Source organism: Nannobrachium achirus (genome assembly GCF_963921795.1).
Source record: "Nannobrachium achirus genome assembly, chromosome: 20".
Taxonomy (NCBI): domain Eukaryota; kingdom Metazoa; phylum Chordata; class Actinopteri; order Myctophiformes; family Myctophidae; genus Nannobrachium; species Nannobrachium achirus.
In genome coordinates, this window is record NC_137827.1 from 43,970,602 (window position 1) to 44,255,262 (window position 284,661).

The following is a 284,661-nucleotide window of genomic DNA, read 5'->3' on the forward strand; positions in this document are numbered from 1 at the left end:
TCTCATTTACCACAATGGTATGAATTTATAAAAACTCATGAGTTTTTTATATAATTCTCAAAAGAAAAATGAAAAAAATCCAAAACTGATAATATACACCATATAGTCTACATTGCTAATGTGACTCTTCACCTCTATACCTCATAATAATATTTTTGTACCTTTTTTTTAAACTATTTGAGCATTTCTTGAGATCCTCATTCATACTGTTCCAAAGCTTCACTCCACATCTTGAAATACAGTACGATTTTAATGTTGTTCGAGTAAATCTAGCTCCCCCTTAGGTTATAGCCCCCCTCTCTGTCAGAGAACATCACCTAGATGTTTCCGGGAAGTTGATTATTTCTTGCTTTATACATTGTAATGGCAGTTTTATTATATTATATCCATGAATTAAGAGATTTGAATTTAAAAATAGTATATTAGTGTGATCTTCATATCCAGCATTATGTATTATCCTTATAGCTCTTTTTTGTAGTATAATTAATGCATGAAGTGAAGTTTTATAATGTGTTTCCCCAAACCTCCCCAAAGGTATCTTCGAGAATGAGTATAAGCCAGGATCCGGACAGGTGCACGGACGGGGTATCTACTCGACACCAAATGTCGACACAGCTGAGCAATACACCAAGGTGTTCACATCCAAGAAGAATGGCAAAACATACAACGTCATCATGCAGAACCGGATAAACCCATGCGAGAGAGAGCAAACTGCGGTTCATGATTACTGGCTGATTCCTGTTCCAGCAGGTACCCCTCCTCAGCAGGAGAAAGAGATTGTGCGACGTGCCATTCGACCCTACGGCATCCTGATCCAAGAGGATGCCGAGCCATGAGGCCCATAGGGCAGGAGCCTCTCTCCTGTTTCTGTAGTTCAGGGGTCTTCAACAGGGGGTCCGGGACCCCTAGGGGGTCCTCAGAGTTACTGCAGGGGGTCCTCCAAATCTTTTTGTGATAGAAACCTTTTTCCAATTTTCTATAGTAACGATTTGAACCCTAGCATCCATATTCTGAGAACTTTAGCCGAAAATAGCCGATCTACAAGCTCACAACGCCTCACAGCACGAGGCGTTGTGAGCTTGTAGATCGGCTATTTTCGGCAAAGAGCTTTGGTATAGAGGGGGAAAAAGCAGACTAAGTACAGAGTAAAAGGTAGTTTATTAAGTATTGATGGTTCAAGTGGTTTAATATCTGAAAACATAAATTGACATGAATCCAAAATACACTGATGATTGTGCTGTCTAACGATTAAACTATATGGAATCTATGAACAAGTTGTGGGGGTCCCTGCTTCATCTCTGTCTCAACTAAGGGGTCCTTGGCCTGAAAAGGATGAAGACCCCTGCTGTAGTGTGAGGCAGCTTGATGTACAAGTACGCCCCCTGGACATGACGCTAGTATGTCGCAGGGACCCCCAATCCAACCCTGATCAAAGAGATCACTGGATAGATTTCAGCTAATTGGAATTGAAAGTTTTTATGTGTGGTTACTTTAGAAAAGGCTGTTCATGTGATTCATTAAGCAATTGAAATAGTCTATATAACTTTATTTTTGTCTATCATACATGTATGCCCCAAAGAGGTGAAATACAGCAACCTTGACAATTTCTGCCTATTTTCAAATATAGGATATATAAGTAATAGTTTGGTTTTATGATTATTAATGGTTGAACATTGTAAGTAATGACTAACTGTGGATCTAAATTTCCCAGATCTGCCATTTACTTATCATATAAAGCGGTGTGTGGTGTGTATGGATGGTTAATAAGTGTTACTGCACTTTAAATCGATAATGTAGTTTTTTTTGTCGACAGACTGGTTGGTGTTAAGCAGTAAATCTTTCCTGTAATCTGTATTTACTGTGTGACTATCTTTATCCTCTGATTTATTTGTGTGGTTGATTAAACATGTAATACATTTTCGTGGTTTTGATTAAAATAAATACAATTATCAAATCATTTTTGTTTGTTTCAAAACATGCCAACTCTCCTCTCACGTGATATTTCTATTTTTATGATAGTGATTGCTGGCTTTTCTGAGGAACAGTGTTACTTGAGGACAGGGGGACATCAAGTTCTACCATGCAGCTCCACTGGTTCTCTGTTAGTCACAGTTTTGACTGATTAGATACTTTATTATTTAGAAATATAAACGGCACGAGTTACAGTCAGACATTAAGCTAAAGGATAACAAAAATGTCCTGTGGACGTGTATCCAATATGGTTCTATGTATTCAATTCATCTACAGTTAGCATAATGTAATAAAAAATACAAAACCCTATGTAGGCTACAATGGAGGAAAACAGTGGCAGTCTGGCAGACCCCTCCTTTCTATGGGAAATGATGTACAGTACCTCCCCTTGTGGGCTCTGAGTAGACAGTTTTTCAGGTCCAGAAAATGAGTTAAAATGGTTAATCATCCTTCAATATAATTACATACATAATAGGCTGTATTGCCAAGCTGTTATCGTTCGCTCCCACCCCATGGGCACTACATACACTTTGCTTCATAAGAAAGATCTATTAATAGTAAGAAACAAAAAGTTATCTGCGTGTCATCCAGACATTTTTTTATAGTCTTTTGGTGTCTACCCAGGGGGCAAAACCCCCTTTTTTTGAGACCTGCATTTGCCCAGTTCGTTGGTTGTTGTTTCCTCAGGCCAATAAAGCTCTGTTTAATTGAATTGATGTCCCAGAAAAGAACGCTGTGATTGGCCTGTAGTCACTTTGAGTGGCAGTGTGCTTTGCACACTTGCGTACTTGCGGCAATTGTTTTTTTACAGGTCACACCAATGAACTGCAGCGGCGGATGAGGCATATATAGCTTTCTATATCTGTTACCCAATAGTAACAGAATCCATTGAAAAATCTCTTTTATCAATTATTTGGGGTTTCAACCATATACTGGCGTATCTAATATTTGATTAATTGCGAACAGACTAGGGGGCGAGCCCAGCTTGTGTGCAATGGTTTTTGAAAACTAAGTATACTTTGATGATCTCTGATACTTTTGAACTCCTCTAAGGTATATTAATGACATAGTTCAATGTTGAAAATGGGTGGTTTTTCCCTTTAACGAAAGTGTCTCTTCATTGTTTTTTTGCAAAGAATCTGTTGGGCATCTCATATCCCCTCCTTCCTCTGAACAAATAACACAAACTCCAGTACATGTTTTCTTACCCCAACTGAAACTAAACTGACCCTAACTAAAATTATATAAAAAAAAGTCTAATCAAATCAAAATAATAAAATAAGTGTGTGATAAATGATGGAAATGTAATGGGACAAAATACTTCCTAAACGTCAAGGATGTCCACAATTACAGATTTGATTCTAAAAAAGGTTCAAATTCGTTCTCCTGCTATACCACTAACATGTGGAACACCGTACAAAAAGCCTTAAAGTAAGCAATTTACCCCGAGTGAGAGGACATTATGCTCTCATAATGTCCGCAGTGAGGTTGTTATCGGACGAGGCGCAGCCGAGTCCGATAACAACCTCACTCAGGACATTATGAGAGCATAATGTCCGACCCCGAGTGGTAAATAGCTTTTCTACCACTTTTTCCCGTATACATGAAAGAAAACACATAGTTGTAACTTGCAAGGATCTTAAGTTACAATCATTATTGCCTATAAAACTTCCGCGAGACAGCAGATAGTTCCACAAACAACATCTTCTACTCACCAACAGATGGCGCCAACTCCATACTAATCCATGCGTCTAGCTTACAGCTAAGCTAACGTCAGTTAGAAGTACCGTTCCGGCCGTAAATAGAGGCTGTTCGCTTCCAGAAAGGCATAGGTTCAGAGAAAAGGGGCTTTAAAGTTGGCGGATTGCATTGGATCCAAATAAATCGGCGACTATAGCATGCACGTTAGTAAACATAGGACCGTTGCCACCGTCATTTGTTGGTTGGGGGAAGTCCCCGGATGTACACTGAGGCGCATTGATCTCGGACACACAACTTTGCGGCAGTTGTCCTCTGATAACCTCCGGAATTTAGCCAATCAGAATCCAGTATTTGAACATGTGACTCGAAAAAGTGGTAGAAAGGAGTGTAAAATTCCTAACTTCCTTTAAAATCCATCTGAAAAGTCACTTACAGGCGGCTGCTGTAGTGGCAAAATTCATATAACAATCATTGTGGTATTGATTTATTAGATGTCCTGTTTCTCCCTGACAAACCCCTTACAAACAGACGACTCACACACATCCTATTTCGTCTCTCTCTTCAGTTACGAGATCTTGAATAACGTATGAGTTGGAAACCTGGCATTGAAGTCCTACATCTTCCTGATTTGTTTAACTTACTTATGGTAACTTCAAAAACTTCCATTACACTGCTACTCGAGACCCCCAAAATAATCATTTTTTTTAACACACACACACACACACACACACACACACACACACACACACACACACACACACACACACACACACACACACACACACACACACACACACACACCCTACACGCACTAAGATTTGATCGGCATAACAATAGAACACGGTTCTATTGTGAAAATAGCAGATCTACATGCTCACTGTGAGCATATTGGCTATTTTCACAATTTATGCCTCTAATATTTGACAATTTGGCCACTGTTTATTTGTCATTTTAGAGGTATTAAAAAGTCCTTAAATTGTCTCTTTAGAAATGTGCAGATACCCTCAGATAAACTTATACTTTATGCTGGTTTGTTTACTGTTGAGAGAGAACATGTTGCACATTACTTTAATCATCTGGTGACCCCTCAAAATAATTTGAGGACCCACTAGGTTGAGAACCACTGCTCTAAAGCAATAAGTGTGAATGTCCCTGTCTGATGTGTTTATGGTCGTTTTGTGTTCATGTGATACATTAGATTAATTTAATTTAATTTATTTATGGAATATGTGTGTCCAACACGTTTCCCATCAATAATAGTTATCTTATCTTAGAATTATATCATCAATTTGCCTACCACAAACATTTTAGCTTAGTCCTGTGCACCCATCTCTGAACAACCGTTCTGGTGGAAACTACAGAATGTCAGCACATGGGCAAGTATCAAATGAGAGAATGCAAGACTGAATAATAAAAACAACTGTTTCCTTACTTTAGTTTAATATTCATTTACATGTTCTTCAACATTCTGTTGGCTGATGTTGTTAAATTCCCAGAAGAATTAAGGCACAGTTAACATTTGAATCACTTCCAATTAAATAATGGCATTGTATCCACTGTTCACATGATGAAGCTACCCTCTAACCAAAAAGCATGTTGTTCCATGGAATTCTTAATGTTATTATTTGAAACCATTGAAAGAGTTGTGAAAATGTATTTCACTTTGACCCACTTAATGTGCAGGTCTTCACCAGCAGGTGGCAGTAAGCATCAAGTCACCAATGGTGTGTTAACTTGATTTGTCAGATGGAGAATACATGAAATCATGTAAATAGTGGACAGGTGTGACGGACGGACCTCGCACCCAAACGCTTGGTTCGTCCTTTGCGTGGCAACGTAACAAACGTGAGTAGTTGTGTTGTTGTGACTATCATTAAATGAACGTTCTCAAACATAGGTTTTTGTCGGATGCCCAGGGTGGTAAGTGGTTGTCTTTTGTTCAAATAATCTAAAGCATTATTAAGAGCTATTTTAGTCTTGTTATTCCTAGGTGATCTAGGGTCTATTTTACGTAATCCCTGGTTGTTGTGATGTCCAGAAATCCACCACGGTGTATTATGCCACTTTTCCTTATAAGTAGGTAAAAATAAATAAATAAGAGGAAATGGCAAAATGTATTTGTTTAGGCGAGCTATTTTTACTATTTTAGAAAATGGATTAGGCGGCAGGCCTACTTGATTAGCTGATAACTGTTGGATTAACTGTAACACCTCATAATTGTGCCATTAAGAAAAGTAAATTCTCGCGGAAACAGGTGGATGTGTATATATATATATATATATATATATATATATATATATATATATATATATATATATATATATATATATATATATATATTTTTTTTTTTTTCCCTGTTTTCTTTTCTGGAAAGTTTATATTTTGAACAAAGCTGGTTTCTGCCTGACAGCAGCTGTATAGTATATATTATCAAATCAACAGCATGTTGCCATAAAATTAAAAAACAAATTCTGTATCCAACTGTTGCGGTTTCAAACAAGTTCCAAATCTTGTAGATGGCTTTGCACTCTGCATCTGCAACTCAATTCCAACTTAGGTGCCGACCACATGAACCCGGGTATTTTCATAAACTGAGCTTTTTATCTGTTTTCATGAAAATCCTTGGTAACTTTGTCCTTAGAGCACTGCTGTGTTAATGCGGTAATGAAACACTAAAGAGTTATTATTTCATGGCAACATTCAAGTACCACTATCAGAATATGTATATCTAAATGGCAGCCCTGTTTACAGTTTCACTGTCAGCCTAATATTACCATGCCACTGCTACTCACAATGCTATCACTGTTGTTTCTTCTACTAGAATTTCTGTAAAGAACATTCCAGAGGAGAGAGAGCAGACAAGATGGCCTCCTGTTCAACTCGGCAGGAGCAGGAGCTTACCTGTCCTGTCTGCCGTGACATCTTTCGACATCCTCTTATCCTGTCATGTAGCCACAGTGTCTGCAAAGACTGTCTGCTAGGATGGTGGACAGCTAAGCCAACTAAGGAATGTCCGGTTTGCAACACTAGATCTTCACAGCATAAACCTCCTATCAACTTGGCGTTGAAGAACCTGTGTGAGGCCTTCCTCGAGGAGAGAAGTCACAGATCTCCTCTCTGCACTCTGCATGGCGAGAAACTCTGGCTCCTCTGTCTGGAGGATGAAGAGTTGGCGTGTCTGGTGTGTCGGGATTCAGAGAAACACATCGGGCACATGTTCAGACCCATCAACGAGGCTGCACAGTGTCGCAGAGAGGAACTCTGGAAGTCAGTGAAGCACATGAAGGAGAAAATGAAGAAATGGAGCCAAAATAAAACCGAATATGATTTAGCAGAAGAACACATTAAGGATCAGGCCAACCACACAGAGATGCAGATAAAGAAACAGTTCAGGAACATTCGGCAGTTCTTGCATGAGGAAGAGGAGGCCAGGATCTCTGCACTGAGGGAAGAAGAGAGGCAGAAGACTGGGACTGTGATGGAGATGATTGAGGAGCTGAACAGGGAGATGACGGCCCTTTCCAACACCATCAGAGATGTCGAGGCAGACGACACCTCATTCATGCAGAACTACAAGGTAGGGCTGCAAATGTAAATTAATGTGTTAGTAAATGTTCGATCGATTACTTTGTTGATTAATTGAGCGCTGTTAAAACATATACCTTTTAATATATCAACAAATCAATTAACCACACAAATTTGTAATTTGTACTTTTATCGCTAGATCTTCCAATGCCTATATATATATATATATATATATATATATATATATAGGCATATATATATTTATATTTATTTATTTACATATATGTATTTACATTTTGAAATGTTTTCACCTATAATGACATTATTTCATTAAATTATTGGTATGTTTATATACTACAAGGCCATAGTGGAAAGAGTCCAGCGCAGGCTTCCAGATCCCCTGCCTCTCCCTGAAGGAACATTCATAGACGTGGCCAAACACCTGGGCAACCTGACCTTCAGCGTCTGGGACAAGATGAAGGACATTGTCTACTACACGCCTGTCATCCTGGATCCCAACACTGCCAGTTTTAATGTCGTTGTGTCTGATGATCTGACCAGTGTGTACTGTTACTGGGAACAAGAGTATATCCCTGACACCCCAGAGAGGTTTAGCGGGGGCATTGTCCTGGCTTCCGAGGGATTTAAGTCAGGGTCTCACAGCTGGGATGTTGAGGTTGGACACCTCAAATGGTGGGAACTGGGTTTGTTAGAAGAGCCATTAAAGAGGAAGGAGCCAGAGGGATGCATGGATTCATACAGAGACGGGACACATTGGAGACTAGAACGTGATGAAGACAAATTCACAGCAGTCTACTCAGAGTCAGAGATGGAGATCGAGAATTCCACAGCAGCCTCCTCATCAGGATCGGAGGCAAAGATCGATCTTGGTGAGTCAAAGACTGAGCTATGGGTGGAACTGGAACCCAGGATGATCCGAATCCACCTGGACTGGATGAGAGGAGAGCTGTCCTTCTCTGATCTTGATACCAACACACTCTTGCACACCTTCACACACACCTTCACAGAGAGAGTCTTTCCCTACATTAAATGTCAAGATCATTCCTACGGTTCCTACCCTCTGAAGGTGTTAACCAGGAAGGTGTGTGTCTCTCTGGAAGACAACAGTTAGGTGTGTAGACAACGCCTCTACAAAACACATCACAAAACATTTTGACACTGTTGGGCCAAACTTTTCCTAAAAAGGTTACTGATCAGGAAAGGAAGAAAAAAAGAAATTGAATTCCAGTTGATCAAATTATCCAGTTATTTTCATTTGCCCAATATTCATGAAACCCACTTTTGTATTGTGAGCTTGTAGATTTGTAGATTTAGCCAGTTCTCTTCTCATACAGTACAAGTAGGGCATTCATTTACAAATAACAAGCATTGTGCCCGACAGCAATGAAGATTACCCATTGTTTGTGTGTGTTTGTCTCTCTGTTCAAGAAAACTTGTGCATCTGAAACTGTTACTTTTCAGGAAATTTGATCATATGCTCACCATGATCACAAAATAAAAAGGTATGAGCGGATATTGGTTTCCTTGTAAGTTTGTGTGTTTATTTGAAATTTGTGTTCGTAAAATTACAAAAAAAATAAAAAAGAAATTCTACAAACACGAACAGATTTTTCTTCAAAGTTGTGAAAAATACCAGAGAATTATGTAAAAAAAAAACATGTCAGAAGGGTACGGTCACACCGAAGTTTAATTATGAGGGCAGATTCTGCCAATGCTTTTTTTTTGGGGGGGGGGGGGGGGGGGGGGGGTGGAGTGATAACTCACTGATTTCTGCAAACATTTAAAAGTATTAGCAGAGCTTAAAACACAGTGGTAAAACTAAAACACAAATAGCACCGACAACAATAAAACTTACGGGGGATTTAAAAGAACAAACATGGAGACGGGAGACAGCACCTTCTCTGTTACACAGCCAGACTCGACTGCCCTCACTCTGCTGTGAGGCATTTTATTGAACACACCCAAATCAGAGCAGTAACACGCCCACACGCAGGTGGCTCAAATCAGTTCAATCAAGTCTTCATCATCACTTCAATAATCAGTAATAGTCCACATTAAGTTTGCCCATTACATTAGTAAATAGAAATAAATAATAACGATATCACACAATGTGACACAATGTGAGAGCATAGCTCAACACCCCCACTTGCTCTTACTTTGTGAGCATAAGTACATTGTACAACAGTTTTTTTTTTGTTTTTTTTTTATACACATCATCTTCCAAAAATAAATTCTGCAAACTTTGTCAACTTAAATTTAGTAGCAGGCTTTGTCATCAAATCTGCTACCATTTCTTCAGTAGGACAATATTCTAATACAATGTGACCATCATTCACTGTGGACCTAATAAAGTGATACTTGATGTCAATATGTTTACATCTCTGTCTGCTGACAGGATTCTTTGCCAACGCAATTGTACCTTGGTTATCTTCGAAAACCTTAGGTAGTGGATACTTTTGTTCATCAAGACCTTCAAGAAGTTGTTTAAGATACAGACACTCTTGAATTGTGGCTACAAGAGCCATATACTCTGCCTCACAAGTGGACAGTGCAACAGTGGGCTGCTTTTTGGTCTTCCATGAAACCAGTGTGCCATCTTTGGTTAGGCTCACACAATAACCAGTGGTACTTCGCCTGTCATTATCAGCTGCCCAATCTGCGTCACTATACGCTTGTAGACCTAAAGTATCACATTTTGTGTAGCACAGCTCTTTGTCAATTGTACCTTTAAGATATAGTGTGGTATGCTATGTCCAAAATACAGCTCCCGTAGGATTTTTGTGCTAAAATTGATTTTTTTGCAGTTTTGGCTTCTATAGGGACCAAACTATCGGAAAATGATGGGGGTCAAATTTTCAGACCCCTCCCTCTTTTCCTGGGGGCGGGTCACTTCAGTTATGGCCCTATTTGGCTATGTATTCCCAATTTCCATAGGAATCTTTTGCAAAAATACTTTGTTTTGCAGTTTTGGCTTCTATAGGGACTAAACTATCAGAAAATTACGGGGGTCAAATTTTCAGACCCCTCCCTCATTTCCAGGGGGCGGGTCACTTCAGTTTTGGCCCTATTAGGCAATGCATTCCAATTTCCCATAGGATTTTATTTTTTCTTGCTAAAATTGTTTTGTTTGCTGTTTAGGCTTCTGGGGACCAAACTATCAGAAAATGACAGCGTTCAAATTTTCATACCCTTCCCCCATTTCCTGAGGCGGCGAGGGGGAGGGGGGTTTCAGTTTTGGCCCTAGTTTTTCTTCTTTTCTGTTTTGGCTTCTTTAGGGACCAAACTGTCAGAACATGAGGGGGTTCAGATTTTGCATGCAATTGAAGATGCCAGGGCAGAGCCCCTGTAGGAAGATCTTCCATGTGTCCCATAGCATGATCTGACAGAGGACGATTATTCTGTCAAAGTTCTTAATGTTGATGCCATGGGTGTGCTTCAGAACATGAAAAAGACAAAAAGCTGTCAGATCTTCAGGATGCATTCAGCAAACGAATCATAACGATGATGGCTGGCTATGTTGAGGGTCGAGTTGTCTTTGATAGGTAATATTAGTTGTATATGGATCAGTCATTAAAAAATACAAAGTCTTCATCCAGAGATGAAGCTCACTATGTCCATAAAGGAACTCCTGACTGTGATCAACCAAGGAGAAGTTGACATGTGTTAGGCCAGGGACTGCTTGAGTATTTCTCAAGGGCCAGTTCTTTCATGCTCTTTGTCATATATGATACCTTCATCAAGGGACATGATTTTGAAGAGGTGCACACATCGAAGAGGCTGCTGACACCGAGGTCCAATTGCCCTGAGCTCTGAGCTTCCACCAATTGAAGGGAATTGATGGAATTCAGAGAGTGGAGGGTATGTTCTAGTCAGGTGTCTTGCCCTCACTGCTCCAAAGGCAATACTTGAGCTCATCACATTTGGCTGCAAAGCAGGTTGCAAGGGACAGTCAGTATCTGCAAGTGCTATGGCACTTGCAGATACATGTGGAACGCCCTTCCTCAAGCCCTAAAGGAGAGCAAATCCCTAGCCTCCTTCAAAATTGGTATGAAAAGTCACCTTCAGACAGCTGCTACCCGTGACTTGTAAATAGACTAAGCCCCCATGCCCCCCCCCTTTTTTATTATTCTTTTTCCTGCCTTTGTATTTGATGTTATGCTTTTGAAACTGATATTATCCTAGATAAAGTACTATGTTCTATCCGTCTGTCTTTCAATGTTATATGAGATACTTAAAGTGTGGTTCCTGTGGAAATAAGCCTCGGCTTTCTAGGATCTCCTTTTAGTTGACCTTGTACCAGTGATTTGTACTGTCATGAAACTGTACTTTTTTCTATTGCAAACTTCTAATAAATTCTTCAATCAATCAAAAAAACTGGACTGGAGACTTTGCCAACAGTATAAAGGCCCATTCCCACTGGGTCAGATTAAAAGATAAAGAAATATCTTTCTCCATTCAAGTGGATGGTAAGACACAGCTAAATATCTGAGACAGATATTTTCTTTTATCTGTATCTTACCATCCACTTGAATGGAGAAAGATATTTTTGTATTTGTGGGAATGAGCCTTAAGGGAGGACATAGATAACAGTGATGATGAATAGATCCCGTATTTGACAAGAATAATAACAGGTCAGGAAGTATAAATGCTACCCCATCCTCCTCACCTGAACTGTTCCTACCTAAACTATTGAATAGCCTCGGAATATACTGTGAAGCTGTTTATAAAGTACTGTAAAGTACTCCCCCCAGGACATGAGGGAGGGGTCTGAAAATTGGAACCTTGTCATTTTGTGATAGTTTGGTCCCTATAGAAGCCAAAACAGCAAAGAAATCAATTTTTAGCAAAATACTCCTATGGGAATACATAGGTGAATAGGTTTTCTGATAGTTTGGTCCCTATAGAAGCTAAAACAGCAAACAAATCAATTTGGCCAAAAGAAATCTTTGGGAAATTGGGAAAACAAGCCCGAATAGGGCCAAAACTGAAGTGACCCGCCCCCAGGAAATGAGGAGGGGGTCTGAAAATTTGACCCCCATCATTTTCTGATAGTTTGGTCCCTATAGAAGCCAATACAGCAAAAAAAAAAATCTTTGGGAAATTGGGAAAACAAGCCCGAATAGGGCCAAAACTGAAGTGACCCGCCCCCAGGAAATGAGGGAGGGGTCTGAAAATTTGACCCCCGTCATTTTCTGATAGTTTGGTCCCTATAGAAGCCAAAACAGCAAAAAAATCTATTTGGGCACAACAATCCTATGGGAGATTGGGAAAACAAGGCAGAATAGGGCCAAAACTGAAGTGACCCGCCCCCAGGAAATGAGGGAGGGGTCTGAAAATTTGACCCCTGTCATTTTCTGATAGTCTGGTCCCTATAGAAGCCAAAACAGCAAAAAAATCAATTTTTGCAAAAGATTCCTATGGAAATTGGGAATACATAGCCAAATAGGGCCATAACTGAAGTGACCCGCCCCCAGGAAAAGAGGGAGGGGTCTGAAAATTTGACCCCCATCATTTTCCGATAGTTTGGTCCCTATAGAAGCCAAAACAGCAAAAAAATCAATTTTAGCAAAAAATTCCTACGGGAATACATAGCATACCGCACTAATACCGGAGAACATGTTTAACAGTTACCCATTGCTCATCAGTTGGCTCTGAAAAGTACTGTGACAGCTTGCTTACAACAAAACTCAAATCAGGTCTCGTACAAACAGATAAATAGATTAGGCTACCGACTGCCTCTCTATACTTTCTGACATCATTCATCATGTCGGCACTGTCAGTGTAGTTTAGCTTTTGTTCACAAGGTGTAGACCTTGGTTTACAATCCTGCATGTCAAATCTTTCCAGGATTTTCTCAACATACTTCGCTTGTGACATTTTCACACAGTTATCAATCTGGTTAAAATCAATACCGAGAAAATGTCTGAGTTTGCCCAAATCTTTCATTTGGAACCTTGAAGCAAGCGTCGCTTTCACAGACTTCAGAGCAGTTTCATCACTTGCAGCAATGATTAAATCATCAACCCAGATCACCATTAACACCTTGTCGTGTTCTGTTTCTCTTGTGTAAACACAATTGTCAGCTTGATTTTGCACAAAATGGTTTTTAGTCAGATAATCATGTAACACTTTATTCCAGTTTCTGCCCGATTGTTTTAGCCCATACAATGAGCGTTCTAGCTTACAAACCAACTTTTCATTGGTGCTAGATTGCACCTCGTAACCCTCTGGTTGTTCCATGTAGATCTCACAGTCTATCGGTGCATTTAAGTAGGCAGTTTTGACATCCATCTGGTGCAAAATCAAGTTTTCCTGTGCTGCTTTTTGCATCAACACTCTGACACTAGTCAAGTTAGCAGTAGGAGAAAATGTCTCCTCGTAGTCAACTCCCATCTTTTGACTGTACCCTTTTGCCACATACCTGGCCTTGTATTTCTCAGACCCATCGATGTTTTTCTTCATAGCATAAACCCATCTACCCCCCACTGCTTTCTTACCCGCAGGCAAGTTAGTTAGAGTAAATGTGTTATTTTCTTTAAGAGATTGCATTTCTTCGTCCATCGCATTAACCCACTCTTTTGATTTGTCTGAGCTCAAGGCACCGTTAAAAGTTACAGGTATGTTGCAAGTGACTCTATAACAGTAATCAATGTTACTTTGGACCTGGTCCATTTCTTCAGCAGACTGAGAAACATTGTCACGTAGGTGAAATGGCTTCCTTCTCACTCTAGAAGGGTACGTTTTTGGCTCATGCTTAGCTTCAACTACTGGTTGGCTACTCTCCTCAGTCTCAAAGACTGGAACATCTTCAGTCTCAATGACTGGAACTACATTTTGCCTGAATTTATCTGCCCTGTAGTTTACCTTCAGGCCATCATCATCATCATCAACAACATTAGTCTGGGTCTGTTGCTCAACCCCAGGCTGAGAAACAAACTTTACCAATCTATTTTTCTGAACCTTCCTGCTGTCAGGAAAATAGACAAGATATGCTGGACTGGATTTGTCATAACCAATGAAAACACCTTTTACACCCCTTGGATCAAGTTTTTTCTTGTCCTGAACATAAGCAAAACACTCTGAACCAAATTTCTGCATTTTGGACAGGTTGGGTTGTCTCCCAGTCAACGCCTGTACTGGTGTTTGCTTTGTTCGTTTGTTGAAACATCGGTTCCGAATAACTGCAGCTGTCTGTACAGCATAAGGCCACAGACCTTTTGGTAGCCCACTCTCAATTAACATACATCTTGCCATATCAAAAAGTGTGCGCCAATTGCGCTCAGCTGTTCCATTTTGATGTGGAGAATACGGGGCTGAGGTCTCGTGCCGAATACCATTTTTAACCATTAAAGATTTAAAGCTCTTAGCTGTGTACTCGGTACCATTATCAGATCTGAGACGTTTAATTTTGCCATAAGGCGCTATGTCGGCCAGAAAACGCTCAGTGCCTTGCACTGTGTCACTCTTATTTTTAAGGAAATACACAAACACAGCACTGGAAAAGTCATCAGTGAATGAAAGCGTATACTTAAACCCCTCTCTGGATTCAGGAGTAATTGGCCCTGCCAAATCTGTGTGGACCAGCCCTAGTGGCTCTGTAGCTCTAGCATCAGGCTCTCTATTCACGGTCTGCACAAATTTGCCCTGAATACACACATCACAATGTGGAGGTTTACTGGTTGCACCTTTAATTGTCATGCCCTCTACAACAGGTGGCAACTTCAAAACGTCCTCATAGTTACAGTGACCCAATATCTCATGCCAGGTTTTTAAATCAAAACACCCTTTAACTTGGTCATCACATTTCACATCATTATCTACTGTGTGTAAATAATAAAGCCTGTTGTGTACGTGTATGTGGAATTTCGTACCATCTTTGTGGATCAAAACGTCCTTTCCTTTCTTGAAGATCACCGTCGCGTCGCTAGCTGTAGCTGCTTTTACAGAGAAGATATCTTGGGGATAGGAGGGGATGTACAACGCGTCTTTCAGCGTTGTTTTCAGCTGTCGGCCTCTGCTGTCCGTCAGACAGACCACTGCGTCGCCTCGCCGTTCTGCTACGCCTGTGCATCTGGTGCCGTCGGCCAGCTCAACACAGTGTGACTCGGCCTTGAACTCGCCGTCGAAACACTTGAACTTGGCGACGTCGGTAATAATGTGCGAGGTCGCCCCGCAGTCGACCATCAGGCCCCTCACGTTGACATCTCGGCTTGGCTGGAAGTCTGCTGCCATGTCGCTCAGCCGGAACGCATACTCGTCCTCCTCCTCTGTCTTCTCTGAAGCTTTACGGGCGTCATCTCGGCCTCGTCGCTTCTTGCTTCGGCAGGTCTCGTCGCGGTGTGTGGCGCTTCTGCAGTGGCTACACCATATTGTGCGCTGGCAGGAGCGAGCGAGGTGTCCTCGTGTTCCACACCTGAAACACACCACGTCCGCCGCCGCCGCCTGCTGCTGCTCACGTTCACCCCGGCCTGTACCTCCTCTGGCGGGCCTCGCTGCTCGTCGTCCCCGTACTGTCATCACGTTGTCCTCTGTGTCTGGAGCACGCATTTTCTCGGTGTCCTCGTAGCTCCTCAATTTAGTCTTGAATTCAGGAAAAGCCACGGTCTCGTCTGCTTGCGTGATGTGTATTACAAAAGGCTTAAAAGATTCAGGAAGCCCTTTTAACACCATAGCTACAAGTAGCCCGTCACTCAAAGTTTCTCCAGCGTTTCTCAGCGCAGTGATGGCTGTCTCAGCACGAATCACATAGTCGGTTACACTCTCGCTGCTTGATTTCTGGAGCGAGGTCAGTTCAGTATAAAGGCTGATAATTCTTGGCTTTCCTCTACCTTGGTAGTAGTCCCGCAAAATAAGTAGTGCTGCTCTGCCGTCATCTGGTGCCTCCCGCATCACGAGGGACAGGCTCTTATCATCGAGGAACTGGATAAGCTCAGCATATGCTTCCTCATTCTTGGCCGCATCCCGCAGCAGCTCTTCTTCGTCCTCAGTGTCGGGCGCTGTTAGAATGGTTTCTTTTAACCTTTGCAAGCGAAGGTGGCCCAAAAACTTAGTCTCCCACAGTTCATAATTATTATCTTCCCCGTCAAATACTAAACGCGACCAGCGGCTCCCACTCGGCTCTGCTACGACCCGGCGTGCTATGGCTCCTCGCGGAGTCTACACGCGCCTAGTCTTAAGTGTTTAGTTTAAAATGTTTTGCTCTTGGTTTTGCCTCCCTGGGCCCATAACCTATTAGCAGAACATTTTAAAACACAGTGGTAAAACTAAAACACAAATAGCACCGACAACAATAAAACTTACGGGGGATTTAAAAGAACAAACATGGAGACGGGAGACAGCACCTTCTCTGTTACACAGCCAGACTCGACTGCCCTCACTCTGCTGTGAGGCATTTTATTGAACACACCCAAATCAGAGCAGTAACACGCCCACACGCAGGTGGCTCAAATCAGTTCAATCAAGTCTTCATCATCACTTCAATAATCAGTAATAGTCCACATTAAGTTTGCCCATTACATTAGTAAATAGAAATAAATAATAACGATATCACACAATGTGACACAATGTGAGAGCATAGCTCAACAAAAAGCATTGGCAGTATCCGTCCTCATAGAATTAAACTTGTGTGTGTGTAAAAGTGTGACTAATGCAATAATAACACAATAGAATTATTAGCTAGCCGGCATTGTGACATTCTGACAACATACTTCTCTGAAGACTTAGAGGCGATATATCAGGTTGTGGGAAAACACTTGAAATTACTGTTTAGGGTCTTGATGTACTTGTGTGGTGTCATGCACCGAAAATAACTTCAAGCTCAACTCATTGCAGAGTGATGTGTTGTGAGTTTATGGATCTGCTGCATAAATCGCTTTAAGATCATTAATGTTAATTTTAATAAAAATAAAACACAATATGAGGATGACTGTTACATCTTTGTTGTTCCCAACCTTTTATAATGTGTTTACCCCCAGATCACCAGAAAATTATATTCCTGCGCCAGTTATGTGGTTACTCTCTGGATGAAGGTAGGCCAGTCTTTATTTTACTCTAGCAGTGAAAAGCACTTTTTCAAATCCCACTTTTCCGAACTATAGCCTATAAGATACACTAGTAAGACACCCAAGGGTGGAATGCGACCTCAGGGTGACATGCAACCTCGCCCTAAAGGGCGAGGTCGCGCCAATTCTTGACAATCTGGCCAACCACAGCGTTTCTCTGACGATTCTAGTTGTTGTCATTCTGGGGGGAGTTTGTTCATGTTTTTGTGAGGGTATCAACCCTAGGAGACACGGGGAGAACACGCAAACTCCACACAGAAAGGCCCTATCGCTCAGACCCTAGGTTCGGTTGGCGATAGGGCCTTTCTGTGTGGAGTTTGCCTAAACATGGAGATGTGGTACAGAAGGACTCATATATGGGCATAAAAAGTATGTCATGTGACATCACTTCCTGTACAGACAGTCAGACAGACAGCCATTGACTCCGACCTAACAATGGCTACTGTCTATGACGGTAGTCACATGATGTACTAGACTATCTCCATATATAGTGTTATCCACATCTCCATGTTTAGGCCAAACAGATTCGCTCCATTTCTCCATGTATAGGTCCAAATGCCCAACATTGAGCTTGACAACGAAACGTTCTTAACACAGCATCCCCCATATTTACTTTAGAAAATATGTTAAATTCTAAGTACGTTTCGAGTACCGGTTTGATACAAGAGCGAATAAGCACTACACTTCTGGAATCATGTGCGTCGACTTAAAGTTGGATCCAGGCCTAATAACTTTATCTGGCCACCCCGTTGCCACCTCCTTGTTACATTTTCTTTTCTCCAGGTGGATGGACATTCTTTCATGGACATCCTTTCATAGGTGATCTAAGTCCAGCCGCCCGTATCAGATCAGAGGAGGATACCGCACATTGTACCTCATCCACCCTTTCTTCTCTCTCCTTTTGGTATCTTTATCCTCCTCCTTCTTTTTTTCTTTTTTATTCTTCTCTTTTTTGTCTTTCTTAATCTTGTGTATCCTTCTCTTTTTTTTTTTGTGTCTTTCTTAGTCTTGTGTAGCCGCCCCGTACAGGAAGAGATGGGGACTTGAGGTCGCAAGTCAGGACTTGAACCTGTGACGCTGCAAAAGCTGGATTATCAGCCTAGATCTTTGGAACACTACCCTGTGTTCCAGAGCAGCAGTTGATTTTCAGTACTGTGTGCCAGTGTGTGGTTCATTTGTTTCTCATTTTGGTATGTTGTCACCTTGACTTTGATTATGAAGACATTAATGACATTACTTTATTCAATATGTCTTCAAATGCAATTTTGTCATTCTCTTTGAAATGTTTCAGTGATTCCTGAGTCATGTTGTGACCCAGCAGTACCTCAGCTGTTTCGTGGAAGCATGTCACCCATTGAACATCTCCAGATTCTTCAATTTTTACCTTCAGCCGAAGTCTGTATTTAACGTTTGGAGAGGTCTTTTCGCATTTGGGACAATAGTAGGATCCCTTTTCCAGGTCTCTAAGTTTCCTGTTGCATCTGTCAGTGGTACACGCTTCATATATGTCCTGTTCAATGTCAACATACCTTCTCCAAAAACATCAATATTGAACTCCATATGTATATGGATACATATATGGCATTTTTATTTTATTTTATCCTTTATTAATAAAAATACATGTATGTATCCATATACATAATATGGAGTTCAATATTGATGTTTTTGGAGAAGGTATGTTGTAAATGTATGCTACTTAGTAAGGGGCCTCGGGTTAGATACTCTTTGTATGGCCTCTGGAGGCCCTTGGCGTCGGTTAGTAGTATGCCCAGCACATAAGATGTGGGACGTCACAAAGCCTGCGGCCATGTAGCATTTTCCATCAGGCCTGTTGGTTTTCACGCTCCAGTGCGGCGTTCATGCGCTGCAAGTCCTTGTCCACAGCCCTACGGTCCTGGTGGCCCTTGGTATTGTTGATATTCTGGAAACGCTGCCATTGACTTGCACCAATTTTGTGAGGATATCAACCCTAGGAGACACGGGGAGAACACGCCAACCCAACCTAGGGTGTGAGCGATAGGGCCCTGACTATGTTATGTCAAAACATGCCCATATGTGGACATTACCAAATATGGGCATTTCCAGATATGTCCTTAATATTGATAACATTGGGACAGGGATCTCCATATATGGGCATAAAACGTATGTTAATTAGTAAAGCCAAGCTTGGGTTTGATGCCTTGGGATTTCTATATTTGGACATAAGTGTATACCCAATAGGTCATCATCTGGAAAGGTATTGTGTAAATCAGAGTAAAGCAGGCTTTTGAGCTAGTTAGGGCCAGAGATTGATGACATCAGAAATCCCCATATATGGGCATAAAGGGATTTTGCTTTTGGGAATGCCCATCTATGGCATTTTAATTTTATTTTATCCTTTATTAATAAAAATACATGTATGTATCCATATACATATGGAGTTCAATATTGATGTTTTTGGAGAAGGTATGTTGTAAATGTATGCTACTTAGTAAGGGTTGGCGATAGGGCCTTTCTGTGTGGAGTTTGCCTAAACATGGAGATGTGGTACAGAAGGACTCATATATGGGCATAAAAAGTATGTCATGTGACATCACTTCCTGTACAGACAGTCAGACAGACAGCCATTAACTCCGACCTAACAATAGCTACTGTCTATGGCGGTAGTTCCATATGACATATTGGACTAGACTATCTCCATAGTAGCCTGGGCTGGCTTCCAATTTCGGGCTTTTGATCCGGTCGGGAGCGGAAGATCTCCTACGTTTTTCTGTAGTCCAAAACGGACTACACTTTGGCCGGAAACAACGACCGGAAACAGTTTTAACCCGTACTTGCGCATGCGCTAACTACATGGCTAACGACTTGCGCATGCGCTAACTGGGTTGAAACTGTTTCCGGTCGTTGTTTCCGGCCAAAGTGTAGTCCGTTTTGGACTACAGAAAAACGTAGGAGATCTTCCGCTCCCGACCGGATCAAACGGCCCGTTTAGTAAACGAAGACCAGGCTTTCCCCCAGCGGAAAGCCTGGTGATGCGAGGTTATCTCCATAGTGTTATCCACATCTCCATGTTAGGACTCATATATGGGCATAAAAAGTATGTCATGTGACATCACTTCCTGTACAGACAGTCAGCCATTGACTCCGGATTAACAATGGCTACTGTCTATGACGGTAGTCCCATATGACATATTGGACTAGACTATCTCCATATATAGTGTTATCCACATCTCCATGTTTAGACAGCCAATGACTCCGGCCTAACAATGGCTACTTTCTATGACGGTAGTCCCATATGACATGATGGACTGGACTATCTCCATATATAGTGTTATCCACATTTCGTGTAGCCGCCCTGTACAGGAGGTGATGTCACAACTCGCTGACATCACACTGACATCACAGAGGATACGGACGGTCACAAGGATACGGAAGGAAGGACACTCAAGCGACACGGTTCTTCAGAGTATAGACGCCTTAATGGTCCACGTCACATTGATATAAACCAGTATGCGCACGCCGGTCGGCACCAAATGAACCCCACCGTTCATAGGATGCAATGGATGGCACTCGTGTTTAAAAATGCATTCCATCAAACTTTCAGATGCCGTTTTTCTCCCAGTGTGGAGGAAGAATGCTTAGGATTTTTACTGTAAATTCTCACTCTTGAAATATATAATCCTTAGTTTCTGTTGATTGTAAACAATAATAGCGATTCAAAACAGTTGTCCTTCAAACCCCACCTCTATTCACCGTCATCAGAACAGAGGGAGCGCTCCTCTTGATCACCCACCCGATCCACTGGATCACCAGAGCGTCTACTGCTCGCCCAGCTGCAGTCCATGAAGCCTAATTATGCTCCGTCCTGCGACGGTGTCGCGCGCAGAGCCGCAGACCTCCAAGCTCAGAAGGGTTGCATTGGTGACGCGATGTGAGTTTGTATATCAGCTACTCTTGACGTGGAATACCGTTGCGCAATGAAGTATATATGTCTCGATAAGGGCGCTCCCATGGGAGCACCTCACTAGCACACAAGAGGAGGTTGAATAACCAGTGCTCCCCAAAACAACAGGTTTGGGGATCTGTTGGGAATTGATTACATGATACAGTCAGCTGTGCATTCAGTCTCAATGTTTGTAAACAAATAATTGGTCTATATGCGACCTTAGGTCGCAATAAGTTGCTGACACATGCGGGCCTACACTATTATTAATATTATCATTACAGTGTCCTAATGACCTACCTGTTTAATTATTTCACACATGCAAGTGTGCTTTAATAAACCACCAGTCAACAGAACAACCTGACTCGTTTTTAATCAATGAAGGCAGTGAAAAATGATATGCTTTGCCTACCACAAACATTTCGGTAAGTTGCTGGTGTGGTAGTTTAGACCTGTGCACCCATCTCTGAACAACCGTTCTGGTGGAATATTACAGAATGTCAGCACATGGGCAAGTATCAAATGAGAGAATGCAAGACTGAATATAATAGAGCCACCAGCAGGTGGCGGTAGGCATCAAGTCACCACCAATGGTGTGTTAACTTGATTTGTCAGACGTAACGGGGAATACGTGAAATCATGTAAATAGTGGACAGGTGTGTGTGACGGACTGACCTCGCACGCAAACGCTTGGTTCGTCCTTTGCGTGGCAGCTTCACAATAGTGAGTAGTTGTGTTGTGACTATCATTAAATGAACGTTCTCAAACATAGGTTTTTGTCGGATGCCCAAGGTGGTAAGTTGTTGTCTTTTGTTCAAATAAATCTAAAGCATTATTAAGAGCTATTTTAGGGTCCATGACCCCCTATTTTAATCTAGTTCTTCCTAGGTGACCTAGGGTCTATTGTAGGCCTAGTCCCATATGTTGTGATGTCCAGAAATCCACCACGGTGTAGTTATGCCACTTTTCCTTAGAAGTAGGTAAAAATAAATAAGAGGAAATGGCTAAATGTCTTTGTTTAGGGGAGCTATTTTTGCTATTTTAGAAAATGGATTAGGCCTAGTTGATTAGCTGTTAACTGTTTTGTTAACTGTAACACCTCATAATTTTGCCATTAATAAACCTTAAATGGCAATGACACTTGGGGCCCTATTTTGAACCAGGTCTTATGCCTTAACTTCTTTACCTTTTTTTCCACTATTTTGAAAAACATTTTTAAATACTTCAAATGCTGATCTACATCTGCACGTTGTGAACTTGCAGATCAGCTATTTGAAATATTTAAAAAACAAAAACAAAATAGTAAAAAAAGGCAAAGAAGTTAAGGCATAAGACCTGGTTCAAAATAGGGCCCTTGGTCTCAAAGGTTTAGTTTGTCTAGCAACCTTGCCATGATGCACTCCATATAATTAGTGAGATATATTCTATAGTTGCTCTGCTGATAAGAAATTGATAATCCTAAAAAGTTTATATTTTGAACATAGCTGGTTTCTGCCTGACATCAGCTGTATAGTATATATTATTACATCAACAGCATGTTGCCATAATATTTAAACATAAATTCTGTATTCAACTGTTGCGGTTTCAAACAAGTTCCAAATCTTGTAGATGGCTTTGCACTCTGCAACTCAATTCCAACTTAGGGCGACCACATGAACCCGGGTATTTTCATAAACCGAGCTTTTTATCTGTTTTTATGGAAATCCTTGGTAACTTTGTCCTTAGAGCGCTGCTGCGTTAATGCGGTAATGAAACACTGAAGAGTTATTATTTCATGGCAACATTCAAGTACCACTATCAGAAGATGTATATAGCAGCCCTGTTTACAGTTTCACTGTAAAGACTCAGCCTAATATTACCATGCCACTGCTACTCACAATGCTATCACTGTTGTTTCTTCTACTAGAATTTCTGTAAAGAACATTCCAGAGGAGAGAGAGCAGACAAGATGGCCTCCTGTTCAACTCGGCAGGAGCAGGAGCTTACCTGTCCTGTCTGCCGTGACATCTTTCGACATCCTCTTATCCTGTCATGTAGCCACAGTGTCTGCAAAGACTGTCTGCTAGGATGGTGGACAGCTAAGCCAACTAAGGAATGTCCGGTTTGCAACACTAGATCTTCACAGCATAAACCTCCTATCAACTTGGCGTTGAAGAACCTGTGTGAGGCCTTCCTCGAGGAGAGAAGTCACAGATCTCCTCTCTGCACTCTGCATGGCGAGAAACTCTGGCTCCTCTGTCTGGAGGATGAAGAGTTAGCGTGTCTGGTGTGTCGGGATTCAGAGAAACACATCGGGCACAAGTTCAGACCCATCAACGAGGCTGCACAGTGTCGCAGAGAGGAACTCCTGGAGTCAGTGGAGCACATGAAGGAGAAAATGAAGAAATGGAAGGAGAATTATAAAAGCAAATATGATTATGCAGAAGATCACATTAAGGATCAGGCCAACCACACAGAGATGCAGATAAAGAAACAGTTCAAGGACATTCGGCAGTTCTTGCATCAGGAAGAGGAGGCCAGGATCTCTGCACTGAGGGAAGAAGAGAGGAAAAAGTCTGGGACTGTGAAGGAGATGATTGAGGAGCTGAACAGGGAGATGACAGCCCTTTCCAACACCATCAGAGATGTCGAGGCAAACGATGTCTCATTCATGCAGAACTACAAGGTAGGGCTGCAAATGTAAATTAATTTGTTAGTAAATGTTCGATCAATTACTTTGTTGATTAATTGAGTGCTGTTAAAACATAATTATATACCTTTTAATGTATCAACAAATCAATTAACCACACAAATTTGTACTTTGTCGCAATGGCCAATCAATGCTCTTCCAATGCTCTTCCAATGCCAATATACGTATATATATATATATATATATATATATATATATATATATATATATATATATTTACATTTTGAAATGTTTTCACCTATAATTACATTATTTCATTAAATTATTGGTATATTTATATACTACAAGGCCATGGTGGAAAGAGTCCAGCGCAGGCTTCCAGATCCCCTGCCTCTCCCTGAAGGAACATTCATAGACGTGGCCAAACACCTGGGCAACCTGACCTTCAGCGTCTGGGACAAGATGAAGGACATTGTCTCTTACACGCCTGTCATCTTGGATCCCAACACTGCCAGTTTTAGTGTCATCGTGTCTGATGATCTGACCAGTGTGTACTATGACTGGGAACAAGAGTATATCCCTGACACCCCAGAGAGGTTTAGCGGGGGCATTGTCCTGGCCTCTGAGGGATTTAAGTCAGGGTCTCACAGCTGGGATGTTGAGGTTGGAGACCTCCTATTGTGGGAACTGGGTTTGTTAGAAGAGCCATTAAAGAGGAAGGAGCTAGAGGGATGCATGGATTCATACAGAGACGGGAGACATTGGAGACTAGAACGTGATGAAGACAAATTCACAGCAGTCTACTCAGAGTCAGAGATGGAGATCGAGAATTCCACAGCAGCCTCCTCATCAGGATCGGAGGCAGAGATCGATCTTGGTGAGTCAAAGACTGAGCTATCGGTGAAACAGGAACCCAGGAGGATCCGAATCCACCTGGACTGGATGAGAGGAGAGCTATCCTTCTATGATCTTGATGCCAACACACTCTTGCACACCTTCACACACACCTTCACCGAGAGAGTCTTTCCCTACATTAAATGTCAAGATGATTCCTACCCTCTGAAGGTGTTAACCAGGAAGGTGTGTGTCTCTCTGGAAGACCACAGTTAGATGTGTAGACAACGCCTCTACAAAACACATCACACAAAACATTTTGACACTGTTGGGCCAAACTCTTCCTAAAAGGTTACTGTTCAGGAAATGAAGAAAAAAATAAATTGAATTCCAGTTGATCAAATTATCCAGTTATTTTCATTTGGCCGATATTCATAAAACCCACTTTTGTATTGTGAGCTTGTAGATTTGTAGATTTAGCCAGTTCTCTTCTCATACATTACAAGTAGGGCATTCATTTACAAATAACAAGCATTTGTGCCCGACAGCAATGAAGATTACCCATTGTTTGTGTGTGTGTTTGTCTCTCTGTTCAGGAAAACTTGTGCATCTGAAACTGTTACTTTTCAGGAAATTTTTGATCATAAGCTCACCATGATCACAAAATAAAAAGGTATGAGCGGATATTGGTTTCCTTGTAAGTTTGTGTTTATTTGAAATTTGTGTTCGTAAAATTACAAAAAAATAAAAAATAAATTCTACAAACATGAACAGATTTTTCTTCAAAGTTGTGAAAAATACCAGAGAATTATGTAAAAAAAAAAAACATGTCAGAAGGGTACGGTCACACCGAAGTTTAATTATGAGGGCAGATTCTGCCATTTTTTTTTTTTTTTTTTTTTTTTTTTTTTTATGGGAATGGAGTGATAACTCACTGATTTCTGCAAACATTTAAAAGCATTGGCAGTATCCGTCCTCATAGAATTAAACTTGTGTGTGTGTAAAAGTGTGACTAATGCAATAATAACACGATAGAATTATTAGCTAGCCTGCATTGTGACATTCTGACAATATACGTCTCTGAAGACTAGGGCTGTCACGATATGTCATTTTACATGACGATTAATTGTCATTCAAATAATTGGCGATTAGCGATTTAATTGTGTTTTTGTCGTTAATTACATTTCTGTTTGGCTTTTAGGCTTTGAAGTTGCAGGTAGATATGACACAACCTAAATATACAAAGAAATTACTAACATATTTGACAACTTTGTACTTAAAAAAGAACATTGATAGTGGAAATAGCCGATCTACAAGCTCACGACGTGTTGTGAGCTTGTAGATATGCTATTTCCACTATTTTTGACATGGAAACGATTATGACGATTATGAAAAATAATCACGATTATGTCAAATAATCACGATTAGACGATTATGTAATAATTGTGACAGCCCTACTGAAGACTTAAGAGGTGATATATCTTCAGGTTGTGGGAAAACACTTAAAACTAGAAGCAGTGCTCTTCCGAGCACAGGTCTCCACCAGGCCGTGCGTCCTGGTGGTGCTACTGTATAATAGGCCAATGTAAAAAGGGTGGCATATGTTCTTCACCTTAGATCTTTCATGGCAATCGGACGCTGCATGCATGATTTCAAGCATTGTGTTCCAAAAATGTGTTTTGCTAAAGTCTACCTGCTGGTGGCGCTATAACAGGACAATGTTAAAAAGGTAGCATTTGTTCCTTGACCTAGTGGGAATGTGTATGGCAAATGTCGCGGTAATCGCAAGCTGCGTTGATGATTTGAGGCATTTTGTTCAAAAACGGAGCAATCCTGCAAACTTTGGAAGCTAATATTAGCCAATCAGGATGGAATATGAAATATCAGACGGATCGGACTTGATCACATGACTATAGAGATACTGTGTACCGATTTGCATGATTTTTGGATAAAATCTCAAGGAGTAATATCCAAAAATGTGTTTTACATAAGTCGGCCCAAAGGTGGCGCTATAAAAGGCTGATGTGAAAAATGCAGGGCAAAGGTTTATCCTTAGCCTCTAGGGAGTGCGCTTACAAAGTTTGAAACTGATCGGTGGAGTTATAGGTAAAACCACAAATCGGGCTGTTATAGCGCCACCATGAGGCTGATTAAAAAATAATTAAGTGGCATTTCTTCCTCGGCCTAGTGGGAACGTGTGTGCGCGATTTCATGATAATTGCACTTTGCGTTTGTGATTTGAGGCATTTTGTTCAAAACGGCTCAATCCCACAAACTTTGGAAGCCAATCTTAGCCAATCAGGATGGAATATGCCAAATCGGACAGATCCGTGTCGATCACATGACTGTCGAGATATTGCCTACCGATTTGTAGGATTTTTGGACAAAATCTGTAAGAGTAGTGCACAGAAATGTGTTTAGCAAACATCGGCCACTAGTTGGCGCTAGAAAAGGCCCATTTGAAAAATTTAGGGCAGAGGTTCTAGATTGGCATCCAGGGAATGTGTGTGCTCACTTTGGCAGCGACCGGGCCAACGGCGACTGAGATTTGGCGCTCACAAACTGCGAGGACGCACGGACGGACGCACGGACGCACGGACGGACGGACGGACGGACGGAGAGGAAAACATACTCTCCCCCATGCCTTCGGCTGGTGGAGACAATTACTGTTTAGGGTCTTGATGTACTTGTGTGGTGTCATGCACCGAAAATAACTTCAAGCTCAACTCATTGCAGAGTGATGTGTTGTGAGTTTATGGATCTGCTGCATAAATCGCTTTAAAATCATTGATGTTAATTTTTATAAAAATAAAACACAATATGAGGATGACTGTTACATCTTTTTGTTCCCAACCTTTTTTAATGTGTTTACCCCCATATCACCCGAAAATTATATTCCTGAGCCAGTTACAGTATGTGGTTACTCTATGGATGAAGGTAGGCCAGTCTTTATTTTACTCTAGCAGTGAAAAGCACTTTTTCAAATCCCACTTTTCCAACTCCAACTATAGCCTATAAGATACATAAGTTGCTGACACATGCGGGCCTACACTATTATTAATATTATCACTACAGTGTCCTAATGACCTACCTGTTTAATTATTTCACACATGCAAGTGTGCTTTAATAAACCACCAGTCAACAGAACAACCTGACTCGTTTTTAATCAATGAAGGCAGTGAAAAATGATATGCTTTGCCTACCACAAACATTTCGGCAAGTTGCTGGTGTGGTAGTTTGGAGTTTGGACCTGTGCACCCATCTCTGAACAACCGTTCTGGTGGAAACTACAGAATGTCAGCACATGGGCAAGTATCAAATGAGAGAATGCAAGACTGAATAATAAAAACAACTGTTTCCTTACTTTAGTTTAATATTCATTTACATGTTCTTCAACATTCTGTTGGCTGATGATGTTAAATTCCCAGAAGAATTAAGGCACAGTTAACATTTGAATCACTTCCAATTAATTAATTAATGGCATTGTATCCACTGTTCACATGATGAAGCCACCCTCTAACCAAAAAGCACTGTTGTTCCATGGAATTCTTAATGTTATTATTTAAAACCATTGACAGTTGTGAAAATGTATTTCACTTTGACCCACTTAATGTGCAGGTCTTCACCAGCAGGTGGCAGTAGGCATCAAGTCACCACCAATGGTGTGTTAACTTGACTTGTCAGACGGGGAATACGTGAAATCATGTAAATAGTGGACAGGTGTGTGTGACGGACTGACCTCGCACGCAAACGCTTGGTTCGTCCTTTGCGAGGCAGCTTCACAATAGTGAGTAGTTGTGTTGTGACTATCATTAAATGAACGTTCTCAAACATAGGTTTTTGTCGGATGCCCAAGGTGGTAAGTGGTTGTCTTTTGTTCAAATAAATCTAAAGCATTATTAAGAGCTATTTTAATCTAGTTCTTCCTAGGTGACCTAGGGTTATATCTATTGTAGGCCTAGTCCCATGGTTGTGATGTCCAGAAATCCACTACGGTGTAGTTATGCCACCTTTCCTTAGAAGTAGGTAAAAAATAAATAAATAAGAGGAAATGGCTAAATGTCTTTGTTTAGGTGAGCTATTTTTGCTATTTTAGAAAATGGATTAGGCCTAGTTGAATAGCTGTTAACTGTTTGGTTAACTGTAACTAACACCTCATAATTTTGCCATTAAGAATATACCTTAAATGGCAATGACACTTGGTCTCAAAGGTTTAGTTTGTCTAGCAACCTTGCCATGATGCACTCCATATAATTAGTGAGATATATATAGTTGCTCTGCTGATTAGAAATTGATAATCCAAAATAGTCACTGTTGTAGCACATAAACGAGAACAACAAAGTGTATACACATGCACGCACGCACGCACAGTGCTATTAAACACGTCTGTGTGTGGGTGTTACAAATATTGAACCAATGAAAAGTATTAAAAAGTGCTTCTGGCTAAACCTAACTCCAATGGATCCTCAAACTGTCTGTCATTCAATTTCAAACCACCGAACTCCAACTTTTTCCATCATTGATTAGAGTTACAAGTCAGATGGAGAAAATAAATCTCCACATTAATGGTTAAAAAAAGTTGATGATAATATAAAGACACATTCAAGTATGCGACAATATATAAAGTCACTGTACCGACTTAGATTATATATGTGTGTGTGTGTGTGTGTGTGTGTGTGTGTGTGTGTGTGTGTATGTATCCAACTGTTGCGGTTTCAAACAAGTTCCAAATGTTGTAGATGGCTTTGCACTCTGCAACTCAATTCCAACTTATAGGGGCCGACCACACGAACCCGGGTATATTCATAAACTGAGCTTTTTATGTGTTCTTATGGAAATCCTTGGTAACTTTGTCCTGAGAGCGCTGCTGTGTTAATGTGGTAATGAAACACTAAAGAGTTATTATTTCATAGCAACATTCAAGTACCACTATCAGAAGATGTATATATAAATAGCAGCCCTGTTTACAGTTTCACTGTAAAATATTACCATGCCACTGCTACTCACAATGCTATCACTGTTGTTTCTTCTACTAGAATTTCTGTAAAGAACATTCCAGAGGAGAGAGAGCAGGCAAGATGGCCTCCTGTTCGACTCTGCAGGAACAGGAGCTTACATGTCCTGTGTGCCGTGACATCTTTCGACATCCTGTTCTCCTGTCATGTAGCCACAGTGTCTGCAAAGACTGTCTGCTGCAATGGTGGACAGCTAAGCCAACTAAGGAATGTCCTGTCTGTAACACTAGATCTTCACAGCATAAACCTCCCATCAACTTGGCGTTGAAGAACCTGTGTGAATCCTTCCTCTTGGAGAGAAGTCACAGATCTCCTCTCTGCACTCTGCATGGCGAGAAACTCTGGCTCTTCTGTCTGGAGGATGAAGAGTTGGCATGTCTGGTGTGTCGGGATTCAGAGAAACACATCGGGCACATGTTCAGACCCATCAACGAGGCTGCACAGTGTCGCAGAGAGGAACTCCTGGAGTCAGTGGAGCACATGAAGGAGAAAATGAAGAAATGGAAGGAGAATTATAAAAGCGAATATGATCATGCAGAAGAACACATTAAGGATCAGGCCAACCACACAGAGATGCAGATAAAGAAACAGTTCAGGAACATTCGGCAGTTCTTGCATGAGGAAGAGGAGGCCAGGATCTCTGCAGTGAGGGAAGAAGAGAGGCAGAAGTCTGGGACTGTGAAGGAGATGATTGAGGAACTGAACAGGGAGATGACGGCCCTTTCCAACACCATCAGAGATGTCGAGGCAGACGACACCTCATTCATGCAGAACTACAAGGTAGGGCTTCATGTACATTAATTTTTAGTAATTGTTCTATCGATTATTTTGATTAATTGAGAAGCGCTGTTAAAAACATATTTATATACTTTCTAATATATCAACAAATCAATTAACCACACATATTTGTACTTTGTTGCGATAGCCAATCTATGATCTCCTAATGATCTGGTACTTATTTAAAGAGTTCATTTGCAAAAACAGATAAAAGCCATTTTGGAAAAAAATGAAATGACTATTGTAAATAACAGTTAAAGGGATATTACACTTTCAAAACTTTTTTTTCGTCTAATCAGGCTTGTATGAACACCCTGAACAGTTTTTAATTTGCTTCATTCAGTATTTAGATATTTGATGTAAATGTTACCACCTCCAACACGCCCAGGCCCTCTCCACATACACACCCATTGTAACTTCAAACTCCATTTTAACCATGATAGATTCATTAAAAACACCCATTATTTTTTCTGGTGACTCATAATACCCTCCTAATACGTGAGCAGACCGTGTTTTTGGAGCTGTGTGAAACACAGGCTCCCTATACGTGGCTGTGTGGGTCTGTCTGTCTGTCTGTCTGTCTGTGTGTATGTAGCCTGAACTTCCTAAACTTCGGCACGCTACTAGTCCCACAGTTTTGCCACCACACACTCGCGCCATATGTCAAATCGACCGGCTTACTCGGGAATCTTGGGCTAGTAACTTGCTAAGAGAAAGGTTCAATAGTTTAATTGATATTAATTTATTAGTGAATTAATTTTCCCCATTGACTTATAATGGGAATCGCAAAAACTCACATTCAATTATTTGTCTCTCGCAAACCATAGGGGCTAGAGTTTCAAGACTTGGAGAGGAGGTTCATAATGATTTCAAGGATTAAATAAAAAATAATTGTGTCATTTGGCCGCATGGTGGCGCCATAACACCCCACTTTACGTTTTGGCCTGTAACTCTTGAACCGTAGGTCGGAAAATTAAAAATATTTTTTCCCTGGATTCCTTGGGTCATGACGCATCTCCCCATATAGGCCACGCCCATTTGCGCCATGATAGATTTTCCGCCATCTTGAATTTTCTCCAAAACACACTTTTTGCTCCTTTTCCTACATATTTTCTTCAAATGTCACAAAAATCGGTACACATGATCCACACACACACACACACACACACACACACACACACACACACACACACACACACACACAGCTCCACTTCACACGGGTGTGATTTTTTCAATAACCTTTTTCTTTTATTTTTAATAATTCTTTGGGAAAATGGAAAACATTAAATACAATAATATTCTATTGAAAATAAATGAAAAGGAGTTATCTGTTTTTGCCAAAAAAATAAGTTTAAATTAAAAGAAAAACTATTTTCTAATAAAGTTAAATTTTTTATGATACATCTATTTTGTTAAGTCATTTTTACTTAATCAAATCCACCCAACTTTATCACCCAAGTTATCTGTTTTTGCAAATGAACTCTTCCTAACATATACATTTTGGAACTGCAGCCAGCGGTATTTGGTAGACAGGTAGACAGGACCAAATGCAGCACTCCAATAGAGAAACGAAGCCATGTCGTCATTTGTGCGTAATGTCGCCCTCTAGGGGGTTCATGCTGGTATTGTTTTGTATTCAAATCGCCATTTGAGAGATTTGCGTTCACCGCATATAAGAACTGTGTTAAAATATAAACACACCATGTGCGCGTTTTTGTCAGCGGGGGGGTTCTGCATAGTTTATGATATTCATTCATATCTGATATAGCCTGTTGTAACTCGTTTCTAGCGTTTATTGTGTTACTCTTTGGGTAAATCTGTACATTTCCACCTTAGTCGATGCTTCATATCAATTTGGGTCAATCCGAGAGCATGGTGTGTTTATATTTTTAACACAGTTCTTATATGCGGTGAACGCAAATCTCCCAATGGCGATTTGAATAGAAAACAATACCAGCATGAACCCCGTAGAGGGCAACATTTCACGCCATTTCACGGAAGTGACATCACACTTCGCTGCTGATCACGTGGCACACGGAGTTCCTAACCGGAATTGCGTCCGGCGGTCAAATATGTCCGACTGGAAACGTGCGCTGCGGCACAATAGTTCCGCCACAATAGTTCCCCCCCCCCCCCAAATTTTTTTTTTTTTTTTTTTAAACTTTTTTTTTTAAACTTTTTTTCCCTTTTTTTTTAAAAAAAACTTTCTTTTTGAAAAAAAAAAAAAAAAATAGTAAAGAAGCGGGCGTGGACTAGTTTTTTTACATTTTGAAATGTTTTCACCTACATGTATAGTGACATGCACAGCATAGGGATACTTGATTATTTCATTAAATGATTGGTTATTCTTTTTAATCTATTAGTTAGACTAATTGTTGCACGTCTATACTACAAGGCCCTAGTGGAAAGAGTCCAGCGCAGGCTTCCAGATCCCCCGCCTCTCCCTGAAGGAACATTCATAGACGTGGCCAAACACCTGGGCAACCTGACCTTCAGCGTCTGGGACAAGATGAAGGACATTGTCTCCTACACGCCTGTCATCCTGGATCCCAACACTGCCAGTATTGATGTTGTTGTGTCTGACGATCTGACCAGTGTGTACTGTTACTGGGAACAAGATATTATGCCGTATATCCCTGACACCCCAGAGAGGTTTAGCGGGGACATTGTCCTGGCCTCTGAGGGATTTAAGTCAGGGTCTCACAGCTGGGATGTTGAGGTTGAAGACAGTACATGCTGGGAACTGGGTTTGTTAGAAGAGCCACTAAAGAGGAAGGGATACAGAGACGGGAGACTTTGGAGACTAGAACGTGATGAAGACAGATTCACAGCAGTCTACTCTGAGTCTAAGATGGATCTCGATAATTCCACAGCAGTTTCCTCATCAGAGTCAAAGACGGAGCTATCGGTGAACCAGAAACCCAGAAGGATCAGAGTCAACCTGGACTGGATGAGAGGAGAGCTATCCTTCTCTGATCCTGATGCCAGCACACTCTTACACACCTTCACACACACCTTCACCGAGAGAGTCTTTCCCTACATTAAATGTCAAGAGTTCTACTCTCTGAAGGTGTTAACTGGGAACGTGTGTGTCTCTCTGGAAGACCACAGTTAGAGACATACGAGACAATGCCTCTACACAACAGATCACAAAACATTTTGACACTGTTGGGCTGAGCTTGTAGATTTGTAGATTTAGCTAGTTCTCATAGGGCATTCATTTACAAATAACAAGCATTGTGCCGGACAGCAACGAAGATTAGTGTGTGTGTGTGTGTGTGTGTGTGTGTGTGTGTGTGTGTGTGTGTGTGTGTGTGTGTGTGTGTGTGTGTGTGTGTGTGTGTGTGTGTGTGTGTGTGTGTGTGTGTGTGTGTGTGTGTGTGTGTGTGTGTGTGTGTGTGTGTGTGTGTGTGTGTGTGTGTGTGTGTGTGGGGCACACACACGTATACCCCCCCCCCCCCTGTCTCTTTGTTCAGGAAACCTTGTGCATCTGAAACTGTTACTTTTCAGGAAATTTGATCATAAGCTGTTATGATTCATATTATGCACCCACAAAGAGAATTACCATGATCACAAAATAAAATGGTTTGAGCGGCAATTGGAGTGATAACTTTCACTGATTTCTGCAAACATCTAAAAGCATTGGCAGTATCCGTCCTCATAAAATTAAACATAAGTGTGACTAATAATGCAATAACACGTAGAATTATTAGCTTGTCAGCATTGTGACATTCTGACAACATACTTCTCTGAAGACTTAAAATAGTCTGAGGCCTTTTCGTGCGTTTTGTCGTGCTAATCAGTCTAAAAACGCCACATTTTGCACAGATGTAGCCCAGGCAATGCTCTGATGATTTAGAGCGAGTCGGCGACCTTTGGGGGCGCCACAGCGGCCAAATCAAGTTGGGCTCCCATTGACTTTCTATTCTATATATATATATATATATATATATATATATATATATATATATATTTTTTTTTTTAATATATTTAAGTAGGATGTGAGGGGTCTAACTAGTCTAGGGGTTTGTCATGATGCTGATTCCATTGCAAGCATTTGTTTTGCACAAAAAAAATCCTTGGGCTATAAATGGCCCCAGAAAACACACACAAAACTGTGGAAAGTGATGACTCATCACTTTTCATCACTAAACCATCGTTTTCTATTCCCTGGGCTACATCTGTGCAAAATTCGGTGCTTTTAGACTGATTAGCACGAGATTACCATTCTATCTCCCTAAGGCCCCCGACTAAAAGAGGCGATATAGGTTGTGGGAAAAATTACTGTTTAGGGTCTTGATGTACTTGTGTGGTGTCATGCACCGAAAATAACTACAAGCTCATAACTCATTGCAGAGTGATGTGTTGTGAGTTTATGGATCTGCTGCGGAACTATAAATCTGGCTTTAAGATCATTAATGTTAAATGTTCATTTTAATACAGATAAAACAATATGACTGTTACAAGCGTTGTGGTTCCCAACCTTTTTATATTTGTTTTACCCCCAGATCACCAGAACATTATATTCCTGAGCCAGTTATGTGGTTGCTCTCTGGATGAAGGTAGGCCAGTCTTTATTTTACTCTAGCAGTGAAAAGCACTTTTTCAAATCCCACTTTTCCAACTCCAATTATAGCCTATAAGATAAATAAGTTGCTGACACATGCGCTCTACACTATTATTAATATTATTTCTACAGTGTCCTAATGACCTACCTGTTTAATTATTTTACATTTATACAGCAAAGTAGACATTAAGGCTTAAGCGGTGAAGAGAAATCATACTTGTGCCTCCACTTATAACAGAATATTTTCGAAACAAAGCAAAAACAGTACAGTATATATACTGTATGCAGCACGTGTAACCGTTTGTTTTCAGACATTTGATGTGGACAGGTTTGTACTGTTAGTAATTGGCCACTTGGTGGCAGTAAGGTTGAAACAACTGACTCATGGCTTCAACCACAGTCTGTAAGATGATGCTTTTTTAGAGCCATACCCCAATGACGGGTCACTCCAGCATAAACCTTTCATCACTTTTAATGTCATCACCTTTCTTTGGCTTGCATACATTTTGTTTAAAAAAGAGAGAAAGAAAGAAAACCTTTTGGTCCTTCAATGGCAGTAGTCCAAGATCAACACAACTCCCCATCGTCCCGGTATAGCCTGGTCTCTCATATAGTGTTTTCAGTGGTTGTAAAGTCACTATTACATTTACTCAAGTACTGTACTTAACTACAATTTTGAGGTACTATTTACTGGAGTATTTCCAATTATCTGTACTTCTATTCCACTACATAGGCAAATATTGGACTTTTACCCCACTAGAATTAGCCTACTTGAGAACTTTAGTTATTAGTTACACTGTAGATTTTGATTATTGTTAAAACGACATACATTAACCACTTCAGCCCTATACATTTGTAAATAGCCGATCTACACGCTCACAATGCGTCGCAATGCAACACATTGTGAGCTTGTAGATATGCTATTTTCAAAACATTTGTATGCATTTGAAAACGTGAAACAGGACTTTCTGCATAATGAGTACTTTCTACTTTAAATACATTTCCATACAAATACTTTTGTACTTTCACTCAAGTGAATTTTGAATTCCGGACTTTAACTAAACCCATTGTTTCTAATGGCAGAATTTATACTTTTACTTAGGTAAACCAGAGTCGTCTAATCAGAGAGTTCTGCCATTGCGGGGTCAGAAACAGCGCTGGTCACGTGGTTCATTGTCACTTTAGCCCTCATAGACTACAATGCATTCTGTAAACTTCCGGTTCCCGGTTTGTCACTATACGCCAATAGATGTGTGCGTAGAAGACCTGTGTCATGAAGTGAACGGAGATGACACAACTCTCCATAGGTAGAAGGCTCTGGGTAAAACATTTTAGTACTTTTTTCCACCACTGAGTGTTTTTTGGACCAGCAGCTCAAGGGCACCTCGGCTCATTAGCGTCTGTCATCAGAGCCCAGAGCACAGCGTGACCCACGAGGGCCGAGGTGACGTCGGGGGGGAACAGGAAGTGGAAGTCAGCACAGCGCTGGGGTTGCTAATGGTGGCCCTGGTGTGTTGACGACAGACGGGGCCGTTGGATGGGTCCCCTAACCAGGGGTGTCGCACCAAATGTTGGGCCCTGGGTACAAGGATTCACTGCGGGCCCCCCATGAATGTTCTTTTAACCCATTTAGACTGGGAATTAAGCAGCATCATTTTGTGCTTTAACTATTGAAAAATAGCAGATATACAAGCACTGAGTGCCGCACTGCGAGCTTGTAGATCTGCTATTTTTTGAAAAATCGTGAAAATTTGAATATTTCAAATCCTTCTTTTTTGGGGGGGAAAAACCTATGTTTCTTTGTCAGTGATGCTCAAACTTGTTCATATAAAAATGATATGTATTTGGCCACGGACCCCCACCTCAAAATATTTAGTTCCAGGGACCCCTCAAAAAACAAAATTTAAAAGATTTGCACACATTTTCACGACTTTTCAAAAGTAGCAGATCTACAAGCGAGTGCCGTGCAGTGAAATCTAATAATAATAATTAAGGCCCCTCCACCTTGGGTCCTAGTAACTCAGTCCCACTTTTCCCCCCCTTGTGACGCCCCTGCCCCTAACTGCTGGGTCTTTCTTGGCTCTGCCACCACGGTCGGGAGAGTATAGGTCGACACAAGCCAGTCGCGAGCGCCCAGTGTGAGCGAGGACAATGTTTTCTCTGTCGGGTGGAAACCTCATTGTGTCCAAAAACTGACTTTTCAGGACTCAATTTCAAAAGTAGCAGATCTACAAGCTCGACAGCTTACTGGATCTGCTATATTTGATGCTTTTTGTGTGACGCTAGCTGTGGTATGAATGATCATGTAGGGCGCTAAAAAGTTAGAATATGGAGATGAGAGGTTTCTGCCCGACAGCAACAACATAACAATCTGCGTTTGAGGTGTTCAGTTACCCAGGCTAGCTCAGGACCACAGTTATAAGCCAGTCAAGTAAGACAAAGAGGGATACAAATAATGTGATACTTTTTTTATCATCCTTTTAATCCAGGGGTGTAATTTGGGGTCTCAGGGAAAGACAAGCACCCCCGCATAGTGTTCGTATTTGACCTCAAATTCCGTTATTGCGAAAACCTCCAGCTCATGTTCGTCTGTCCCATGTTCTTCTGACATCACAACGATGTTGAAAATGAATGGCCAAGACAGAATTAATTTGCCCTGACCTGTTCACAATGATGACTCGACCAGCTCAGCCTTCTCAACGGGCCCGAAGATTAAGGCCTGGACCTAACTGGGCCGGTCCAAGGCCCTGTCTGGCCTTACTAATTAGCATACATTTCACGCCCTACCTGGCCCGAAAACGTCAATATTAAGTCCATATATGGGCATTCCCAGATGATGTCCTGTTAGGGCAACCACACTAATACAATTCATGTTATGCCCATATATGGAGATCCCTGATTTCATCAATATTAAGCCCATATCTGGGAAAGTCTCATGTGGTCTATGACCCAAACGTCTATGATGTCAGACGTCAGTCATCTCCCTATTTGGGAAAATGTGGACACATTTTGGCCACATTTGTCCAACTTAAAGATGGGGTGCCGTGAACATAATCATCAGGTATTATGATAATACTTAGAGAGGGAGGGGATGATATTATGATATCATTATATCTGTGTATTTCAACTGGGCCTTTTGACCCGGAAGCTTTCAGGAAATAACCAAAATTACACAGGGAAGACATATTTGTATATTATAACCACATCTGGGGAGCTATTAGAGTTATGTTAACTCCATAGACACATACAAAACTGAAGTGACGTTCTTGCCCTTGGGGCGTCTTACTGGTTATATGCATGTTTTCGCCGCCTCAGTTTGGCACTGAGCTGTGCATTTCAATCCTCTCTGTCGACATGTGACACACAGGTCAGACTGAGACACGTGTTTTCTGGTGTGTGACCATAGATTCATAGATTGATAGTAATGACAGGTTATATGTTCGCCATGTTCAAAGATGTTACAATTTTTATGATTTCTTTTAGCAGACTAATCATTGTGCAACATGTGAGCTTGAACATCTCTATTTTTGAAATAGGGTTTTTAAGTTGTCGCGTGTGTGCCAGCCTCTACTTTTTGTTTCTGAAATGATGACTCTGTTTCGCTCTAGACATTCCCCCTCATTTGCGGCGACACAATCTCAGATTGACATTTCATCGACCATCTTGTACTCATTTAGGTCGCGCTGATCGGCATCATGCGAGTGTGGGAATGTGGGCTACTTTAACAGCCCCGCATTTCTTTCTCCAGTGAATCATTTTAACCGCAGCCCCCCCTGATCAAGCCAAACGAGACCACCGTCCTGTGGGCATTCTACATATACAGACTGAAATCATAACAAACCTCTTCCCTCGCCGGATCCCACCACATCATGAGCTCATTCTGGGTGTGGGGATTATGACATTCAATCAAAATATACTTCTCATGACCTCAGTTTGGAGAGATCCTCCTTCGCAAAGGCCCACATGTCGGGAGATTACATCATGCGTTGGGAGGAAGGAGCCTGTCAAACAATCGCATTGTGTTTGAGCCGTCCCCGGTTCGAATTTGAGCGACACGCGCGCACGCGACTACAAAAGGGCTGCGTCTTTGATGCCACTAGCGGGTTAACCCTCGGTTGTGCCATAGTTTGCTACTTTTTCTGTCTATTGAGTTAACATTACTCTGATAGACCCCCAGGTGTGGTTATAATATGCAAATATGTCTTCCCCATGTATTTTTGGTTTCCTCCTGAAAGCTGAAAGCCTCTTGAGCGGTTGAGCCTCTTTCTGTACACTTTTCTGTACACTTTTTTGAAAAAGCTCTTCCTCCAAGCATAATCATAATATCTGATGATCATGTTGTAGGGGGGAAAAAACACAGCACCCTGTCTTTAAATTGGTTGTTCATGTGTGGAGCAGAGAGTGGGAAAGCATATAGTCCCTGTTACATGGAAACCTTGTATCTCCATATTTATTTGCTTATTTATTTTTAAAAATTCGAATAGAAAAATGTCTCAATTGCTCAGAGCTGTTTGTTCACTAGTTTTTGAAACTTTTGGGAGAATTCCACATATACCCAGGTTGAAAGTGTTTAACCAATGAAAAGTATTAGATTTTTGTGTCTAAATCTCTTAACTCAGTTAGATCCATCGAAACAGATTTTATTTTCTTCTCTTTTCATTTCATGGAACTGAACTGTTTTGTACAAGGTTTCCACCCGACAGCGACAATAGCCTATATCCACGAGTTTCCAACGCCCCATAGTGCATTGCGCAGTACCGAGCTTCCGGCGCCGATTTACAAGCTCACAACGGGTTGCATCTGCGACGCGACGTGAGCTTGTATGTCTGCTGTTAAACCCGGAAGTTTGGTTCCGATAGTCTCCAGTAAACTCCCGCGGAAACTTGTGGATAGATTTGTGATGGTGCTGGCACCGCTGCCAAGTCCGGAGGAATGTAGGGAGTATGTGCATGTGTGTGGTACTCTGTATTTGTACAAGTGAGTAGCTGCTTTGCCTTTCAGTTTGTGTTTGCACGTATGCTTTTGTTTCATCATGCAACAGATTGCAGCTGCAAATACACCCACAGAAACCAGGAGTGATTACATGTGAATGCAACTATTCGGTAACACTTTCTATGAAGCCCACACTTATAATGCATTATGACGGCATTCATAATGCATTATAATGCACTCATAATGCTTCATAACTACCCTCATAAACACTCATAATGCTTCCTGATGCATTATATCAACAGACATAAGACATTATAATGTAACTTATAATTAATTATAATGACTCAAGTTATGGATGCTCTTGAATACTTATGAAGATCACATCTATAATGTATTATGAGGACACTCATAGTGCATCATAATGCTCTCTAGACTTACTGCTTATACTACATTATGATTACTTATACACACAACTCAAGTCAACTGTAGTAGCGACTCATAGTATGCTATAATAACCCATGCAGTATCATGAGTCTCCATGAGGCGTCATTGTATGTGTTAAGTAAAGTGAAACACATATGGATGCAGCTATAATAAGGCATAAGTCATCATAGCGCGTCATTGTCGGGGCTAAGTAAAGTGTGATGCATTTGGATGCATTTAAAGGTGATACACCATGCATTTAAAAAGTATTTATGTCATATTGTTTGTCCCAAAAACGTTTTTCAAAAGGTTTGAAGCTAAATTACCACTCCTGAATAGAGAGCCTCTCTCATTTTTGAATGGCTCTCAGAGCATTTTCAGCTGCAGTACCACCTTTGGCCTAAACCGGCCGTCGTTGACGTCAGCGACGGCAGCAAATCTGGACAGCCTGTTTTGAGAACCCGTGGGATGCTTTTAACCTCCGTCTTCCCAAAAAGACACAACGGTCAGAAATGGGACTTTGTGAGGATAGAAGGTGCTAGTGGGACCCCAAAAAAAGGTTTTAAAATAGGAAAAGTGAGATTTCATGGTGTATCACCTTTAAAAGAATCTATGCTGCATCCTAAGTTATTGCTTTATAATAACTTAGGATGCAGCATAGATTCTTTTAAATGCATCCAAATGCATCACACTTTACTTAGCCCGACAATGACGCGCTATGATGACTTATGCCTTATTATAGATGCATCCATATGTGTTTCACTTTACTTAACACATACAATGACGCCTCATGGAGACTCATGATACTGCATGGGTTATTATAGCATACTATGAGTCGCTACTACAGTTGACTTGAGTTGTGTGTATAAGTAATCATAAGGTAGTATAAGCAGTCAGTCTAGAGAGCATTATGATGCACTATGAGTGTCCTCATAATGCATTATAGATGTGATCTTCATAAGTATTCAAGAGAATCCATAACTTGAGTCATTATTATTAATTATAAGTTACATTATAATGTCTTATGTCTGTTGATATAATGCATCAGGAAGCATTATGAGTGTTTATGAGGGTAGTTATGAAGCATTATGAGTGCATTATAATGCATTATGAATGCTGTCATAATGCATTATAAGTGTGGGCTTCATAGAAAGTGTTACCAACTATTCTTGTGAAGCAGACTGTTGTGTTGTACGTGAAATCCCATTGTGGTAGGAATGTAAATGCCATTACAGTCAGTGGTCTGAAGTAACTAATTAACGTTACTGAGGGGCGGCAGTGGCTCAGGGGTAGAGAAACCGTCATTAGAACACGGAGGGTGACCGGACGGTTCCCAGTTTTATCCTGGGCTCCCCCAGAGTTGGTGTCGAAGAGTCCCTGAGCAAGACTCTGTCTGAACTCCTAGTTGCTCCCGGTGAGCAGGATGGTGCTGTGGAGGAATTCAGATCAATCAATGAGAAGAGAGACAAGACAATGTATTAGGTGGTGGTGGTTATGCTGTTTATGTTATGTAACATGATATCGTGGACAGAAATACAGTTTAACACTCTGGTCAGTGGTAGTTCTGCCAAGAAGAATGGTCAGACAAGAAGAATGGTCAGACACGAGAGGCTCCAATGCATTCTGGGACGAGCTACCATAACAAGATAGGCTTTATCAAAACAATAGCTACTGAGGCCTACTGAAGGCCTCTCGACTCCTAACTATCAAGTATTAGTATCATCATAAAGACCTAGATATTAATATAATCAATGAACACAGTCATTATCTACTCTTAACGTCACACATAAATCAATCATGATAATATATCATCTACTACAGTGCCTTGAATGTGTGTGCGAATGGGTGAATGCAATGCACAATATCTGCGTCTTGGATAAAGGCGCCATTTACTATTAAAGTACATTTATTTAAGTACTGTACTTACCGTAAGCACAATTTTGAGGTATATTTTTTACTTTTGCAGAGTATTTCCAATTTTCAATAATCTTTCTTCTACTCCACTACAAATATTGTACTTCTACTCCATTACATTTATTTGAAAACTTAAATTGCTAGTTAGGTCCTATTTACTGTAGATTTTGATTATTATTATTACAAAACACACTAACCATTTCTGGCATTTCTGTATATACATATTTCGTACATTTAAAAATAGCAGATCTACAAGCTCACAATGGGTCACAATGCGACGTGCTGTGAGCTTGTAGATTGACTATTTTCTAACGATTTTGTATACATTTTGAACTTGAACAGGACATCTGCACAATGAGTACTGTTACGTTTGATACTTTAATTATATTTTAATGTCGATACTTTTTGTACTTTTGCTCAAGGGCATTTGGAATGCGGGACTTCTACTTGTAACAGCATTACATTGCATTATTGATAGTGTACTTCTACTTACGTAAAAGTGTACTTTTACTTACGTAAAACATGTGAGTACTTCTTCTTCCATCACTGTACTTTGTGAGACTGATCTGTTTTGCTTTAGTGTTTAGCTTATCTTTGTTTTATAGAGAATTGGAGATAAGGTGCAGTTGACTCTGGTAGCTAGACCAGGACATTATTGTGAAAAACAATCCGCTTGCTTTTTATTTATATGATTTCACACCCTTTATTAGAAGAACAAAGGGGGGTATTTATAGCACTGCTTCTCACAGTGGAGTCAGGGAAACCCCAGGGGTCCCTCAGGGGGTTCCAAGGGGCGTCACACCAAAGCCTGGGCCCTGGGTACAAGGATTCACTGTGGGCCCCGAATGAATGTTAACTATTGAAAAATAGCAGATATACAAGCTCACAGCGCGAGCTTTTAGATCTGCTATTTTTGAAAGATTATGAAAATGTGTGCAAGTGATGCTCAAACTTTTTTCATATGAAGGACCCCCCAAAATGATGTATTTGGCCACGGACCCCCATCTCAAAATATTTAGTTCCAGGGACCCCCCAGATAGCAAAATTTGAGTTACAAATGTTCGCTTTATAAGAATATATATTCAAAGATTTGCACACATTTTCACGACTTTTCAAAAATAGCAGATATACAAGCTTGCTGTGAGCTTGTATATCTGCTATTTTTCAATAGCTAAAGTTACTAGGACCACCTTGGGCCCTAGTAACTCAGTCCCACTTTCCCCCCCCTTGTGACGCCGCTGAGGGGTTTCCAAGGGGTTCTCCCGCAAAATGTGGAACAGTTTAAACACTTATTTTTATGCAATTTTTTAAAAGTGTTGACACAATTTGGAAGAGAAAATGTTATGTTCTCTTATGATCTTTTCAAATGGGGGTCCGTGGCCAAACACATATCAATTTGGGGGTCCTTGACGTGAAAATGTTTGTGAACAACTGATTTATAGTGATTCCTAAAGCAACTTGATCACATTGAGCACACAGGGGAGCAGTTGTGGGTCAGAATGCCTTTGCTAGGAGGCTTAAAACCTGGAGGAGCCAAGGATCGAACTGGGGACCTTCTGATCACCAGATGCCCGCTCTACCGCCTGAGCCACTGCCACCCTCATTAATGCATACATGTAAAAAATCTCCCTGGCTCCAACTGAAATGCCACACACACTATCCACATATCTAGCCCAACAATGCCCTTCGCAGCAATTTCAACCACTCCCATTGATGCTGCCCACAATTACTGTACCTCAAATATAGCTCTCTGGCCCATTTTAGATTGTTTTGCGCACGCAGGGCCAATGAGGTGGTCTCATCTGCCAAAGTCCGGGAGAGTTTGGCAACCGGCAGTGCCTCCCAAGTCAGCAATTGGTGGTTGGTCGAACCGCCGCGAGGGCTTGGGTGGCTGATGGGACCGGACTTTCCCAGCATGAGAGAAATGGCATGGCGTGGCGGTTCAGCTGTCACAGAGGCTCATTGGGGAGCATGAGCTCGCATGCTGGCCAGCCAAACATCTAGCATTCAGCTAGCCTCAGCTGCTAACAGCAACCGTGCTGGCAAATAGTGGGGGAGTTAAATATAGAGCGTGTGCTTTTTAGCCTTGGTGACTTCCCAAGTCGAGGAGTGGAGAAGGGACAATGGAGGAGGTTGCTGCTGTGTGAAAGGATCCACGGCCCTAGCTGTGACAAAGGACATCACACTGCACCTCTCTCTCTCACTCTTTATCTCTCTCTTTATCTCTCCCCCCTCCTCCCCTCCTCCTCCAAGTTTGCCATTCTCTCGCTCTCTTCACCAAGCAATGGCTCTTTTCAATTACTGAGGGGATAGAATAATGACCGCCTACCTCCTCTGCAAATCTCTTTTTTCAGTGCCTTCAGTGACCCCCCATCTCTCTCTCTCTCTCGCTCTCTCTCTCTCTCTCTCTCTCTCTCTCTCTCTCTCTTATTCCCGCACACTCCTCAGCTGACTTCTCAGTGAGAAGGAGAAAGATAGGTGTTGCCTAGAGGTTGTGAGGGAGGGAGGGAGCAGTTGGGTCGGTTGTGAGAACGAGAGGAGGAAGGCAGGGTGGCAGGGGGTGAAGTTACACTCCTCTTTTATTGCTGTCTTCCCTGCTGTCTCCCTCTGACCTGAAGCCCTTAGGGAAGGAGTGACTTTGGAGGGGGACAGAGAGAGAGAGAGAGAGAGAGAGAGAGAGAGAGAGAGGGCTGAGCTTGTCTTCAGTGATGGCACTCTCCACCACTCAGTAGCTATAGCACAATTGGCTAGCAGGAGGACCACAAGTGGACCACACAAGAGAGGACTGTAGTGGATACTTTACTTCATAGAGACACCTATTGTCTGGGATTACACTGGGTCTAACGGAACACTGCCTAACCCTGGGGGCCACACAGCAGCAGGTAGGTCAGCTTCTCATTGAAAGTGCTGTATGTAAATGACTGTTGGTCCCTGCTTCATTGGAAAGTACCTAAGCTACAGTGGACCGTGTGGCTCTGTCAAGAGCCCGGTCGCAAAGCCAGACGAGGGACACACAGGGGCCGTTGTTGAACTTTGTCATCAGTTTTATAATGCCAATAAAGAGCAGACTGTTTCAAAAGAATGCAGTCCAGCCAACTTAACCGCTAACTGTAAGATTTACCATATGAATGGACCAACTCTTCCCCCAGACTACGTTTTTCTTTTTCTTAATGCATTCAAATTGTATGGATTTTTAATGCTGTGCATTAATGACTTGCCGGGGAGAAGACAAGGGACCTGCACTCAGTGCTGCAGTTAAAGATACTGGCAGGGTGACAACACATACAGGACCGGGAAGAGCAAGTCATGAATCAAACATTTCCAATAAATTAGCTCTAAGATAGCTGTCATTGTTCTGTGTGTGCGCACGTGTGTGTGTGTGTGTGTGCGCGCGCGTGCGGGTGGGTGTGTGGGTGGGTGGGTGTCTGCCTGTGTGTGTGTATGAGAGAGAGTACCTCTTCTCCTGTGCGTTGCAGAGTGCAGACCAGTGTTTCACCAGAGAATAGGACTTGACAGTGTACTGTGAAGCCAGACAAACGAGGCACTTTTGAGACGCTCAGATTGTGGGACGATAAGGAACGGCCAGTCCAACTTATTCGTCAAGTTATGCTCTCAAATGAATACGCACGCGTGTGTATGAATACGCCCGCCCGCACACACACGCATACTGTACGTACACACATACTGTACATGCAACCTGTTGTCCCCATATTCTCCCACCCACCCTGACCTTGACCCCTAGTTACCTTTGTGAACTCGCAAACCGCTCCGCTTGGCACCAGACAGACCTGCCACAGGAACGACATCTTTGAAGCCGGATATTTTATGTGCTGTTAGAACCGCCAAAAATGGATGCCATTTTATCAGCAAGACGTCATCCGCACATTGGAGGAGACACATGGTTCCCGCTAGCTGCCGTCCATTTGTCAAGGCACACGTCATGACGGCGTCACTCACCTTCAGCGAGGGAGGACTGTCTGTGAAGTTATGCCCGTTTTACACTTGGTTGCACATCATGTCCTGCATGGAAAACGGTGCCATGGCATTGGTCCGAAGGTTCATTAGTCCGAATTTGTTAAGAATACTATGCCTAACTCTAACCCTAACCCTAACCTCAGTAACCCTAACTAAATTCGGATTAATGAACCTTCGGACTAATGAACCTCGGACTTATGGGCAGTCCCCTGGAAAGCAGCCGATCTACAAGCTCACGCCGCGCCGCAATGTAGCGCCTTGTGAGCTTGTAAATCCACCGTTTTCCATGCGCGACCCTAGCATGCAACTAAGTATGCTAAGTCAGCCAGGCCTTTACTGTCAAGAATTGCTTATGTAGGGTGCACCTCTCTGTCTGCATTCAGGGGATAATGAGGAACAGTTATGTGAAGCACTTATCTCTTTCTCTCTCTCTCTATCTCTCTCTCTCATGGTATTGCCACTGACATAAGGCGAAACGGTGGGAGAGAGAGAGAGAGAGATACATCGGCTCATTAACATTTTTGCACCTGGTCCAGGTTTTGGATAAGCAGATCCCCTCCAAATGGTTGCAAGGGACGTTTTCCCCCACATGGCAGAAGTCTGCCTCCGCCAGAGGGTCAACAGAGTTTACACCCCGCACTCAGGTGTCAGGCCGTGTCCCTCGCAAAATGTGTTACCGTATGTGTGTCGTGTAGGGCAGCCTACTGTATGCATTGCTGGAAAGATGTTTTTACTTAAGTAAAAGTATCAATGCTGCAATGCAGACATACTCTGTTACAATAGCTCTACAATCTCACAATGATTCGCGATGCGACACATTGTGAGCTTATAGATCAGCTGTTTTCAAATGGCCAAAATGTATTTAGGACTGAAGTGGGTATATTTTGTAATAATAATCTAAATCTAAAAGGAAACTAGTAACTAAGGTTTTCAAATGGTAAAAGTACAATATTTGCCTCTGAGATGTAGTGGAGTAGAAGTACAAGTTCTGAAAATTGGAAATACTCCAGTAAAGTAAAAAGAAAATACCTCAAAACTGTACTCAAGTACAGTACTTGAGTAAATGTACTTTACTTTACACCACTGACTGTATGTATTGTATGTCGGGTTGTACAGACCGGTTCATATCAGTTATGATGTCACACTTGACTCTTGAGTCATCGGCCCAAAGGCAACAACAACAACTTCCCAGTTCAAACAGAAACCAACGTGACTCGAGCAAATCAAATCTGGGTGGCTGGCACGAGTGGCATTGTGGTGTATCTGGGGCTCTGCTAAATGTGCGAGTGGCTTGCCTCACGACATTACTGCAGCCTTACGTCACTGCAGTTATTTTCATGATGGGAAGAGCGATAGGGACATAGTTGAGCTGTGAGATATAGCCTCCACTCTGTGCGCTGGAATGAGATTGAGGGACTAGATAGCTCACGCTTCACACACCGCTGGTTGTTTTGCGGCGGTTCCGCTGTTCTGTTGCGCGGTTCGTGGCACAGTGTGAATGGATCGAGCTTTGCAGCTTGTCAAGCGGCATTTACTTAAGTGAAAATATCAATACCACAATGTAGCAATAAAAGTCTGGTGTTCAAAATTAATTTGAGTGAAGAGTACAAAAGCATTGGGGCGGCAGTGGTTCAGGGGTAGAGAAACCGCCATTAATAGAACACGGAGGGTTCCTGAGGGTTCCCAGTTTGATCCCGGGCTCCCCCAAAGTTAGTGTTGAAGAGTCCTTGAGCAAGACTATGAACCCCTACTTGCTCCTGATGAGCAGGTTGGTGCCTTGTATGGTTGAATGTAATGCACAATCTGTGTAAAGGGCCTTGGATAAAAGCGCTATATAAATGTACTATTTACCATTACTACGGTAAAAGTACCAAAAGTAAAGTTACTCATTATGCAGTATCTCCCATTGCACAAGTTTGTCAGGTATTACAAATCTTAAGAAAATGTCAGCTCTACAAGCTAATTGTAAGCTTGTGTAGACCATTAAAGAAGCAAGTCAAGTGCAGTACTTGAGAAAATGTATTTAGTTACTTTCAACCACTGGGTGATCGCATGGTGTTTCAGTGTGACTTGTTGGCACACTTTTAAAAATGGACTGATGATGTATTGAATGGTATCGCCTCAAAGACAACCTTGTCCAGGAAGTCTTGCTACAGCAAGGGTCAAATGCTTCAAATGCAGTTCTGTCGCAGCTCTAGATGAGTAGCTGGCTCCTGGCCAAAAACTTCTCCCAGGGCTCCACACTTTGTCTGCTCCTTCCCCCCCCCCCCCCCCCCTCTCTACACCAAATCTCTTTGGTGGAAATAGCAGATCTACATGCTGGGCACATTGCGAGTTGTGTTGATCTTTTTTTTTTTTCAGAATATTTGTCCCTCAGAATATAATAGGGACGCCAGGGCTTCATGTGGTTAAAGTTTCACGCAACGCAACTTATCAGTGCACTGAGTGACCCACTCTCTCTCCATGTTGGTTGGAAGGCATGCACGCATACTTGTACTTAACTGCCTGTGAGGGTGTGTTTGGGTGTGTACGTGTGTGTGCGCGTGAGTGAGTGTGTGTGTGTGTGTGTGTGTGTGTGTGTGTGTGTGTGTGTGTGTGTGTGCGTGTGCGTGTGCGTGTGCGCGTGAGTGCGCTGTATCTTGTTGATGGGATTTGTAGCCAAATTCAAGTCTGTTATTGGCACTAATTTCTTGGCTGGCAAACAGATTTGTCTATCTTAAGTAACATATCAACCCTGTAGTGCAGTGGTTCTCAACCTTTTCAGGCCGTGACCCCCAAAAGAATCATATTTTAACTGTCACTTTAGCATACCCTCTATAGACTTAAACTTAGGGGTGAACATACTTGCGTCAGCAGAGCGAGCAAGTATTGTGATCGGTGGCGTTTCTGTCGCGTATCTGTCCTTGTTTGCGCCCGTAGCCAATCAGGAACCAGCATTCTTGGTGACGTCACCATCAACAGCCAATGAGGGACCAGCGTTCTTGGTGACATCACCAACAACAAGTGCGACAAGTGCGACCTGATATAAATAAGTTGTGCAGGTCACTCTGTTGTGGTCAGATCATCCTATATGCTGGGCCTGGACAACAGCTGTCACTGACACATGCACAGCCTGTTGTATAAGGGCCTCTGGACTCTGGACACCAATGCCAAAAATGCAACTCACTGTAGACACACTTGCTTATTTGGTAGAACTGTGCAACTCCATAGCAACGCCAGATCTACCCTTAATCATGTGATATTTAGTGCACACAGTGCAATACAATGCATTCGTTCAGTTGCATCATGACTTATGATTCATAAGTTAATGTAAACAGTATACAGTATGCAGTGTTCCATGTATTGGTATCGGGCCGTGAGTTTCTTTTAACATATTTAAACTGTAAAAAAAAACGTTGCTACATTATTTGGAAGTTCAGCATAAACCTTTGTGAACAATCACCAGAGACCAACCATCCTCACTACTCCTACATGCCTATGAGCACTCATGCTGACATCACCATTAGTTAATGGTGAGGACCAGGAATTAATGATGAGTTCATTATAAACTCACAAATGAGTTCATCATGAATTCATTATTAAATAAGAGCGCATGAATGGGCATTGGGCATGCTCAAATTAAGTTTTGCCAGCATGTTTAATGTTAGTTAAAAGTACCTGTGCAAATAACTCTTGGCATTGATTCACTGATAAGGTTTTGCTGTGACCACCATTGTTTGTGTGGGATATTCCCTTAGGAATGGTGTTAATCTATTCAAGTTTTGTGTGCATAGTAGGTTAACCAGTGGTTTCTATTTATGTCTCTGGCTGCTTGCCAGAAGCTTTGCCCCGTAGTCCTCTCTGCTCATCTCAATAGGGACTTTAAGCAAGGACGGCTACAGCAGTCCGCTACGGTAACCGGAGATGGCTCTTCCTACTACGGCAGAAACTACCTTTCCACGTAGTGTCTACAACGTCTGCTGCGTAGACGCGTCACCATGGGAACCAAAGAGTTCAATATAAGGGGTGGGAACCCGTCGCAGAAGGCTGTTTGCTTTACGATTTTGACTGCTATGGCAATTGTGTCGTAGCAGCTGTACTTCCGCCTAGCGGAGCCGTCCTGAAAACCGTCCTTGCTTATAGTGCCTAATGACTGTGTGTGTGTGTGTGTGTGTGTGTGTGTGTGTGTGTGTGTGTGTGTGTGTGTGTGTGTGTGTGTGTGTGTGTGTGTGTGTGTGTGTGTGTGTGTGTGTGTGTGTGTGTGTGTGTGTGTGTGTGTGTGTGTGTGTGTGTGTGTGTGTGAAAAAACTGTGTGGTTATTAAAGGGATGGTTCACCCCCAAAATGACTTTTATTCTATTAATTACTCATCCCATGGTGACTTGAATTCATGGATATTATTTTGTTTTTGTCGCATTCCTAATCCAATCATTTAAGGAGGCTCTTTGTGTCTCCACTGTGAACCACTGATGGTCATCAAATTATTGGCTTAAGAATGCGACAAAAACAAAAAATCCATGAATTCAAGTTTCCATGGGGTGAGCAATCGTGGGGTCCGTTTAAATCTGGGTCCACTTTAACTACTCAAGTACTGTACTTATAAGTACAATATTGAGGTTCTTTCACTTTACTTTTGATGTTTCTATACTTCGACTGCACTACATCTCCGAGGCAAATATTGTGCTTTTTACTGCACTACGGTTATTGGAAACTTAAGTTACAAGTTACTTTGCAGATTTATTAATAAAAAAAAATAAAAAAAAAATATTTATTACATTTACATTTTCAAAAACAATTAATTAAAATTTAAGAAAAAAAAGTGAAAACCTTAGAAATAGAGAAAATTGTTGTTCTACAAGCTCACAACGTGTCGCATTGTATAAGTTTGGGTCTTTTGTGTCTCAGCTGAAAAGGTTTAGGAACCAATGCTCCAAGTTGGAGAGAATGGGTGATCTCAGCCACCATCCCTCCCTTCACCTCCCCGGCTCTCCAGGGGAAGTGACATCACCATGACTCTTGCAGTGGACAGGCATGCGATGCGATGGCGGTGGCCAGCAGAAGGCTTCCATCTGTACGCTGGTGATGTCATGGATTTAGAGGATCATCTGGTGCATATTTACTGAAATACTGAATATTAGTTTGTATTTAGTTTTTATTTAGTATTCGTCTGTGGAAATAGGTAGTCGTCAAACATTTTTCGTCAGTTTTAGTCAACAAAATTAACTCTGTTTGATACAGTATGTGTGAGAACAGCAAGCTTTAGCTTTACAAGCTCACAATGTGTCGCGATGCAACGCACTGTGAGCTTGTAGATCAGTTATTTTCTAATAGTCAAACATAGCAAACAAAATATAATATAATAATATGAACCTGACATGCAACTTGTAACTTAAGCTGTCAAATTATTGTTACAGTACAGTACTTTAGTTCCCTCTGAGCCATGGTGTAGTAGAAGCATATTAGTATTGAAAGTATTGAAAAACCCTTGAAAGACTCAAGTGAAGTAAAAGTAAAAAGTACAGTACTTGAGTAAATATACTGAGTTACTTTCCACCACTGCAAAAGCTGTTGGCCTATATACAACCACAATGGATGGACAAAGTCACCTGACGTGTTTGCATTTTGTCATAGTGTAGTATCAGTAGGTCTACAGTATGTGCAGAGCAAATGGTTTATCCACATATAATGTATTTATTACGCTGATTAGTTTTAGTGCACGTGTCTACCAGCTGCACACATCTACAGTGTGTGTCATGCATGATGAGCTACAGTACAGTAAAATAGACCGTGAGCTGGAAGTTAGGCTATTTTTGCCGAAGCGATTTGATGTAGGGGGAAATTGTATTTTAGCGTACCTACAGAGCCCTGCATGGGGGACCCCGCTAACCTAAATATAGGCTATAGGGTTTAAGCAGTTAAATGCATACACTAGTATTGTGACCAGGCACGTGCACACTATAGACATCAAAGGGGGCTTGAGCCCCTTCCCTTTTATCCATCTGTAAAAAGTGCCCTCTCCAGACCATGAATGCAGTTTTTACTATGGTAAAATAAATGCAAATGCCCCCTTTCCATGCCATAACAAGGCAAAACTCTCCTGAACTTGAATGCAGCATCTTATGTTGAAAGAATTGCTCTCTCTGTGTAGAAATCCATGCCGTACGCCACATCTCCAGTATTGACTTGATTATGCTTAGTTCAGTGTGGTATCACACACCGAAAACAACGCAGCAGCAGACCTCATAACACTCCGCAGCGCGACGCGTTGTGAGCTTGGAGGTCTGCTCTTTTCGATATTTCCACCAATAGGCCCTTTTAGAAATGTCAGCCCCTGCCTCTCTAACATTCTCTGCACGTCCCTATTTGTGACTCTGAATCAATTGCACCCGATGGAATTGCTAAGATTCTTCTTGAGACATGAGTTTGGGACCTTGCCCAAGCGAGACAGGAATTCCAATGCATGGAATTCCATACGGATCTAGTAGGCATTTAGACGGAACACTTCAGACAAATGGTTGACCTTATGACTTAGTACCCCATTTAAATCTATTTCATCCATAGGCCTATGCCGTTTTGCTATCTCTATTTGTGGAACAGCCTCCATTTGATCCCTTTTCTGATGTCCGAGCTGTAAAGATGATATCCATCCCCTTCATGGATCCAGACACGTGATACTCCATTGGCTGAGTTTACGGCGCGTTGCTTTCCTCTTAAACCCTACTGTATATCGTCGTTGTCCAATGAAAACCTTGTATTTCCAAAACCGTTTGTTTTGCATTCATCATTTTAAAAATGATTTAAACTAGTGAAAACAGCCGATCTACACGCCTCGCACCGCGAGGCGTTGTGTGCTTGTAGATCTGCTGTTTTCACTACTTTTGTGCGACGGCCTTGTATGACGAAGCAGGGCTTTAATTTGCAAAAGAACGTACAAATTTGAAACTTGGAGATACAAGGTTTCCACCCGACAACGACGATATACTTCATTGATCGGGGTCATTGGCCCCTCTTTTATCCCTCTACACCAAGGGTCTTCAAAGTTTTTCAGTCCCTAGCAGGGACCCTTGTGGTGCAGATAGCTTCATAGACTCGTTTGACAGCACTGTCATCAATCTATGATGGATTCATATTAATGTTAACCACTTAAAACATCAATACTTAGTAAACTTGACATTCCACTCTGTTCCAGTCTGCTCTTTTTGTCCCTCTACACCGAAAATAGACGATCTACGCTCACAACGCCTTCTAGCTTGTAGAACGGCTATTTTTGGCTAAAGTTCCCCTCAGAATAGGGATGCTAGGATTCAAGTGGTTAATAAAAAATAAAAAAAAGAAATCCTATCACACACAGATTTGGTGGCCCCTCTGTGGTAACTCTGAGGACCCACCTAGTGGTCCTGGACCCCCTGTTGAAGACACATGCTCTAGTCTACACCAAAAGTCCTCACTGAAAATCCGCTATTTTCACAGAATAATCGCTGAAATTCACTGAACGTTCGACTGTTATGACACGCCAGGAAGGACTGACTGACGTAGTCGTCTGAGACCGACGTAGAGAGAGAGAGAGAGTGAGAGAGAGAGAAGATTAACCACTCTACGGTGGTTAATTAACGCCTATGGTTAGCGTAGCCAGAGAGATCGTGTACATGTCTGAGTTCACAGCTGGATCGTTTTACAGTAGGGCCTACATCTTTATAAATTGATGTGTGGTTTTTCTAAGTCTCTCAATCAGAGATGTAATCCTTGTGGTTTAACACGTCCCCCTCTGCCTCAGGGGCTGATCATGCACCCAAGGGCGTCACAAGGGGTAGGAAAGTGAGATTGAGTTACTGGGGCCCAAGGTGGAGGGGGCCCTAATAACTTTATCTATTGAAAAATAGCAGATATACAAGCTCACAGCGCGGCACCGAGTGCCGCGCTGCGAGCTTGTAGATCTGCTATTTTTGAAAAGTTGTGAAAATGTGTGAAAATCTTTGAATATATGTATTTTTTTAAGCGAACATTTCTAACTAAAATTTTGCTTCTGGGTGGTCCCTGGAACTAAATATTTTGAGATGGGGGTCCGTGGCCAAATACATATCATCTTGGGGGTCCTTGACATAGGTTTCTTGCACACATTTTCACGATTTTTCAAAAATAGCAGATATACAAGCTCGCAGCGCGGCACTCGGTGCCGCGCTGTGAGCTTGTATAACTGCTATTTTTCAATAGTTAACATTCATGGGGGGCCCTCAGTGAATCCTTGTACCCAGGGCCCAGAATTTGGTGTGACGCCCCTGCATGCACCAGGCAGTTGCATCCATCCATATCGTCTCTGGTCGGGGGGGAAACCTCATATGTCCAAAACAGTCGCTTGTCATGGATTCAAATTCAAAAACGGCAAAAGTAGCCGATCCACAAGCTCAAAGCGGATGCGGATCTGCTACTTTTGATGCTTTTGTGTGATGCTGTATTGTGATCAAGTAGGGTGTTCATTTTTTTGAAAAAGCAGAAAAAAGTTACAATATGGAGACAAGAGGTTTCTGCCCTACGCTTGGTGATGGTATGTGTCGTGACTGGTGACAACGCATTCCGGTTGCCATGCTTGTGTGACTGAACACAACTGTGCGTGAAAACTCTTTGGGCACAGCACACGCGGGGGGAGCGCCACGCCAAGGTCAGGTGCACGTGTCCCAAAATGGTGCCTGTTTGAACTCGCAAAAGGGATTTACGATTGCCTGTTGCGGATTATACAGCGTCGTAAAACCATTTGAAGTTTCCCACAAATCCTTCATATAAATCAACAGATGTCTATTTATGAGATATCTGCATTTGCAAATATTAAGCGTTTGTTATTCTTATGATGAAGCCTCAACAATAAAAAAAAAGAATTATACAGTCATAAAAGTTATAAATCACAGATGCATGACTCAAGAAATACGAGCACTGACCTGGCTCAAAATCGGAAGATTTAATTTTCATGTACTACTGTGTACAGCACTTTACCTGAGTTCCCCTTAGCTGGCTCCTTAGGGAAACCTTAACTGTGGCTTCTAGTAAGGGGCTCGTGTTCATGGAACATGACTACTACGAGCTGAAACCCACAACCTGTGCTGACATTTTGCTCCAGCACTGCCCCTCAAACATTTCGAGTTACTGGTGCAATTACTGTAGTTATTAATAGCAGCCATCGCTACACAAATAGAAACCTTTTATTGTACTGTATAGCGAGCCAGAGTGCAGGGCATTTGGCAATTATTAGATCAAACACAGGCTGATGTGATGTCTGCCTACTTTAGTGGTACCAAAATAGGACGTACTGTATGGAAGTGCCTGTGTGGAGTTCGGCGCAGGCATTTCAACGTGCAGAGGAAGCTTGTCTTGTTCCTCTGCTTATCTCTCTATTTCCCTGGAACATTCCTGTTATGTAATATCTGACCCCCAAGAGCTAGAGGTGGTCTGGTGTGGAATGTACTGTCCATCAGACCATCGCTGAGAGGGCACCATTTGTACCAGCTAGGAGCTTTAAAAATTACTAATGGATTGACTGTTAGTTCAGGAATCTCCCCCATGACTGCAGTTTTGATTGAAATCCTTATGCTTTGGATCAGAAATCATGTTTCTCTTTTCAGGACGGGGAAGAGCCACTCAAGCTTTGCTGCATTTTATCAGGATCTTCTGGCGTAACAAGTTGCCAAACTCTTGCGTGCGAAAGCACATTTCCCCAGTCCTTATTTAGTCATGTTGGAACCATGGGGCACATACAGTACATCAATCTCTCCCAACCAAATCATGTTTTCCAAATGTGACAAAGGGACTATCAGCTGTATTTGCAACTGCTATCCTCATCTCTTATGTCTTGGTAAAGCTATATGGCTCTGTACCAGGCCTTTGTCACTATATCTCTCTCTCTCTCTCTATCTTTCCCTCTCTCTCTCTCTCTCTCTCTCTCTCTCTTTCTCTCTCTCTCTCTCTCTCTCTCTCTCTCTCTCTCTCTCTCTCTCTCTCTCTCTCCCTCTCACACGATAGAGATCACGTCATGCGGTCTGGGATTTCATTAGACTTGTAAATGGAGGTTGCAAAGATCATTTACACGTAAACAAAAATAACAACATGATATAGGTGTCACTACATTACCTATGGTCTATTCCGGGGCCCTGCCGTGTTTACATTTGCCAGCCTTGCAACTAGCATACGTTAAAGCTCACATACACACAGACACACGCCCAGAGACTTAAGATACTATAACGTTGCTGTCTGGATGGCAACCTTGTATGTCCAATGGAAAATGTAACCTTTGTTGCAGTGGATCATAATCTCTTCTTAATACCTTTTATTTACAAAACCCACCGACAGACTTAACCACTTGATAATATTAAAGGATTCTGAAAATGTTTCCGAAATATCTCAAATATAGTAGATGATCTACAAGTTCACAACGCATCACCTCAAAGACCTGTTCTTTTGTAGATCTGCTATTTTCGCAAATTTCATGTGACAGTCATCGAAGTATAGAATAGGGTATTAATGTATGAAATGCAAAGCCAGACGTAGGAACATTTTTGTCATCAGTGCCCACACCCTTGGTAGGGTTGGCGAAAGGGTCTTTCTATGTTCTCCCCGTGTCTCCTAGGGTAGATACCCTCACAAAAACATGCAGTAATCCTGGTCTCTATAATGCCTCCCCCTGGCCAGCAAAATCGTGGGATAAAAAAAGGAAAGAAAAAAAAGTAAATATGAAATACGGAGATACAAGGTTTCTGTATGAAGTGATGATAATTACACACAGCCTCCTAACGTCTTGTCCACATGCCATTTGGAAGACATGTGTTGTTTATCCAGGCAGAGAATGATATCACTCCATCATTTAAAACCCTTTCCTCAAAAGGTGTAGTAGACACGTGCAAAGTTGTGCAAACTCAGCAATTATAAATGACCAGCCACAACTGTTATTTCTGCCCTTAAGAGTCTTTACTCCACCCTCTGGGGCTGGAACGCCAGACCAAAGATAAAACTCATATATTCAACATCAGAGGTATCCATAGACTTGCTGACCATCAACAAAATTTTACGACCCCCCCCCCCCCCCTTTCATTGGGGACCCAGAGTGGCACATGTGTTGAGGAGGGGGACCCTATAAATAGATCAGTGTGACAGCTGGACCTGCTGGCTTCAGACTGGCCTTGTCCAGGGCTCTAGTGGTAGTGGGGGCACTTTTTTTAGCCAGTTATTCCCTATTTTATACTTAATTGTTGTATGATGGTGTAGGGTAGCAAAAGCAGTTGATCTAAGCTCACAGCGTGTCGCATCGCATCATCTTGTGATGTTCTAAATCAGCAATTTTTTTTAGCTATTTGCCATTTTCGCAAAACAGCCATTTGTGACTCTTCATGGATGGAGTTTGGGGACAGCTTGTTGCTTAAAACTATGTTTGTCCTTGTACATGTTGTGTCTCGTGTGATGTCGGTGTATTTAAAGCTGACAGACCATCCCCTGGTCTCCTCCCACTCATTACTGTCTTCAGTGTCAGATTCAGAACAGCTGGTCATCAGTAGTTGGGTGTGAAGATCCGCTGTCCTCTACATCAGTGGTTCTCAAACTTTTTAGCTTGAGACCCAAAAGAGAGATTAGATGTTTGCCCGGGACCCAAACTATAGTGAAAACAGCAGATCTAAAAGCATACAACGCGTCGCTTCGTCCCGCGTTGTGAGCTTGTGGATCGTCTATTTTCTCTACTTCTTAATTATTATATATTTTTATTTAGGGATTTTCTTACATCTATTTGTTTTAAAAAAAAATGTAATGATTAAAAATAAAACTTTTTAAATACCGGGTAATGCGGGTATGTATATATTTTAAATGTACAGTAAGAAAAGAAATTGGACTTTTACTATAAAAATTGGTTCGTGACCCACAAATGGGTCCCGACCCACTGTTTGGGAAACAGCGCTCTACATTGAGTTTTCATGGGTTCAATAGAGGTGTTGGCTAAAGTGTTTTGATTTCTTACGTTTTCTGAACGTTTGGGGGGGAAATTGTTGCGTGTCCAAAATAGGGACGCCAAGTTGATGGTGGATCCATTTACTGTAGGCCCAGGCCTTGACTGTGATGTGGCCTCCGAGTGCAACCAGCACTCTCATTCATATTCCTCCAGTACATGTGTTAGAGGTATTGGCTTCTGGGCAAACAGAAGCATTCTGCGGATGGTTCGGATGCCACAAATGAGTGTGGGCATTCTGGCGGGTTGGCACGGGTCCGAGTGTGAGGCTCATTGTCTGCCAATTCTACGCTGTATCCCGTAAAGCAGGGGTGGGCAACTTTAGTGATGGAGAGGGCCACAATATTTCCACATTCTCTCCAGAGGGCCACAACGCATATTGTCATACTTTGTCATTCTACTATATTTCATTCAAAAGAAGCAAAAATAGCAGATCTACAAGCTCAAAACGCGTCGCAGCGCGACGCGTTTTGAATTGGAATCCTGAATCATTTTTGTTATTTTTGAATTGGGAATCCTGAAATGCAAAATTTTGATTTAATGTCAAATGCATTTAGTTATACTCATGTTAACTTTATGAACTTAAATACAAATACGTTGGACATACATTTTAATACTACTATACCAGGCTACAAATATAGACTGAAGTAATTTAAGCGGGTCATGCTTGCACGTTTGGAATTGTAACAGCTGAAATCAATAATATATCAGTATTCTGATATTAACCTGAAGTGAAAGTGGGGGCCGCATGTGGCCCTCGGGCCGCCAGTTGCCCATGTATCCCGTAAAGGAAACTGGGAATGTCCCGCGCCAGTGCTGGAATGTTGTGCCACGGGGCTTTGGAATTAGGGCTGTCACAATTATTACATAATCGTCTAATCGTGATTATTTGACATTATCGCAATTATTTTGTCATAATCGTCATAATCGGGAATGTTGAAAAATGTCAGAAATAGTGGAAATAGCAGATCTACAAGCTCACAACGCGTCGCATCGCGACGCGTTGTGAGCTTGTAGATCGGCTCTTTCCACTATCAATGTTCTTTTTTAAGTAGTAAGTTGTCAAATATGTCAGTAATTTCTTCGTGTATTTAGGTTTTGTGTCATATCTGCCATGTGCAACTTCAAAGCCTAAAAGCCAAACAGAAATGTAATTGTCAATGACAAAAACACAAATTAATCGTCATGTAAAATGTCATATCGTGACAGCCCTATTTGGAATCTCCAATTGGGCCCCCGGAGAATTCGCCTCTATCAAGAGATCAGTGAACCCCCGCAGGTGACATGGTAGATCAGTCACCTGACATGCCATGTTGGAATTTGATACAAAGCTACACGTTATGAAGAGAAAAGAATAGTTGTGTTATTGAATCATTAGCTCAAATGGCTGTTCTTGAAATGCGTCCAATCCTTGAATTGTTGAACCACAGAGACCATGGGAAAGTCAGACTTTCACGGTTGATTTCCCAACTTGCGCAATTACTGCTAAAGAGTACAAATATGTCCCTCCAGATGAAATTGCGCAATAATGTAACATTAGAGAGAAAAGTCCTTTAATTAAACTCTGCCTGAGGAGCGTGAATCATTGTCTGTGAGTTGCACATTGTACGCTAGTAGCCAGAAAAAGATCTGGCATTAAGAAAAAAGTATTTATGTAACTAAATGTATGGTGATGATGTAATGGTGTGACCCACTAAAATGTTTACCATAGGTTGCAGAGGTACTTTATATTACGTTTTGATTTGTAGCAGGTTTATCATGAATCTGCCAAAGTAGATGATGACAATGCTCTGCTTTTGCCCAGGTTTACACCCCCCAGCAACATAATCAGAATCAACTTTTGTTGTTACACATCATGATTACAGGTGTGAAACAGAAGGTGAAATATACAGTATTTGTTCTTGCAGGCTTTCAACATTGCATTTACAGGAATATAGAATAGAGAGAAAATGAACACGGTGCATGGTTAAGGTGACGTGGTTAAGAAATGAAAAACAGAGCAACGGGTAAAATAACATCTAGCATCAGTTTGGCTCTCTGATCCGTTTGGCCAAAGCTTGAACACATTTGATGGATCGGGTTTGAAAAAGCTTTTTTACTATTCTAGCTTTCTTTTTTTTTCGCAATTCCTTTCACCGACATACACCTGGACAAAGTTAGATTGCCTGTGTAGTGAGCAGCTATAACCCACACACAGGCATTCTGCTGATTGGCATAATAGTCGAGTTGACTGGCATTGACCCAGAACCTATAAATAAACCTCTGGGCATCTAACTCGCTGAGGGCACTTGATCTGCTTGCCCCAGTCACGGACAGTACTGCGCACCTTTCATCACCCTCGTGCCCCCGTTGTACCATGTTGATGCCCCCACAACTGCCCTCTCCAGCTCCGCGCAATTCTCTGTCATACAAACGCATTGGCACTATTTGAATGGAATGGTGGCTTGATGTGGAGCTGGTCTACTGTAGGCAGCTTTACTATTACTTGGTTGACTTGTAGGGGCTGCAGTTGTTCAAATGACTGTCCTACTCTGTATTTGAACCCTGTCCCTGGGGCTCCTGTGCAAGTGCCAGGATGTCTACTGTTGCGCTGTAGTGGAGAGCTCAGTTGAGAAGGTGATATATATTTCCCTTTGCATTTCAGGCAGTGCGTCTTGTCAACCAGTAGTGGTCCTATACCCGAACACAGGATTTTATTGTCTCAATAGAAGAGGTAGGGAGACCACCTCGAGTCACTGTTGTTGTGTTTTAGTCATGTTGAATTAACATACACTATACACCATTCAACAGGGTGTCCGGGACCCCTAGGGGGTCCTCCAAATCGCTGTGTGATAGAAACTCTTTTTCTCTGTTTTTATATTAACCCTAGCTTTGAACCCTAGCGTCCATATTCTGGACTTCAGCCAAAAATAGCAGATCTACAAGCTCACAACGGCGTTGTGGATCAGCTAGCAACTTGTAGATCATCATATTTTTGGCAAAGAGGTTGGTGTAGAGGGAAAAAGAGCAGACTAAGTACAGAGTGAAAGGCCAAGTTTATTAAGTATTGACGGTTCAAGTGGTTAAATATCTGAAAACACGAATTGACATGAATCCAAAATACACTGATCATCGCGCTGTCGAACAATGAAACTGTATGGAATCTGTGAGATGTGGAGGTCCCTGCTTCATCTCTCTCTCTCAACTAAGGGGTATTTGGCCTGAAAACGTTGAAGACCCCTGCTATACACTGACTATACTATTACAGATTGATTCAAATAATGTTTTAGTCCGACAAAAAAAGTTATGCAGTGTTTTTTTTTTTGGCACAGTAAAATGGTCAGGTGGCTGAAACCCACCCGTCCAGAAGAACCCCACCCTGCCGGCCTCGACGTAAACCCAGTGAACTTAAGATAAAGACAGCTAAGATAAAGTGAGATGAGGAACGTAAGTGGTCTCTTTCTGTTCCTGTTATCTTCTGCCTTCGCCGCATACCTATGTCTTTTTCCTGGAAATGAGTGGAATTCAAAGAGATCCGTTTCAAGCGTCATTAGAAATCACTGGAGTCTGAGCTCTGTGCAGACCAGGGACGTGCTGGCCATTGGGAAAAGCGGGACAACTCCCGAACGGCCGCTTCATTCCTGGCCGGTCCAGGCCGGCCATTAGGAAAAAATGTAACTATTTGCACAAAAGTAAAAATTAAACTGTTTGCACAAAAGTAGTGAAAACAGCAGATCTACAAGCACACAACGCCTCGCGGTGCGAGGCGTTGTGTGCTTGTAGATCGGCTGTTTTCACTAGTTTAAATCATTTTTAAAATGATAAATACAAAACAAACGTTTTTGGACATACAAGGTTTCCACCCGACAACGACGAAATATAACTCATGTAATTGGCCCACTGGCTTGTCAGAAATCTTTGAGTAGCAGCAGCACTATAGAGAGAGATCTCTCTCTATAGCGCGCAATGAGGGCCTCTGCAACTCTTTTTCCCGGGCTGAAACAGGGGCCCAGCATGTCCCTGGTGCAGACCCACCACTGCAGGGGGAGAAACAAGATAAACATTTTGGCCTTGGACGTGAACTGGAACCTGGAAATGGACTGGCTGCTTGAAGGGCTGTATCTTGACTCTACGTAGATCGTAAATATTGTGTCGCAGCCCGCTGCGTTTACTGTAGTTCACTGTTTCCCAAACAGTGGGGCGGCCACATTTTTAAGAATTAGTGAAAATGCAGTGTTGCAAGGTGGTTGATCTGCTATTTTCACTAGTTTGTGTCCCAGGCAAATGTCTAATCTCTTTTGGGTCTCGACCTGAAAGGTTTACAAAACACTGGTTTAATTCACACAGGACAGAACATCCAGTTTTCAATACTTCAGGAGGTTATTGATATTCACTTCATAATCACTTTCACTGTTAGCCCTGTTTACCTTAAATCATAGTTAGTTTGAAGTTTGAATTATTGTCTTTGCACTGTACTTAAGTGACCCTGCCTTCAGTTGACTAGGGTTCATGCTCAGCCTACTCTGATTCGTACATGTAAGTCACTCTTCGTAAGTGTGTCTGCTGAAGGCCTGGCCCTAAACTGTAGCCGTGACTGAAACTGTAGAGGTCTCAAAGATCATTGAATATATACTGTTACTGTAGGGCAGGGGTTCTCAATGCCCGGCCCGGGTACCCCAGTGGTCCTTGAGGAGGTTCCAGGAGGTCCCCGGCTAAATGATTGATATATAATCTTCACCATTATTACAGGTTCAGTGTAAATACAGCTAGAGAATGCGCCAGAATGGCTATTTTATTAACCCTATACTTACAGCACGTAGACAAATATAGGAGGAATTCTGTACCAAAATACCAAATCATGTCTTGGGAGATTGGGATCCCAGAGATACAAAACATCCTGGTTAATTTAAAAGTGTAATATTTTTTCGCCAGGCAACGCAGGTTAGCAAGTATCAATTCACTTTTAGACCGACATGTTTGTGCCAGTGTGGGATCGCCTCTTTTCTCGATTGTTTAAACATGACGTCATGGACCGCTGTGCTCGATAACATGGCTCGACAAGCCCAAAGCTCATTGATAACCGGGTCTCGTTAAATTTGTTATCAGGTTTGTAATAGGCTCGGGTTTTGAGTATGCTTCTACCTGATGCATTTGTGTGTGTTTTTGTTTCTGGGCATACAGTATAGCATGTACAGTATATTGTGTGTGTGTGTGTGTGTGTGTGTGTGTGTGTGTGTGTGTGTGTGTGTGTGTGTGTGTGTGTGTGTGTGTGTGTGTGTGTGTGTGTGTGTGTGTGTGTGTGTGTGTGTGTGTGTGTGTGTGTGTGTGTGTGTGTGTGTGTGTGTGTGTGTGCGTGCGCGAATGTGCGTGCGCGTGTGTCTATTATATCAGTGGTCCTCAACCTTTTTAGGCCGCGACCCCCAAACTAATCATACTTTAACTGGGGACCCCCCACCCTGACAAGCACTTGGAATGCTAGTAGTTGGCATTACATTTAGTTTGACTCGATCTATTCCATTACTACATGCTCACAACGCCTCGTGTTGCGAGCATGTAGATCTGCTATTTTCACAATTTCTTCCTCTAATATTTGACAATTTGACCAATGTTTGACCAGAGGAACTAAAAAGGTCTTGTCTGTTTACTGTTGAGTGAGAAAACAATGTTAACATTTAGCTAACCATCTGGGGACCCCCCCCAAAATAATTTGGGGACCCCTCTGGGGGTCCCGACACCACAGGTTGCGAACCACTGTATTATATAACCGTTAGCACATGTTCCGTGGTGCGTGCGTGTGTGCAGACATATTGTCCATGTGTTTTGAAGAGAGAATGCATTTCATAATCCGGCGAGCTCCTTCAGTATGTCTCAGTGTGTGAGTCAGGGGTGTCGGGGGTCTGATGACATCACCGGGGAGGTGTGGAGGGGATATTTTATCTGTTTGTAATTAAAGGGCCCCGCTGATGTCATATAGCTGCAACCAATCACAAGGAGAACACTTGCTCGGTGTCCCTGAGCTGTTGTTGGGCTATTAATCAAAAAACAGCTTACAAGGGCGAGGAGAGAAGCCTTAAGTACTACTGGGAACACACACACGCACGCACGCGCTGCGCGCACACACACGCACGCACGCACGCACGCACACACACACACACACACACACACTGAGCACCACCCCAATGACCTACAACTGTGACTGTCTGACCATTAAGCACCAAGTGTTTCAACAGTAAAATCCTCAATGTTTGTTTAACCCTCTTGTCACTCTGAGAGTAGTGACCCTTTTCACAGGGTCCATTTGGTTACATTTATGATTTATACTCTCTCAGAGTTAAATGAACGCTCAGGATTTATACTGTGTGAGCAGGTGACCAATGCTGTGTAAGGGGAACAGTAAGATTAAGATTATATTACAGGCTTCCATCTAACGTATTTATTCTCAGGATCTAGATTATAGTAGGTTTCTCTCAGACATTTGAACATCGGCACAAGAATAAAGGGCCAAGGCACTCGCATGTTTTACTTAGGTAAAAGTATCAATATTGCAATGTATATATAGCTAATGCTCGTAGTCCCGTCTGTATTCAAGATGCGCTTGAGTAAAAGTTAAAAAGTATCGGTATCAAAATATTAAAGTAAAAAATGTGTTGCATTGTATGAGCTTGTTGATCTGCTATTTTCAAATGGCCAAAATATCTACATGGCTGAAGTTGTTCGAATAATTATAGGGAGTAGAAGTACACTATATAACTCAGAGGTGTAGTGCAGGCCAGGGGTCTTCAACAGGGGGTCCAGGACCCCTGGGGGTCCTCAGGGTTACTACAGGGGGTCCTCCAAATCTTCCAATCCTTTTCATATTAACAACTTGAACCCTAGTGTCCATATTCTGAGAACAGTAGCCAAAAATAGCAGAAGCTCACAACGCCTCGCTGTTGTGAGCTTGTAAATCTGCTATTTTTGGCAAAGAGGTTTGGTGTAGAGGGGAAAAAGAGCAGACTAAGTACAGAGTGAAAGGACAGGTTAGCTAATGACGGCTCAAGTGGTTAAATATCTGAAAACACAAATTGACATGAATCCAAAATACACTGATGATTGTGCTGTCAAACGATGAAACTATATGGAATCTATGAAAAGGTTGTGGGGGTCCCTGCTTCATTGGCCTGAAAACGTTGAAGACCCCTGGTGTAGTGGATTAGAAGTACTAGAAGTATTGAAAATTGGAAATACTCCACTGAAGTTAAAAAAAAAAAAAAAAAAAGATAATACCTCAAATCTTCTTAGTTACTTTACACCATTGACAGTCGATGGCATCCAGCATGAGATAGGAAGGAAAGCATCTGCGTATAATTGAACACTTGCACATTCACACACGCACACGATTGCTGACTGATTGTGCTTGCTGGATATTTTGCCCATTTCAGATGATACTGTAGATGTGGCTTTTACGGCTAACCTTACTACCCGGTAATGATCTCACTTTTAGTGTGTAGTTGTTGTGCGTGCGTTCGCGTGCGTGCGCGTGCGTGCGTGCGTGTGTTTGCATAAAAGTGGTTTCGAAAAGTGGTGGAGGAGCAATAGGGATATGAAAATTGGTATAGCCTGTTCGTGGTCAAAGTCATGAGATTCCTCTGTAAATGGTTCCTACAGTCTGCAAACAGTGCCTGTGTTGTTTATTTCCAGTCTCTCTCTCTCTCACACACACACACACTTCTTTGTGGCATTTTATGTTATATCTCAGATGGTTTACAGTGAACAGAGAGAGAGACAGAAAAGGTGGTAAAGAGAGATGGAATGACATGCATGCACTAAAGCAGTGGTTCTCAACCTTTTCAGACCGTGACCCGCAAAATAATCATATTTTAACTGGGGATCCCCCACCCTGACGAGCACTAAGAGTTGAGGCAGTACATTTTGTATAACTCGGTTCAATTGTGAAAATAGCAGATCTACAAGCTCACAACGCCTCGCATGTAGATCTGCTATTTTCACAATTTATGTCTCTAATATTTGACAGTTTGGCCAAGGTTAAATTAGTAATTTAAGAGGTATTAAAAAGTCCTCAAATTGTCATTTTAGGATGGGGAGACACTCTCTATACACTTACACTTTATGTTGGTTTGTTTACTGTTGAGTGAGAAAACAATGTTGCACATTAAGTTAATCATCTGGGGACCCACCAAAAAAAATTGGCGACCCCCCCTGGGGGTCCCGACCCACAGGTTGAGGACTGAAGCACCTCGGGTCAGATTCGACCTATAGGGTCATCTCCGAGAGGTTCTAACGCCTTGACCCCGGCTGGCCATGAGCATAATAGCGACCATAAGTATAGCATGAAACATACCGGTAGACAAGGCTTCAGAGGACACCTTTCCACATGATATGAAATGAAATGAAATGCACACTGTGGGAAACACTGCCATGAGAGCACAAAAGGGTGCCAAAGTTATGAAAAAGTTGTCATCGATGTGTCAGCCAGTCATGCAACGTTCGTCCAAGTTGCAAAACTCTTCCTCCCCGCCACCCCCCCTGGCCTGGGAACAGTTCCCAACTATTTATCACAACACAAAATGCCTTTTTTCTTTTTTTACTTACTTACTTTTATAACCCCCTTTCAATCTGGCGTCCCAATTCACCGTTTGTCAGCCTTCTGATTGGTCCCTGAGACTCCCTGACTGGCCAACCAGAAAAATACATTCACTTTTTGCAAGCGGGGGTGGAGTTCTGCAGTCAGAGAAAGTGGCAGCCGTCTTTCACCGGCTGTCCGCACTGCGGAGCACGGCCAGGCCGCTCGCGACCATAGCGTTTGCGATCATTGTAATGAATAAGCTTCAACAGACCTTATCAATGGTCTAACTTGTTACGATTGGGTACATATATTTTAAATGGGCAGAATTACGAAAAGCCAGCCTATTATGTTCTCCTCTTCCTACCCAAGATGCAATGCGCTTTCTCCTTCTATTTCTATTCTCTCTCTGATCCAGAGGATTAAACTAATTAAAACATATATTTTCGGGGGAAAATTACTGTTTTGCTATGTAATTACTGTACCTTTTTCTTCCCTTTTTATTAATATCTCGTAGATGTGTTTTTTTTGGTACTTTATATAGCTGTAATGAGGCTATGAAGGAAAGAAAAAATCCCATCCACTTCCACTATAAAAGAATCTGCAATAGTGATTCTGTCCCACTGGGATTAATCAAATTAAAACATATATTTTCGGGGAAATCCCCTGTTTTGCAATGTAACTACTGTACCTTTGTCTTCCCTTTTTATTAATATCACCTAGATGTTTTTCCTTTGGTACTTTAAATTGCAATAATGAGGCTATGAAAAAAAAATCCCATTCACTGCCACTATAAAAACAATCTGCCCAGGGTTAATGTCCCACCATAGTAACAGGGCAGAATGGGGCGGGATTTGCAAAAGCCTGAATTGTGGGCATGTCATTTTGGTGACAATTTGGTGAAAAGTCTTCATATTTCAAGTTTATTGAACCCCTTTTAGATCTGAGCTGAGGGCGATTCTAAAAACACCTTCTAAATCCTGACCTAAATGTTCTTAAAAACTTAAATATTTATTCAAAAATTACAAAAGGGGTTCCCATCTTGAAAGGTATAGTTACAAATGGGGGTTCCTGTCCTATAGCGTATATAGCAGATCTACACCCTCACAACGCATCCCAGTGTGACATATTGTGAACCTATGTACAGTATCTGCTATTTCTCTCTGTACAGCGAGTCAAGGCATTAGTCCCAAGTCAAAAATGTGGCTTTTAAAGTGGTTACCATAGAGCCTATTTGTTGTGTACCTGCACCAATGTCACCAAGTGAACCCCCTGTGCATTTGTTGTATCAAATGCTTTCAGACAGACCTGGCTGCGATATGTAAAGCAGCCATATTGGACTAGATATTGGCCAGGCCCCTTCCTTACTTCCTTCACAGGTGTTACCAATGATTCTAATGAGGGCTCTGTTCCTTCAGTGTAGCACAGTGGTTCTCAAACGTTTCGATTTCAATAACCACCGTAACTCTGAGAGTGTACACTTCTCTGAGTTACCGACCCATAAGGGAACAGTTGGTACCCTCTCTCAAGGATACTTTAAGACTGGTGTAGCAGAGTGTTTCCAGTGAGCCAACATGCACAATATCAGCATCCCGACTCACCTGTGAGGGAAGTAAGGATCGGGGCCTAATTTCTTTCCAATATGGCTGCTGTGCATATGTAGTGATACGCGATGAGCTGGGATTTAACCCAAGGCTCCCACTCGCCAGACTGATGCACAACCTGACGTGCCAACATGGCTGTGCCCGATTTGCAGGGTTGTTGTGTGCCGGGTCTTGGCCGTACTAACTGGGAGCTACACCTATACACCTAGAACAAGGGTCTTCAACAGGGGGTCCAGGACCCCTATAGGGGGTCCTCCAAATATTTGTGTGATAGAAACTTTTTTCTCCTTTTTTATATTAACCACGTGAACCCTAGTGTTTGTATTCTGGGAACGAAAGAGGTTTGGTGTAGAGGGGGAAAAAGAGCAGACTAAATACTGAGTGAAAGGTCAAGTTTATTAAGTATTGATGGTTCAAGTGGTTAAATATCTGAAAACACAAATTGACATGAATCCAAAATACACTCATAATCGTGCTGTCAAACGATGAATGAAACAATATTAAATCTATGAAAAGCTTGTGGGGGGTCCCTGCTTAATCTCTCTCTCAACTAAGGGGTCCTTGGCCTGAAAACGTTGAAGACCCCTGACCTAGAACCTATTTAGCAAACTTCTCACGGTCATTTTCGTCTTCCCGCGGTGTTGCAGGTAGACGATGCGATCTAAAAGCAGCGGCATGGAGAGCCCGGCCAACGGGGTGCTTTGCGTGGGCCCCCAGGGCGAGAACCACATCAAACAGGAGCAGGAAGTGGGCCTGCCCATGAAGAACCTGAAGGCCAAAGGTCAGCAGAAGGAGGACGAGGAGAAGCTGGAGGCGGAGGTGATCTCCCACAAAGAGAAGGAGGCCGTGGAGCAGAAAACGGGCGTCATGGACCTGAGCAAAGACGACCTGCTCAAGCTGCTGGGGATCATGGAGGGAGAAGTTCAGGTGAGCTCATACGGCATGCAGGGTTCCCCAATAGGCGGCCCGCGGGCCATTTGCGGCCCGCGGGTGGCTACAGTCAGGCCCCCACCAACCCCAGTAATAATGGTGGTATAAGAGCAGCAACAACACTAATATATCGTCGTTGTCAGGTGGAAACCTCGTATCTCCAAATGTGTACGTTCTTTCGCAAAGTAAAGCCCTGCTTCATCATTCAAGGCCGTCTCACAAAAGTAGTGAAAGCAGCCGAACTACAAGCACAGTGTGCTTGTAGATCGGCTGTTTTCACTAGTTTAAATCATTTTTAAAATGATAAATGCAAAACGAACGGTTTTGGACATACAAGATTTTCACCCGACGGCGACGACATTGTACCCTGCAATGTTGTGGCCCTCGGCTTGTTACCCTAGACATGATACGGCCCTTGGGGAAAACTAATTGGGGAACCCTGTCATACGGCAAGGACACCCATAACCCATGTACATGACAGTGTACAAATGGAAATAAATGGACCTGTGAGGGTCCTTTTGTTTCCATTTGTACACTCTCAGGGGCCTTTTCCACCGGCAAAGAACCGTTTCGGATTCTTTCTCTCGCCTATGGGAATACTTTTACGGTTCGGAACCAACTCGATTCTTGGTGGAAAAGCTCACCTCTGGACGGTTCATCCCATAGGCGGGAGAAAGAACCCAAACGGGATCTTTGCCAGTGGAAAAGGCCCCTCAGAGTTTCAGACCTTAGGGTCCATTTAGAACCCCCCCAAACAGTGGTGTGCTCTACCATGTTGACCATATCCATTGTGTGCGTAGGCCTATCTGATATGCAGGAGGAGGGGCTGGGGCCAGCAGGGGATGTGAACTTTGGTTCAAATCTCCTTTTTCATGTGATAAAGTGGTGTCGGCGGTGTGTGGCTATTGCCTTGAGGTGATAATGACCGCTCGCCATGTTAATTCACACAGCAGTTATTTCATTCAGTGACCACATAAGTGCGTACTGTATATTTACACACGCACATGTGCGCATGCTGTGCATGTGGGAGGGAGTAATTAATTATTGCGACCGTAGGTCGCAGTTTAGTATGAAAACGGTCACATCTTGTCTCTGTCTGTCTATGCTCGGTTTGACGCTCTGACATCACCCTCTGACATCACTTTGATGTCAGGGGAACCACACTGAACAGAATCCCTTTTATGCCCTTATATAGAGATCCCTGATGTCATCAATATTAAGCCCATATCTAACAGGACTTCATACGGGAATGCCCATACTGTATAGAGGCCACATCGGCCACATACCACACTAACAGAATCCATATATGGCCAAGACAGCCCATATTTGTGTGGCTGGTTCTACAGACGGGGATCTCCATATGGCATAATAGGGATTGTATGTATGTATGTACAGTATATGTATGTATGATGTCAGATCTCATAGACATCATAGGACTTTCACATAACGAATAACCGAGTAAGCATGTTTGGGGTCTCATATCTCCATATACATGGATCTCCATATATCAGGGGTCTCCATATATGGGTAACTGGTCCGATATACTGTACATCAGAAGACATGTTGCGACCTCGCAGGGCTAAGCGTCTTACTCGTCGTATATACTAAAAAAAAAAAAAACTGAGGGACCCTGGACCCCACTTTGTTTCTCAGCTGTCCATGGGAAAATGTTTTAAAATGTTTACTTTTACATGTTTTGATCTAATAGGTATTAGGCATAGTGTGTGGGGGAAAAGCTTGCTAGACTGGGTCCAGAGCTCAAAGCAGGTTGAGAACCACTGCCTAGAGTTAAATGTTGCCGTTTACTTTAGGGACAGTATTCTGTGTTATCAAGCCAACAATAATATTACCTTGATAACCTATAATACTATACGTGTCCCTATTAGGCCTATATATTATTGAATATGTGTCAGAAATCAATGAAAGATAAAGTCAAACTAAATATTCCTTACATTGTGCGGCTGTGCTTTTTTACTGCACTATTGCCCCATCTTGTGGTTGACGGGGGTTTTGACATGCACTGCAGAAAAACAAAAACACATTTTCTGATCTGTTTTATGATTATACTCATGTAAAGATCAGTGGCTGATATATACTTGCAAGAGGAAGCTTGATAAATAGATAAATAAAAATAGTTCTTTCCCTGAACATATCGTGATCAAAAATGTGATCAAAAACTTGCAAAGCATGTTGACAACCAATTATTGTGTAATCATACATTTGGCATTACCAAAAAGTATTTTTGTTTTGCTTTGCTTGTATTAGTTACACAAATAGGCAATGTGTTCCATCCTATTACAGCTCTATAGATAATAGAACATTTGAGAAGATCTGTTCTTGGTTTAATACCAGATCACCAGCACTGATTCTGTCTTTGCCAAAAAATAGCCAGGCTCATTGCGACGCGTTGTGAGCTTGTAGATCTGCTATTTTTTGGCAAATGTTCCGCCCCAGGATAATGGATTTTGATTATCGTGATAATATCGTAAATCGCGATTTCTTTCGTCACAATAATCGCGATATGACATTTTCATATCGTCTCATCCTTATATCCGACCTGGGTCAAAGATTGATCATAGATTGTGAGCTTGTAGATCACATTTTGCCCCTTGTTGCTGAATGTTTCCCCTATCATGACGTGTCTAGAATAGGGACGCTACACTAGGGTTCATGTGGTGAACATATTTAACAGCATCTTCTCTGCTGCATGTCTCACCCTGTGTGTTCAGGCCAGAGAAGACGTCATCCATGTTCTGAGGTCCAAGCAGAGGACCTCTCCAGAGGTCCTGGAGTCACGCTACGGCTCTGCAGCCCCGGGCTCGGCTCTCCAGGCCCTGCAGAGGGACGGACAACTCACTGGCGTGAAGCCAGACCAACACGGAGTCTACCACAGGCCTATGGCCGAGGTCAGTATGTGCAGATCCCAGTGGTGGAAAGTATTTTTACGCAAGTACTGTACTTAAAGGAATAGTTCACCCCAAATTAGTTTTTATTGATTTCTATAGATTACCCACCCAATGGAGACTTGAGTTCAATCATGTTTTTTTGTTTTTGTCGCATTCCTAAGCCAATAATTTGATTATAGTAAATTTACCCACATTGATTCCAGACGGAGACACAAAGGCATTAACGTATGTCCCCATCCGGAATCAATGGGGTTACATTTATTATAATCAAATTATTGCCTTTTGGGGTGAGTAATTGATAGAAAAAAAAGTCCTTTTGGGGTTGAACTATTCCTTTACGTAAATGTTTGAGGTATTTTTACTTACTGGAGCATTTCCAATGTCCAGTACTTTTACTTCTTCTCCACTACATCTCAGAGGGAAATATTGTACTTTTACGCCGCTACAATTATTTGAAAACTTTAGTTACGAGTTACTTTTAAAACATTTAACCCATTCAGCCCTATATACACTTCGGCCATTTGAAAATAGCCGATCTGCAAGCTCACAATAGACACGTTTCTTGTTTACAAAACATTGAGACTAAATGCACAGGTGACTGTATCATGTAATCAATTCCGCCAATCCCCAAACCTGTTGTTTTGGGGAGCGCTGGTTTCATTGGCTAATTTTTTTACCGACCTGCGCGCACATCTAGTTCTTATCAGTGTTACATGGATCAGAAACGCATTAATGTGTCGCGCTACATAATGAGTACTTTCTACTTTTGGTACTTTAAGTAGCCTACATTTTGATACCAATACTTTAATACTTTTACTCAAGTACATTTTAAATTCCAGACTTCTGGAATTCCCAGCCTTACTCTCTCTCCATGTTTACTATCTCCACTGTGCCTGTCAATAATGGTTAAGGAAAAAGTCAACTTTTCAGGCTAAAACTATCTTTTTTTGATATACTGCAACTAAAGTCCTACAATAATTCAAAGTATCTACTATTATTGCACTACTTTGCTGAATGCTCCATTCACAAAGCATTCTGCAGGCCATTATTTCTGCATAGCAGACAGCTGTTCTCAATAACAGACTGCTGCTTGGCCTCTGTTTACGTTGCTATGGAAGCGTGTAAACTTGTAAGCTAATAAAACCCTTTTGAATCAATAATCCGTGTCAAATTGTTGATTTCGCTCGTAAGTAGCCTTGTAATAAGCGGGATAATGTGCCGTAAGGAGGTCATTATTGGGAAATAAACCCCCAACAGGATGAAGTGCCTGCCACCTTCTGAACACTGTGTGTTTGTGGGTCCTTGGCACAGAAAGGTTTGAGAACTACCGATTTAGAAAGCATTCCTTGAATCTGCCTCAAGATAATACAAACGTTTGTGTTTGTGTGTAGGGGCAGGCGATATGGAAAAATACAATATCACGATATTTTTCCAAGCTGTATCACGATACACGATTCTTTTTCATGTTGGTTTTTATGGTTATTTTTCCAAGTTACAGTACAACCACCTACATAGTAACAAAAACTAAAAGAAAAGGGAGTAACAGACCATTTAGACCAGTGGTCCTCAAAGTGGGGTCCAGGGACTCTCTGAGTTCCTTTTGGGAGGTCTAAATTGAGCCTTAGTTACAAGTATATAACTCTGACAGAATACAAATGAAACCAAATAGTTGGTTTCATTTGTATACTGTCAGAGTTAAGGGGAGACCTTGACATTTTAACGTCTGAGAACTACTGATTTAGACAAAAATGCAGGTTTAAATGAATTCTGGAAGGAATTTTGAGGCTCCCTCATTGTATCACAATATATATATACGATATCTCTGAAAGGGCATATCGTGGAGACATTGTATTGTCTCAACGATATTTATCACCATATCAACCCACCCCTGTGTGTGTGTGTGTGTGTGTGTGTGTGTGTGTGTGTGTGTGTGTGTGTGCGCGCGTGTGTGTGTGTGTGCGTGTCTGTGTGCGCGTGCGCGTGTGCGTGTGTGTGCGTGCGCCTCCTCACAGCTGGAGCGCCTGCAGGAGCAGCACAAGGAGACGTACCGGCGCATGCTGGGCCAGCTGCTGCTGGCGGAGAAGTGCCACAGGCACACGGTCAACGAGCTGCACAGCGAGAAGCACAAGCACGCCGACTACATGAACAAGAGCGACGACTTCACCAACCTCCTGGAGCAGGACAGAGAGAGGTGAGAGGGAGGCAGTGCATGGTGGGAAAAGTGCTCAAATGTTTTACTTAAAGTAAAAGTGTCAATACTGCAATGTGAGAAATACTCTGGACTCTCGTAAAAGTACAAAAGTATTGGTATAAAAATGTACTTAAAGTGACAAACGTAGAAAGTACTCATTATGCAGAATGTCCCATTTCAAGTTTTCAAATGTATACAAAAGCTTTTGAAAATAGCAGATCTACAGGCTCACAATGCGTTGCATCGCGACGCAGTGAGGAAAGAAACAAAGACAGTAATGGAAAGGAGTTCATTCTAACAGCAAATTTTGATGTAGTTTTAGTCATAGTATTTTGAATAATATTTCATTTACTTTTAGTCATATTTTAGTCATTTAGGGAGATTGAAGGAGAGAGGTGACAAAGAGATAGGGACTGAATCTGGGAAGAGCAATTGTCTGCTCATTTTTGTATCCCGTATGCGTTCTCTCTCCTCATTGGATGAAATTGGTATCCTGACCCAAAAATGTGTTACTAAATAGCTGGAGAGTATGGGAATATAGATCTTATATTAGACACTTATTTTAACAAACAAATTTCACCTTTAGCAACGAGGATTTTGTGCAGAGAAAGATTGAACAAGCCTGCCACTGTGCGTGCGCGTGTGCAAGCACAGTGTGTATGTGCATGCATTGCGCGTGTATTAGAGTGCCCGACTTAATTAAACTACTCTCACGGAGATGAAAGCGTTCAGCCGTTCAGTGCATGTTTGTGTGTGTGTTTGACCTGTTGCTGACCTCGCAACAATGCTGCTTCGCAGAACCCTGCACACTCTCTAGTCTAACCTCATTTGGCCATCTATGTTTACACTGTGTTTGTTGGCTTGCTCTCATGTATGCTATGTTTTACTGTACGAAAAATATAGATAAAGAAGTTTGCGCTCTAAACTCATGCTTACTAGATAGGGCTGAAGACAGGTGGAAGAGGCAAGCATGAAAGTTCACAAACAAAAAGATAGCTTGCACACTCACAAAGTAACATTGAGGCCTTTTTGGATGCAAAAATATAGTCTTTGAAAGTGCAAAAGTGGCACGATGAAATTAAAGTGACACAGAGAGGGGACATTTCGGTCCTCAGACCATCATGAACACCTCCAGTGTGCTGTACCTGTATCTTCTTGTGTGTGTACACTATAAATTGAAAGAAAGATGTGAAAGAAGTGGCCAGTAAAAGAAAACAACCTCACGTTGTATGTTGACAATAAAAGCTCCAGTAGCCTATTGTTATTTGTCAACTTCCCTCTGTGTCTCACTATGGGAATCACCGTAGAAACAGCTCAGTCTTTTATCAAAGAAGTGAGGAGGGGTTTAGGTTAAATTGAACATTTTGCTTTTTGGAGCGGTGAAAGTGCTCCCAATAGACAGGTATGTCCGTGGGTATGTGTGTGGCTGGGTGGCTGGCTGGCTGGCTGGCTGGGTGGGTGGCTGGCTGGCCATGTCCGTAGCCTGGCAATACCTTGAGTGGCCACACACAACACACTAGTTAAAGGAGGGGCGCTGTTTTGTGCAGGCCAGGCACACTCACCACTCACTCACAGGCACAGTTTACTCACTCACTCACTCACTCACTCACATAGGGTACAGCTGCTCAAATTCACCGCTCCACTTCGAACCGAGGTTTGATTTTTCAACATAAACTCCATATACAGTAGAGAGCGTATGCCCGTGACATCATCATCATACCCAAAAAAAACTACTGTCCGGCCTTGACAGCCCATACATCCAAACGGAAAAGTCCTATTCTTTAACTCACTTTGCCACTCGATTTGCCACTCGATTTTCCATTCACTTTATGCATGCTCACTGGGTTGGTGCCATTTCTGTCTACATGCTCTGTGTCTCAGAGGTGAACCTCGGCGGTTCTAAAAATGTGCGTGCTACCGATGACATCATCTGTGGTAAATCCAAACGAAGATTTCAAAAGTTTTTATTTGTTCTTGATGCAAGGACAACGGCTTCTATTTCAGCGTCCTAACGTTCCAGGAGGAGAAATAAGGCTGTAGTTTCCATTAGCTTGGAAACCTCACCGTTGATGTCATTGGTACAGTGTTGATTTTGACAGCAATTTTTTTCTCTCTTTATTCAACTCTTTATTTCTCGAAGTTTCTTTTTTTTTTTTTTTTTTACAATACAAAACAATAAAACAACATGTAAGAAATACAAATAATAAGTAGAACAAAAATAAGGTGCAGAAAAAAAATAAAAAATAAAAGAGGTCATGGGACGGTTGACAGTTGTCAGACAGTTATGCTTACAGGATTAATATAACATGTATTGTATATGTATGATATCAACCTTCATAAAGAATCAGAGGCATCACCCAAATGTCTGAGCCATTTCTCCCATTTCCTTTCTTCTGCCTCCTTTTGGAGTCTCAGAGTGTAGGTCTTTTGTTCCAGAAGATGCAATTCACCCTTTGTCAAGTCCCGCCCGTTGTCCGGCCCCTCTTCACACCCATTGGTTGCTTTGTCTTGGTGGGACACTCGGTGGGACACTCCATCCACTACCATTGTAATTCAGTTGCTTAATATTGTTATTCTGTATATTCAATTCTCATTTCAAATGTGGTTTCTTTCAAATGGAGCTGCTCAGTGGCAGTATAGTGACTCAGCATGTTTTTAAATGATTTCATTTCTCCCAAAATTATGTTTTAGCAAATTCAGCGTAAAAAAGGCGGAACCAGGGCGGGACAAGGCAGATAGAGCCTGCTGGTTGGTCAGTCAGGGACCAACCAGAAGGCTAACAAAGGGTGTATTGTTTCACAATATCAACATATACCGTAATTGCTGGACTAGCCGCACGTGAATATAAGCCGCACAAGCTAAATTTAGAACGAAAAACAAATGTGCCGCATCGTTGTATAAGCCGCAGGGTTCAAAGCATGGGAAAAAAGTTGCGGCTTATAGTCCGGCAATTACGGTAGGTCTATAGTAGGATTTTTTTTTTCTGTAACCAGTTCTTAGTTATAGCTTTTTTACTTGCCACGAGTAGTATCTTGAGTAAATAAGAATCGTCCTGACACAGTCTATCTGGAAATTGTCCAAGATACAAGGATTCAGCCCATTATTTTTGAAACCAGTGTTGTTACTTCTATCCAGAAGGGTTGTATCACAGGGCAAGACCAAAAGATGTGCGCATGATCTACAGCTGTTTCAACACAATCCCTCCAGCAGTCCAATTCAGGCAAATCAGTCCAAAAAGCCTGATTACTTGGACTTTTGCTTATGCGTTATAAAGAAGCGTATCTGTTTTTTCCAACTGAAGTCTCTCCAAGATAAAGAGTTGGTTGTTGTTGATTGTGTTTTCCATGTATCCAACCATACATCATCAATATTTTACATCATTATCTTTCGCATCGTTGTTTTATATACATTGTAGAATCTTTTTTCAATGACATACCATCACACAGTTTGCTTACGAGACCTCTCTTGCTCTTTGAGTCATAGTCATAGGCATCAGTGAATACCTTAATTATAGTTGCTGTAGGCCTATAGACCTTTTTATTTCTTTGTCGAAAATAAATCTTATTTTTGACAGCAAATTTTGATTTCGTTTTAGTCTTTTAGCTCTACTGGATCTCTTCTCCACTAGTCCCTCCCTAACATTTTAGTCTAGTTTTTATTTGTTGACAAGATTTGCAATATATTTACTCATCATATCTTAGTTCTTATTTTGTTTAGTTTTTTGTTTTCGCCAGTGAAAAAAGTCGACAAACATTTTTTTGGTCATAGTTTTAGTCGACAAAATCAACACTACTGTACGTTGGTAGGCAGGTTTCTGAACTACCCACACAGTCCACCTCTGAGACATCCAGCATGTACACAGAAATGGTACCGTCTCATACTGAGCATTGATTGACAGCCCATTATTATGACGATACGGTTGGAAATGTTCCTTAACCACTATAACCCTTATGTCCTGATTTTGGAAATTTCACTCATTATAGACAAAATCGTATTTATTTATTTATTTTTCGTCATAGCCATGCACCTGCTCACAATGTGTCATGTTGTGTGGTGAGCCTGTAGATCAGATCTCTCTCTCTCTCTCTCTCTCTCTTTCTCTCTCTCTCTCTCTCTCTGTGTGTGTGTGTGTGTGTGTGTGTGTGTGTGTGTGTGTGTGTGTGTGTGTGTGTGTGTGTGTGTGTGTGTGTGTGTGTGTGTGTGTGTGTGTGTGTGTGTGTGTGTGTGTGTGTGTGTGTGTGTGTGTGTGTGTGTGTGTGTGTGTGTGTGTGTGTGTGTGTGTGTGTGTGTGTGTGTGTGTGTGTGATATATATATGTGTGTGATTGAGTAATCCCAAGGTTAGACTGGAGGAAGGTTTTCAGGAGTTTGCTTTGTTATTATACGTGACCCATAGCAGATTGCTGCCCTTTCTCCTAAACAGATTCTAAAACATTTATTGGCTGAGCTGTTGTATAAATGCATACAGTACAGTATCCAAAAGCTCTGAGAAGGATAACAGATGCAGTATGTATACTGTTCGTGTGTGTGTACACACGCGCGCGCATGTGTGTAATTTATATGGCCAGTCATCTGTAGAACAGACCAGGGGCCAGGTACTACAGTCCCAGCTGCATTTCATAAACTGTCGAAAACTTCAAACGGTGCCTTACTGGATTGACCCGATGGACACACACTATCCCTCAGCCGTCTCTCCTTTCAGCGTTCACAGGGAGGGAACATAGCAGGCAGCTAAATCACAGTCAGGACAGTTCTGCCGCGATCAGGGGGCTAAGATACGAGGACCATACGTTTACAGCAAAGAGATAGAGTGTACAGATGTGTAAAAATGTGTACCAGAGGGACTTGGAAGTGAACGGTCCATTTGGTTACATTTGCACACTCTTCAGAGTTACAAATGGATACAATAACAGAGCATGAAGTTCATTAGATAAATGGAGATTTGGCACCCAAGCTATGATCAGAGGAGTATTGACCATCAAGAGTCATCATAGTTTAATCTCAAAGGGGTTTGTGGATTTTTGGGGGGGTCCTCAGATGACACTGAAGCGACAATTTGAAGACATTTAAGACCTTTTTAATACCAAAGAAAAAAGGAAAAAAAGAAAAAGACTGTTATTGCATCAAAAGTAATCAACAAACTACACCATAAAAACTGGTCAAACATTGTCCGAATGGTCAAATAATAGAATAAAGAGGCAAAGGTTGTGAAAAAAGCCGAGATACAAGCTCACAACGCCTTGCATTGTGAGGCGTTGTGAGCTTGTAGATTGGTGATTTTCCACAATATTTATCTGTGGAGCCGAGTCAAACTAAACGTAGCCTCGGAAACCCAGACCCAGATTCCAAGTTCTTGTCACCGAGGGGGGGTCCCCAGTTCAAATCTGATTGTTTTGGGGGGTCCCGGCCTGAAAAGGTTGGGAACCACTGTACCAGAGAACCCTGGAACCGACGCCGCCGCCTCAGAGCTCAGGATTCAGAAACACCTGTTCCTCCTCCTCAGGCCAGTGTTTTTTGATCCTCGGGGTCCATAAGACCCTCCCAATTGCCGTTTGGCACCTTCAATCAAGGGATCACCTGAAGCTCACACCCCAAATCTAGGGGCCATTTGGGGTCTCACGAACAGACACTTTCTTTTTGTGGACGAAGATCTCTTGCCTTTAGGGTATGATGTAAATCAGTGGTTCTCAACCTTTTCAGGTCGTGACCCCCAAAATAATCATATTTTAACTGAGGACCCCCCCCCCCCCCCACCCTGACAAGCACTAAGAGTTGAGGCATTACATTTTATATAACACGGTTCTATTGTGAACATAGCAGATCTACAAGCTTGTAGATCTGCTATTTTCACAATTTCTGCCTCTAATATTTGACAATTTGGCCAATGTTTATTTTGTCATTTTAGTGGTATTAAAAAGTATTTTAATGTGTCACTTTAGAAATGTACAGACACCCTCTATACACTTAAACGTTAGTTTGTTTAATGTTGAGTGAGAAAACAATGTTGCACATTAAGTTAATCATCTGGGGAGCGTTTTTCATCAAATGGGAGCGTTTTGCCATTTATTTGGGGTTCCACTTGCCCACAGGTTAATAATTAGTGGGATACGGTACGTCTAGCAAGGTTGGTAAAGTCGTGATGGCAACCAAGACATAAGACAAGCAGGCTGCAGATGTTATTGATATGCGCACCACACACACAGTGTGTGTGCCCAGTCGGTGAAGGCCCCGGCTGGCTGCATTCATTAAAATGAACGAACCTGAACTTTGCTCAGCAGGATTCTGCTGCTTGGCTGACGTTATTCAGGGTCTGACCCTAGTTTAACCCGGAGGCAAGATTCATGTATGGATGAGTGCGAGATGGAAGGTGATAGACAGCTAAGATCGTGAAAAGACTTCATGGAGGCGATGATTGCTCTCTGATGTACCTGATACTTGCTTAAAGCTGCAATCCTAAACTTATTTTAATTAATAAAACATTTTAAGCAATCTGTATGGTAGAGTAGCCTATGTATATAGAATATGAATTGCATATCTGCAGAATTAGCTGGATGGTCTCTGTGCTCTTCCATTGAGAAATGTAGACCCTGGTGTCAGTTAGAACACCTACCGGTTGACAAGTAGTACTTACGCTAGTAATGAGCGCAGGATTCCATCTTGTGAGAGCGGTAGAGTTTTCAGTCTCCTACACATGGGAGGTTCACGAAACGTAAGGATCACATCTTTTAAGTGTCAGAACTATCGGCATAATACCTAGTTATGCTTCTTGAACTCTACTGCTGATCAAACCAGACTGAAGAGAAGTATTAGACTACTCTTCGCTCTGCACGGCCCCCTGGTCTGCTCTTCTCTGTATTTGATCCTATATGCCAATGGTCCTCATGTCAAGAACCACCTATCGAAAGGATTTGGTGCCAGGGACTTGCCTGGTTAAAACCAGACCGAACACAACAACACCCCCTGTCGGTAGTGGTGTTGTAGTATGGTCTGGCCCCGATCCATTGAGATTCTATTTCCTCAACCAGCTTCAAGGGTTGGCCAATCAGGGTTGTATGCTTGGGGCACGTGGTTTCTGGCACGTGGTTTGGGGCAAACCCCAGAAATGAAAGCTCTTCCTGAAATCCCAGACCCTCTTCCCAAAACGAAGTGAGTGATAGAGGCTGGCAACACCAGACAAGCCAGGGACCCCATATGGATTTGTGGGGTTAAAATGATTCATTTTGAGCCCACAAAGAGATCTGCTAATTCAGTCGAATTGCCAAAGTATAAAATAGGATTAAAGTGGTCAAACAGATTTTCATGCTACATTAACTCATTTGGGACCCCCTGGAACAGCCTCAAGGACCCTGCTGGGGGTCCCCCGACTCCACTTTGAGAAAAGGCTGCGTGGTAAACAGGTGAATGGATCATATGCACTCCAGAGGTGACCTCCTCCGTACCGCTTGCCAGGTAGTTTCCAGTGTGGCGGCTGGCGTGCGTTCAGGCTGCCCTCTGTCACCCCACAGGGAGAGCGAAAGGGACACATGTGTTCTGCTAGTTAGCGCCGCCTCAGCACGGCCAGAGCCCACATTCCCATCCACTGGTGTCACCCAAGGACTCCAAACTGGCCAGGTTCTGATGGCAGACGTAGGGAAGGTCTTGGAGGTGACCCCAAAAAGTCAAAGTCTCCCAGAGAGTGGCTGGATAGAGGGTAGGCATTTTATTTGGACCACGCTGTATAAACTGTATGACTGGATGGATGGATGGATTGATGGATGAATGGATGAGCAGATCAGTGGCGTCAGTTCTGAAAAATCTAAGGTATGGCAACATGACTGGTGTCTTGCACGCGCGCGACACCAGTCATGTTGCCATACCTTAAGAAGTACATTCTATTTCCCCCCGTTTCTACGGTTTCTTGGCTGGATATGCCAGCCTGGAACGGTTGTTCAAGTGCAGCTGGACTTGGCATGTTAGTAAATGTGCCACAATACCTTGTTAAAGTGACCATTTTGTAAAATGTTGTAGTTATTTTACTGTAATTTAACAACATAATACAGAAAGACACAGAGACATTCATGGATTTATATTTAAAGGTAACTTTTATTTCCCCCCCTGGACCCAGGGTATGGCAGCTGCATACCCCTGCCATACCCAATTGACGCCCCTGGAGCAGATGGATGGATGGATGGATGGATGGATGAGCAGGTGGATGAATGAATGACTAATACAAGTATTTGCACAAATTTGACATACTTTAGATAACAATGTGCAGGAGAAATGTTCAGACACACACACGCGCACGCCATGTCTGTCATACCTGGCAAGCCACTTTGTTGACACCCATGTTTTGTCAAAGCGAGGTGGGAACATTGTCATCATCCCATCCTCACCCGTCAGATAACTACTGCCATCCTTGAGAGAGTGAAGAATGAGAAAACAAGACATCTTGTGCCAGACTTGTGCAGGAATGTGAATAACAGGCACCAAGGAAGCTGTTTTTGGGCTAGTTGTGGGTATTAGCAATTTGCGCTCTTAGGGGGCAAGGCAATTTGTCAAAAGGTTTAGCTGGCAGGGAGGAATGTAAAATGATTAATGGATGAAATATCTACCATTCCTGAAGGTTGTTTCATTATGAACTTTTAAGTCGCACATGCAGAGTCGCCAGCGGTACACAGTACACACACAGTACACACACAGTACACACACGCACGCACGCACGCACACACGCACACACACACACACACACACACTCTGATAGACAGCAAACTCTTTCAGAGCCACGCTGTAAACCTCCAAATACCACTGCTGCAGATGTACAGATGATGTACAGAGAGATTGCATTACATAGATTCCAATTCAGTCTTAAAGCCTTTAGCTTCCACATTCCACATGCACTTAAAAATACATATTATAAAATCATTTATAGGTTAATGCACATTGTAGAAACATTTTAAATTCTGTGAAGAAATACTCTACTTTGCGTCTGACTTCTTTCTTTTAACAGTAAATCAATCTCATAAGCTGTGCGTCATTACTGTGGCTGTATTGCAGAGCACTTAATGCTTTTTCTCTGTCAAGAGCAGCCATTAGTGTATAACACGTTGTTTTGACAGGTTTTTGGCAGGTCGTGTCTGCATCAGTCCTCAGCCTCCCGACATAGACACGCTGCAGCGCCTCCCCGCAAATTCCCCAGGAAACACTGGATGAGTGAAATGTTGTTCCATGATGAAAGTGTTTTTTTTTTTTTAGAGGGTATCAGCCTATGGATTGCACCTGTGTATGGGCTTTGGAAAACATGCTTTCATAATATATAGTAGGCTGGAATTCTGGAAACCTTAAGTGGTCATCTTCCTCTAAACTCATGTGCTATTGAATGTATGCTAAACAAGTTGAACATAGCCTATAACATTCACAAATGATGCATAAGGGATCATTCCTATAGCTTGCATTTTGAGTTTAACCACTTAAAAACTATTCTTCTACCAAGGTTCTAGGCCCCTTCCTCCAAATCTCTTTGCTTAAAATAGCCAATATACAAGATCTCAAAGCATCGCATTGCGATGCGTTGTGAACTTGTTATGTGTTGTTTCACATAATGTTTGCCCCCCCAGAATAGGTACGCTTGGGGTCATGTGGTTAATTTGATCTCACCTCACTACTTTGCTTATTGCTCATCCAGCCATAAATTAGAGAGTAACGCGGAATTGCGTATTAGCCTTATCACTGCAACTCAGTCAAGATATTTCTGAGGACACTTCTACTTCTCAGTTTGACCACAGCTGTTTATGAGTCTTTTAGTGTCCTTACACTCTCTGGGCCAGGCCTTGTCTTAAACCTGAAGGTCAGGATAAAATAACCACATCGGCTTACGTGGCTTTGACCATTGGCGCCAAGTAGCCCTGACATCATCACGCTGACCTTTGCATGGATGTAATTTTAGAGTGCCAATTGCTAAGGTCTCTCAGTCTCTTCTGGCAATGCGGAGTATGAATATCAGGTGCTGCGTTCTGGAACCTGGGCGGCTACACTGTACAGTAGCCAGCCACACTAATCCCACTTGGCAAACAAAGGGCACGTGGTAATAGGAATTAACATGGTTGTTTATCATCGTTCATAAACTGTGAATCTACATTTAGAAACTCAAACTGAATGCATCCGTGTATGTGATGGGTGGCCAACTACAGTCTCTCTCATATGCGTTCACGAAGGGGATACTTTAGGTGAAACTGCAAACCCCAATATTCTCGTTTTTTCCATATACAGTATGTTTTTGAGGGATAAAACTGGCTTCTCATAGAGCTTTTTCCTTTCTCTCCATGTTACGGTTTATGCTGTACATGTACTGTATCTATACACCATGCAACATTTTTCTCTCCGCACCTCATAAACGTATTGTCAGGGTGCCTTGAATTCCTTCCCAGTCTGTCTCTGGGGAGTTCAACCTGGCTCATCCTTATCTGGATTTCTCATTAGTACATGTAGAACCCACACACACGCGCACGCATACACACACACACACACACACACACACATACACGCACACATACACCTCCCGCCCCCAGGGTGGAACTTTAGTAGACACGCTTACTGTCCTTTCTCATACAGCAGTGATATTATAGCTTCCTGTCTGAGGAGGTAATTTCCTGTCTTCTCAGAGAGAAAAAGACTGGACTTCATCTATTTTTCTGATTTTTTTTTCCCCAGAGCAGTTAATATGCAGTAGAATCCTCAGCGTTAATTTATATATTTTTCAAACTCATACTTAATTTATATATTTTTTACATTTCTAGTGTAGGTCTTTACTTTGCTGTGAGAAGAATGAAAAAGCAACTTTCTTTCTGGTGCCATTTTAAACTCTGACAGGTTTGTTTGGCCCCCTGCTGAGTGTTAGTAAAAACATGAAAAAGAACACACATTTAGGAGGAGTCTGGTTGAATGCCCTCCCTTTGACCACGGGTTCCACCTCCTTCACATGAGCACACACACGCACATGCGCACACGTACACACACACACACACACACACACACACACACACACACACACACACACACACACACACACACACACACACACACACACACACACACACACACACACACACACACACACACTCTCTCTCTCTCTCTCTCTCTCTCTCTCTCTCTCTCTCTCTCTCTGTCTCGTCTCTCACATGCACACACAACATCTCTATGGGCAAAGTGACAACATTTTCTTGAAGTCCAGTCGGTTGTGCTCCTCTGTATTTAGTCACCTTTCACTGTCCTGATGACATACTTGGAATGTGATGGTGTAGTGGAGAACATATTGGAGTGCATGGGGGCCCCCTGTCAGCTTTGGTTTGCTTTCAGTGGATTCTGTAAGCACTAATGTTTATGAGCTGCGTATAGGGCATCCGTGGGTAAGTTATTATTGGAGCTTGAAGATTGTTTACACATATCCAGGACAGTATAGCTTTGTTTTGAATGAAGGTCATCATAGCTTTTCTTTTGCTGTTGCTGTTGTTGTTGCTGTTCCTTGGATGCAGTTACGTAATTGCCTTGCAGAGATCCTGTCTATAAAATATTTGGTTTATTTTGCATTGCAAAAATGTGCTGGTTGACCATTCTATTAGTCCTTTACTTGGAGTGCACAGAGAGATGGTGCAGTTTTGCATTCCCTTTGCATGTAATTTGTTGGGGACTGGGATGAGAATGGACATGAGCAGCATAGAAAGAGGCTGAAAGAAAAGAGAGAGGGAGAGACCGTTCGATCTATGTGGGGGCTTCAGTTAAAGTTCCTCTTCTCAGTCTCTAGTCCATCAGTAAGAATGGAAACAGTTTGGCAGTTAGATAGATACCTTTATTATCCCAAGGGGGAAATTTAGTAATTTGTAATTTGTAATTTTGTCAGTTGTGTTGATCTTTGACAACTTATGTGATCCTAAAATATCCTACAAGTTATCCTGTCATTTCTTTTACAGAAGGGTGTAGGTTCAGGTTATAGTTGAAAATAGTTGTTTTCACTTGTCACTACTCAAGTTTGGCATAGTGTAAAATCATTAAATGTTTCAAATATTTCAAATGTGTTAATAACATCACAGTTTGTGGTGACCTACATTTATTTTGAGAATAATCACTATATAATTGCGTCCATTGGTGCCTATTTTTGTGAAATGATTACTCTGAAATGGAAATGGTATTTATGGCTGAATGATGATGAATGCAAACAAAACAGTGCATGTTAAAATGCTAAATAATTGAGAAAAACCACAGCTATTCATAGTATGAAATGCCAAGCTAATATATCATCTTCTGTCATTCTTCAACTCTTTCAGATTGAAGAAGTTACTTGAGAACGAGAAAGCCTACCAGGTGCGGAAGGAGAAGGAGCACAACAAGCGACTGGCCAAGGTGCGGGAGGAGCTGGTCAAGCTGAAGTCCTTCGCCCTGATGCTGGTGGACGAGCGCCAACTCCACCTGGAGCAGATTGACAAGCAGAGCCAGCGCGTACAAGAGCTCGGCCAGCAACTGCAGCAGCGCGAGCAGGCGCTGAGCGAGGCCAGTGGGCGCGCTCTGGAGGACGGTCAGAGGGTGCTGAGCCTGGACGCCGAGCTTAAGGAGAAGACGGCCAAGTTCGCCCAGCAGCACGAGGAGATGAGCGCCAAGCTGGCCAACCAGGAATCCCATGGCCGCCAGCTTAATACCAAGATCTCTGGACTGTCGCACAGAGTGGAGGAGCTGGAGGAAAGCAACCGGGCCTTGAAAAAGTCAGAGGAGGAGCTGCAGGAGCTGAGGGAGAAGATCAGCAACGGGGAGTGCGGAAACTCCAACTTAATTGCCGAGTTGGAAAACCTCCGGAAACGAGTGCTCGAGATGGAAGGCAAGGACGAGGAGATCACCAAGACTGAAAACCAGTGTAAGGAGTTGAGGAAGAGACTGCAGGAGGAGGGCAGTAAGAGCAAAGACCTCAGGATGGAGGTGGAGAAGCTCCAGAAGAGAATGATGGAGCTGGAGAAGCTTGAGGAAGCGTTCAACACCAGTAAGGCAGAGTGCACCCAGTTGCACGCTGCTCTGGACAGAGAGAGAGGCCTGACCAAAGAACTCTCAGACGAACTTGTGGTGCTCAGGATCAGGATGAAAGAGCTTGAGTCCTCCGAGTTGAGATTAGAGAAGTCAGAGTTAAGCCTCAAGGACGACCTGAGTAAGCTCAAGTCACTGACTGTCGCTTTGATGGATGAGAGAAAGACTCTCATGGAGAGAATGAAGTCAGAGGAGCGGACAAAGGATGACTTGAGCAAGAGGGTCACAGCAGAGGAGGGCAAGGTCATGGAGGTCACTGAGAGATTGATAGATGAAAGCAAAAAATATCTGAAGTTAAAATCCGAGATGGAAACCAAAGTGGGGACTCTGACAATAGAAAAGGGGGAGCTAAACACCAAGCTGGTTTATGAAATGGATAAAAACAAGGACCTGAATTCCATGGTCAGCCAGATGAAAAAGACCTTGGAAAGTCTGGAGCAAGCAGAAAAACTATCCACAAAGCACATAGTAAAGTGTGAAGTGGATAAAGCCTCTGATGCTGGTAAGAGAGAAGATAATAAAGTAAAGGAACTGACTTTCGAAATTGAGCGACTGAAGAATCGCCTCAAGCAGCTTGAGGTGGTAGAGGGAGACCTGATCAAGACAGAGGACCAGTACGACCTCTTGGAGAAAAGATTCATGACAGAGCAAGACAAGGCGAACATTCTTTCTCAGCAGGTGGAGGAAATGCGGAGCCAAATCGCACGGAACAAAGCGATAGAGAAAGGAGAGGAGGAGAGCCGGGAGGAGGACCTCAAGCAGCGCTGCAAGAAAGAGGAGGCCAAGACCAGAGACCTACAGTCTGATGTTGTGGCCCTGAAGGAGAAGATCCATGAGCTGATGCACAAAGAGGATCAGCTGTCTCAGCTCCAGGTGGATTACACATTGCTGCAGCAGAGGTTCTTGGAGGAGGAGGAGAAGGCCAAGAACATGGGCGTTGAGGTTTTCCACCTCACCAAAGAGCTTGAGGTGACAAAGCGACAGAGCCGAGCGCTGCGGCCCAGCTTGAATGGGAGGAGGATGGTAGACATTGCTATGACATCTACTGGAGTGCAGACAGAGGTTCCGAATGGAACAGCGGAAGAGGACACCCCAGCTGTGTTCATCAGGAAGTCGGTCCAGGAAGAGAATCACATCATGAGTAATCTCAGGCAGAAATGCCTGAAGAAGCCAGCCGAGAAGACCAGTGGTCTTGAGCGCTGCCCTTCATCTGGCCATGAATTAGGCATGAAGAAGTCCTGGATTCCCTGGATGAGGAAAAAGGAAAATGTCCCACAGGGGAATAGCCTGGAAAAGCCGCTGCACATTAACGGGATGGCTTTGCCCTCTGAGCTGACGGTGTCCCAAAAGCAAGGGCATCCCGTGCACATACGAGTGACTCCCGACCACCAGAACAGCACAGCCACACTTGAGATCAGCAGCCCGCCTCCTGAAGACTTCTTCTCCAACTCTGCTCCCCTTAGCCCCAACCTGGCCCAGCCTAAGCCCAAAATAACAATCATTCCCACACACACTGCAGCTAACCAGAGAGGCAGAACCACCGCTGGACCACGGGGCCCAGAGAGAGCCAAGTCGCCTGTCACCATCACAACGATATCCAGGGCCAAGTCCCCAGAGAGCAGTCGAACTTCATCCTCAGCTTCAGGAAGGCCCTTGTCCCCGATTTCCATCATGACGGTCAGTACATCCGTAGTGCCTGACACCTCTGCCTCCCCAGAACCTCAGGAGATGACCATGGGCCGGGCCGTGTTCAAGGTCACTCCAGAGAAACAGATGGTCCCGGTTCCAATCCGGAAGTGCCAGGCCAATGCCAACATCATCACCACCACGGAGGACAACAAGATCCACATTCACCTAGGCAACAGTGCAGCACCGAAGATGGTGGTCAGGCCTGTCACTGCTGGAACCGACTGCAAGGAGATGACCTTATCCACTGGGACCGTTTTGCGTTCCCCTCGCCAGATCACCACCACTACTGCCAGAACCTCTCCCAATAAAGTGATGAGCAGTATTACCATTACACCGGTTACATCAACCCCTTCCAGACCATCACAAACAATGGTACGTTTTCTTTCTTCTTTTTTTTCGCTAACACATCCTGGTCCTGCATGATGAGCATGTAAACACTAAACAGTAACACATACATGTTTAAAAGTAATTGCCAGCTACGCTCTCCGCTGTTATGTAACAGTGTTGGGTGAAGATGCAACATTGTGGTGGTGTTCCAGTGAAGCGTATGATCTGCTCTTTGTGGTGCAGATGGCTTTACGGACAGACCTCAGAGCACAGTGGAGCTGTAATGACGTGGCAAACTGCCACCATGTTACAATCAATGTTGTCATTTATAGCTGTTGTGCTCTGTTTACGTTCACAAAAAGCCACATGGGGCTCGGCGCCTTCCTGCTGGCACGCCGCACTGAAACCTCGGCTGGGTCAACACTCACCAGCTCAGCTTGAAATGAAGGAATAAATATTTGCATTTTTTTACAAACTCATTCCATATGATACTTACTTATGATTGGTGACATTGTTTTGAATTTAGGGAACCCCACTCACCTGTAATATGTTTTTCCTTTCTCCCAGTGATTTACCTTGCATGTTTCCTGCAATTTATCTCCCCTCTCCTTTCTTTTATAACGGAACCCTCTCTCTTTGCTTTCTAACAGGCCGGGCAAGAGGCCCAGCCACCCAGAGGAGGGCTGACCCGTATCCCAATGTCCAAGAGCCTGAAGACGGGGAAGACTGTGCTGGGAGCCCTGGGGATCTCCAATGGAGTGAAGATAGAATCGCGAGCAGAGACTCAATCAATGAGAATAGAAGTCAGGAAATCTACGGTAAACACAAGTGGCTTTCAAAATGGAGGAAAGGGCTGATGGACCCGGAGGATTAAACAGGGCACAAGGATGATCAGTGTGTCATCCAAATCCAAATGGGTAAGAGGTATTAAAATAAACAGTACCAATGAGTTACCGACTGTATAAATGTCTAAACGTGGTGCTACAGATAGATGTAGACGGAGGACAACCAAGATACCCAGAGAGCTGTTCTGTGTCCTAATTCCCTTCAACAATACAACACTTAACGACCTAGAATACAGTGGAATGCTGTTGTACTTGAAATCAGGAATATATTTTATATTTTTGCAGTCTTTTATGCTTTTCAATTTCATATCCTTTTCTATCATGTAGAGCTGATATTGAGCATATTTGCAGTGTATTTGCAAGTGTGTGTGTGTGTGTGTGTGTGTGTGTGTGTGTGTGTGTGTGTGTGTGTGTGTGTGTGTGTGTGTGTGTGTGTGTGTGTGTGTGTGTGTGTGTGGGTGGTGGGGGAGTTTCAGACTATACTCAAAATTCTTCCATTAGCGAGTGTCTCTCTCTCATGTAATTAATTTTTGTTGACATATTTTGTTAAGACTTTAATCTACCAGAAGTCCCAGTATTTGTTTTATGTTTCAAGTGATGCTGTGTTGTTTTTATTGTGTACATGATTTTGTAAAGGAAAGTAATTTAAATAAAATGTACTTTTGAAAGGGAAATGTGATTATTTGTTTAGAATGTTAGAAGCCAAATAAGAAACACCAAACTCTACTGGCTTGAGATTTGTTTTCTAAAAAGACCAGAGATGAAAGAGTGCTCTGTCAAGGTTGGCAGTATTCTGTGGGGGCGTCTGTTTCATTTCACAGTAATTTGCTAAGCCGTCAGAGTTTGTATTGACCTATTATTTGTGTGGCCAGAGAATGAAATCAAAACAGATGGTCATATAATCTTGTGTTGGACAGACTATGGGCAAAATTCTCACGGCTATCTCAACACAGATGAATGCTCGCCCGTAACCACCAATTGGAACTATTTGACTAACAAGCTGTTTGCAACAACAACTACCAAAGATGCTCATGTTGGATGAAAGAAAACAATTGTTTCCACTTGAGCAGTTGAGTTATTCTTATGTCATCAGTTTGTACAGGGGAACAGAACAGTACCATGGTTGTTGTTGTGATTTATTATTATTAGTAGTAGTAGTAGTAATGGTAGTGGTAGTGGACTTTCTTGTGAGAATCAGGTTCAGCTTTGAGGTGAAATTATCTTTTTCGTGTATGCTCCATAATTTTGTACTTTTAGTAGAGAGAATATTGAGGTAGAGGGTAAAAAAGGAAAGAAAAATCACAAATCTAATCAAAGATATACAGTATATACTGTACAGATGATGTGCGAGTAGCAGGGATGTCTACATGTTCTTCAGAATATAACAGTTATGTTGTTGTTACTTGTTACTATATCATTATCAAAGACACACAAAGATGCTGTAAGTGATATTTATTTGTTAACACAGTTTAAAACAAAAAGTTAAGTAACAGTTCAGTTTCAATGTCTCCACATCTACAGTAACCCTGCTTTGAACAAACACTATAGCTACTATACTACATTACTACTATAGGGCATATAGAGGTTTTCAACTGGTGATCCATGGACATATTCATTTTATGTTGTCCCTTGCCAGGCATTCAGTAATGTAGGTAGTAGGTACAGTAAGTGAAGATATAACCCCCCCCCCCCCCTCCCATTAGGCCTATTTGATTTTATTTAATTTGGTATTTGTATGATATGAGGACAGTGGAGAAAAAAAGGTGTTATCGTCGTTATCAGTGGGCATTTGAGGAGGCTTTTATGCTTAAATTCCAAAAGTACTACAATGACATTGACATGCCCAGTTGCCCACACATTAGTTCAAACACAGTCTCGCTTGTGAAGTTCAGGGTGAGCTGTCTGGCAGAATCACCAGAGCTTACATAAAAGCTACAGGTATTTTACAGTTTGTCTGTGAGAGTTATGTCAACAATGTCCACAGGTTGATTCTAGTCAGGGACCTGGTTCACAATCAACCCCTACTAGAGCAATCATTATAGAGTAATTTAACACTTTATATTTTATATCATACAAGAACCTAAATAGCTAGGGCAATAGGCAACTTGTAGGATGAATAGTTGTTTTACAGTTTTTGGTATCTTCTAAAATGCATAAATATCAGTGGTGTAAAGTAACTACAGTAAGTACAGTAGCCTACTGTACTTAAGTACAGTTTTGAGGTATTTCCAATTTTCTGTACTTCTACTGCACTACATCTCAGATCCAATATTGTACTTACTACATTTATTTGACAACTTTGGTTACTAGTTACTTTGTAGATTTGGATTATTATTAGCCTATTACAAAACATTAACCACTTCATCTCCTTCAGCCATTTGAAAATAGCCGATCTACAAGCTCATAATTCGCTGCGATGCGATGCATTGTGAGCTTGTAGATCTACTATTTTCAAAAGCTTTTACATTTTGAACATGTGAAATGGGGCATTCTGATTCTGCATAATGAGTACTTTCTACTTTTGTACTTTAAGTATATTTTGATACCAATACTTTTATGCTTTTACTCAAGTACATTTTTAATTCCAGACTATATTTCTATATAGCGGTATTGATACTTTTATTTAAATAAAACATTTGAGTACATTTTCCACCACTGATACATTATTTATATGTGATTATAACACATGCTGCTGTGTTGATTGATAGTATTTATCATAAATATCAATATCAGCACAGTTCACGTGAGGAAGGAGGGCGTTTAGATGTTCACGGTGACGTCACAACCACGCAATAGCACCCCATTGGCCGAGCAAGCTTCCTGCTTGGTCTCTCTTCTTCCTGTCAGATTACTAAAAATGGGATTTATGGCTCTTTCAAGTGAGCTGGATCTCTGGGATCCGTTCCTTTCAAAGAGCCGTTCAAAAGACTCCTTTTAGTTACTAGTTACTTAGGAGAATTTGATTAGAATTACAAATCAATTCAATCCTATATAGTCTTAATATAGTACATTTCTGCCATTTGAAAATAGCCGATCTACAAGCTCACAATGAGTCACGTTGCGACCATTGTGAGCTTGTAGATCGGCTATTTTCAAATGATCTTTCTACATTTTATATTTTTATTCATTGGGAAACCTGTGAAACAGGACTTTCTGATTGATTGATTGATTGAAGACTTTATTAGAAGTTTGCATAGGAAAAGGTACAGTTTCATGACGGTACAGTTCACTGGTACAAGGTCTACTAAAAGGAGATCCATGAAAAGACTAAGCTTATTTCCACTGGAAACCATATGCATAATGAGTGCATAATAAATTGCATAATAATGAGTGCATAACTCATTATGCACATAATGAGTGCATAATAATGCATAATAATGAGTGCATAACTCATTATGCACTGTGCATAATGAGTAGGTCTACTTTCTACTATTGGTAATAATAAGTACATTTTGATACCAATACGTTTGTACATTTAAGTACATTTTGAATTCCATACTTTCGCTTGTAACAGAGACAGAGTATGTCTACATTGCAGTATTGATACTTTTATAAGTAAAGAATTTACTCCCCCTCAAAAAAGGAAAAAAAGGAACGGCTCCCTATACTGCGAACCGAATCCCATCGTTCATTTCAAAGAGCCGTTCAAAAGACTCGAGTCGTTCACGAACGTCCCATCACTACAGATTACAGTAACAACAAGGCAGAAAAATCAAGCGGCTATGATGACATGAATGGCTGTTTAGAATAACAGCCACACGCCTTCAAACCACATCCTCTTTCCCTACAACAAACAAACAGCGTCCTCTTTTTATTTCGCGAGGTCTTGAAGAACAGAGAACCCAGTTGTCGAGGAGGGGTCGACGGACGGACGGACGGAGGAAGAAGAAGGAACGGGTTATTTATTTCTCTTCCAGCCATGATGGCGTCCAGCTACAACGCTAAGGAGGAGGACGGGAACCACTCCGGAGCGCCCGGCGGGGCGGGCGGCGGCGCGGCGGGCTCCGGGGCCGCCGTGAAGAGCAAGAAGCCCGACAACACGGCGTTCAAGCAGCAGCGGCTGCCGGCCTGGCAGCCCATCCTCACCGCCGGCACCGTGCTGCCGGCCTTCTTCGTCATCGGCCTCATCTTCATCCCCATCGGCATCGGCCTCTTCGTCACGTCGAACAACATCAAGGAGTTTGAGGTACACAAAATAAATAAATACACTTTTATCTATAAAGTTGAAATATGGACTTTTGCAAGTTGCAACTTTACTTGGCTTTTTAATTAATGCTGCTGCAAACGTTACTATTATTACTGACATAATAGACAGTTTCACTTAATTGTACAGGTCAGTGAGTACCCCAATGTAAACAAACCATATAGTGTTTTCTTGGATTTAAATCCTAGTAGACCACCTTGTATCTGAACTGTCAGTACTGCCTGACTTGTCTTATGCGAAGTGCTAATATAGTAATCAACAATCAAACATCTAGCCTTTGATCAAGACTATCATAGATGTTTTCTGACTTTTTCTTTCGTATACATGTCAACATCGAATGATCTATTAGTCTTTTTGATCTACAAGAAGCCAGTTTCCTGTTGCAGTGTTTATTGAAGTATATACCAGTATTTGACAGGAAATAATCTTGCACCTCACGGGGCTTTATCTTTATTATCTATGTTATCTATATCATAATCTTTATTATTGTTTGTAAAGTTGTGATTGTGATAGCAAGCACAGCAGTGTGGTATGGTTGATACCACACTTGCATTTGGCTACTTACTGTATGAGTTGACAAATGAAACCTCTATTAGTTGTTGTTCCCTCTAACAAACCAGACATTGTGGGGATGAATGGGGTGACTTGAGCTATATATTTACACAATGAGATTGTTTGAAAAGTAATCATAATGCTTTACTGTATATAATGTGGGTAAAGGCTAATAATAGTAAGACCTGTTAGCTTAGAGAAAGTGGTAAGGGTAATACCGGTAAAAGTAATTGACAGAATAACTATGGAGATATCCTCAGCTATGTCCATGTAAATTATTTTGGTAGACATCTGGTGAACCGTTATTCAATTTGTACAAATTGATAAAAGTGTTGGTATTACTGCAACAGGAAGAGGATGTGGGGGGTTATGGTCTCATTCAGTGACTCAGAGTTTTTTACTATAACTTAGTCAACTGGTATGTTGTTTTCAGATCGATTACACTGGTGATGACGACGTGGCTCATCCATGCTACAACTGCGCTCATAACTTCAGCTGGAACAGCACAACACTGTGCAACTGCTCTGTGCCTTTTACACTGAAGCAACCGTTTGAGGTGAGATGAGCTCCATAAATAACCCTATTCCCATGGGCCCAAAAAAACGATTGTAGATTCTCTGTGTTAAAAGTGGGTACAATAACACAGAGGATTTGACTGTGTGTGCCAGAAAAAAAGACATTCCCGGCACCAGATGTCCATTAAACATCTATTTATGTTTGAAGAGACACTTTAGCGTTGGCTCGAGCACTGGTTAAAATTGATTACTCCATCTTAGAGTATGCGATTAAGAAGTCAATCCAGCAATACAAGGCTGTTATTGATTACTTACAGAAACCCCTACACTTAAATTGTATTTTTATTTTTTATGACTACCTTTCATCTCAAGTGCTTATGGAAAACAACATAGAGTGATTAATGCATTAAGCTTAACTGTAGCAGGTTAATGTTGTTTTTTCTTGTGTAGTTAGATCACAATTGTTGAGAAACTATCCTTCCTGGCTTTTATAAAACGTAGTATTTTAATTGCTGCTGTATATGTATTAGAAGAAGAGATGGGCTGTATATACAGATTAAGCCAAACGACAAAGCACCATCTGAAGCTACAAAATGACATGCGACACTTGTCACTGCATGACGGGTATGACGCGTTACGAAAAAGTTGAACTGGCTTCAACTTTTTTCAGTGCTCCAATGACGCAGTGAAGTGTCAATCATTAGTATGTTTTGTTTTCATCATTTCCAGTTCCCCTTCTCTCTATACCTACAAGATCCTGCTCTGTGCCATAAAAGGAAGAAAAATCACATTCTTGCCATTAACCAGTCCCCTCCTGTGCTATTTACACTTCAATGGCGAGTGGCGACTTGTCAGCAATGTAGCTGAGCCACGCATGGTCGTTTCTTAGCTTTCGTCGCAGCTAGTTGAACGCAGCCTGACAGACAACCTGTGCGGTGCATTGTATGTTGACTAGAACAGAACCTTTTGCTAAACCGTTCTGTGGGGTGAATCATTGTAAATATTTCTTGGGCAATCAACATTGATCTATTGATATTCATTTTTCACCTCTCCTCCCTTCCAGAGCAATGTCTTCATGTATTATGGCCTGTCCAACTTCTACCAGAACCACAGACGTTATGTGAAGTCGAGGGATGACAGCCAATTGAACGGTGACAGGTCATCTTTGAAGGTATGCCCTGCCCATATAGGGCCTCCTAGGCTCTTGAACAGCTTGTCCTTGACCAGTGTTGATTTCGTCGACTAAAACTATGACTAAAAATGTTTGTCAACTGCGTTTTCTTCACTGACGAAAACTAAATAAAAACGAAATAAAAACTACGCTGTGATAACTAAAACTAAGACTAAATATATTGACAATTTCGTCAACAAAATAAAAACTAGACTAAAACGTTAGGGAGGGACTAGTGGAGAAGAGAGTCATTTTATATTTGGTTGCTCTCAGGTTTTGCATGCTGAAAATAGCAGATCTACAAGCTCACAACGCGTCGTGCTGCGACGCGTTGTGAGCTTGTAGATCGGCTATTTTCAGCACGCAACCAAGTGTAAAATCAGTCATTACGATGCCATCAAGGCCTGCCAAAACACATTTCAGTTGACTAAGGGGGTCTTTATACCAGGACGATTGGAAACGCTGCCGGTCTCGTTTTGGATTTATTACCCAAAAAACGTCGCGTTTACACCTTGTTGTTGGTTCGTTTTTCTGTGTTTATACTACAAGTTGACAACGCATGAATTCAAGCAAAATGTGTCATGTTCCCAGCCTACATAGGCCTATACTGTGTATTCACCCTTCAACTATAAAATATAGGCCTATATTGTTTTTAATGAGACATGCTTTGTAATTAGGCTATGCTCCCAAATCCATATTATTATCATCTGTTCGCATATTCAATGAGTCCCGCAAAAGGAGGTTTTTAGCGAGGTGAAGTGAAACACCAACAAAAGTCACCTGGAAGATGAAGGTCGGAACATTTATAGCCTATGGAGCATATTTCTGGACATTATCTACGGGGATGGGCTATATTAAGTGAGTTCTGTCTTCTAGCTGCAACACAGAAGTATAACGCACCATGCGAGGCAACTAACGGAGTAGGCTAGCCTACAGAGGCACATATGGGTATGGTAGTCTACCATACCTTGATTACAAGGGAAAATAATAAAATGTACTTCTTAAAATAAATTCATCATGCCTGTTGCTAAGTATTGGCAACATGACTGTCTTGCATGCGTGCCTTGCACGTGCAAGACCAGACAACAGTCATGTTGCCATACCTTAGCTCTTACTGAACTGACGCACTGCACTGGGATGCGGCGCAATGGAGGATGATGTGCCGTCGCCGTTGCAAAATAAACTAACGGAATAAATTAATGAACTGACGCCATACGCCACTGGCAGTCTGTTATTTCACTGGAAGTCACAATCATAGCCTTCCGTTATGGCTTTAAGTAAATTGCCTAGTTTGGAAGCAACATGCGTGCCTTAAGAGGAGGCTAGACGCACTGGAGAGAAAAAGCGACATGATTTCTTTGACTGGAGGAGAGGGAGCGAGGATATGGAGGAAGTTTTTGTGATGGTCTCTGACTGACTGGACAGTTATGTTTATTCTGTCTGTCTGTCTGTCTGTCTGTCTGTCTGTCTGTCTGTCTGTCTGTCTGTCTGTGTCTGTCTGTCTGTCTGTCTGTCTGTCAGCAAGACTCAGCATATTACAATAACTCACTCATTACCTGAAGTCCGCTGCGTCTGTGATGTGGCGCGGTGCATGAAGAATTAATCCAGTATTTTTTGGTGAGAAGTTGAAAAAGGGGGACGCAAAATAGTCATTAATCATAGCTTTGCTTAGAATGGAATACCATAGCCTAATGGTTTAATTTAACTTTGCGGAGAGGAGAGCTGTTGCAACTCCGACAGGCCAGCTAGGGTACCAGCCCAGGTGCGACGACTTGTGCGTAATTAGACATTTTTAAAAGGCTTTCATATAGACTACTCCTGACATTTTTCAAATGAGGTTTGTGCTAATAGATCACTGGGCTATTTTCTGGGTTTTAATTAGGCCTACAACAACACAAATAATAATAATACATTTTCGGTTAGTCTGACAGACTGACACTTATATGCAGCAGGGGAAGGGGAGCAGAGGAGGGGGTGCTATGACATCATCGCACTCTCCCTCACGGCCGAATTCCGATATTACACCGTTGCGAAACTGATGCGAAACCGCAGAAATGCACTTTCAGAGCCGAATTCGGAAAAGTATCGGTTAGGGTCATGAAACCGCGTCTCCGTGTGTCAAAATGGCCGAATCAATAGTAAAAACTATCGTCTACAAAAAAATCGACCTCATGTAATGACCCCCTAAATCAACTGTAGATTTAGTCGACTAAAATTGTATGATGTTTAGTCGACTAAAATTAGACTAAAACTAATACTTTTCAGGTGACTAAATTATGACTAAAACTAAAAGACATTTTATTCAAAAGACTATGACTAAAACTAAATCAAAATTGCTGTCAAAAACAACACTGTCCTTGACTCATGTTTTCTCCCTGGCCTTCAACTGTCTTTTAGTGAGAAACTGTGGCAGTTTTTAGCCCCTCTTTTTGTGTATTGTTTGTTTGTTTTTGTTTCGTTGACTTGTGGTCAAGCTTTGGTCAGATCTATTAGAAGCTGACAAGCTATGAGTGGCGTTTTTAACCACTAACCTTAGTGCCCCTACTTTGATGGACAATCTAGAAGCTCACAACACTTTGGGTTTGTACGATCGGCTCATCCTTTATCCTTGTGTTACATTTAATCTCCACATCACTATTTGCAGAGCCCAAGCAAGGAATGTGAGCCTTACCGTACCAGCGAGGGCCTGCCCATCGCTCCATGTGGTGCCATTGCAAACAGCCTTTTTAATGGTGAGTAAAACAAATGTAGCAGCATTAGTAGTTTTACATGTTTATTCTCATCAGTCAATGGAATGTTGATTCAGCCATAACCTTGTGTCACAATGAACTGTGGGAACATAAACTTTGATGTCTGATTCCTAGATACTCTGGAGTTGTTTCACATTGACGCCAACAACACGAAAAATCGCATTCCTCTGGTAAAGAAGGGCATTGCTTGGTGGACAGACAAGCACGTGAAATTCAGGAATCCAGGCGGAGACGGAAACCTCACCGCATCTTTCCAAGGTACTTTCCATGCCATGCCAAACTAGGGCTGTCACAATTATTACATAATCGTCTAATCGTGATTATTTGACATAATCGTGATTATTTTTCATAATCGTTTCCATGTCAAAAATAGTGGAAATAGCAGATCTACAAGCTCACAACGCGTCGCATCGCGACGCGTTGTGAGCTTGTAGATCGGCTATTTCCACTATCAATTGTTCTTTTTTAAGTATAAAGTTGTCAAATATGTCAAGTAATTTCTTTGTATATTTAGGTTATGTGTAATATCTACCATGTGTAACTTCAAAGCCTAAAAGCCAAACAGAAATGTAATTGTCAACGACAAAAACACAATTAAATCGTTAATCGCAATTATTTGAGAGAAAATGAATCGTCATGTAAAATGTCATAATCGTGACAGCCCTATGCCAAACAAATGACCTGCTTGAAACATTGCCAGTGGAGATGCTATGATAACAGAGTCATCGCCATCGTCTTCTCTTCTCTCCCAGGCACTAACAAGCCGGTGAACTGGAGGAAGCCAGTGTTTGAGCTGGACCCTTTGGACCCGGACAACAACGGCTTCATCAACGAGGACTTCATCGTGTGGATGCGCACCGCCGCCCTGCCCACCTTCCGGAAGCTGTACCGCATCATTCAGAAGAAGTCCAGCATGACTCCAACTCTGCCCAGTGGCAAATACGTCCTCGAGGTCACCTATAGTATCCTTTTTGATTTTAGTTGACAGGCAATGCTGTGCATCCCAAAGTAGAGGCAGCCCTAACTAGGGCATTCACCAACTAAGTCATAAGAATGAGTTGTCAAAACTTTTTAGGCCGTGACCCCCAAAATAAACATATTTGAACTGGGGACCCCCACCCTGACAAGCACTTGGAATTGTAGGTATTACATTTAATGTGACTCGGTTCCGCAGATAAATATTGTGAAAATAGCAGATCTACATGCTTTGCGAGGCGTTGTGAGCATGTAGATCGGCTATTTGCGAGGCGTTGTGAGCATGTAGATCGGCTATTTTCACAATGTTTGCCACAGTTTGGCGAGTCCTGTCGAATATTCAAATACTTTGAGGTCGAATAATTAGAATACTAAAAATCACTATTCGTGAATGCCCTGGCCCTAACTGCTTTCCTCTTCTTGAAATTATCCACTTATCCAATTATTACTTGCCATATAAACGTCTAAATCAAAATATTTTACGTGAACCATTTGCAGCCTCCTTTACTTTCCACTTGATCCTGGAGTTTCAGCCCTTTCCTTTAACCATATGCATCAGATTACCCTGTGCGTAGCTTTGACGGCAGGAAGCGCATGATCCTGAGCACCATTTCCTGGATGGGCGGCAAGAACCCCTTCCTGGGCATCGCGTACATCACCGTGGGCTCTGTTTGCTTTTTCCTCGGCGTGGTTCTGCTCATCATCCACCACAAATATGGCAGCCGCAACAGCAGCCCCGATATTCCGAACTAAAGTCTTCCTATACAGAGCTTCCTATATACCCTCATGCTTATGTCACTTTTCCATACATAGTTGTGGCTCGCCACGCCTCTGCTCTACTTTACTCCGTTTATTTTGGTTAACCACTGCACTGGACCGCCCCTCATAGCACCCCCTCCTAGGGGTGGGCGATATGGTGATAATTATCGTGGAGACGATACAATGTCTCCACGATACAATGTCTCCACGATATGCCTTTTCAGAGATATCGTATATATCGTGATACAATTGAGGGAGCCTTGTAAAAAAATCCTGTTTAATCATTAATACAGAGATTCATTGCAGAATTCAATTTAAACCTGCATTTTGGTCTAAATCAGTAGTTCTCAAACTTTAAAATGTTATGGTCTCCACTTAACTCTGACAGTATACAAATGAAACCAAATGGACCCGTAAGGGTCCATTTGGTTTCATTTGTATACTGTCAGAGTTACATACTTGTAAAGTTCAATTTAGACCTCCCAAAAGGAACCCAGAGAGTCTAGTTTTTGTCAAGTAACTTGAAAAATAACCATCAAAACCAACGTGAAAAAGAATCGTGATAAACTTGTGTATCGTGATACAGCTTGGGAGAATATTGTAATATTGTATTTTTCCATATCGCCCACCCCTACCCCCTCCTCCCATAGGTTATCATCGTCATATGGAAACCGCTCTGTGCTAAATGCTACCTGGATATAATCTTCATTTTAACCTATACATTCCATCAGACACAGTTTCTGCTATCATAAGAAATGGGCCATGCCGTTGCTCAACACTGATTCATGTCTCATTTTCAACGTCCTTTTCAGTGGTTGAGGAGGGGTTCCAAGAGCGTGACACAAAAGGACGGAACAAAATAAATAAGAATATTAATTTATTACTACATACAGTGACATTTAATAAACCAATACCCAAAGTAGGTTTGTGACAAACGTGCTATCTGAATCCTGCTACAAAAGTAAATCATTAAACCTAACTTTTCACAAAACTGGTGATTTGCCCCTACTGCTCTGTGCTATATTTATTAGTGCAATGGATTACACATAGAAAGGGTAAGACAGCAGCAGGAAGCTAATGTTAATAAATGCTACATCTGGTTACTCTTAGAGCTAATCGTCCTTATTACAGTAAACGCACAGACACAATGATTACTAACACACCAGGAATTACACATCCTCTCAAATGGAAGATACAAAAACAATGGGTGGCCATAACTACTGTATTTGCAACTTGCGAGCTTCCATGCAGTCCCATCCATAGATGTCACAATGCTATTGAGTATTCTCTTACCAACCATTGGACGTCACCATCCTAGAAGTTAGAGTTGGGGATGGGGTGGGGGGGGGGGTTCTTGTACTTGTTAGTACCAGTGTTAATTTCGTTAACTTCAACTAAAACTATGACGAAGAAAGCAAGCTATGATGACCAAGACAAAATATATTGACAATTTCGTCAACAAATTAAAACTAGACTAAAATGTTAGGCAGGGACTGGTGGAGAGATCCTGTATTTTATGTTTGGTTGTGCTTGGGTGTTCGGGCGCTCTGAAAAAAGCTCACAACGCGTCGCATTGCGAGCTTGTAGATCGTCTATTTTTCAGCATGCAACTAAGTGTAAAATCAAGCATTACGACGCCATCAAGGCCTGCCAAAATACATTTTTTGGCTAAAACCAAATTTAGATTTTATTCAAAAGACTATGACTAAAACTAAATCATATTTGGCTGTCAAAATTAACACTGGTTTGTAGAGGATACCTGGTGACGGGTACTAGTGGAAAGGCAAATAAGGAGTGGTAGAGCCGTGGGGTGGTGAGATGGCATTATGTATCGCAAAAGCATTCTTAGTCTCTCGAGCCAGCTTATCTGTTCCACAATTTTCAAATGCTACATAGACAGTCTGTAATTCCACACGGTAAAAGTTGAGAAGAGGAAGCTGCCGTCTGCTCTTCTCTATCCAGCCAATAATGACACCATTCACAAAAAAATATTATAAAAGATTTTTTTTTTTTATATCTTTTTGAATTTCCATTTTTGATAAGCAGCTAGCTAGTAATCGACTAATTTGGAGTCCAGTACATTTGCATGATTGTGCGGTTCAAACGGAAGTGGGGAATTGATCTGTTTTCTACTCTTTTTCGAAGCTTACATTTGAAAATTGTGGGAGACGTTGCGTCTGTCTTGAAAGACTACCTCACGCATGCTAGGGTGCCCCGTGGGGCCCCGTTCCGGACTGCTTGTCAATTTCAGCCTGAATGCACTGGTCCTTGTAAATGTATGTTTTACGTTAGAATACTCGCTAACCTCTCTCTTAGTCACACAGCAGTCGCTTGACTGACGAGTTTCGCACCCAGCAGTCCAGCGATTGCTACCCTCTGTGTCGCTGAGGGCAACAACCACTGTGTCAAACTCAATAACACAGGAAGAAGGGGATGATTGATCAGGTCTTCATCCACTACTTTGGAGACTGCATGCATGGTCGTGTATAGCATTGGGGAGCCTGTCCACAGAAGAATGAGCGGAAGAGCGCTTTATATATCACGCGTTTGCACACAGCGTTTATTGATGCCCACAACATTTAAACCTATTTCATACCTGCTTTCTGTGGACATAGCCCCCTGTGCTTGTTTGTCCATGTCTACAATGAAAACACATTGGCCCCATTGTTTAAGGCACACTCCTCACATTCAAAGTCTTCATCGTTGCTGGTGATGACGATGAGTTCTTCCTGAATCCGCAACATCCTTTAAAAAATAATTTGGGCTGGCCATTCATGTTTTTCTCCTATGTTGCTTGCATCAGGCTTGTGCCATCATGCTTGGCTAACATATCGGATGGTCGTGTACTCGTGGCAAAAAAGGAGAGTGTTGGAGCCTTGGATTCTGTGTCTGTGTGCATGTGTTGTAGCTTCAACATGGCTGCGGCTGTTCATTATCTGTTTTACTTTGAAGTTTGTATTTATCCATACTGTATATTATATTCTCTGAGCAGTGCGTTGTGAATGGCTTGCTTATTGAAGGATGTATATATTTTAAAATGAGATTTTAAATTGAGGTTTTTGTGGTCATTCTGTACTGTAATATGTCCTGCTGATGAATGTATCACTGTGTTCCTCTGACATATACCTCTCTAGCTGTTTCAACTTGGCTTGAATATTGGATGGAGTGCTCATAGTGCGTTAGTATGCTGATGGAAAGCATATTTTAAGTATTTTACTCTTGCAGAGGTAATAGGTCAATGACGTATACCAAAAAATAAACATTATTTGTCCATAGCACGGTTTGGTTTCTTAAAAATGTTTGGATTGCGGCATTCCTACGGATTAATTTTAGTTGAGCTAATGCGTATTTGTTTTAAATACTGCTATAATTGTATCCAGTGTTCTATAAAAGGTTTTGTATGGGTAATCTATTTAGTTGAACTTGTCAATCAAATTCTTACATCACTCTTGACCAATGATATGCACTTTAAAGGGTCTCATTTGTTAGCTTTTAGTTTTTTTTCCACCTAACTCCATTCTGTCCTTTATAAATGCATAATTAACCAGGAGTTCTGGTGAGTTGATTCAATTTGGACTTAATGGCTTGTTTTATGACCACATTAAAAATACGTTAGTCAATGCTTTGGTCATTTGTGTCGTTTGATTTGATAGCAGACACTTCTGTGCAAATAACATTGGCAAAATGTTCTTAAATCGTTGCAATGAACACTACGCTATATAGTACTTAAAGTTATACCATGTAACTTTTTTTATAAAACAAATCTTAAAATTGTCCTAACTGTTAAATCGCAAAAGTTTTAGAACCCCCACTCTGTTATTTTCAGCTTCTGAAGCCTTATCTTTATATGTTTTCTATGAGTTGTGAGGGGGGGAGAATTTCCCGGCAAAATGATGTCATCTCCCACATGATACACTACCGGCCAATCACAGCGCCGATCATACACCACCGGCCAATCACAGCGAGTCTTGCTGTCTCTAAAGGAAGTAGCTTCCCTCAGCAACTGTGTTTACATTGGTGAAGGAATCTTGCTTGCTACTCCCTCAATTCTGGTCTAAAAATGATGGGAGACGGCTCTACGGAATCGTATCGGCAAGACGGAGGTGCTCGCGACGACCGCGGTGGTCCGCGGCGACTCCGGCCGAAAAAAGCAATACCGCTACTGACCACTAGTTGAGCAGCTTCCACAGTACAGCTTTAAACATCTAAAGTCTGATTATTATGTTTTTCTTTTATTACATAGGCACTAACTGTGACATTTTCTGTGACCGCTCTTCACCATATGGTAGCTTTGTGTTAGGCTACTATACTAGAATGTAAGTTCCAGTACATGACTACCGTATACAGTATTTGCATTAACGCAAAAAGCATTTTCTCAGTAACACTTCCTCCTGGTTTACTTGCTAAGTGGCTTGTGGCTGACTTGACACCAATGTGTGGTGTGAATGGGGAAAAAAGTTACAAAGTGCTTGTTTTTAACTGATCACAGTAAGAAATTACAGTTAAACAGGCAATATGCTCCTATTAACCCCAATAACTTAATGAGTTATTCATGAATTATAATATTTGTTAATAGTTGCTAACAAGATTCAGTGCAAGTAAATCTTATAAAACATGTCTCCTCCTAAACATCATCAGTTCTGTCAAATGTATCACCAGAACACAATATTCTCTAGTAGTCCGTCACCTACTGCTGTACTGTGTGTACATCTACGTGCAGCAACCTCCCTGAGCTAACAGCTGGCCTTCTGTCCCAATCCTATTCTAGAGCCTCAACCCCAGTAGACTGGCAAAACATTGCCGCCTCGCTCCTGGTCGTGTTTACCAGGCTACAACCCCAGTAGTAGTAGTTTTACTTGAGTAAAAGTATAGATAGGCCTACTCCTGGTCAAATATTACTAACTACAAGTGAGACTCAGTCCGATTTGTACTGGGAGAACACATCCAAAGACTTTCCATGAATTTTCAAAAATATTTGTACACTTTCAGATTTAAACTAACATTGACAATATAAATTGGGGTCTCAGAGATAGAAATACCATTAAATGGGGGTCCATACATAGCCTAATGATGAATCACTGCTAGAGAAGAAAAGTAAAAAAAAAAAAAAAAAAAAAATGGGTTCCCTGGCCTATCTTTTCAAATGGGGGTCCGCTGGCAAAAAAAGTGTCAATCTGGGGGTCCTTGACATGAAAATTGGAGAACCACTGACACTGTTTTATTGAAACAGGGCCCATTCACTCCGGAGCAATAGATGGCGGTAATGCACCAAACGTAGGTTGAGTTATCACAGTAAAAACCGAAGCAGCAGTCAGTCAGACAGCCGGTGTCCTTGTCGTGTTGTTCAGTGATATAACCACAAACATTCTGTCAAAATGTACAGACAACTTATGGTAAGATATCAACTACTCTACTGTATGTGCTGCAGCGTACCGCTACTCACCCTTAAATGTTGTAATAACGTTTACGTACAATGTAATCACGACAAAGTTGTCAATGTCTTTTAACTAGCTTAGCATGCTAGCCGCATACACAAGTAAGCTAAGTAGGTTAGCAATGTAATGTCTGGATAATAATCATAATCAAATGGTATATCTATGTTTATAACGTTTTTATTTTGTCATTAGTGTTGGGCAAGCTACGTAAATGCATCTGACTAAGGCTAAACTATAGTCACAGACTCACAGTCACACAAAAAGTTATAGCCTAATCTTTCAAAATAGGTAGCTATAAGCTCGAATCAGATACACAGCACTGCCACTTATCAAGTAACTAGTAACTACATACAAGTTACTTTGTACCTAATGTGTTCGTTAATGTGGCTGATGGAGAAATGTTATGACATTGAATTTGATTTGAGTGACTCAGACTGACTGTAAACTGGGCGGGCAACCTACTTTTCCAAGGTTGGAGTGATTTACCATAGACTGCCAAGCTGACAGTGTATTATTCATCTTTTAGCCTCTAATCAGAATAATGTAAACACAGAATTAGTCAATCATTTTATATTAATTATGAAATTAAAACATAAATTCTGATCATTCGTCTGTGAAGGAAGGTTTTATTTACATAAATAAATGAATGCTCGCCTTTTGTTTTGTCATTTGAGGCCAAGAGGCCTGGTCAGAGGTACAACTGGTTGGACTTAATTCATTATCGTGTGTGATGGGTAGTGATGTAGCAGTAGCTTTTCTCAAGCTACCCAGGAAAAATAGCTTTAGCTACTTGAAACCTAGTTTGTACATCATTTGATGCAGTTTCATGATTTTGCTTCACTGTCCCCTTGTTCAAATGTGTCCTGCGTTTCTTTTTTTCTTAAGAATTTGTCCGTGTCTCCCTTTATTGATGGTGAACAGTAGACTGACAGGAAAGGAAATGAGAGGGGGGGATGGGGAATGAAACGCAGCAAAGGTCATCGCTATCGGGAGTTGAACTTGCAACACGCTATCAGGCTGGATTAGCAGCCTATAGGTGCCCTGCCCTGCCGGAGTGCTGCAGTGGCCACCCAGGCCATGTCCTCTGCATTTAAAGACGGGGTGAAATCAAAAACATGTTTTTCACACTTTTAGAGCATATCTGTAGTGATAATATGGCCATACCTAACACTAGATGCCAATAAAATAGAAAATAAACAATTTTTGTGTATATTTATATTAGGGATGGTCCGATCAGGTTTTTTGGAACCGAGCACCGATCACAAAAGTTTGATCACCCGATCCCGATCAATCACCGATCCGATCAAGTTATTATTTATATTTTCTAAATGTTAATGTTTTAACTTTATTTCATTCATTCACTCATGAATTCATTTATATATTTGCCTTGTAGTTATTTACCAGCATTACTATGTATTTATTATCATAGCAGTAACTAATTATTCCTTCAGCACTGTGGAAATCAATACCCCAAAATGGCCTCAAGTGGGCATACTGAACGGCTGGTTGATCAGATGCACCGATCGGATCGGATCGGTGAATTTACCTTTTAATCTAAACCACCAATTATCGCCGATCATGCTTTGATCGGCCCGATCCGATCCATTGCCGATTGATCGGTAACATCTCTAATTTATATCAAAGGTCCCTAAATAGGCCATTCTTAATTACTTCCTGTGAACAGAAATTCAAAAAGTGATGACATAGATAGAGTTTTTGAATATAAATGAACCTTTGATTACATTCACCTGTTTGTTTCCCATGGCTGGCTCCCATTACTCCCATTACTCAGATTTTAAATCCCATCGCCTGAAGGGCTGGTCCCCTCAGATAGGTTCAGAAACACACAGGCTTCCTTTTCAAACTGAAACTTATAAATAAAATACCCAAAATAGTCATTTCATTGGGTCTTTAACCATCCGTGAGGAGCAGCCACTGTGCACTAGCGCTCAGGGACCAACTCCAGTTGTAATGCCGGTACCTTGTTCAAGGGCACTGGCAGGAGCACCATAGCATTCATGAAGCTAAGCTGCTGGGAAATGTAGTTAAGCTACTGTAGTAGCTCAACTCCTTTTTTATAGCCAATCTATTGCCCAGCACTGATCACTGTAAATACTCACGTATTCTGTTAAATTGAATATTGACGCAGCCATGTTTGGTAACCAGTGTCACCTCTTGACCCCCCTGCTCTGGCTTTATCTCTGCAAAAAGAATGGTCTTTTACCGGGTGCACAGTACTAAAATAATTCAACCAAACCAAAACATTCCAAGCTCTCACTTCCATAGGCAGCACAGCGATGTTGTCCAAACACATCCATTGTTGTTCTGCCCGTGCCAGATAATAAAATCTCCTAAAAGGACTTGGAAGAGAGTGATCCTTTGGTTAATACTCTCTCTATCTCTCTCTTATCTGTCTTCCTGTGGTTGTCATTGTCATCCATCGTCTTCTCTGGGGTTTAACTCAACTTCTTTTCATTGTTTCCTTGTGTCAACAGGGTCTTCGGCAGCTGTCCAAGCGAAGCTTCTGCGGCAGTGCCCGCAGACAGATAGAGAACACAATCAAAGATAAACAGAAGCTGTTTCAGGTACAGTATAGCCTCTCCAAGGCAGAGCAGGGCATTGTTAGCAAGTAAAATCCTCAGTGTTGTAAAATCAGGTACAGGATTTTACTTTGTATAAGCTTCCAGTGCCCTTGTGTGACCTCTTTAAAAGAAGAGGCACTGTTTGTTTGAACTTAATTACCTGTTTGGTTAATGACTTTTTATCTTTAAAGGTGAACAATGTAACTTTAACAGTAAACCCACATGCTAGTGTGTGCATTAAAGAGAAGGCAGGCATCAGATACTTTAAAATGAGGTAAATTCAAATGATGTGAAAGAAAAGTACCTCTGGTATAAATAACATGGCATGGTCATAAACAATCTTTTTACATTTGGAAAATCAGAGTTTGAAAAGGAATGCCCGCCCCCAACATTTTCTGTACTCAAGAAAAGAATGCCGTTGTTTTTTCTAGTTTTGATTTAACAGGTGAAGGAAGTAAACTTGCCAAAGAATATAAGGCTGACTATTGACAAAAACAACAATCGGTTTCGACACGACTCACGTCGCACCTTTCATCAGTTGGAAACAAGTTACTTTTTGGAGTATTTTAGCTTTGGAGTAGCTTTGCAATGAACAGAGATCTATGGTGCTGTCATACAAGCATATTTACTCAATAAAACAACTTTGTGTCTACAGACCACATGGAGTATGTGGCGTACTACCTGCTTAGCTAATGTTTGTTTTGAGAAAATATGCAGATTTATTTTGCTGCTAATTTTGCTGCTAATTTTGGCATAAAGATAGGAGTTGTCATTGCTTTGTATTTGAACGGAGCAAAACTGTCATTCTTCACTAATGGTAATGCTAAGTATAATGTTAATGATAATGTTAAAGTGTGTACTTTATTCCCAGGTTCTGGAGACAGAATCTTATCGTTATGTGTCCTTTGTAGCCTGACAGATAAGTATATATCATGGTTTTTGTCCCTATACTGTACGTTGTAGTTGGGGCTGAACATGTACTAATTTTGCATGCAGTGCGATGAGCAAAAAAGCCTGCACCAAATCAAAGTTCCAAAGAGGAAGGCCTTGCCGATCCCTGCAGTGCACAGTACTAGAAATCACCATGTACTACAGCTGCTGACACACAGCTTACTATTGCTTTTAAAATCTCATTGCAAAACGTAATTGCTGCTTCACTACTATACTATTGTTTCATTGTACTGTACTATTGTTTGTATCTGACTTGCTTTGGTGATCTCTTTTGCCATAAACGGTAGGTTTGCCACCTAGCTGTTGAGGTGCTGTTAATGAATGCTGGGGAAACAGCTGGGCAATAACAATGTAGTAGGAAAACACTTGTTCTTTTTGGTCTCAAACATTACTTTGGGAAAACGCATGATGCTTTATTTTTAGAATTTGTTCCCCCACACACAAATTGGATTTAACTTTATATTGGTTTCCAACATCACAAGCTAATATACATATGGAAAAGCTATGAAATCTTGATTTTAATTTTGAAAGTGTAAAACATTTGTCCTTATGGTGTGGGCGGTCAGTGAGGCTGTTTGACTGATGTGTTAGTGACGAGGGAATGACCTGCCTCTCCTACATGAACAGGAAGACAACGGCGTCCCCATCCACCTGAAGGGAGGCACCAAGGATGCGCTTCTGTACAGAACCACCATTGGTCTCACTATCTTCGGTATGTCATTTTAACAGCGTAAAATAAAATCCATTCGGATTGCAGTCACTTGCTATAGAGTGTTTGTTAAGTAACAGGGATCATGTCATTTTAACAGCGTAAATTAAAAGAAAATCCAGTCGGATTGCAGTCATTTGCTATAGAGTGTTTGTTAAGTTAACAGGGATCAGGGCAGCTCTTTAGTAAACAAAGTACAATTTCAGGATGGCAAACCAATGTTGTCCTAACAGGAGAGCCCATACAGGATGAAGACATGATATTGGAAATGATGCGGACTAGAAAGTCTAAATGCAACTGGAACCCTATAACCGGTGGTGTGTTCTAGGTTTTACGGTATATCCACCTGTTTCCGCGAGAATTTACAGTAGAATTATTGTGTGGGACACATCCGGAGAACAGCAGATATACAAGCTCACGTCGCGTCGCAGATCTAATCGTTGTGAGCTTGTAGATCACACTCGGCTGCGACGCCGGAACTGCCGCACACCTGCGCAATGCACAATGGGACGTTGGGAACTTGTGGATAGCGTAAGACGGTAGAACACACACTGCATATGACATTTGAAGCTGATGAATGATCTTTTTGGGGTTCTCTCTCCCCTGAGAATTGTTATCCTAAAGAGCTGGAATGAGAGAGAGACCTCTGTGATGGAACAAATACTCTATAGCAATGATTACTACTGAAATATATATATATATAATTAAAAAAAAAGGCACAAGTGTTATTTTGTCAATTTTGAGTGTGTGTTCTCTTGTGTGTGATCTCTTCACAGGCAGTTTCTACGTTGTATATGTGTTGTATAATGCAGCCATGCCCAAGAAAGCGGAGTGAACCATCTTACTGGAACATTAGACTTTTATTTTTTATCTAGTGATTTTAAAGCCACATAGCTTGAAAGCAATACACTCTTCTCTGTTGTGCAGATATGTAATCTGGGAGATTATTTGTCCTGTCAATGTCAATGTTTCATGCATGGGATCATTATTTATTGATTGTACAATTAATGTGCCAGAGATAATAAATTATATACAGCAGTTCAGTTGTGTTTGTCTTTGAAATTCATGTTTGCTTGAATCCAACCACTTACTAGCTAGTCTTATTTCCACTGTGTTTTATGGTATTGTGCGTTGAAAACACATACCATGAACTGATTTCCTTGGCCCACAGATCAAAGCATCCTGTGTCAGCATTTAATTAAAGTAAGGTGTGGTTGCTGTTGGGAGTACCTAAAGATGTCTAGAATTTTAAAAAGTCTTTGTGGTTATAAAGCTCTTCTATTCCCTTTCCTTATGGTGTTGAGTCAAAGGCAACCCTGGTGTGCATGTCTTCGTTTTGAACAGTAGAGGGCACCAAATAACTAACCAATAGCCTGCAACAATGTCATGCTGGCAGCCACTTATCCGCTGTATTGAGATTATGCAACAATTAGGATGCGTGTAGCCCTAATATTTTCATTTTTACAAACGATATTTTGACAGGCCAATGAACGATGCTGATTAAACGAACTGTCCATTTAATTATTGATCTAAAGCACCCCCCCCCCATATAACCTTTACATAATAGTGCGCGCGTGTGTGTGTGTACTTCAGTAGCCTACCAACTGTTAAAAATGATTTAGTTTGACATTTAGTAGAATGCAGAGTTGCAGACAGTGTGGAAACGACGACGTTGAGCCCCTGCCTGTTGGACTAAGCCAGTTTGACCAAATTGTCCCCCTCCAACTGTGACCCGAGTGTTTGTGTTTATTTAGCCACTTAAAACTGATCATAATCTCCATGCAGAGGAATGCAGAGAAGAATGCAATGTTTCCAGAAGTTCACTATAAAAGTCTCGGGGGGGGGGATGTTTGATGTTTCATACCCGCAGAGTGGTGGAAAAAGTAGCTTACTCACATATTTTACTTATCAATTCAACTCGGCAATGTGGAAATACTAAGTAAAAGTCCTGAGTTACTTGAGTAAAAGTACAAAAGTATTGGCATCAAAATATACTTAACCATGCAAGTAGCCTACAACAATGTTTGAAAATAGCAGATCTGCAAGCTCACAACGTTGAGCTTCTCGATTTTCAAATGTATAAAATATGGCGAAAGTGGTTACTGTATGTTTTATAATAATATAATAGGATACTTTATAGCTGCAAAGTAACTAACTAAAGTTTTCCAATAATTGTAGTGGAGTTAAAGAAGGCTACAATATTTGGATCCGAGATGTAGGCTATAGTGGAGTAAAAGTATTGGAAATAGTCAAATGGGCTACAAATACCTGAACATTGTACTTATAAGAACATTACTTAAGTAAATGTACTTGGTTACTTTACACCACCGCATGCCCCCGTTTAGGTTTTGTAACTCAGAAAGCCCCATGCTGGTAAAATGAGAGCTGGGAACTAAAGGGAACTGCCCCCTATTAAGTAGCCGGGCTGTGGAAAGATTCTTCCCACTTGGAAAGAGGCTTTTCCTTCTTGGACATCTGCTAGTGGAGCTTCCAGTAGCAGCAGGAGAGGAGAGCAGAAGAGAGTCCACCCAGCTCCTGAAAAGTACTGCTCTCATATAGTTGGGACTTGGGAGGCTGCACTCAAACTCTGTTGAGGTTCATTTCTTGGGTTGATTAGGTGAGTTGGCATTATTATAATTATTATATATTGTTTTATTTGTTTGCGAAAAGGGATCTGTGTAGGCTAATTGTAGGCCACACAATTTCATTATTAATTGGAGTGTTTTTACTTTGAATTTGTTCATTTTGTGACATTTTATCTCGCAAATTTAAGGTCTAATTTTGCTATATATATTTAACTGGCTTTAAATGGTAATTATATTTCAGGGTTTTAATTATCAACTTTTTTTTAACAAGTTACGTGGTTCGCCAGTTCAAATGTGTTGAATAACTAAGGTGGAGCTGCCTGTAACGGAACGTGTCAGCTTAAACTTTCGATCCTTTTTGTATGAATTGAGTACAAAGGGAGCCCAATTTGAACAAGCCAGCGAGCTCTCTTGTGGTCTTCATCCTTTTAGTTGACCTTCCTTGCATCAGTGAACTGCAGGCTGCTGTCCTTTGCTTTTTCCTATGCAAACGTCTTATAAAGTATACAGCCTAGGCTATTCAATCAATCAATCAATTAAAACATTACTGAATCAATTAACCGAATAAATGCAGTGGCAAGAAGAAGCCAATTCGTTTGATTCGTTTAGTTGTAGCCATGCAGTTGTCTACTTTATGTAGAATTTCTGAACTGGGACGCATACATAGCCTATACTAGCTTATAGGTCTATGTTTGATCATTATAGAATATGATACGACATTGGATTGGCTCCTTATTCCGAAGGGCCACATGCAGACAGCGGTGCAGTGAGTGAATGTGTGCCCCATCCCTCCCTCGCTGCAGTGTGCCTGCTGTTGCACTAGGCGGGGCACGAAACCTATGGATTGGATAAGATGCCATTTGGCCAGTGGTGGAAAAAAAACCTCATATTTTCTACTTTAAAAGTCAAAGTATTGATACTGCAATGTAGAAATACTCTTGTTACAAGTAAAAGTCCCATATTCAAAATGTACTCAAGTAGAAGTACAAAAGTATCGGCATCAAAATGTAGGCTACTTAAAGTACCAAAAGTACTCAGTACACAGAATGTCCCATTTCCAAGTTTTCAAATGTATAAAAGTATTTTGAAAATAGCAGTTCTACAAGCTCACAATGCATCATGTGGTTAATGTATGTTATGTAATAATAATCAATCTACAAAGTAACTAGTAACTAAAGTTTTCAAATAATTGTAGTAGCAGTAAAAGTATTTGAAATTGGAAATACTCGAGTAATGTACAAATACCTCAAAATTGTAAGTACAGTACAACAAGGGTTCATATTTTAGATAGTCATTAGAGAAAATGTTTTCATTTACTTCGTTCTATCGTTTTAGTGATTTTAACGATTTTGATTTGCATGCATTGGGTTGCACCACAATTTGTCATGGGCAGACGTGACTTATGGGCACTGGTGTCTAAAAAGACATCTTTAGCCACTTGTACGCATGCCCCCACCCACTGAAATCAAAATGCTAAAATCGCTAAAACAATAGAAAGCTGTAAATGAAAACATTTCAACACTCTTCTTTTCTCTAATTACAATCTAAAATATGAACCCTTGTAAAAAAAAATAAAAAAATGTCCTTTAAGTAAATGTACTCATAGTTACTTTACACCACTGACCGTGGGTTCTTAAATTCAGACACTTTATGGACTGGTGAGTGACTGTGCCAGCTCCGTGTGCCCATCCATCTTCTCTGCTCTGTGCCCCTCACCAGGGGTGTCGCACCAAATTCTGGGCCCTGGGTACAAGGATTCACTGCGGGGCCCCTGTGCTTTAACTATTGAAAAATAGCAGATATACAAGCTTACAGCGCGGCACCGAGTGCCGCGCTGCGAGCTTGTAGATCTGCTATTTATAAAAATCATGAAAATCTTTCAAATCCTTCTGAGGTTTTTTGAAAAACCTATGTTTCTATGTCAGTGGAGCTCAAACCTTTTCATGTCAAGGACCCCCAAAATGGTATGTATTTGGCCACGGAACCCCATCTCAAAATATTGAGTTCCAGGGACCGCCCAGAAGCAAAATTTGAGTTACAAATGTTCGCTTAAAAAATACATATATTCAAAGATTTGCACCCATTTTCACGACTTTTCAAAAATAGCAGATCTACAAGCTCGCAGCGCGGCACTCGGTGCCGCGCTGTGAGCTTGTATATCTGCTATTTTTCAATAGCTAAAGTATAAAATAAGTAAGGCCCCTCCACCACCTTGGGCCCTAGTAACTCAGTCCCACTTTCCTACCCCTTGTGACGCCCCTGCCCCTCACTCAGATTGATTCATGCGCTGCTGACCCACCACAGCTAAAGATGAAGACAGGGCTTTCATTAGCCACCGCTGCTCTCCTGGCAGTTCTGTTCTCCTCCACCGTTGAAGCTCAAGGTAAATGCGACCACCCCCTCTTCTCACACATTCTCTCTCTCTCTCTCCGTCTCTCTCTCTCTCTCTCTCTCTCTCTCTCTCGTTTTCCTCTCACTGTATCTTTTTCACTTATGCAAGGATGATTTAAGTTACAGGGTTTGAGCTGTAGGTGTTTTTTCTTTTTTTCTTTTCATTCAGAGCCATCATTATGGAGTTTCTGTGTATACATGTGTTGATCATTTTGAATAAAGTCATATCCAGTTTCACGTGTACGCTAATTAACTGTGTATGTCAAATGACTGTTGTTACATTTATTTTATCTGGTGGACATATGTGTCCGTTAGTAAAAAACGAACAAACAGAAATAATAATTCAAGCGTAGGACTAATCACAGAAATCTTGGTTCTTTTAGGCTGGAATTATGTTGATTTAGTCCAGATACCAGTTTCTCATAGAGATTTGGCAAAGATAAGACACCACATTTATTTCATTTAAAATGTACGATTATATGCCTTGCCCTTTCGACAACAGGGCACATAGCCCACCAGAAATGTAACAAAAGTATAAAGTTATATAATTTAGTAACGACTGTTAATGCATTAACGTTTAACTAGTTTTCTTACTTCTAAGTCCAGGCTGAAATGGTTATATACTGTAGTTGTGGCAATATTGCTATTCTGAATTCTACACGGAAATGCAGTAGTAATCTTTTGGATATATAGAAAGAGTTATTACATACTGTACATTAATTTGTTAGATTGAGTGGTAATTATCTGATGATAGTTTGAACAAAATGTCTCTCTGTGTAATTTGAAATACCAACATTTTCAGTCCAAAACAATACCGAAAACCCAAAATGGAAATGTGGAACGGAAAAAAGAAAAATCGGGATTCTTTCCCCCTGAAAGGTCTTCCGCAGGGGGAGAGTCTAATGTCTGCTCCCATATATCTTCACTAACGGAATGGAAAGATGTAATACGAGAATCGCAAATTAATCCTCAGACAGCGTAAAGACAAAAGAGCCTTTCTCGGGCTTCTCTTTTTTGCGGGCATTCGAGAAAACGCTGAGTTGCAATCCATATGGAAAGTTAATATGCAGTAATGTTTAATGTCAGCACATGTTGTGGAATTACTTTGGCATCTGTTCTGCCTCTTTGGGAGAGTCAGAGCTCTTTCCCTTCTCTCCTCTCCTCCTCCTCTCTCCCTCCTCCTGGCAACAGCAGGAGACTGGACTGGCTGGCTGGAGACAGAGGTTACAGAACAGTAGCCAGACTCGGGGGCCCCTAGACGCCTCTGAGGTGTCCTCTGATTAGCAGTTGGTCAGGCAGACATCTGTTTACCTGACTGGGGGAGAAACCTCTTATTTTGATAGTATCCATTCCAACAAGGGCTTTTATTTTATTTGTTTTTAAATTGTTTACACAACTGTGCTGTAAATCAAAGTAATTTCCAAGCTTCTTGCACTGGGAGTGGGGGGAAAAAAACCCCTGTGGAGAGTCAAACGCGTTGCTCGTGTGAATGAAGACCACCACCACCGCGATATTCTCTTCCAAACTTTCATCCTCATCCACTGTCACGCTCTTTTATAACTCTTTCCTTAACTACCCACAGTGCCTACAACAACTATCCTCATACTGTACACACACACACACACACACACACATAGGGTTGTCACAATTATTACATAATCGTCTAATCGCAATTATTTGACATAATTGCGATTATTTTTGCATAATCGTCATAATCGTTTCCATGTTGAAAAATGTTCAAAGTAAAAAATAGTGGAAATACCAGATCTACAAGCTCACAACGCGTCGCGATGCGACGCGTTGTGAGCTTGTAGATCGGGTATTTCCACTATCAATGTTCTTTTTTAAGTATAAAGTTGAAATGTAATTGTCAACGGCAAAAACACAATTAAATCGTTAATCGCAATTATTTGAGTGACAATCGTCATAATGTAAAATGTCATAATCGTGACAGCCCTACACACACACACACACACACACACACGCGCACACGCACACGTCTTAGCACCCGTTAACCTAATCTCTAAAGTGCGTTTGACGTTGGCGATGAGCGCTCATGGATTCATCAGGGGGAACATGGCCCAGGCGGGGCCGTTTGAGTTGAAGTGCCAGGTTGGTTGTTTTGATTCTGGTGGCCTCAGGTCCTGTTTGTGTCATCTGCCTGTGCATTCAGTGTGTCCTGAACTATGGCTTCTTCCTCCAAAGTGTATTTTACAATGATATTCTTGCATCCCATTGGCTCAGCTGCCATCTCAATACTTGCATGCCTCTGTTATAACAGAACTTCCAGCTGAAGTGGTGTCCTGAATGCATGCTAAACCTTCATCATCCCCCATTACTGACTGGTAATGCCAAGATGAAGCACTAGGATCTATCTAGACTTGTTCAGTTTCAGTTATTTATTGTCACGTGAAATTAATTAGCTGTTTTTTTCTATCTTATGCATGGATATTTATGCAGATTTCAGGCCTGACTTTTAAGTGCAATATGCTATTTAAAAGGTTTTGAAATCATTTCGTTTTTGCTTTTCTCTAAACTGAGCATGTTTGAGATAAACTAAATCATAATCCAGTATTTAATTGCGACCGTTAGGGAGCAGTTTACTATGAAAACCTCCACCGGCCGTCCGTCCGTCCGTCCGTCACACGTCACACGTCACACCTTTGTTTGTGTACGGTGTGATGACATATATCTTCAGTATGACAGTAAGACTCCCTAATCGGAGTCGCTTATCTCCACAAATAGGCCAAAAGTTTGTTTTACCAATTATTACACTCTATGTGAACATTTACATCAACAAATCCCAAGTACTATGCAGAACGACCCATTTCAAGTTTTTAATGTACAACAATATTTAGAAAATAGGTCTACAAGCTGACAGTCCTCGTCCCTTATATTCCCATAGGTTATATGGAGATCTCAGTGTTTGTCAGTCCTTGTTCATTTATGCCCATATATGGACATCTCTATATCTACTGTAACAGTCCTTGTCCCTTTATGCCCATATATGGAGATCTCTTAACTGTAAGTCCTTGTCCCTTTTATGCCCATATATGGATATTCCTGATGTCATCAGTATATGAACATATATGGGCTTTCTGATATGCCCATATATGGAGATCTCTTAACTGTAAGCCCTTGTCCCTTTTATGCCCATATATGGATATCCCTGATGTCATCCGTATATGCCCATATATGGGCTTTCTAATATGCCCATATATGGAGATCTCTGTATCTCCATATATGGGTATAAAAGGATACTTCAGGTCTGACATCAGGTTTGTTTATATTGGGTTGCTAGGTTTGACATCACAAACTCTATGGGCCATCTGACCTAGAAATCTATATTTGGGCATAGATGACTCATCGTGACCTCATCACACGTCGACCGCACGTGTGACGTGCGGTCGACCGCACGTGTGACCGACGGACGGCCGGTGGAGGTTTTCATACTAAACTGCGACCTTACGGTCGCAATCACACCACATGTGTACACAAACCTTTGTGTACGTTGCTGTGGCAACAGTCTGTTGTTGCTGGTCTGTTAGTGTACGTTAGCAACCACCTTAGCAACCATGGTTTTACCCTAGCAACCAACTGTTTACCCTAGCAACCAACTGTTTACCATAGCAACCATGTTTTTTTACCCTAGCAACCAACTGGGCATAAAAGGGATTCTGTTAGGGATCTCCATATATGGGCATAAAAGGGATTCTGTTAGGGATCTCCATATATGGGCATAAAAGGGATTCTGTTAGCTGTTAGTGATCTCCATATATGGGCATAAAAGGGATGCTGTTAGGGATCTCCATATATGGGCATAAAAGGGATTCTGTTAGGGATCTCCATATATGGGCATGAAAGGGATTATGTTAGGGATCTCCATATATGGGCATAAAAGGGATTGTATCCCAGATGATGCCCTGTACTTGGGATTTGTTGATGTAAATGTTCACATAGAGTGTAATAATTGGTAAAACAAACTTTTGGCCTATTTGTGGAGATAAGCGACCAACGGTCGCTTATCTCCCGATTAGGGAGTCTTACTGGTATACCTGTTCACATTAACCGCAGATTCATATAACTTAAGTTGAGCAGTAGTAGTTTAGACTCTTCTCATTATTTTCTCTTGTTTTTCCTTTACTAATGTAGGCTAATGTCTGAACAGTAGCCACTGAGTCTCACCCCCTCTTCTTTCCCCGGTTACTAAGGTTGCATGCCAAGGACCAATGAGGAAGAATATCATTTTAAAATATGTCTTGTCATTTCTGTCTGTTTGGTCCCGATTGTACATGGAAACTCCCATCCAATCAATCAAAGTTGTTGACCCACAAACAACTTTCACCTGCACATGATGCATGACGGCTGTGATCAAGCCAGCTCCATGTGGAGGCGATGTCTTCTTGTGTTCACCTCATTGTACACGCTTCATCTGTCCATAATGGTTGTCCAAAGTAGTGTCCTGTCCACTCATGCCGCCTCACGCCATCTCATGCATTTACGCTGCCAATGAAAAGAACGTACACAAAAGTCCTCTGCGATGAATTGTGTATTCTTTTTGAGAGGTTTGCAATGGATGTGTGCCAATCACTCGTGTAAAGAGTCTTTTAACATCAACCACAACAGAAAACAAAAACACTTCAGATTCGTATTAAAATATCTTTATATACTATATAACATATATGTTGTCAATTCATGTCATTGTCATGCCAATAATTTCACTGGCAACCTTGATTCCATTGTATAATCAGTGACTTGAGAATGAAATTGTCGTTATACTTTGATATTGCTGAAATCTACCATTATAGAAAGCAACTTGAACAGCAAAAATCCAGAGTATTAATTTAACTCTGAAAGTGTAAATATGTTTTTTCAGAGTTCACCACTTGCAACCTGCCGTCCCTATATCGGGCATGTAATTATAGGCAAAAATTGTCAGAAATCCTCAGAAATGGCATCAATTGCAGATCTACAAGCTCACAATATGTCATTGTGGGACACGTTGTGAGCAAGTAGATTGGCCATCACTGCTATTTCTTTGAATGTTTTTGACAATTTTTGACAATTTGACGAAAGGGCTTGAGTGGTTAAATTGACCTTCTGGATTTGGCTGTGTTGTTTGGGGAGGGAGGGGGGGCTGGTTGGGGCATGCACTGTAATGACTGCACTCAGCATGTGTTGTATGGTTCACCTCAATGTTTGCATTATGATAAAAGTTTGTGCGGAGTCGTGCACATGTTGTGTATCCCGGTGCTTGAGTTTGCTGGCCGTCTCGGTCGCGCAACTCAAACAAATGCCATTTTCCTAGGAAAATGGCTTCTCACACTTTTCCCCAGTGTTGTTCTGTGTTCCTTATTTGTCACCCTCACACAATTGGATGTCAGTCCTGTTCGTCTGTCCCCAACAACGAACGTCTCCACTTCAGCCACGAAGTGTTTGTCGTTGGGCTCAATGTTGAATGCCATAGGCAGAAAATGCTTTGCTTTGATCAGAAATATAACAGCTCTAATACAGCTCTGTGTCCGGGGCTACGTCTTAACATTGGCCTGTCTCTCATTTGCAGTGGAGCCCCCTTCAGACTTGAAGTTTAAAATTCTAAATGAGAACACAGTGCAAATGTCATGGAGAAAACCCCCGTCAAGGATAGAGGGCTACAGGTTACAAGTATCGGCACCAGAATCAGGTTAGTATGATTCTGTCTCATCAAAAACATCTGTGCTTATAGCCCCCGCCTCTGGCGGTCATTCTGCATTCACAGAACTGTAGTTACATTCATAACTACTGCACCCACTGTACTGATGGCAAACGCACTCCAGCGAGAACTTTCTGCTGTTGTTCAAACAATTCTTCCTCCAACCAAAAAGTGCTTTTAACCATTATTCTATGCTTTAACTTTAGAAAAATAGCAGATATACAAGCTCACAGCGCGGCACCGAGTGCCGCCCTGCGAGCTTGTAGATCTGCTATTTTTGAAAAATCGTGAAAATGTGTGCAAGTCTTTGAATATCTTTGACCCGACTTCTAAATCCTTCCCCTAAATCATGTTGTTCTCAAACTTTTTCATGTCAAGGACCCTCAAACTTACAGGTATTTGGCCACGGACCCCCATCTCAAAATATGTTGTTCCAGGGACCACCCAGAAGCAAATATTTGAGTTACAAATGTTCGCTTTTAAATAGATAATATTCAAAGACTTGCAAAGAAAAATCAAAAATAGCAGATCTACAAGCTCGCAGCGCGGCACTCGGTGCCGCGCTGCAAGCTTGTATATCTGCTATTTTTTCAATAGTTAAAGCAGTCAATAATCCTAGGCCTAAATTGGTTAAGCTGCATCATGGCTCTTATTGATGTTTCGAAATGTCTTTTCTTCGACCAGATGAACCATCCAGAGAGTTTAGCCTTGCCTCCTCTGCCACTAAGACCTCCATTACTGACCTGACGCCTGACCTGGACTACTCAGTGTCCATCCTCTCCTATGTTGGGGCAGATGAGAGCATCCCCATCTTTGGACAAATCACCAGTAAGTGCACGGCTGGGCTGCTTTAGAAGAAGCTGCTTTTATTCAAGATTTACAGTATACGTTTGGATCAGATCTGCATCGTTAATGACCAGTAGGCATGCATTTGATATGGGCATAAGATATTTTGGATACGTTTAATAGCTGAAATTTTAAGGTGTCAACGCACTGCTTTGAAATTGAGTGGTTTAATGTGAATGATATATAATTAAGAAGAATCTGCACCCAGTAAACAAAAATACTTTTTACTCTCGCAGAGAGCGTGTCATCTCCAGACGGTTTTGTACCGGCTAGGAGATTTGTCCTGATATATAATTAACCACGCCAGTCTCTGTAACATGCTCCATTGACAACGAATAGGACTCTGACTTTGTGGATTCATTCGATGATTTTAATGTACTTTAACATCCCACAGAATGTTATTTTATAGTAGAACCATCATTTTCTAACCGAAGAAAAAGTATCCAGGAAATCATTTTTGTGACAGTCGTCTTGTCCACTTTTTCCTATTCATTCTATATGGAGCAATTCATGAGCGTTGACAGGTGTGAGGGATGAGAGCGGGAGTCGGACAAACTGCTCGGGGTTGTTTCTGGCTGTGGGAGATGGAAGGAGTTATGAGACTAAACTATCCTACGAGAACCAGCCTGTCCTACGGGATAACACATCTGACAGCTGAAACGCCGTGGTTGTTCTCCTCCCCGTCATAGACGAGCAGCTTCCTCCAGCCACATATGACAGAGGGAAGGGAGAGAATCCCTTCTGTTTGTTGAGACCAGAATCACCCACTGTTTATGCTCACTGCTTAATGTAGCTGAAAGAAATGTGTTTGTGTGCGCGCCGTTTTGATCCACGTCGACCGGCTTTTATGAAAGGTTGATTTTCTTGCACTCTCCGCTGTGAAGAGAACGCACGTGATGCGGGGTAGGGCATTCACGAAAAGTGATTTTTAGTATTCGAATTATTCGACCTCAAAGTATTCGAATAGTCGAATATTCGACAGGACTGGCCAAACTGTCAAATATTAAGTAAGCAATAGGCGAACATTGTGAAAATAGCCGATCTACATGCTTTGCGTTGCGAGGCGTTGTGAGCATGTAGATCTGCTATTTTCACAATATTTATCTGTGGAACCGAGTCACATTAAATGTAATACCTACAATTCCAAGTGCTTGTCAGGGTGAGGTTCCCCAGTTCAAATATGTTTATTTTGGGGGTCACGGCCTAAAAAGTTTTGAGAACCCCTGGTATAGAGCATTAACAAATTCATCCACCAGGGGCATTGACAAGTCATTCTTATGACTTCCTATCTAACCAAGCTTTATAAGCTATATATTTTTAAAGAGAAAACAATAAAAAAATAAAAATAAGCCAATATTCGACTTCGGTGAACAACGTTGAATAGTGACTTTGATATTCGAATATTCGAATATTTTGGTGAATGCCCTAATGCGGGGACGGCAAATGTGCAGGGCTGCTCCCGTTGCTGCTGCTGCTAACTCTGCGAGTGTTTTCCTCCCCTGTGTTTCAGTCCAGTCCAGCAACACCAGCGGACGAGTCAGGAGGCCACAGTCAGATGCAATCAGTGAGTATGTTTACTGTAGTGTCAACTAAAATCTGCTCCGTGTCTATCCTGCACACACGCAGCTTTCCATTTTTCCCCCCCTTCTTCTTTTTAATAGATGTTTTTCCATGCGACTTCCATCATAATATTTTTTCTACACTGGAATAATTTGCTCAGACCTACATTCCACCTTGTGCTGAGCGGGTTGTCACTGGGTAAAAGCAGACAGGGGGTTCCGACAGTGGCTGGGAACGCACACATTATTTCCCCTTAATTGGAACCAGTCTGCACATCAAAAAAAAATGGATAGGAAGGCTTGAAGCTAGGAGACAGTGTGCTGCTATGCGTCATGGAGTTTGGAGGGGTTGGGGGCAGGGGGGAGGAGTCAGAGACTGGGAGCTTTTAAAGCTCCCATAATCCCGGGCAGAGTGTTAAGGACGTCACCGTAGTGCCAGCTCGCTGTGAGCGTTGTCTGTTTAACTGTTGAAAGATGTGGAAAGGATTACAGCTCTCCATCTCAAGTCCTCTGCTTCTCAGTCAGTCTTCTGTTGCCGTCCGCAGAGTCCAGCGTGCGGAGTGACAGACAGTGGGCCACAGTCATTCTTTCCCTCTTAACATGTTGATTCTTCTGCTGGAAACTGTACTCCTATAGGTCCAGATGCTCCGAGAGCTTTTTATTTCTGTTAGAACGCTCACAGGACCTCTTTCACAACCTCCCTAATTAACCCCCGGCTAGAGCACTAGACTTTGATGCCCTCGTTTTGACGTTTTGTCAAAGAATTGGGAAGAGGGTGAAAAAAAAAACGAGAAGAAAAGTAACCCTTTAAAAAGTGAGGATAACAAGATGTGAGGAACAGAATTGAGAGTCAATGAGACCTGGGGGACGGGGGATTAAAGAGAACCATCCACTGAAGTCCTGCCAATTATTGCAATAGAGTTATCTCAAACGTTCCAAAGAATTTCATCTGATTTAAAGTCCACCAGGGTTGGACACATAAAAAAAGCACATCTGTGGTCAGAGCTTTGTTGATTGTTTGGTCTATAAAGGCTCATTTTTTGTCTGTATATCTGCTGGAATGACTATACCAGCCCACTGTTTGGCTCCGCTCTCCATTGTATGACATTCCTTTTGATGTCAGAATGTGTTCTATCAACCGTCCAACTAGCTGTCAGGGCTTTTCGTTTTTATTCAGGCCCCTGGAGTAAGAAGAGTGCCAGTGTTAGAATACGGTTCAAACACCAAGATGTTACAGCCATACCTTGGCACCTCACTTTTTCAAAAGGACCATGTCTTTATGGCACATTTCTGGGAACAGGCCCTATATTTATATTTATAGTAGAATTATGCGGTTGCCAGTGTTTTCAGACTTTCCATGGATCACGGCCCACAAACAGACTTAATCTGGATCAAAAATCATTTTATTTGATTCTTGGGGCGTTATGCGACTAATTCCCCCCCTCTCTCTCTCTCTCTTCGCTCCACCAGAGTGTTCGGTCAGTGCCATCGCGGACCTGGCGTTCCTGGTGGACGGGTCGTGGAGCGTGGGCAGGGAGAACTTTAAGCACATCCGCAGCTTCATCGGCGCCATGGCGGGCGCCTTTGACATCGGCGAGGACAAGACCCGCGTGGCCGTGGTCCAGTACAGCTCGGACACCCGCACCGAGTTCCCCCTCACCCGCTACGCCAAGAGAGGGGACCTGCTCCGCGCCGTCAGCAACCTGCCCTACAAGGGAGGCAACACAATGACAGGTATATATAAGCCAGGGGAACGAACGGGCTGCTGTAAGTGAAATCCACTTAAAAACCCATTTAGGCCTAGAATTATTGAATGCTTTAGCTATAGAAAAATAGCAGATATACAAGCTCACAGCGCGGCACCGAGTGCCGCGCTGCGAGCTTGTAGATCTGCTATTTTTGAAAATGTGTGCAAATCTTTGAGTATATGTGTTTTTAAAGCGAACGTTTGTAACTCAAATTTTGCTTCTGGGGGGTCACTGGAACTAGATATTTTGAGATGGGGGGGGTCCGTGGCCGAATAAATATCATTTTGGGGGTCCTTCACATGAAAACGTTTGAGAACCACTGACACAGTAGTCTCTCAAGAACAGACTAACTGAGCTCCAGTTAAGTGAAAAGGACCTTTTCTTTGATGATGGCTGGCCCTATTGCTGACATAGAAACATAGGGTTTTTCAAAAAACCTTAGAAGGATTCAAAAGACACTTATAGAATCAGGTCAAAATTCTAAATTTCACGATTTTTCAAAAATAGCAGATCTACAAGCTCGCAGCGCGGCACTCGGTGCCGCGCTGTGAGCTTGTATGTCTGCTATTTTTCAAAAGTTAAATCATAAAATAATGATACACAATAATGTGTACCCGTTCTGAATGGGTTTAACCACATGAAACCCCGGTGTCTCTAGTTTTTGAGGCAGACGTTTGGAAAAGTTTGGCGATCTACAAGCTCACGTTGCATCGCACACCTCCACACGTTGTGAGCCTGCAGGTGGTCTATTTTCAGTGGACAGATTTCATGCGTGGGGGGGGAAAAAAGGAGGGGCCCTTGTCCAGACCCCTGGGGAATTCCGGTTAACAAAGTAAATAGGGTTTAAGGGTTTAAGCCCTTTTCCGCAGGGAAAATTACAAACCTGGCAAGATGTTTGAAAATGTTCAAACATTCAAAAAAATATTCAAGAAAATAATAATAATAATTATATGTACAAGATTGGGAAACCGGGTTCTCAGGTTGAACGCGGTTTATGGGAATTCTTCCCAAATTCCATCGGTGTTGGTGAGGAAGACTCGACTTTACATACTGTACGCTCTCTGCTCTCTCTAAAGGGGATGCCATCGATTATCTGCTGCAAAATATCTTCACGGAGGCCGGCGGTTCCAGGAAAGCGTTTCCGAAGGTGGCCATGATCATCACTGACGGAAAGTCTCAAGACCCAGTGGAGGAGTACGCTAAGAGGCTCAGAAACATCGGAGTGGAAATCTTTGTCCTAGGTATGGTTTATTGTTCTGTTTTACCCAAATGTTGTTCTCCCGAGTGAAAAAGCCAAGAACCAAGAACAAGGCCGTTCTTGGACACAGCCTGATTTTTCCATTGGATCTCGGTTTGAAAGATCCCTATTGTACTTTGTGTATTAGTCACGTAATAACCTTTCACACATGCCTATAACTCTAGACACCACAGCCCACAGTAGCCCACACACGCATGCAGACTGTGATAAAAACTCTAAGTCATGTCTTTGACTCATGACTACATACATTCTTAGACGACTAATAGGGATTTACCGACTAATCGATTCATTCATTTTATCAACAAATCTGTTGGTAAGGTTGAGAATTAGCCAGTAGCTATGCCCCTCCCCTAAAAGCTTTTGTCCAATGCTAGCTTAGCAACCGGCAGCTTACCAAGGCTGTTGCCAAGGCAAACCTTGGCAAGCAGGAAGTTATTCTAAGCTAGCATTGGACAAAAGCTTTTTGGGAGGGGCATAGCTACTGGCTAATTGAACATCCTAATGTTGATTTCACAACGGCTACTGGCTGTTGGCCCACACAGACCGGTATGATTAAAGTAGAGTTTATAAGAGTCGTGCGCACAATTCAGCAAGGGAAAAAAACAAAATATCCAGCTCGAAAACCACAAATCATCTAACACACAGGGTTCCCACGGTCATGAAATTCCTGGAAATATTTTGAAATTTGAAAAATATTTTTCCAGTACTGGAAAAGTTTTGGAATTGATCAAGGGTCCTGGAAGGTCCTGGAAAAATTAGCTGTGCATTGTCTTTGGTTATTGATTTTGTTAATACCTCTGAAATGACAAATCAAACATTGGCCAAATTGTCAAATATTAGAGGCAGAAATTGTGAAAATAGCAGATCTACATGCTCACAACGCCTCGCAACGCGAGGCGTTGTGAGCATGTAGATCGGCTATTTTCACCATGAAACCGTGTTAAACAAAATTCCTCAACTCTTAGTGCTCGTCAGGGTGCTGGGGTCCACAGTTAAAATATGATTATTTCGGGGGTCACGGCCTGAAAAGTTTGAGAACCACTGTCTTTGGGCATTGCGCATAGAAGTAAGCGACTCGTTATTGAGCTGAATTATTGTTATATAGTCCTGGAAATCGGGTTAAATATTCTGGAAAGGTTTTGGAAAAGTTTTGGAAATTAATTGGTAAAAATGTGTGGGAACCCTGAACACAGTCTCGATCGACTAAAACCAAACTGAACGATGAATCGGTAACATAAACATTGCATTTTGTAATGGTCACCTTTCAGGCATCAAGGGAGCAGATGAGGACGAACTCAGGGAGATGGCCTCCACGCCCCACAGCAAACACGTGTACAACGTGCCCAACTTTGACCTGATCCAGGAAGTGCAGAAGCAGATCATCACGGAGGTGTGCTCTGGCGTCGACGAGCAGCTCAGCTCTCTGGTCAGCGGGGAGGAAAGTAAGTCCCAACATTCTTATTTGAATAAATGTGCCTACGATTACGAACGTTGGCATTATTCGTCGGTGCAGTTTACACACTTTACTTAATATTAAATGCTCTCAATAGGAAGCAAATGTGATACTGTCACACTGTATATTAAATGGTAAATGGTGCATTTACAGTATATAGCGCTTTTATCCAAGGCGCTTTACATAGATTGTGCATTACATTCACCCATTCACGCACACATTCATACACCGGTGGCGGAGGAAACCATGCAAGGCACCAACCTACTCACCGGGAGCAATTAGGGGTTCAGAGTCTTGCTCAAGGACTCTTCGATATCAACTCGGGGGAGCCCGGATTCAAACTAGGAACCCTTTGTGCTCTAATAACGGTTTCTCTACCCCTGAGCTATGCCGCCCTGTATATTATTACAATAGTTATATTGTAATAAGATACTCTACCAGATGGGTTTTATTAAAAATATACAAAGTTATGGATTGCAGCTTTAAACTCAAAGAAAACAGGCTCTGTATGCATTACAGTGCATTGTAAAAGTTCTCATATCCTAAGCCTTACCCTGACATCTCTCTTGTGTCTGCAGTGGTGGAGCCTGCCTCGAACCTGCAGGTGACAGAGATCGCCTCCAAGTCCATGAGGCTCATCTGGGACCCCTCTCTGGGTGACATCTCCGGCTACAAGATCACGCTCAACCCCATGGTGCCGGGCATGAAGCGACAGGAGCTGTACACGGGGCCCACCCAGAACAACATCAATGTCCGGGACCTGTCTCCTGAGACGGAGTACGAGATCCTTCTGTACGCCCTCAAGGGTCTGACCCCCAGTGAGCCCGTCATGGCCATGGAGAAGACCCAGCCTGTCAAGGTGTCAACTGGTGAGCGACCGGCAACTCCTCCACTGCTTATCTCTCAAATACCTGGAACGCGCCTGAGTCGCGTTAGATTTGAACCACTTTAATCATTATTTTATGCTTTAACTTTAGAAAAATAGCAGATCTACAAGCTCACAGCGCGGCACCGAGTGCCGCGCTGCGAGCTTGTAGATCTGCTATTTTTGAAAAATCGTGAAAATGAGTGAAATGAGTCTTTGAATATCTTTGACCCGATCTTTGACCCGACTTCCAAATCCTTCTTCTAAATCATGCTGTTCTCAAACCTTTGCATGTGAAGGACCCCCAAAATTACATGTATTTGGCCACGGACCCCCATCTCAAAATATGTTGTTCCAGGGACCACCAGAAGCAAATATTTCAGTTACAAATGTTAGGTTTTAAGTAGATATATTCAAAGACTTGCAAAAAAAATCTTGATTTTTCAAAAATAGCAGATCTACAAGCTCGCAGCGCGGCACTCGGTGCCACGCTGTGAGCTTGTAGATCTGCTATTTTTCAGTAGTTAAAGCAGTCAATAATCCTCCCCAAACAGTGGGACGGGACCCATGTCTTAGAATAAGAAATTCTATAAATATTTAAAAACGATGAAAGTAAGAAGTAGTGAAAATATGCCGATCTACGAGCTCGCAACGCTGCACAAAGCGACAAGTTGCGTGCTTGTAGATCGGTTATTTACACAACTCTGGGTCCCGGGAAAACGTCTAATGTCTTTCGGGTCTCGAACCTGAAAAGCTTGGGGAACCACTGCTATAAACTCATTCACTCATTCAGACCCCACCGTACAATACAATGCCTGTAAGTAATCCATGATTTCATGTCCTTTACCCAGAATGCTCTCTGGGAGTGGACGTGCAGGCTGATGTGGTCCTGCTGGTCGACGGCTCTTACAGTATCGGATTACAAAACTTTGCCAAGGTCCGCGGCTTCCTGGAGGTCCTGGTCAACTCCTTCGACGTCGCGTCCGACAGGATCCAGCTCTCCTTGGTGCAGTACAGCCGAGACCCGCACACCGAGTTCGCCCTCAACACCCACCACGACATCAACGCCGTGGTCAAGGCCGTGCGCACCTTCCCCTACCGCGGCGGCTCCACCAACACCGGCAAAGCCATGAACTACGTCAGGGACAAGATCTTCATCCAGGCGCGCGGCGCCCGCCAAAATGTGCCCCGCATCATGGTCCTGATTACCGACGGCAAGTCGTCGGACTCCTTCAAGGACGCGGCGAACAAACTCAGGGAGTTCGACGTGGAGATCTTTGCCGTGGGCGTAAAGGACGCGGTGAGGTCCGAGCTGGAGCTTATTGCCAACCAGCCCCCGGACAATCACGTCTTTGAGGTGGAGGACTTTGATGCCTTCCAAAGGATCTCTAAGGAGCTGACTCAGTCCATCTGTCTGAGGATTGAACAGGAGCTTCTCAACATCAAGAAGAGAAGTAAGTATATGACCAAGTAGGGCTGTCACAATTATTACATAATCGTCTAATCGTGATTATTTGACCTTATCGCAATTATGTTGTCATAATCGTCATAATCGTGAATGTTGAAAAATTTCCAAAATAGTGGAAATAGCAGATCTACAAGCTCACAAGGCGTCGCATCGCGACGCGTTGTGAGCTTGTAGATCGGCTATTTCCACTATCAAAGTTATTTTTTAAGTAGTAAGTTGTCAAATATGTCAGTAATTTATTTGTGTATTTAGGTTATGTGTCATATCTGCCATGTGCAACTTCAAAGCCTACAAGCCAAACAGAAATGTAATTGTCAACGACAAAAACACAATTAAATCGTTAATCGCCAATTATTTGAGTGACAATTAATCGTCGTGTAAAATGTCATAATCGTGACCGCCCTATGACCAAGACTAGAGCGTGGATGCTCGATAAGTGCAGGAATGCCGGGCTTTGCTCCTGTTGTACATAATGCTAACTGGCTTTTCATATATTCGTCCTTGTTAACACCATCGTGCAACTCCACATGCTCTTTATTACATATCGTATCAACTTTGTAGAAATAATTTACCATCGCTTGGCCCTTGGCCAATGTAATCAAGGAAAGGTCACATAATATATACAGCATTATATTACCGTAAGTCTCAATTATTTCTTCATTCTGACCCCTTTCAACTATTACTGGCATGGAGACAAGCAGACACAAGAAAAACATTGTGAACTCAATTGAGCTTAGCACGTCCACAAATACCGGGAAACCGCACGCTTGCTGCTCAGGGGAGCTCTCTCACACCATTTGCTATCGTTTACTGTTTTATGAACACTATAGCAACTGGAAGGCCTGTGCTTTTTTTGTGCTTTCTTCTTTTCCTTTTTATCCGACCATAATTCGGATCCACAAGGCCACCCCAGTTCTGAGAGGGAGTGGGACCGTGGCTACTTCTCGGCACAGCAGTAGCATGACATCACTCTCCACGAAAAGCTTATTGATACTGAATCCTTGTAGCCCCAAAACACAGAACAATTAGCAAGCTTAACGTCTTGGGATTGGCAGCTTTAAAAAAAATATATATATATATTTTGAAACTGCAATTCTAATAATGGCTGCACTTACTTCCTAAGGCTGCAGACAGAGTAGTAATGTAAGGACAGAAGTAAGGCTGCAACTATCTATCAGTTATCATCTTATCGATGCTGTCGATTGCTTTCGTGATTAATTGACGCGTGTTTTCTTTTTATAATTCTTTATGTTTTATTTAGCAACAAATTGATGAATAGGTTTTCATGCTTCTTTATACTACTGGGTCACACAAAAAACATCCAAAACAGCCTAGGGGTGGGCGATATGGAAAAAATACAATGTCACAATATTTTCCCAAGCTGTATCACGATACACAATGTTATCACGATTCTTTTTCACATTGGTTTTTATGGTTATTTTTCAAGTTACTTGACAAAAACTAGACTCTCTGGGTTCCTTTTGGGAGGTCTAAATTGAACTTTACAAGTATGTAACTCTGACAGTATACAAATGAAACCAAATGGACCCTTACGGGTCCATTTGGTTTCATTTGTATACTGTCAGAGTTAAAGTTATACCATGTAACTTGTTTTATAAAACAAATCTTAAAATTGTCCGAACTGTTAAATAGCTAAAGTTTTAGAACACCCACTCCGTTATTTTCAGCTTCTAAAGCCTTCTCTTTATATGTTTTCTATGATCCTGGCCGGGGTCCGGTTTTCGCGGAAAAATAACGTCATCTGCATCATCTGTATACATTGTGTATACGTTGGCCAATCACATCGCGGATCATACACACATGATACACTACCGGCCAATCACAGCTTATCTGCCGTGTCTTCAGGAAGTAGCCTCGCTCAGCTACAGTGTTTACCATCCCCAAATCCTGGCCAGAAAATTACGTTCTACCATGCGTTCTACCTCTCTACGGATTCGTATCGGTCGCGGTGGTTTGCGGCGCCGCTCCGGTGGTCCGCGGCGGTGGTCCCTCAGTTGTATCACGATATATACGATCTCTGAAAAGGCATATCATGGAGACATTGTATCGTCTCAACGATAATTATCACCTTATCGCCCACCCCTAAAACAGCCTTTTTACGACCTCACAATGCATTGCAATGTGGCGCATTGTGAGCATGCCTGTATGACAAGTAGGGCTGTCACAATTATTACATAATCGTCTAATCGTGATTATTTGACCTTATCGCAATTATGTTGTCATAATCGTCATAATCGTGAATGTTGAAAAAATTCCGAAATAGTCGCGATGCGACGCGTTGTGAGCTTGTAGATCGGCTATTTCCACTATCAAAGTTATTTTTTAAGTAGTAAGTTGTCAAATATGTCAGTAATGTATTTGTGTATTTAGGTTATGTATCATATCTACCATATGCAACTTCAAAGCCTAAAAGCCAAACAGAAATGTAATCATCAAGGACAAAAACACAATTAAATCGTTAATCGCCAACTATTTGAGTGACAATTAATCGTCATGTAAAATGTCATAATCGTGACGGCCCTAATGACAAGCCCTTTCCTTTTTGCCAGGTCTGCTTCCTCCCAAAAACCTGGTGTTCTCCGAGGTGACCTCCAGGAGCTTCGTGGCCAGCTGGACGGCCGCCTCCACCTCCGTGGCGTCCTACCTGGTGCGCTTCCGCAAGGCCGAGGACACCTCCGGAGACTACATCTCCCTGTCGGTGCCCGGCGACACCACCACCGCCGTGCTGCCCCACCTCTTCCCCGTCACCACGTACGAGGTCATCGTCTTAGCCCAGTACCCTCAAGGAGACAGTTTCCCCCTGACAGGCGAAGAGACCACTCTGGAAGGTGTGTAACAGCCCTGATCGGTTCGTCACAAATAGGCTCTGTGCTAGGTGATGGGACTAGGGATGGGATTTACGATATTATCGAGATAATCGAAAATATCCCCAACATTCATTATCCTGGGGGCGAAACATTTGCCCTAAAAAAAATGCAGATTTACAAGCTCACAACGCGGTAGATCGGCTATTTTTTGGCAAAGAGACTTGGTATAGAGTGAAAAAAAGACTATCAGGTACGTATATTATAAGTATGTTTTATTGTTTTACCAATAGAGGGTTTAAAATGGTACTGGATATATGCAGCTTGGCAAATAAAAGGTGAATTGATCCCAGTGCATGACGGACGACGATTTCACGATAAATTGAATCGATACGATTATCGTGAGTGTTTTTTTATCACGATAAATGATAATATCGCTTTTCGTATCGTCCCATTCCTACTCTGTGCATAGATGTATACTCTTGGATTTCCAGAAGCTGTCATACCAGTTTCTTGCTGCTGTTCATTTGCCCCATAGCTTCGTTTCATTGGCTCGGTTGCACATTTGAACGGGAAAAAAACACAAACGACACCTTGTGTTTCTAGTTCAAATCTGCTGCCGAGCCAATCAAATGAAGCTATGGGAAAATGAACTCGGTCAGTGTGGAAATCCAGGACCTACAGTCATGCACTATACACCATACACTCTCAATTTTAAAACGATTGCACCAAGCGTTTTCGCCACCCAACAACCCGCACGTTATTTGCCTTTTTCAGAAAAAGGACCCGTTCGGAACCTGCGCGTCACGGAGGAAACGACAAGCAGTTTCAGGGTGTCGTGGCAGGCGGCTCCGGGCGGCGTGATCAGATACCACCTCTCCTATGTCGCGCTGAGCGGCGCCGGAGACACGCTGCACGCCCAGACCGTTGGAGACGAGACCACCATAGTCCTGGAGGAGCTGTTCCCCATCACCACCTACCGTGTGTCTGTGTCTGCTGAATATAGCTCGGGCGTGGGGGACGGCATGGAGGTGGACGGCACCACGAAGGAAGGTGAGCAAAGAAACAGGGTTCCTACGGTCATGAAATTCCTGGAAATATTTTGAAATTAGAAAAATATCTTTCCAGTACTGGAAAGGTTTTGGAATTGATCAAGGGTGAAAATAGCCGATCTACATGCTCACAACGCCTCGCGTTGCGAGCATGTAGATCTGCTATTTTCACAATAGAAACGTGTTATACAAAATACCTCTACTCTTAGTGCTCGTCAGGGTGGGGGTCCCCAGTTCAAATATGATTATTTTGGGGGTCACCGCCTGAAAAGGTTGAGAACCACTGGCATACACTACCTGTCTTTGGGCATTGTGCATAGGAGTAAGCGACTTGTTATTGAGCTGAATTATTGTTATATAGTCCTGGAAATTGGGTTAAATATTCTGGAAAAGTTTTGGAAAAGTTTTGGAAATGAATTGGTAAAAATGTGTGGGAACCCTGAAGAAAGACGGTGGTCAACCTTTGTTTTTAGACATTTTAACCCATTAAGACCTGAGGCTGAACTCTACAAAATGTCTTCTAAATCCTAACAGTTCTAGGGAAGAAAGTGTATTTCTGTATCAGTGAAACGTTCCATGTCAAGGACCCCCGATATTATATATATTTGGCCGCAGAACCCCATCTCAAAATATTTTGTTCCAGGGACCCCTACAGATCTACAGGCTCATAGCTACAAGCTTGTATATCTGCATTTTCTTCCCACCAAAAATAATATGTTTTGGCTTTTTTATGCCTTTAACGGAAACGGGATTCGTACCCGCGATTTGCCGTGAGGCTGGCATCGCAGCCTCGGGATCACCACGCCAGCTGCCCGGGCCATACATCTCGCATTTATGTAGCACTTTTCTGAGTACCCAAAGCTTGCTTAACGGTTAAAGTGGTTCAAATCGAAAGTGGCACTGATGCTTTCCAGGTCTAAATGGAACAAAGGTTGTTGTGTTTCAATTCATAGGAAGTTAAAATGCAGGCGGAGACACCTATGAATGTCTAACCCAGGTTCCTTTTGTCTGCAGTACTCGGGTCTCCGCGTGACCTCCGCGTCTTCGACGAGACAATATCTACGATGAAGCTGTCGTGGCAGGCGGCGCCAGGGAACGTGCGTCAGTACCAGGTTTCCTACAAGCCATCCGAGGGCGGAGAGAGGGATGAGATAACCGTGAAGGGAGATACTACCGAGGCTATGCTGAAGAACCTCCAGCCTGCCACCGAATATGAACTGTTTGTCAGCGCTAGCTACTCGTCCGGCGTTGGGGAGCCTCTCTTAGGCCTCGGAACAACTTTAGAAGGTAAAATACACTTTTTTTTGTAATATTTACTTACTATTTAGGTATTAATTAAGCAATATTACACAAGAGGGTGTGCTTTATCATGATTATCGGCATGCCAGCCTTGCTGCAGGAACGAGCCGACAGTGCTCATAATCATGATAAAGCACGACCCTCGAGTGTAATATTGCGATTATATAACAGTTACATTTAACAAAAACCAAAGAAAAACTTCAACTTCATTTCATTGTAATTAAGATATTCAATTAGAAATTTGTCATTTTAGATTTCGCTACTATGTCCCTGAACGTCACATGAAAACTGCTAGCGTAGCCGCTTACAAGGCAGATAGATGGCTATTTCAGATTGCTTCGTCGGAACTACCTGTTGTATAATTTATTCTATAGCGAATAGAGAAGTGTGACACGTGGCTTGCTGCCATATGGTCACAGCCAGCGGGTGATGGCTGATTGGTCACCACAGTGACTGCACTGAGTTCTTCTGACCTGGAGATTGCTAGATTGCCTGGAGCGTCTATTTCCTTCCCACGTTTCTGCTCTTTCATAGGTGTTAGGTCATGCCTGGTGCAAAGTAAACCCACCGTTTCAAAAGCCCCCCTAGATTTCTTGGGATGGCGATGAACTGTGGTGGAAAGTAACTTTGTTTTGGTATTTGTACTTTGCTTGAGTATTTCCAATTTCAAACACTTTACTAGTTACTTTGTAGATTGATTATTATTACAAAACATACAATATACATTCCGATCTACTATTTTCTGCTATTTTCAAAGGATTGTATACATTTGAAAACTTGAAACGGGATATTTAGTACATTTTGAATTTCTAACTTTTACTTGTAACAGAGTATTTCTACATGGCAGTAAACGTCCACCGGCTGTCTGTCAGTCTGTCAGTCTGTCCGTCTCACATCACACTTTTGCCCTACTCATATCTCCGCCACCGTTGCCCCTATCCCTGCCAAACTTACACACACTCCTTGGCTGCCAAACCACACCCCCCACCCATCATTTCTCACATGGCCCTCTTCTAGCGCCACCATGAGGCAGATTCTTGCAAAACACATTTCTGGACACTGCTCCTACAGATTTTGCCCTAAAATCACGCAAAGCGGTAAACAGTATCTCTACAGTCATGTCATCAACATGGATCTGTCCCATTTCCCATATTCCCTCCTGATTGGCTACCATTAACTTCTAAAGTGTGTGTATGCGACCTGACGGTCGCTTATCTCCCGATTAGTTAAGTAAAACATTTGAGTACTTTTTCCACCACTGCTGATGATGAACGTGTCACTGGTGGTTGCGAAGGACGACATCAGTAGCTTTTAGGGAGCTGCAGCTTTGACTGTTGGGTATATGGGCTCCATTTGCTGGGGAAAAGGCTGGAATGTGGTCCTTTATGCAATTCTTCTGGCACCGACAGAACATATTAGCTTGGCTTTACCGCCCATGAAGCCAGTCAGAATGGAAATGGATGAGGGGTGGAGTGTGGAGGATTGGTGTGGTGTGTGCAGGAAAGCTTGTAAAACCTAGAAAACTCCTGGAATGGCCTGGAACAGACGTATAGACTCACATGCCTGGCTACTTTCGGGAGCTTTAATACTTCTGCCTGTCTAGGATATAATGTGTCCTAGACACTCCCCATGTGCGGACCGTTGTCATATATAATGAGCCACATTATAGCTCATTATCTGACAATGGTTTATGTGACATATGGGGAGTGTTAATGTTAATGACACTTGGATATTAGTTTTACAATTCATACATTATATGTAGGCCTACTTGTATGTTGGCATTGCCCTTGATTTGAGGCTACTAGTTTTACCCGTTAGCAGCTTTAGCTCATCTGACTGTGGCAGTGTGGCTAGTGGTAGTGGACATTCCACTGTACTTCAAGGTCAAGCCTCTTTTTCTGTCCATTGCACACCGAAATCTGGAGTGTTCCTTTAACCCCGAGGGCTGTATTTTGATTGTCTTATGTACCAGCTCTTATGCCTTAACTTTAAGGCCTTTATAGTCTCCATCCTGTCTCCAACCACCGAACATTTCGTCGGAAAGGTCCGGTTCAACTAGAAAATCACTTGCATCTTCTGAAAAGCATTACCCCAAATTAGAGTTTGGAAAGCTGCACGTCGGAAAGCTAGAACTCTCTGACTGATTGATTGGTTGATTGATTGATTGAAGACTTTATTAGAAGTTTGCATAGGAAAAGGTACAGTTTCATGACGGTACAGTTCACTGGTACAAGGTCTACTAAAAGGAGATCCATGAAAAGACTAAGCTTATTTCCACAGGAAACCATTAAAGTATCTCATATAACATTGAATGACAGACGAATAGAACACAGTACTATGCAGTGGATATGTAAAGAAAAGAAAATGAGAGAACAACAAAAAAAGAAAACAGTAAGTCTGACGGAAAGTTTGGTGGTCGGAGACAGTATGGACAGGCCTTTAAGTTAAGGCAATCAAAATAGAGCCCTGAAAGTGTAACATTGCACCTTTTTACGGGTGGCTTTTTACACTTTCTGAGTTAAATTAGCACTTTGGGTTTTATTGTTCAGACCCTTTCTTTTGGAAGGGGGGGTTTGTTGGATCCTTCTTACAAGGTGCATTCTAGAGCAAAGAACATCTGTTTTTGTGCTGAGCATTTTAAGGGATGTCCTTTGGCTGTAGGATCCAGCACAGAGGGAGGTGAAAGGTTACGGCCGGGGTCACCCCAGGGGGCAAGAGGACGGTCAGAGCTCGAGGCTTTGTGATGAGATGTTTTTTTTTCTCCCCCAGAGGCCTCAACAATAACAACATCAACAAAGACCCTGTATCCCACAGAGATTAACAGCTCTTATCCCTCACCAGTTTGGCCCGTGGCAGTTGAATCTATCGAAGTTCACCAAGCCTGTTGTTTTGGGCCAGATACTTTGGAGCAGGGGCGTCACAAGGGGGGGACAAGTGGGACTGAGTTACTAGGGCCCAAAGGTGGAGGGCTCTTAATTATTTAATGCTTTAACTATTGAAAAATAGCAGATATACAAGCTCACGAGTACCGCGCTGCGAGCTTGTAGATCTGTTATTTTTGAAAAGTTGTGAAAGTTTGTGCAAATCTTTGAATATATGTTTTTAAGCGAACATTTGTAACTCAAATTTTGCTTCTGGGGGTGTCTGTGGAACGAAATATTTTGAGATGGGGGTCCGTGGCCAAATACATATCATTTTGGGGGTCCTTCACATGAAAAAGTTTGAGCACCACTGACATAGAAGGATTTGAAATATTCAAAGACTTGTTCACGTTTATTCAAAAATGGCAGATCTACAAGCTCGCAGCGCTGCACTCGGTGCTGCGCTGTGAGGTTGTATATCTGCTATTTTCCAGTAGTTGAAGCTCAAAATGTGAGTGAATCCTTGTACCCAGGGCCCATTTGGTGCGACCAGAACGAGAGAACTAAACGGGAGTGATACAAAGCCCCTATAGTGGCATATGGACTGAGTCATTTGTTTGGTTTACTGATATGTAATTGTTGCCACACGGTAAACTAGCAGAATACAAAGGGCTGAGAGGAATTGGCCACGTGGAAAATGAACGGGCGGATAAGAATGATTAGACTTGGCGTGCTGCAGTCCTGACCCCTCTCTTTCTCATGGGAGCCCTGGTGCAGACAGACCAGAGTGAATGTAAAGTATCTGTACTCAAGTACAGTATTTTTTTCTTTAAAGTTATACCATGTAACTTTTTTTATAAAAAAAATCTTAAAATTGTCCTAAATGTTAAATCGCTAAAGTTTTAGAACACCCACTCTGTTATTTTCAGCTTCTAAAGCCTTCTCTTTATATGTTTTCTATGATCCTGGCCGGGGTCCGGTTTTCGCGAAAAAATTGCGTCATCTGCATCATCTGTATACGTTGGCCAATCACATCGCGGATCATACACACATGATACACTACCGGCCAATCACAGCTTATCTGCCATGGTCTTCAGGAAGTAGCCTCGCTCAGCTACAGTGTTTACCATGGTGAAGGATTCTTAACCTCTTAATCCCCAAATCCTGGCCAGAAAATTACGTTCTACCATGCGTTCTACCCCTCCACGGATTTGTATCGGTCGCGGTGGTTTGCGGCGCCGCTCCGGTGGTCCGCGGCGGTGGTCCGCGACGACTCCGGGCGAAAAATGGCCGAAAAAAGCAATACCGCTACTGACCACTAGTTTAGCAACTTACAGAGTATAGCTTTAATGTCAAGGACCCCCAATATTATATGTATTTCCAATTTTCAATACTTTTACTTACACATATTGTACTTTTTATTCCACTACAATTATTTGAAAACGTAATAGTTACTTTTTGATTTAGATTCTTATTGCAAACATACATTACCCACTTCAGCCCTATGTACATTTCGGCGTTGCATCTTGTAGATCTGCTAACGATTTTTTTTACATATGAAAACTTGTGAAATGGGACATTCTGCATAATGTGTAGTTTTTACTTTTGGTACTTCTAAGTACATTTTGATACCAATACTTTTGTACTTTTACTCAAGTAAAACCTTTCTTTCTACATTGCAGTGTTGATTAAGCAAAATAAGAATATATATATATTGTGTAGTTCTTTTTCCACCACTGCTGAACAACTGCTTTTGCAGCATTCATAAAAAAAAAAAAAAAAAAGAACTGGCAGTTTTTATATAACTTGTCTTGTGCTAAGATGAACACTGTGAATGTCTTATTCTTCTCATTGCTTCATGCCTGGCACTAAGGCTAAGCTCACCTCACTTTGATACTAGCTGCTGAGTTGCCAAATGGACTTCTCTCTGAAGCTGTCCTGTTTGTCATGAGGGGAAGAATGAATGAACTCCCTGTTTGCTAATGCCGCCACCTCCCCTCACCAGGAGTGCGGTCACCAGTAGTGACTGTGTGTCACCTCTTAACAAGCACATTTTTATAGCAGACCACAGGGACCCGCTGAGCTTGTGGCTGAATGGGAGATCTTTTATGCATCCGTGTCCCCCCCTGTAGAACCTTGTTGAATAGGGGGCGGGGCTTGGCCCAACTCGGCTGGATGTTGAGGAGTCCTTAAGTTAGCTACTTTACACCAGTGGCTCTCAACCTGTGGGTCGGGACCCCCAGGGGGGTCCCCAGATGATTAACCTAATGTGCAACATTGTTTTCTCTCTCAACAGTAAACAAACCAACATAAAGTATAAGTGTATAGAGGGTATATGCATATTTCTAAAGTGACATTTAAGGACTTTTTAATACTCTAAAATGGCAAATTAAACATTGGCCAAATTGTCAAATATTAGAGGCAGAAATTTTGAAAATAGCCGCTCACAATAGCGCCTCGCAACGCAAGGCGTTGTGAGCATGTAGATCAGCTATTTTCAAAACAGAACCGTGTTATACAACATGTAATGCCTCAACTCTTAGTGCTCGTCAGGGTGAGGGGGGTCCCCAGTTAAAATATGATTAGTTTGGGCGTCGCAGCCTGAAAAGGTTGAGAATCACTGCTTTAAGGTTCATTTGAAAAAATTTATTGATTTATACTTTTAAAAATGTTACCTACATTTTACTTCTACAGCCTGAACGATAGACGTTAAGTTATGTATACATTCTACCGGGTGAACCGAGTTGGGAGAAATGAGCATTTATTTTGCATTACCCGTGTGTTTTTCTTTCTGTGTTCCCATTGTTGACCAAAGGGCTTGGTCTGGGATGGCGCAGGGATAGTTTCCACGTTGCAGATCTGCCCAGTCATCAGCCATACCCACACCCACAGGGGGGAAAAGGCAGACCGGCCTCTGTGCTCCATGACAAAGCATGTCGTTTAAACCGTCGCTCCATTTATGCCCGCGGTGACATCAGCACGCCCCGACACTGATCTCATTGTGCCCAGTGGGTGCCACTAGACTTCAGTGACCCCCCTCTGTGATGTGCCTGCGCGTAGGCGAGAAAGTTCTCCGCGGAGCAAAAAAAAATAATGGCTCAAACACAATAACGCTCCTTGTGGCTAACGTTGGCCCGCGGCCCATTCCATAAAGCCCTGAAGTAGCACTGAATTTATCACATCCTCTCAAATTGGCGTGACTAATGGAAAATCCCTGCGCCGCCAAGACAAGAGAATGGTGTCATCGCTAATTGCCAAGATGCACATCTCAAAGGTGAACATACTGTAAGACATCAATGTGTCTAGAATGTGTGCTGAGAGGAAAGACAGTGGAGTCTTCTCCAACATGTGGAAGGTGTTACCTAGGGGAACATCAAAGCTGCACGAACTGTGTGTCTGGTCCCAGAGAGAACTGGCCGTTCACCTTCCTCCAGGGAGGTGGGGGGGAGAGAAGAGAACAGATATTTCTCAGTCTAGAGCTTTTCCATTGTGGTGAACGGGTATAAACTCGCCTTTTGTGTTGCCTTGAATGAACCGCGAGTGGCTCTGGATTAGCTAGGTGGGTGGCATGCTAATGCTGTCATACAAACTTAACGCTGACGGCGTCCGAACGAGGGGATTTGTGCACTCTCACTGCACTGTCGAATGAGTTACAGTACAGATGGATAAAGTATTGAGAGTTCTTCTGTGTGGAGGATAATGTTACAACACGTGTTAGACTTAAACCTGCAGATTGCATGGTCTTGAAGGGTGACATTCATCATGTCGCGTGGAGGTTGCTCCAGGGTAGCGTGGTGGCGCGAGACACTATCATATTAAGTGCCTGATGGGGGCCATCTGTCCTGTCTAACTGACACGGATCCCACTCCAGGGCAGTGGTGGGAAGTCACTATACTTTTACCAACGCATATTTTGAAGCCAATACCTTTGTACCTTAGCTCAAGTCAAATGCTGAATACAGGACTTTTACTTGTAACATAGCATTTTATATGCTGTTGTATTGCTACTTTTACTCACTTAAAGGAGTAGTTCACCCCCAAAATGACTTTTTTCTATTTATTAGTCATGCCATGGAGAGTAGAGTTCAATAATATTTTTTGGTTTTTGTCACATTCCTAAGACAACAATTAGTAAATAGTAAATTTACCCCCATTGATTCCGGATGGTGACCCGTTTCGAAACGGGGGGGCTGATTCTGAACTACTCCTTTAAACCCCATATGGTTGGCCGGTGTCCCTCACGGTTCTATACTAGTGCCTTTGCTGTTTTCTGTTATTGTTGTGGCGAAAGCTGAAAATAGCCGATCGACAGGAGTTGTGAGCTCGTCGATCTGCTATTTTCTGCAAAAGCCTCCCCCACAAATACGGATGCTGGGGTTCAAGTCCGTAAACGTGTGTATCAGAACAACATCCCGGTTCCAACAATGGAACAAGGGCGGAGCGCTTGTTTTCGGTGGAGATGACGGAGGCGCGCCGGCGTTATATTATAAACACAATCTGATCTAGCTATAACAACAAGCATGACATAGGCTATTTATTATAATCACTAATTCACTATGAAATGTCTTTAATTATAAATAATTAAAGTAAAAGTTGTCAAATAACAAGGACAAATTGTTCTGCCCACAACCTTATCAAACCAAAATGCCTAAACTACTGTAAATGTAGGTCTATTATAACTATGATAATGGTTCTTGTAAGTCCCAATTATTAAGTAGAATACTTGACCTTATAAATATAGAATGTTTATAATGTGTTATGATTATTTCTTGTGCTATAACCTATACACGAGTGAGCTCTCAGCACCTCCGCGCGGTCCAGGCGAACACAGCGGAGCGCTCCCTACCTCGGGTACAGCCAATCACAAGCTTCCACTGCTGGAAGCGGGATGTTGTTTTGATGCACGCGGTTCAAGTGGTTAAGGACTTCTTCCACCACTGCTCTAGGGTTTTAGTCAAGTGCCCTGGCCTCCCGACCTGCTATTTGTGCCTGTGTGGGAATGCTTTATTTTGTAATTGCAATTATAAAACATATTCCATTTGATTATTTAAAACACTGTGTGATTACTTGGGCTCCAAAATCTCTAGAGTAATTAGCATTGAGTCATACTGTAGATACCTGACTGTGATTTAAACTTCACCCACCATCAATCACTCTTTTCGTGTTCCTCATCGGCTAATATTAATGCCTACTTAAGTCATTCAAAAAAAGAAATTCATTATTGTTTTCTTTTCTCAAAAACACACTTTGTCATTTTTAAGAGTGTGTTTCTTTAACTGCAACACATTACGATTACTCATATTCTGTCCCAGGGACGTGCTGGCCATTGGGAAAAGCGGGACAACTCCCGAACGGCCGGTCCATTAGGAAAAAAATAATAATAAAATGTCGGCCTTCGTTCCATTTTGGGGGCTGGGCGGCCAACAAAGTAAATCGTCACTGTCGGGCAGAAACCTCGTATCTCCAAGTTTCAAATGTATACTTTTTTTTTCTCGCAAAGCAAAGCCCTGCTTCATCATATAAGGCCGTTGCACAACAGTAGTGAAAACAGCAGATCTACAAGCACACAACGCCTCGCGGTGCGAGGCGTTGTGTGCTTGTAGATCGGCTGTTTTAATCATTTTTAAATCATTTTTAAAATGATAAATACAAAACAAACACTTGTAGATCGGCTGTTTTAATCATTTTTAAATCATTTTTAAAATGATAAATACAAAACAAACAGTTTTGGACATACAAGGTTTCCACCCGACAACGACGAAATATAACTCATGTACAGTAATTGGCCCACTGGCTTGTCGCTTGTCATGATCTGAAATGCCAAATCTTTGGTTTCTCTCTATAGCGCGCAATGAGGGCCTCTCCAACTCTTTTTCCCGGGCTGAATCAGGGGACCAGCACGTCCCTGTTCTGTCCTTATTAGAAACGCAGCAGTCCGTTTCTTTCAAACTGCTGTCAGTCACCGGCTTTTGATTTATGGGAGGCCGACTGTGGAACAAGGGCAAAAATAATACCAGCTCGGTCTTGTTTCCTCAGAGACTGATGCCTTTGGAAACTGGGCTCCAGGTGATGCCAGGCTCAGCTGGTTGCGATGCCAACTCTGTTTTTTCCCACCAAAGGTCCTCTAAGGGACCCTGGCACGCAGATAGTGAACTGTTCATCTCCACCGCCTATTAGATGAGCAATTTGCTGAATTGAGAGCAATGACATAGGGGAACCGTGTGAATAGAAGGCCCTGTGCTGAAATGCAGTGGTGTAGCGTAACTAACTATGTACTTATGTACTGTATACAAGTACAATTTTGAGGTATTTGTACTTAACTTGAGTATTTCCAATTTCCAATACTTTTACTTTTACACCACTACTCGTGATCTCAGATCTAAATATTTCACTTTTATTCCACTACATTTATATGAAAACTTTAGTTACTAGTTACTTTGTAGATTGATTGCTATTACAAAACATACATTAACCACTTCAACCGTATACATTTTGGCCATTTGACAATGTGTTGCGATGCGTGAGCTTGTACATGTTTTATACATTAGAAAACTTGAAATCGTATAAAAGCAAAACTTTTTTGGGTACTTTTTCCACCACTGCTGAAATGGTGTTTTTTGGCGGAATAGTGGATTTTCATGAGGGGGATGCTGGAGTGGCTTACGGAAAGAACAGCTTTGAGAATTGAACACGGCTCGTGGGTTTGTTCTGTCTCATTTTCTGATACTCAATCTTAGATATTAATCTACAGCAAAAGGTTGTGAAGTATTGTGTAGCATGGCCATTGTGACATCTTAAAAATAATGTATTGACTGTATTTAATACCATAGCTGTGTGCAGATCGTGTCTCTTACAGGTTTTACTGTATGTTAATGTTTGTCTGCGAGGGCAGACAAGTATATCTTCAGGCTGTACACGTCTTTGGCTGCAGATGTGAAGGTCATGTCAGAACTCGCCTTACAAGATGATCCTCCTTTGAGGTATTGTGCGGTTTAGTCTGGTAGTCTAGTAGTCAATGGTCTTTCTATGAGAGCAGACTTCTCCTTGTAGGGCGTGGATGCAACTCAGGGTCACATTGAGAACATAACCAGGTCATTGGGGAATAGACGGCCCATGATTTTAAGTTTTGCCTAAAATGGTGTGGACAAATATAAAGCAGTCATAGTGGCTGCTATTTATTGCCTTTGGCTTACATGCAATCGAACAGCAGAAACGGCCTTAACAAATGCTTGTCATACATGGAAAACAACACCTTACAACGGTGTTTTGCAGCGAAGGCCTTGGCTGAAACACAAGGTGGGTGCCACGTCTGTGGCCCATGTGTTCTGGCCGGGGCGTGCATACGTGGTTCAGTTCTGGAAGTCGGCCCCTCTCCATGCTTGGCTCATAGTGATGATGAAAAGTGCGGCATTGTCTGCAGAAGTCATTATCTTGTGATCCTGTCACAGTTGCCTTGCCGCACGGCCAGAGAAGTCAGTCAAGTCCATCCCGCGCTGTTGACTTGGCAACGCGCTCTCTGCATGAAGTGATCTTGGCATTTAAAAAAGGAGTCCAGATTGTCCTTAACAGGCGGTTGCTCTTAAGGTGCAACTTGTACCTCTTGGCAATCAGGGTTTATGGGGTTGTTTTTTTGTGTAATTTGTCTGAGTTATGCTTCAGTGGAAGTAATTGTCAATTCATCTGTTGCGAGTGAGTGCTGAGAAGGAAGCAGACAGGACGGAGAATTCTCCCAAAAAAGGATCAAGTAAGGATCCATTTCACTCGTGACAGACTTGTGTTACGCGTTGTTCTTTGGCACTCGCTCATTCATCCAATCAGATTCGTCCTTTAAAGACCACCCAGCCGCCCCACTCCAGCTGTGGTTCTGGGTAACGGTGTGATGGGACCAGGGGGTTTGACTCTGGCCCGTTATTATGCTGAGGGGAGGGTTGTGCTGGATATGTGAGGCGGCGTGTCTCTGCGGCAACAGCCAGCGCAGCTTGTTGAGAGACTCTTATCTCAACAGGGGGGCAATCCCACACGGCCAAGCATCTCCTGGCAGCTCATCACAAAACATCACTGCGAACTAACCCACTACTGTGCCGTTCTCCTCCCCCGACACTCTCTCAGGGAGAGAGCGAGAAAGAGTGGGGGGGACATGCGCACTCACACACACACGCACGCGAGCGCGCGCACACACACACACACACACACACACACACACACACACACACACACACACACACACACACACGCACACATCTGCGATTGTAGCAAACACACTTTCACAGATCGGGTTTCTTCACTTTCAATGGAAAATGAAAGTGCTGGCAGGAGAGGGTCCGAGGCGGTGTGATCGGTGATTGGTTTTGCAGAGGTTTTTCCAAGAGGCTCTGATTATGAAGGGAGTAAATCACTGTTCAAACAGACCCTGAGGGGTTAAAGCGGAGACAGACGGGACGATTGCTGGTGGTTTATCGCCGGTGCTGTCCATTTTTGTCCATCGCATGTCTAGCCTACTTCCTTAGCATTCCGTGTGTATCTGCATGAGAAATCAAGCACGGCCCGAGACAAAGGCAACCGCCTGCGTGTGTTTCTTCCCCCCCGAAAAGCATTTTCAAAGCAAAGATCCAACACCAACATCTTACAGCACTTGATCTGCATTTGAGTGAGGCGAAATTGCTTCAGTGCCTTTCAATAAACCTGACAAAGTGATACGTGTTTTTTTTTTCAAATGTATAGACATCTTTTGAAAATAGCAGATCTGCAAGCTCACAGATCAGAGCTTGTAGATCGGCTATTTTCAAATGGCTGAAATGTATAGGCTGAAGTGGTTACTGTATGTTTTGTAATAATAACTAGTAAGACGCCTCAGGGCGATATGCAACCTCGCCCATGGCCATCTGGCCAGTGATGTATATCGGACCAGTTACCCATATAATGGAGAACCCTGCATGATAGTATGTGATGTCAGAACATGCCCATATATGGGCATTACCAAATATGGGCATTCCCAGATATGCGCTTAATATTGATGACATCGGGACAAGGATCTCCATATATGGGCATAAAACGGACAAGGACGTAATTCATTTGCAAGTGTGACTCGTGATGACATCAGCGATCTCCATATATGGGCATAAAAGGGACATCAAGCCAGAGAGTGATGTCAGAGCGGCGAACCCATTCTGTTAACACTCAGGACGCCACCATTCACTTGCGCTTTATTTTGAAGAGCCCCGGAAGCTCCGTGCGTGTGCACGTGGGTGTACACTGACGATCCAGGAAGGAGATCTGTTTGTTTACAAACGGTCGCGAAAACTAAAATCCTAACCGGGGCCGACCATCACGGCATAGTGTCGCCGTGAAGACAAGCTGATCTCGGCCTCCTCGGCGTTATTTGCACCTTATTTCGAGATAAAGCCGTTTTTATGTTTCAGTATAGAATAGGAGTCAATGGATAATGGCCGCTCTCGGTTGCTTCTGGCTGCGTTGCGTCATGACGTATGCAGTTTTTTCTTTCACCAGCACCCGTAGCAAGCGTCTGAGATGCGGGTTACCATGGAAACCTTATCTCGTCTGTGAACGTGTTTGGCTACCAAGAGCAGCCAAACTGTTAAGAGTGGTTCCCCTGACATCACAGTGACATCAGACAAACGACAAACGACACACCCATAGAACCAGAGTGTCAGGCGTGACAGAGATACTCAGACAAGCAGTGACCGTTTTCATAGTAAACTTGCGACCTACGGTCGGAATCAAAATCTGCAAAGTAACTAAATGTACAATATTTGCCTCTTAGATGTAGTGGAGTAGTAAAAGTAAAAAGTACTGAAAATTGGAAATGCTCAAGTAAAGTACAAATACCTAAAAATTGCACTTAACCCATTTAGGCCTGAACACATTATTACGCAATATTTTATGCTTTAACTATTGAAAAATAGCAGATATACAAGCTCACAGCGCGGCACCGAGTGCCGCGCTGCGAGCTTGTAGATCTGCTATTTTTGAAAAAGTCATGAAAATGTGTGCAAATCTTTGCTGTGAGCTTGTATATCTGCTATTTTTTTATATTTAAAGCATAAAATATTGCGTCATAATGTGTTCAGGCCTACAGTACTTGAAATGTACTTTATACCAATGTACGTTACACCACCGTTTCCTAACTTGCCGCCTCGTAACCTCTTATCCCCCACAGAGCAGTAACCTCTTATCTCCTAACCTCTTATCCCCCACAGAGCTCGGCTCACCCAAAGACCTGGTGACCAGCGACGTCACCGAGAACAGCTTCGCGGTGGCCTGGACGGCGGCGCCCGGCAACGTCCGCCAGTACCGCGTCCGGTGGAAGTCCCTGTTCACGGAGGAGAGCGGCGAGAAGACGGTGCCGGGGGGCGTCACGGCCACGGTCCTGGAGGGCCTCACGCCAGAGACACGCTACCAGGTCTCGGTCTACGCCGGCTACGGCCACGGGGAGGGGGAGCCACTGACGGGAGAGGAGACCACAGATGGTAAGTCACTCGGAATACGCCTTTAATGCGTCCACCATACGTCTACTCTGGGAGCCCCCCTTTCCAGGGGCGTCACAAGGGGGGGGGGGACGTGGGCCCAAGGTGGAGGGGCCTGGAATTATTACATATTTTAGCTATTGAAAAATAGGCACCGAGTGCCGCGCTGCGAGCTTGTAGATCTGCTATTTTGAAAAGTCGTCAAAATGTGTGTGTGTGTGTGTGTGTGTGTGTGTGTGTGTGTGGGGGGGGGGGGGGGGGGGGGGGGGGGGTCCCTGGAACTAAATATTTTGAGATGGGGGTCCGCGGCCAAATAAATATCATTTTGGGGGTCCTTCGCATGAAAATGTTTGAGCGCCACTGACGTAGAAACATAGGTTTTTCAAAAAACCTTAAAAGATTGATTTGAAATATTCAAAGACTTTCTCAAATTTTCACTATCTTTCAAAAATGGCAGATCTACAAGCTTGCAGCGTGGCACCGAGTGCTTGTATATCTGTTATTTATTCAATAGTTAAAGTACCCAGGGCCCAGAATTTGGTGTGACACCCCTGTCTGGGACCCCTCCCCCCCCTTCTCTCTCTCTCCCACATCTCCTCTTCTCTCCCTTTATGTTTTTACTTTTATTTCCTTCTTTCTTTCTTTCTTTTTTTCACCCTCCTCAAAAGTGCAGAGCTAGAAGATCGCGATGTAGCCTAGCGAAAGAAACCATGACCTCAGACGGTCCAGCCTTCGTTTTCATGTAAAACTCAATCGATTCTGCCCAGAGCACCTGGGAAGGATCGCCACAGCCATTTAACGGTCGCTTGGAAAATAAATTGCACAGTAATTAAGCCGACGAATGCGCGACAGAGTGTGTCAAAATTAGTTTTTCATCAAAAACCGCGGGAATGGCAATCCCGACGCAGACTTTAATAGCCCAAATGTGTGGCGAGCATTAAATCTTTTATGCTTTCTGGGCTGCAAATCAAGAGCAGGTTTTGTAATTTATTAACATGAATTATTGCCCTTCGCCGAGCTGTCTGGAAGAGTGACATATAGGTTTCAAAATGATCTAGCAATAACAGGCTTTAAAGCCCCCCCACCCCCCAAACTGAGTCTACTTTTTGCGAGTGATATGGAAAGAATTGACTGTAATGGCTCCTTCTCTGGAGCTCTGGAATGACGTCATCGCAGTTACCTTTCACCTGAGAAGGGGCGAAGGTCACAGAGATATTACTTATGTAAATGGTGGTGATACAGTATGCGTCTTTGTCTCTGGGCCTTTTTTTGCAAGTTCGAGCTTATCGTCTGCTGTCAGGCAGAAACCTTGTATCTCCAAGTTTCTAATTTGCATGTTTGTTTTTTTCGCAAAGCAAAGCCCTGCTTCAAGAGGTGGTGCCATAGTTTTGTACTTTTTCTGTTTTTCATGTGTCTAGGAGGTTGAAAGTACATAATTAGACCCCCTGGTGTGGTTTTTATGAGCAATTATGTATTCTCTTGGTATTTGTTTGTTTTCTCTTGGAGGCTGCCACCTTGTGGTCAAAAGTGTCAGTTAAAAAACACAGATACTTTTACATCACAGAGTCAACTCCTCCCCTAATTACCATTCTCCCAACACTGTGGGGTGTGGCTAACTTCAGCTGGGTCACCATCCACCATGACATCCATGCATACTTAATGAACTGGGGGTGTGGCCACATAAAAACCCAATTTTAACTCTTTCTGTATACTTTTTTGGAAAAAATCTTCCTCCTAGTATAATCATAATACCTGATAATCATGTTTTGGGGGGGGGGGGGGGGGAATCATGGCACCACCTCTTTCACCATACAAGACTGTCGCACAAAACTCGTGAAAATAGACGATCTACAAGCACACAACGCCTCGCACCGTGAGGCGTTGTGTGCTTGCAGATCGGCTATTTTCACTAGTTTTAAATCGTTTTTAAAGTGATAAATAGAAAAAAACGAACGTTTTTTGGACATGCAAGGTTTCCATCCGACAACGACGATATGGCCCCACGTGTTCGTGCATTGATGAGACATTACATCACGTCCATCACACCTGCACCCAGCCTTCATGGGAGATGCAGGCCACAGATAGGCGCTGGTGATTCCCTCGCTATAAGACCGCTCTCTTTGCCAAAATGAGAAAAGCACATTGGATGGAAACTTGCCCCGATCGGGAGGGAATTCATCCACCGGTTAGCGAAACGGAATGCGCTAATGGAAAAATATGTCCAACCATCATTTCGGGTTTGTTGACTCTGGCAAACGGGACAGGTGCATTATGCGCCGAGAGAGCGGCCCCCGAGGCGACTCCGGAGGCTTGTATGGTTTATAACCGTGAGCATTTTGTACGTGGGTTCCTTTTCCTTTGCACCCTCCATTTCTCTCTCTCTCTCTCTCTCGTTCTCTCTCTCTCTCTCTGCTCCACGGAAATCGTAGATCCATTTAGGTCGAGCCACCAGGGGCGTCACAAGGGGTAGGAAAGTGGGACTGAGTTACTGGGGCCCAAGGTGGAGGGGCCCTAATAACTTTATCTATTGAAAAATAGCAGATATACAAGCTCACAGCGCGGCACCGAGTGCCGCGCTGCAAGCTTGTACATCTGCTATTTTTGAAAAGTTGTGAAAATGTGTGAAAATCTTTGAATATATGGATTTTTTAAGCAAACATTTCTAACTCAAATTTTGCTTCTGGGGGTCCCTGGAACTAAATATTTTGAGATCGGGGTCCGTGGCCAAATACATATCATCTTGGGGGTCCTTGACATAGGTTTCTTGCACACATTTTCACGATTTTTCAAAAATAGCAGATATACAAGCTTGCAGCGCGGCACTCGGTGCCGCGCTGTGAGCTTGTATATCTGCTATTTTTCAATAGTTAACATTCATGGGGGGCCCGCAGTGAATCCTTGTACCCAGGGCCCAGAATTTGGTGTGACGCCCCTGCGAGCCACACACTGAAAACTTGGATGCGCTGCTCTTATTTTTCCGTTCATAAAAAAAAACTAAACTCCTTCTGAAGTCAAGATGTCTGAATATTTTTCCTCGGCTCGTTTAGAGGGGTTCTGACAATTCACACTTGCCCTTCCTGTTCTGAAAAGAAGAAGAAGAAGAAGAAGAAAGACTCCATGGCCACCATTTTGGGAAAAAAAAGAAAGAAAAGAATAGAAAAAACATCTACATTTTTGGTTTCCCAACCTGTCCAGCTCGACACGATCGATCTCGTAAAGATGGGTCTGTTCAGTGTATATCCTCGATAATCAAGCTGTATTTGGGAGGGTTTGTGTTCACAAGCATTATGAAAACTGTGCAGATGCCCTGATGAAAGTCTCTGCGGTAGCCAGGCGTGCTAATGTTTACTTTACTCACCCGTAGCAAAGCCAAAGCCCCAGTATTTGCAAAAAGTGCATGCATATGGCGAAATGTGGGCGGTAAATTGTCGTGCGTTCCACTTGAGCCTCGTCCAAAAGGTTACTTTCTATAACGGTGGTTCTCAACCTGTGGGTCGGGACCCGCAGGGGGGTCCCCAAGTTATTTTGGGGGGTCCCCAGATGATTAACTTAATATGCAACATTGTTTTCTCTCTCAACAGTAAACAAACCAACATAAAGTTTAAGTGTAGAGAGGGTTTATGCACATTTCTAAAGTGACAATGTAAGGACTTTTTAATCTCTAAGATGACAAATTCAACTTTGGCCAAATTGTCTCATATTAGAGGCATAAATTGTGAAAATAGCCGATCTACATGCTCACAACGCCTGTGAGCATGTAGATCTGCTATTTTCACAATAGAACCGTATTATACAAAATGTAATGCCTCAACTCTTAGTGCTTGTCAGGGCGTGGGGGTCCCCAGTTAAAATATGATTATTGTGGGGGTCGCGGCCTGAAAAGGTTGAGAACCACTGGTCTATAACGGTGCACCCGTCCATCCAGTGGTGTAGAGTAACGTAAAGTAAGTAGATTTACTCAAGTACTGTACTTAAAGGAGCTATAGTCAACTTTTTCATTGTAGGGCCGACACTTTGTTTACATCCTAGTCTATAGACTAGAATGTAAACAAAGTGTCGGTCTGACAATGGCCAAAATGATTATTTTATCATTATTTTACGCTTTTTGTGGTCATTTCTGAATAGAAACACATATACAGTATGAAGCTTATTTCATTATAAAATATTTTCGAAAAAATATATTTATTTTAGCATCCGTTTTTCAAGAAAAGGTTGACTATATAGCTCCTTTAAGTACAACTTTGAGGAATATTTACTTTATCCGGAGTATTTCCAAGTTTCAATACTTTTGCTTCTGCTCCTCTACATCTCAGAGGCAAATATTGTACTTTTACTCCACTTCATTTATTTGACAGCTTTAGTTACTTTGCAGATTTTGATTATTAACACAAAACATACATTAACCACGTCTTCAGCCCTATATTTATTTCGGCCATTTGAAAATGGCAGATTTACAAGCTCACAATGCATTGAGAGCTTGTAGATGCTGCTATTTTCTAAATATTGTTATGCACATGATACATTTGAAAACTTGTCAAACGAGAAATTTTACGTTTGTACTTTAAGTACATTTGATACCAATACCTATGTACTTTTACTCAAGTAAATTCTGAATACGGGAATTCTACTTGTAACAGAGAGTATATCGTCGTTGTCGGGCGGAAACCTCGTATCTCCAAGTTTCAAATTTGTACGTTCTTTTGGAAAGTAAAGCCCTGCTTCATCATACAAGGCCGTCGCACAAAAGTAGTGAAAACAGCAGATCTACAAGCACACAACGCCTCGCGTGCGAGGCGTTGTGTGCTTGTAGATCGGCTGTTTTCACTAGTTTAAATCATTTTAAAAATGATAAATGCAAAACGAACGGTATTGGACATGCAAGGTTTTCACCCGACAACGACGATATCTACATTGCAGTATTGATACTTCCAAGTAAAACACGCGAGTACTTCGTCCGCCATCGCATCCATCCCTTTTCATCCTCACTTTTCCCCCTCTCCTTGCAGTCTCGGCCGCCGACAGAGTGGTCGTTGTCTCGGAGGAGACGGAAAAGAGCATGAAGGTGACCTGGCAGCCGGCGCCTGGCAACGTGGTCAACTACCGCGTCAGCTACAAGCCCAAGGAAGGAGGCCGCCAGCTGGCCGCCAAGGTGCCCGGAGGCACCACCTCCACTGTCCTCAGACGCCTCACTCCCCTCACCACCTATGAGATCATCGTCCACCCGGTGTACCGCCAGGGGGAGGGCAAGGCAAGACAAGGGGAGGGAACAACGCGTAAGTTCATTTTTATGTTTTTTTTTGCCATCTTATAGACGGGTTTCTAGTCCACGTTACACTGATAAAACTAGATGCGTGCGCAGGGTCGGTACCAAAATTAGCCAATGAAACCAGCGCTCCCCAAAACAACAGGTTTGGGGATTGGACGGAATTGATTACATGATACAGTCAGCTGTGCATTTAGTCTCAATTTTTGTAAACAAGAAACCCGTCTATTGCGACCGTAGGTCGCAGTTTAGTATCAGAACCGTCACATCTTGACCGTATCTGTATGTAACGCTTGTCTTTTTTGATTGACTTTTTGATTGACTCTCACGCTCTCACATCACGCTCTGACATCACGCTCTGACATCACTGTGATGTCAGGGGAACCAAATCCCTTTTATGCCCATATATGGAGATCCCTGTGATGCCAGGGGAACCAAATCCCTTTTATGCCCCTATATGGAGATCCCCGATGTCATCATATCTGTGATGGATCTTCATATATACCAGGGGTACCAGGGCACTGGGGTCTCCATATCGTCGTTGTCGGGTGGAAACCTTGTATGTCCAAAACCGTTCGTTTTGTATTTATCATCTATAAAATGTACTAAACTAGTGAAAACAGCAGCTCTACAAGCACACAACGCCTCGCATCACGAGGCGTCGTGTGCTTGTAGATCGGCTGTTTTCACTAGTTTCGTGCAACAGTCTTGTATGATGAAACAGGGCTTTGCATTACCAAAAGACGTACACATTTGAAACTTGGAGATACAAGGTTTCTGCCCGACAGTGACGATATTGTATCAGAACTGCCACATCTTGACCGTATCTGTATGTATGGGTAACGCTCGTCTTTTTTGTTGATTGACTCTCACACTCTCACATCACTCTCTGACATCACTGTGATGTCATGGGAACAAAATCCCCTTTATGGCCATATTATGGAGATCCCTGTGATGCCAGGGTAACCAAATCCCTTTTATGCCCTTATATGGAGATATGGAGAATTGGAGATCCCTGTGATGCCAGGGAAACCAAAGCCCTTTTATGCCCATATATGGAGATCCCTGATGTCATCAATATTAAGCCCATATCTGTGATGGATCTTCATATATGGGTACCAGGGGCCTCCATATATGTGTAACTGGTCCGATATACCGTATTGATTGATTGATTGATTGATTGATTGAAGAATTTATTAGAAGTTTGCAATAGAAAAAAGTACAGTTTCATGACAGTACAAATCACTGGTACAAGGTCAACTAAAAGGAGATCCTAGAAAGCCGAGGCTTATTTCCACAGGAACCACACTTTAAGTATCTCATGTAACATTGAAAGACAGACGGATATCACGTACATCACTGGCCAGATGGCCAAGACATGGCGCCACCTCGCCATTTAGGGCGACGTCGCTTTTCGCCTTTAGGCGTCTTACTGGTGTATGCAGTATTGCTCCGAGTCAGGGTTTTCCTTTGAGTATGTGTAAGGTGCGAGGTCTAGGTAGGTCAAAGTCATGTCTTGCTTTCTTCTTCAGTGTCACCTTACAAAGGACCCAGGAACCTGCAGACCTCAGAGCCCTCCAGGACGAGTTTCCGCGTCACCTGGGACCACGCTCCTGGCGACGTGAAGGGCTACAAGGTCAAGTTCCACCCCATAGGTGACGACATTGACCTGGGAGAGCTGATGGTGGGGCCCTATGACAACACCGTGGTGCTGGAGGAATTAAGGTGGGCTATGTCACTATAACCTCTATCTCTATGACTCCTCCTCGTGTTCAAATTCTTTGATGCATTTAAAAAGAAATACATATTTTCTGTCTGTTTTATTTATTTTCATTTTACTGTTGATGGTTAATGTAATGTCTGTATTTTGTGGTACTTGCTATTGTTTTTGTGTACATTGTAATGTTAAAGCAGCTATGCTGCCAAAAATGTGGGCGTTCGACACACAGTGTACTTGTATAAATGTAAGCTAACAGAACCTCAATAAACTAATATATAACAAAAACAAAATACATATTTTAGATACTAATTGGTTCTGGAGAACGTCCTATTGTAGATTGTGATACAAGGTTTCTTTTGGATTGCTTTGGTTCCACAGGGCTAATACAAAGTACATGGTGAACGTACTAGGAATCTTTGATGGTGGAATGAGTATGCCACTGGCTGGCGAGGAGAAAACCACGCTCAGTGACGCTCCGGAGCCACCTCTCATATACCCGGGTAATATACCTCTTCTTCCATATCCAATCTTTTAACCCATTTAGGCCTAGAAATATTGAATGCTTTAACCAGTGACAAATAGCAGATATACAAGCTCACAGCGCGGCACCGAGTGCCGCGCTGCGAGCTTGTAGATCTGCTATTTTTGAAAAGGTTTTGAAAATGTCTCAAATTTAGCTTCTGGGGGTGGTCCCTGGAAGGCTGGAACGACCGGTAGATATTTTGAGATGGGGGTCCGTGGCCAAATAAACATCAGTTTGGGGGTCCTTCACATTAAAACGTTTGAGAACCACTGACATAGTAGTCTCTCAAGAACAGATTAACTGAGCTCCGGTTAAGTGAAAAGGACCTTTGATGATGGCTAGCCAGATTGCTGACATGGAAACATTTTCAAAAAATCTTAGAACGATTCAAAAGGCACTTGTAGAATCGGGTCAAAATTCTAACTTTCACGACTTTTCAAAAATAGCAGATCTACAAGCTCGCAGCGCGGCACTCGGTGCAGCGCTGCGAGCTTGTATATCTGCTATTTTTCAATAGTTAAAGCATAAAATAATGATACACCATAATGTGTACCCGTTCAGAATAATCTGACCAGACCACATCAAACACACACGTTATCCTGCCAAAGGATGAGAGACAATTAAGAAGTTAACAAGAATGGCAAAAAAGAAAACCCTGTTGGCGTCGGTTATTATGAGATGCTAAAGCTGCACAAAAAGCTCGTATTGTAAGAGTTATCTGAGACGTCAGCGCTAATATCGATTAGATTGGTGAATGACGCTGTCACAATGGTTCTCACCACTTTAAAGAGGCCGGTGTCTGCTATATCTTGTGTCATTGTACAGTAACGGTCTGACAATGGAGACGCGTATCACACAGTAAACGTTTTACTTTAGGAAAATACACTCGCAGCCCATAAAAGCTGATGAGTTGCCCTAAATGCCTTTCCTCAAAGCTAATTGTCCTCGCGAAATAACAGATGTAATGACAATCCCACGTCGGCTATTTCTTACTTTGTGTCATTCTGGACTCGCTCGTTTTTCATCCTCGTGTTTTTTTGTTTTTTTTTTGTATTTAAAAAAAAAAAAAAAAAAGATCTGCATCCAGGCAAAGCCACGGGGCTAGAACTGACCCACAAACGGTTCTAATCTGTTTGCAATTACGAAATGTTTTACAACCTCGCGAGTCGAAGCGCGGCAGGCGGTGAGTGCGAGGAGAAGGAAAATGTTGTGAGTTTGGACGGAAGGTCTCCGGAGGGGGTTGACTTGACCCCTCAGCTGTGAGCTCCCCTCCTAATAGGGAGCAGATCCACGTACAGTGATGGGGTTACGCTCCCAAAGATAAACCAGAAGGCGATGGGAGATCTATTACCTCTGTTAGTTTCCAACAATCCGAGGTGCAAGGAGACACAGGGGTGCATGGGGCCTCAAAAAAAGACGCATACCTGAAGTCAACTTAACCACTTAAGTCATATAACTCAATACATGGCCATCTACAAGCTCACAACGCGCCGCATCGCGATGCGTTGTGAACTTGTAGATCTGCTATTCCAGAAATGTATAGAACCTTTGAAATGTAGACTATAACAACATGCCCAAAACAGGGAGGCCAAGTTGAAAGTGGTTAATGTAAACCTCCTATCGTTTTTCTTTCCCCCAATTAAACTATTTCCATGCCTTTGAAAGGAGGTTTTCCCTTCTTTCTTTTTTTTGGAGCGGCTGCGATCAACAAAGTAAAAGTAAGCAAGCAGTGGATTTACAGAGCCATTTAATGGGCCTTGGACAGGATTTAATTTATTTGGCGAAACGCATCGCGGCATGCCAGGACAAACATTACGCCAAAGCCAATAAACTTTTCCCCTCGTCCGCTCGTCTCAGATAACTCTTAAAATATCCTCGGAATATTCATCTGTTGCATCTGTGTACCTGGAATAGAGCGAGCAGGCACATGTTTGAGTATCTCTCTCTCTCTCTATCTCTCTCTCTATCTCTCTCTCTCTCTCTCTGTCCCTCAAACTCCAGCCATCTGTAAATCTGGGATGGGAGGGTGGTTAAGCGTGGGCGGGGGGGTTAGCGGATAAAGGGGGGGAAAGAAATGTCCGTAAATCACACATCATGTAACCTGTTTTCAATTTGCAGACAGTGGCAGGTTTGCGCAGCAGCGTCCATGCCCCCTAGCGCATCTGCCCCCCCAATTCTTTTTAGGTGCTCTACGGATGAGACGCCTTCCTTTTCATCGTCAAACAGGTGTCTGGGGAAAACAGAAAAGTGTGGAATTCACAATAATCTCCCTCGACAGAGGAGAGCCCAGTCATATGGGGAGACCTGTGCCAGATGCCTGCTCCTCAGACGCTCAGGTCACTGTGTGATGCCTCTGCTGAAGGAAGAACCACCAGCAGTGACAAACTGCCTCGACACGTCAAGAGGACATGAAGACGATAATTACCACACCTGGAAAATAAAAATGTGCTCTGATAAAAATGGCTCGTAATACAGTAGTAGACGAAAAGGAAGGGAGTTTTTTTTTTTTTTTTTTTTACTACTTGCCTGTAAAGAAAATTAGAGGAAATGTGTTTGTGTAGCAGTTATGGGAAATGTTTTTTCTTTTCCTTGTTCTTTTGATGTTAAGCTCTGCAGGATAAATGCCAGTTATGTCATGTTATGTCATGTTATGTTATGTTATGTTATGTTATGTTATGTTATGTTATGTTATGTTATGTCACTGACCTGATTTCTGTCCTTTTCCTTCACGGCTCACACCTCTTTGAACACAATCTAAGTCACATTTGATCATGCTATTATAAAAAAAATTATATATCGTCGTTGTCGGATGGAAACCTCGTATCTCCAAGTTTCAAAATGTGTACGTTCTTTCGCAAGGTAAAGCCCTGCTTCATTGTACAAGGCCGTCACACAAAAGTAGTGAAAACAGCCGTGCGAGGCGTTGTGTGCTTGTAGATCAGCTGTTTTCACTAGTTTAAATCACTTTTTAAAAATGATAAATACAAAAAAAACTGTTTCCACCCGACAACGACGATATATATGATCTGGTTCTCGCTTGGAACCTTTTGGCCCGGCTCTTGATAATGACTTTCTACCCCTTCGTTCGAAACCTCTCAGACGTGGCGTGCAAGACCAAGGCCCAGGCCGACATCGTGCTGCTGGTGGACGGCTCCTGGAGTATCGGCCGTCTCAACTTCAAGACCATCCGCGCCTTCATCGCCCGCATGGTGGGAGTCTTCGACATCGCCCCCGACAGGGTCCAGATCGGTGGGTGTTAGGGCATTCACGAATAGTGATTTTTAGTATTGGAATTATTCGACCTCAAAGTATTCGAATAGTCGAATATTCGACAGGACTGGCAAGTACAAGAGGCGAAGATTGTGAAAATAGCCGATCTACATGCTCACAACGCCTCACGTTGTGAGGCGTTGTGAGCATGTAGATCTGCTATTTTCACAATATTTATCTGCAGAATCGAGTCACATTAAATGTAATACCTACAATTCCATGTGCTCGTCAGGGTGGGGGTCCCCAGTTCAAATATGTTTATTTTGGGGGTCACTGCCTAAAAAGTTTTGAGAACCCCTGGTCTAAAGCATTTAAAAAAATCATCCACCAGGGGTGACAACTCATTCTTATGACTTCCTATCTAGCCAAGCTTTATAAACTATATATTTTTAAAGAGAAAACAATAAAAAAATAAAAAAAATAAAATATTCGACTTCGGTGAACAGCGTCGAATAGTGACTTTGATATTTGAATATTCGAATATTCGAATATTTAGTGAATGCCGTAGTGGGTGTGCGCTTGTAGTGAACACCAGAGGTGTAAAGTAGCCAAGTACATTTGATCAAGTTCTTTAGATACTTTTACTTTACTGGAGTACTTCCAATTTTCAATATTTTTAACTTTTTCTACTCTCAGAGGCAAACATTATGTTTTTAATCCACTACAACATTTTGACAACTTTAGTTGCTAGGTACTTTGTAGATTTTGATTATGATAGCAAAACATACATTAACCACTTCAGCCCTATGAGCATGTCGGCCATTTGAAAATAGCAGATCTACAAGCTCACAATGCGTTGCGATGTGGCGCATTGTGACCTTGTAGATCTGCTAATTTCAAAAGCTTTTTATACATGTTATACATTTGAAAATGGGACAGTCTGCAAAATGAGTACTTTCTACATTAAGTACATTTTGAATCCAATACTTCTGTATCCAAGTACATTTTGTTTACTTTAATACTTCTAACGGAATATTTCTACATTGCAGTATTGATACTTTTTCCACCACTGGTGCACACGTATCTTAGTTTCCTGTGACGTCTATGGAGTGTGGTGGATGGGGTGACGTGTGACAAAGGGTTTTGTGTTGGTTGCAGGTTTGGCTCAGTACAGTGGTGACCCCAAGACTGAATGGCACCTCAATGCCCACAAGACCAGAGAGTCACTGCTGGAGGCCGTGGCAAACCTGCCCTACAAGGGAGGCAACACGTTGACCGGTAATGTTGCCCTTTTGCCACTTCTTAGGTATTAAGAGCCGTCCTCACCGAGACACAACATACATTTCAAAAAACATTTCAGTAATGGCAGTGGTGAATCCTATTCCTATCTGAGTCACTTTCAGAGCGATTTGATGAATGAAAGAAAAACAGACATCCAGTCAAAATCATCCGAATTTACAAGGTGTCATGTTCAGCACTTCATATTCAACACATCAGAAATGTTTACAGAACGTTATCATTCATCAGTGTGGATGCTCACATCATCATTATAGCTTTATCTTTCTATATCTGTTTTTCTAGGGATAAGTGGAAAGATATCTCTTTCTGAATCTGTTCATACTGTGAGATCCTATAGTTTATACTCCTAGTTTGAGAACCGATATTGTAATTTGAGTGAAATTCCTCATTTTCCATGCATCGTTTGTAATGTTTGTGGCTCTGTGTGCTGGAGAGAGTGGCAGCAGCAGTGCCCAACCAGTCTGATGAAGGAACCTGTATAATATTATGTTCTCGTTTGCAGGTCTGGCCCTGAACTACATCCTCCAGAACAACTTTGACGCCAACGTTGGTATGCGGCCAAAGTCCCGTAGGATCGGTGTGCTGGTCACCGACGGAAAGTCCCAGGATGACATCATCACCAACTCCCAGAATCTGCGTGACCAGGGCATCGAGCTCTATGCTATCGGTAAGTTAGAATTTGTGTTAGGATAGTTTGGGTCTACGGTTTGGATACTTTAGGATTTTAACGATTCCGGTTTCTTAACAATTCCTTCTTAACTCATGGGATGCCCACGAGGTGTCTACACGCCAATCTCTTTGATGTCTCTGGAGGCCCACGACGCGTTGACGTGTTTACTGTATTTACAGTATTAACTTTAAATCTCACCGTTAGGTTGGGGCTACGCATGGATGTAGCCCATTAGCCGCTAGTCGCTTCGAGTCGACGCTGAGAGCATCGCACGGCCGTTTTTCTCCATATACTCCAATGCATTTCCCCATCTTTAACGCCCTTTATCTCTGATGTTTGTTTTATGGCTAAAACTGTGGCGGGGTGCGGCAAAATGTCAACATTTTGATCGGCAATGAACAGTTATGATCAACACTGGTCCATACAGAAAGTTACACAACAACATCCTGTCTGCGCTCATGTGACCAAGTGACGTCATGACGCATGCATTGACGCAGCAGGGCCGGATTCAATACAATGGTGTTGGGCCTGGGCAGCGAGAGGGGATAAATCCAGGGGCAATCCAGGGGCACCCGATGTGTTAATGGTTCGATTCCTTGACGATTCCCTTTAACGGTTCCTAAAGTGGGTTCCACATGGACCCCTGCAGGTCTGTAACTCTGAGAGTGTACAAATGGAACAACATTTGTACACTCTCAGAGTTATGGTGGTCCCTGAAATTAAAAAGTTTGATTGTAATTGCATAGCAGACGTGAAGTCCACATACTAGCTCTGTCAGATCTGTGATAAAACCAGTTCCAAATGTGATTGAACCGATTCCTGGTTCCTCAATGTTGGATCCAGAACTGAAGGAACCAGGAAAATCGGTTCAAACCCCTATTTGTGTCCCTTTTCCGCAAGCTATTATTTCTCTCGTTTTGTGGTCCAAGTCGGTGTAGGAAGTGGACTCAAGAATGTCCAAGTCCTAAGCTAAACACATTCTTTGTGTGAAAGTGTTAATGTTCTTGGCTCACCGTCTTCAACCACAAAGCATGTAGCGGAGGAAAATGTTGCTAATGAGCTGTGACTCTGTGGCCGTTGCTTAGGTGTGAAGAACGCAGACGAGAACGAGCTGAGGTCCATCGCCTCCGACCCAGATGAGATCCACATGTACAACGTGGCCGACTTCTCCTTCCTGCTGGACATCGTGGACGACCTCACGGATAACCTCTGTAACAGCGTGAAGGGACCAGGTACGCAGCAAGTTATTATGCAAGGGATCGCACCCTCATTAGGGTTATTTGTAGTGTTTGGGCTGTATTTGTATTTGGGCTGTCACAATTATTACATAATCGTCTAATCGTGATTATTTGACATAATCGTGATTATTTTTCATAATCATCATAATCGTTTCCATGTTGAAAAACGTTCATATATTTAAAAAAGAGTCAAAAATAGTGGAAATAGCAGATCTACAAGCTCACGCGTTGTGAGCTTGTAGATCGGCTATTTCCACTATCAATGTTCTTTTTTAAGTATAAAGTTGTCAAATATGTCAGTAATTTCTCTGTATATTTAGGTTATGTGTCATATCTACCATGTGCAACATCAAAGGCTAAAAGCCAAACAGAAATGTAATTGTCATTGACAAAAACACAATTAAATCGTTAATCGCAATTATTTGAGGGACAAATAATCGTCATGTCAAATGTCATAATCGTGACAGCCCTACTGATGTGCATAAATATTCTGATATTCAAAGTGTCGCGTGTTTTGATTGACCACATGAGGCCTAGTCTTCCTATTCTGGGGGGCGAACGATCTGCACGCGTTGCGATGTGATGAGAGCTTGTATATCGGCTATTTTCGGTGAAGATATTTCATGTACGGGGAAAAACAATTGAGGGCCTATTATAGACCCCTGGGGGTCAACTGTGTATTATAGGGTTCGTGTGGTTAAATTACACGTTCACAATCGGTTTGAGTGCATTGACATGATGTCCTGGCTAGCCTTTATGCATAACAGTTTACAGATATGCCATATAAATATATTGCATCCAAGCCCCACAGACACTTCCTACATGTCTGAAGGTAACCCGAGAGGCTAAGAGCCAGCCAAGCCCCTGGAAATGATCACAGATCCTCTATTCTCTTACACACCGGTTCATGCTTTTTCCTTTGTCACTGGAATTACAAATACTCTGTTCCTTAATCGAATTAAAGAGCTGTTATTGAATACGGCACACAAAGCTAAATTCTCTGAGACCATCTGCCTTTGTAGCCGGAGTGGAAAAATACCTAGTTTTTTTCACCTGTGGCGACAAAAATGCCCAGGCTGCGTTGGAAAGAGTAGTGGCATGAGGCATTATAGTTTATGATCTTTACCGGGCCTGCTAAACAACGGGTTATGCCTGCGTTCCTTCTTTCGTTAACATCAAAGCGCTTTCAAATCACCACCTCAAGCATTGGGAGGCGGAAGCTGTGACCCATATTCATAACTAAAAGCACTGCATCTTTCTGCCCCTTGCTTTCCGGTCTCTTTCCACTAGCCTAGTCTGAGTACATCAATAAAAACATAAGAAAACATAATATAACTGTGGTCCTTGATTATGATTGGCTGAGCCAAGTTCTAAGCTCTAGTAGCGTGCACTATAAACACATTGTGTGACTTGTGATAAATATTACTGCGCCAAACAAATTGCTACTTTTGTGGGACACTGGAGTACTGTCCGAGGAAGAAGGGCATTCATTTACACAAAAAAAAAACGTAAAAAGTCAAAATAATTTGGTCAAAATTCTATTTTTGCCATACAAAATGAGCACACTGACAAATAAAGATCTAGACCTAAATGACCAATACATGTCTGTAACTCTGAGAGTGTACTAATGGAACCATACCATTTGTACACTCCCAGAGTTATGGGGGTCCTTGGAAATAAAACGTCCGAGGACCACTGTCCTAGTGGACTCCTAATGTGTCATAGTAAATCAGTGTCATACATATTCCGAAGAAAACCTGGAGACTGACATTCAGCAATTGGGACTTCAAAATGATCAAAATAACAACATTATAATGGTGTGTAAAAAACGAAATCTAGACTTGGCCACAAGTCACACTTTTGTCCGTGTACAGACAAATTGATGACCCCTGGTCAAAACACGAAACATGAGAGCCTGAGGTTTCTGCCCGAACAGCGACGTACTGTAGTAATGTTCTCCTCTTTCTCTCTCTCTCTCTCTCTCTCTCTCTCCTCCCTCCGCCTGCCTGAGAAGGAGGGGCCGAGGCACCCACTGACCTGGTGACCTCTGAGGTCACCCATCACTCCTTCAGAGCCACCTGGAAGGCCCCCGAAAGCCCTGTGGAGAAGTACCGCGTGGAGTACATGACCGTGTCTGGAAGCCCCCAGCAGGTAGACGACGCTTGCGCGCGCACGAACACGCACCTGCACACACCGTTAACCTTACACCGTTAACCCGTAGTACTTTACTACTCTACGTGGTAAAATCACAGTTTTGATTAAATTTAAGCCTGATCCAAACAATTGGGTCCCGTATAAAGTGTTCATTTGGGTAATTTTTTTTTTACCCCTCTTAAAAGTTAAATTACCCCGCTCAATTTTCCCAAATCCCTGCAGCTGTGAAAAACGAGCCCCAGAGCATTGTGGGAAACGAAGTGTCATTTTAACGTTTTTTTTTTTCATCTTTTTTTCTTTTTCGTTCCTATTTTAGGGGAGCTTAGCTCAGCTCAATCCTTTTCACTCACTCTGGCTACGGCCGGGGGGGGGGGGGGGGACTCTGCTTAGACGTTCCCACTCCGGCCAATTAGCCTAACCTTTGTGTTGGCCTTTTGGTGTGTGTGTGAGTGTCTAAATTACAATAGAATATGACAGGAACGAGGGCAACACAAACACAGCTTTCAGTTTTAATGGAGGAGAAAGGCAAATGATGATGAGCTGATGAGATGTGTAATAATGGCTACATCGGACAAGAGAGCCTCTGGCTCCTCCAGGATGTATGGAAGAGATCCATTTGTAGCGTCTGAATCCAATTACTTTTCTGGAGTTTGTTTGTTTTTGTCCGGCCCCCATGCTCTCGCTTGTATGTGAACGCAGTGGACGAGGTTTTATTTTTGTTAGGGGATCTGTAATTGAATCCCCCCCCCCCACCGCACGCACGCACACACACACACATGCATGCATGCACGAGCGCGCGCACACACACACACACACGCGCGCGCGCACGCAGGGCTCGGACCCAGCTGAGTTTGGTCAGAGGCTTCTGCGGTTTTAATTGGACACCCATTAAGAACCCCACTTGGGCCAACACTGAAAACAGATAGATTTCTTTGTTTGTTGTCTCGCATAATAGATGTTCTGTACCATCGTAAACAAAACCTATTGTTTATTGGGTTTACGTTGGTGCAGAGACAGCAGTCACCCCTCGCGCAAACACACACACGCTCGGGCCGTGATGTGCGCGCGTGCACAGACACGCCCCTTAACGTGCACACCACACTTTCACCCACACGGAGGTATTTAACTCTGAGAGTGTACAAATATAACCAAATGGGACCCATAAAAGGTCCATTTGGTTGCACTTCTCCTAGATTAGTGCACTCTGGCGCCAAAGTATCTCATTTCCAATTAGTTCAGAATGCAGAAGCAAGACATAATAAAACCATAAGAGCAAAGCACATTTTTTTTTTAGGTTTGCGTCATCATTTTAGAATTAACTTCAAGGTTTGATTGATTACTTCTTAAGCATGGCTCGGCATAGCCCCTTCTTACATCCCAGACCCATTTTAACCCCACATGAGTAGGAGCATGGCCTGAGATCCTCGGGCAGAGCCATTCTGGTCGTTCCAACGTCTAGACCAGTGGTTTTCAACCTTTTTCGTGTCAAGGTCCACTATTTGGACCTCCATTTGACCACCATTTGATGAGATTTAGCCCCAAAGACCCAAAACCGTGAATAATTTGGTCATTTGTTGTTAAAGATCTATAAGAGGGGTCCATTTGGTTATCAACTCAACATCATTTAGCTGGGGACCACCTGGAACCCCCTCAAGGACCACTGGTGGTCCCCGGACCACTTGTCTAGACTGTAGACAAAAGGTGACCGGGCCCTTTGCCACCAGGGCCCTATTTTTCAGCCTGGTGTGACCTTAGGAGATCAGGCCCGGCACGCTTTTCTCTTTTAAATCACTTCTTAAAACAACACGCTTTTATAGACTTTGTCTTTTTACTACCCGATTAGCCTCGTTTTGGGTTGTTTCCCTTTTTCATGCTCTTTTATCTTTTATGTGCCTCACACACCTGTGTACTTTTATGCCCTTTTATCAGGGACGTGCTGGGCCCCTGATTCAGCCTGGGAAAAAGAGTTGGAGAGGCCCTCATTGCGCGCTATAGAGAGAGATCTCTCTCTATATCTTTAGCGCTGCTGCTACTCAAAGATTTGTGACAAAGTGACAAGCCAATGGGCCAATTACATGAGTTATATTTCGTTGTTGTCGGGTGGAAACCTTGTATGTCCAAAACCGTTTGTTTTGTATTTATCATTTTAAAAATGATTTAAACTAGTGAAAACAGCCGATCTACAAGCACACAACGCCTCGCACCGCGAGGCGTTGTGTGCTTGTAGATCTGCTGTTTTCACTACTTTTGTGCGACGGCCTTGTATGATGAAGCAGGGCTTTGCTTTGCGAAAAAAATTACAAATTTGAAACTTGGAGATACGAGGTTTCTGCCCTAGAGTGAAGATTTACTTTGTTGGCTGCCCAGCCCCCAAAATGGAACAAAGGTTGACATTTTATTTAATTTTTTTTCCCAATGGCCAGCACGTCCCTACCCTTTATTGTGTTTCTCGCACGTTTTTTTACATTCAGTGCTGCGTGTAACTGTGTTTGATGTGCATTATTGTTATGATCATCTGTAGGTGTTTGTGGACGGTACCCAGACCACGGTGGTACTGCAGAGCCTCAGCCCTCTGACCCTGTACCACGTCAGTGTTTACTCCGTGGTGGGAGACGAGAGCAGCGAGCCTCTCAAAGGAGCCGAGACCACACGTAAGTCTGCGGCGCAACGCCTCACATCGCGAGGTGTCGTGCGCTTATATGTCTACTATTTTCAGTGCAGCACTCTTGTATGATGAACAAAGGCTTTAATTTATGAAGAAACCATACACATTTTGAAGGTGACACGGATGCTTTCCCGGATTGAAAGGTATAACGATGTACGTTATTTAGGCTTTCTCATGGTGGAAATGGGTTAAGCTAAAATAAATTGTAGACTTCGAGACCAGCAAGTACTGTACCTAATCTATAGCAGTGGTTCTCAACCTTTCAGGCCGCTAGTTTAAAGATTTGGATCGTTTTGGACCGATCCAAGATAACATGTTCTAAGAGCTCCAGATCAGCAGGATATTGTCTGATCAAAGCAAGGTTGCACAGCACATATACAGCACTGTGTGTTTACCCGCTGACTGTAACTCCTGTGTGGCCTCCATTCATCAAACGTTCAAAAGCAGAACATTGTCATCTCGTTTGTGAGACCACACGTGGGTGCATAAAGACAGCATTAGCTTAACTCAATCAACGTCAAGTTCATTTGCAACGGACTCTCATTGAGGTTTCGGGGAGAAATTTGGCGTCTTTCATGTCGTCCTTGGTTGTTGTTTTATTTGCGCTCTCCAGAATAGCACAGTTTTCATGCCGTGACTTATACCACTATAAAAAAAATCACACATAAAAGAACTCTACTGTTGACTTTAGACTTGAAATAGCACATGAAATCAGCCCGGCCCGTTCATGTTGCAAACGCGCAGATTTGGAAGGATTTCTGTGGCCATTTGTGCATCTGTACGCATCTTGCAAGAGAGTGCGTTGGTGAGTACTGTGTAGGCCCACAAGCATGTATATACATGCTATGTAGTGTAATATACCTTTTATGTGTAATGTCTGTAAGATTAAACGTACTGTGGACATATGAATGCTTTTGTTGCGACCTGGGTTTGGAGCTCTCACCATCACTGAAAGATGTGACCTTATAGAATAAAATACGCTACATGACAAAGGTACTGTAATAAACTCCGACGAAACTCACCTCACCCCCTGGGACCCTTCTCTCCCTGTATCCCTTCTTTTGATAGATGCTACTGTAGTTATGCAGTATGTGTGTTGCTTACTTTTTCAAGTGTTTTTTTCTTTTCTTTTTTTTTTTGCTTTTTCTTTTACTACAAATGATAAGAATGTTATTTAGAGCGTATTGTTTAGAAGACAGATCTAAAGGTTTGATGTTTACCTGAAACACTGCAGTTTGTTGTCTTTGAACTCGCTTGTGTGACTTATTGTTGTCGAGGGTTCATGCTTACTCTGCAGTGCACTTGTAAGTCACTCTGGATAACATTGTCTGCTAAATGCCTAAATTGTAAACTGTAAATGTAATTATAAATGTAATTGTCATGATCCACAGCGTCAGTGGTTCTCAACCCTTTTCAGGCCGTGACCCCCATCCCCCAAATAATCCTGTTTGAACTGGGTACCCCCGACCCTGACGAGCGCTTGGAGTTGTAAGAGTTGAGGCATTGCATTTTGTTTAACTTGTGAAAATAGCCGATCTACATGCTCACAACGCCTCGCTTTTTTGCGAGGCGTCGTGAGCATGTAGATCTGGTATTTCCACAATTTCTGCCTCTAGTTATTAACAATTTGGCCAACGTTTAATGTGTCATTTTAGAGGTAAAGGCAGGTGAGTGAAAAGGTACTTCTTGAAGGGGTCCGCTCACTATCCCGACGGGCCGCTGTTCCGACTAGCGTCGGCAGGTTAGTTACTGAGGTACGGTTACTGAGGTTAAGTTTAGGGTTAGGGGTAGAGTTAGGGTTAGTTTTAGTGTCAGAATATCGGCCCGTCGGCACACTGATGCGGACCCCTTCTTGAACTGAAGATCCATTGAATAAAAACACCTGTGACTCTATGTCGACCCCTCTCCCCCCCGTTGCCTGTATCGCAACCCCCTCCGTCGTCCGTCCTCCCACGGCCTCTCCTCCTCCAGTGCCCCTGAGTGCGGTGAGGAACATGAGCGTCTACGACGAGCAGACCACCAGCATGCGCGTGAGCTGGGAGGCAGCGGAGGGAGCCACGGGCTACATGCTGCTCTACAGCGCCATCAACGCCACCCAGCCCGCCCCCGAGAAGGAGGTCAGAGCAACGTCCCCCCGTCCCACCCAGTAGCCCCTAGAACCACCCAGTGCCCCTAGAACCCCGCGCCAAGCAGCTGTGGATATCACACGGCTCAACGTTATTTAGGCTTTCTCATGGTGGAAATGGGTTAAGCTAAAAAGAATTGTAGACTTCAAGTACTGTACCTAATCTATAGCAGTAGTTCTCAACCTTTTCAGGCCGCGACACCTAAAATCATATCATCATATTTTAACTGGGAACCCCCCCCCCCCCCACACACACACACACACACACACACACACACTCTGACGAGCACTAAGAGTTGAGGCATTACATTTTGTATAATACGGTTCTATTGTGAAAATAGCCGATCTACATGCTCACAACGCCTCGCACTGCGAGGCGTTGTGAGCATGTAGATCTGCTATTTTCACAATTTTCAACAACAGCTGTGGATATGACACGGCTCGACGCCTTTATAGGGGCAATGTGCGCATATGAAAAAAGGCGTATAGAGACACACACATGCACACACACACACACACACACGGGCGTGCGCAGACACACGGGCGTGCACGTACCAGTGGTGTAAAGTAACTAAGTACTTTTACTTAAGTACTGTACTTAAGTACAATTTTGAGGTATTTGTACTTTACTTGGGTATTTCCAATGCTTTTACTTCTATTCCACTACATCTCGGATCCAAATATTGTACTTTTACTCCACTACAGTTATCAGAAAACTTTAGATACTAGTTACTTTGCAGATATAAATAATTACCACTTTAGTCCTATTTTATACCGTGCATGGCTATTTGAAAATAGACGATCTACAAGCTCACAACGCGTCGCGTTGTGAGCTTGTAGATCTGCTGTTTTCAAATGTTTTGTACTTCTACTTTTTGTACTTTAAGTACATTTTGATTCTTACTTTGACTCGAGTACTTTTTCCACCACTGTCACATACACACTCACAAACGCACACACACACACACACACACACACGTACGTACGTGCACACGCACACATAGACCGAATACTCCAAATTCCTGTCAGCGATTCCTGACAAAATGCAGATGTCACGCCGTGTAATAACCCACTTACAAAGCCACCAGTGTTCGCCTCGCCGCTTCCACCCGGAGCGAAAACAAGATGTGTTTGACACAAAGGGGTGGGTAAACTATGAGCTCACTGTGCCAAGGGAACATCATCACCCTTTTCTTTTCCACGAGGCGTCAAAACCCCACGGGTCAAGGCTGGCCCTGACAGATCGGCCCCACCAGAACACACACACAAACACGCGCGCGAGTCTCTCGTCCACAATCAGGGACGTGCTGGGCCCCTGATTCAGCCCGGGAAAAAGAGTTGGAGAGGCCCTAATTTTATTTTATTTTATATATATTTCGTCGTTGTCAGGTGGAAACCTTGTATGTCCAAAACCGTTTGTTTTGTATTTATAATTTTAAAAATGATTTAAACTAGTGAAAACAGCCGATCTTCAAGCACACAACGCCTCGCACCGCGAGGCGTTGTGTGCACTACTTTTGTGCAACAGCCTTGTATGATGAAACAGGGATTTGCTTTTCGAAAAAATGTATCAATTTGAAACTTGGAGATATGAGGTTTGTGCCCGACAGTGACAATTTACTTTGTTGGCCGCCCAGCCCCCAAAACGGAACGAAGGCCGACATTTTATTTTTTTCCTAATGGCCGGCCGGGAATGAACCGGCCGTTCGGGAGTTGTCCCGCTTTTCCCAATGGCCAGCACGTCCCTGCTCACACACACGCGCGCGAGTCTCTCGTCCACAATGTCTCTGTCTCTGAGTCACACTGAGGAATCCTTGTCGTCGACTCCCCGACATGACCTCCCCTGGTGTTGTTGTTTCTCTTGCGGTCTGACCGTTTGCAGATGAGGGTGGAATGGAACGTCACCGACGTTCAGCTGCTGCAGTTGTTCCCCATCACGGCCTACTCCGTCTCCATCTTCGCCCTGCACGGGGAGTTGGCCAGTGACCCTCTGACCGAGCAGGGAGTCACGCGTATGTAACACAGCCAACCGGAAACCATCACTTCCGATGCCGTCGTCCTCAGACTTCGCTTCACTCCTCTCTCCCTCTCAGTCCTTCTCGTCACTTTTTTTTTTGGGATGCTAGTTATTGTTACTATGCATGCAAATATTGGTCACTTATTCTCATGGGTTTTGTTTTGTTAGATTTGTCTTTGCTTGATCACAAATGTTAAGAATGCTATTTAGGTGCATGCTGCATGTTGTTTAGACCCCTGGTTCCCAAACACCGGGTCGGGACCCATTTGTGGGTCACGGACCGATTATTGTAGGTCACGAGTCACGACTCAAGTAAAAATCCCATTTTCTTTTCCTCCATTTAGCGGCGTATCCTAACCTCTTAGAAGCACTGCATTGTTGTCTATGCACTCTGCTTATGGGACTATTTACACTTGTAAAGGCTTGTTGTTTGTTCACTAGGGTCTGCTGAATGCAATGTAAATGGTAACTGTGAATGGTAATCGTAAATTGAACATTTTAAAATGCAAATATACCGTAAATGCTGATTGTAAATGTGCACTAAATGGTAATTGTAAATGGTAATTGTAATGTAAATGTGCACTAAATGGTAATTGTAAATGTGCACTAAATGGTAATTGTAAATGGTAATGGACCAATCCCCAATCACATACACACCCATTGTAACAGTTACAATGGGTGTGTATGTGATTGGGGATTGGTCCATTGTAAATGTACAGTAAATGGAAATTGTAAACTGTAATTGTAAACTGTAATTGTAAACTGTAATTGTAAATGATTGTGTAGTGTATTTGCTGCTACTGCATGAGGTCACATCTTTTTCGTGGTGTCGATAACAATTATCTGATCAGTATCTGATCTGTGACCAGACATACTGTACTAATAACGAGGTTAATTGAACGTAATTGGGTTCTAACTGCAGTGTGTGGACTGCGTCCTGTCTGATAGTTACACAAGTGAGCAGTTATTATTTATTCTGTGTTCGCCGTTGGATCTACTGTGATCCAACTGACTCTGAGTCTTTTCCTCCTATGTCCTGGGGATACTTTTTGCCACCCTTAACGTGGATCTGCCGTGTCCCTTTACAGTGCCCCTACCCCCAGCCGGTGACCTGAGGGTGACTGACGTCACCCACAGCGCCCTGAAGCTCGACTGGGACGCGGCGCCCTGCAACGTCCGGTCGTACCTCATCACCTACAAGGCTGAGGACGCAGACGCCAAAGAGGTGACTTTTACATTCTATAGTAGTATTTAGGGCTGTCTCCTTTATGGAATGGAATAATAATCCGATTAGGTGTTATGTAATAATTGAGACAAGCCTACTAGTAGTAGTAATCCTTGCCAAGCCATGTGGCCGATTGGGCAGGAGCCTATCTCCTGTTTCTCTAGCGTGAGGCAGCTGAGTGCCAAGCAGGGAGGGATTGGGTCCTGTTTTTATAGTCTTTGGTGTGACTCGGTCGAGGAATCGAACCCCTGACCTGATGATCTCAGGGTGGACACTCTCACAAGGCCGCTGCGCTGGTTTTTAGATTCTGTGCACCTGTTTTATGTCCATATCACACACACACACACACACACACACACACAGCTACAGAGCGATGGACTCGGTGCAACTGAAGCTCTCCAGTAATGACACCTATCCGTTCCAGCTCGAGCTCTTTGGCGCTTGCACCTGGAAGAATAACAGATAAAGATGTGAAATGGGTGCAGGAGTGAGATGTCAAGAATCATAACCGTGAATCTCCTCCTGGCGTTGGCCGACCCCGTACTCCACATCCTGCTCCTGAGTGTTTTGTCTGTTTGAATCATTTACGTCTGAGAGGGATAAATTAGCAGTTATGCCGTTATGACTGATCACTCAATAATATTTTCTTAGACAGCATGATAGAAACTGCAGCTGGTGAGTGCGAGATCTTCTTTTTGGGACCCGGGGAGTGTTCCTGTTCAGTGGCGTCAGTTCAGAAAAAGGTAAGGTATGGCAACATGACTGGTGTCTTGCACGCGCGCGAAGACACCAGTCATGTTGCCATACCTTAGCAACAGGCACGATGAAAAGTACATTTTTATTATTTCCCCCTAGCCAAGGTATGGCAGCTGCATACCCCTGCCATACCCAATTGACGCCCCTGTTCCTGTTGCACAGAGACTGTGATGTGTGGATCATAGCTTTGTCAGAATAGAGGGATGAGACGGATTAAAGTTATACCATGTAACTTTTTTTTATAAAACAAATCTTAAAATTGTCCTAACTGTTAAATCGCTAAAGTTTCTAGAACCCCCACTCCGTTATTTTCAGCTTCTAAAGCCTTCTCTTTATATGTTTTCTATTATCCCTACCGGGGACCGGTTTTCGCGGAAAAATTGCGTCATCACACTACCGGCCAATCACAGCGAGGGTTATACACTGCCGGCCAATCACAGCGCATCTTGGAGTGGGGTCGCTAGGGCGGCCATATTTGTAGTCTCCCGTGTGTCTCTATACTCGGGTGCACGGTGAAGCATGGGTGAAGGAGTGTATCTCCGGAATGGCTGAACGCACAGCAACCAGGGACCCCTCAAAAGATAGATCTCGGCGAGGTGGAGGCAGACGCGGGGGTGTGAGAACCGAAAAACGGCCGAAAGACGCGGACGCGACCGAGGTTTGCTATAGAGCTACTGACCACAAGTTGAGCAACTTACACAGTATAGCTTTAAGCACTTCAACCCCATACTGTGTACTTCGTTGACTAGTGTCCCCAACATGGCCCCCCTCCTTTTTTCCCCCTCGACACCAAATCTCTTCGTCTCAAATGGACGTTGTAAAAGATCACAACATGTTGCGACACGTAGAGCAGCTGAATGTTTGGTCATTATGGCGTGCCCATTATAGGGACGCTAGCGGTTCATTAGAGTGGGAAGGTATACCGTAATAATTGGTTGGGTTGAGTTCTGTGTCCTGTACTGTGTATGCGCTACTGGCAGACTTCAATGGTCGCATGCCACTGCCTCCCCCCCCTCCCCTCCCCTACCCGCCTTGGGAGTCTTTGGTCAACAACTGCAAGCTTTTCTGGCACAGGCCGTTTGCTACATCCTCGGGCATAAATCTAAGGTAGCGGCGTGCCTCATTACCCCTCTGTGGGACTTCTTTAAAAGAGATGAAAAACACACATGGAAAGGGGGAGGAGGATTCGGAGGATCTCTGACCCGGGGTAACGTGGGAAAGAAGAAGCCTCCTTGCCCCCCCCTCCCAAAAAAGTAGCAGGGGCTGACCCTCTGACCCGATGGATAATGTGGTGGAACCTGATTTCGCGACAGCGCGCCACGCACTCACAGAGCTCACCGCGGTGCAACATCCTCTATCCAGGAAAGGCCTGTCGGCTGGGATTTATGGTCTTAGAGAGCGAAATCCAGAGAAATGTCAGTTCAGATTTATGACTCAAACAAAAAAAACAAAAAAAAAAGAGAGAAAAAACACACCCAAACAGAAGAGACTGGGATTTCTGGTTGGTAGTCATTCACAGTGTTGATCCAATTTTCCTTGTTTGTTTCCATTTTCCTTCTGGACACAAATGTCTTTGTGCTTCCAGGGTTGAGCCTTTAGATCCCTCTCTCTCGCTGGGTGTACACGCACTGTACGTCACCTCTGTCGCCATCGCTCTTGGAAACCTCGCCTGTGAGAATGGAATGAGACTTTCATTAGACTTGAGAGAACCTTGGCAACCCGGGCCTGCTTCGAAGGAGGAAGAAAAGGCATTTCCAAATGTTTAACGTCCAACAGAGGGATCACAAGATTATTCATGAAGCCCTCGAGCCGTTGGACATACAGTACCGTATTGGGGTGATGATGCTATCAGAAAACTAAAAAACCTCTGTTTGATTTGTCCACAGCTGGAGGTGGGCGGCGGTGTGACCACCAGGGTGCTGGACAACCTCATCTCCCAGACGGAGTACGGCTTGGCCGTCACTCCCATCTGCGACGAGGGTCCTGGTCAGCCCATGCTGGGAGACGCCATCACAGGTAAAAGGCCGAAGACACACTGTCAATTTTGACCACGTTCACACGCCGGCCATTTTTCTGTTACGTGAGATACTAGGACAGGGTTTCCCAAAGTGGGTGCCGTGATGCCTGCAAGCTGCAAACGACCTGAGAGAAAAGGCGAGAAGGGCTTTCTATGCCATCTAAAGGAACGTTAAGCTAGATATCCCAATGAAAATCTGGCTAAAGATACTAGACTCCGTTATAGAACCCATCTCCCTCTATGGCTGCGAGATCTGGGGTCCCCTTGCCAACCAAGAATTTGAAAAATGGGACAAATACCAAACTGAGACTGCAAATCTATACTCCACACCCAACGGAAAACAACAAGCAACGCTTGCAGGGCAGAATTATGACGATACCCACTCATTATAAAAGTAAAAAAGAGAGCACTCAAATTCTATAATCACCTAAAAGAAAGCAACCCAGACACGCTCCATAGCATAGCCCTCAACCATAGTGAAAACCTCAGTCAGTTGGCCCAGGGACGCTGTGCACAAACAGAAGCCCAACTACCAAACGGAAAACACTCTGGACCAAACCAGATTATTAGAAAACAAAAAGAAAGCTACCTAACTAATACTGGAAAGAGACCATCCAAAACCAAAGCAAAATGGAATGCTATCTGGCACTAAAAAGAGAATATACATTAGTTGATTTCCTTCCCTTTTTTTTTTTGCAGATGTGGTTCCGGCGCCCAAGAACCTGCGCTTCACGGAGGTCACGCAGACCAGCTTCCGGGCCCACTGGGAGCACGGGGCCCCTGACGTGGCCCTCTACCGCATCGGCTGGACCAAGAAGGGAGACTCCAACTTCCAATATGTAAGAGAACATGATGTAAGAAAACCCTTTCTTTTCTTTTTACGGAGCAAGAAGACGTGATCGGTCCATTTAGGTCGGGTAAGTAAGAGAACCCTGCACAGTGGACTCGAGTAAAAAATCAATTCTCTTTTCCTACATTTAAAAAAATATATATATGGTTCAATATATATATATATATATATATATATATATATATATATATATATATATATATATATATATTTTTTTTTTTTTTTTAAATATTAACACTTTCTATGCTTTATATATAATTAATTATTAAAATACCTTCTGCCGCGAGGTTTTTCCATTGACCTTATTTTGAGGACCCACGGAAGCCACGACCGTGTCCACGTTGTGGAAATTCCCTATGTTGTAATGTCGAACAAGATGTTTTCTTTAGCACGGAAAAGAAAAATTGTTACCGCGGCATCACAAGGATCACGGGAAATTGAGTTTTCTTTAACCCGCGGGTCCCAGTGGTCGCGTGCTACTGTTATTTAATATAAAACGATATCCCGACTTTTTCCGGGAAAAGCACTCCTGGTTAAATAATACTGGTAAAAATAATATTTTTAGACATTTTAAAACAAACAAACAAATCCACAAAATACTATCTAACTATTAATTTAGCGAAAGTCTGTCTGTCTGTCCGTCCGTCCGTCTGACCACCTGTGGTGGTCTATATTATAGGTGGTCTATTTTTGGCTGAATGTTTTCCCCAGAGTAGGGACGTGAGGGGTTCAAGTGGTTAATGCGTTTTGGCTTTGGGATGAATCATTATGTGTGCAGCTGTTTGACGAAAGCCGTGGCAAGCACTCTAACTTTGATAAAGCCCTCTCGTGATAAGGCCCTCTGCGGTGGGTTGTGGCAGCAGGAACATCTGCAAAACAGACCCTGGCAACGAATAACACCTTTTATTACAGTACTTATGATCTAATATGATCTCCCCCCCCAATTTGCTGCCTTTGATTTGATTGTATGGTGACGCGCACATATTGCCACCTGCGCGCACCAGACCCATTGATAGAGAGAGTTACGACACTTACGTCGACTGCCATTGTAAGTGTGGAAAGCATAGTGGAAAGCTAGCTTAGCCTAGCTTACTGGAGCCTGTTCTCATTCTTAGCGAGCCTTTGCTGCTCTTCAGCCCTGTCCGCCCCCATTATAACCGAGGCATTTTCACCCGCTGATAAGTAGACTAAATTACGTCTTTTTCTCCCTTTTAATAATTTTGTCTACCTTGGAGAGGCCCGTGAATGAGTTAAGTTAAAAGGGGGAAAAAAGACTACTACTTATCAGCGAGTGAAAATGCCTCGAATATAATGGCGGCGGACGGGGCTGAAGAGCAGCAGAGGCTCGCTAAGAATGAGAACAGGCTCCATGCGAAGCCACTTCCGGTCTGCGGCGAGATCAAAGCGTGTCGCCACTCTGCTTACACTGCTCTGGCGCGCACGTTCTGACCTCGCCACGTTTTCCTCCTCAGGCGATCCTGAACAACGACGAGATCAACCACCTCCTGGAGAACCTTGAGCCGGACACGCCCTACGACGTGTCGGTCACCGCCATCTACCCCGACGAGTCGGAGAGCGAGGACCTGCTGGGAACCGAGACGACATGTAAGAAACGCAGGCTTAAACAGGGTCCTATTGTCGTCATCATGACCACGCCAATGGCTTATACAATACGCTAAGGTTCTTATACACGCCACGAACGAGAAGAATACATGATCGGAAAAATCCGTCACTGTATGCCTCGTTCAAGTTTCTTTTATTTGCTGCCAAAAAAAGCTAACTTGTGTCGAAAAGTGCATAATATTCACGTTCTGTGTGGATGTACCCATGTCACATACTGTACATACAAAGAGTTCAAAGAGTTCGCAATTTTTCTGCCGCAATTAGTCGGACAAAGAGAAGAAAAAAACATGCTTCCTGTGCGTATTTTGTAATTTTAGGACATCTCTTCATGCTTGCGATCGGTGAGCAAGCATAATGTTCACCAAAACTGTTTTGAATTCCTGACAGAATCGAATTTGTGGAGATGAAAGGTTGTGCGAAATGTTGGGTAAAAGGCTGTTTGTCCATGATGCTTCTCTATTTCTGATCGTTTAGTGAAAGCTGGTCAACGACCTGGTCGACCAGGTAAGTATTTGCAGTGAAAACCAAGAGGATGATCTTTTTTTTTTTTTTTTTACAAGCGATGAGCGCATGTTCCATTATTTTTGTTCAATCATCAGCGCTGATGTTCACCGGACTGCCATCATCGTGTCATCTGAGCAAGGCACTTAACCCATACATCATCGCTCCAATGGTGCTGCATTGCGGCTGAAAACAGCCTTTTATACGATGTGTTGGTCTGTTTGTCTGTCTGTCTCTGTCTGTCTGTCTGTGCGTGTCCCTTTGTTCCTGCCAGTCATCATCCCGTTGAAGCCTGATTTATACTTAGTTGCTCGCCGGTCTCACGCTCGCCGAAAATAACTGATCTACAAGCACTGGTGTAAAGCAAACTAAGTACATTTACTCAAGTACAGTACAATTTTGAGGTATTTCTTTTTGACTTTACTGGAGTATTTCCAGTTGTCAGTACTTCTACTCCTCTACATATCGTTATAGTACTTCTACTTTACTAGAATTATTTGAAAACGTTATATTTACTCTGTAGTTTTTGATTATTACTACAAATCATACTTCAACCCTATGTACATTTGGCCTTTCGAAATATAATGAGTACTTTCTACTTTTGGTACTTTAAGTACATTTTGACACCAATATTTTTCTGCTTTTTTTAATTCCTGACTTTTACTTGTAACCGAGTGTTTCTACAGTACATTGCGGTATTGATACTCTTACGAATTGGAGTACTTGTTCCACCCTTGTCTACAATCTCACAATGCTTGGAAGATTCGTTGTTTGCTGTGTGCGACACTGACATGCAACTAAGTATAAAATGAAGGATTTGAACCATGCATGCCCTGCAGAGCAGGGGTTGAAATCCCCTCGTCTATATGTTGTTCTGTGTCATTCCATTCATCCTGAACGTCATGGCTGTGAATCTATGCCTTCCATCCATCCATCCATCCATCCATCCATCCATCCATCCATCCATCCGTATTCATCCATTCATCTGAATCCATCAGTCCATTAATCCATTCATCCATCAATCCATTGCTGTTCCAGTGAAATCATCCATGCTTCAGAAAAGACAGCATTACCAGAGGACGCATTGTCTTTTCTTCTTTAAAGCTGCAATCCTCGATTCAAACCAGCCCATACCGCAAAGAAGATAATAATAATGATTCACTGCTTTATTTTTTAGAACTTTGATTTCAGTACATGGGGGCTTGCATTCAAGTGCCTAAATGTGTCTTTTTAGACACAATAAGCTGGCAATTTCTTTATTACCATTTACAGTAACCCGGTAGCCCCCCAAGTCACATCTGCCCATGAAGGATTGTGCTGCATCTTGGGAATGGGCTTATTGTGTCTAAAAATACATATTTGGTCACTTGCACGCATGCCCCCGACCACTGAAATCAATGTCATTAAAATGGCTAAAACGATAGACAGAAGTAAATGAAAACGTTTTAACTTAATCTTGTCTTTTCTCTAATTACTATCTAAAATATGAACCCTTGTTGTAAAAAAAACAATGTTGTCCTTTAAAGGAATTATCAACATCTTGATATGATATCATAAAACAAACACATCTCGTCAAGATAACATAAAGAGTCTGTTGACGAAAATATCAAGGATTGTGTCCTTTAAAAGATTTCTACTGTGCATCTGCTATGATGAATGGCCGATTTCCAAATATCTGCGTGGTTGTAATTGTGACATAATGTGTGTCCAGTGCCAGATGGACCCCCCACCGACCTGGTTGTGTTCAACGAGACCACCACCACTCTGAACGCCAGGTGGAACCCCGCTCCGGGCCGCGTCCAGAACTACAAGATCACCTACGTGCCCACGGCCGGAGGCAGGACCCAGACTGTAAGAACACACTCGCATCATTGCTGACATGTCCTCCAAATCGTCACTGTCGGGCAGAAACCTTGTATCCCCAAGTTTCAAATATCGTCGTTGTCGGGTGAAAACCTTGTATGTCCCAAACCGTTCGTTTTGTTTGTATCATTTAAAAAACGAACTAAACTAGTGAAAACAGCCGATCTACAAGCACACAACGCCTCGCACCGCGAGGCGTTGTGTGCTTGTAGATCAGCTGTTTTCACTACTTTTGTGTGACGGCCTTGTCTGATGAAGCAGGGCTTTACTTAGCGGAAAAACGTACACATTTGAAACTTGGAGAACGACGATATGTATGTTTTTTTGGTAAATGAAAGCCTCACTTCATCATACAAAAGTGTCTCACAAAAGTAGTGAAAATAGCAGATCTACGCCTCAAATAATCCCCAAAATCCTATAAAAAAAATGAATCGGAATCTCCGAGTTATAAATGGATACATGAACACTGAGTTTTTCGCCCAAAGTTCTTCAGCTAGTTCCTAGCAGTATACCAGCTATGTCCTGGAAGAAGGACACTCGTGGACAATATAACCACGTCTTTAGTTTCAAACCTCTTATGCTGATGGATATTTCTGATTGCCTTTTATGGAAATATCGATAAGCAAGGCTGGCTGTTATGAAAAAAAGAAAAAAGAATAAATCAAGCTATTGTGCATGTGTAGACACCCACTCACACACACTCACACACACACACACACACACACATGCATAGGCGAGCTGTGTCTCCCGCTATTTAACAGCCCTGCATGTCGTTGTTAAACGATCCCAAGAAGATTATGATCTTGCCTTTTTACCCATCCGGGGAACCCGAGGTTAAGCATTCTTCAGCCATCACTGAGTTTACAGGATGTGAAGAGTTGCTTAACTGAGACATTTCAGAGTCCCACCTTGTAAACGTTCAGATGAAACCATTTTAATAGCCGCTGAGGGAAACATTGAGCAGGCACTCGAGAGATTAATGTGTGAGGGTCTTGTCTGTCTGTCTTCTGTAGGCGTGTGTGTATTTGAGAGTACAGTATATGCATATCGTCGTTGTCGGGTGGAAACCTTGTATGTCCAAGACCTTTCGTTTTGTATTTATCGTTTTAAAAATGAACTAAACTAGTGAAAACAGCAGATCGGCTGTTTTCACTACTTTTGTGCGGCGGCCTTATATGATGAAGCTGGGCTTTACTTGGTGAAAAAACATGAAAACTTGAAACTTGGAGATACGAGGTTTCTGCCCGACAGTGACGATATATAATTGCGTTGATGTTTGAAATTAGCGAACGCAAAGTGAATATCGGTGCGTTTCTGGTTTTTGTTTTATTTTTATGTTTGTGTTCCTTGCGCAGTCTGGGATGGAATGCAGAGGCTTGGCAGGGAGCGATGTCTTGTTTGTGTAACAGTTGAGTCTGGTGCCATGGGGGACATAATTCTGAAGAGGGTGTTTACAGCGTTGCACAAAAACTGAGATGCACTTCGAGAAAAGGGGCTTCTCGCGTCTGCTCGTTTCTCCCCCTGTTAGTTTCCTGTTTCGTCATGTATGGCCCAGATGTTCATTCCGCTACCATCCTGCATAGCATAGGTCAGGGGTTTTCAAAGTGGGTGACGGGGCACCCTGGGGTGCCGTGACGGCAGTCCAGGGGTGCCGCGAGATCATTTGATAGTATTTGGAATTTATTTGGACACTTGAAAATATATTTCGTTTAATTTTAAACTTGACGTACAAAGTCAGTTCTAACCAAAATGGCTATTATCTCATATTATATCATTACTGTCAGGCAGAAACCTCTGTCACATAAAACTAGTGAAAACAGCCGATCTACAAGCACACAAGTGTGCTTGTAGATATGCTGTTTTCACTAGTTTAGTACATTTTATAGATGATAAATACAAAACGAACGGTTTTGGACATACAAGGTTTCCACCCGACAACGACGATATGCTATAAATATATGGTGCTGGGAGTGAAAATTATAACGTAGGGGTGCCTCTGATTAAAAAAGTATTCATGGGGTGCCCTAAGACAAAAAAGTTTGGGAACCCCTGGCATAGGTTCTATTTCATAGCCTAAGATTGCGAAGAGAGGAAGAAAAAAAAACTCAGCTTCAGTCCAGCTGGCTGTGTTGAGGTCACACGCTGCACACTGACTGACCACCAGCTACGTAACTCTTTTCGCCTTTTCGACTGAAGGAAAAAGCCCCGGCTGTGCTGATTGCCTGTGTGATATCACGCTTAGAAAGTTGAGAGATTGAAGGAAAACTGGAAGCCGCAGGAACGGTCCCGAGGCTTGGGGCCAAGTCTTCTTGGTTGACTGTGGGGATTTCAACAAGTGTAGCGTGCCCAGGCGGCCTTGCATTGTTTCATCTGGGACAACAAGTGTGTTTTAGGAAACCGCCCCGACACACGCTTCGCACTTGTGTACAAGGAAAGTTGTCTCGGTGCCGAATGACAAGGCTTCCTTGCCGTGCTGTTTCCGTGGAATCTGCTGATAAGGCGCTTCTGCTGTCGCTTGGCGCACGCTGTCAAGAATTATGGTCAATGGAGGAGTAGACGAGACACACTGTAAACACATATGCGTGCCGACACACATGCTTTTAACCCATTTAGGCCTAGAATTATTGACTGCTTTAACTGTTGAAAAATAGATATACAAGATATAGATATAGATATACAAGCTCGCAGTGCGGCACCGAGTGCCGCGCTGCGAGCTTGTAGATCTGCTATTTTTTTTTAAATGTAGTGGAAATGTGTGCAAATCTTTGAATATATGTATTTTTAGAGCGAACGTTTGTAACTAAAATTTTGCTTCTGGGTGGTCCCTGGAACTTGATATTTTGAAATGGGGGTCCGTGGCCAAATAAATATCATTTTGGGGGTCCTTCACATGAAAAAGTATGAGAACCACTGACATTGTAGTCTCTCAAGAACAGACTAACTGAGCTCCAGTTAAGTGAAAAGGACCTTTTCTTTGACGATGGCCGGCCAGATTGCTGACATAGAAACATCGGTTTTTCAAAAAATCTTAGAAGGATTCAAAAGACACTTATGTAATCGGGTAAAAAATCTAATTTTCACGATTTTTCAAAAATAGCAGATCTACAAGCTCGCAGCGCGGCACTCGGTGCCGCGCTGTGAGCTTGTATATCTGCTATTTTTCAATAGTTAAAGCATAAAATATTGCGTCATAATGTGTTCAGGTCTAAATGGATGAAGGTCTACACACTCTGGGGTAGTTATTTTCCCTGTATATGTCTACATTCATACAGAATATGAATACTATGCTGCACTATGGCAACAAAATCTTTATTCAGAACAACTTTTCTGAGCTACAGCTCTCCTTCAACCTGTATGGGTGAGGCATCAACAATATGAATAGTTTTGGGGTACACACCTCCATTCCGAAACCCCACCATTCCGAAGATTGACTTCCATTATTCGGAATGGTGGGGTTTCCCATTGTTCTATAAGACCCCACCATTCCGAAAATCAGAAACACCACCATTCCGAATATGCAGTTTCATTTTCACCCACCTCCATCCACCCCCACCAACCTCCACCCACTTTCAAACACCTCCACCCACCCCCACCCACTCTCAACCTCCACCCAATTGCACCCAACTCCACCCATCTCCACCCACTTCCACCCACCTCTACCCACTTTCACCTACCCCACCCACCCACCTCCATCCACCCCACCAACCTCCACCCCCACCTGTACCCACATCCACCAAGTTTCACCCAGCCCCACCCACCTCCACTAACTTTCACCTACCTCCATCCAGATCCCTCCACCCACCCCACCCATCTTCACCCGCTTTCACCCACATCCACACACCTCCACCTACTTTCACTCACATCCACCCATTTTGGGTGTAGGTGGGGGGCCAAAGTGGGTGGATGTGGGAGAAAGTGGGTGGAGTTGGGTGAAAGTGGGTAGAGGTGGGTGGGGGGGGGGGGGGGGGGGGGGGGGGGGTAAAAGTGGGTGGAGGTGTGTGAAATTGGGTAGAGGTGGCTGGGTTAAAGTTGGTGGAGGTGGGTGGGTGGAGGTGAGTGAAAGTGGGTGGAGGTGGGAGGAAGTGAGTGGAGGAGCCTCTTCGGAGATGAGTAAGCCTGGCTACGCGAGGCTAGTGGAGGAGGGGGTAAGTGGTTGGAGGTGGGTGGGGGGGGGTGAACGTGGGTGAGGTAAAGTGGGTGGAGGTGGGTGAAAGTTAAAATAATTTAAATTTCGGAATGGTGGGGTTTCGGAATGATGGTGTTTCGGAATGGTGGGGTTTCGGAATGGTGGTGTTTCGGAATGGTGGTGTTTCGGAATGGAGGCCCGTCCCCCCAGTTTTGATGGGAAATATTTGCTGCCAAGTATTCCATATTTTTGTATTGCTTATTTGTCACTCCCTCGGTGTTGGACACACGCATGCACGCACGCAGCACACACACACACACACACACAGACACATGCACCCACGCACACATCGTTTCTCAGCCCTCTCAGCATTGCATCCCCACTCCCCTACCTACAGCATCCCTCTAGCCTAGCCAAACACAGCTCAGTAAACCGACCCTCCACTAATGCCTGTAATGGCAAGACATCCAACTGTTTTGGCCATTAGGATATAGATTTACCTTGGCCGCTACGCACTCTTAGTTACAACGTCCAAAGACTCTCACAACATCCCTCCAGTCTAGTATTTCCCAGGTGAAATTCTTTCCACCGGCTTAGTGACTTCGACGCCAGATACGCTGGGACGAGTTTTGTGTCCCCATCTTAGAAACAGATCAACTCCCTCCCCCCCCCCCAGTGCCCCACAGAATTCAAAAGAACATCCAGATTCAGTCGACGCCAAGGTCTCGGCATCGGTGAAATGCTTTTTACGATTTAGACAGAAAGAGGGTGTATAATAGGATACTTTAAAAGGGAGATGCCGCAGCTGGCCAACCAACGGAATACGGCAGCCAAGTTACTGTATCTGTCAACCCAGTTAACCCAGTGAGCCATTATCGCTGCATGTTGGCTTCTACGACTACATCTGTCGCCGCTCCAACCCGTTATTAGCATGAAATGAGACATTCGATAGGACATCTTTAGGGACTCCTTCATCATTTGAATGAGTCATGTAGAACATCTAATCCAAGATTAATATATTTTAGATCAACGAGGTTAATCACCCCTTCTCCCACCAGACTAGGAATGGGACGATACGCGATATTATCGTTTATCGTGATAAAAAACACTCACGATAATCGTATCGCGGAGTTTTATTTTATCGTGATATCGTCCTCCGTCATCCATTGGGATCAAATTCAACTTTTATTTGCCGAGCTGCAAACCCTTTACGACTGGTAAAGGTACTTATAATATAATATAAACGTACTTGATACTGTCTTTTTTTCACTCTCTATCAAATGTCTTTGCCAAAAAATAGCCGATCTACAAGCTCAGAACACGTCGCGTTGCGACACGTTGTGAGCTTATAGATCTGCTATTTTTTGGAAAATGTTCCGCCCCAGGATAATGGATTTTGATTATCGTGATAATATTGTAAATCGTGATTTCTTTTGTCATCGTGATATGAAATTGTCATATCGTCCCATCCTACACCAGACCCAGATCGGAGGAAAGAAGACCACAGTGCTGCTTCCCAAGCTGACCCCTGACACCGAGTACTCCATCACCGTGGTAGCGATCTACGCCACCGGAGTCAGCAAGGAGCTGAACGGCCTCGGCAAGACCAGTAAGTTGCTTGTTTTTTTTTTGTTTCGTCTCTCCGCCGATATTTGGACAGATGTGCAAAAGATCTCATGTAGTCATGTCGTCTTGTGGGAGCGTTCGGTCATTGTAGCTAATGATGAATGAATTATATAAAGAGCAGCGCCTTTGGAGAATTTACGCGCAATCAGGCTCTGGGGGGGAGGTTTGACTGAGATGAATTGCTTAATAAGTAACTTGAGTAAAGGACGATTTCACCACTTTTCATCTTCATATAATTGGTCCTCACTAATGTGCACCATAAAATAGCACTTTTTTCCTATAGGTCTGTGTCGTCACAGTTAGGCAGATTTTTTTTTTCTTTTTATATATATAGATTTCTATTATCGCGAGAACAATGGCTTCAAGTATAGATACATTTTTCAGGGATAGAAAGCCTGTGGTTTCCATTAGCTTTGATTCCCCATCGATGATGTCACTGGTAGACAGGTTTCCGACTAGATTTTCTGTGTTGCTATTTTATCATGAACATTAGTGGGGACCAATTATATGAAGATAAAGGTTGAAAAGTGGTGAAGACATCCTTTAAGACATAGAACAATATGGTTCTCAAAACTTAACATTTCAAGGTTTCCCATTAACTCTGACAGCGACACTGTCCATTTGTACACTGAGAGGGACAGACTCGTAGTAAGGGTCCATTTAAACCCCCCTAAAGGCACCCAGAGGGTCCCTGGAATCCACTCTGAGCACCACTGCCATAGAAGATGATTCATTCACTGCCTGGCCCGATAGTCCAGAGAATATTTTAATGTCTCTACCCGCCAGGCCCGATAATTCCGAGAAGTTCCAGTTTATGAAAAAAAGAAATCTAAAAAAAAAAAAAAAAAAAATGGACCCAAAATGATGTAGTAGGCATGATAGCAATCGCGAAATTGCATGTTTAACCCCCATAGCAACCCCATCTTTCAAACATGGCAGCCATCTTTGTTTACATTTTAGGAAAACATAATGGCGTGATTGGCGTCTAGTTCATGAATGCCTGAACGGATTTCCATTCGGATTTTTTTGTTTGAAAGCTGTGAGCAATGTGCACACACGTGGTGCATGATCTAGGCATGGACATGACATTATCAGTGCACTATGAATTACATGGAAGTCTATGGAGACAGAGGCATAATTATGGAAGTACGAAGGTATTTGCAAATGGCGGGGTATGTGTTAAAGGCGGTGCCGCTGCAGAGGCACGACGAAGATTGCCATACAGAAATCTATTTGTAAATGATTCCTACCTTCCTTCCTTCCAGAGCCCCTGGGCGGCGTGAGGAACCTGCGTGTGACAGACCCCACCACCTCCACCCTGAACGTGCAGTGGGAGCCGGCCGAGGGCAGCGTGCGTCAGTACAGGATCTTCTACGTGCCCGCGGCCGGAGGAGCCGAGGAGATGGTAGGGCTGGTCCACACCTTCCATGTAGGGCTGTCACGATTATGACATTTGACATGACGATTATTTGTCCCTCAAATAATTGCGATTTAATTGTGTTTTTGTCAAGGACAATTACATTTCTGTTTGGCTTTTAGGCTTTGAAGTTGCACATGGTAGATATGACACATAACCTAAATATACAGAGAAATTACTGACATATTTGACAACTTTATACTTAAAGAACATTGATAGTGGAAATAGCCGATCTACAAGCTCTGGAGGGGCTCTGGAAGGAAGGAAGGTAGGAATCATTTACAAATAGATTTCTGTATGGCAATCTTCGTCGTGTGTGAGCTTGTAGATCTGCTATTTCCACTATTTTTGACTATTTTTTTTTAAATATATGAAAGTTTTTCAACATGGAAACGATTATGACGATTATGAAAAATAATCGCGATTATGTGAAATAATCACGATTTTGACGATTATGTAATAATTGTGACAGCCCTACTTCCATGCCATCGTAGTTTAGTTTGACGTCTGCCTCTTCTACTTGTCTTAACTTTATTCCCCTTCTCAGGCACGTGCACACATAGACATCAAAGGGGGCTTGAGCCCCTGCCCCTTTATCCGTCTATAAAAAAGTGCCCTCTCCAGACCATGAATGCAGTTTTTGTTATGGTGAAAGAAATGCAAATGCTACCTTTCCATGCCATACCTGAAGGCAGCATTCAAGAGATTTGCTTTGTCCAAAGTACTCTCCTGAACTTGAATGCAGCATCTTATGTTGAAAAAATTGCCCTATCTGCGTAGAAATCCATGCCGTACACCACATCTCCAGTATTGACTTCATTATGCTTATATCAGTGTGGTATCAAGCATCGAATAGCCAAGCTCGCAATGCGTCACAGCACGACGCGTTGTGAGCTTGGAGGTCTGCTATTTTCGATATTGTCACAAAAAGGCCCTTTTAGAAATTTCAGCCCCTGCCTCTCTAACATTCTCTGCACATCCCTGATTGACACGGTTTATGTGTGTGTGTGTGTGTGTGTGTGTGTGTGTGTGTGTGTGTGTGTGTGTGTGTGTGTGTGTGCCTGTGTGTGTGTGTGTGCGTGTGTGCGTGTGTGTGTGTGTGTGTGTGTGTGTGTGTGTGTGTGTGTGTGTGTGTGTGTGTGTGTGTGTGTGTGTGTGTGTGTGTGTGTGTGTGCTTGTGTCTCCAGGCGCAGGTATCTGGTAACACCTACAAGACCGTCCTCAACAACCTGCAGTCGGACACCGTCTACACGGTGACCGTGATGCCGGTCTACTCTGCAGGAGAGGGACAGCGCATGTCGGAGAACGGAAAGACACGTAAGTGTCCTATATAAGTATATTCATGTTGCAGTAATAGTGCACAGTGGTAATGTTGAGTCCGGGCTCTACGCTATAGAGTTAATACGACACTGCAAAAATGGCAAATGTCTTAGACTTTTAGAGTTGATAAACGTGTGCAGACACTGTAGGCTATGCATAGCCTGGCATGGCCAGACTAACTAATTAAAAATAAATGCCTGGTGAGAAACTGGACCCACATTTGCATACTGGGCCCTGATTGGTTCCTCACAACTTCGGAGTGAGTGAAATCCAATCACAACCGAGCGGTGCCAGACCAAATCTACAGAGGGCAGGTCTTTTTCTTTTTGAGCGGCGCTCCTAAGAGTGGCTGTGCGTGTGTCTGTAGCCTTTTTCCTCCGCGTTTTGCCATAGTCAAATGTGTGTACGTAGCATCATGTTTGTCTAGTGATGTCGTATGTCTGTAGCCTTTTTCCTCAGCGTTTTACCATAGCAAAACGTGTGTGTGTGTAGCATACCCTGTACATCCTAGACTCAAATCCTAGTCTGAAGACGTTATGCAAGCACGACCACCGCTCACTTCACATTGGGTGTGATTATTATTATTTTTTTGCAATGGCAGTTTCGATGGGATTCCAGGCTAGGCTCTGCACAGTACAATGGTACAGTAGTATTTTGGGACAGGTGCCAGGGTAGAATCAGCTGGATACAGAATGCGAAGGCTCCGCATTTTTTCGAGAAAGACACGTTGACAAGGCATTGACATTTTCTTCCTGCGCTGCACTGGAATGAATCAATTTCTGCCCGTGTGGAATGAACTCGCTGGCCTCTCCCCCCTCTCTGCATGTCAGTAAGCTGCACTGCAGGGGCGTCAATTGGGTATGGCAGGGGTATGCAGCTGCTATACCCCCCTGGGTCCAGGGGGGAGAATACAAGTTACTTTAAAATATAAATCCATGAATGTCTCATTGTCTATCTGTGCTAGTGATTATGTTGTTAAATTACAGTAAAATGGCTACAAATGCAACATTTAACAAGGTATTATAATTATATTCTCCACACTTTTAATTCTCCCCATCTTGATAGAATAGTTATATTCCCAGGTTCCGCAGGTCAGCTGCACAGGTGCAATTCATTATTGTTAATTGTGGCACGTTTACTATATTATGTCAAGTTTAGCTGCACTTGAACAACTGTTCCAGACTGCCATATCCAGCCCAAGAAACCATAGAAATAAAAAAAAATAAAAAAATAGAATGTACTTCTTAAAATAAATGTATCATGCCTGTTGCTAAGGTATGGCAACATGATTGGTGTCTTTCGCGCGCGTGCAAGACACCAGTCATGTTGCCATACCTTACCTTTTTTCTGAACTGACACCACTGCCGAGCTGTTTACTGGCTTTGTAAAAAAAAAGAAATAAACAATCAAAGACCTTTCAATAACTTCAATTCAAGCCAAAAAAGATTTGCTTATTGTGGGCCAAATGTACTGCATATATGGTTGACTTTGACCATCTTACAGTATGTATGAGTATGAGCCATGAGATGGAAGCGTTTGGGAGTTCTCCGTCATTCGATCCGACATGGTACAGAATGACGTTATGTTTTGGCGTTGCTCAACCTAATCAGCGAGCGCGCGGGTCACTCCTCAGTGGGTCCCGCAGTTTCAAAACCGCCGACCTCTGCTGGGAATGAGTCAGCGTTTTGAGGGGTGATTGCGTAGGAAGGAATTCCACCGGGTTGGCAGCGCTATAATGGTGTCTCCTCTGTTCTTACCGTAATATGGGCCGTTTATGGGCCAGCAGCATGACGGCTACAGCGGTCAGGGCTGATGGTGGGTTAGCGCTGGTTGGTTTGGGGGGGGGGGGGGGGGGGGGGGCAAGTAATTGGTACCCCTCGGGGGGGAAAAAAGAAACTGGGGGAGGGAGAGAAATGAATGGAGAGCATTCTCTTTTCCTATTTAACAAGGTCACACTCTCCATGTTTGTACCCGTTTCCCCTTTAGCATAGCCTGTGGTCTGCTAGGTTGAAAGTGGCTCATGGCCCTTGTTAGACATTGTAATGCAAAAAAAAAAAAAGAAACTTGCATCTCTCAGACGTCTACCCCTTAGGAGATGTGGAACGTGGCGATTTCGATGGCTTTGATGTCAAACACCTGTGGTTTTGATCTCTACAGTGTGTGGAATAGATTGCCTCTTCAATGTCTAAACAAAATTCCTTTCAATTTATTCTAGAGTCAACTCATTCATTCACTCTTGAGAACCTATATACAGTCGATGAACGAGTTGACTCCCTCAAAAGCTTTTTTTTAAGGAATAATAATCGGAAAGTTAAAACGTTTTTTTTTTTTTTTTTTAAAGCCAATAGTCTTCACTCGTTGAAGCGTTTCAGTGCGGAAGCTCACCATGCCTTTTTGGTCTCATTTACGAGGCTACGATGCAGAGTAGTACAAAGCACCCCAAACATCTGCTTTGGTTTTTAGAAGGCAATCTTCACAGAGGGAAGCACAGGCTCCTGGTACAGTATATCCTTTTCATTAACCTTTAAGGCATTAAAAAGAAGCGTCCTGGTGCTAGCAATATTGTTAAGCAGTGTCTTTAAAAGCGTCTCTGCGGGGAGTGCTGGGGAGTGATGTTCCTTTTATTGAAACATTTCACATGTGTTCTGCTGAGTTCTCCGTCGGTCGACTAGACCAGTCTAGACCGGTAGTTCCCAAACCATTCGGCTTGCAAGACCCAAAAAGATACATCTTGTGTCTCCTAGGGACTTTAAGAAATACATTATGAATTAACCACTAAATAGCCTATCTACAGGCTCACAATGTGTCACATATAGACCTACTGTATATATTTTTAGATTATTATTATTATTTTTTTACTTTGTGCACGTTCTGAATCTTTTACATGTTTATGTTTTTAAATAATCAAAAGAAATTTGTTGAGGGAAAATTATTGCGACTGTCAGGTCGCAGTTACTATCAAAACCTCCACCAGCTGTCAGTCTGTCTGTCAGTCACACGTCACACGTCACACACCCTACTCATATCTCCGCCACCGTTGCCCCTATCCATGCCAAACTTTGCACACACACTCCTTGGCTGCCAAACCACAACCCCCAACCCACTCATTTCTCACATGGCCCTCTTCTAGCGCCACCATGAGGCCGATTCTCTTAAAAAAAACACATTTTTGGACACTGCTCTGATTTTGCCCTAAAATCACGCAAAGCGGTACACAGTATCTCTAAAGTCATGTCATCAACATGGATCTGTCCCATTTCCCATATTCCCTCCTGATTGGCTACCATTGCCTTCTAAAGTTTGTGTATGCGACCTGACGGTCGCTTATCTCCCGATTAGGGAGTCTTGCTGGTATATATATATATTTACTCACAACCCATAAAAATGGGAAACACTGGTCCAGGCCCTGCACAGTAGACAAAGACGGTCACTATAGCACTGGGGGACAGATTCACAAGAGTGCCATTTAGACACTCGTAAATCTGTCCCCCCGAGATACGACCCAACTGTTCCCCGTTCCCTTCTTTCTGCAGTCCTTTAACAACCTCCTCCTCCTCCTCCTCTCTCCTCTCCCCTCCTCCCTCTTTTTGTTTTGTCATGTGTTGTTATCTCCCTCCCTCATCACTCCCCCCTCGTGCTAATGGTGTTTACCCTTCCCCTCCTTCTCATCACTCCTTTCTCTGTCTACACCTCCTCCTGTCATCACTCCCCCCCTCCCCCCTTTCCTCCAACCTATTACCTTTTCACTTTTCTGTCCCTAATAATCCACTGCCCCCCCCAACTCCCTCCAGGCCATCTCTTTATCTCCCACCCTAAAATCCCAGTGGGGTAAAGTAACTCAAGTACCTTTACTCAAGCACTGTACTCAAGTATAAGTTTGAGATACTTTTACTTTACTGGAGTGTTTCCAATTTTCAGTACTTTTAACTGCGTCTACTCCGCTACATCTCAGAGGCAAATATTATACTTTAACTCCACTACAATTATTTGAAAACTTTAGTAGTTACTTTGCAGATTTTGATTATTTCTGCATTTGAAAATAGCCAAACTGGCTCAAGCTCACAATGTGTCGTGAAGCGACTCATTGTGAGCTTGTAAATATGCTATTTTTCAAAAGATCTTTATACATTCCAAAACATGTGCAATGGGACATTCTGCATAATGAGTACCTTTACTTTTGGTACTTTAAGTACATTTGGATACTATTACTTTTGTACTTTTGAATTTTGAATTCCGGACTTTTACAGAGTGTTTCTACATTGCAATATTGATACTTCTAAGTAAAAAATGTGAGTACTTTTTCCACCACTGGCATAAATCCTATCTCCCTCTCTCTCTCTGCAGTGGAACGGACCCCCGTGAGGAACATCCAGGTGTTCAACCCCACCACCAACTCCCTGAACGTGCGCTGGGAGGCCGCCACGGGCCCCGTGCAGGAGTACCGCGTGGTCTACTCCCCCATCAGCGGCACCAGGCCCGCAGAATCGGTGAGTTCACCCCCCGTATCCTCATGTGGAGAATAGAGGGGCAAACGAATGTTTTAATTGTTCGCTGCCACCGATGCTAGCATGCCGTCATGGTTCACACGGAGAACGCAGACATGCAGCCGTGCAGGTCGGAAGAAGGCACAGGAGCTGTTCTGGGGATGCTGGTGAAGACTGTAATTGTCATTGAAAGATTAGGAATTAACCTCTCTGCAATGTAGCTTGACAGCACGTTGTGGGTTCCCGACGGCCTTTGCTGCATGTCAACCTCTCTCTAATGCGTGCACACGCACGCGCGCACGCACGCACACACACACGCGCGCACACACGCACACACACACACACACACACACACGCACACACGCGCACACACACACACACACAATGTACCAAACCCACGTCCTCTCTTGGGGTCGTAAGGGTGTGATCCCAGGTCAAGCCCTTAAGGGTAATCTGAAGATAAACCAACACAGTGTTACAATACACTGAGTCTTTTATTTGGACAATGGAATGGAATCATTTTACCCCCTGACTGATAAGAATGAGATTAAGAGATAAGAATAAGATAAGAAGGAAACTATAGCTGCCTGCTCTTCATATGGAGTATGCAAGAGTGTTTTTTTATTGTGTTGCATGCATATACTCCGAATGTGCAGTCAGTTTGAATTATTGTTAGTAATAACAAACTGGAGAATATCTAACGACTTTTGAGCTCATTAAAGCGGTGATTCATTAAATGGCTGGTATCAGTGCACCGAGTTCACATGGGGATGGAATCTGACGGGGCTTCAAAACAACGTTGTGAGCTTATAGATCTGTTGTTTTTGGCGAAGAGATTATGTGTAGATTGAAAAAGAACAGTGCAGCTCAGGTATCCACAACTGTCCAACATCCCATAATGCACTGCGCAGAAGTTGGACGGAGCTTCCGGCGCCGCAGCCAAGTGTGATCTACAAGCTCACAACGGTTGCATCTGCGACGCGACGTGAGCTTGTATGTCTGCTGTTAACCGGAAGTGTGGTGCAAAGAATTCTCCTGTAAATTCCCGTGGAAAGAGGTGGATAGAGGGTCTAAGTGGTTGAACTAATATTGATACGAATTCCAAACATTATCACAGTATTCCGCGGGCACCCTAGGGTGCCACCGACGGCACGCACTTTGAGAAGCCCTGCTTTGGTGCACCCATAAACATCATCTGAGGGGCGTGTGCTTGACGTCGCAGGCCGACCGACTGGCTCCGTGGTCTGCCAGCAAATATTGCACCGATCGAGCTTTGTCACTTTATTGGGGGTCAAAGAAACGTTACAGCTTTTTGCGGTAGTGATGCAGTTTTCCATTTTATCGATGGAGAGAGGGGCACTCTCTCGCTCTGCTCTAAGATGGTTTGAAGCAGGGGCGTCACAAGGGGTAGGAAAGTGGGACTGAGTTACTGGGGGCCCAAGGTGGTGGAGGGGCCCTAGTAACTTTATCTATTGAAAAATAGCAGATATACAAGCTCACAGCGCGGCACCGAGTGCCGCGCTACGAGCTTGTAGATCTGCTATTTTTGAAAAGTTGTGAAAATGTGTGAAAATCTTTGAATATATGTATTTTTTAAGCGAACATTAACTAACTCAAATCTTGCTTCTGGGGGTCCCTGGAACTAAATATTTTGAGATCGGGGTCCGTGGCTAAATACATATTATCTTGGGGGTCCTTAACATAGGTTTCTTGCACACATTTTCACGATTTTTCAAAAATAGCAGATATACAAGCTCGCTGTGAGCTTGTATATCTGCTATTTTTCAATAGTTAACATTCATTGGGGGCCCACAGTGAATCCTTATACCCAGGGCCCAGAATTTGGTGTGACGCCCCTGATAGAAGGCTTAGGCGCTTTCCACGGCCGGAGCCAGAGACGCGTGTCACCGCCGGCAATGTGGCCTCTGTCCTGCAGCACCATCAGATTTAACGCCGTTCTGAGATTTGTAGCGTGCATTACCAGCTTAGCTGAGCATGCAGTGTAATATCGGTTCGGGTTTTTACCCCCGGAACGGAGGAATATTACTGCCCTTACAGTAAAGTTTTGATTATACTGTAGGAGTCCAGAGGCATTGGTGGAAAGTTGGGTCATACCCGTGAGTGATGTATTACAGGACTTTCGGCTTTAGGAGAAGTCAAGTAGATTTGACGGGACTGTAGTTTCACTGGCGTGCGGCGTGCCGGTGTAGGGTGCACACAGTGAAGATCCTGAGTGTTATGTAACTCTGGAGAGTGTACAAATGGTAGTCATTTACAGTAACTGCGTAGAGAGGTCAGCAGGGAGCGGGCCCGTCGTACAGATTTTTGGGAGGGGGGTCAAGATCAAAGACCTGGGCTTTCGCCCACGCACAGCGCGGGCCCGAAAAATACGGGTTTTTCGCGGGAAATTAAAGTAAAAAAGCTGTTAAAAAACAGTTCTACACGGCGGCAGAACCGTTTAGGCTTAATAATAGGGTTTATATAAAGCATGATGTCTTAATCTTACCTTGGGAGAAAGTTCTTTCACAGTCACTCAAATCTTTCCTACACAAACTAGACTGCTCCCGAGTCCTGTTCAACGGGGACCCCCCCCCACCGCAGGGCCCCCCCCCCCTTTCCGGGTGGGGGGACAACAGTACCCTTTGCCCCCTCTTATCGGCGGCCCTGGGCCAGGGAGAGACCAGCTAAATGTCTCTGACATCAAACACACTAGTCTTGCACACTTTGTTTGAGAGAGTTCAGTCAGGATTTTGCAGTGCAGTTACACGTGGATCAGTGGGATTTCTTTCTCTCTCTGTCTCACACACACACACACACGCGCACGCACGCACGCACGCACGCACGCACGCACGCACGCACGCACGCACGCACGCACACACACACACACACACACACACACACACACACACAGAGGTATGGCACCAGCGCATAGCCCCAGGGGAGCGCTGACCTCATGGGGGTCCGCGCAGCCCGCTGAACCCACACAGCCGGGGCTGGAACAGGAGGCCGTCGTCGACCGCCGCTGTAATCAGCTGTCACCGCCGCTTTCCACCGTGTTATTACACAGGCCCGTGTCCACGGGACACCCGCCCGCCCCGCCCCCCACCCCCACATGAAAGGCAGCAGCCCAACGCCTCTCCCTTTCACTGGTCGGTGCTGACAACACAAAGTGGTCGTTGAGTGAGTGGGAGCTATTAGAGGGCGTGTGCCGACACAAACAGCTGTCGGAGAGGGAAGGAAAGCGTGTCAGTGTGTTGTGTGGGTGTGGGTGTGGGTGTGTGTGTGTTGTAGGGGGACCGGTGTCGAGTTTGTTCACTCATCAGAGAATCATCAGCATCTTTTTTTTCCCTTTCTTTTCTTTTTAAACAAAACCTGTCACCACCTACACATCACTGGTTCTCAAACCTTTTTAATGTCAAAGACCCCCAGCTCGGTATGCATTAGGCCATGGGACCCCCAGCGGATACCTTTTTTTTTTTTTTTAATTATCACTGGGACCCCCAATATACACTGTATTCATGATGACTGCACCAGAACTGTACCAGAACCAAATGGGCCCGTGAGGGACCATTTGTACACTCTCAGAGTTTCAGACCCTTAAGAGTCCACTTCAATTCTACAGTAACTATCAATCAATTAGCAAGAAATGGAACCCCCTGGAACCACCTCAATGGGGGGGGGGGGGGGGGTCTACTGACCGCATTTTGAGAACCAGAGATCTACAGTTGAATTGGGACTTTAGTTTTTCAGTGCGATTCTTACAATGTGCGCCTGCATCTACGTAACTGCATTGATGTAGATCAGTGTTCACTTGATGTTTAACCCTAACCCCGGGTCTGTTGTATGTCTGGCTACAGGTCTTAGTCCCAGGCACCCAGACCACCGCCTTCCTGCAGCAGCTGCTCCCAGACACCCCCTACAACGTTGGGGTGGTGGCCCTGTACCCCGATGGAGAGGGTCCCGCCATCAGCGACGAAGGCAAAACACGTAAGAACAACTTCGTTCATCCACAGCCTAAGGGCTGTGTGTCCTACATTTTTCCCCCTCCTTTTTCAAAAATAGCAGATCTACAAGCTCGCAGCGCGGCACTCGGTGCCGCGCTGTGAGCTTGTATATCTGCTATTTTTCACTGGTTAAAGCAGTCAATAATTCTAGGCCTAAATGGGTTAAAAAGCTTGACGTTGAATATTTTTGAACTCTCTCTGATCAGATAAAAAACGCCAGACATAGAACAGAATAGAGGGTGAGAAGCGTGTCGCACTACTACGGTTTCCAGCATTGCGTTAAATTCGCGTCGATCCCATTGAAAACTATTCAAAACATACGCAGCGTTCAGTGGACACAGCCCCAAAGAGCAGGAGAAAAAGATCTAAGACGGGGGTCTTCAACGTTTTCAGGCGAAGGACCCCTTAGCTGAGAGAGAGAGGAAGCAGGGACCCCCACAACCTTCTCGTAGATTCCATATAGTTTCATCGTTTGACAGCACAATCATCAGTGTATTTTGGATTCATGTCAATTTGTGTTTGCAGATATTTAACCACTTGAACCGTCAACACTTAATAAACTTGACCTTTCACTCCGTAGTCTGCTCTTTTTCCCCTCTACACCAAACCTAAAGTTCTCAGAATATGGACGTTAGGGTTCAAGTGGTTAAAATAAAAAAAGGAGAAAAAAAGGTTTCTATCACACAAAGATTTGGAGGACCCCCTGTAGTAACTCTGAGGACCCCCTAAGGGTCCCGGACCCCCTGTTGAAGACCCCTGCTCTAAGATCAGCAACCTCCTTACGTATTGAGCTTCTCAAAATAGGAACGCTGATCTTACATTGTATGACTTTTCCGGTGATGAAAGAACTGGCTACTCTAAATAACTCTCCTGTAGTGGGTTTTGGTTTGCATTCCTACATGTTGACTGTTCAGTCACTCCCATTTGAAATAACCCAAACAAAACCCCAGACCAGCATGTCGGTGCTATGCAGCGGCAGATACAGAACGTATCTAATGACTTGGCCCTGGAAAGATCTGTGTGTGGCTGAAGTTTATTTTAGCTCGAATATCACAATGACCAGTCGATGATGTCAATATGACATTTTTTTTTTCACCGTCTAAAGCCCTTTGCACACAGGCGCGTTTATCCGTTCGGATAAAACGGACAATTTCACTTTTTAAAAAGAAAACAATGATTCTCTACGACCTCATGCACACCGGATCCGAATTGGCCGTGCGACGAGTGGCTGCGGCCGTGCGTTTTTTTCTCGATCGAACCCAGTTCGATTCGTGCGTCTTGTCGCATGCGGTAAAAAACTCATCACTCCTTTTATGACTCCTTTTGGGATCCCAGTGCCGATTCCGCACAGCATTGCACACCAAATCCAATGCGTTTTATTCATGAAGCAAACGAAAAGAAAAAAAAACTCAACTGTCCTGTGTGCAAAGGGCTTTACTTGTCTGCTTTCCCGCAGACGGCACAGGCCCAGAATGCCATCAGTCTCCTTTTAGCGTTCTGCGTGATTTGGCGTTTTGATATGATGAGCTGAGCCACTCAGCCGTCCAACTAGGCTCTTATGGCATGTTGACCCTTTCTTTCCATGTTTGTATCCCCTCGCCCAGTCCCCCGCAGTGGCCCTAGGAACCTGCGCGTGTACGACCCCACCACCAGCACTCTGTCGGTGACCTGGGAGCACGCCGATGGTCCTGTGACGCAGTACAAGATCACCTACGCCCAAACCACCGGAGACCCCATCGAGGAACATGTAAGCAGCCATGCTACTGCAGGGCAATGAGCGCTGATGATTGTTTGAACGAGAGGAGACATTCTGTCCTTCTTTTTTTGAGTGCTACATAATATTTTCATTTCATATGAATAGATTAGAGATTCAATATTTGTGTTATTACGGCTCATATACGAGTATGCGAGAGGAGACTTCTTTGGTTTTGGTTCCTCAGCATTGTAGCAGCAATGACGAATGAATAATTAAGGCTAACAATTTGTCTGTCGGGTGGAAAACGTTACTTTTCAGGATTAAAATTCCAAAATAAAATGTTCTATTACTCCTTTTTCCTTTAGTTTGTGTTACCTTGTAGATCAGGGTTCCCCAATTAGTTTTCCCCAAGGGCCGAATTATGTCTAGGGTACCAAGCCGAGGGCCACAACATTGCAGGGGGCGACGGCGGTGTTCCCACTATTCTCCAGCTACAGTTTTCGTCATTGCCGGGTGAAAATCTTGTCCAAAACCGTTCGTTTTGAATTTATCATTTTAAAAATGATTTAAACTAGTGAAAACAGCCGATCTACAAGCACACAACGCCTCGCACCGCGAGGCGTTGTGTGCTTGTAGATCGGCTGTTTTCACTACTTTTGTGCGACGGCCTTGTATGATTTGCGAAAGACCGTACAAATTTTAGATACGAGGTTTCCACCCGAAAACGACGATATACTAGTGTTGTTGCTGCTTTTATACCACCATTATTACTGGGGTTGGTGGGTGCCAGACAATAGCCCCACGCGGGCCGCAAATGGCCCGCGGGCCGCCTATTGGGGAACCCTGTTGTAGATGTTTGTACCGTTAAGTAACGTGAAAAATGACCATAAATGACCAACATGGAAAAAAATCGTGATAAGATTGTGCATCGTGACATATCGTGATATTGTATTTTTCCATATCGCCCGCCCCTGCTCACAGACCACGGTGCAGGGGAACAGAAACAACGTGGTGCTGCAGAACCTGGACTCAGACACGCCCTACAACATCCGAGTGACCGCCATCTACGCTGACGGACCCGGAGGAGAACTGGAGGGAGATGGACACACCTGTAGGTCCCACGCAATATAGCATGTCACCATTATCGTGACTAAAGAAATTAGCGATTTACGAAATAATAGCTGTAATCGAAATGACCCCAACATCCATTATCCTGGGGCGGAAACACTTGTAGATCGGCTATCTTTTGGCAAAGAGATTTAATCTAGTACTTTATTTCCAGGTCCGTTTTACCAGTTAGGCCTATAGAGGGTTTAATTGATACAAGATATGCAGCTTGGCAAATAAAAAGGTGAACTGATCCCAGTGCATGACGGAGGATAATTTCACGATAATTCCACGATACGATTATCGTGAGTGTTTTGTATCACGACAAACGATAATAATGATTATCGTCCCATCCCTAACGCACACACACACACGCACGCACGCACGCACACACACTCACACTCACACTCACACTCACACTCACACTCACACACACACACACAGCCGACAGTGGAGCAGAACGTTCTTGCTGCTTTTTTAACACATGTTTTGCTGAGGCTAATTGTATGGTGAGAGCAATAAGGTTGACGTGGAGACAACAGCTAAGGAAAGTAATGTGTAGGAACACACACATCCACATGGGAGGAATGCTCCGCTCGGCAGAAATTCTGAATAGGCTGAACTGCTGATTATGATCCTGGATGGATGGAAGAAACAATAGGGAAATTCTTGAGTCGTCCTCAAGGCCAACGTTACCTAGAAGCTGTGCCAGGGAATTCTGGACTGGCAGTCCTCCAGTGTGGGAGATTTCACACTCGTAAATACGCCCAGTGTCCTTACCGGTTTCCCCTTACGAATCAAAGGGAACATTTTGCTGCCTTATACCGCGCAAATCACACAGAGCTTGCACAGTGGCTTTTGCTGCCCCCATTTTCTCTCACACTTTAAACTACTTTTTTTACACTTTAACGTCCCTGTTTTGGGCATTCAGAATGTTTCAAAAAATATTCTCGAAAAGGTCAGCGTTGCAGTCGTGAGCTTGTAGATCTGCATTTTTTCACTATTCGTCATACAACGGAGCTTGTAGGGGCTTTAAAGTTGTACCATGTAACTTTTTTTATAAAACAAATCTTAAAATTGTCCTAACTGTTAAATCGCTAAAGTTTTAGAACACCCACTCCGTTATTTTCAGCTTCTGAAGCCTTCTCTTTATATGTTTTCTATGATCCTGGCCGTGGACCGGATTTCGCGCCAAAATGACGTAATCTGCATCATCTGTATACGTTGTGTATACGTTGCCCAATCACATCGCCGATCATGCACACATGGTACACTACCGGCCAATCACAGCTTATCTGCTCTGGTCTCCAGGAAGCGCCTCCGCTTGGCTACAGTGTTTACCATGGTGAAGGATTTTAACCTCTTAATCCACAAATCCTGGCCAGAAAATTACGTTCTACCATGCGTTCTACCCCTCCACGGATTACTATCGGTCGCGGTGGTTTGCGGCGCCGCTCCGGTGGTCCGCGGCGGTGGTCTGCGACGACTCCGGCCGAAAAACGGCCGAAAAAAGCAATACCGCTACTGACCACTAGTTGAACTTACACAGTATAGCTTTAAGTGATTTAGATAAATCCAAAAGTGATTAACGTCAGACTGCAGTGATAAAAGTTGGCTGTTCATTAAAACTTTAAGAACTCTGTACTCTGGGCCTGGGCCATGGTCCAGCAGCACCTAGGCACATATCGTCGTCGTCGGGTGGAAACCTTGTATGTCCAAAACCGTTCATTTCGTATTTTTCGTTTAAAAAATGAACTAAACTAGTGAAAACAGCCGATCTACAAGCACACAACGCCTCGCGGTGCGAGGCGTTGTGTGCTTGTAGATCTGCTGTTTTCACTACTTTTGTGCGAAGGTCTTGTATGATGAAGCAGTGCTTTACTTTACGGAAAAACATACAAATTTGAAACTTGGAGATACAAGGTTTCTGCCCGACAGTGACGATATGCAGCCTGACTTTGCATTGCGGGTTCGAGTCCCATTCCCGAAGATCTTTACTGCATGTCTCTCCCCATCTCTCTCTCTCCCTGTTGCCTGTCTATCTCCACTATCAAGTATCAAACCATGAATAAAGGCAGAAAAAGCCCCCCCCAAAAAACACAGCTTTAAGAATGTGCCCTCTGGTGCCAACGCAAGCCCTGTTCTGACTCTTCTTTTGTGTGCCCTTGTCAAACAGTGGGCTTGCTGGGTCCACAAAACCTGCGTGTGTCTGATGAATGGTACACCCGCTTCAGGGTGTCCTGGGACGCTGCCCCGTCCAAAGTTACTGGATACAAGCTGGTCTACTCACCTGAAGGTACGCATGCTTTCCTTTAAGCCATAATGTCTCTGCAGGAGATAGAGTTGTTTGTTTGTTCCAGTCTCATAATTATCAAGGATTTTGTGTTCCCACTAACAAGTGAACAGTGCTCTCTCAGATGCAGGCACGTGCACACATAGCTATCAAAGGGGGCTTGAGCCCCTGACTTTTTATCCGTCTGTAAAAAATTTGCCCTCTCCAGACCATGAATGCAGTTTTTACTACGGTGAAAGAAACGCAAATGCCCTCTTTCCATGCCATGGATAATTTTCTTGAATGCTGTCATGGCATGTACCTGATGACAGCATTCAAGAGAATTGCCTTGTCAAAACTCTCCTGAACTTGAATGCAGCATCTTGTGTTGAAAGAATTGCCCTCTCTGTGTAGAAATCCATGCCATTACGCCACATCTCCAGTATTGACTTGGTTATGCTTAGTTCAGTGTGGTTTCACACACCGAAAATAGCTGACCTCTAAGCTCACAACGCGTCGCAGCGCGACACGTTGTGAGCTTGAAGGTCTGCTATTTTCGGTGCTTCCACCAAAGGCCCTTTTGGAAATTCCAGCCCCTGCCTCTCTAACATTCTCTGCACGTCCCTGCTCAGATGGCACAAGGATGGTTACCGTTAACACGAGCTGCTGGTAGCTTTTGTTTTTGTTTATTCCCTCCCCCATTGAGTATGCTATTAATATTGTCTTATTTGTTATGTGTCCTTTCAGGCTCAGATGAGTCCATGGAGGCGTTTGTTGGGGACGTCACCACCCATCAGCTGCCCAACCTGAAGCCCGGAACCACGTACGACGTCAAGGTGCTGGCCCAGTACCCCTCGGGCCTGAGCGAACCCCTGATTGGACAAGGCACCACGCGTACGTAGATGACCCTCCTTTTTCATTGGATAGTTTAACCACTTGTTAAATCAGGCTGTTTTGCACATAGACATAGAAAGGTAGACGCCTCATTCGGCTAGGGGGCGTATGCATTTAGCAACTAAGGGAATCTTCATCACTTCCGTCTTCATTGCTTCCGCGTGCGTCACTAGGTGCGTCACACATAGGGAAGTTGACAGGCCAATCAGAGGCAGGTGGGGGCGGGTCTTTACGTACGCAGCCTGTGAGAATCTGTTGAATTGAATTGTGGTCCTTGGATAAGTCCCGGAAAAGTCGCGCTGTGATTGGCCAGTAGTCACTTTGACTGACAGCGTTCCCTTAGTTTTTCCAGGAAGTCCGGACAAGAACTTTTGCACATCGCTCCAATTAACTGCAGAGGCGAACGAGGCATCTAGCTCTTTATATCTGTGGTTTTGCAGGCACGTGCACACATAGACATCAAAGGGGGCTTTGACATATGACTTTGGGGGGTCCACATATGAGTTTGAGAACCACTGATAAGCATTATGTGCTAAAGTGTGAGTTTCTCTTCCAGTGTATCTGAACGTGACTGACTTGACCACATACAACGTTGGCTATGACAGCTTCTGCATCCGCTGGGCCCCTCACAGAGCAGCCACCTCCTACAGACTCAAAGTCAATCCCTTTGACCGTAAGTACTGAGCCATCACATGCAAGCTTTATTTCTGAGTCCATTGATTCTATTGTTGTCTTGTTGTCTCCAGCCTTAGCCTCAGTCTGCGAAACTTTGAACCTGAATTTACCCAAAAGTTTTGTTTTTCCTTCACGTTTTTCATGTCGCCATTGTCTAGACCTAATGTGAAAACCAGTTCACTGCATTCTCCCAAGAAAGCATGAAAGTAAATTGTTAAGTACAGCCGCAAATAGTCTCAGCCTCATTTGAATTTTGGCGACCTGTCCATCTGGTTTTGTTTAGCTGGCCCTTGCCTGAGAACTTTTAAATAAAAAGCAGGAGAGAGAGAGAGAGAGAGATAGGAAAAAGAAAATAATAACACAGTATTGGAGCGGAGCAGGATGTGAATATGGTAGCCATTACAGATAGAACGAGAGCACTTAGGACCGTTATGCGAGTGCCTGTCTGTTTGAGAACTGCTGAATAATTTGATACGCTAACCTTGGAGTGTGTTGTTATGTTCATAATTTACCCTCGTTTTCTTTCCTCTTGCATCCTAACCCTCTCCTCTCCTCTCCCAGCCGCTAACAAGGGAGCTCAGGAGATCACCGTCCGGGGCTCCGAGAGCACGTACTGCTTTGACGGCCTGACCCCTGACGCCCTCTACAACGCCACCGTCTACACCCAGACCCCCAACCTGGAGGGGCCCGGAGTCAGCGTCAAGGAGCGCACATGTAAGGGCAATCGCCTCTTCGTCTGTCGATGGATGGTGTTCGAAGATCTAATGATGTGGATGCATGTGGATCCACATGGGAATGAATGGCATGGCTCCAACGTGGTGCTGACTTATTTGTGGCCGGCCTGGTGGTCGTCTATGACACTGGGTCTCTACCGTTCCAGGCCGCGACCCCCAATATAATAATATTTTAACTGAGGCATTACATTTTATATAAAACAGTTCTATTGTGAAAATAGCTGATCTACATGCTCACAACGCCTCGAGTTGTGAGGCGTTGTGAGCATGTAGACGCGGCTATTTTCACAATGTCTGCCTCTAATATTTGACAATTTGGCCAATGTTTAATTTGTCATTTTTATAGGTACTAAAAAGTCCTTAAATTGTCACTTTAGAAATGTGCAGATACCCTCTATACACTTAAACTTTATGGTGGTTTGTTTACTATTGAGTGAGAAAACAATGTTGCACATTAAGTAAATCGTCTGGGGGACCCCCCAAAATAATTTGGGGACCCCCCTGAGGGGTCCCGAGTCGACCCACAGGTTGAGAACCACTGGTCTATGAAGTATCTATGGTGGTTGACTCCAAATGTGGGCAATGTTTCTGCCTCATCGGAGACCATCACCCATTTTACCTCCAATGCAATTAATGCAATTACATTAAATATTTCGAAAAGTATTAAACATCATGTGGGAAAAAAAATGAGTGGAAAGATATTTGGTGCTGATCAGTCCAGCGGTGTGCAAGATCTCCCCCGGAGACGCAGGCACACCCTCTTATAGACAACTAGACTACTGCAGAGCCACGTTGTAAATAAGCAGACTCAATGAGTGACCTTGTAGCTCTTCACGTGACTTGATATTATTACCGTAAATAGCATAATTGTGAAGCTTGAGGTCATTTTGCACGAATATCAGTTAATCAGACCAGCGGTTCCCAAAATGGTGTGCCAAGGCACATTGCATGGTGTGCCAATTGAGATTTTGACTTTCTTCTCATCGTTGTGCCTTGCACAACACATGTAATGTAAAAAGCCATTGCTTCAGATGTACAGTTACAGTATGTTGATGGTTTGCATTTTGTGTTGCAGTGGTCAAACCCACTGAGGCCCCCACAGAGCCTCCTACACCGCCTCCCCCTGCAACCATCCCTCCTGCCCTGGATGGTAAGATGCTACAAGAGACTAGCATGCTACATGCACTCAGCGTTGGACAAGCTACTCAGATAGTTGAATAAGTTACTCATTACTTATAACTCCTTTAAAAAGTAATACCGGTAGTATTCGTTTACTTACTTACTTAGTTACTTACTTACTTACTTACTTACTTACTTACTTACTTATAGCCAGCTCCTTCTAAAACTGAAATCCACTTCGTTGGAACAACAATTAACCTCACCGGAGGAGACACCAATCAGCCAATTAGAAACTGTAGTTGAATGACTGTTTTGGCGAGTACGATACCTTACACTACTTGTTACTGGAGAAAGTAAGTACTGTTACAGTAGCCCAACACTGCATGTACATGCATCGACCTGCCTCAATAATCCACATTAATTAAAGGCCCATTCCCACTGGGCCAGATAACAGATAAACAAATCTCTTTCTCCAGATATTTTTCCATTCAAATGGATGGAAGATACAGATAAAAAAAATCTGTGACTGATTTTCTTTTTTAATCTGTATTTTTTAGATTTTTTTATCTGTTATCTGGCCCAGTGGGAATGGGCCTTTATGATCATAATTCGTCTCTGTCGGGTGGAAACCTCATATGTCCAAAACTGTTACTTTTCAGATTCAAATTCAAATGTTACAAGCTCAAACGCGTCGTGTCATGCTTTGAGCTTGTGGATCTGCTACTTATGATCAAGTAGGGCATTCATTTATGAGAAACCACAAAAAGTGGAGAAATATGGAGACGAGGTCTCTGCCCGACAGCAACAGATTCCAGGTGGTCATCACCAGCCCAGACCCTTGGTTACTGAGACAGTTATTCCTGCTTGCCTCCTCAGCGTGCAAGGGCGCCAAGGCCGACTTGGTGTTCCTCATCGACGGCTCCTGGAGTATCGGAGACGACAGCTTCCTCAAGGTGCTCCAGTTTGTCTTCAGCATGGCCGGAGCCTTCGATGTCATCAGCAGTAAAGGCATGCAGGTCAGTCCACCGTTTTGTCTCCGAAGTTCACTCGTCTCGCTGGGTGTTCGCTTAGGACAGATTTTTGGGGACTTTTGGTTGCTTTTTTTTTAGTTTTTTTGCAGTGGAAAAATAAATAAATAACAGTGGAACATAAGAAACTTTGTATTTTTATCATTTAATCTTGTCATTTAAGCCAGAGTTTCATTCTTCAGCCAGCCTCGTGCTCCACTCTTTTGTTAAGCCCTAATATGTGTCATTCAGGGTGGCTATTATAGAGATGCTGTTTTGGCAACGTTGAACGTTTTTGATTTTCTTGCCACGCCATTCCCAAAGTAGATGCAGGCAGGCTGACGGCAGCTAATTTCATCTCTGGTCTTCCGTTAACAGATTGGGTTTGTGCAGTACAGCGATGAGGCTAAGACCGAGTTCAAGCTGAACACCTACCATGACAAGGGCACGGTGCTGTCTGCCCTGAATATGGTCCGCTACCGGGGAGGAAACACCAAGACAGGTAGAGTAACATCATCATCATCATCATGATCATGATAATACATTTATTTATAAATCTTTGAATATATATTCTTTTAAAGCAATTTTTTTTTTACTCAAATCTTGGCTTCTTGAGGTCCCTAGAACTAAATGTTTTGAGATGGGTGGGGGGGTCTATTTTTCACGACTTTTTCAAAAATAGCAGATCTACAAGCTCGCAGCGCGGCACTCGGTGCCGCGCTGTGAGCTTGTATATCTGCTATTTTTCACTGGTTAAAGCATTCGATAATTCTAGGCCTAAATGGTCTTAATGGGTTATGTGAGTGAGCATAAGAACTATATGGCCTCTCTGTCGTCGTCGTCGTCCACCAGGATAACATCATCATCATCATCATCATGATCATGATAATACACTTTATTTATGTAGCACCTTTCTTGCATTGTTGCAGTTCAAAGTGCTTCACAGGCAGGACAGTGTTCAAATGACAGTTCACAATGAAAAGAGATAAATCAGACATAATCCCCAGAGGTTATAGTCAGACATACAACAATTAACATAGCAAACATAAGGTAAGAAATACACACAAATACACACAAACAAAAGTCAGGCATGGAATTTAAATAGTAAAAGAAAAACACTGAAAATAACATTCAACTGTCTTAAAATTATAATTATTATTATCTTTTTTTTAAATCCTGAAGATGTGTGTGTTCAAATCTTTGAATATATATTCTTTTAAAGCAACTTTTTTTTACTCAAATCTTGGCTTCTTGAGGTCCCTAGAACTAAATGTTTTGAGATGGGGGCGGTCTGTGGCCAAATACATTCAGGGGGTCCTTGACTGGCTCGCAGCGCGGCTTGTAGATCTGCTATTTTTGAAAAATCGTGAAAATTTGCATTTTGAAAAACCTATGTTTCTATGTCAGCAATCTGGCCAGCCATCGTCAAAGAAAAGGTCCTTTTCACTTAGCTGGAGCTCAGTTAGTCTGTTCTTGAGAGACTACTATGTCAGTGGTTCTCAAACCTTTTCATGTGAAGGACCCCCAAAATGATACATATTTGGCCACGGACCCCCATCTCAAAATATTTAGTTCCAAAATTTGAGTTACAAACGTTCGCTATATTCAAAGATTTGCACACATTTTTCACGACTTTTTCAAAAATAGCAGATCGACAAGCTCGCAGCGCGGCACTCGGTGCCGCGCTGTGAGCTTGTATATCTGCTATTTTTCACTGGTTAAAGCGATCAAATAATTCTAGGCCTAAATTTAATGGGTTATGTGAGTGAGCATAAGAACTATATTGCCTCTCTGTCGTCCTCTCTCTCTAGGCGCGGCGCTGAAGCACATCGACGAGAAGCTGTTCCAATCGGACGCTGGCATGAGGAGGAACGTTCCCAAGGTGCTGGTGGTGGTCACAGACGGACGCTCCCAGGACGAGACCAAGAAGAACGCTGAGAAACTGCAGCACAAAGGTACGTAGGATCTGTCCCCGCGAAGAAGACTCGTTGGTAGTGGTGCACGGTAACACAGGGAGTACACTGAGAAATGTACTTTACCTCACTCCATAACAGGGGTCTTCAACGTTTTCAGGCCAAGGACCCCGTTAGTTGAGAGAGAGATGAAGCAGGGACCCCTACAACCTTATCATAGATTCCATATCGTTTCATCGTTTGACAGCACAACCGTCAGTGTATTTTGGATTCATGAAAATTGGTGTTTCAGATATTTAACCACTTGAACCGTCAATACTTAATAAACTTGACCTTTCACTCTGTACTTAGTCTGCTCTTTTTCCCCTCTACACCAAACCTCTTTCTCAGAATTTGGACACTAGGGTTCAAGTGGTTAATATAAAAAAGGAGAAACAAAGTTCTATCACACAAAGATTTGGAGGAGCCCCTGCAATAACTCTGAGGACCCCCTAAGGGTCCCGGACCACCTGTTGAAGACCCTTGTTCCACAACATATCAATGACAAATACTGTACTTTTGACTCTCCTAAAGTTTTAGGAAGGGACCTAAACTTGCAAAAATACATTATACATAACTTAACATCTATTTCAGAACATATACAAGCTCACACTGCATTGTGATTTGAAGCCTCGTGAGCTTGTAGATTTGCCATCTTCACTATTTATTTCAAGTTATTGAAAATTGCTGAAACTTTCTTGAATTTGGGGGGTGATTTCAATACCGAGTGCATTGATATTAAAAAGAACATCTACTTTGCAACGTATACTTTTGAATACTTATTCCAGTACTTTAAATCAAGTACAAATTTGACTGTAGTTTAGTAATACACTACCAGGAGTATGGGATTGTCCACCACCGCTCCTTGGGGATGCTAATCAATCGTTGTTATGTTTGTTTTTATTATTCTGTAATTTGTATATAAATGCAACCGGGCTGTTTTGAATTATTTAGACTCCCAAGCCTAACTTGTTCTTGGCCCCATCGAATGTGATAATGGAGCCATCTTTGGCTAACGGAAGCTCTCTGTGTGTGTGTGTGTGTGTGCGTGTGTGTGTGTGTGTGTGCATGCGTGTGTCTGTTTGTGTACGTTGCCTCCTAGGCTACAGTGTGTTTGTAGTGGGTATCGCGGACGTGGACACCGCAGAGCTCAGAAACATCGGCAGCAAACCCAGCGAAAGGCACGTTTTCATTGTGGACGACTTCGAATCCTTCAGCAAGATCCAGGATAACCTGATCACCTTCATCTGCGAGACGGCCACTTCCAGTAAGGAGATTAAAAGCGGAGATTGACGCCACGCCGAAGTGCTACGCACACACGTCGGGAGGAAATTAAGCAAAACCCGAAACCTTATTATCATATCGTCGTTGTCGGGTGAAAACCTTGTATGTCTAAAACCGTTCGTTTTGCATTTATCATTTTAAAAAAAGATTTAAACTAGTGAAAACAGCCGATCTACAAGCACACAACGCCTCGCACCGCGAGGCGTTGTGTGCTTGTAGATCTGCTGTTTTCACTACTTTTGTGCGACGGCCTTGTATGATGAAGCAAGGCTTTACTTTGCGAAAGAACATGCAAATTTGAAACTTGGAGATACGAGGTTTCCGCCCGACAACGACGATATCCTCAGGGCAAACACTTTCTTTTAGTTATTCTTTGCAATTTGTATTGTTTGTTTTTCATCCATTCCATGTCCATACTGTAACTATCAGCTTCCCTTGGATCTTTGGATAACTTGGAGTAGCTCTCTTTCCGTGTCAAATCGCTCTGACCTCAATTCACTGCCAGAGGAAGTGTGTGGAGAGAGATTAGTCACACACTGACGATACACTCATGCACACAATCGCTGCTGTCTTCTGCTTCACACACACACATTACAACCTCTCTGCTCTGTCTTCTACAGCCTGCCCTCTGATCTACATGAATGGATTCACCACACCTGGTGAGTATACAACAACATGGCCCTGGCTGCAGTATATTTACTGCCCACCTTTTCACTCTGTCCCGTCATGCGGTGTGTTCTGTACAATCTAAGGCAGGGTTTCTCAAAGTGGGTTCCGGGTCACCCTCGGGGGTGCCGCAGAATACTTCCGTTTAATAAAGCATGTAACATAACACACGTACACCCTCAACAGGTATACTTAGTAAAAAGGACATGAGTTGCACTGTACTTGGTGCATTCTTTTTTCAGCCTATATACACCAAGTCTCTTCACCAAAAATACCCGATCCACGAGCTCAGAACGCGTCATGTTGTGGCGCGTTGTGGGCTTGTATAGGGATGCTGGGGTTTAAGCAGTTAAGTTATTTAGTAATCTGTCCTAAAGGAAACAGATATTCTCCCAGGTTTACCTCGTGGCATACTGTATCTTAGGGGGAAAGATCTACGTTTATTTACGTACCGTTAACACATGGAGTGGCCAAGATGAAACAAAAATCCCATAGTGCCCTAAATGTAATTGATTTTATCCTATTTCGGAGGCTCAGGGTAAAAGTAATCTGAGTAGATGTAATCGGATTATGTCCTGTTTTCTTTTGCGATAGTATTTTCTTTCACTCTTTCAAAATAACAATCGCGGGCATCAGTGCTTTTGTATGGTAGAGAAGGTCGCGTTTTAAACATGGAATTAGGAAAAAAAATCCACTTTTGTGAATCTCATAACACTGCTGTCTATGAGGAAACCGGACCTCCCGGTCACGTGATACCCCGTTGCATTTCGGGAATTGGAGTGTTTCTCTTCAGCCGCGGGCGCCTCGTACAGTAAGCCACAGCTTACTGTAGCTTACTGTACAACGCGTCAAGTGCGTCGTGGGGACACGTGGAGACATCAGAGCGTTCGGCGCGTTGGCGCGTCGTGGGCATCCAATGTGTTAATGTCACATAAGATACTGTAAAGTGACAATGTAATTCAGGGGTGCCGTGGAGGTCTTTACAAGGGGTGACCCTGAGCCACAAAAAGTTGAGAACCACTGACCTAAGGCCCCGTGTTGACTGTTGACCCCCAGGCTTCAGGATGCTGGATGCCTTCAACATCACGGACAGGACGTATGGCGGCATGAGCGGCGTCTCCATGGAGACGGGCTCGTTCAACAGCTACGTCGCCTACCGGCTGCACAAGAACTCCTTCATCAACCAGCCCACCAAGTAAGAGCCGCTGGTGTTCCACATGCCCGTTGTCACGCGTCATAGATAGCTGATCTGCAAGCTCACAACGCGTTGCGCGTGTGTCGCAAGGCGATACATCGTGATCTTGTACATCCGCATTATAAGATGTAGCATTTTTGTCTATTTTCTCTGTGTCTCAGTGGTAGGCTGTGGACAGTTCAGAAACCTACCTACCAATGACAATCAAACAAGACCTCTAATTTCTTTTAAACAAAAACAAAAAAAGGATTCTATTTCAGCGTGGTAACTTACAGTACCAGTAAGAGAAAGGATATAGTTTCCATTAGCTTGGAATCCCCATCAATGACTTCATTTGTAGGCAGCTTTCTGAACTGAGATAGTGGGTTCTTACTTCTTACAGTATAATGGTCATTAGTGAGAAGAACCAATCTTAAGAAGAAAAGTTTTGAAAATTGGTGTTCCTAAAAGTGACACTCGGGAAAGGGTATGAGCATGAATGAGCACATGTGTTTACTGTGCACGCATGCTTGTCTGCACTTGTGTCAAACAAGTGAGAGTTAATTTGAGAATGTACTTGCTTGTTTCATATTCCTGGGCCCCTCTGTTGATGGTTAATGCCCATCTGTGCACGAGTTTGGTTTTATGCCCATGCTCTTGGCCATCCATTCATAAGACCTTGCGTGCCTCTCTTTCTCTCTGCATTCCCAAGTCCATGGCCTCTTCTCTTCTCTCTCTCTCTCTCTCTCTCTCTCTCTCTCTCTCTCTCTCTCTCTCTCTCTCTCTCTCTCTCTCGTGCACTATATTCTTGGCCAGGCCACCATCATTATTCATAATAATCTTCAACGGCCTCCGCAACCTCCATCACCAGCGCCCAGCGGCCTTAAACCCACACGCCAGCCAATGTTTGTTGTTGCAGCTTGCGGACTATGAGGTGTTGGTGAGAAGGGAAAAAAATGATTTGGAGAGTCAAACAGTCCCCTGCCTGGGCGGCTGGGCCCAACCGTCTTTAATGGGAGCAAAGGAATCGCCCCCGGGTCGAGCACTCTGGCTCTTTATACAGCCCCATTAAAATGCCCTTAGGCAATAGTTGAACCACTCAACTATTCAAGGATCTTTAGCATGCTTTGTTAATTTGTTTATAATGAGCGTAGTCTGTGTGCATGGCCTAACAATCATTGACTTAATGCTCAACAAATGGAAATACTTCGAGCCACGGCAGAGGAAGAGAGGGGACAGAAAATACTTTCAGTATGCGGGGGATTTTTTTTTTTTAACAAGGCCAAGGAAGAACCGGCAACTGTTTACAGGTTCTACAGTCTACATCCTGTCAGGAAGTTTGAATAGTCTTATTGCTGCATTGCAAGCATTGTTGCATCTCTCCAGCTCTATAACTCACAAGGACTTTAAATGTGTCTTGTGTTGCAAACTGACTCATTGACAAGATCTGTATAACTGATCGTGACTCTTTGCCCTGCAAACTGTAACCCAGTCGTCATGTGTTTATGAAAGACTTGAACTTATCCAAATGCTTTCAACATTCAACAAATGTGTTTTGGGATTATGGTGAGGTGGCCGGCTTAGCCTAGCGATTAGATCCCTGCTATACAGGCCTTGACCTTTTCAATGGTCATGGGGTAGCAAGTATTTGTTCATATTAACATGCTTAGTTAGGGCTGTCACGATTATTTGACATAGTCGCGATTATTTTTTATAATCGTCATAATCGTTTCCATGTTGAAAAGTGTTCATATATAAAAAAAAAAAGTCAAAAATAGTGGAAATAGCAGATCTACAAGCTCACAACGCGTCGCATCGCGACGCGTTGTGAGCTTGTAGATCGGCTATTTCCACTATCAATGTTCTTTTTTAAGTTGTCAATTATGTCAGTAATTTCTTTGTATATTTAGGTTATGTGTCATATCTACCATGTGCAACTTCAAAGCCTGAAAGCCAAACAGAAATGTCATTGTCAACGACAAAAACACAATTAAATCGTTAATCGCAATTGTTCGAGTGACAATTAATCGTCATGTAAAATGTCATAATCGTGACAGCACCTATGCTTAGTGGTTATCAGTGCCGTTGCGAGCTCTGTGTCTGCATGTGTGTTTCCCTGACCCACTTCTGATTCATCACACACGTGTGCGTGTTTGTGCTCCGCTAACAGGGAAATCCATCCGGACGGTCTTCCCCCATCCTACACCATCATCCTGCTCTTCCGCCTGCTCCCCGACACGGCCACCGAAGCCTTTGATATCTGGCAGATTTCCGACAGCAGCAATAACCCCGAGGTCGGGGTCACCCTCAACCGTAAGTCCCCCCCCCCCCCCCCCCCCCTCTCTCAATGTGGGCCTCAGCTGTCCCTTGACCCAACATCTGTGACAGCTGTTAAACGCCTCATTCCTCCTCCATGCCTTTCTACCTCCCTCCCTGGGTTTCTTTCTCGTCGTCGTATGCATCGTTTTTCATCTTCAAGACAGACTCTAAATTCAAACTTTTTTTTATTGGACTGCTGTACATAGAAGGTCAGTCCCAAAAGGTGTGAAGAGTGATTCATCAGCTCACTAGCTCGTTTCGGTTTTATCTCGACCATTTTGTCTTTTATAAGCGGACACTTGCTGAATGTTGAATGCACGTTTAGCGATTCCCTCGCCCAGGGGCGTCAATTGGGTATGGCAGGGGTATGCAGCTGCCATAGCCTGGATCCAGGGGGGAGAATACAAGTTACTTTAAAATATAAATCCACGAATGTCTCATTGTCTAGCTGTGCTGGTTATGTTGTTAAATTACATTAACCCATTTAGGCCTAACCTATAGTTAGGCCTAAATCAGAAATTAGCCAACAAAAACAAATTTGTTGCTACATACTGTACATGTACTGTAAGCCCCTCCCATACACTAAAATGTGTACCCGGCCTGAATGGGTTAAAATAACTACAAATGCAAATTTTTATTTTTATTATTATAATTATATTCTCCACACTTTTATTCTCCCCATCTTGACAGAATAGTATATTCCCAGGTTCTGCAGGTCAGCTGCACAGGTGCAATTCATTATTGTTAATTGTGGCACGTTTACTATATTATGCCAAGACAAGTTTAGCCGCACTTGAACAAATGTTCCAGACTGCCAAAAATCTTAAAATAAATGTATCATGCCTGTTGCTAAGGTATGGCAACATGACTTTGCGTGCAAGACACCAGTCATGTTGCCATACCTTACCTTTTTCTGAACTGACGCCACTGCCCTCGCAATGGCCTCGTTTCATCCTCGTCCTTGCTTTGCATCTTGCTTCTGTACAACCAACATGTGTTCCTCTATGCACATCGTTGCGTGCCACAGCATCGTAGCGTTCTGGTCAGGGGACTCACCAGAGACTTTCTTCTTTACAGCTTCCAGCAAAACAGTCACGTTCTACAACAAGGACACGCGGGGGGAGATCCAGAGAGCCACGTTTAATGAGGAGCAAGTGAAGCGAGTTTTCCATGGGAGCTTCCACAAGGTAAACACCATGCAACAATGAACAATTCCAATGGGAAGAATGCTGTATGTGTCACATTGTGATATCATTCGAGCTTGGCAACTGTGAGACATGGGTGGTTTTAGCTCCTGCCTGAGAATCCCGAGGCTGTACTGTATGTGAGCTCATTCATGAATGATTGGAGATGATCTGGCACCGTAACTTGAGTGTTAGCAGATTCTGTTGGGTCTTTGCGTGGATAATTTCAAAACGTCTGTGGTTATCTGCATTGATTATTCCTTTCAGATGTGTTTGAATACAAATTTTCTTTTCCGTGGTGTTGGTTTTTGATTACAGTAGATATCTGTTGGATTTGTGTGCACCCCTTAAGGCAAAGATGCTCATCTTTGCAGAAAGAGTTCTTGGACACATTTGTGTGACATCCACGCCTCATTTACTTGGCCGAGCTACCTTTTAAGGTGAAGGCCTTGCTAGAAGTCGGAGCCAAGACCAGGGTTCAAGGTGTCTTGTTACCCCATCACAATGATTCAAAGCTATCCATCTCTCAGCGGCAAAGGGTTCTGACGCCAAGGTATACATTAGTGCTTTTTACAATTTGGCGTTGAGCTCGGGTTTTCTTAGACCAAAGGCAGTTAATTTGATTCATGGGTCAGAAAGGCTATAAATATAGTTAGGATAAGTTGAAGGGGGCGTCTGTGACCTTAGAGACCTAGCACACAATACAGTACTATTAGCCCCAGAGGTCTCCCCACACGGGTGTAACACCAAATTCTGGGCCCTAGGTACAAGGATTCACTCACATTTTGTGCTTTAACTATTGAAAAATAGCAGATATACAAGGTCACAGCGTGGCACTGAGTGCTGCGCTGTGAGCTTGTAGATCTGCTATTTTTGAAAAACCATGAAAATTTGTGCAAGTCACACCCAGCTTTAAGTGAGCGGTGCAAGAGGTTGTGCAAGAGGTTTTTTGAAAAACCCCCTATGTCAGTGGTGGTTAAATCTTTTCATGTCAAGGACCCCCAAAGTGATATATATTTGGCCACGGACTCCCATGTCAAAATATTCAGTTCCAGGGACCCCCCCAGAAGCAAAATTTGAGTTACGAATGTTCACTTAAATTTTTAACATTTGCACACATTTTCACGACTTTTCCAAAAATAGCAGATCTACAAGCTCGCAGCGAGGCACTCGGTGCCGCGCTGTGAGCTTGTATATCTGCTATTTTTCAATAGCTAAAGTATAAAATAATGAAGGCCCCCTCCACGTTGGGCCCTATAGTAACTCAGTCCCACCCCCCCCCCCCCCACCCCCCTTGTGACACCCCTGTCCCCATGTGCTGATTGGACGCTGATGCTGAGCTCCAAACCGTTGTGTAGTAGCGGCGGATTGGACGGGCTTTTGTTTGGGTTTAACGTGTTTTGCGGTAAACGCAGTCCAGTGCATTAGGAGTCTGGCCAGGTTCTCATTGGCAAACAGAACAAAACTTTCGCCTACTGTACACACTAAGTGCCTTGAGGTATTGTTTCAGGAATGAGAGCTTTGACTGTAATTTTGCTCTCAATAAGCAGAATTTCCTTCTTTAAACCCGACTGTTTGTCTGGCCTCAGAAATAGAATCCCAGTTACGTTTTCTTAAAGCTTGAGGAGAGCAGGTTTATGCCTGTTGGCATGTGTCACCAAGTCTAAATAGAATTTACCATGACTGAATTGGGGGATATTTCTCTTTCCTGTCTCGGGAAATGTAGTGAAACAATTGATTAAAACGACAAATAAAGCCATTCATCACGGTGTCAAGACCTGTCATCTCTCGGGGTTCAACGTCAACATATTCTTTTTTGGTAACTGGCACTATCGGTTGAACAGTAGCAGGCTGCAGGCGATATTATTATTATTATGGAATAACTATCATATGTTTGTTTTCTTTTGCCAATTCTTTCTCGTTTTATTTTCTTCTCCCAGCACTGGCCTAAACGATCCAGTGAGCTCGGTCTGGAGTTTACTGTCTGTCGCGCCATGACTTTCTACTGGCCCCTTTGTCGTCGGATGAAAGCGTTATTAGTGAACCCCTGCGTGATGAAATGACACTTTCTTTGAAAACTCACCGTTTCGTTTATAACGATTCGGTCACATACCGAGTTTAACAGCCGTGATATACAGTTGTTTGCAAAAGCGCCCAGACTCTCCCGGGGGGGCCACAGCAGGGGGTTTAGAGAGGGGACATCAAACGCCTTCCCCCTTCAACTCAAAGCAGCAGTGGATATAAAACATCCTCTGTTATGTTCCCCCAACTGGAGGGCGTGATGGATTGAACAATGAAAGAGTTTATTTTTATACCGACCCGGAATGGCCTTAAACAGCCTAGATTCATCACGGAAACTAAAAAAAGGCGCACAGTAGGGCATGGGCAATTGCGATTCCCACTTTTGTTCCCAGTCCAATGTACAATGTACCCTCATTTCGAAAACAAAAGTTCAAAGTTTTCCTACTAAGTAATCAACAGATTGACCCTTATTTCTTTGCTTAACTAAGGGTTTTAAAGCCAAACATCAAACGTAGCCCACTTCCTTCCTGGTATTAGAGGGTACAGCTCTAGTAGTCTCGGAGAACGCTTAGTGAAAAAATCCAACACCGGGAGATAGATTGGCTTTGGAATCAAGAGTGAACAGTTAATGTCTTTTCAATTCGACCGCTACACAACTAATTAAAGGCTAACTTCATGAATGAGTTGGACCCTGGAAAATGCTGGGTTCAGGCTAGATGCGAGTGACATCACCGAGGTGACATCAACGCTGCTCCATTTGGATGCCAGCCTGGTGTGTGTGTGTGTGTGTGTGTGTGAGTGTGTGTGTGAGTGGGTACGTGCGTGTGTGGGTACGTGCGTGCACAGGGCTGACGCGTGTGTTTGTTTTGTTAAGACTGTAGCCTCCAGTCGGAATTGTACCCTGTGTGGCTGCGTTGTGGTGCGGTAGTTGCAGAGCGTTCTCTAGCGGTCTTGCCCTACCTGCTTATTTGCTGGTCTGCCGAACGGGCAGCGATGCTGAGTGTCGTGCTGCTGCTGCTGTGTGTTTATGTGTTGTCAGTGGTTTCCCAACACTTATGTCCATGGTCGTTTACTGGAGTGACCCGAGTATCGGTGCCGCAAACCTCAGAGTCAGGGACGTGCTGGCCATTGGGAAAAACGGGACAACTCCCGAACGGCCGGTTCATTCTCGGCCGGTCCAGGCCGTTCCATTTTGGGGGCTGGGCGGCCAACAAAGTAAATCGTCACTGTCGGGCAGAAACCTCGTATCTCCAAGTTCCAAATGTGTAATTTCTTTCGCAAAGCAAAGCCCTGCTTCATCATACAAGGCCGTCGCACAAAAGTAGTGAAAACAGCAGATCTACAAGCACACAACGCCTCGCGGTGCGAGGCGTTGTGTGCTTGTAGATCGGCTGTTTTCACTGGTTTAAATCATTTTTAAAATGATAAATACACAACAAACGGTTTTGGACATACAAGGTTTCCACCCGACAACAATGAAATATAACTCATGTAATTGGCCACCTGGCTTGTCACTTGGCATGATCTGAAATTTGGCAAATCTTTGAGTAGCAGCAGCGCTATGGAGAGAGATCTCTCTCTATAGCGCGCAATGAGGGCCTCTCCAACTCTTTTTCCCAGGCTGAATCAGGGGCCCAGCACGTCCCTGCTCAGAGTTGAGGTTTGACACAGACGACAGCTGAACTTAATGTCCGGAACGACCGTGACTCTATCTGGAGTCAAAGACAAACACACAAATGTCAACCCTCAGGTATTGGGGTTACTGATTTTTACAATGCATTTATCTTCATGTACTGCAGCTACCATATACCTGTACAAGTGGTAGCGTACTATTTCTGAGCGGTGCCTCAGCGCTCCAATGCTCGACTTTGTGTGTAGGTACAGTATGTATGTCTGTATGCACTATGCAGCGTGTGTAGGTATATCTGTATTCAGTATGCGTCATGTGCAATACTGCTGGGTGACCAAGTGGCACTGTTGAACGGCCTTGACGTTAATGGACAACACAAGAATTCATATATATATATATATAGTTTATTGAAATGAACTGCTCAAAGGCACCGCTCACTTCACACTGGGTGTGATTTTTTCCCCCATTTTCTTTTACCAGCAATATATCGCAATATGAGGTTTACAGTTATTTGTCATGATTGCAAAAGCTTAAAAAAGCCATTCCGTCATTCCAAATGCAGCGTCTATTTTCGGCAAATTGTCACGAGAGCAGAAGAACTGTTGTCACAGAACGACACGACCGTTCTTATATGGATATAAATAGTATGGGACATGCGCAGTCATTAAAAGAAAAAGAAAAAAACATAATAATAAAGAAGGAAAATCCAGGTTGGAGAGGTCAGACTCGGAGTCTACCTCGGCGCTGGCTGATCATGTGGGAAAGCTCTTAGCGATAGCTTTACCAGACGGCGGTCGGGTCCCTAGCGTGGCTGCGGGAGGGAATCCCTCCCCGTAGAGGTGTGGGGGGGACCCCAGGGGGAGAAAGTAAGAGAGAACGTTCCTTCCCAGACGCGGACATTTCTCCTGAACTCGCGCTGACACTGTGCGCCGTCGTAGAGTGTTGCACCCCTGAGGGCCTTCGAAATGGAAATAGGAGTAGTAATGCGCTTTTTTAGTGGTCGCAGGCCACGCTACGATGTTTAAGGTTTCGGCAACCTGTGCTTTAAAGCCACACAACCTTTTATTGTTCTTTCAGAAGTTCCTGAAGTCATTCAAACTTTCCTTTCGGGGAGACTGGAATTGGGGAAGGCTGCTTGTGCCAGTGTATGCATGCACTAATTGAGCAAGAGCGGGGGGTTGGGGGCGGGGGGGTGGACAGAGCGCTCCACAAAGCCAGAGCTCTTTATGACGCCGGCCCATGAAGTCCAACGGACACTTTGTCTCGGTGTTCTTTGACTGCAGTCTTTGTATTCCCCCCCCCCCTCCCGTTTTTAGGACACTGTTTTGACTTGGATGCCTTCTTTCTGGTAAAGAAGTCTGCTCATTGTTGACCTGGCCAAGTAGAATTAATGAACTGAAAAACCATGCTAGAAATGCGGGAAATGATTTAGTGTACTAACTCAAAGTAGCTCTCCGTGCAATATTTCAAGCCCGGGCTCCGTGATGAGCAGTGTCTTCCCAGAGCGGACATGGGAGCTTGCATTCTGGCAACAATAAAACGAGGGGAGCTTGCATTCTGGCAACAATGAAGCGAACACTGGTCAATGGAAGTTGAGATTTTCATAGACAATTACGTGTCCTGTCCACCGAGACGGCCATTTAATGGAGTGACTTCACATTTTAATTTCCGTTTTATTATCAGCGACGCTAACTTGCTAACTCTCGGTTGCTTTTTCGCTGGAGAAAACGCACGCCGCACCTGGTGCCATGAACGGAATGGTTGGTGAGCGCACAAAAGTGTGAGCGTGAAAGGCATAGGTTTTAGAAATACAAACAGGGGACGAAGGCCGAGCCAAGAACAATAAAACGGAGTCTGATAGAAATCGCGTGGAAGTATATCGATGGAGTCGAGGGGAACGAACCTGAAATGTAACCAGATGTATTCAGATATACTATCTGTATAATGTGGACAACGTGGAACGTATTTCTTTTCTTTTTTCTTTAGATTTATACTCGGCGTTCTCTGCTTTATTTTGATAGGCGAGTGTAGAAAGACAGGAAACTGAAGGCAGAGAGAGGGTGCATACAATACACGCGAGACAAGACGGGAGTCAGACACGAACTTGGTTGTGACTGAGGAGAAGAAGGATTTGGACTGGCTCAACCAGTCCAACTAGTTTAGACCAGACAGCCCACATGGAACATATTCTAACATGGAATACATGTCCATATTGTAGCAAGACCCTTTACATTTAGAAATAAAAGTTCATCTTTCATGCAGCAAGTCCAGATCACTTGACAGTCAGCAAAGTCAACTGCAGTAATAGCGATGGTCGACAATGAAGCCGGCTTTCATGAATCATTATTTTCCAGGGGCCAAACAGTTCTTTTTTTTCTTTTTTTGTGTGTGTTTACGTATTGGTCAATGAGGTAATATATACATATGCGATAGTTGCACATCCTAGTATATCATTGAGAGTTATTTTGGTAAGCCCTCAAGAGCATCATGGTGTAATATATCCAAGCCAGAACCCTGGGGTAACCGACACCCCTCTCCCTCTGCGGTCTGCCTGACGGTCTGTTCTGTTGCCAAGGAAGTCGACTGTAATTTTCTGATTGGTTGCCAAGAGCTATGGCCTAGCCTGTGGTTGGTGCAACTCTGTAGGGAGAAATGTTAGGTTGCTTTTTTTTCTGACAGAAAGAAAGCTTGTCGGCCTGTTCAGCAGTGGAAAATGTGCAACAGTGAGGGGAAAATATGGAAAGTGTAGCACTTTTGATGGGGCACCACAAATGGTATGATTTCAAGATGTGGTATATAGGATTCCCTGGACAGGAAATCTCAAAATCTGGCACCTTGTCATTGTATGTTGTTACACAATCACTAATGCTACATGGAAATGGCAACTGTTACACAGTATGTTTCCCTTCTTAATGTTCCGTACATCTGTTAAGGCATGGGTTGGATGCCAAAACATGGGTTTCATGCCAAAGCTCTGACCACTCTTGTGTAATGTCAGAATCTGTAATTAGCATAATTCTGTGGAGACGAGATTGACTAAACATTTTACCAAATGCTGCGATTATGTGAAATACAGCATCAGCATCTTTGTCAGCATCAGATGGGTTCACCGAGTTTGTCCCTACTCGCTTGGTTAATTTTTCAACATTGCTCTTTTTAAAGGGGCAATCATTCCCCCTCCCAAGCCAAAATAAATGCCAAACCAAGTTTTTCCAAAGCTGTAAATATCCTCGGTTCTCAACGCCAAGCGTTTTGCATAGAAACGAATCTGCCAGGTGTTTAGCAATCTAACGTTGTCGAAGGTTTTCGCTAACGCTCTGTCCACTGTCTTTCTCCGCAGCTCCACATCACCATCTCACCCGAGAAAGTCAAGCTCATGATTGACTGTCAGGAGGTGGCGGAGAAGCCCGTCAAAGAAGCCAACAACATCACCTTGGATGGCTATGAAGTGCTTGGAAAGATAAACAAGCCAGGAGGGGGAAAGAGGCAATCTGCGACAGTAAGTTTAAAATAAAAAAAAAGAAACGTATTCAACCAAGGATCTTCATTGTGTCCGTACACAGACAAAATGTGTACGTGGCAAAGACTTGTCCTTGTCTATGGGAAGATTCTTGATTTTCTTTTTTTTACACACCATTATAATGTTCTTATTTTGATCATAAGACCCAATTAGTGAATGTCAAGTCTCCAGGTCTTCTTCAGAATATGTATGACACTGATTTACCACAACACTATGACACCCACTGCACATCGTATAAAATTGTGTTGCAGATGTACATGGATTATTTCTTAAACAGTTTAGACTTGACAGCACTATCATCAGTGTAGGTTGGATTAATGTGTATTTTTATATATTTAACCACTTGAACTGTCAATACCTACTAGTCTGCTCTTCTTTTCCCTCTACACCAAACCTCTGTGCCAAAAGATAGCTGATCTACAAGCTCACAACGCCTCGCAGCGCGAGGCGTTGTGAGCTTGTAGATCTGCTATTGTGTGGCTAATGTTCCACTAAGAATAGGGATGCTAGGGTTCAAAGTGATCAAACATGATCACACAAAGATTTGGCGGACCCCCTGTAGTAACTCTGAGGACCCCCTGTTGAAGACCTCTGCACTAGTACTAGCTGGTCTCTGTAGTAATTCTAGCGGCTACTACACCACTAGTTTGAGAACTAGCGGTTCTTCTTAAATGTTTTATTTGGAAGGACCACCATAACTCTGAGAGTGTACAAATACGGGTCCATTTGGTTCCGTTTGAACACTCTCAGAGTTAAAGACCCGTTATGGCCATTCAGGGCTAGCTAGCTCTATACATGTTTCCGGTAATATTATTGTCCACTCTTTTCGTATGTCTGTGACAAAAATAGAATTTGGCGATGATGACCCCCTGGTTCAAACTAAAAGTTCAAAAGCTTGGGGGGGAGCATCACAGAGGTTGCCGGGTTAAATTCATTCCCCCAAAGAGGAACTCCACACTGTAGCTGGCAACGACCAACGATCAAACAACAGGCAACCGCTTCTCACTCTTCATCTCTCTGAGAGTGTCCATCTTGGTTTGAGCTGCTGGCCTGATTTCTCAAAAAGCGTGCCTTTTTCATCCTGAATGGGATCCATTTGTAACACCCCTCAATGTTTCCCCCTTTGTCTGTGCTTTGTTAGTTCCAGCTCCAGATGTTCGATATCGTCTGCAGCTTGAGCTGGACCACGCGGGACAAATGCTGCGACCTGCCCGCCACGGTAAGCGCGCACACCGTATCTCGCTGGCTTTCGGGAAAGTGTCATTAATGTAATTCCAACGTCGTTTGAATGTAGCAGTTGGCACTCTCCTGACTCTTGATACGAAAGCAACGCATAAGGCACGTTGCAGAGATGTCTCTCTCTATCTCTGTCGCATGTTGAATCCATTTGGATGATTAAAAAAAAGCACTCTTGGAAGGAGAAGAAAACCAGGGAGGGAAAAAAAAAAAAAACGCCCCTTTTGTATTTCTTTCTTTCCCAATCCATCATCACCCAATGTTTAGACCAATGTTAGGAATGTATGGTCAGGGAATCATGGCTCTTACTCACGCATGTACCGTAGCCTAATGCCTTTAGGGGCATTGCAATTTACAATGTTTAGGATATACACACGTGTTGCTATAGGCTATAGTCAGGCTAAATGTGAGGCTCAGAAATAGGCTGCTCTCTTTGAAATTGTTGCCTGGACACAAATGAATGGGACATTGTAGACTAAAAGCGCCATTCTGACTGTGGTCAATATGTCCTCCCAATCACATGGACACAAACGCTTCTTTTCATCACCGGCAGATAGCAAATCATCATGGTCATGATCTGTGATATGTCAACTACCGGATGCATGTGCAGTTAAGCCAATTATAAGTTAATTTGTGTATAATTTCCATCCGATATTAATGCATCGGATATTAATGCCAAGATAGTAGCATTATATGATTTATGTCGAATGCTCATTTCCTTTAAATATTTTGAAGGTTTTTAGCTGTCATAAAGGGTTTTGTCCCAAATCCCCATACCGATTTTGCTGCTTCCCGTCACATTTCTCTACAAACCACTTTTCCATAATGGCTTTCACAGGTTTTCTAATACGTCTCCTCCTCTTAAACTCAGAGGGAAAGCCAAAAGCACCGCTGCTGCCAGTGCATTGTCACTCATTTACATCAGGCATCTTCACTTTAGTTTGCCCCATGCAGTTTCTGGGTCGCCACAAGTATCAAGGGGACGTCTAGAGGAACATACCGGGACTCATAAGATGTGTGTTCTTTAAAAGCCTGACCTGATTTTCATGTATCTCTTCTCCTCATCCTTTCCTTCTCAGAGAGATGAGGCCAAGTGCCCGTCCCTTCCTCACTCCTGCACATGCACTCAGGACAGCATCGGCCCTCAAGGGCCTCCAGGACCTTCGGTAAAGACATTACACATCTCTCTTCTTGTCTCTCATCACCCTCTCTGTCTCTGTCAGTCCTCGCCTGATTGTAAAGGCTTTCTCATGTGGTGATGATGATGATAATACCACATATCTCTCTGATTATCTAGCCAGATAGGTGTATTGTTACGATAGACTTGGAGTCAGTGGGCTACATAGTAAAATCACATTTAAATTAAGTGTGAGAGTGTACAAATATAAGAAAATGGTCCATTTTGAGTGTGAACTCCGCAGTTACGCAGAGTTACAAATGCATGAGCTAACACTGGAGGATTCTACTGTGTACTTCGCCTTTTGTAGTTTGCAGTCGCCGTCAATGGTAGAGACAAACCGAGGAGGACATCCCTATAGCGAAAAGGAGTGGTATTTTCCTTTTCCTGGGGAAAGGGGAATCGAGAGGGGGATGAAACCAGTGGCATGCAAAACGGCATGGGGGCTTGGGGAGACGTGTCAAAAGATAAATGCCCGTCGGAAAAAACAACGGCAGCAGACTCCTTGAAGAGGAGGTCTGGAATATGAGTGCTCAGCTCGGCAACCTCACTTAAGCCCCAGCGAGGATCATTTCTGATGGCTTGCGTTTTTAGGACCTCTGGAATCGGCTCCTGTTCTTACACTCACTCTCAATCATCACCGACTGCCTTTTCTGTCTCTCCTTGCTATCGTAGGGAAGCCCAGGCACCAAGGGACCACGTGGAGAGAGAGGAGATAGCGGCCAAGCTGTAAGTTGCACGCTGCACACGCTTTCCTTCGACCGTTTTCTCTCACGTTCTCTGAACTTTTAATGCATCGGTCATTTCAAAGTTTTGAACCAGTTCATTGCCAGCCAGTAAAAGACAAATGTATACACTAAAGGCAATATAATGTTAATGTCTCAGACAAAACGAACAGTTCATTATTATTTGGGGGGGGTGGTGTTCTAACATCTTGATGTCAAGAACCCCAAAGGACATGGAACAATTTGAAAATATATGTTGATGGAAGAGACGATTTAGAAGACACTGGAACTTCCTCAAGGACCCCTGGGGGTCCTCATTTTGAGAACCACTCAACATACTGTATGCCATACAGTATGTTGAATGGTCAGAACTCAGAAGGCACATTTCTCAAACTCCTCTGACACTGCGGTGACTCATTCTCACATCAGTGATTCTCAGATGATTGATACTTAAGAACCATGTGGACCCTTACAGGTCTGTAATGCAGAGAGTGTTCAACGGGAACCAAATGGACCTGTAAGGGTTCCATTTTTTACACTCTGAGAGTTGGCCTTATGCTTACCAAACTATGGGTCCTTGAAATGAAAAGGTATCCTTTTCCCCATCTACTGTATGTTGGGAAACGGCTGCTATACTTCTCTGAGGACGATGTACAGTCGTATGTGTGTGAACATGTTTGTGTGTGGGTATATTCTGTAGGGTCCAGCGGGCCCCCGTGGTGATGCAGGACTTCCTGGTACGATGGGACCCCCAGGTCCACAAGGCCCTAACGGACTGTCTCTGCCTGGAGAGCCTGTAAGTTCAACTTTACCTGCTTCCTAAAATGTCTATTTAATTCCACTAAAACCACACTCACACATAACATTAGGCCTACAGGAAAGCGTGGCAGTCATCAGTCAGTAGTAGTATCTGTGCATACTGTGTGTAGCAGAGTGACTCAATGCCTCAACCTGATGGCATCAAAAGTCTAATATCCCTGTGGTCTAGTGGTTAAGATATTGGACTTCACGCGGGAGACCGGGGGTTCGAATCCCGGACGTTACACATAACTCTGGTCCTGGGTTGCAGAGGGTGGCATACCCGTTTCCTGTTCCGGTTCATTTCCCCCATTGCTTCATTTGACCAGCACCAGAATTGAACCAGAAACATGCATGAAGGTAGATTAGACAACAGGTGCAAAGAGAGGCAAGGCCTCGGTAGGCCCACATAGCAGCAGGTACAGTATGTACCTGGAGTTAAACATACTTTAACCCATTTAGAACGGGTACACATTTTGTGTATCATTATTTTATGCTTTAACTATTGAAAAATAGCAGATATACAAGCTCACAGCGCGGCACCGAGTGCCGCGCTGCGAGCTTGTAGATCTGCTATTTTTGAAAAGTCGTGAACATTAGAATTTTGACCCGATTCTATAAGTGTCTTTTGAATCCTTCTAATTCTAGGCCTAAATGGGTTAAGGGGTAAAAGGTAGCATCACAACGGCATACTGCCAACGGGCATGCCATCTTCTGGAACCCCGGGACTACAGTTATGTACAGAGCTTATTTTGTTTGTAAAATGTAGACTACACGTGACAGCCACCACCACACTTAATGCAGGTGTCAGTTGACACCTGCATTTGATATATTGTTGCTGTAGGGCAGAAACCTGGCATCTCTATATTTCGACTTCGTCACACTACGTGTCACACAGAAATTAGCGAAAGAATAGCTAGATCTACGAGCTCAAAACACATCATAGTGTGATGGGTTTTGCGCTTTGCAGATCTTCTATTTTTTTTATTTGAAGCCTGAAAAGTAACCGTTTTGGACATACGAGGGTTCCACCGGACAGCAACGATATATGTGACAACCACCACACTTATGCTCCCCAGTGATAAGTGATCATTTTAAAAAGGGATCTAGCTTGTAGGAAGAAGGCTTATGAGATCAGGTTCTCTGTTTCTAGTCTATGAGTGAGTGTGATTTATGCTTGATGTCTGCGTTATCAGCACCTCATTTGTGTGGTCGTTAAAGATGATTCATGGATGGATGGATGGACTGATTGATTGATTATGGCCTCTATTTTTGCCAGCCAGATAGACTCCTTCCTTCCTCCTTTCCTTCTCTGCGTCTCTTTCAACACGTGGATATGGATGCATTCCCATTCATAGTGAACGAGAGAAAGACCAGAGCAGTTAGGGTTGTTCTTGATTGGTATTTCAACTCTAACCTGTCCTCTCCTCACTCCTCCTTCAGGGTCGCCAAGGACCCAAGGGAGAGAACGGAGGCGCAGGTCTGCCTGGTCGTCAAGTGAGTACTGCTTTCTCCTTTTTTTTTTTACATTTTATTTTATTCCCCAGCTGTGGTTTTTGAACAGGAAACCGGAGGCTATCCACAGAGAGGAGCATTGCTACTGGAGCCTGGAATGGGTCCACATGGCGAGTTTAAAACCACACTCAAAGTGGGAGGTAGACCGTGCCATCCCCCCGGAGAGGCCCCCGACTCTCAAATCAGCCCCACTGATTGACACACAGTAGAAGGCCAGTGATGCAGTTAAATTATTATGGAGCGCAGACTCGTCTTACCAGCAGGAAACAGGGGGAATGGAACATGTGCTTTGTGATCGAAGAGGACTTTGTGAAAGAAAAAAAAAAAAGACTCGGAGTACCACGTCGTCGTATAGGTTTCTTTCGTCTCCGAAAGTCATCCCGGGGATGCTGCTTGATGGGATAGAAGCCTCAAGAAGATCAACCCCCCGAAAATTGGATTACTACAACTCCAACGGTTCCTGGACTGTCTCTCTGAATGTTTTCCTGAAAGTTCTTTGGATTTTGGACGCCGTGCTGTACCAAGTCCAAAGGCTCTGTGCAGACAATGGGACCTCAGATTTGCTGAGTTCGACTTGGCTTTGTCAGGTTTTTTTTGGGGGTGTGGGGGTGGGGGCTCACTTCACATTAGACGGATGGATTTATTTGGCGTTCTGAAAAAAGATCCCCGTGGTTTCTGAAGGCCATTTCTGAGTGGCCCTGGCATTACACCGTCATCTCCTGGCTGAGTGAGGAGCCTCTCGTTCGGCCAACTTCCACCCTTCAAACTGGACGGAGCTTCACCACTGATTACTTTGACCTAGAAATAAGGCAGTTGTGAGACATGGGAATAATCACACAATCGAGACCTGGGCAGCTTCAGCGCACTGTTAGCACCATCGCATTGTTTCCCCTCGCACAATCAAGCTAATTATGCCAGCATTGTCCCGCACACGTGTTCCAGTAAACACATATGCAGCAACCATTTAAAAAAATTAAAATAAAATAGTTCCGGTTTGGAGGGAAACAGATGGTCTATCATCTTTGGCTACATCATTAGGAAACTGCAGACATTTTTTTATGGAGCGTCATTTGGGACCTTGTATGAATCTTATTTTCCTGATCATTACCATTTTGATTAAGTGTGTCTGCTTTATTTACAGGGTTCTCCCGGAGCTGCCGGCCCTCTAGGCCCAGTCGGACCAGCCGGAGCCCGGGTAAGCTCTGTTCAATGTACACACTCTGTTGACAGCCCCACAAATAAATCCAGCCAACACCTACTTAGGACATGTGCTTTGCATGTGAGCACTTACTTAGCTCAGCATGTAGTACAGAGGCACTATACCCATGTTGTTTCACCGTTACCTTGCATTATAGCCATTTTGCGTCATGGCCAATGCTCCCCTATGCTCCCCCGATAGCCCTGCGCCGTACTGTAATTCATTTTCCAGCAACCACGTTCAGTTCAAGGGTAGAAAACGAGAACCTGAAAAGCGATACATCTACAACAGTGCTGATGTATTGGATTAAGGTCCCCGGTGTGTTGTACCCCGGGTGTCAGCGTATATTGTTGTTTCTTTCACAGGGACCACCAGGGAAGGAGGGACAGTCTGGACCCAGAGGCCCACCAGGAGCAATGGTGAGTGTGTGTGTGTGTGTGCGTGCGTGCATGTGTGCGCGCACGCGTGCGTGTATATTGTTACTGTCGGGCAGAAACCTCTTATCTCCATATTTAAACTTTTTGTGTTTTTTTTGGGGGGGTAAATGAACACCCTAATTCAGGGGTCTTCAACAAGGGGTCCGGGAGCCCTTGGGGGTCCTCAGAGTTACTACAGGGGGGCCTCCAAATCTTTGTATGATAGAAGCATTTTTTCTCCTTTTTATATTAACCACTTGAACCCTAGTGTTCATATTCAGATAACTTTAGCCAAAAATAGCAGATCTACAAGCTCACAACGACTCGCGCTGCGAGGCGTTGTGAGCTTGTAGATCGGCTATTTTCTGAGCTTGTAGATCGGCTATTTTCTGCAAAGATGTTTGGTGTAGGGGGGAAAAAGAGGGGAGTACAGAGTGAAATGTCAAGTTATGTATTGACATTCAAGTGGTTAAACACTAATAAATCTGAAAACACAAATTGACATGAATCAAAAATACACTGACGATTGTGCTGTCAAACAATGAAACTATAAGGAATTGGAATCTATGAAAAGGTTGTGGGGGTCCCTGCTTCATCTCTCTCTCAACTAAGGGGTCCTTGGCCTGAAAACGTTGAAGACCCCTGCCCTAATTGATCATACTACAGCTTGCAGAGCTGCTATTTTTGAATTTGAGTCATTGAAAGTAACAGTTTTGGACATACAAGGTTTACCACCCAACAGAGAGAGAGTGTGCGGGGTGGGGGTTACTACTGTATGTGTCTTTGTGTTGAGAGATGTAAATACCCCCCCTTGGAGCGGGCGTTATTTCCTGATATATGTAAAACAATTACCCCTCTGGTTCTGCAGTTCCACTCCACTGGAGCAGCACATAAAAACACAGACTGCAGTCTCTCGGCCCTTCTCTCCGCTGTTATATTATGAGAGAAAAGCAGAGAGAGAGAGAGAGAGGGGGGGGGGGGGGAAGCGTGCATCTCATTTTCTTTTTTGTGGTTTGGTGAGGCCTGTATCTACTTAATAGTCCCGCAATGCCACAGACCTGCATGCCAACATGGCATTCATGTGCGATATACAACGCTAGACTCTTCCAAAGGATGTTTAGCATGTGCTGGCATGTACAGTACAGTACACACTGTACACATCCCATCTAGATCCTCTGTGGTACGCTGGGGTTAAAGTTCTCAGTCCTGGGGACTGATTTCAGTATAGGAGGATTCCATAGGGGCTATTTCAGTGCAGATCCGCAAAAACATTCATAAATAAGGGGGAGGTGTAGCGATGGCTGTGGCATGAAAAACGCTAGTCAAGTGATCTCCAAACTGAAAAGCAGTTATAATTGCAAGATATTTGAATTGGCCAGACTAGCACAGAACACAACAGAACTTCAGAAGATACTTCTATAAAATGAAGCATGGGTTGGCGCACACACATTCAGTGAAGGCAGTTCAGTTTCAGGGAAACACCCCAAATATTGGTGTGCGCTGCGTGTGCCATGTTTCAAAAATCACTTTTTTTGGCTTTAACCAATACGGTTGGAGCGGTATCACAGTGGTTGTCAAAGTTTTCCCTGCCAAGGTCCCCCAGATTAAAACGTATTTGGGCACGGACACCCATCTGAAAAGATTTTGTGCGGGGAAATTGACAGCCACCACACAAGATCTGTAGATCCGCAACACTCGTAGATCGGCTATCTTCAAATAGCCGATCTATACAGTGTAGGGTTAAAGTGGTTAAACTGATTTTGATTTCGCCAGACCCCACAGAACCGTCAGTGTATCATGTGCCCACAGCAGGCGTTATGTACATAAAACACACATCTGAAATTGAAGCTCATTACATTCTTATTCTCTGTGCACGTACTGTAACAAGCACTGGGTCAATATTACACTTTGTACTGTGCACGTTAACATGCACTGGGTCAATATTACATTTTGTGCTGTGCGCGTAACGTGCACTGGGACAATATTACAGTACAATTTTTTGCATTTTCTTTCCAGGGAAATCCTGGCAATCCAGGAGTACAGGGCATTTCAGGAAAACCAGGGAAGCCCGGAGATACAGGAAACCCGGTATGTGCAATGATCCAGTGTTTAACAAGTCTGATGCTTTTCTTTGTTTTACTTTATTCTGTTTATTTGCGGACAATGTACGAATTTGAACTGATTTACAAGCAATAGAAATCCGATGCAGTGTACCAGATGTAGCTGTTAGCTAAGAGCTCATTTTCATCTGCAGTCCCTGGGCAGGTGTACAACAATAAAACAGAACAATCACGCCGTATACAAAACACTCAAACCACATAAAAATAGTCCATTATGATGCACGACGTTGCAATACTAAACCACGGAGCACGACGTCCTCTCACGTGAACTGGCGAGGAACATCCTGTTATGGTGAAAGGGAGAAAAGAGGTTCACGAGTTCAGTTTCAGAGTTAATGTTGGCATGTTTGATTTGCCTTAAGCCATGCTTCAGACTTGAGATTATATGCTTGCAAGTCACTAGTATTTCTAAATGTCTGGAGAAGATTCTGCAGTGTAACAGATACCCAGTTGTTGTCTATTTTTTCATGCTTAATCGTGTTTCATTAAAGCGTCGCCTCAAAGCTCAAACATGTTTCTCATCTTGGCGCTGACAATGGCGTTCTTCTCTTTTAACAGGGACCAGTTGGCGGAAAAGGAGAAAAGGGAGAGAGGGTATGTATTATGTTTATTAGAATCTTAATAACCTTGCACTCTTATGACATGACATCAAGACAAATCGGTCTCATTAAAATGTCTTTGCTACTCAGGGAGACTTTGCATCCCAGAACATGATGCGCTCCATCGCCAGACAAGTGTGTGAACAGCTTGTGAACAGTAAGTACAATGTCTCTGTAGTCTAAAGCAGTGATCATTAGGTAGAATGTCTCTGTAGTCTAAACGCAGTGCTTCTAAAACTTTTTCCATGTAAAGTGAGTTTTATATTTAATATGTATTTGGCCACTGACTCTCATCTGAACATATTTTGTGATAGGGACCCACATGCAAGATTTGTGTTATTAAAATGTTAAAAGAAAACCAAAAGTAACCCTGGGGGTCATCCCCTGATACCACTTTGAGAACCAATGGCCTAAAGGCCATTTTATAGCACCTGCAAATCTAGATTATTAGTATTACTGTTTTCTTCCTTATTTTTTTATTTTCAAACCTTACAAATCTCATGGAGTTCAGTCATTTGGATTCCACAGAAGCCAGCTTGTCTCTATGGAAGCGTGTTGTGCAGCGGAAATAGCCAGTCTACGGCTGTTTGGTCAAACTAGCAATATGTTCCGAAGCGTTTTCCATATATTTCATAAAAGCAAAGGTTAAAGCCTCAGTAGGTGATTTATTGATCTGGTTGACAGTATGTAGAACAGCAGGATCAATGTTAAACATCATAGTTGTAGTGTGTTAATTCTTTAGGAAACTGCACTAGTTTCATACTGTTTCACAAATCGCATATTAAGACTTTGGCCATACACATTTCTTTCATTCGAGATTTAATTCTGCTTTAATCCATGACATTGTGTCACTGACCTCTTGCAGGCCAAATGAGCAGGATCGACATGATGCTGAACCAGATTCCCTCTGGATACCGCAGCAACACGCCAGGGCCCATCGGCCCTCCCGGCCCTCCTGGCAACTCGGGAACTCGCGGAGAGCCCGGTCAACCCGGCCGAAGCGGAACCCCGGGTCACCCGGGTCAACCTGGTCAACCAGGAGAAAGAGGTACAGTAGACCCAAGCCCTGCATGCGTCCATTCTTTTCCATGTTTTGTAAGTGGTACGGGGTGTCAGAGACCAATGACGACTAAGCACACAGTTAATTAAGCACACGGTTGCGTTTGACTATGGGAGAGTCTTTTTTTCCCCTTGTGTTTTGCCCAGGTGGACAGGGTTTTGAAGTTAGGTTTAGTCATCATTTCTGTGAGGTTAGGGTTAAGGTTGGGTTTAATCATAATTTCTGTGAGGTCAAGGTTAGTTAAATAGAAGTTAAATGTTTTGGCACAACCTGGGCGACACACCAATGAAAGAGGGAGTCTCATTTGACTATGGTTCCCATGCTGTTCCATCCGGTGTGAAGGAAATAACATAACCGTATTACCTTTGACGTTTGCACATGGATGGATTAGGTTAGGTTTAGCATACAGTACCATGAGACTTGTCCATCATGGTAAATTGTTCCTCATCCATACGTTACTCTAGTTAGCCTTAGCATTTGGTTGTTTCCAGACAGAGGGGATGTTTGTAAGTACAAACTGTTACTGTTGCCAGGGTTCCCACGGTCATGAAATTCCTGGAAATGTTTTGAAATCTGAAAAGTATTTTGTCCAGAACTGGAAAAGTTTTGGAATTTATCAAGGGTCCTGGAAGGTCCTGGAAAGAAATAGCTATGCATCGTCTTTGGTTATTGATTTTGTTAATACCTCTGAAATGACAAATTAAACATGGGCCAATTTGTCAAATATTAGAGGCAGAAATTGTGAAAATAGCAGATCTACATGCTCGAGCATGTAGATCTGCTATTTTCACAATAGAAACGTCAACAGAATTCGTCAACTCTTAGTGCTCGTCAGGGTGCCGGTTCCCCAGTTCAAATATGATTATTTTAGGGGTCACAGCCTGAAAAGGTTGAGAACCACTGTCATACACTACCCGTCTTTAGGCATTGCGCATAGGAGTAAGCAACTTGTTATTGAGCTGAATTATTGTTATATAGTCCTGGAAATGGGGTTAAATATTCTGGAAAAGTTTTGGAAATTAATTGGTAAAAATGTGTGGGAACCCTGTGTTGCTGATTTCTCTACTTCTGATTGCTCCCACCAGGTTTGGGAGGAGAGAAAGGCGAGAGAGGAAGTCCAGGACTTGGACAGCGAGGACAAAGAGGAACCAGTGGTCCACCAGGTAAAGACCTTTCCCTTCTTCTAAATGGTAAATCACTCTCACCCTTTGGACCAGAGGATCCGTTTGGTTCCAATTTGACTGATGTTCACCCGGGAGGAAATTCAAGGTGGTAAATGGGGCTTGAACTCAACTACCAAGAACATTGTTCTTGAACCTTGGAAACCATGTAACCATGTATGTCCAGAACCGGAAAATAGTGAAAATAGCCGATCTACAAGGTCTGCTTTCTGCTACTTTTGTGCGACACTCTTGTATGACGAAGAAAGGTTTAATTTATGAAGAAAGAAAAAAACATACACATTTGAGACTCAGAGATGCCAAGTTTCTGCTGGACATAGTAATAGTAACAATTAAAATAACACATATGCGTTCCCAGATTGAAAGGTATAACAACGTTTATAGGCTTTCCAGGTTGAAATGGGTTAACCACCTGAACCTCAGCACACATGTGAACATTCGCGTCGTGAGCTTGTAGAGCCGCTATTTCTGGCGAAGACATTTGCCGTGGAAGGACACGAGAGCAGACCCAAGTACAGAGCCAACCCCAGGTCCGTTTCACTAAGAATAGAAGGCTTTGGGTTTCAGTGATGGGACGCACCTGATATCCAGGAACACAGTACATCATCTTCCTGTGCCGTCCACATTGCAAGACAGCTGTGACTGTAACTGTAAGGACGAACAATGAGGCTGCCATGCACCATGTGCGTCACAGTGAAGCATGGAACATAAAAGCATCTTCACGGAGGCTTCCTGTACAACCTTGGGTTCTTCGACAGCTGCGGACGGTCTGGCGTGTCTCACCGTTCACTGCCAGGGATGGTTTTAACGTTTTGAGTTCCAAAATGGCGACCTTTCGTTTTCACTCCACTATGCACGGTGCCAGATATGGGCTGTGACTATTCCTCCTGGAACAATTAAAATGACAAATGGATATATGAACACTGAGAATTTTACTGTGAAGTACCTTCATTCAGGACGACACCCTCGAAAAAAGAGTTGATGCAACTCAATGGGTTTATCCTCCAGTGAAATTTCAATTAAATAAATTCAACATAAATCCTTGGTTGAACACTTGGAATTGTATTCCCAATTCTTTCATTTCTTAATGATTTACAGCTCGCGCACATAATGGCTATTCTGCGAATCCCACATCGTGACCGTTTTGAAATTCCACGGCGCGTGAACTATTGTACTTTAAACGGAAAGTGACTTCTTTCCATTTAAATGCCTCATCAAGCATTCGCTTGGCGTTTTTTTCTTTTCTTTTATTGATCTCTATCCTGTTGGAACTCTTAAGAAAGAAGCCAAACTGTTGTATTTAGTCTGGGCGAGTTATTATTAGGACATCATCTGGATGGAAGAGGCCGCAGTACGAGCCTCAGCTGCAACCGATACTCGGTTTGTTGTTTCCTCGGAAAAGCCCACCACCTCAGACAATTGCCTATCATTGGGAGGGGAGGGTTAGTGGGAAAAACAGCAGGCAAACGGCAAGCATCTTCTATTGATGTGTTGCCTACCCCAATCCAAACACTGCCATGTCTGTCTTTCTATGAATGAAGTGAGAACAGACTGAGTAGTAGGAGGAAACCCACACGGATGACTCACTGTCCGTGTGTGTGTGTGGGTGGGAGATTCAGATTGTTCTACAATGAGCTTTTCCTTGGTGGCTTCATTGACAACACATGGGCTCATTTAAGGGAGTCAGAGAGAAAGAGAGCGGGGGGGAGAGGGGGGGAATTCCACCCTGGGATTTTTGCGTCTAGACAGAGGGGGCCGGGGGGGTAACTCAACTGAGCCCCCTAAGTACCCCCCTTTTTTTTTGTGGTCAAGCTTTTTAATTGGGTCGTCTAAATATTTAAATTACAGTACTACATACCAGTGTGACCCATATCATTTCCGTGGTGATGTCACGGGGTTTCCTTCTTGGCTACAAAACCCTCCCGTTTTAAACTGTGCGTGCCTTCTCACCTCTCCAGGGCCACCAGGCGAGTCGAGAACGGGTTCCCCAGGTCCCTCAGGCTCTGCTGGGCCTCGTGGCCCTCCGGGTCGCCAGGGTACTCCCGGGGTGAGGGGACCACCCGGCCCGCCAGGATACTGCGACTCCTCTCAGTGCGTTGGCATACCTTACAACGGACAAGGATATACAGGTACCTTGAACAGCATTTAGGCCTTGCATGGCACAATATTACATACCAGGTTAATGCACACTAATTTTTTTTATTTGCAACTCAATGCACTACCTTTTTTTGCTTTGATAATGTATGGTGATCAGAACATAAGGGTTCCAAAGGATTGATGTTTGAGACTGGTGAATGAGAGAGGAACATGGTTTCGCACAATGATACGTAAAGAGGGAATGTCCACACTGGTGTTGCTAAAGTCTTTTCAATATTTAATAATCTATGGTTGGAGTTTTTGCTTTGCATCGCACCATGGATTATTAAATATAGAAAAGAATGTTGCATCTGGAAACCCCACTGTGGTGTTCTTGCAGTTCGTTCTTCACGTTTTCTTCTTGGTTCCTTCTTATTGGTTCCTTCAGTGTGCGAGCATTTTTCTGTCTCTCTTCCATAATACTGTATGTTGGCGCCCCAACCGTCTTTTCACTATTTATTGTACAACTTGTATGACTTAAGTACAAAGCTTAAGTATTAACAAGAGCGCAAAACATTTTTCTCAGTTTTGTTGAGTGAATGCCAACATCTTTGTTCACGAGGAACCCCTATATTCGGAGAAAAACATACATTTGACATAGAATACTGAAAGTGGCATGTGAAGCGTTGTGTATGTGAAGTCTGGTTACTCATAGAGAATGAGATGCAGAATGCAGATGACTTTGTGCCCCAGTAAAACACTCACACCCTCTTTCAACTATTTTCAGGTACGGCATAGTAAACTAAGCCGCCTGTGCTGCTTACACTTTGAAGTCCTGTTTCTGAGATGTTTGCCCGGTCACTAAGGGGGCATGTAAGGATTAATCACCATGGACATAATTAATGAGCAACGTTAAAACGAACCAATAAACTGTAAAGAAAAGAGAGAGAGAGAAAAAAAAAACAGTGAGGAGTGGACTGGCACTAACATCCGATCACAGCTGCAAGCTACAGTGATGGCAACCTACTGGCCTGTTTGCATCTTGAACCAAAAACCCGGTGGAAAAAACAGAGTGAGAGAGCATTTTCTACGAAGGAAGGAGCATGTACAAAACAAAACTTCACCCAAAAACAATCTACTAACCAAAGGGATTTTCGTAACTGACAACAGCAAGTGTTAACATGTCGATGAAGAGGTGATACCTGTAAATAAACTAATTTGTGCCTTGTAAATGATGTTTGAAAGTCAGCAATTCACTAAAAATCAAGTTAACATCTGTATTGAGCTTGTGCCTTATAACACTCTGCTTACTTACTGCCAGCATAACCTCTGATTATGATGCGTTCAGTGATTTATACAGTAGTTAGTGCTCCGGTCCAGACTGAAGCATGTGCCATTTTGTACAATTAATCATATTTTTGTGTGTTTGCCAGACACCATTGACAATGTGTTTCTGCGATTTGTTATGTTTTTATTTTATATTTTATTTTACTTGATGATGTCCTATATTCTTATCTAATACCTCAGCGGGTTTTAGGATTAGAAAGGAAATTGAGACAAATATCCAGTCCAGAATGTGTTATTGTCAATGTCATCCTTACATTTTGTGTCTTTGTTTTGTTTTTGGGTTATTTTGAGGTTTAAAAATAAGAGTGTTTTTTGAGCTGTTTTCAAACCTCTTCTGGCATCTTAAAGAAGGAAATAGACATGCCAGATTTCAATAGCATCGTGCAATGTAACACTAAATGTATGTTGTGCATGTTAAGATGAAATACTGTAGAACATCTTTTTTGATTGGCCAAACTAAATATTTTCTAGCCGAACGCTACGAGCCCGAGCCTGCGGTCGTGTCTATACCTGAGGAGCCAGCCGAAGATTATGAGACAATACAGTCGCCTGGTTACACACGAAACCAGCGAGGAAAGCGGTCACTACCAAGAGATGATACTGAGAGAATACCATCATAGGCACAAACATGAGTTCTCAGAAAGTGCTATATTAAAATTATTTCAATGGTCACGTGTAAGTATGACTTGATAAAAATTCTACGGGTTTGATACCCCTGGCTTTATTGAACATATATGTTTTGCCAAAGTGAGACAAGTTTAGCAAGAAGAGTACAAAACTCTAGATGTTATTTCAGTACAAAACCTGTGTGCTTGCTAGCTGTTCCCTTAATTGTCTCTGCTTGTAATATAACTGCATCAAGTGTTTATCGGAGTCGAATGTGCAATGCACTAATCATGTGAAAATCAACAAATATGTCAAGAGTACTATGTATGTTTTTTCAATGCTTTCCAAAAAGCTATGTTCATTTCACAGTTAGGGGGGGAAAAAAATCACAATGTAAATCTGTTTGCCATAATGCTTTTATCCACATACACTTCCATTCCAGTTCATGCAAAGATTGGTCATGGCTTTTTCCAAGTCCTGTAAGCCAAAGTTAATCTGAAATATTGTAACAATTCACAGCTGACAATCTTTTTGTTACCAAAGAAGGTGGAATTGCATGTCTGTGTTGTATATTTAGGGACGTTAAGTATTTCTAAATCAGAAAATAGTTGTTGTTTTGTATCAATGCAGTTGGGATTTGCGTGCAAGACTATAGACATAGAATTGCTTTTCTCATGTTTTAACTGCACATTTGTGAATTCCACAGCCTTATTTTCTTATTTATTTCTGAAACAGAAGAGGCATTTTTCAATAAAACTACTGAAAATGTAGCATTTGTTCTTGTCTTCCAGTCATTTAATCATTCTAAATCATCATCTTTCACTATGAAAAGGTCAACTAACCACACAGTATGTAGTATGCATAGTGTAATATGCAGCATAGATACACTACATGGTCTAGTATGCATACTATATAGTATGTATTCGTATAGTATGCAGTATGGATACAATGAATGATCTAGTATGTATACTATATAGCATGCATTCATACATAGTATTCAGTATGGATATAATAAATGACCTAGTATGGATACTATGTAGAATGGTAGCACCATTGAAGAAAGGGAAGCAATGACAGGGAGGCATCATACTGTAGATGCCATGCTGTCCGTGTGTCCAATGTAAAAAACGGGATATACCAAAAAGACAGGTAAGCAGTAAAAAGTGCCTTGCTACATTATGTTGTCCAATGTAAAAAGAAAAAAGAAAAATTAAAAACATTGCCATGCTACACTTATTATATATCGTCATTGTTGCGACCGTAGGTTGCAAGTTTACTATGAAAACTGGCACATCTTGTCCACGTATCCGTGAATCTCTGAAGGTCACGCCTGACACTGTGGTTCCCCTGACACATCACAGTGACATCACAGGTGATATCACAGGTGACATCACCTGTGTAAAAGTCCATATATGGGTATTCCCCCAGAATCCCTTTTTTGCCCATATGTGAAGATCCCTGATGTCATCGATATACATCACTGTCCAGATGGCCAAGACATGGCCCATATCTGTGTGGCTGGTTCAGATAGGGATCTCCATGTATGGGCATAAAAGGGAGTGTATGTTGTGATGTCATGGGAACCACTCTAACAGATTCCCTTTTATGCCCATATATGGAGATCCCTGATGTCATCAATATTAAGCCCATATCTAAAAGGACTTTATATGGGAATGCCCATATATGGAGGAAGACAGCCCATATCTGTGTGGCTGGTTCAGACAGGGATCCCCATGTATGGGCATAAAAGGGATGGATGTACCATATACAGTACATGGATCTCCATATATGGTACCAGGGGTCTCCATATATGGGTAACTGGTCCGACCGATATACATCACTGGCCAGATGGCCAAGAATTGGCGCGACCTCTGCGAGGTTGCATGTCGCCCTGAGGTGTCTTACTTGTATATTATTATGTTAAAAATAATAGAAAATACCATGTTCCACTGGAGGATGAAATATAAATAGAAGTATAATGTAACCCAGGTTAAAACTAAAAACCAAATCTAAAAAAAGCTTTAAAGTTGAAAAATAAATAGTATTTGTCCCAAACTATTTGACTATACAGATTAAGGATACTATGGGTACATATTGTATTCACATTCACTTGCTATAGTGTCTCTTTAAGAGCCCTGTTAGGTGCTCTGATTAAGCCAATGAACCCTTGCCCAATGAGGTTATTCAATTAACAGCGTCTTTGAGGAACACCAGCCCAGGTGATCTCATTCAGCCCTCTGAGCACAGGATGTTCTGGACACATACAAATACATTCAAGGGCTGCAGCTTAGCCACTATTCTACTGAATTTAATATGTGGTTAGTTCAATTTTGCAGTTTTAAATGAAAGATTAAGTCACTAGCGCCAGACAAAACATGGGAAATGTTCTTGCTGGTTTCAAATCAATCATCCTGATTGCAATCCCTGTATCTTAACCACTGCATCAAAAATCCAGGTAAAAAGAGGAAATAAAGAAAGGTCAAATAAACAACAAATGGTTTTCCTTGTTGTAATGCCGGTTCAAACTTGAAAAATACACCCAGGGGCTTTGAACCCATGACCTTTGAACTGTAGAAGCTGTGTCTTAACCACTACTCCACCATGGATTATGCTGATCTGTGCCTGTACAGGTTATTGATTAAAATATCAGACAAGGGTAAAAGAGGAAGGTAAAACTAAACTAAAGCTCCCTGCTGGGATTGAACCAACTACCACCTGTGAACGAGTCCCATTTCATAACCACTACTCCATCAAGGTTAAGACTGTGTGGTTTCTCTTGCATGTTTTTCACTAAAAGATCAGATATAGGAATTTCTTGATTAAAAGATCAGACAAGGGTGAAAGAGGCAGGTAAAACTAAACTAAAGCTCCCTGCTGGGATTGAACCAACAACCTCCTGATAACGAGTCCCATTTCATAACCACTACTCCATTAAGATTAAGACTATGTGGTTTCTCTTGCATGTTTTTCACTAAAAGATCAGATATAGGTGCATGAGTAATGTAAAAGATGGCAGATATAGATGCTGGGTTTGAACCAAGGACTTTAAAGTTGAAGCTCATTTTAAGTGAAGATTAGTTAAAGGTATTAGAGTCGGTTAAAACTTTGAACAACACCCTTGCCAAGGTTGAACTAGTACCTTCTGGCCACAAGGGTCTTCACTTTAACCACTACTCCATGAATATTTGCACAATTCATTGTACTCTTGCACATTTTCATTAAAAGATTAGATAAAAGTGCAAGAGTAAGATAAAAGTCATATCATATGACCAGTTGTAGCATGCTGAAATACTAAAATATCTAAAAACACAGATTGAACACAAAAAATAACTTCTGTTGATCGTGTCCCAAACAACAATAAAATAAGATCTGGTTGTCCGGGTGAAGTGGTCCTTAAAAGGGCACCCACCTTGCTTTTCAAGATATATATTATAGATAAATATCGGTCTATTACACGGTTTTATAGAGGTTTTAGCTTAGACAACCGCTCGGATATTTAATCTTCATGTTCTGGATCTCTACTCAGACCCATTTCAGATGCAACACCAAAATGCTTTTTGTTGGCAACAGGAAACTGTGTTTAGACTATAATAGACAATACATTAAGATTTACATGGTATCACATTAAAATCCATGCTGAGTCAATCCATTCAAGCCAATTTTAGTGACACTTTACCTCATGGTTCCACCTCATATTATAGTCTCAATAGGATATAGCTTCAGACACGCCCATTCAGAAAATCAAAGGCGTTAATGAACAGGTTTTTGGGGGGGCTGGAAGAGACACTGGGAAGACCAAAAAAAGAAAGAAAAAAAATCATGGTGGGGCCCCTTTAAGTTCAATTTCAAGGACAGAATCAAAGTAGATGCATCGTTCCAATTTCAGTTTTATTGATAAAATCATATATAATATATTCAATGGAGTTGTTCATGTCTTTTGAGTTAATTCAGATACATTTAGTATAATCAATTTCACATTTGGTGTAAAAACAGACGTATAGGAGAAGACGTTGAGACCCTGGTCTGACAATTCCTCGTGTGTGTGTGTGTGTGTGTGTGTGTGTGTGTGTGAGAGAGACGGAACCATGAGAGTGGTACTAAAATTGGCTTGAATGGATTGACTCTTGATGTGATTCTCATTGATGTGTATTGCCAATCGTCTCTGTATCATTTCAATTTTAGCCCAAAGATAGCACCCTATTGCATCTGAAATGTTTTGAAATTAGGGACATTGAAAACATGATATTTAATTATTCGGGTGGTTGCCAAGGTTAAAACCTGTATACTGTATTATCGACTAAAATGAATATAAGATATTTTGAAAAGCATGGTGGGGCCCTGTAAAGGTTGCCCGACGGCCAAGGCTCCAAAAAGTCGACAAGTCCAGAGATTCAAAGTTTAGGGTTTTTATTTTACCCCAAATGTCCTCCACCAACAGGTTCAGTGCAATACGAACAGTGTAGGCCTTTAAATAACAAGACGACTTTACAAAAATAAGGAAAATGAAAATACTTGACAGCAAAAGAAACTAAAGAAAAACTAACTAGGAACTTAAGAAACTGCTTTAAACAGGCAACACCCACATGGGCCCTGGCAGCTCTCCCCTAGACGCTTTCCAGTCAATGCTCCAAGTCCAACTAACTGAATAACTGCCTCCCCAGCCTCCCTTTTATACTAGGTAAGACCATACCAAGAGAACAGTTCTTAATTGCAAACCACTTAACTCAAACTACGGCTAACAACGGCCCATGAGTTGGATTACACAATTACCAGGTTTTACTAAACCCATTTCAAATACAATATGCCTTTTAGGCGTCATATCAAGAAAAGAACATAACATTAGACAAAGTAAGAGCTCTTAAACATAGAGAAACACCCCTCTCCTCTACAGTACTTGGTAACTTCCCCCACTCCATCAAGAGGAGCACCAGCACTGAAGAGAGGAACAGGTGAGGTGACCACCCCCATAATTAACCACCCAATGATTCAATCAACAGATCATGTTTAAAAGCATTGCAATGCCTACATTCAGGAATTCATTCAAATACAGTATATACAAATGAAACCCACAACACACCCAACAGTCACTTCCAAGCTGGCCAGCGATAATTAATTAGAAGTAGTTAGTTGTGTGTGTATGTGTGCATTGTCTTAGTCTATAGGGCACGGGCTGCCCCGTGACATTTCCCCCCCCTTCTGATGACGCCCCCTGTGGCGTCCTGGAAAGAAGTCTTCTGTCCCCTTCTGACCGTTTCCTGGACTAAGAAGTTGACAGGCCACCCTACCAGGAACCACCTGGCGACTCTGGAGTTGGTGAACATGTCTTTCCACGCCACACCCGATTTGGCTCACCCCCAGGCACCAGCTCTGCAGCCGCTTCTGCTGCCGCCGCCGATCCGTCACTGACACAGACAGGTTCTGCTTCCCCAGCTGTTGCCCTTGGCTGGGCCCAGGTTGCCTCAGTGTCCGCTGGAGCTGGGTGATGTGTAGATTGACGAACATGTTGAGCTGAGGATTGAACACGTAGAGCTTCCGTTTGAGCCTCTCCTGACTCCTCTTGAACCACCTGAAGGCCTCAAACCACCTGGCACTGTTGCAACTCGCCGCCTCTTGGAAAGTGGCTGTGTCCACCATGGGCTGGAAACTGTCCTCGACAGATCCCCCTGTGGCACCCTCCTTCTCTGAGCGTGCAGCTTGCTTCTGCTGGTGATGTTGCTTTGGAGGCATTCTGGACTGTCCTTTTCTTGTTTCTTCTGACACCACATATAAAGGTTGCCCGACGGCCAAGGCTCCAAAAAGTCGACAAGTCCAGAGATTCAAAGTTTAGGGTTTTTATTTTACCCCAAATGTCCTCCACCAACAGGTTCAGTGCAATACGAACAGTGTAGGCCTTTAAATAACAAGACGACTTTACAAAAATAAGGAAAATGAAAATACTTGACAGCAAAAGAAACTAAAGAAAAACTAACTAGGAACTTAAGAAACTGCTTTAAACAGGCAACACCCACATGGGCCCTGGCAGCTCTCCCCTAGACGCTTTCCAGTCAATGCTCCAAGTCCAACTAACTGAATAACTGCCTCCCCAGCCTCCCTTTTATACTAGGTAAGACCATACCAAGAGAACAGTTCTTAATTGCAAACCACTTAACTCAAACTACGGCTAACAACGGCCCATGAGTTGGATTACACAATTACCAGGTTTTACTAAACCCATTTCAAATACAATATGCCTTTTAGGCGTCATATCAAGAAAAGAACATAACATTAGACAAAGTAAGAGCTCTTAAACATAGAGAAACACCCCTCTCCTCTACAGTACTTGGTAACTTCCCCCACTCCATCAAGAGGAGCACCAGCACTGAAGAGAGGAACAGGTGAGGTGACCACCCCCATAATTAACCACCCAATGATTCAATCAACAGATCATGTTTAAAAGCATTGCAATGCCTACATTCAGGAATTCATTCAAATACAGTATATACAAATGAAACCCACAACACACCCAACAGTCACTTCCAAGCTGGCCAGCGATAATTAATTAGAAGTAGTTAGTTGTGTGTGTATGTGTGCATTGTCTTAGTCTATAGGGCACGGGCTGCCCCGTGACATTTCCCCCCCCCTTCTGATGACGCCCCCTGTGGCGTCCTGGAAAGAAGTCTTCTGTCCCCTTCTGACCGTTTCCTGGACTAAGAAGTTGACAGGCCACCCTACCAGGAACCACCTGGCGACTCTGGAGTTGGTGAACATGTCTTTCCACGCCACACCCGATTTGGCTCACCCCCAGGCACCAGCTCTGCAGCCGCTTCTGCTGCCGCCGCCGATCCGTCACTGACACAGACAGGTTCTGCTTCCCCAGCTGTTGCCCTTGGCTGGGCCCAGGTTGCCTCAGTGTCCGCTGGAGCTGGGTGATGTGTAGATTGACGAACATGTTGAGCTGAGGATTGAACACGTAGAGCTTCCGTTTGAGCCTCTCCTGACTCCTCTTGAACCACCTGAAGGCCTCAAACCACCTGGCACTGTTGCAACTCGCCGCCTCTTGGAAAGTGGCTGTGTCCACCATGGGCTGGAAACTGTCCTCGACAGATCCCCCTGTGGCACCCTCCTTCTCTGAGCGTGCAGCTTGCTTCTGCTGGTGATGTTGCTTTGGAGGCATTCTGGACTGTCCTTTTCTTGTTTCTTCTGACACCACATGTAAAGGTTGCCCGACGGCCAAGGCTCCAAAAAGTCGACAAGTCCAGAGATTCAAAGTTTAGGGTTTTTATTTTACCCCAAATGTCCTCCACCAACAGGTTCAGTGCAATACGAACAGTGTAGGCCTTTAAATAACAAAAGACGACTTTACAAAAATAAGGAAAATGAAAATACTTGACAGCAAAAGAAACTAAAGAAAAACTAACTAGGAACTTAAGAAACTGCTTTAAACAGGCAACACCCACATGGGCCCTGGCAGCTCTCCCCTAGACGCTTTCCAGTCAATGCTCCAAGTCCAACTAACTGAATAACTGCCTCCCCAGCCTCCCTTTTATACTAGGTAAGACCATACCAAGAGAACAGTTCTTAATTGCAAACCACTTAACTCAAACTACGGCTAACAACGGCCCATGAGTTGGATTACACAATTACCAGGTTTTACTAAACCCATTTCAAATACAATATGCCTTTTAGGCGTCATATCAAGAAAAGAACATAACATTAGACAAAGTAAGAGCTCTTAAACATAGAGAAACACCCCTCTCCTCTACAGTACTTGGTAACTTCCCCCACTCCATCAAGAGGAGCACCAGCACTGAAGAGAGGAACAGGTGAGGTGACCACCCCCATAATTAACCACCCAATGATTCAATCAACAGATCATGTTTAAAAGCATTGCAATGCCTACATTCAGGAATTCATTCAAATACAGTATATACAAATGAAACCCACAACACACCCAACAGTCACTTCCAAGCTGGCCAGCGATAATTAATTAGAAGTAGTTAGTTGTGTGTGTATGTGTGCATTGTCTTAGTCTATAGGGCACGGGCTGCCCCGTGACAGGCCCCTTTAAAAATGTACAAGAGTAGTTTCAGTGAGTTAACCTTGATGTAGTCGTGGTTATGATATCGGCCTTATTTTGAGGAGGTCCCCAGTTCAGTCCCAGCAAGAGTAATTCTAATAATTTTACCTAACTCTTTTACCTTCATCTATCTGATGTTTTAGTGACTATGATGGAAGAGTTCAGAAATATCAGGAACCATAGTGGAGTAGTGGTTAAGGAGCAAGTCCTGTGTGTTGGTGGTTCTGGGTTCAAATCCACAGAGTATGTTTTCCCAAGTTCAAACTGGAACTACCACAAGCAGAATTATTTGTTGATTACTTTTTTCTTTTCTTTTCTTCTAAAGCAGGGGTTAAGATACAGGGATTGCGATCAGTATGTTCTTGGTTTGAAACCAGCAAGAACATTGTCCTGAGTTTTAGGTGGCATGATAGAACAGAATGTTTTAAGACCACAGTGGAGCAGTGGTAAAGATACAAGTGTTGTGCACTGAAGGTTCTGGGTTTGATACTGTCAGGGAAATCATTCTCACTTTTAAGGGGCCCCACCATGAATCTTCAGGGTCTTCCCAGTGTCTCTTCCAGCCCCCAAAAAAACCCATTCATTAACTCTAAGCCTTGCCTTTCATTTCAGTGATTTTCTGAATGGGCTGGTCTGAACGGTACTCTTTTGAAATCGAGCTAATTTCCTATTGGGCCCCCTCAAGAAGGGGCGGTACTTTTTGGGAGGCTATATTCTATTGTCACGATATATATATGAGTTGGAACCATGAGGTAAAGTGGTACTAAAATTGGCTTGAATTGGATTGACTCTATACGGTTCTCATTGTGGCACCATGCTAATCTTCTCTGTATCGTTCCAATTTTAAACTAAAGGCAGCACCCCGTTGCCAACAAAGGACATATTGGTGCAGCTGCTGAAATTGCTTGGAAATAGAGACAGACAGAACATGAAATTTAAATATCTGAGTGGTTGTTTAGGCTAAAACCTGTATAAAACCGTGTTATGGACCAATGTTTATAGTATAGTGGTTTAAATACAAACCTTCGATGTAGTAGGTCCTTAGTTCAAAACTGATATTGACAGTTCCCCAACTTTTACCTAGATATTTTACATTTATCTAATCTTACATTGAAGAACACACAAGAGACCAAATGAGACAAATAAAGTCCTTGGTTAAAACCCAGAATAGATATTCTCCACCTTTTACATTACTCATGCACCTTTTTCTGATATTTTAGTAAAAATGTGCAAGAGACTCAATTAGTAGTTAACCATAGTAGGAGCAGTGGTTATGATATGGGCCTTGCTGCCACAAGGTTGTTGGTTCAATCCTGGTAAAGATTTTTCTGTCACTTTTATCTGGCTCTGTTACCTTTATCTAATCTTTTAATCAAGAACATGCAAAAAAGATTACCAGGATGAGCCATGGTGGGGCTGTGGTTAAAGTACAGGTCTTACAATCTGAAGGTTCTGGGTTCGAAACCACTAGGTTTTTCAAGTTTGAACCGGCATTACCACAAGCAGAACCATTTGTTGTTTATATAATCTATCTTTCTTTATGTCTTCTTTTTATTTGGCTTTTTGATGCAGTGGATAATCAGGATGTTCTTGATTTGAAACCAGCAAGAAGATTTCCCATGTTTTGCCTGGCTCGTGTGACTTGATCTTTCATTAAAAACTGCAAAATTGGACAGACCAGATATTAAATTCAATAGTGTAGAGGTTAAGATGCAGCCCTTGTAAACAGGAGGTTTTGGGTTCAAAACCAGCATAGAATTTTCTCTGTATTTCATCTGGTTCTTTTAGCTTTATGTAACCTTGAAATGAGATATTTTATGGTTCAAGTGGTGTAGTGGTAAGACCCCTGACTGGCAATCCATAGGATCCTAGTTCAAATCCAGCAATGAATTGTTCTAGTTTTTATCTCAATCTTGCACCTTTACCTAACCTTTTAATGAAAATGTGCAAGGAAACAAGGTTTATGCAAACATTCATGGGGTAGTGGTTAAGGTGAAAGCCTAGTGACCAGAAGGTTATCAGTTCAAACCTGGCAAGGATGTTGCTCAAAGTTTTTTCCTATACTTTTAACTAATCTTCACTTGAAATTGTGCAAGAGAAGCTTTGCTTTAAGAGCCATGGTGGGGTATGGTTCCAGTGGTGCAGTGGTAAGATCCCTGCCTGGCAACCCATAGGATCCTAGTTCAAATCCAGCAATGAATTGTTTTAGTTTTTATCTCACTCTTGCACCTTTACCTAACCTTTTAATGAAAATGTGCAAGGAAACAAGGTTTTTGCAAACATTCATGGGGTAGTGGTTAAGGTGAAAGCCTAGTGACCAGAAGGTTATCAGTTCAAACCTGGCAAGGATGTTGCTCAAAGTTTTTTCCTATACTTTTAACTAATCTTCACTTGAAATTGTGCAAGAGAACCTTCGCTTTAAGAGCCATGGTGGTGCAGTGGAGTAGATACAGTGCCAACAGGCAGCAGGTTCCTGGTTCAAACCTAGGATAGGGATTTTTCAAAGTTGTACATGGCTTTTGTACCTTTACCTCTAATGTTTCACTTAAAAGCATGCAAGAGAAGTGATTTAGTAAGAACCACAGTGGTGAAGTGGTTAAGAAAACTGCCTCAGAGTTCAAAGACTGCGAGTTCAAACCTCACCAATGGTGAAGGAAAAGTGCGAAAGATGGCACAAGGGAAAATCCAGAAAAATTGTAAAATGAAAATTCCCAAAATGCAAAACTGAAAGATGGAAAAATACAGTAAACATCACCATGTAAGGTGTACTACACTAACGAGATTCCGAAAGCAACGGCTCAAGATGTGCGGTGACGGCAACGGCTCGAGATGGGCGGAGACGGCAACGGCTCCAAATGCGCGGTGACGGCAATGACTCAAGATGCGCGGTGACGCGAACGGCTCGAAATGCGCGGCAACGGCTCGAGATGGGTGGTGACGGCAACGGCTTGAGATGGGCGGCAACGGCTCGAGATGGGCGGAGACGGCAACGGCTCGAGGTGCGCGGAGACGGCAACAGCTCCAGATGGGTGGCAACGGCTCGAGGTGGGCGGAGATGGGTGGTGACAGCAACGGCTTGAGGTGGGAGGAGACGAGAGGAGGCAAAGAAGAAGGGGAAAAGCAAACAAACTTTTTTAATTTTATTTACATTTTAAGCCCCTCCCCACCTGAGGGGAGTCTTCTTATGGACAAAAGTTATCGCCTGGATTCAAACCACCAACCTTCTGTTTATGAGTCATGTGCTTTACCTTTGCCCCACCAGGTCATTCACACTTACAAAAACTTTTAGGTCATATTTAAAGTCAAAGCAACAGATGGCAGGTCAAAACATACAAATACTTTAATATTCGCATATTTAATGTGGTGTTCTGTTTTTTTTCCATCATAAAGCATACATTCTGGTATTTACATTAAAATAATTAATGGCTATAAAGTTTCAGGCAGTGTCATGGCATGCAGCATATCACATTAATGAACAATTATAAGCTGAGCCACATAGTTAACAACTGCATTCAGTTTTTTAACAGATTTTAGACAGCATCCTGTTTTTTAACTGATTCTAGACAGCATTCTGCATGTTTGACTTGAAACCTACATAAAATAGATTCCAACCACTTCCATTCCATGTTTTTGTTACAACATAAAAACCTCACCTCAACCATTAATAAAGGCTATGCGCATGCATCAAGTGAATGGCAAATTGAGTGGCAAATCGAGTGTCAATGTGAGTGGCAAAGTGAGTGTAAAATTGTTTAACGTTGTTTAATGCAATCAGATAGGACCTTTCTGTTTGGATGTATGGGCTGTCAAGGCCAGAAAGTAGTTTTTGCCACTCAATAGGCGTTCCCGTATAACTTCCGGGTATGATGATGATGTCACACACATACCCTCTATATAGAGTAAAAAAGAACTCATAGGACACAACATAGGCTACTGTAATAATACTATGAAAAACATGAACCCAACTAACCCAACTGTATGTCGTCAAAAAACACGACAAGGTGGGTTTTGATTTAATTTCTTTATTGACACAAATGTATATCAATAAACGCCTGTCAAAAGGATTTCCATTGAGTAGTGTGTGTGTGTGTGTGTGTGTGTGTGCGTGCGTGCGTGCGTGCGTGCGTGCGTGCGTGCGTGCGTGTGTTTGTGCGTGTGCGTGTGTGTCTCTGTTGGGAGGAGAGCAGATATAATTATTACAGGAAAACAAAATCAATAATACATTAATTAATAAGTAACATTTCCAATTAACCATTTAATTAAAATAACATTAACAATATAGAGTATAGAACACGTTTTTAATGTCCCAAATAGTGTTGTTTTGTGGTGTTGAGGGCAGTTCACACTGAGCACTATAAAATACAATGGTGAACCATATAGTCATAGTTATAGTGTGAATGGCCCTTTGATGTTAGGGTCAATTCTTATGGCATTAGGATATATTTGTATGGCGTGTGGGTTAAATTCCTACCCTCTGGTAACACTCTAACAGGATGTGGTCTAGTAGAGAAGGTGGAGTTCTGTGCATCAGGATCCTGATCCACTTCCTCAACGGTGGATGCACCCTGAAGGTCAAACACAAAGGTCATTAACTGATGCAAAATTATATTTATAATCCATTCATTTCAACAGTAGAATAATGATCAGATACTATAGCTATAGACAGTTATATCTATAATCCATCCGAGGATTATACTGTAGATATAATTACTCAGGATTCCTTGTTCCCTGTTGTCTCAATCTGAAGGGATCAAAGAAAGGCTACTTTGTTGATTTTGTCTGGTTACATTGGTATTGTGAGTTACTTGTGTTTTGTTCAGAGCACACACCTGACAAAAGACCATTGATATCAAATATTGATGATGATAGTTATGGTCCGACCAAAAGCACATTTTGTCAGGAATATGTAATATTGTAATATTTTCTAATGTGGCCCCCTTTGAAAAAGGTTTGGACACCCCTGATTTAGGAGGTCTAAATCGGCCTCAAATCTTAATGGGAGGAGAAAGGCCCTGTGTGAGTGATTCAGATTGTAACTCTAAAGTACGCCTGTGCTCAAAGAAGTTATAACTCACATCAAACATATAATTTTCCAAATGTCTGTCTGAGTGAGTGTCTGTCTGTCTGTCTGTCTGTCTGTCTGTCTGAGTGAGTGTCTGTCACAGCGTTTCTCCTCAGTGGCTGGAGCAATTGATCTGAAATCGCATCACCATTAGCATATGAACACACCTGACATAACTGTGAAGCCCGTTTGTCACTTTCACAAATCATATGCTGTATATTAGCATTTTTATGGTGTATCTATATCTATTCTGCATCTAGCTTGAGGCATATCTATTCTGCATCTAGCTGTCTGTCTGAGTGAGTGTCTGTCACAGCGTTTCTCCTCAGTGGCTGGAGCAATTGATCTGAAATTGCATCACCATTAGCATATGAACACACCTGACATAACTGTGAAGCCAGGGGGGGTTCGTTGTCTGGCCCCGTTACAGATTTTGTCAAAAAATCATGCAGATCGGTACACAGTATCTCTGTAGCCATTAAACGAAACGGGTATTTCTTACATTGATGCTCCTACATATTATCATGCAAGCACCAGTTAAAGTTACTTTCCATCCCTCATATACTGTGTGCACAGTGCACATCCCATAATCCACACACTGCACATCATTTCGGAGCTCATATCTTTGAACGGGTAAGGGCTAGTTCATTTATAATCAGTGACCTGCTGCCATTTGCTATACAGCATATACCCTAGAACCATACATATACCCTTTGCTTTAGTAAAACTAGACCTTACCCGTTCGAATATATGTGCTGCAAAATATGTGCAGAGTGTGGGTTTTGGGGAAAGTAACTGTAACTGCATGGTGCGTGCGTGAAAATATGTGGGAGCATCATAATGTAAGGAGCAGCCCATGGAGGAGTGTATATTTATGATGGATACAAATAATTTAACAGCAAAATTAGGTGAATAGAAGTATGAGGATGTATTTGCTCCACATAAGTTTTCTATACCCGTTGGAAGATGAGACACACATCACCCGTTGCATGTGTGACCCATGCAGAGAGAGAGAGAGAGAGAGAGAGAGAGAGAGAGAGAGAGAGAGAGAGAGAGAGAGAGAGAGAGAGAGAGAGAGAGAGGCTACAGATCCCATGGCCTGGAGGAACGGACCGTAACCCTGACAACAGGCTGTAGAGCTGTAGAGTGAAGAAACGCTAAGAAATCGCTAGAATTTGGGAAAAATGAAATTCGGGCTCCGTCATTGTGTGTATAATGCTAATGACCAATGCCATGTTAAATTTGAGATCAGTCGCTGAAGCGAGTGAATAGATAATGCATTTTGTGACTGAGTGACTGACTGACTGACCTCTCTCTAAAATTATATGTTAGATAGTCTGATAACTACAAAATGATGCTCAATTTGGGGCAGAGGTTCTTCCTTGACCTACCGGGAGTGTGCGTGCAAAGTTTGAGCTGCACTCGCACATGCGCACACGTGCACGGGAGCGTGTCGCTGTTACTACAGGTCATCTTTTCGACACCCGACTCTAACCCTCACCCTGACCTTAACCTCCATGGAGTGAGTCGCTAACCCTCCGGTCGAAATTATGGGCCTTCGCAAAAGCGAGATTTCCGCCACGTGCACACAGTGTGAAGTGAGCGGTGCTATTTATGAGTTAATTGTGTCCCGCAAAGCTTGGCCAATGTGACCCTGGGCGTACAACACACATTGAGCGCTTTGTGCCAAGATGTAGGCCAGATGTAGGCCACACTTCAGAGCCCGGACAAAGCTAGATGCAGGAGCTTAGCTCCTTCCAGGAGCACACTTATAAACAACATCTGTCCCATCTGCACTGGGGTTGTAACGCTACACCACTGATAAATAACATCACAATCAAACAATAGATTAAAACCTACATCAGTGACATTACAATAAAGGCATTTAGCAGACAATCACCCATCCAGAGCGACTTACATTAAGCAAGGTAAACACATAGGCCTACAGTACATAGAATGCAGAGAGATAGCGTAGTGCCTCAGTAAACTATAGGATCACATAGACACAGCGTTAGTGCTTCAGTAAACTATATGATCACATACTGTAGAGGGGGGTCACAAACAATATAGGAATCCGTTTTAACCCAGTTTTGCGCATGCGCTAACTGGGTTAAAACTGATTCTAGTTGGTAGTTCTGGCCAAAGTGTTTTGAATACAAAATGACGTAGGATGTCATCCGCTCCCGACCGGATCAACCAACCTGTTTAGTAAACGAATACCAGGCTTTTTCCCAGGATTTCTAACATTGTGGTCAAGAAAAACAAGCCTAATGCTGCATTCACACTCTGAGAGAAGCCAAGCTAATGGTTGGCTTGGTAATTCAATGTAATCTCTATGCAAAAAAAAAAAAAAAAGAGAGATCCAAGCTTTTTTTCCAGCTTGGAAATTGTAAAAGCTGGTTTGCATATAGATTACATTGAATTACCAAGCCAACCATTAGCTTGGCTTTTCTGTATGTGAATGAGGCATAAGTAACAAAAACACAAGAATGGCCAGCATGTACAGTACAGTACATCTGCATGGTCATCATATCTAGGTCAGTCACTAACATCAATCCAGCACAATGTGGAAGGGACACGCTCTCTTCTCCTCCAGGCTAGTTTGTTAGTCCAGTGGTTCTCACCAGCGACACCCAAAATAATCATATTTGAACTGGGGACCCCCCCACCCTGACAAGCACTTGGAATTGCAGGAGTTGAGGTATAACATTTAGTTTGACTCTGCTTCACATATATGAAATATTGTGAAAATGGCTGATCGACAGGCTCAAAACGCTGCGAGGGATTGTGAGCTTGTAGATCGGACATTTTCAAAATGTTTCTTATATTATTTGACAATTTGGCCAATGTTTGACCAGCTTTATAGTATAGTTATAGTAATTGTGATACAATAATGATATTTTTCTTAAAAATGAAAGGTATTTACAGTAGACAGGTCAGGGGGAGCCGGAGGTAAGTATAGGCTTTGTCTTTTTCTTTTTTAAATCATGTTTTTTCCAAAATCATGTGGGGGGTCCCGACCCACAGTTTGAGAACCACTGTGTTAGTGGAGCAGCCACAGTCCACTCTGTAGTCACTAATGTCAGCTGGTTATGGTGGAAACACTGAGTGAAGGGTTACAGGGAGAGTGAAGTGTTATGGGTAGGGGGGTGCGATATGGAAAAATACAATATCACAATATTCTTCCAAGCTGTATCACAATACACAATAGTGTGGTTGCCCAACAGGGCAACACATTATAGTCCTGGGGAAACTTTATAAACTTCTAGGGTAACTTTTCCGGGGGAAACCTTATAGACTTCTAGGGTAACTTTTCCGCTGCCATTGGAAATGGCAGGGATAGGGAATCAATGTGTGTGGGAATCAGTAGGGAATCGATGGGAGTGGGAATCAATAGGGAATCACATGACAGTTAGCTTACTGTAGAATATAGTCAGCCACCATCCGCAACCACACTCGCAATTTCCAATTGCATCTTTCTAGTTATGATTCTTTTTCATGTTGGTTTTTATGGTAGAAAAAAAAAAAAAAAAAAAAAAAGGAAAAAAGAAAAGACCAGTGGTCCTCAAAGTGGGGTCCAGGGACACTATGGGTTCCTTTTGGGAGGTCTAAATTGACCCTTACAAGTATGTAACTCTGACAGTGTACAAATGAAATCAAATAGACCCTTATAGGTCCATTTGGTTTCATCAAAGTTAAGTCAAAGTTAAGGGGAGACCTTGACATTTTAAAGTTTGAGAACTACTGATTTAGATCAAAATCTAGGTTTAAATGCATTCTGCAATGAATCTCTGATTCAACAATTCAACAGGATTTTCTATAAGGCTCCCTCATTGTATCACGATACATACGATATCTCTGAAAAGGAATATTGTGGAGATATTGTATCGTCTCTAACGATATTTATCACCATTTTATTGCCCACCCCTAGTTATGGGCTGAGGTGGAGTCTGAAGATGAGTCTTCAAACTACGATGGAAAGTCAGGAGTGATTCTGCAGTTCTAACTGCAATGGGGAGTTATTGTAGTTCCAGAGTTTGTGAGCCAGGACAGGGAGAAGAGTCTGGGACGTGTGGAGCGTTGTCCCTGATGTTGTCCTAGAGTGAAAGCTTTGGCTGGTTGAAGACCAGGCATGCTGCATTTGCTGGGGCTTCAGTGCACAAACATGCTGGGAGGCCAGTGAGGAGAGAGTTACACTAGCAGTAGTTTTGATAAGACTGAGGTCTGGATAAGGAGCTGGTCAGCTGGGCTGACTCCTGGGTGAGGAAGGGTCTGAACCTTACAATGTTACTGAGCAGTGGTTCCCAAACTGGCCGTCGGGACCCCCAGCCGGGTCCCCACATGTTGTTTTCTCACTCAACAGTAAACAAACCAACATACAAAGTGTATGTGGTATCTGCACATTACTTAAGTTAAAATGTCTGTACCTGGATCCTCTGGTGTGCAGTGACAAGTCCTGATCACCTCTACTGCAACAGCTTTGGTAGCAGGTCCTATAAGCACATTATCCAAATCACCACAACACTGTTAAAGGTCCCATTGTAGTCCTAGATTGGCTGTGATATTCCTTTAATTTATGTATTTCATAAAGCCATAGATCACTCCTATGCCCCCCTATATGTCGGTGACATTGTAAAATGTAAGTAAGTAATATCACAGCTATTCTAGGGCTGAAGTTGTCAGATAGCGTCCATACTCACTCAGAAACCTGTTGAAATGTCTCCCACACTCTCTTCTCCTCCAGGACATTTACCAGATTATTGAATTCATAAACATCACAGTTTTCAGTAGTTTCTCTAACTGTCAGAGTGTTTTCCTTCCTGCTTTATTTAACCCCACCCCCTCTTGTACCTGCTAGGTTGTCTAGAGTTGATTGACACCTGGATACCCAATGACATTGCTTCCATGATCTTGGTATAAATCTAACACATATCTGACCAAGTAGCTGTATGTCTGCCTCTAGTGGACCTGGTGCTTTAGACAACTGGTTAGTGCAGCTGTCAGTGAAATGACAAACCTCCTGTCTTTGATGTTTGATGATCTCAAGGTTGAGTTTATGATTTAAGCATACTGTATTTAACTCCCAACCACACCCTTTGTTACTTATTCTGGACAGTATTTTTCATTGTTCCAATAATAATAAACATTTGCATAAAGCAAGCATTTGTCTACTCCCATGACCCATGTTGATAAGAGTATTAAAACATGACAAATATCTGTTTAAGGTAGATTTATAACAAATAAAAAATATCAGATTAATTTGTGATTAATCATGATTAACTATGGACAATCATGCACTTATTCAGATTAAATATTGTAATCGATTGACAGTCCTAGTTCAAAATAAAAACTATATTTACAAAGTGTAAATATATAATGGTCATTAGAAGCAAACAGATAAAGATCTAAACAGTCAGAAACCAGGAGAATATAAAAGGACTTTATTGTAGCAAAAGTTCAAACATCAACATTGTTTCAACTGAATGGTTTTCATCAGAGCAAAACTTTCTATGACAGAGTTTAAAAATCACACCCGTGTGAACTGAGTGGTGGAGGCCTGCGCACCATGAGGTATATGCAGGGGTTGAGGTATATAATCCAGTATCTGGCTTAAAGTCCTGTTCGCAATTTGGTGTTAGGGGAGTTTCTCACCTGAACTGAGTCAGTGGGTCCCTAGACATGAAAAATCACCGAGGTGCTCGTCCGCCATAGTGCCAGGAATGGCACAATGGCCATATCAAATATGGCTGCCATCGGCTATGATGAAAATCCAACTTTTCTGTTTCTTGGTGTATATGCACATGTAATACCTCTATTTGGACTAATTGTGGTGTGGGGAATTCATTTCTGATATTGTTTTGACCATTTTGGGTGATTTGGACCTCAAAAGGTCATGGTCAAGGTCATTTTGCTATTCCGAAGACCGTGGGCCATAACTTGGCCATTGTTAGGAGTAAAAACAGGTGCAGTAGGTCTAAATCAACTAATGCTGACATGTATAATTCATTTCTGACATTGTTTTGACCATTAAGGATCATCTTGTCTTTGAAATATCAATGTCAATGCCATTTTTCAAAAACGATTTTGTTCATTACTTGCACTTTTATAGTATTCTTTGTAAGTTTGTTACTATTTTATTGTAAGTTTGTTTTGTTTATAACAAAATACATACTAGTGAGAAATACAACAAGTAAACATCCACATTTAACTTTAAAGGGGGGGTTAAAATGGGTGTTTAAATGAGCAAATAAGACTATTTACGAATAAAAGTGACAAATAAAAATCACACACAAAAGCACACACAAAATTAAATAACAATTTCCCTCAAAGTGCACCATATTGTGATTGTGTGCATCCAAGTTAGTATGATGTGTTTTTACAGGATGTATTTGCCATTGTTCCATGGCAAAATATGATGCACCGATATCCATCAGCAAGGCAGCCATATCCTCGAGAGTCAAAGTGTTCCTTGCATCCATCCATGTTCCATTGGTTCTAGTCTTTCCTCAGGTTCCTTGGCTGTTGCAAGCAGGTAGCAAGACATGCACTAGAAAGGTGCCTTGTTGGTCCCAGCAGTTGTACTTCTCTGCTACCAATGCTGTGTCTTGTTCTGTCAAGGTCTTTGCCTCTCCAAAGTTTGTTAGATATTGTATTCGGTCAGAAGCCATAGCTGCATGCTTAGTCCCCACCTGGCCCATGCAGTCATCTCCAGTTTCCAAGGCATATGTCCCCTGATCACTGTCTTGGCTAGTGGTGCTCCAAGATGAGAGACTGCTTGATGCTGTAGAAGCATGTGCCGCTGCACACCTAGTGCCATACTGCTACCAGATCTACTTGATCCCCAGTGCTTGGAAGTATCACTACGACAACTCTCTGGGGTCCACTCATAATCCTGGCGACCCATTATTCCCTCCATTAGGTTAGGGTTATGGGTAGGTTTAGTTATAATAGGGCCAGTTGACTCCACATGTACCAGCAGCTTGGTGACAGCCTCCTCAATCTAGTTCAATCTTTGGGATCTCTTCACCTCCAGCCCCTTTTGCAGGGAGCCACTCATCATCAGAGATAACAGAGTCGACAGACGCACCCATCCCTCATCAACTTTACAAATTCTGGGTGTCTGAGGAGAACAAACAGCTCTCCAGATGTGTGTTCGGAATATGGTGTCCATTCAAACTTGTGGCGATGTAGGTAGAACGGCTGCCTCCTGCTTATTTGTCGAAGTGTCCTTAAGCAAGACACTGAACCCCTAACTGCTCCCGATGAGCACCTTGCATGGTTTCATGGTGTGAATGTATGTGTGAATGTGTGTGTTAATGGGCGAATGTGAAATACATTGTACAGCGCTTTGGAGAAGAGTGCTACTGTAAATGCAGTCCATTTACCATTATCAGCTCTGTTGTCTCTGTTGATGATGTCGCTAGTGGAGAAGAGATCCCAGACATCTTGAATAGGATTGAGGAGGCTGACACCTGGTGCATGTACAGCCTCCATTATAACTAAGCCTATCCCTAACCTTCACTAACCTAATGGTCAGAATAATGGGATGTCGGAAACTATGAGCGGACCCCAGAGAGTTGTTGTGTCCTTCACATTACTGCTATACTACACCCCATATTTCCAAGCACTGGGGATGAAGGAGATCTGGCAGCAGTATGGCACTGGTGAGACTCACTTCCACTGCATCAAGCAGTCTCATCTTGGAGCACCACTAGCCAAGACAGTAATCAAGGTACCGTACATATGCCTTGGAGACAGGAGATGACTGCATGGGCCAGGTGAGGATTAAACATGTAGTTATGGCTTCTGACCGAGTACAATATCTAACAAACTTTGGAGAGGCAAAAACCTTGACAGAACAAGACACAGCATTGGTAGCAGAGAATTACAACTGCTGAGACCAACAAGGCACCTTTCTAACACATTTCTTGCCACCTGCTTGCAACAGCCAAGGAACCTGAGGAAAGACTAGAACCAATGGAACATGGAACAGGACATGACATAAAAGCTTGTCCTCTTGTCTGGGACAAGTGCCCATACTATGGAGTGGAGGGAGCAAGGGGGGGTCATTAGCCGTCCTTTTGTTATTATTTCAATGTATGACATTTTTATCCGGACAAGTGACTTTTGTCCCCAGACAAGTGAATGGGAAATATACTTGTCCAAAGGACAACTGCCTCAAAAAGTCAATGTCAAGCTCTGATGGATGGAAGGAGCACTTTGACTTTAGTACACTCCTGCCATGTCTGAAGCAAGACACTCGACACTGATGGAGTTCTGTGTGTGCATCATATTTTGCCATGGAACAATGACAAATCCATCCTGTAAAAACACCTCATACTATACTTGCATGCACACAATCACAATGTGGTGTACTTTGAGGGAAATTGTTATTTAATTGTGTGTGTGATTTTGTTGTGTAATTGTATTTGTCACTTTTATTCGTAAATAGTCTTATTTGCTCATTTAAACACCCATTTAAAACCCCCCTTTAAAGTTAAATGTTGATGTTTACTTGTTGTATTTCTCACTAGTATGTCTTTTGTTATAAACAAAACAAACTTACTATAAAATAGTAATACATTTACAAAAAATACTATAAAAGTGCAAGTAATGAACAAAATCGTTTTTGAAAAATGGCATTGACATTGATATTTCAAAGACAAGATGATCCTTAATGGTCAAAACAATGTCAGAAATGAATTATACATGTCAGCATTAGTTGATTTAGACCTACTGCACCTGTTTTTACTCCTAACAATGGCCACGTTATGGCCCACGGTCTTCAGAATAGCAAAATGACCTTGACCATGACCTTTTGAGGTCCAAATCACCCAGAATGGTCAAAACAATATCAGAAATGAATTCCCCACACCACAATTAGTCCAAATAGAGGTATTACATGTGCATATACACCCAGAAACAGAAAAGTTGGATTTTCATCATAGCCGATGGCAGCCATATTTGATATGGCCATTGCGCCATTCCTGGCACTATGGCGGACGAGCACCTCGGTGATTTTTCATGTCTAGGGACCCACTGACTCAGTTCAGGTGAGAAACTCCCCTAACACCAAATTGCGAACAGGACTTTAAGCCAGATACTGTATTAATACTGTATGTAGTAGAAGTAAAACTAATGGAAATACGCAAGTAAAGTACAAATACCTTAAAATGATCTAATCCAACTCTCTAGTGAAATTTCTGTGTGTGAGAGAGAGTGTGTGTGTGTGTGTGTGTGCGTGCGTGCATGCGTGCGTGCGTGCGTGCGCGTGTGTGTGTGTGTGTGTGTGCAATCGGGTTCAGAGTCTTGCTCAAGGACACTTCAACACTAACTCTGAAGCCTCTATCAGAGTCCAGGGTGAAGAGCCTACCACCGCAAATTTTAGGTGTAAAGCTATCCACCTAAAGTGAGAAAACAAGTGGAGGCCATCATAGTCAGTCACGGTGAAGTCCTGTCAAAGTGACTGACTGGTCTAGATCGACCAATCAGTGAACGGGGTGATGGGTCGATCTGTCTGAAAGTAAAAACAGAGAGATGTGTCGGGGTTCGCGGTGGATAGCTAGCTATTCACCGCGAGTAATGACGCAATGTTGTAGTTTTATGACTTAAAAAGACTACACTGCTGTGGAGAGCTTATCACCGCGGTGCCTACTATGATAGGGGCTTGAGGAAGCCCGGGATTGAACTAGCAACCCTCTGTTTCCTGAGCAGCTGCTCTACCTCCTGAGACTAAGTTTTGTTCCAGTGGCTTCCTACTTCCTAGAAATATAGAGGTGTAAAAGTTCAATATTAATATTTAAATGTAGCTTAATTATAATAGTAGTAAATGTACTTAGTGTCCATCCCTGCTGTCAATCAAACAAAATGATAAAAAAAACCTCCCTTCCTGCCTTTATTTCTATTTCACAATAAAATGTCCAAGTTGTTCATGAGTCTAAACTTTGCTAAATGATTCTACAAACAATTAATTCTATTCACCCTGATTCAATAATCCTGATTTATTTACAATAAAATGACCAGTAAACCAAAAAGAAGCATGTGTGTTCCTGTGTGTGTGTTACTGTATTGAGTTTGTTTGTGTGTGTGTGTGTGTGTGTGTGTGTGTGTGTGTGTGTGTGTGTGTGTGTGTGTGTGTGTGTGTGTGTGTGTGCGCGCATGTATGTAAGGTTCAATTTTAATGTGTGATCTTACTTTGAAATGTGTTGTAGTTTTGGAGATAATTAACTTTAAAAACCCACATCTGATTCAAAAACCTTACTGTGGACATGTATGGTTGAGATTTTAAATTTTTGAAACCCTTTAAGCATGCAATTGTCAATGGAAAAAGTACAAACTTTGGCAGGCTACTAGAGCTACAAACGTACACCTAGAAACACTGTTCAAACTGTATCATGTTCAGCTTACTGTGGAAATGTTTGCCTGAAAATGAATATTTGTAATGTTTCATGGTTTTAGAGATATAGTCTTTACAAAATTCGAAAAATGTACATGGGGCTCAGATTTGTGCAAATCAAAAAAGAATGTTCACCTAGAAACTCCATTCATGCTTTTTATAATTCACCTAACTGCCGACACACATGCTTGAATGTTTCACTTTGAAATGTTTTGGAGTTTTGGAGATATTTAACTTTTAAAACTTAAATCTGAAAACTTTGGCACCTCGCTGTTCCTACATACTTTAATCAAGCAACTTTATTCGCAAATTAAAAAATTTGCCAATCAAATGAGTCAAGAGCTTTTCCAACAGAGCTACCATAACTCAGAATGCATTGCATGCATTAATAAAGATATTTTGAGTCACCCATACAGTATGTTTGCATAGAACATTCCAAAGTAGTGCATCATTGAACTATGGGAAGACTGGGATTTGAACATACATGGCACCTCTGAGCCCACTATACAGTACCACCTCTCAGGCTCTCTTATTTAACATTCACTTTTTTTTCAAGGCTAGAATAATAGAAATAGGAGAAGGAAAAAAAAAACACTTCAAAACACTAAGAGAGCTGTGCCCTGAGTTTCTGACAAGGGTTATATGTCATTTAACTTATACAGTGCCATCCGGCCACAAGGGGTGCTAGAGTGCCAGAAATTTCTCCATTGACCTTCTTTATAGCTTTCGTCGACCCTCTCCCAACTGGCTTTTGTTTTCACTCCGGTCAATCCTATGGGTGTCCAGAGGAGGAAGCTAGCTGACACGTAGCCAAAATGCTAACCCATTTAGAAGCCCGATCTAAAGCTATTTCAGCCGCAAAAAACTTTCTCTTTGGGTCTGGGGACACAATCCGGAGAAAATCCTGTCTAAAGATGTGATTTATTATTGGAGTGGGCGGCGCGATTCGGCCGTTAGCGCGAATACGGCCCGTGGATGGCCGAGTCTAAGTCCCGGCCAAGGATGGACGTCTAGACCGGGGCTTCGTTGAGGCCTCCGATAAAATAATTCATTTTATTAAATATCCCGGACATGTTCGGGATAGGCACCCTGGAATACGTCGCGCCTCCTACAATGAACATTTGGTGAACATTGGGGGGGGTCTAAACTTTATTTTAAACCATTTTCAATGGAATAAATCGTCGGAGCATCTAGCGTCTCTCGTTGGTGAGCGCTGGGCGAGCCGGGACCACCCACGTTGCTCCAAGCAGCTCGGGGTAAGTAAAATAGCAAATAAAAAATTGTTTTTGATCCCGAATATCGGCACTAAAAGGGTTAACAAAGGAACATCACTAGACTGTGTGACAAAATATTATGATTCATTGGAACTTGTTCCATTGGTACACAATGTTGGTCATGTGGGGTGTGTCTTTGATGAGGGACATACATTGGGGTCCAGGAAGGCAACGTGCAGCAGGTGGGAGTAGAGCCAGTCACACTCTACAGCAGTGAAGGTCAGGGGTGTTGCACCAAATTCTGGGCCCTGGGTACAATGATTCACATGCAAGTCTTTGAATATTTCAAATCCTTCTAGGCTTTTTGAAAAACCTGTTCCTGCGTCATTGGTGCTCAAACGTTTTCATGTGAAGGACCCCCAAAATGATATGTATTATTTGGCCTCGGACCCCATCTTAAAATATTGAATTCCAGGGACCCCCCAGAAGCAACATTTGAGTTACAAAATAATGTTTGCTTGAAAATAAATACAAATATTGATCTGCTTGTAGATCTGCTATTTTTCAATAGTTAAAGTATAAAATAATGAAGGCCCCTTCACCTTGGGCCCTAGTAACTCAGTCCCACTTGCCCCCCCCCCCCCCCCCCCTTGTGACGGTCATTCAGTAGGTCAACTCACAGTCTAAGTAGGACTCTTTGGTCTGGCCTCTGCAATCCTCTGGTCAGCTCAAAGGATCACAGAGGCACACAAGCCTCCACGCCACGACAAGGCAGAGCCCATGTGGACAGGGACGGACTGGGACTAAAATTCAGCCCTGGCATCTTGGCCAGACCAGCCCCCTCTACCGGTCGAGGGCGGCACATATAAATACATAAGTGTTTAATACCACAACTTTAACAAATGATAACTACACAACTAGACAATCCATAAATTGTATAAGTTAGCATACAGTTCTCACCACCAACAAGCGGAGTATGAACATGATTAGTGCCAAAATGTGTCAGAACTTTGTCTATTTTTTTATTTTTTATTTTTTTTACGCCAGCCCCCCCAGCCCCCTAGCCTACCAGCCCACCGGGCAAATGCCCTGTATGCCAGATGGCCAGCCCGCCCCTGCATGTGGAGGGTATTTATTATCTATTGTTTTAATGAACACAACAAAAGTTCAGGGAGGGGCTCTAACCTCTCCCAGAAAGTTGGCAACTTCCTTATATCTATTAAAGTACAACAATAGGCTACATGGCAAATTGAGCTACCCTTCATAGTTGTCAGTCATGTAGGAAGCCTTGTCCAGTGAGAGCACATGACTGACAACTGTGGGAGAGCCCACCCGATGTTTTTTACTCTATTTCACCCGACGAAAACCAGGGATGGGGGCAGAGAAACAAGCCTACTTTCGATGATGTCACTGCATGAGCAGCCTGAAGGTACTCAAGGACCCACCCACCTCAGACATCAGCAACACAATGAACTCAAAGCGATATCTACAGCATGTGTCTATGATATGAACCCCTTCTGCACCCCTTTCTTGGCAGTGTGAGCTCACAGTGTGTTTATACTATGGCTTTTACTCAGTGTGGTAGCAGTACTTAAAGGAGTAGTTCACCACTTTTCAACCTGTCTTCATATAATAGGTCCTCACTAATGTTCATGATAAAATATCACAATTTTTTTCCTACTCAGTCCAAGTCTCCTAGGAGAGCTGTGGGAAGTTCAGAATCCATCGTCTTGTGACATCATCATTTTCCCCCATAAAAATTTAATCAATATTTTTGAAAAGAATATTTAGATTTTTATTATTGCGAGAACAATGGCTTCCACTTTAAAATTGCAACTTTTCAGGAATAGAAAGCCTGCAGTTTCTATAAGCTGGATTGGCAATCAATGATGTCACAAGACGATGGGTTTCTGACCTGCCCACAACCCTCCTCTGAGGTAAAGAAAAAAAAAAGATATATATATATATTTTGAGTGAGGACCAATTATATGAACATAGGTTGAAAAGTGGTGGAGTGCCCCTTTAAGGTCTCAGAGGAGTTGAGAACCACTTGTTGATAGTTGAAGACCACTGGCTAGAAATTGCTTTAAAAAAAGGAAAGGGTGATTTATACTTATTTGCGCCATGAAAATATCTGATCTGCAAGTTCCCCACGTATCGCAACACAACGTGTTGTGAGCTTGTAGATCGGCTATTTTGAGTGTGTGACACCGTAGCAGCGCAGCTGAGTAATAATAATAACAATGGCTTTGGCTTTGAATAGACCTACTGGACTGAGAGAAGACCACAATGGTTGAAACCCAGAGACCGTCTCCAATGAGATTACGAACATGGAATGATTCTTCACCTCACTACAAAATTCTTCTCAAATAAACAGATTAGATTTGACCCGTTCCTTTCAAGACAAGGCCATGAGTATTTTAAGTTTTAACCTTCGGTGTGGCCTCCCTGTCCACTGCTGAACTACGTATGTTTCTGTGTGTGCAGTTTAATCCTGAGGACCGGCCCAGTCCGACTATTTAGCATACATTTTAGGCCCTGGCCTGAAATGTCGGCTCGGTTAGGGTTGGGTTCGGGCAGAATGTGAGAACTCTAGTCTACCACAGCAGTGGTTTTGTAATAATAGTCCAAATCTACAAAGTAACTTACAAACGTTTTCAAAGAATTGTAGAGTAAAAGTATATAAAAAAAGTGTTTACATTCACAACTGCGTTTCTTATCTAATTATTTTCTACAAGAAGTGTAAATGTACGTTTGTGGTATAAAGTTCCACATACTAAATGAGAGTGGGCAAGTAGTGATATGTGAGAATATGTTGGATATAAACGGCAACTGGTTGACAGAGGCAAACAAGCGCAATGCAGCATGTCTATAGTCAAAGATTTCACATACGTAGATTGTCACATGGAAACTATGTAAATAAGATCGAGCATGTTGGCGTACGTGGGGAAAAAAAACAACAACTCTGAATTTCAATAAATCGCCATTTTCATCATCTGGAAAATAAGAGCATTTCAGACCTGAGATGTATGAGGTAACAACAGCTGAAACCATTTCTGTTCATTAGGATCAAAGGGAAAAGCATTTCTGTGGGGGGAGTTCCACTGCTAATGCCAGAGATAACAACTGAAGGCGTACAATACTATCAAGGTCAAGATCATCACCATGGCCAGACATGGGAAACCTCCTCTGTGGAACCCCCCACAACTCCTCTGCAGATAGGGATTTTACCCTTTTCAATGACGTACGCACGCAATGAGCAAATGTCCTAAGAATAGTAATTCTAAGTATCATTGTCAGTATCATGGCAGTATCATGTCAGAATCATGGTCAGTATCATGTCAGTAATATGGTCAGTATTGTAACTAGTAAAAGGTACCTGCCTCTGAGCTGTAGAGTGTTAAAAGGAGTAGTTCACTTTTTTCAATCGATTACCGGTACTCACCCCATGGAGACTAGAGTTCAATATTTTCTTGTTTTTGACGCATTCCGAAGACAATAATTTGAGGAGACACTTTGTAGGCCCATTGATTCCGGATGGAGACGCAAATGCATTTGGGGTCTCCATACAGAACCAATGGGGGTACACTTATTATAATCAAACTATTGGCTTAGGAATGCGACAAAAAAGTATTATTGATGGGGTGAGTAATCAATAGAAAAAAAAAGTCATTTTGGGGGTGAAATACTCCTTTGAGTATTGAAAAAATGGGCATACTCATTTTTTGAAGCGGTGAAAGCCGCTTCCAAGGAGTGGCTTTGTGTGTCCCGTTCATGTCTATATATGGTCATTTCAGTCCAGAATGAACAGGTTTTATCTTGAGTGGCTGTGTGTGTCCCGTTCATGTCCATATATGGTAATTTCAGTCCAGAATGAACAGGTTTTATCTGTCCCGTACATCCAGAATATGTGTGTAACGTCCGTCCCGGTCTGATGATTGGATGATTAAAAATGTCCAATGAGACCATACTTTGAAGCTTCATATGACAAAAGATCGAGCATGTTGGCGTACGTGGGGAAAAAAACAACAACTCTGAATTTCAATAAATCGCCATTTTCATCATCTGGAAAATAAGAGCATTTCAGACCTGAGATGTATGAGGTAACAACAGCTGAAACCAGTTCTGTTCATTAGGATCAAGGGAAAAGCATTTCTGTGGGGGGAGTTCCACTGCTAATGCCAGAGATAACAACTGAAGGCGTACAATACTATCAAGGTCAAGATCATCACCATGGCCAGACATGGGAAACCTCCTCTGTGGAACCCCCCACAACTCCTCTGCTGATAGGGATTTTATAGCCTCGCAACAGCCAGACTCTCTGGGAGTTCTCCATAGACGATGCATTACGTGATGACGTAGAAACTCACTTTGACTGACGGGTCCATTCAGTAGTCATCAGCGCATCAAAACATCGTCGGGAGAATATCAAATACGTCTTTTCCAGACAGAAATTCCAAAGGTGCAAACTGTTGTTTGTCTTTAAGTTATGAGATGCCGTTGATTTCAGATAAAACTGCGCTTAATGCAGCTTTTATTTGCGATTTGTGAACTCACATCGGACATGGGGTCCGCCATGTTTGTTTATAAAATGCGAGAGCTGTAGCAGCCGCTCGACCAATCAGGAGCGGTGTGAGGCGGGTTCGCTCGAAATGCAGCCTTTTGATTGGAAATTGAGAACCTATTTCTCATAAAGAGACTCGATGGGAGGAGTACCAGACCGAGAAAGGAAGCACATTGGTGATGACGTAACTCGGGATGGCTTGCGAGGCTAGGGATTTTACCCTTTTCAATGACGTACACACGCAATGAGCAAATATCCTAAGAATAGTAATTCTAAGTATCATTGTCAGTATCATGGCAGCAGTATCATGTCAGAATCATGGTCAGTATCATGTCAGTAATATGGTCAGTATTGTAACTAGTAAAAAGTACCTGCCTCTGAGCTGTAGAGTAGAGTAGAGTATTAAAGGAGTAGTTCACTTTTTTCAATCGATTACTCACCCCATGGAGACTAGAGTTCAATACTTTCTTGTTTTTGACGTATTCCGAAGACAATAATTTGAGGAGACACTTTGTAGGCCCATTGATTCCGGATGGAGACACAAATGCATTTGGGGTCTCCATACAGAACCAATGGGGGTACATTTATTATAATCAAACTATTGGCTTAGGAATGCGACAAAAAAGTATTATTGATGGGGTGAGTAATCAATAGAAAAAAAGTCATTTTGGGGGTGAAATACTCCCTTGAGTATTGAAAAATGGGCATACTCATTTTTTTGAAGCGGTGAAAGCCGCTTCCAAGGAGTGGCTTTGTGTGTCCCGTTCATGTCCATACTCCATATATGGTAATTTCAGTCCAGAATGAACAGGTTTTATCTGTCCCGTACATGTGTGTCCCGTTCATGTCCATATATGGTCATTTCAGTTCAGAATGAACAGGTTTTATCTGTCCCGTACGTCCAGAATATGTGTGTAATGTCCGTCCCGGTCTGATGATTGGATGATTAAAAATGACCAATGAGACCATACTTTGAGGATTGGTCAAGCTTCACATGACAATTCGGCCCTCCAGATAAAATCATTCATTCATTCAGAATTGGAAGAATGTATAGATCACAGAGTTCATAGCATAGAATAAAAGTTCACCGCTTCACTTCGAACCGAGGTTTGATTTTTTTTTTCTTTTTTTGCAAAATGTACTTAGTTACTCCCCACCACAGCCGTATGAGTCTATGACCAGATTGTAAAAAGTTATCATTAAAGGAAGGAGACACACGCCTGTAAAACCACTTTAAGTATGCAGCTAAGCTCACATGAGAGCACTTTAAATGTAGAGGACACGCACTGCCATGTAAATCCTCTTGTGTGGGAGAATGTCAAAACACCACATACTTGTGTAGAAGGGGGACGGAGTGGAAATTAAAACATCAAGTTAGATATGCTGTATCGCCGCAATGCACAGCTCATCATTCTGTCACTGAAGCTTTATTTTGTTTAGGCTACTAGAAGTTAAAACCTGGAAAATATTTAGTTTTTTTTGTGGTTCATTATTATGAAGTTTATGCTTTACTACTTACGTACTATGATTCTCTTACAGTGTAAATCATTTAAAAAATTGCAGTGTTTCTAATTGTTTGTTCTCCTAAATACTGTAATTGAGCTGTGAAATTGTAGTGAAGGCCTAACATGTCTAACATGTTAGTACATCTGCCTACACAGAGACACCACTATTAGTCAGTCTGTACTTTCCCCAGTGGTGTGAAGTAACAATACATTTACTCAAGTACTGTACTTAAGTACAATTTTGATGTGTTTCCAATTTTCAATACTTTTACTTCTACTTCTTCTACATGTCAGAGGCAAATAATATATTTTTACTCCACTATAATTATTTGAAAACTTTAATTACTAGTTACTTACAAAACATAAATTAAACACAATAGCCAATCTACAAGCGTATTAGGAGCTTATAGATCTGCTATTTTCAAAGGTTTTTATACAAAAGTTGAAAACTGGGACATTCTGCACAATGACTAGGCCTACTTTGTACTTTTGGTACTTTAAGTATTATTTTGATGCCAATGTACTTTTACTCAAGTCAATTTAGATTTTGACTACCAGACTTACTTGTAACAGAGTACTTCTAAATTGCAGTATTGATACGTTTACTTTAATAAGTAAAAGAATTGGAATCCAACTTTCCATTTCAATCGCAAAAGTCTTCTTCCGGTGAGTTCAAGTGCAGTTAAGTACAGTATGATACCATCCTCACAGCCACTGTGTCTGGGTTCGTCAGGTGGTTTCAGTCAAGCCAGTGTGCATCTGCCATCATTTTGTGGCAAGTGTTTCAAGTGGGCTGTGTTCCAGAGTCTGTGACTGGGAGGGTTGGTTCTTAACTACGTGAACCCCTTCGACTCTCTATTCTGGGCATGTCATAACAGGCGAACATATGGTGCAAATAGGCAAACATTCAGTGGTGTAAAGTACATGTGCTCAAGCAGTAGTTCACCCAAAAAAATAAATTGATGACCGGCGGTCTCTCCGGTAGGAGACTCAAAGCGGAGACTTTCCGCCAACAAAATTATTGACTTAAGAATGTGACGAAAAATAAAGAATCTCCATGAATTCATTGCTTCATGGTGTGTGTAGACCAGGGGTGGGCAACTTTGATGATGGCGAGGGCCACTATATTTCCACCTTCACTCCAGAGGGCCACATTGCATATTGCTATGTCCAACCCATTCTCACCCCCTTTGCTTCACCCTCCCGACGCCGTGTCTTTCTTTCCTTTGGGAGTGACTATTGCGTCTAGGGTGCGACGGAGACGGAGAGTTTTTGGACGAGACAGAGTCTTAGTACGCATGCGCCGACATGTGTTTACTGGAATATTTTTCACAGACGGCCGTCACGGGGAATCGAACCCCGGTCCCTGGATTTGTATCTCCACGCTCTACCGACTGAGTTAACCAGAGTGACTGGGAAGTACCTTTTTTTTTGTGCTTTTATCTTTGACAAAACGTGGAATGATAACGTAGTCCCTTCTTTGAGCCACATTCGGAGGCGGAAGCAGTCCCCTGGTCAAGATTTACTATTCTGTCCATAACGGCACGTAATTCGGTAACGCGGCTGAGTCGGCTCATGCGGCGTTCCCACCGCTCGTCGCGGCAACTCGGCTCGCTATCGCTCGCCTCGGTGGCGACTCACGGGGGTCATCGCCGCCTGAGACGGCGCCGCTCCGTCGTTTATAGTGGCGTGAACGGTAGCGACGGGTGGCTGGTAAACCAAGAAGCCTTCAGAGCGTATCGAATCCCGCATCAGGAACTACTTTTTTTTCTTTCTTCTTAGACCACCCAATGCGTCTAACCCTTGAGACATTAGGCAATCCGTCCGCGTCTATGGTGAGAAGCATTCGGTATTTAAGATCGCGTCAGTTGTATGACGCAATAGGGGTGAGAACCTGTTGCTATGTCCTACTTTGTCATTCTAGTATCTCATACAAAAGAAGCAAAACAATAGCAAGCTGTGCTTCTTATGAATTGGAATCCTGAATAATTTTGTTGTTATTTTTTAATTGGAATCCTGAAATGTACCATTTTGATTTAATTTCAAACACATTCAATTATATACTCATGTTAACTTTATGAACCTAAATACAAATACATTCGACATAAAAAAAATACATTTTAATACTACTATACTAGACAATAAGCTACTAATATAGACTGACGGAATTAAAGCAGATCATGTTTGGAATTATAACAGCTGAAATCAATAATATATCAGTATTCCGATATGAACCTGTGGGCCGCATTACGCGAAGGTGGGGGCCACATGTGGCCCCCGGGCCGCCAGTTGCCCATGTATGGTGTAGACTAATTGATAGAACGTTTATACTTATTTAGAGTAGCCAATTATGTTTTACCTCCTTTTTCTCCCCAATTTAGTCGTTGATGCCTCCTCACTCACATGTCTGTGTTGTAAGTGCTGTAGTATCCTACTGACTCACCTGCCAATGATGATGAGTTCAGTGTGCCTAAATGCCTAAACTGGAGCCAGGAGGTATGCGGTCAGCGTATAGGCTCGACTCAGGGAAAAGGACACCCCTGCCTTGCACAGTCCCATGAGAAGTCTGCCATCCATAAGATGAACGATACTCTCATGACTAATTGGACATGACGCAAGTTCAGGGACTGATCAATGGCCGAAACACCCCAAGACCTGCATGTAAGAACACTATATGCGTCCTAAATTAAAACCTAACCTCAGCCCGGCAGTCCCCCCCTTGCATCCATCATTCACCACCAAGATGACACACACACGCACGCACGCACGCACGCACGCACGCACGCAAGCACGCACGCACGCAGACACACACACACACACACACACACACACACACACACACACACACACACACACACACACACACACACACACACACACACGCATGTGCCTGCACAAAGGAAATTAACATCTTATCCTGTGTTTCTTAAACTATATCTATATTATACATTAAAGCGGGATTTTGAGTGACAAACAAATTAAAGAGGGATTTTGAGAGACAAATTAAAGTGGGATTTTGAGTGACAAATTAAAGAGGGATTTTGAGTGACGGACATGATCTGGTGGCTGCCATACTAATTAGCGACCTACGGTTGCAATTTGCTGGTTAACTAGCACCCTGTTAAACCTCCAACACCCCTTCAATGGAACTATGCACTATGGTGTGCAAATGTCTATGTAGTCCGAATGCTATATCCATGTTCTTGATTGAAGTAAAATTTTGACCAAAAAGAATTGATCCACAAGGGATCAAAATACATCGTCTTCCTAATAAAGGTATTTTTTTTACCATTAGCTTGGTGTGTGGGTGCTACTTTCGATTTAATCTTGATTGAATGATGAACGTGTATTTAAAAAATCACACCCGTGTGAACTGAGCGGTGGAGGCTGTGCACTGTTGGGTGAGTGGAGCAGGGGTTGAGGTATATGGGTAGAATACATGCATTGCAAGGTTGCTCAACAGTGTGTGTGTGTGTGTGTGTGTGTGTGTGTGTGTGTGTGTGTGTGTGTGTGTGTGTGTGTGTGTGTGTGTGTGTGTGCGTGCGTGCGTGTGTGTGTGTGTGTGTGTGTGTGTGTGTGTGTGTGTGTGTGTGCGCGTGTGTGCACGAGGGTGACCTGCTGACCCCCCAAACCCCCTACCCCCTGTGTGCGTGTGTGCGCGTGTGTGTGCCTGTGCGTGCGCGCATGTGCACGTGTGTGTGTGTGTGTGTGCGTGCGTGTGTGTGTATTGCAGTTGATGCTCAAGGCAGGGTAGACCCGACAGCACCCTCTCTGGTCACTCAGTGGTACTCAGGCTACACATTCCTCAGGCTAGACATTCCTCAGGCTACAGACACACACGGATACACGGACGGACGGATACACACACGGCCATGCTATGGAATGGTCTACCACCGCTCAAAAAGTGCATCCAAATTATACCAGTGCTGGTATAGTCTGAGTGGCTATTGTTAACTAAACTGGCTGTGCGATGTCATCTGGCTGTTATTTAGGGCGCGTTCACACCAGGGTTATTTGGTCCGCTTAAAAGGGACCATGGTCCTCTTTCTCCTTTGGTCCGCTGGTGTGAACGTGCAAAGGGACCATGGTCCCTTTGTTTGGTCCGGACCATGGTCCTCTTGAAAAGGCAGGACTCGGTCCTCTTCCAAAAGGACCATGGTCCGGTCCTCTGCTGGTGTGAACGGAGCCGGACTTTATAGAGGACCAAACGTAGGTCTGATCAGCCTACAGTACATTCTGCACTGTGTGTTGTTCATTGAAAAACAATAGGCTATGGAAAAAAAGAATAAACGACAACTCGTGAATCAATTCTAACTTCAGCTACCTACAGCTTAGCCTACACTCATCAATCTTTATGTTTTGCAGTTGTGAAGCTGGATTAATAATTAGTTCTAAAAGCATGAATTTCTTACGGGAATCACTATTGATATGACCCGACCGCTGATATTTCTTCATTAGATGCAGTAGGCTACACGTTAATAATTGTATCATCTCCTCTCCCTGTGAGCCGTCGCTCCGCTGCGGTGTCTTGTAGCTACAGCCTACATGGAAACTGGTGACCCATCGTGTGCGGTGACTCCAGGGGTCGCTCTCCGAACACGGTGATCATTGTTTGTTTTGACGCAAATACTGTCACAAATAAAAGTAAGGTCACCATCTTGTGTGTAACACGGGAGTAGACGGAGACCGCCTCGATGCGCACATAACTTCCATCCAACAAGGAAATGTCAAACTTGGCTTTTTTTTCAAGGCATTATTAGGATTTCGCTCTCTTTTCGCTCTCACTGTTCCCCTGAGGACAGGCGTTCACGAGTCAAACTTTTCACATTGTTGTTGGGACGGCAGTAAGATGTCCATAGCCTACTCCAGTCATCGTGTGCTGTGCGTAAAAATAACTGATTTGCAAGCTTACACGGCTGTTTCAGAGCTAAATGAATCCTGTGGTCTAAAGAACAGATCAGATGCTAGATTCAACATTTGGGACAATAGGGATTTGCTATTATTTTATTGTATTTATTTAGGTTATTTATTCAGGTAGCTTCACATTTCCAACATGATAAGGATAGGAAATATCTTTATGGACCCGTTGCTTGTAAAGAAAGAAAGAGACAGAGAGAGATTATTTGATGTGGAAACGGTGACGCTATTATGTTTTTATTTGGCCACGCGTTCTTGCGCTATTTATTGTTAAATTAATCAAGAAGAAGGCTTTATATTAGGCTATATTTTTTTGAGAGAGAGAGAAAGAGAGAGATTCCTCCATCCATCGCTAATTACTGCCTGAAATGTGTGAGTTTCGCTTCTTTAAAAAAAAGATATAGGAAGCGGCTGTGATTAATAACACAAAATGAATTAGAATAGGCAGTGAAGTAATTTTCCATAGGAATAGCCTATTCTGTCAATAGATCAACAGCAGCCTGTATGACCATGTCCACGTGTCATTTTGTTTACATATTTGGTTCTTTTAACAAAAGTCCCGTGTGAACGCTACCCGGACCAAATTCAAAATGCAACAATGTAAACATTTGGTCCCTGATCCGGACCTTTTAAGCGGACTTTGGGTGAGAACGTGCCCTTAGTTATCAATATCGCTATTATCAAACTGTTGCCTAGAAACAGTGCCCAAATTTGGAGATGACTGACATCACTGATTCTTCTGGGTTCTCCAACATTTACTTCTGAGACTCCTACATTCAATCCCTCATATACTGTGCACACCCCATAACCCAAACTGCACATAATTCGGAGCAGATATGTTTGAACGGACAAGGACTATAGTTGAAATAAAGATGTGAACTGAAGTTGTGAGCTTGTAGATAGTCAATTTTTGCACACAACCATTGCACGCACAATGAAGTATAATACATATGTTATATATGTCCATTATTACAACAACAAAAAAACAGCTCTAGTCATAATTTATGTGTAATCATAATTTAACAATAAAGGTGTTCTATTATGCCAACAGTATGGCTGGAGTTTGGATGTCGGTGAAGTTGTGCCAGAAGCAGCCTACTGTGCTTCTACAAATCATAATTTCGGGCAGAGAAATGATTTACAATTCTTGCCATGTGATAAATGTAATGTATGGTGGAATGAGATCCATATTGCAAAAGATAAAGAACGGTCATATTTTGCTTGATAAAACCTTAAAAATGCTTTGATGTGTACAGTATGTGTATATAGCAATAGGATTGACCAATGTTTAGACCATGCCCAACTCTTTTGAAGACCTCGCTTGCACACACATAAATTCACATCAGCTGCGAGACGTGATATCATTCTCATTGGTCAGAGAACCCACAGTGAACGGAGGTTCAAAGGAAGCGAGATTTAACCCATTTAGGCCTAGAATTATTGACTGCTTTAACTGTTGAAAAATAGCAGATATACAAGCTCACAGCGCGGCACCGAGTGCCGCGCTGCGAGCTTGTAGATCTGCTATTTTTGAAAAAGGTCGTGAAAATGTGTGCAAATCTTTGAATATATGTATTTTTAGAGCGAACATTTGTAACTTAGATTTTGCTTCTGGGTGGTCCCTGAAACTATAATATTTTGAGATATGAATATTTTTTTTACAGGGGTCTTGAAAAGGTTTGAGAACCACTGACATAGTAGTCTCTCAAGAACAGGCTAACCGAGCTCCAGTTCAAGTGAAAAGGACCTTTTCTTTGACGATGGCTGGCCAGATTGCTGACATAGAAACATAGGTTTTTTCAAAAAACCTTAGAAGGATTCAAAAGACATTCGAATTTCGGGTCAAAATTCTAATTTTCACGATTTTTCAAAAATAGCAGATCTACAAGCTCGCAGCGCGGCACTCGGTGCCGCGCTGTGAGCTTGTATATCTGCTATTTTTCAATAGTTAAAGCATAAAATAATGATACACAAAATGTGTACCCGTTCTAAATGGGTTTTAACCACAGAGGTTCCCACCAAGTTTCTACATTTATTGTGGAACTGCAGACTTCAAGTTTTGAGGAACATCACAAGACGTTTTCTCCTGCGTCGTCCTCCTCAAACAACTTCGCCTTCATTTCATGGCACTATAATCACGCGACTTGATTTATAGGGATTTCATGGCCAGTACTTTACGAGCATGTCATAATGACAAACGAAAGGGGCCGTGCATGGGCATTGGCACGGCGCGCAAGAGAAACAAAGCCAGTATTGAAAAGCGATCATAATGGGAGTTGATTGAGAAGTAAAACGTTTATGTGGACTTTAAGGAGGGCTATGAAAACAGCAGCGCGAGTATTGTCGCAATCACAGCCAAAGGAGAAAGAAATCATGCATACAGAGCAGTGGGTTCAGTTCAGCAAAAGCTAGGGTATGGCAAAAATGGGAGTCCTCATGGAAAAGAGGCATTACATTTTGTATAATACGGCTCTATTGTGAAAATAGCAGATCTACATGCTCACAACGCCTCGCAGCTATTTTCACAATGTCTAAGGTTTACACAGGTTTCTACGGTTTCTTGGGCTGGATATGGCAGCCTGGAATTGTTGTTCAAGTGCAGCTAAACTTGGCATGTTAGTAAACGTGCCACATGAATTGCACCTGTGCAGCTGACCTACAGAACCTGGGAATTTACCATTCTGTCAAGATGGGGAGAATAAAAGTGTGGAGAATATAATTATTATACTTGTTAAAGTGACCATTTTGTTACATTTTACATTTGTAGTTATTTTACTGTAATTTAACAACATAATAACCAGCACAGATACACAAAGAGACATTCATGGATTTATATTTAAAAGTAACTTAGGGTATGGCAGCTGCATACCCCTGCCATACCCAATTGACGCCCCTGATACAGAGGAGCATGAAAATATATGTGGAAAGAATGTATATTGTCACAAGGCCATGTTGCAGCTCGGCTCACAGCGTGACCAAATGTATATTTTTTATAATAATGCATGTCCTACTTGGACATGATCCTACATTCTCATGGAGTTTCCCCTCTTGAGAAGCGTGACTGGGTAATGCTTAATTTATAGTCTGGCATACGACGGTGCTGTGCACAAAAGAATTGTTGGCCCGTGCAAGCCCCCATAACCACGGTAGAGCATTGAAGCAGCCTTAGCCTGATGGTCAAACCCAGGGACGTGCTGGCCATTGGGAAAAGCGGGACAACTCCCAAACGGCCGGTTCATTCCCGGCCGGTCCAGGCCGGCCATTAGGAAAAAATGAAAAATAAAATGTCTGCCTTCGTTCCATTTTGGGGGCTGGGCGGCCAGCAAAGTAAATCGTCACTGTCGGGCAGAAACCTTGTATCTCCAAGTTTCAAATGTATAATTTTTTTTCGCAAAGCAAAGCCCTGCTTCATCATACAAGGCTGTCGCACAAAAGTAGTGAAAACAGCAGATCTACAAGCACACAACGCCTCGCGATGTGAAGCGTTGTGTGCTTGTAGATCGGCTGTTTTCACTAGTTTAAATCATTTTTAAAATGGTTTTGGACATACAAGGTTTCCACCCGTCAATGACGAAATATAACTCATGTAATTGGCCCACTAGCTTGTAACTTTACATGATCTGAAATGGCAAATCTTTGAGTAGCAGCAGCGCTATAGAGATAGATCTCTCTCTATATCGCGCAATGAGGGCCTCTACAACTCTTTTTCCCGGGCTGAATCAGGGGCCCAGCATGTCCCTGGTCAAACAAGTGCAGTTAAACAGTACTGCGCGTGTGTATGCTATATTGCGCACCCTTGTGCACCTGTACGGTGCCTCCCAGGCCGCAAAATTGGCCCATATTTGTAGGCCAGTTCAGCTACTTCTGGCAGTCTTTCCGGGTGCTTCAAACGCCACTGAGCAACTTGCATTGAAATGAATAGCTATGGGCCTGTGTGATCCGATTTAGAAAAAAGGGGGAAAAAATTATTGTGTTCGGGTGGTGTGTGCCGGCTGCCGTTGGATTGTTTTTGTTCCCCGCATAATGAGAATCGTGCTAATGTTTTAGTCTCGCTATTATACTACTAAATGAAATGAAACAATTGTATCAAATCAACGTTGAATTTATATTAAAATGTATATTTGAGAAAATTTAACTCCAACGTATAGGACCTAACACCTAACATTTATATTATTCAACCACTTGAGCCCCCCAAATTTGTAAAACCTTTAAAGATCTTTTTAAAACAACTTTACTGCAATGTTATAAATAAATAGGGAACCAGGTTGAAAGTGGTTAAAAATCGGTACACATGGTAACGATAACGACCTTGTCAAAAAAGTCAAAGAATGGCCATTATTTTGGCCAAACCGATATATCACTCAGGCTCTACTGCAAGTGTGTACATCTGCTATTTTTGGCATGCAACACATTAGTATGATGAAGTATAAATCAGGCTTATTATATACAGTATATCATACAGTGCAAAACAAGCACAGGACTGACAGTATAAGAGACAAGATTTACACGTCCATTACACCGCCTAACACAGCACAACATCCTGGCTCGTACACCGACACTAATTTGGAAGAGAAATTGCTAGCAGGGTTGGGCAACAACTGCGTACAACATGCTGTGCTTTAAAAGCCACCCATTAGAAAATGACTGCGTTTGATTCATAGCGCGCCAACCAACACTTGAGGAAGGAATGAAGTGGTCCTTTTGAACTGGAAAGGGGGGGGGGGGGGGGGGGGCTCCTTAAAGGGCAAGTATTCAGAGTACAGACAGTAGGTTTCCACGCACAACACATACACACACAGATGCCAAAAGCAACTGCAGAGCACTGCTCCCCTTTGAATACGTTCAATAGGCGTAATGAGACGGCAGGCCAACGGCACTCCAGCTGGCCTCGTAAAAAGACAGGGGATGTCCTCAACTGCCCCTGGCGTTACCTATATCCGCTGCAGAATGTGGCCGGCGACTGGAAAGAAGTCAGAAGTGCACAATGCCGTCACGCGCACAAAGCATCGCGACTCGTTCTAATTGGATTTATTAATGCGAGATAATAACTGAACATAAATGTCACCATTATTTGTTGCGTTCACATATTAAGTAACAGTAATATATGACTTGTGACAGAATTACGGCCCTTTGTGAATGCTTTGGACAGCATTGCGCCGCAAATTGCATGACAAATTTCAAAGGTCCCGACCTGACCGAACCATGGCTGCTTGCACATTAGCCCGTTTTCATCTCTATACAGGCTTTGAGCGTATAAAGTCATTAAAATGTTTTCCTGTTTATTTACATCAATCACACTGCATGGGATAAGAAGAGGTTGTGCGTTTCCTGACTTTCCTCCGCCCTGGCCCAGAGCTCTATCCGTTTTCTCCAGGGGCGTCAATTGGGTATGGCAGGTGTATGCAGCTGCCCTATCCTGGGTCCAGGGGGGGAAATAAAAGTTACTTTTAAATATAAATCCATGAATGTCTCTTTGTCTATCTGTGCTGGTTATTATGTTGTTAAATTACATTAAAATAACTACAAATGCAACATTTTACAAAATGGTCACTTTAACAAAGTATATTCTCCCCATCTTGACAAAATTGTATATTCCCAGATTCCGCAGGTCAGCTGCACAGGTGCAATGCATTATTGTTAATTGTGGCTCGTTTACTAACATGCCTGGACAACCATTCCAGGCTGCCATATCCATGCAGCCCAAAAAAAACGTAGAAACGGGGGGAAAAATATAATGTACTTATTAAAATAAATGTATCATGCCTGATGCTAAGGTACGGCAACATGACTGGTGTCTCGCACGCGCGCAAAGGCGCGCGTGCAAGACACCAGTCATGTTGCCATACCTTAGCTTTTTCTGAACTGACGCCACAGGTTTTCTCTTTTTATTTTTTTTGCACCACATGGAGAGCACAGCTGTTGAGATCACTGGTAGAAAGCCAAACGGTGTTTAGATTCCTCTGCCGAGACCACAAAAGGTCTTGTTGATGTTTGTTTGGATGTCTGATGTTGTTGAAGTGTGAGCTCTGATCACGTATTTATTGTGATGGGAGAGTGGGCCCAGATGTTCCACTGCATGGTCTGCTGTTGTGTCTGGGGGGGGGGGGGGGGGCTCGTGAGGTGAAAACCGTCTTGAAGACTTGTTTAAGAGAGACAGTAATTTAATAGGTACTGTATATAAAATAAAATAAATGAACAACCTTTTTGTTTCATCTCAATCCAATTTGTTTTTAAAACACAGTTAAAGGACCAATTCACCCATTTCTCTCTATATCTTATAACCTACCATAATAATATAGTAGAATTTTTGTGTCTGAGAAGGGGGCTGTGGGCCGTTCAGATTAGAAGATTTCACATTTCTATAATGTATTTTTTTAATGTAAAAAAAAACGCTGTGCTACACTATGCCATCCAATGTAAAAAATAAAAAAAACATTGGAAAAATTGCCATGCTACGAACACTACAATAGGTCGTCAAAAATAACAAGATATGCACCAGCATCTAAAATGCAATATTCTGCTGTGAGAATAACAAAATATCATCCACGATCTACAGACATGGATCTTTTACAAAATTGCAAGTAACCGTCGCCACCTTGAGTGGTACAGACATCTGGTCTGGATGGCACAGTGATAACTAGAAGCAGTGCTCTTCCGAGCACAGGTCTCCACCAGGCTGTGTGTCCTGGTGGTGTTACTGCATAATAGGCCAATGTAAAAAGGGTGGCATATGTTCTTCACCATAGATCTTTCATGGAAATCGGACGCTGCATGCATGATTTGAAGCATTGTGTTCCAAAAATGTGTTTTGCTAAAGTCTACCTGCTGGTGGCGCTATAACAGACCAATGTGAAAAAAGGTAGCATTTGTTCCTTGACCTAGTGGGAATATGTGTCACGGTAATCGCAAGCTGCGTTGAAACACAGAAATGTGTTTTGCGAACATCGGCCAATAGGTGGCGCTAGAAAAGGCCCATTTGAAAGATTTAGGGCAGAGGTTCTAGATTGGCATCCAGGGAATGTGTGTGCTCACTTTGGCAGCGAGCGGGCCAACGGCGACTGAGATTAGCTGCACACAAACTGCGAGGACACACGGACGGACGCACGGACACACGGACACACGGACGGACACACGGACGGACGAAGGGGAAAACATACTCTCCCCCAAGCCTTCGGCTGGTGGAGACAATTATGGCACCCACCATTCATGAGAATTCAGGTTTATTCTCTCTGACAGAGAGGCGGGATAAATACTACCAGTACTTTTTTATGTAATGTAAAGCCAATGCTGGAATGCTCCCTGCTTATATTTGTTCCATGCTGACATGGAACAACAATACTGTAGCACCGTGGACTCCGCTCCAGTGACTTTTTAACACTCAAGGTTCCTCATGCTCAGACAGAAGTCTTTCAAAACCAAGTTCCTTACCATCACTTGGTGAGTTCAAAGCAATGGTTTGTATTCGATATTGTTCTATATTGTGTTTAAATGTATTTATTTTGGTATTAGTTTAGCCGTTATAAGTACTTTTTATTCAAAATGTACTCCTACTTCACAGCCCTTGTCTAATTTATAGTGTTTGGGATTGTGTTCTATTGTATCGGCTGCATTGTAAATGAGGGCCTCGTGGACTCAAATGTGAAATAATTAAATAAAGGTTATGATGATGACATAAAAAAACCTGCTCATTGATGGCAATGAAAGAACAGTCTTTAGTTATGCCACAGTTTCCTATGGGCATCCCACACAACACTGATGCGCGCACACACACTCACACAGACACACACACATGGGTGGAGTTATTAATGTCATGCTGCTGAACTTGGAAAGTCTTCCTGGAAGGACACACTCATGTTGCCTCACTCACAGCTCCTCAGAGATGCCTCCTAGGCCTCATTCCTCGCTCCATGGAATGGCAGAGCGAGTTGAACTTCCGGTCCCAGACTTGGGATCAAGCCCAAGTATAGGCTTAATGGTGTCATGTGAAGATCTGTATTATACACGGTCAAGAGAAACATACTTGTATGACTGCCCCCTTCTAATTGTATTTGATTTTTTTGTAATTATTATTTCATGTTTCATGCGTCACTAGTGAGGACATAAAGAAGCAGCTGCCAGTAGCTGACAGCTTAAATGAGTTTTGTTATTATCAATATCGTTTGTAAGTTTGTAAAACATGTTTTATTTTGAAAAGCACTTAAAAGGGTAAATACATTGATGTACACGTCAAGGTTTTTGAGAGAAATGCTGCGTGAGCAAAGGGAACATCGTTTTTGAGCATGCATGGTTGAACAAAGCCAAGAGAAAGTTCTGAAGCATGTATTACTGCTGTCCGTTTGGAGATCTACAGTAAGAGAAATAACGACCACAGATGCAAAACTGGCTGAGTAATCGCTCTAAGATCCTGAACTCACATTAGTCAAAGCCGTAGCCAAAGTGCGTCACAGTGGGGACATTAAGAAGCAGCAGCCAGTAGTACATGACAGCTCAAATGAGAGGCAGTCGGGGAAATTAGATGCAAAGTGCAAAGCGACAGACCCAGAGAGGCACAGAAAGGACAAACACAGAGCTCACGTCGGAAAAATAAAACCAGAGCACAGCTTGTGGAAGACGTGGAAATGCAGCAAAGCACCGGTGGAAGGATTGGCCTGCCAATGATGCACAATGTCGCAAATGCAAAGAAAAAGGACTTCAGCTGCTGGCGCTACCACAGAAGATTCTGCAGACCATGTAGCAGCAGATCACCTTTCTTGGAGAGGTAGTTATCGATTGACAGCGTTTAACATGAGTGGACAGAAACTATATTGAGCTGAATGAGGACAACAGAAACATACTGGAGCTGTAGTTACATTTATTCGAGCAATCACTCCTGCAGAGACAAACATGGGCCACTGCAGCTTCCCAGGATACCTCTGTATGCGGTCAAGGCAGGCAGCTCATTGGATGTAAGAGGATATTTCAAAGGAAAGGTTTGGAAGACAACTGAACAAGATGTATAGGTGGTGGTCAAACTGAAGTAGGTAGACTTTCTGACCAAATGTCTGTTTTAATTCTGCCCTAAGAATTATAATAAATATTGAATGGGAAAACTACGGGTGTGCTGCGACTTCTATTTTAATTACTGAACTTACTCTCGTTGGATGGCACCTCACCATGCTCCAAGTGTGCATTGCATCTCCCTTGGTCAAACTGATTAAACCACTGTTGGGAGTTAGTCAGTGAGGCCTTTGCTCTCGTTAAATGAGACTTGAGAGCACTTTGTTCCAATGGGAGAAGACATCAGAAATTGTTAGTGTTCAGAGAGTAACCTCGCCTACCAGTGTTCGTTCACAACAGGCCGTTTGGTTTCCGCCCAAAGCGGAAACCACTAGAAGAAGCGGCGTCGCTTTGATTTGGTTCCTTCCGTTTGCTTCCCCAATCCCTATCAAAATGCTTGAGCAGCCTAGTGTAGTCTTTCCAGTCGCTACAAGTTGGACTAAAAGATGCATATACCAAACTAATTATTCAAAAGCAAAACTACTCCGTATCAAGGAGTTTATTAGGTAGGCCCTAACATTATGTGCTTGAGCGCAGGGGAATTATTTTGGGTTAAAACTGTTTCCGGTGGATAGTTCCGGCCAAATTGTAGTCTTTGAGTACTACAACATGACGTGTTGTGG

The 284,661-nt window shown here is 42.9% G+C and overlaps 4 protein-coding genes across 5 annotated transcripts; all 4 read left to right on the top strand.

Moving 5' to 3' along the window:
- Positions 1-69,022: 69,022 nt before the first annotated feature.
- On the top strand, positions 69,023-90,307 carry LOC308306184 (filamin-A-interacting protein 1-like; the record flags this gene model as incomplete). The annotated part of the gene is made up of 5 exons (XM_080751085.1): positions 69,023-69,295; positions 72,028-72,204; positions 74,217-74,395; positions 86,690-89,495; positions 90,101-90,307. 5 exons carry the CDS (start codon positions 69,023-69,025, stop codon positions 90,305-90,307), a joined length of 3,642 nt encoding a protein of 1,213 aa, XP_080607211.1.
- Positions 90,308-94,011: 3,704 nt separating this feature from the next.
- LOC308305881 (cell cycle control protein 50A-like) lies at positions 94,012-102,541 on the top strand. Of its 2 annotated transcripts, XR_013963145.1 has the most exons (8): positions 94,012-94,481; positions 95,485-95,607; positions 96,630-96,737; positions 99,382-99,469; positions 99,602-99,745; positions 100,240-100,449; positions 101,022-101,608; positions 101,640-101,658. XR_013963145.1 is itself a non-coding variant. In XM_080750777.1 (7 exons), exons 1-7 carry the CDS (start codon positions 94,215-94,217, stop codon positions 101,213-101,215), a joined length of 1,134 nt encoding a protein of 377 aa, XP_080606903.1. In that variant the 5' UTR covers positions 94,012-94,214; the 3' UTR covers positions 101,216-102,541. The 2 variants fall into 2 exon arrangements, 1 of the variants encoding a protein (XP_080606903.1); XM_080750777.1 differs by having other exon boundaries at positions 101,022-102,541.
- A 3,990-nt stretch (positions 102,542-106,531) lies between these two features.
- Positions 106,532-111,939, top strand: LOC308305379 (cytochrome c oxidase subunit 7A2, mitochondrial-like). The gene is made up of 4 exons (XM_080750164.1): positions 106,532-106,614; positions 109,152-109,241; positions 110,817-110,901; positions 111,675-111,939. The coding sequence occupies exons 1-4, from the start codon at positions 106,597-106,599 to the stop codon at positions 111,731-111,733; spliced, it is 252 nt and encodes an 83-aa protein (XP_080606290.1). The 5' UTR covers positions 106,532-106,596; the 3' UTR covers positions 111,734-111,939.
- A 3,854-nt stretch (positions 111,940-115,793) lies between these two features.
- col12a1a (collagen, type XII, alpha 1a) lies at positions 115,794-239,225 on the top strand (the record flags this gene model as incomplete). Its single annotated transcript, XM_080750443.1, has 64 exons — positions 115,794-115,866; positions 121,438-121,557; positions 122,251-122,394; positions 123,923-123,976; positions 125,442-125,705; positions 126,796-126,960; positions 128,246-128,419; positions 129,009-129,299; positions 130,147-130,749; positions 133,334-133,612; positions 134,366-134,641; positions 135,655-135,927; positions 149,017-149,286; positions 154,290-154,556; positions 156,079-156,271; positions 156,645-156,766; positions 159,889-160,038; positions 161,158-161,277; positions 161,801-161,965; positions 163,054-163,200; positions 165,221-165,357; positions 167,882-168,011; positions 169,997-170,142; positions 172,033-172,162; positions 173,256-173,392; positions 176,035-176,164; positions 176,865-177,004; positions 178,488-178,644; positions 180,851-180,990; positions 186,608-186,737; positions 188,020-188,159; positions 189,359-189,488; positions 193,836-193,978; positions 197,833-197,962; positions 199,584-199,726; positions 200,657-200,786; positions 202,959-203,078; positions 203,802-203,948; positions 204,505-204,621; positions 205,185-205,337; positions 206,433-206,507; positions 207,353-207,492; positions 207,862-207,985; positions 209,295-209,438; positions 210,538-210,702; positions 211,340-211,378; positions 212,442-212,580; positions 214,730-214,872; positions 215,956-216,065; positions 223,055-223,213; positions 224,376-224,453; positions 225,550-225,636; positions 226,323-226,376; positions 227,073-227,168; positions 228,614-228,667; positions 229,827-229,880; positions 230,249-230,302; positions 232,316-232,387; positions 232,978-233,013; positions 233,109-233,175; positions 233,884-234,066; positions 235,164-235,241; positions 237,218-237,388; positions 238,123-239,225. 64 exons carry the CDS (start codon positions 115,794-115,796, stop codon positions 238,131-238,133), a joined length of 9,213 nt encoding a protein of 3,070 aa, XP_080606569.1. The 3' UTR covers positions 238,134-239,225.
- Between the last annotated feature and the right edge of the window lie 45,436 nt (positions 239,226-284,661).

Coding starts and splice junctions, on each gene's coding strand:
- LOC308305881 (XM_080750777.1), top strand. CDS start 94,215: ATGATGGCGTCCAGCTACAACGCTAAGGAGGAGGACGGGAACCACTCC. Junction 94,482..95,484: donor ACAACATCAAGGAGTTTGAG/GTACACAAAATA, acceptor TGTTGTTTTCAG/ATCGATTACACTGGTGATGA. Junction 100,450..101,021: donor CGTCCTCGAGGTCACCTATA/GTATCCTTTTTG, acceptor CATATGCATCAG/ATTACCCTGTGCGTAGCTTT.
- LOC308305379 (XM_080750164.1), top strand. Junction 109,242..110,816: donor ATAAACAGAAGCTGTTTCAG/GTACAGTATAGC, acceptor CTACATGAACAG/GAAGACAACGGCGTCCCCAT. Junction 110,902..111,674: donor CATTGGTCTCACTATCTTCG/GTATGTCATTTT, acceptor ATCTCTTCACAG/GCAGTTTCTACGTTGTATAT.